At 42.0% G+C, this 220,423-nt stretch overlaps 11 protein-coding genes and 1 non-coding gene across 15 annotated transcripts; 6 read left to right on the top strand and 6 right to left on the bottom strand.

The window, feature by feature from the left end:
• Positions 1 to 14,567: 14,567 nt before the first annotated feature.
• On the bottom strand, positions 14,568 to 144,824 carry grin2ba (glutamate receptor, ionotropic, N-methyl D-aspartate 2B, genome duplicate a). The gene is made up of 16 exons (XM_030735879.1): positions 144,754 to 144,824; positions 143,349 to 143,456; positions 112,686 to 113,324; positions 71,219 to 71,362; positions 69,745 to 70,015; positions 62,677 to 62,869; positions 50,254 to 50,368; positions 42,329 to 42,537; positions 41,738 to 41,909; positions 33,123 to 33,276; positions 32,213 to 32,338; positions 28,861 to 29,090; positions 28,598 to 28,758; positions 27,740 to 27,927; positions 21,842 to 22,080; positions 14,568 to 17,197 (listed from the first exon to the last, which is right to left on the bottom strand). Exons 2-16 carry the CDS (start codon positions 143,373 to 143,375, stop codon positions 14,918 to 14,920), a joined length of 5,148 nt encoding a protein of 1,715 aa, XP_030591739.1. The 5' UTR covers positions 143,376 to 143,456; positions 144,754 to 144,824; the 3' UTR covers positions 14,568 to 14,917.
• Positions 144,825 to 152,434: 7,610 nt separating this feature from the next.
• Positions 152,435 to 154,380, top strand: fmc1 (formation of mitochondrial complex V assembly factor 1). Its single transcript, XM_030735718.1, has 2 exons — positions 152,435 to 152,616; positions 153,621 to 154,380. The coding sequence occupies exons 1-2, from the start codon at positions 152,488 to 152,490 to the stop codon at positions 153,822 to 153,824; spliced, it is 333 nt and encodes a 110-aa protein (XP_030591578.1). The 5' UTR covers positions 152,435 to 152,487; the 3' UTR covers positions 153,825 to 154,380.
• A 2,351-nt stretch (positions 154,381 to 156,731) lies between these two features.
• Positions 156,732 to 162,840, top strand: LOC115784753 (heme-binding protein 1). Its single transcript, XM_030736090.1, has 4 exons — positions 156,732 to 157,154; positions 160,025 to 160,163; positions 161,241 to 161,421; positions 161,510 to 162,840. The coding sequence occupies exons 1-4, from the start codon at positions 157,077 to 157,079 to the stop codon at positions 161,682 to 161,684; spliced, it is 573 nt and encodes a 190-aa protein (XP_030591950.1). The 5' UTR covers positions 156,732 to 157,076; the 3' UTR covers positions 161,685 to 162,840.
• A 3,792-nt stretch (positions 162,841 to 166,632) lies between these two features.
• wbp2nl (WBP2 N-terminal like) lies at positions 166,633 to 169,772 on the bottom strand. Its single transcript, XM_030735785.1, has 8 exons — positions 169,614 to 169,772; positions 168,979 to 169,087; positions 168,688 to 168,826; positions 168,417 to 168,509; positions 167,923 to 168,129; positions 167,295 to 167,405; positions 166,862 to 166,938; positions 166,633 to 166,766 (listed from the first exon to the last, which is right to left on the bottom strand). Exons 1-8 carry the CDS (start codon positions 169,670 to 169,672, stop codon positions 166,710 to 166,712), a joined length of 852 nt encoding a protein of 283 aa, XP_030591645.1. The 5' UTR covers positions 169,673 to 169,772; the 3' UTR covers positions 166,633 to 166,709.
• A 2,494-nt stretch (positions 169,773 to 172,266) lies between these two features.
• On the top strand, positions 172,267 to 175,983 carry LOC115784290 (zona pellucida sperm-binding protein 4-like). The gene is made up of 12 exons (XM_030735456.1): positions 172,267 to 172,345; positions 172,488 to 172,612; positions 172,862 to 172,982; positions 173,206 to 173,340; positions 174,226 to 174,398; positions 174,573 to 174,652; positions 174,728 to 174,861; positions 174,937 to 175,120; positions 175,216 to 175,360; positions 175,443 to 175,512; positions 175,607 to 175,741; positions 175,832 to 175,983. Exons 1-12 carry the CDS (start codon positions 172,267 to 172,269, stop codon positions 175,981 to 175,983), a joined length of 1,533 nt encoding a protein of 510 aa, XP_030591316.1.
• A 315-nt stretch (positions 175,984 to 176,298) lies between these two features.
• rrp7a (ribosomal RNA processing 7 homolog A) lies at positions 176,299 to 178,838 on the bottom strand. The gene is made up of 7 exons (XM_030735786.1): positions 178,681 to 178,838; positions 178,379 to 178,521; positions 177,771 to 177,896; positions 177,560 to 177,683; positions 176,850 to 176,947; positions 176,557 to 176,764; positions 176,299 to 176,473 (listed from the first exon to the last, which is right to left on the bottom strand). The coding sequence occupies exons 1-7, from the start codon at positions 178,742 to 178,744 to the stop codon at positions 176,388 to 176,390; spliced, it is 849 nt and encodes a 282-aa protein (XP_030591646.1). The 5' UTR covers positions 178,745 to 178,838; the 3' UTR covers positions 176,299 to 176,387.
• Positions 178,839 to 179,380: 542 nt separating this feature from the next.
• On the bottom strand, positions 179,381 to 185,922 carry poldip3 (polymerase (DNA-directed), delta interacting protein 3). Of its 2 annotated transcripts, XM_030736621.1 has the most exons (10): positions 185,798 to 185,922; positions 184,954 to 185,054; positions 184,426 to 184,853; positions 184,274 to 184,318; positions 184,092 to 184,169; positions 183,699 to 183,920; positions 182,399 to 182,476; positions 182,165 to 182,294; positions 181,866 to 181,932; positions 179,381 to 180,589 (listed from the first exon to the last, which is right to left on the bottom strand). In XM_030736621.1, the coding sequence occupies exons 1-10, from the start codon at positions 185,863 to 185,865 to the stop codon at positions 180,373 to 180,375; spliced, it is 1,434 nt and encodes a 477-aa protein (XP_030592481.1). In that variant the 5' UTR covers positions 185,866 to 185,922; the 3' UTR covers positions 179,381 to 180,372. The 2 variants fall into 2 exon arrangements, with proteins under 2 accessions (XP_030592481.1, XP_030592482.1); XM_030736622.1 differs by lacking the exon at positions 184,954 to 185,054 and having other exon boundaries at positions 185,798 to 185,864.
• A 432-nt stretch (positions 185,923 to 186,354) lies between these two features.
• Positions 186,355 to 186,508, top strand: LOC115785320 (U12 minor spliceosomal RNA). Its single transcript, XR_004020356.1, has one exon. It is a non-coding gene; the product is annotated as a U12 minor spliceosomal RNA (small nuclear RNA).
• Positions 186,509 to 187,466: 958 nt separating this feature from the next.
• Positions 187,467 to 196,496, top strand: fam234b (family with sequence similarity 234 member B). Its single transcript, XM_030735672.1, has 13 exons — positions 187,467 to 187,594; positions 190,294 to 190,827; positions 191,131 to 191,244; positions 191,981 to 192,148; positions 192,325 to 192,440; positions 192,808 to 192,958; positions 193,699 to 193,840; positions 194,228 to 194,428; positions 194,780 to 194,858; positions 195,012 to 195,179; positions 195,309 to 195,429; positions 195,533 to 195,759; positions 195,867 to 196,496. Exons 1-13 carry the CDS (start codon positions 187,558 to 187,560, stop codon positions 195,867 to 195,869), a joined length of 2,061 nt encoding a protein of 686 aa, XP_030591532.1. The 5' UTR covers positions 187,467 to 187,557; the 3' UTR covers positions 195,870 to 196,496.
• Positions 196,497 to 196,644: 148 nt separating this feature from the next.
• Positions 196,645 to 198,108, top strand: smdt1a (single-pass membrane protein with aspartate-rich tail 1a). The gene is made up of 3 exons (XM_030735674.1): positions 196,645 to 196,852; positions 197,086 to 197,251; positions 197,931 to 198,108. The coding sequence occupies exons 1-2, from the start codon at positions 196,697 to 196,699 to the stop codon at positions 197,221 to 197,223; spliced, it is 294 nt and encodes a 97-aa protein (XP_030591534.1). The 5' UTR covers positions 196,645 to 196,696; the 3' UTR covers positions 197,224 to 197,251; positions 197,931 to 198,108.
• Positions 198,109 to 198,620: 512 nt separating this feature from the next.
• Positions 198,621 to 200,324, bottom strand: ndufa6 (NADH:ubiquinone oxidoreductase subunit A6). Its single transcript, XM_030735673.1, has 3 exons — positions 200,141 to 200,324; positions 199,071 to 199,186; positions 198,621 to 198,853 (listed from the first exon to the last, which is right to left on the bottom strand). Exons 1-3 carry the CDS (start codon positions 200,277 to 200,279, stop codon positions 198,722 to 198,724), a joined length of 387 nt encoding a protein of 128 aa, XP_030591533.1. The 5' UTR covers positions 200,280 to 200,324; the 3' UTR covers positions 198,621 to 198,721.
• A 519-nt stretch (positions 200,325 to 200,843) lies between these two features.
• On the bottom strand, positions 200,844 to 215,760 carry triobpb (TRIO and F-actin binding protein b). 3 transcript variants are annotated; one of them, XM_030734871.1, is made up of 13 exons: positions 215,710 to 215,760; positions 215,232 to 215,303; positions 211,621 to 211,677; positions 210,559 to 210,627; positions 209,868 to 209,957; positions 209,528 to 209,637; positions 207,498 to 207,927; positions 206,699 to 206,936; positions 206,238 to 206,349; positions 205,249 to 205,408; positions 204,886 to 204,987; positions 203,856 to 203,942; positions 200,844 to 202,408 (listed from the first exon to the last, which is right to left on the bottom strand). In XM_030734871.1, the coding sequence occupies exons 2-13, from the start codon at positions 215,235 to 215,237 to the stop codon at positions 202,247 to 202,249; spliced, it is 1,623 nt and encodes a 540-aa protein (XP_030590731.1). In that variant the 5' UTR covers positions 215,238 to 215,303; positions 215,710 to 215,760; the 3' UTR covers positions 200,844 to 202,246. The 3 variants fall into 3 exon arrangements, with proteins under 3 accessions (XP_030590731.1, XP_030590730.1, XP_030590729.1); XM_030734870.1 differs by lacking the exons at positions 215,232 to 215,303; positions 215,710 to 215,760 and adding an exon at positions 214,090 to 214,426 and having other exon boundaries at positions 200,844 to 202,139; positions 202,234 to 202,408; XM_030734869.1 differs by lacking the exons at positions 215,232 to 215,303; positions 215,710 to 215,760 and adding an exon at positions 214,090 to 214,426.
• Between the last annotated feature and the right edge of the window lie 4,663 nt (positions 215,761 to 220,423).

A 220,423-nucleotide genomic window follows, 5' to 3' on the forward strand; every position in this document is an offset into this window, starting at 1 on the left:
GAGAGGCTGGCTTGGCATCAGCATCAGCATCCAAAGCAGCAAAACTGAAAGTGTGCAGAGCTTGAGGTAGCAAGTTGATGCAAGGTTTTTTAGAGTGGGTGGGGTAGGGTGGGGGAGGATATGAGTGGAAAAAGGTAAATCATGAAGCTGAGGTTCTCAGGGACAGGTTGAGATCATAATTCAAATCAGCCATATTACAGATTGTGAAGTGGGGGAGAGTGATTGCCTCAATTAAGCCGGTTTGTCTTGAGGGTCCTCTTTGCTTAGTCTGCACAGCTCACAGTCCCTCCTCTTTCAGCATCTCCTCGCAGCTCTTCTACTCTCACCCACCTTCTCCCGTAACCCATTAAATTTGATGGTGCCATCATCATCTCTGTTCTGTCCTTGTGAGTCGCGGCCGGCCCCAGCGCTTTATGACTCCACTCTACCTTGGGGGGTCCATACCTCTCTGTCCGCGTGAACTATGTCTCTCTCTCGCACGCGGGATGTGCCTGCGTGCGTGTGCAGCGAGACAAAAAATGCACGTATACATAAAATGCAGTGTCGCATGTACATGTACAACTCTCCACGCTGCCACGTCATAAAGCGTCATTCTGTGCATTTGTCATCCACGCAGACATCTCACTCACAGGCCCACACATGCTCATCACTCACAGTCACAAAACACAAGCTTTCACACGCTCTTTGTGTGAGGCTACAGTGACCTTAAATACTGGCTACCCCCCCCCCCCCCCCCCCCCCAGTGGGGATGTGGTGCACAGATGCACGCATGACAGAGTTTAGTCAGGGAGATGGAGCCATGATCCGTGTCAGGTTAATGCACAGCAGAAGTGAAGGCTGACAGGTTGTGTGTGGCTTGCAGGAAATGCAAACAAATATGATACTACGAGGCGACAAAGAATTATAAACAAGTTGAGTGGGGGGTATTTTTGAAACAACCAACATGTTTAATGTGGCACTGGAGACAAATGTTGCTAGTATATTTCAACCTAAAGCTCTATTACGATTATTATTGTTGTTGTATTATTTACTGAACTTACCCAGTAATTTTGTTCACAACAGGACAGCATTAGTTCAGCAATAATATATATGAAGAAATAATCCCAACAAAGACACAAGAAGCAGTGTTTAAAGTGAAAATAAAAACAAAAACATTAATAATTGTAATTATAATCCTTAAAAAAATTCCTATAATTATTAAGGTTTTCTGACTACAATAACTATTGTTTGTCTTCAAGTTAAATTCCATATGTGGAATTTAACTCACAGAAAACAGATGGATGCAGTGGATGCACAGCTAAAGAGTGATATCAAGCAAACTTAAACATACAGCTTTTTAAAACCACGCCTGTACATATACCAGTTAGCCTATTAATACAATGCTATACAATATGCTATGATACCACACACATATGTTACAATAGATATATAATCCGATATGACAATATGATAGTTGATGTGATGTAGTGTTAATGCAATGTATGATATGATATTATACAATTTAGCTTATCTTTGATATATAAACTGATATGATGCAATATTATATGACACGAAACAGTATGGTACAATACAATGTGTTGCAATGCAAGATAATGTGATCTGATAGCATACAATATGATATGATACGATATGAGACGAGATGACACAAAACAATATAATGCAGTGATACAATGTGATACACAATGTGTACAGTACAACACAATACCATAAGACATGATGGGATCCAATATAACACAAAACAAACTGAGATGATGTGACCCCATACAATATGCAATGTGTACAATACAATATGATACAACACGATGCAATGCAGTGCAGTTAGCAATTATTAAACTCTGGCTCTCTCTCCTATTGTGTGTCTTTTGTCCTGTTTCTTTGTGTTGTCTTCTCCCTCCCTCACCCCCAACCAGTCTTAGCCAATGGCTGCCCTCCCTGAGCCTGGTTCTGCCAGCGGTTTCTTTCTGTTAAAAGGGAGTTTTTCTTTCCCACTGTCGTTAAGTGTTTGCTCATAGGGGGGTCGGATGATTGCTGGGGTTTCTTTCTAAGATTGTAGGGTCTTTACCTTACAATAGGAAGCACTTTGAGACAACTGTTGTTGTGAATTCACACAATATAAATGCAATGTAATGCAATTTAATTGAACCGAAAAGCCCACAAACCCACTGAATTTAGACTGCATCCTGTGCTTCCAAGTACGGCCACAGCACCAGACAAACAGGCCATGCTTTGGAGAAATCCAGGGAGATATGCTGTGTGCCTGAAAACTATAAGCGACAACGGAGATGAAGGAGGGAGAGAGAGAGAACATGTGTATGTATGCCTACAGATACCTATGCGTGTATCATGTCTGCATATGCGTGTGAGACATTGATAAAGAGCGAAAACGCTGGCTGCTGTTGCCCAGGCAACCATCTCTCTCCCCTCTCTTCTTTAACCCTTTCTCCACAGCACTTCCTTTTCACCTTCTGTCTTTGTACCATTGCAGTGATCTCTCACTCGTTGATGTTCTATCACTCCATCTGTCCCTCTCTTTATCTCCAGGCATCTTTCTGCTCTCCATCTCTCGTTCTGTCTCCTTGCAGGTCTCCTTCTCCCTCAAGCTGCAATCCAAAATCCTGAACCGAGAGCTGCTTAGTAGCCTCTTCATCTTGATTATTCATCCTCATCATGTTGGCACACCTGCTATGTCTGCACACATGTGCTCTGTTAACTCTGAGTCATTTTTGAGATTTGGGATAAACTGATTTGGGATAAACTGTGTTACATATCAGGAAGTAAATATTTCATGCCAGGTGATAATTTTAAAACTGCTGGCATGCAGGGAGGTGATTATTTAGCCTGAAACAATACAAAAGTGACCGGAACTTGTGAAGATATTGGTGTCAGAATGAGACTTCTCAAACTAATGGGCAACATCACATTGGCTGGGTTGACACCAGTTTCCTTCTGGAGAATCCTTTAGTTGTCTGTCAACCCAATGAATAGACCAGATCCATAATGTGACGTGTTCAAACTTTTGAACATATTGAATAAGCTGAGCCTGCTTTCTGTATTTATGCTAAGCTGAACTAACCCCTCTGGCTATAGTTCCTTATTTAGTGCATGGCAGAACAGACAGAAGGAATCTTTCGTGTTGCTCCTTTGTCTTGACTGTATTGTGATCTAATTGTGAACTGCGAGAACTTTAGTGCAAATCAACCTGACATTCACAAGCAAATTAAAATTCACTCCTTTGTAGCCATTTGTTGTGATGGCCATCTTCCAATTGCAGAGTAGGACATTTAGAAGTCATAAAAACACAGTGCCAGCAACCACGGCAACTGCTGCCGATTTTCAGTTTTTGCTCTTTTGCTGTGCAGAACTCAGGATCATGAAATATGCTGTCATTCATTAAGACACAGTTCTGGCTCTCGCTACACAGTTTTGCACCACTGCATGGACCGTGAATGCTGGCGTGTGCTGTCCAGCTGCAGTGTGAAATTAGCACCTGATGTTCTTTCACAATGAGCTCCGTGCATGGTAATACAGGCAATCACAGCGTGCAGCCAAATGTAATCTCAAGTTCACAGCGAACAGTGTGTGTGTGTGTGTGTGTGTGTGTGTGTGTGTGTGTGTGTGTGTGTGTGTGTGTGTGTGTGTGTGTGTGTGTGTGTGTGTGAGTGTGTGTGTAATCGGCACGTGTCAAACACAATGCAGCTACCTTCCATTTGAACAAATGCAGAAATTAGGCTGAGTTAAACAATTCAGCTGCTCCTGTTCAGTCTTTCATTGATTCTGTCTTCCATTTACTGAACAATGAGGCTGAAAATGCATTATTGGCATGTCATGAAACTCCTGTAAATAGCCTCCTGCACTCACTTTTGACATAATACAGTATATCCTGTTGCTAGGTAACTGTTAATTGTTAATATGCAGGCACTTCATAAGAAGTAGAAATCGAAGGGACAGGCAGTGACAGGAAAGAGAAGAAGCTGAGCAACATGATGCAAGCAAATGACTCCTCTAAGGACAGACGGTTAAAGGATGAAGTGACTTGAAGCACTCAGATGGAGCCTTGCTTTATTGGACTACGGTGCTGCAGCACCTATACTATTTTAATCTGCCCCCTTTACCTCCATCTTCCCGCCATCCAGCTCCCCCATTCATTCTCCATAATCCAGTGAACTCTCATCGATAACTCACTGGCCCCTCTTTCTTTTATTACCATGACGCCTCTCTGCCTCTCCCACCATCCTAATAATTCAGGCTGACACACAATGTAAGGGGGTCTTGGAGAGAGAGTGAGTGAGAGCGGGATAAAGAGAGTATAGGGTGATGGATTAGGTGATGGGCAGATAAATAGGAAGGAGCGACAGAGCAGAGCAACACTGAGGGGAGGCAGAGCGCAAGGTTTTGGCTCTGAGTGGCTCTTGAGTTGTGGAAGCTTTCAGGCTTGAATGAGGTAAAAATACAAAACAATGTAATATTTCACATTTAAGGCACGCTACCTCACATGACTTTTCCCCGTGAATCTTACTAATATATTTCAACTGCTCCCCCCCCCCCCCCCCCCCCCCCCCCCCCCCCCCCCCCCCCCCCTTACACCTTACTCCCATCATCAATAATTAAATAAGTCTTGCTTGTCAGTGTGAGTGAAAAATTAATGTGAGCTAGAATTGGTGGTTGGGTGGGTGGAGGTTCCAGAGATGATGGATGGGGAGGTGGGTGTCATCATAGCCAGGGTGGGAGACAGGAGGGCTGCTGCGTGCAGGAATATGCAAAAGGCTCCGAGAGAAGCGAGGGGGTCAGGTATTTCAAGTGGATGCCAAAGTAGTTAGTCACAGCCACATGTATTGCAATTAAAGTCCACCGAGCACCCTCGCCACAAGCGTGTTTCTGTGTCCAACTCTGAAGCACCTGACTGTGTTTGCCAAGGTTGCTCTTGTCAGCAGTTTTGCCATTTTGTCTCTGAGCATCTCTGGCAGATTCCTATTTTCTAGCAGCGCTCTGTGGGGAGAGAGCGCAGGTGAGAGCGTGCGCCGGAGCAGCCGCTTCATTTCATCCTCACTATTTTGGGAGGTAGTTGAATTGATGGTCTTGGGTCTTACATGCAACTTTCTCTTCCTTCATCTCCTACACTCTCCCAGTCAGTAGTTTTGTTTTGCTTTTGTTTTTTTAAGATATCCATCTCCAGAGTATGAATCACAGGGATTTTGGTGATCCTTGAGGTCAGCTTGAGTAAAATTTCACAACAACTGATTGTCTTGAAATGTATTTATTTTTTGAGCGATATGGTCAGCACGAGTTGATATGCAAGTCTGTAACCAAATACCTGCAAACATCAGCCTAAGATGAACATATGCAGCTTAAAGCTAATTAGAGAATGTTGCATGATAAGCTAAGGTAGTGAATAAAGTGGGGGAAAAAATTCTTTCTAAATACTAGCATTATCAATATATCCCCCTGAGACCTTACGCACTTAGGAGGATATCATAATTTTGCCCCTGGAAAGCACAGTGGTTATATTTGTAGCCTCAGAAAATGCAGCCTTGGATGCAAATTATAATGTGATATTTATAATCCTCATATATCATTCCCTGTGTGCCTACATGTGGTCAATACAAACAATGGTTGTAAGAAACCTAGTTTTAAATAGCTTTAAATGCCATTATTATCATTTTACCTTAAAAAAATCATTAAAATTGAGAAATGTCTAATCAGACATGCCATATACAGGTTAACTAGACATGATATAGACCTGGTGCTGAGGATGGGAGGGAGTTAGTGTGGACAGAGAGTGAAAGCGCATGCTCTAAGTCTCTGTACTATACCTGGTGAAGCAATCTTTGAGTCACTGCTACTGACAAACAACCCTATCAAACCTCTGCAGATATATTGCTCTCATTTGGTACTATGGGGCGGTAAAAATCTTAATGCATCTTTAAGTCACTCTGGATAAGATGTGCTTGATAAAATGCCAAAATGCCAAATTTACAGCCCAGCTCAGAATAAGAGTGAAAAACTTAAAGTTGATTTTGTGACAAAAAGGTCAGAAAAACAATGTCCTGACAAGAGCATAATGGCTGAATGAATTCAGATTTGACTAACCTTGTAGGTGCATGCATGCACTTTACAAGACATGAATCCTGCATCAAATGGAGTTTATATATCTCCAGACATCAGTAGCCTTGCAAAATGTACCAGTTTTTTTTTTTTTAGCTTTGATTTCCTCTGGGATGTTTTGTCTGTATCCTGCTTTACAGACTGCCCTGTTTATTATTCATACATTTAAATAAATTTGCACAAGGGACCTGCTCAGTACAAGCACAATATAACACTACTGGAGACTGCTGAGAGATAAATGCCCTTCTCAATGTCAGTTTGATGGCAATTGCTGAGGCAGGGGGGTGTTTTGTTCATTTACTTTCATCATCCAGATTTTCCAGCCTGCCCTGCTATTTTGACCTTAAAGAACACTTATTTTACTTTTTCTTATTTTCTCTACTAGACTATTGCAACACTGGATGCTCACATTGAACATGGCTAAAGTTGAAAATCTATCTATCTATCTATCTATCTATCTATCTATCTATCTATCTATCTATCTATCTATCTATCTATCTATCTATCTATCTATCTATCTATCTATCTATCTATCTATCTATCTATCTATCTATCTATCTATCTATCTATCTATCTATCTATCTATCTATCTATCTGTCTAGCAGCCCAGTATTAGAATAATGTAAAGTTCTAGTAGGGTGCAAACATTAAAATACTGAGTCACAAATAAGCAATAATAGGTCCCCTTTACATAATTGTTATGCCTTATAAGAGACACTGTTGGTACATTCTGTTAAGGCACTTCATTAGAGGTGAATTAATGGGTACCAGTGTAGTTTGGACCTATTTTATATCTGAGAGCAACAGCTTTGACAAAGTCCTGTGAGGGTCCACTGTCCAGAGTCCAGCAGGAGCAGCGACAGTGTTGGGGTAGGGGAGAGAGCAGCCTGAGAGAGCAGCCTGAGAGAACCCCGAGGTGGCTGGACGGGATCAGACGAGGCTCTGCAGCCTGCCAGCAGCAGTGTGGGTTGCAGAGAGGGCAGACCCAGACCCAGGCACTCCACCATACCGTCACCATATGGCCCTGGTTTCTCAGGCAGCCCTCAACTCTGCTCTTCCCCTCTCCCAGGAATTCCTGCCATTCCTGCCAGAAATGAGAGATAGAGAGCCAACTTGTGTGTGACAAAGAGATGATGCATTTGCAAGCATCATAATGAATGTGTCAATGAACTGGAGCAGGAAGGGAAGAAATACCCACATGAACAAGTTTAGATTATGCTGGACATGAATGCCATACGTAAGAGATGCAAGAGGGGAGATCTTCTCTAGCATATAACTACAGTAATGAGTGTAAAGTAAAATTCTCATATTACTTTCTTATCGTGATGTAGCCAGGTGGTTAAAACCTGAAACTTGATTTCATGATGGAGTTTTCCATCTGGGCTGAGGAAGGTCTTCTCTAGGCATGTTGGGGTGCCAGTAAACATGTTCTTTGCCAGTTTCCAATGTTACAAACTTCTGTCACAAGGTGGCAGCATTGCAAAGAACAGTGGTTACCCCTTCAAGATTTTACTGAGTGCTTCTTGGTCTATGGTTGATGTTACGTTTGTTTCACGTTGGGGTTCGTTTGGTCTGCACCAACCTGGAGCTGCATCGAGGCCAGTGATGCGAAACTGCTTTGTAAAGTACTTGGTAAATATGCCGGCAATGAGTTGAAATTTATCAGGCAATATTTTAATGAGCGGGTGTTGCTGTTGGTGTTAATGACCAATATCTGCCGAATGTACTAAAGACCACCATGTCCTCACATGTATGGCCAGATGCTAAGTGTGCAGTCCGCAGAGCATCCAAATCTGAAGTTAGCAAAACTGATAAATACAGCTGCATCCAAGCCTTACATCACCAAGTTCAATGCAAAGAGTTGGGTGGAGTGGTGTAAAACACACCGCCACTGGACTCTAGAGCAGTGGAGACCTCTGGAGTGACGAATTGCACTTCATGGATGAGTCTGGTTTTGGCACTTGCCAGGAGAATGGTACTTGTCTGACTGCATAGTGCCAAGTGTTGTTTTTCAGGAGTTGGGCTCGGCCCCATAGTTCCAGTGGAAGGAACTCTTAATGCTTCAGCATACCAGGACATTTTGGACAATTTCATGCTCCCAACTTTGTGGGAACAGTTTGGGGATGGCCCCTTCCTGACTGCACACCAGTGCACAAAGCCAAACTTGGCTGGCCTGCACAGAGTCCTGACCTCAACCTGATAGAACACCTTTGGGATGAATTAGAGCAGAGACTGTGAGCCAGGCCTTCTCATCCAACATCAGTGTCTGACCTCACAAATGTGCTTCTGGAAGAATGGTCAAAAATTCCCATGAACACTCCTTTTGAAAACAATTTGTTACTGAAAAAAGCGTGTGTCAGCTGCTAAGCAGCTCTAATACCATTTCACACCCCTGGTGGTGAGGCCCATTGAGGAGGAGATGCCAGCCCCACAGCTCTGAAACACCTTCTGGACTATATTACCATTGTGAGCATGCTAAATGGTAATGTGGAAGTATTCTAATGAGTTACGTAACACTGTAATATATTAATCTTCAATAGTGGTATTCTTGTGATATATTAAGTTATTTCACATGTAGCATGACCCATCGCAGTATCAATACACACTGAGGTGAGGGGGTGCAGATGTGTGCAGTGTCACAGACTGTATATAAAATATGGACATAGCATGAAGTGAAACCAACATGGAAGTGCCTTAAACCTGCATTTGTATGTTTTTTATTTTATTTTATTATTTTTTTTGTTATGGCCACCAGGGGGCAACTCTTCTGGTTTCATAAAAGAAGCATGATCATTTTAAAGACAGTGGGATAACAGCCCTGTGCTTCCTTACTCTGTGACCTCAGCATACGCAGGTCATATTGACTACAATTGATTTAGTAAATTATCGTCCCTATTAGCATCCCATAAAAACAATAAAAACAGGGAGTGCTTCATCATGTGATTAACAAGTCACTAGCCTATTGACAAACACAAATCCCTCCTTAGTCAGATCCCTCTCTTGCTCATCACATCTGTTTTCAAAACATCAAGATGGCAATGGCCAAAAATGCTCAACACGAGGCTTCCCAGTCAGTGTGTGACATCATTATGTAATGCGTGATGTAATGGTGGCTATGTCCATCTTTTATCTACAGTCTATGGCCAATGCTTCAGATAAACACCAGACAGCTTAAGAAGACTCCACATATGCGTGAAACTTATAGTTTTTTATTATTAATACTCAACACTTCATTTTGTTCATCATGTACAAAGAGAAAGAATAGTCTTATGTCAGCACTTATAATTGTAGATATCAGTATGATCCTTATTAGAAGTACCTTAATGGTGTTTTTTTGCAACTTTGTCATGATGTGGTTAATTTTGTTATTGAGATTACGTTGTTTCCATAAAAAAAGAAAATCAAGGTAAATATTTTCCCCAGTATTCAGTATATACACAGCCTGTACAATTAGTTGTTTTTGTGTGGTTTTCTGTTTGTATGGTGTAAAAATTTTGGCATTGTCTCAAAGTAAAGGGCCACAAAAAGACAAAAAGAATGGCCAAGAATAATATTATGTATACAATTGATATTATTCATATGTTACATTTGTTGTCACCCACAGTTAATTCAATCAGGCTATGTTTGTGTTTTCATAAACCTGTTAACCTTGTGAAATACATTTAGTAGCAACCCCTTATGCCATCAGCAGTTTTCACCCAGTTAGCGCAACCGATTCTCAATCTGTGAACGATGAAGGTGGAAAGAAAAGCAATATTAAAAACAAACCAAACTGTACACAATTTAATAGAAAGTTTTGTGTGCACCAGTATAAAGCGAGATCAGTAATAGCAGTAATACACATACACATTAGTCTAAAATATTTTCTGTAATGAATAAGAATGAATAAATCACATGGACCCTTCAGAATAAATCAGTTATGTAACATCACAGTATAGTTCCTCCTGTCTGCATCGGGTGAAACCGCACTCATTTATTAAAAATTAGCAGTTCAAAGTCAATTATGAATGCTGGAAATATGTGAAACTCCTCAAATACCTTTTATCCAAAACACACACGCACACACAAAAGCATTTTCAACAAGTCAGTTTAACCATTACATCGCTCCCTGCAGCTGACTGTCAGGCTGGTATTTGGTCCCATGTGTCATTATTACTGACAGAAAAACACACGTCATCTGAGGTGATATTTACATCCTACACCTTCAGGATGTTCCAGCCTGCTTTGCCGCAGCCATTTCTTGTGTTGTTAAAAAAAAAAAAAAAAGAAAAAAGTGACAGTGTTTTGCTCTACGTGAACCATTTGAACAAATGTGTTGTGGCATGCCCGTGTGCAGAGAAAAGGAAGGCTGCAAACAATCTGGCCTTAAGGGAAATAAAGGCTTCCAAATGAGCCCTGCTTACTCTGCAGCACTGCCCGCTCCGAAGTTGGAGGCGATAAAGGTCTGATGATAGCATGCTTACCACAGTGTCAGGTACACCTCCCAACCAGTGGTAGCAAACTAGTTAACCTCCCGGTGCGGTGTACAGCGAAGAGATTTTCTGTTTGGTCATGCTGTTTATTGCAAATGAGGAGAATAAACGTGTTGGCTTCTAAGAAAAAAAATCTGCAAACCTAACAGAGTTTGTGCGTGATACATTTTTCACTTTTCAATCAAACCTCTAGACATAAAACGCAGCTGAGGGGAAAAACAGAAGAGAGATGAATTTCTCCTCTCGGGGCTGATGGGAAGATTATAGAGACTTATTGGAATGCGTGCCATACAGAATAAGGGTGAGGAAAAAATTTCTGACTGCGTGGAGACAAAAGAAAAAAAAAATTGCATATGTACACAACAGATTACTTCCATTCTCGCACAGGGAAACACACAGCGTTGCACAAAACGAGTTAGAATCCAAAGCATTTAAGTGTTTCCAGCTGTCAACATAACACAGTTGAGTAACAAGTGAGCGAAAATGGAGAAACAGCAGTTTATTCCCCTGTAGCAAAACGCTACACAGAATGAGACATGACAGGAGGAATGTTTCACCTTTTAATAAGGGGTTGTACAAATGCATTTCAGCTTCAAATAACTGAGATGAAACTACACTCATTCATGGTTTTTCTCCACAAGATTGTGCCTAAATCCTCAGCAATATCACAATATCAACACTGGGGAAAGTCCAGTGTGCATTTGTGTGTAGATGTGTGTGTGTGTGTGCATGTGTGTGTATATCTTCCTTATTTACCACAGTGATGTCTATCCCAAACATAGAGATATAACAGGATAGGCCGGACTGACGATGGCTCTAAATTCTGTGTGCAATCACCGTTAGAGCCCACATCGAAAAAAACGGGCAACAAAAAAACACAAATGTCTATTTTTTTTTGTTTTTTTTTGTTTGTTTGTTTGTTTTTTAACAAGGATCGCTGCTTAAAAATGAAGGATCACAATATACTGCCTCTATATGCAAATATCATCTCTGTATACATGTAATATTGTATTACATAAATGTGTAGATAATTGAATTGAGCTCAAAAAGCATGAAGAGTAGCTTACCTTAAAAAGAGAGAATCTAACACAATTCAAGGGAAACTTAGCGAAGACTCCTAAAACTAAACTTTCCCCCTTTTTTTAAAAATCACCAAACGTCTACACCTACAGTAAAATTATCCTCCGACACTTTAGTGAAAATAAGAAAAAAAGCATAATTCTTAACATAATCAGTATACTGATTGGTAAACTATTATAATTAAGTAAACATGAGATCGAAAGAAAAAGAGCTTCAATTATATCACTTATGATTAGTAATATCTGTGTCTTAACTATATTTTGCATATTTTTGTTTGTGTAATTTTTTTGTTGGTTTTTATGAGTTTTTATTGTTGTTTTCTTTATTTCTTAAATTGCTGTAAAACATATGGAAAGTTACATCCTGTCTGTCTGTTTACTGTACAAAGTGAAAAGGTTTTTTTTTTTAAATATAATATTTACAAGGTAAAGATTTAACATACTAATGCTGACACTGATTGATGCCCACTGCAAAGTCCTTCTACTTCTACTTCTTCTTCCATTTCTTATTTCCTTGTCATAGCCCCCGTTGGCCTTTGACCTTCCTATACCAGCTTGCTGATAATGATTGACCTGAACTTTCAAAATGTGTGCATATAAAAATTCCAGAGATCCCAATCTATTTATTAGGAGAGTCACGGGGGTGTGGGCGGGGGCAGATGAGTCGGATTTAAGGCTAGCTTGATAAGTCTCGCTTTGACAGTTTGATCTGTGGAGCGAGGGATGAGGAGGAGGAGGAGGAGGAGGAGGAGAGGTTTTTGAATTTATGAATAGTTATCAGCAGAGTTAGTGTTTAAAAAAGAACAGCTGTTATCACTCAATCCTGATTTGCTTCCCTCCGAGCACACATACATACTCGCCAGTCTGTTACACTGGTGCGTTAAGCTAGTGGTCGACAATGATAAAGATCACACTCCAGCGGCTCCCACCTCGGAACGACGCTCCTGCTCAATCTCCGGCAGCCCTTGAACTTCTGACACCAACTAATCGAAGATCAAACCTTTAAAGAACTACCAGGGCTTCTCTGTTCTGTACAGTAACTGCGATGAGTCATCATCAGACAGCTCGGGGTGGGGGCGAGGGCGATGGGATGATAAGGCATGTCTACTGAGTGCCTGAACCTACACTGAGTAAAAAGTCCTGTGCAAGAAATGAGGCCTCTTCAGCTAAAAAGACTATCTACATCACTCAAAGTAAAAAGCAATCTTTTGCAAGCTGGCCGCCCTCAGCCAGTCTCTCAAATGCACATCCTCCTCTGCTCAAACTTTTTATCAGTGTTGTTGTCGTGGGGCGACGACACTCCTCCTACACATTTTTTTTTTGTAGCATTTCGCCTACATAAACGACAGTGTATATATTAATCATACACAATGTCCAGACAAAAGCTTCCTGTGTGAGCCCCTCGGCCCGCTTCGAGAAAAGTAATGCCTTCGACGGAATACCAGTGAGAGGCCGAGAAAGGTTAAGTGCCTGATGACTGTTGTTATGTAACCTGAATAAAAAGAAGTGTTCTAAAGGCTGCCATGTTGTGAATTGAGACGCATCGGTCTATCCGTAACAATGGGACATCCTGAATACAATTGGCTCATAAAACACTGCCCATACTTGACATATGAAATATACTGCTTTACAAAGTTATAAAAGATCTTAAACGGTATCTTGTATCTAAACCACCACCACCAGCAGCAGCAGCAGCAGTGCCTCAAAGCCTGCTGTAAATGTTTACTGCAGTTTTGGCTCATAAATGTGACGAGAACGCCAAGCAGCCTTTAAAGCGTGCCGCTCCGTCCTGGTGCTGCTGCGCCAGGGTCGCTTGTGAACTTGGAGGACACTTCCACCGGAGACCGTTAAGGCACATCCTTCCTCCCAAGCATCCTCAGCTTCTGATGAGACGTCGTCGTTCAAGGAAACACAAGTTCAGATGGACAGATACTGAATGTGTGCGTGTTTGTGTGTGTGTGTGTGTGTGTGTGTGTGTGTGATGCTTTGAAATGTCAAAAGTGGATCTGCCGACTCCAAATATGTCTTCAAGAGCTTGTTTTTCTACCAGGAGCAAATCAATGCATGAACATGGAGTAAAGTATACTACAGGAAACAAACAAAAGTTTTTAAAGTTTTTAAAAAAGGAATTAAGGACTCAGTCTTTCTGGCTTGTTGGTTGAGCTGAGAACAACCTGCCTGCTGCCACTAGAGGCAGACAGGAAACAACTACAGATACTAAAACAGCAGTGAGATTTTTACCAAGAGAACACAAAACAAGTAAAAACTTAGTGATATCATAAGCAGTGTTATTATATTCAGCACTAAAACATCTCTGTTATTCACAACGGTATCAGTATTATTGTTGTTCTTATACCCTGTTTTTTTCTATAAGAATATCTTATTATCATTCATGATTGTATTTCTCACAGCAAACAAGATCAGCTCTTTTGGCGTCGGGATGAGGAGAAGGAGGAGAAGCGTGGGGTGTCAGGCTGGGGATGGGGGTGATGGGGCTGAGAGAAAGAGGAGATATACAGAACAGAAAAGCGGGACAAGAGCATTGGGAAGAGATGTGGACAGACGGGGCTGTCTCCATCGAGAGAGAGCAAGAGAAAGACAGGGAGGCAGCAGTCATCTCCCGTGTCGCCGCTCTAGTAAACGTGGCAATGTCTACTTTCCGCAGTGACACAGGGGCAGATGGGCAGTTCGCTCCTGTCTCTGCTCTCGCTGTTCTTCCTCATGAGCGCTCAGCGGGAGCCCTTCAGACAGCCATCGAATCGCACCAGGCCTGACACGTCCGATATCAGACTAAGGAGAGGTGTCGCCACATTGCGACACCGACCGAGTACACTGATTTCTACCACACTGGTGGATGGAAATGACGGACTTGAGTCGAGGGGGATGTTTATTGACCGTGTTTGGACGTAAAAGTAGAGTAGCTTTGGCCATTTCTGAGAGAAGGGGGGTAATATCCCACACCTCCCCAGGGTGTCCTGATTTGTTACCCATATTTTCTTGCAAAAAAAAAAAAGAAAAATCTAAATCCTTTATTCCCCCTTTCCTTCTACACATTTTTCATTTCAGTCTCCACCTTTCAGTCTTTTCCTCCTTAGTCCCTTATCTTTTCCCCCTCTGATCCTTACCTCTCAATATGGGCTAGGGTTACAGTGTGTTTACAGCGTCTTTAAAATCATCCCTGATCTCCTAAAACTAGATGCGCTTCTATTGCTCTCCTCACTCCCCCCCCTGCCATTTTCCCACCCCTCCTCCCACATTTGTCTTTCACACGTCAGACTCAATGCTGGAGAGTTTCTCGTACACATGGCCATTGCTTCCATTGAAGGGACGTGGGGGTCCTACCCCCAGCATGGAGCCATGGTGGTTCATTCCACCAAGGCTGAGCTCTTTCGGGAACCGGGGTGTTGCACTGGACATCACCCCGGTGTTGGCAGATGCTGGCAGATATGACGTTGCGCTCATCTGGCTCCTGAAGTCACTTCGGCTGTTTTTGGCAACCTGTTGCTGCTGCTGTTGCTTTTTCATGTAATATTGTTTGGCTCCGTGCATCAGACACTGGTCATCGCCAAAGGTGGGTATAAAGGGGTTTTGGTTTACCCGGTCGGGGTAAAGAGATTTGGATAAAGAGAACGCTGCCCCACCCCCTCCCTCCATCAAAGACCTGTCTCTGTCTCTCATGTCCCTCTCTCCGATGGAGCGGCGGTGGACGCCTTCACCACCTCTGAAGAGGCCCGACTGGCTCTCACCTCCATAAAACAATGGATCCCTGTCTCTTTCCCTTTCTCTCTCAGAGCCCCCGTGACGCTCAAACATGTGTGCGAAGGGGCTGCTGCCTTCCATGTAGCGTTCTTTTTCCTTCAAGCTAACACTTCTGGGTGGGGGCAGCATTCCTCCCATGCCTGCACCACTCATGCCTCCGACTCCTCCTAAGCCCATCAAACTGCCCATCCCACCTGATTCCTCTTTCTGAAGATCGACAAATGCATCATATGAATGCTGCCGCCGAAGTGGCTTGCCGAAACCGCCGCTCTTCCGCCTCTGCTGTGCCTGAGATTGAGACTGAGGGCCCGCGCCCATACCTCCCCCTCCTCCCCCACCTGACCCTCCCCCCATCTGTTCCAAGAGGTGGTTGTTGTCCTCGCTGATATCGTAGAGGTTTCCTGTCTTTTTACAACCTTCGCAGCGCATGCAAGTTGCAGAGCTGGGGCGGCTGCCTCCTCCACCCGCTGAGGACCCACAGCTCATACCGCCACCATACCCACTTCCATGCATGGACATCTGCTTGCCCCCTAATCCCCCGCTAGCCCGACAGTTCCTGCACTCCCACTCTCCCCCTGCCAATCCAGAACCTCCCCCGCTCTTTGAATCTGACTTCTTGGGTTTGCTCTGAAGAAAGTCTTCCACTGGTACCAGGGAGGTGCAGGTACTTACACCTCCGTCTCTGCTCCCAGGACCCTCTGTCAAGTCCACATGTTCCCACTGAGGGACACCATCTTTGGGCCGAAACTGGTCCAAATAAAAATCTCTAACACTCTCCTTTTCTCTGAAAAGATAAGAGTTTCCATCGTTGTTTCCTCCTCCACCTCCCCCACTTCCTCCGCCACCTCTCTTGCGTTCAGAGGGCAGCAGTGGTGGGGAGGCAGAGCGGTGGGCATGATAGTGGTGGTGACTGATGTGGTAAGGTTTCCTCCTGTAGCCCAGCTCAATCTCGTCCAGCTCCCGTCTGGACTTGGCAGAGGCCGGCCTCTTTTTCAGGCTATCACGGTACTGTTTGCGCTTCTTGGCATTACCCTCCAAGTTTCCGTAAGTTACTGTGTGCGTGGAAATGTCTGACACATCTGAGCGTATATTCCCATCGTCATCTCCTCTCCCCGGGCAATAGCTATGTCCAGGGATGTAAGTGGAACTCGAGGCACCTCCTTTGAAGGAGAATTTCCCGTACAGGTCGGGCAGGCCTCCTTTGAAGCTCTGGCCCGAGGGAGGAGTCTGTCCAGACAGCAGGTCAAACTTGCTCATGTTCCTGTGGGTCAGTGCTGAGCAGGGCTGAGTGGTAAAGATAGGAGTCACCCCTCCACCCAGGCTGTCACAATCAAACATGCCGCCCTCCAAAGAACTAGCACTGCCCAGACTATGGGGTCTGTTGGGAGGAGGTCCGCTAAGCCCTAGTGTTGAGCCATGGTGGTGTAGATAGTGGTCCTGATACAAATTGCTGTCCTTAAGATGGAGGTTGCTAAACGTCCTCTCTACCTCACTGATGTAGTCGCTAAACATGTTGTCTTCTGGCAGGTAGGGTGGCTTGCAGTCTGAGTGGCCCGCCAAGCTGCGCCGATGTTCAGAGATGTCGTAAACAGAAGATTCACGGCGGATGAAGTCCAGAGCGCTGTGCGGTGAGCCGTTCACCCCCGACAGGGACGCCATGTTCTTGGCCGTGCGTAGGAGGCGCAAAATGTTGGAATGAGTGTTGTTCATGGTGGCCGATGGCGAGTTCAATGCAGAGCTGCTTTTCTCTTCGATCTGCACCCCGTGAATACAGCTGTAAATGCCCTGTGTGGGAGAAAGACAGGTAAGAGAGGCCATTAACGGGTGAACATGTCAAACATTTGTTATTCACCAATACTGCATTTTAACACAAGCCAGCAGAAGTGTTTTTGGCCACAGTGTTCACCCATCCATCATGAACACATCTGACAGAAGTGATAAACTTTTACATCAGTCAATTCAGCTGTCTACACAGGCCAGGTAACCAAGGGCGCCAGATTTTGATATGTTTTTAAATGTATGGCTTGTGTTAGTTAATGACACAGAAACTCAACCAATAACATCAGATTAAAACATGGTATGTGCTGCGTGCTCTCATAAAGAAGGCGAAGAAAAAAAACCAAACAGTGTATTTAATGAAGAACTTTGACAGAGCGAAACAAGAAAATTTAAAAAACCACTCCAGCTTTTTGTATTGATTCTGTTAACACCCTGCTGTATATGGTAAGAGAAACATGTCTTTCATAAAGAGAAATGTATGTTCGGTGACGTGAGATAAAGTGGGACAGTGCAAGTGAAGAGTGTGAAGATTCAGAGAGGATAGTGCACCCTGATGGGGGATGATTGATAAAGGCCAAGTGACTGGAAGAACTCCTCAGACCCACCGGTCAATACCTTTAATCGATGTGATTAGAATTCAGCTGAACAATATCCTTCAGCAGTTATTAGGGATGAAGGGGAAGGCCAAGCCAAGGAGACGCTAGCTGAGTGTCGTAGTGACAGTAAGATAAACTGTTCCATTTGCATTCAGTGATCTACGATACAATATTCAGAAAAAAAAATGGATGTACAGCAGAGAGCAAACCAGGCATGACAGATGGGGACTGTAAAGGATCCGATCAATTCCCAACAATGATTTTACTCATTTTTTTTCCTGCAGATGGCTATGGAAATAAAAGAATGCTTCAGCCACTGTTAAAGATCAAAGATCATCCCAGTGCAGAGGTCAAGAGGTTAACTGTCTAGTGGATGTCAGATCTTCTTCTCCCCCTTATCCAACAATAGCACTAGTTGACCCTCAGTTTTCTTTTCCCAAGCCACTTGTTTCTGGTAATTAATTAGCTACATGGACAGCGCCTGCATTGCAGCAGAAAGGCTTCATCCCTCAATCTTGTTTTTGAATAATGCCATTACTTCTTTTAATTTCACAGTCTGTTAACAGCCAAGTAAGCAAAGCTTGACAGTGGCTAAAACTAGGAGGCTAATATAAATACAAAATGACTCAACAGTATTCAAGAAAGAGCAAAATGCACACGCCCACCTTTGTGAAATTCTTCTCTTTTTTTCTGTTACCCCACTCAGAACCATCTTTTAATGTTTATTTGGTCCTTCTCCATCTCATCTGTGTTTCTTTTTTCCCCATCTGGCTGTTTGTATAAGAAGTCATCCCTTCAACTCCTTTGTTTTTCTTATTTTATTGTTCTGATTACACCCCACCTGCTGCTGAATCTGTCATGTCTTCCCTCCCATGACATCTATGATGTAATCAACTTTTGGGAAGAACATTTACCTTAATGTTCGACTGAGCTTCCCTCAGTAGGAGTTAACGGTCAGGATAAATATTTGCGCTTTTTTTATTTATTTATTTTTGTTTATCTCTTCCATGTATGAATAAGCAGGGGCAACCAGTTGGAGAAGGAATGAGAATTTAATACTGAGGTGCATCGAATCTTGGACATTTAACAAAGTGACTGCGTGCTTCATATTCACCAGCGGATTTTGTCGACTCTGCAGGCTCACATAATGTAACAGTTGGCAGACTGCTGCTGGCCCGGTGCTACAGTAGCTGATTGTTTGGGCAGGATGTGTGAATAGAAATAACTGCGGCCTGAGGGCTCCACAGAATCCAAGGTATCACAGTGAAATCTATAAGTAGTTACAGAGAGGCAGGAAACAAAAGGGGGAAAAAAAAACCCTTGATGCTCCTGATTGCAAATAGCAGCATCTGAACAGGTAGCAGCTTATGATTTAATACAGCCTGAGTGTGCTGCAAGTAAGCGTTTCTTGATGCAAATGAACTTAACCGTGACGTGACGCGAGACCTGTGAAAAGTGGAGCGATTAAACCTTTAATACATTTACAGTTCTTAAGTCATTAGAGGCTTTTAAATCAATATAATTAATTTGTTTCAGTGATGCAGGTGGGACCTGGAGGAGCAGGTAGCCAGGGGAGAACTGCTCAGAGAAGTGCCGAGGGAGGGAACGCTAACCGACTGTGAAGCCATGACCGAAGCCACGTGACTCACGCCAGCCGTGGCAGATGTCTCATTTTTTACACTGCCGAGCTTAAATGTTAATTGCAGCAATAACAATAAGGTTTATTGGATTATGCTGTGAAATTAAAAAAGCGGAATCAATCGGAGTGGCAGAGCAAGAAAGAGGGGGGAAAAAAAAGGGAAGGAAAAAGCCACGGCTGGAAAGAAAACACTCAAGTAAATGAGAAGGAGACAATGTGATGCTTTGGCCGGGGATTGCGGAAAGCTAATAAACAGCAGTTTCCACTGTTGTTGCTCCACAATTCCCGTGCTCTGTGCTACATATGCAAATCAAAGCTCTCGATGAATATTTCCCCTGAATATTTTAACATGCTGAATCATCTGGCTGTATTTGCGGACACGCGGCGTTCATTTATTTTGTCACATTGCAACAAAGACAGCGGTAATTTCTGTAAATGAGAGCAATCACTGAATGTTACACAAAGCCTAATTGGTCTCTGATCCGGTTCCCATACAAATTATAATGATGCAATAATGAAAAACAACAAGCGGCCCGTCTTTGGAAATGAGAAGTCAACTGACATTTTAGCAACAAGTCTTCTACAGAATGCTCCTTCTACATAAACAGGCATGGACACGCACACACGGTCATAAACAAGGCGATGGCAAAGACGCAAAATTAATACCACACAAAATAATCAAATTTGAGCACCGGAGCGGAATATGAGAGCAAGGAGGGGTACTTTTTTTTTTTTTTTGAAATACAAAGCCTTGCTTTCTTGGCGCAAGACATCCCAGCACCACAACAGCACGTCAAATGGAGAGAGAGTGTGTGGCTTCTCTGCTGTAAATTAGCCACGTGGTTTAGCCTGCAGTGTTTCACCTTCAGAGGCGCGCAGTGAATTACACCGGAGCCATGTCAACACAATTGGAATGCAAATCAAATACCTTGGGGGTGACTTTGGTCTCTTGGGATCCAGTAATCTACCCTCTCCGGTTCTGTGGCTGATTTTTGTTGTTGAGTGAAGTATTGATTTCAGCTCAGCATTTTGTAAATATGCACCTCATGGGCATCAGAAAGGCCAGGGCATCAAAACTAAAGGAGAAAGCGCCTCTGTGTGTGTGTGTACCTTGGCAGCGGCAGTTTGATTTGGTTAAGTGGAATGCACTTTATACTTGTGGCATCTCTAATGCCTCAAAGAATAAAACACCTTCATTTGTGAGCCATTAGAGATAGTAATGAAGCAGCGAGTAATGACGGTGACTTCACAGACGAGGACGACTCAGTTACACAGGGGTTAATTTGAGAATTACAGCCAGATGGATGTCGTGTACCATCTACTTTAGAGAAGCCGACTGCTCAATAACTAGATTTTTTTGGGTGTTGTCATTCATACCAGTGAGTGCTGACAATAATAATCATTTCAGCAGAATGATATTGATTGCATATTGATGGCAATACAAGGAGCATACATCATCAACACTAGTGATCTTGTCAATACAAGCTAAGGCCTTAGTCACACAGGCCTAGAGACTGGTTGGCAACAGGTCACCAGGGAAAACATGTATATTCCCTAACAAGTTGGTGAGTGGTTGCTGGATTTGCTGGCTGTTGCTGGGTGAAATCAGTGGCAAAAAGGGTGCTGCACCAAAAACCTTCTTGTGATTGCTTTGGTTGCTAGCAGATTGCTGTGGTTGCCTGTAGTTTGCATGGAAGACGCAAACATGTGTGCAAACTCTCTCTAACTATTAGCCGAGTGGTACTGAAACTTGGAAAAAGAGCAACACAAACTGGAAACGGAGAATCATAAAGTTGTACCTTACCACTGAAACAATACTTTTCAAAGGGGCAAATTTTACTTTGAAGGTGAACGATCTCTATTTCTGGTTTGCATCACACGCTTCACAGTTTTCACCACTGCTTAGGTGGGAAGTGATAGCAGACAAGTCAGCATCTTCCAGGCAAACTACGGGTGACCACGGCAATCTGCTAATAATCAAAGCAATTGCAAGAAGGTTTTTGGTGCAGCAGTGTATACTGTGACCAATTTCACCTAGTGACAGAAAGCAACCTCCCGCAACCGGTTGCAGCCAGTCGGGGAATATTAACATTTCCCTATGGACCAGTGGTTGCTAGATGAGTGTGAACAGGACTCTAGACCTGTGTAACTGGGGCTTCACTAAAGGCAGCAACAGCTTTTTTTTTTTTTAGGTGTGTAGTGACATTTTTTTGGTGTTTTTGTATCTTAAACTGTCATCCTTTCTGTAGAAAAAAATCACATTAAGTGTGGTCAGAGGCTGAAGAAGTATATAAATGTATGTATATACAATATGTATATACATACATGTACATGGTTAGGGATATTAACTTCAAAGTATTAACAAAGTGTGTTTTTCTTGCTATAAAAGTCCACTTTCCCCCACCCCCCTCTCACCCTGCTGATTGTGAAGACGAAGCCGGGCCGGCCGGAGCAGACGCCCATGAAGCAGAAGCGCAGCTGCCAGTAGAACCAGTGTTCACAGATGAAGGTGATGAGCGAAAGAGCCATGGCAGCACCCAGCATGTAGAAGACGCCAGCCATGTTATCCACATCCAGCTGGCTGGACATCACCTCATTCTTCTCGTGGTGGCAGATCCCTGTCAGCCATAGGGACTCCAGCTCCTCCATCTCACCTGGATTGAGGAAGCGTATTGGCATGGAGGATGAAAGGAGAGAGAAAGTGATGGGATGAAGGAAGAAACAGATGGTAAGAAGAGATGGATGAGGGGTAGGCCAACAAGGAGGAGGTTGGATGGAGGTGAGACAGGAGGAACATATGTGGATGGACAAGAGAAGAAGAAGGAGGGCAAAGACATGGGCACGATGACGACATGTGGGGAAGTGTTTTTATATTTGAGATGGGAATTGCAATAAAGAAAGGAGTGTGAAAAAGAGGGAATAAAAGTATTATATAAAGTAGAGAAGAGGGACATGATGTAATAACAGGACGGGTATTGGAGGACATGAGGGATGAGAAAATGATGCAACAAAAGAAGAGAAGAGGGAAGATGGCGAGCAGAAGAGGAAAGGGGGTTCAGGGTGGTTAGAAGTGAAATAGAGCTCTAAATTTTGCAGCAGGCTTGACAGCAGACAGAAAAAGAGAACCACATATGGGCCATCAGTCACATGTTAATGACATTAACCTTATTTGCATTGTTTTCTGCAGATCATTGTGTTTGTAGGTGTCTGTTATGCGTCTGACGCTGGTCCCCGAGCTTCTGCTTGCTTTTGTGGGTCACCTTCTGTTTCATCGTGAGCTGTTCGCTATCAAAGCCGACTGTGGCAGGACAGGCGTCGGTTAATTAATCATACATTCAGCCACTGTTGCTACATGTCAGCGCAATTCCACCGCCACAGCACAGCCTGGCCTCTGAGCATCAACAAGCATCAACAAGCATCGCCGCAGCATAGAAACATAAAAAAAAGAGGCACCACAAGCAAAGGCATAAATACAGAATCACACAGCCGCCTCTACTTAGATCTACTGATAAACAGTAACTGAAACCATTCTGACACTGGCATCGTTTATCGGGACGACCTCCTGGGAGTCAGGGTGCCACTTTTCTTATGCTTGCTATGTCATTTGTTTACATTTAGCATTCATTTTAGTGGAGAAATGTCTATTTTGGAAGATGCAAGAGCATTTTTTTGTTGTTTATTGGACATCAGAGAATTTAGAGTGACAGGATGCAACAATTGCCCTTCACTGGATGTATTAATCAGTGTTAATAAAGGTTAATGCAACTGAATGTTTTTTTTATTATTTTTTTTTCTGGGAATGCAGGGAGACCACTCATTTAAAAAGACGTAGTTTTGATGACTTTATAGTGCTGATGAACCTGAAATATATAGAAGGCATTTGACTTCAGCAGCAGACTCTACAAGCATCCATTATCAGTGGCTTAGTTCTCTAAAATTCATGGCTGTTTTTTTCCTTTAAAAAATGAGATGCATCTTAAATTTTCATTCCCCCCAGTGCTCCCAGGCCCTCCACACAGTCCCCAAACATCTCTGGGAGCCTTTACATGAATCTCATGACAATCACCATGTGTTCCTCACTCAGATGACAATAACAGCTATCGCCACTTACTGATGAAGTCCATGAGATGTGACTGAAAAGTAAGTGGAATTTCAGCTATCTAGGTCTATGCAAGTTGATTTTCACTGCTTTGTTTAGTTATTTAATAGTTCAATCACACTAGAATAAAAGCAGGACAGCAAACTCCTTGCAGCTAGGAAAAAAAAGTGGTTGCCCAGTGACTGTAATGAATTGTTTTGCATTTGGCAACAAATTGAAAGTTGTACAGAGACCAACTGGTTGCCGAGAGGTTGAGGGTGTTGTAATGGGGGACTCAACTCAACTGGCTGGATTTTGGTTATACTACTTTAGAAAAGAGAGTTTGCCGCTGCATTTTGCATTTTAAATCATTGTCCTGCAGCAACTATGTCACAATTTGTTGATAAATTTCTGAATTTGTGTTTCAAATCTGGACTCTGAATTAAGTAGTTAATATGAATTTCTAATTAATGTCCATTTCTGTGCAATTCTGGTAATTGTATATATTTGCCAATTTGAGCCTATTCAATTGCAAACTAATGGATGGACTCCGTCTTATCTCCGCCTTGATGCAGCAAAGTCACTTTGAAGATGGCAACTGACTGCGAGTGGTTGCAGATCTGGTCCCAGTCTTCGAAGCAACTATTTGAAAGGCAATGAGATCACAAGTTCACTGCACACGGCCACAATCATTTTACTCACGCTGCGGTCGCTGATCACTGGTTTCCGTTGTGTGACAGTAGCTTAACTAATCTACTGTGACTCTAAGGGATTGCGAGACTTTTACACCTTAAAGCAACACTTTTCAAAATACAGTCATTTTATGTGGGGGCAGAAAGTTACATGAGACGCATTCAGCTGCTAGCTTAGCTTAGCATAATGACTGGCGATGATATGAAACAGCAGTAAAAGTGTAATAACACTTACACACTATAGACATGAATCTATCCTCTCCTCTAAGCCAGAAACTACTAAATGAGCTTCTATGGAGCCTTAATATGTGATAAATAAAACATCTTTCTTATTCTTACTTTTAGTCACTTTCTAAAATCTAATAACTACAAGTACCCTTTGTTGTAAAAGGTCATATAAAATCTTTAAGAAGTATATTTTATGACTGAATAAGAAGTAACGATTTTATCACCGACGTTCTGTAATGATGCAACACGTCTTTCACTGATTTCGGGGCAAAAAAGTTAATCAGACACAGCTGAATGATTCCATTTAAACGTGCAACAGAAAATTAGCAGTTTAACTTTCAGGACAGCTGTGATATATTTTTTGCTCAGGCCTGCGTCAAACTAGCCCGACTCTCTTCCAGCCTTCGTATCAGGCCACTGGGCTCTCCGCGTGAGTCTGATCACTTTCTAGGCCACCAGGAGGGGAGTGGATGGCGAGGCGTGGCAAAGTGACATTGAAATCCTGAGAGGGGGCCAGACAGGGCCGCTTGGTTTCTGTATTAATGCTGTTGCAGTGGCACACGGGGGGTGTTACAGCGACCCATATTCAGACACACACACACACACACACACATACACATTTGCGAGCAGACACATAAATTACTCTCAACTAAGTTTGACAGATTGTTAAGTTAATTCTACAACTAACCTAACTGATCATTAATAAGTAACAAACACATAGAAGACTCTTGCTGAACTGGATGTAGGTTGATAAAAATAAACTTGTCTCATAAATAATCAGAATCTCTACACTGCTCTTTCTTTATATCCCTAGCTCTTTCTCTCTCTCTCACACACACACACACACACACACGCACGCACGCACGCACGCACGCACGCACGCACGCAGGCAGGCACTCATTTTTGGAGGGCTGACCCATATTCACATGTACACGCAACCAAACACACAGACACGCACGCATACACGGTTTAGAAATATACCAGGAGCTATGTTGGCACCTCTAACTGGGACACACTATAGCAGGCCCCTGAGGGCCCTTGGCTCAGGATGCTCACAACACACTGGACAATGCCCAAATAAACTAGCTACACCACACGCACATGAACCTACACACACACACACACACACACACACACCAAACCTCCATTATACTTCCCATACTGAATTGAGCCGTATATCAAAACAGGACGGTTTAAAGTGGATAAACTTCACAACTAGCCATTGTTGGTGACATTTTAATTTCTGTGTGATGAAGAGCATAGAACTGGACATTTGGAACACATTTCATTTCCTGCTCATTCAGAGACTCATTAATGGTGCAGCTACAGCTGGAACGAAGTGTGTTTCAAAAGAACAAACCCCAGAGAGCTTGTACAGTCTCCCATAAACGACAAACATGATCATAAAGCACCGGCTCCCCACAGTGGAGCTCGACTTGTATTCTTAATGTCTTACTTTTTCACTCTGCATTTGAGATACAGTATGTGGGAGTGGAATTACTGTACATTTGACTTGCAGAGCCAAATAGACACACAGGAGAAAGTATGATTTTATCCTCACTTTCCAAGATCCTTTCCTGAACAGATGGGAGTGGGTGAGCTCCACAATTTTACAGTCTGAGAGAGCTTTTTTCCTGCATGAGTGAAGGGCAGGGATTTCAAACATTCATGAAAATACTGTATTTCACAGTGATACAGTCCAGACTGTAAGTATATAGACAGTTACACATTTCTTAGTCTTCAGGCTCTGTGCCTCACTAGCGATACAGAAAGAGCTGTGTGGGAGATAGAGGTCTTCTATCACAGAGCGCCAGAATCACAGGGGCTTTAAAAGGAAACGGACACTCTTTTTCTTTTTTGGAATGAAAGAGCTCACACGAGGCTCATAGCTAATTGAGTTACCATTTAGCTTGAGTGGGAGTTGTCTGGCATTATGCAGAGCAAAGACTCAACCACACAAGTGCAGAAGATAAAGAACTATTAGAGCCACATCAAAGGTAGTGGGTTTGCCAAAATCAACAGTTGGGTTCATACTCAAAAAGCAGGAAAAAAAGAAGGCCTGGTAGACCGAGGAGCACATGGAAAGAAAATCTCACTATAACAGCACAGCAAGTCAAGAATGCTGTCCAGGACTGAGAGGCTGTTAGTTTAAGCTCCACTAAACTCGTGGTAAGAGAAAAATCTGAGGAGTTCTGAATGAAATGAGCCTTTATTAAAACTATCCAGTGGCAAATGCGTGGGGTTAAAAAGGTAGAGCTAATGAGCCGAAGCTCCTCGTCTGTCAAACGTGGTGGAGATCCTATTTAAGCACGCAGTGGCAGCCAGTGCGAGTGACACACTGACGTTTGCTGATTTCATGACTGATGAACACAGAGGCATTAAAGGGAAAGCAGCAAAACTCACTGGAAGACATTTTCATTTTTTTTTGACAGGACAATGGCCTTAAACATGCACCTGAGGAACCAGAAGGCTTTTCAGGGTGAGGAAGGTGGAATATCCTAAACTTCCTGCCTCGGCCACGTGATGTCAGTCCAAGTGAGCTGCATTTCACATGCCAAAAAAAAAAAAAAGCATCAGCAGGGAAGGAACAAAGTCTGTGAATGTGCCAAAGTGCAGAACCTGAAGAATAGTTTGCATTGGACAGTATTCATAAGTCAGAGCTGCAGGCCTGCGGCAAAGCCTGAGGCTATTCATATTAATGGACCTTTTGGTTTTTTTGCTCTTGCTTACGTCTTATTTTCACCGGTTTGGTTATTGTTCCTGCTGGCATTGATAAAATTGTACCCATCAAGTCACGTGCTAACATTAGAAAAGTAAAAACGCTGAAAAAAGACACCAGACACTCAGACGATCAATCACTGAGATAAACTCTCAGGTTAGCCTCAGACCAAAGATCTCTGCTGCTAGTCTGTGACTTTACCTGCTGGTTAGTATCTGACACACCGTCAGCACTGCACAGCTGTACACACAAACCAAATTTGTCTGAAAATAAACTGGTTAAGGTCATATGTTAATTGTTCTTCAGCTTGTCCTATAACATGGTTTACTAGTTGAATACAATGTTATCATAAATAATAAGTCATTAAAATAAGCGGGGTATATGTATCCTTTACTGTTTGCTTCAAGGTTGTGAAGGAGTTTTGATCTCTTAACATCTGTGTTAAGGCATGAAACTACAGTCTTATCTCTGAGTCAATCAGATCCATTTATGAGTAATTATACAACTCATCGCATCAGCACAGCTGTGTGCATGATGGCATTACACTGCAGAGCATCTGGGAATAAACCAGCGAAGGAAACAGCTTGCTCCCTCACCGTCTCCAAAGAGCTGCAGGATGGCCAGGTCCACAGGTCTCTTCCAGAGTGACTCCTTCTGGATGGCGATGCCGTACCCCGTGGTGGCAAAGATGTAGCCACTGCCAATGGTCACCAGCTTGCAGCCCTCGTCCCTGCCAGCCATGTAGTTCAGCACGGCTGCATCATAAATGAAAGCATCCAGTTTGCTGGAGAAAAAAGAGAGCGAGGGACAAAGAGGAGGAGAGATAGGTTACAATTAATTAGCACTTGGGAGTCAGACATCACAGCTCCAACATTCCAATTAACCTGCTAAATAGCTCTAAGCTGCTGATAAGTCTAATAGACTTCCACTTGGTTTGCCAAAGGCTGGAGCTGGCACACAAACTGGTGAAAAAGGCGCACTTGATGAAACTGAAGAGGGAGTGAAATTATTATTGGACTTATTCAGCTGCGATGTATTTATATGAAGTAAGATAAACAAGGGAATTTAGCAGTGATTACCTTTAAAGTCATCTTACCCTGAATTTAGAATCTCTATTCCAACAGACATTATGATTACCATGTAGTGACTATCATTTGACCTTTTCATCTTTGCAGGGTGATATTTACCTGCTCTTTAGTGCTTTTGAGTCCTTTAAAAATAACGAGAATCATGGCAAACTGCATTCAATCAATTAAAATTAGCAAAAAGCAAGTTTCACTATAATAAATGATACTTACCAAAATACACGGTTCATTATCTAAACTTATATATTCTAACATATTTTGCCAGTAAGAGTTTTCTGAAGTTTAACCACAAATGTGGATTTTTATTTTGATATTATTTGGTTTTAAAGCAAAAAAAAAAATGCACCACTTTGTGGTGAACACGCTCACCCAGACTTGAGACTCTGCAGAGCTTCATTGACGTTTCTCTGATGGAACTTTGTCATGTAGGAGTGCATTTCTGGATAGTTGTTCCTAATGTTTCGCTCTGTACTTCCATTGGGAACGGTGCCAAAACGAAACGGAGGCGAGAAGTCGTTGGGACTCTGGAACTAAAAGACAGAGAATGGAGAGAGAGGCATGTAAAAGTCTTTACGTGTCAAGGGTAAGCATGAGACATTGGCACAGCATTAAACAGAGACCCTCTACCTTACCTTTTTGTCTGAGAGACCAGACACCTGGTCCACGTATTCCTCCTGGATCATGAAAGCGGCCAGGTTGGCAGTGTAGGAGGCCAGAAAGATGACAGCAAAGAAGGCCCACACCGATACCATGATCTTACTGGTGGTGCCTTTGGGGTTCTGCACCGGCACAGAGTTGTTGAAGACCAGACCCCACAGCAACCAGATGGCCTTACCAATGGTGAAGGATGGACCGTGAGGCTCTGGATTAAACACAGTTATGGTTAACACATCTGGAGCAGCTGAGCAATATGGACCGGTGATTCTCCATCTCAGCAGGGATTTTATTTAGAGGAACAAAACTGAATGCCTCTTGCACTAGTTTAAGGTTCAGGAAGGTCACATATTGATGTATTTTCATAACATGTAGCTTATTCGTTTTTAGCCATCCTGGTGTTATTTTACCGATAGCAATGCTAAAGTGTCGCGTCGGATAGTGAAACATAAATCAACAACAGCTGGAAAACTCAGTATTAATTTGGTACACACATTTATTTTACCACTCAGGATGAATCATAAATATACCAAGTTTCCATTTTTCCCCTTTTATGTCTCTGAGGAACAAATTTATCCATCACTTTGGTTTATGACAAATACTTAACTTTGTTTCACCCTAATTAGTAAATGTTTGCTTACTAATGCTCTAAATTTTTATGGGGAAAAAAATTAAAGTGGTTCCCTGAATGGCCACTTGAAGCCGGCTCCAAAACTGAACCAACTTTAAACTGTAACTTTACAATATGTTATTTGTGTCTCACTGAGCACTAGGTCTGCTTTGCACCTTTACAATATATGAACACACCTTACCAACCAGGCCTTAGCTGATTACTTGGCAAATATGGTCCAGAAATTTATGTTCTTTCACAAACCAATCACAGTGGCTGTGCTCATCTCTTCTAACTTGTCCATGCTTTCTTGATGGATAATGTTTACATAGCACTCTGTGCAGTTCTATAAAAAAAAAGCTAAATACACAACATTATTCAGTAGCTTGTAGAACCACCTTGAGCACCTTGAAGTATTTGTTTCCCGCATGCTTTTACCACTCTCTCACATCATTATGGAGGAATTTTGGCCCTCTCTTCTTTACATCGCTGATTCAGTTCATTGAGGTTTGTGGGAATTTGTTTATGCATGGCTCTCTTAAGGTCCAGCAACAAATTTCAATCAGGTTGACTTTGACCGGGACCATTGCACCACCTTCATTCTTTTCTTTTTCACCCATTCTGTTGTAGATTAACTGCTGTGTTTGGGATCATTGTCCTGTTGCATGACCCAATTTTGACCAAACTTTAGCTGTACTTAGTTTTTTCACATGACTGCAGAGAGTCCTGTGAAAACTTTGTTTTTCACATGATTGCACCTGCCTTTATACTAGTATGTTAGCTTTTTTTTTTTCTAACAAAGATATGTTGCTATTTTTCACGTCGCTTATATAATCTTATATGTGACTGCAATGAGTAGATTTTTTTGTTTTGTTTTATGTAATTTGTTTTGGAGCTGTGTTGGTTCAGTTCATCTATGAGCTGACAGACTGCTGCATTACAGCCATTATGCTGTGATTAGCAGTTGGTTCATCATTTGTGTGGGTATGTGTGAGTGTGCGAGAGAGAACGAGAGGGTGTTTGTGTGCAATCATGTGGGTGTGTATTGTTGTGCGGCGCGTTTGTTCATGGACAAACTGTCTTTATTGTGCCAAAAATCTCCTTTGTGAAGTTCGCAAGAAAAGTTGTTTCAATGAATTGGGGCAGAGATTTTACAAATCTGCAGTCGAGCCATTGATATGTTATTACATCAAATCCTCTGACTCCAAACTTCGATCTGCACTCTTCATGATACCAAACTCCCACAGCGCTACAAGCAGATAAAACAAGGAGGCACACAGAAAAAAAACAGAGCTTTAGGGAGGAGTACATCTTCTCCAGAAGATGATGAAGGATGAGAGGAATGGAAAAAAGATAACCATTGTCTATATATAGCCACATTAGAGATAGAGAGTTGTGTGAGACATTGATTTTTTTTTCCCTTGTTTCTCATCTTTTCAGCTGTGGAGATCTAAGACAAATCTAGCCCCATGCTGTCAGAGTTAAAGCGTGATTTGGGGAAATATGGAAATGAATGCAAATGACTTGTCCGGTGTGAGGTAAGCAGCACTGGAGGATTGCTAAAACCCATGCACTGCAGACAACAGTAAATGATGAAAGAGAGGCTGGTGAAGGAGGAAGAAGAGAATGAAGTCAATGGGTCAGTGAGGACAGCTGGTCTGGGCTATATGTGGAGGTGGCCTGAAATGTGTTTTCTGAGTTTCTGTGTCTCTTTCACTTTTTGTGAACAACAAAAAAAAACATTTTGTACAACACAGGCCAACACTTGCTTTGTTACAGACAAGCACTGGTATCTGCATTTGCTAGTTTGAAGCAAATAACTAGTTGGAGTATACAGTATATCTCACTGAGCACCCATTCATAAACTTTAGCAGTTAAGATAGGGTAACCTGTGAGTTGATACGGATCCACAAGCAGACTTTTATTCTTGTGCCAGAACTGTTATACTGCTCTTACAAGGTGTTTAGTCTCATATCCACACATTTCAACTTGGCTGTCCGTTCAGAGGCTTTCCAAAAAAAATAAATAAATAAAAATTGGAACAAAAAATATCAGAAAATTAAACAGGCAACAGACAAGTAAATGCTGTAAGTGCTGATCCTGAAGTGTGCACTGCATTTATCAAAGTATTTTTCAGCTATTTCTTTGATTGGTGTGTATGTTCAATATCAACAAAAATCCTATCTAACAGCTAAATAAACCCAGTGCCTGGGCTATGTACACAGGCAACATGTGTGCATATTTTTTCATAGAAAATCTGGAAATTTACATACAATGGACGGCTTGTGGTGTGTGACAATTGTCGAGCAGACAAAACAAAGTTTTTGACCAGTTCATCATTTTTGTTACGCTGTTTCTAAGATTGAAAAAGTGACATTTTAACTCATGAACTAAGTGCTTTGAGGAGCCTATTTTCAGTATGGCTGTTCTGTGCTGGTAGCTTAAAAATATATTACTGGTTTATTTATTGGTGTATTTTAAGTAAAAAGAGGCTGATATAGAAGGCAACTCAGCTAGAATACTGGGAGAGAAAGTGTCTGCAAGTATTTACATCTACATCATTAAGGAGTTTAGTCCCCAGAAGTACTCTGGTTGTGTGTGTGTGTGTGTGTGTGTGTGTGTGTGTGTGTGTGTGTGTGTGTGTGTGTGTGTGTGTGTGTGTGTGTGTGTGTGTGTGTGTGTGTGTGTGTGTGTGTGTGTGTTGAACTGAAGCCTCTCACCTCTGCCGTCAGCCAGACAGCGGTTGTAGCCCACAGGGCTGAAGTACTCGAATATAAACACAGCCACTGCTGACACCAGCAACAGCATCACGAACATCATCACCCACACATCCGCACTGAAGGGCTCTGGAGGGCGAGAGAGGCAAGAGGAGAGAAAGATGAAGGGAGATGAGGGAGAGGAAGGATTGAGGAAAGGAGCATGGACGGAGAGAGATAAGTAAACAGGGGGTTGGGGGGGGTGGTGGGGGTGGTTGTAAGGAGGGAGAAAACGGGGAATAGACAAGGGACATTAGGAGAGAGAGCGAGGGAGAGGGAAAAAGAGCGAGGGCGGTAGAGAGAAAGAGAAAATGAAGCAAGAGAGGAGAGGGCAAGAGAAATATGCAAATGTGGTGCGCCAGATTGAGAAGAGGAAGGAAGCATCAGAGAAATGGTGTGGGAGTGGGAAATATAAGAGGGCAAAGAGACAGGGAGGAAAACAGTTAGCCATATTATCATGCACTCCAGTGTTCATTGTGCAAATGCACTGAAACTTGGCTCCTATCACTTGGTGAGTCCACTAAATCTCTTTGAGTTCAACATTCGGGGGGGGGGCAAAAACAACAGCCTAATAAATTGTCATTCACTCTCAGTTTGTCAGGAAATCTAATGAAAAGACACTTAATCAAAATTTGCTGATAAACTTAAATCCAAAGAATCCTTGAAATCTTTGAGTCGAAGCATTTGAGTGAAACTGAAAAGGTAACAAAGTATGTATAAATATAAAGATTACAATTAAATCTGTCGTCAGTGGTGGACACGGATCATATTGATAGACTTCTGGATCAGTGCTCCCACAGGTCAAAACACAGCCATTGATCCATCTCTGCCACCCTCCTCCAACTTTTTACAGCTGTCTACCACAGCTCCTCACCTAAGAAAGCCGACGGCGAAACGGTGCCATTGCTGCGAGAGACCATGACGCTGATGCCTGTCTCGATAAAGGGGACGGAAAAGTCAATGACCTCCGACCTCTCCTCGTTGATGGTCAAAGAGCCGACAGCCATGTGGGCATTTTTTAACACCACCTGGTAAGATGTGAAAAAAAAAAAACAAACAGAAAGAGAAAAAGTGCATCTATTATCTATTTCTCAACTACACACCTGTCACGCAACAACAGAAGCACTGTAGTGTAATGAATGGAGCGCACTCTCAGTTTTTTTCCAGAGGCTTGTGTACTGTGGCAACAAACAAATTAAAAAAAGAATTTCAATGGAAATAGTTAAGAATAGCTTATGGTCATGAAACAGCATAAAAATAGGAAGTCACAGCCATGGGTTCGAAGGTGACTCTTTACTCTTTCCAAATCTGGATAATTCCTGTTAGGAAATTTAATAGAGACAAAGGTGGGCATCTCATAAAGGTATAGTGCAAACACTTTTTATACCACCCATTCAACTCTTTCTTTCTTCTTTTTGTCTGTTTCTGCCCACACGATGGATGAATAACGAGCCTCCTAGCAGAAATGTCAAGGGTAACTAGAAGGTTTCAGTGTCGGCCCTTATAATACATGATATGACATGTTTTTGTTCTGATTTTAAGATCAGGGTTACATCACATGATCTCGTGGTCTTATGAATTCAGTAGTGTGTGGCTGCATCCTGGGTAGCACGGTGGCAGTATGGTGGTGTAGTAGGACACGAATACATGCAACTCGATACGTGAAGGTCATAAGCAAAGCATGAGTTAGACTAATGTTTAAGGGACATTAAATGTAGGATGTTTTTCTCCCTCTGGGTTTTAGTGTTATTACTACATTTAGGTAGTCTTTTTTTTTTTTTGCCAGTTGCACAGTTTTGAAGATATCAGCTGAAGAGATTTCAGCGTTCTATATATAATGGAATTAAATAGGATATGGTATAAAATCTGCCAAACCAAACATGTGGCGCTACCTGCCGTGGCGACCCCTTGTGAATAAGGAAGCAGCTGAAAGCAACTTTCTGTCGTGATACTAAAAGTTTCAAAAAACACATTTGAAAAATTTAGCAGTAATGTCTCGCTGTTCCAACCACAAGCCTCTCCTCACGGGTGGATGGACGCTTTCTTCAGCTGAGTGATACAGTTGCTGGGTGTAGTTTGATAGAAAGAAAGTTCCCAAATTAAACTGCTCACGATGGGGGGTCGTGGACTTTGTTTGGGGTTTTTGTTTTAGCAACAGAGAGCATGATTTCTGCATAGAAACAATGCTGCTGAGTTTTTAAAATGTATTTTTTAGGTGCTTTCAGCAGCACAACACAAATGCTATTTAGTTCTATTATATTTAGGAGAAGGCAGACACCTCCACAGCAGATATCTTTTTAAATTCACAATAAAAGAATTTAGATGGATTGTACAGTATGCACATTGATTTTGGGGTGAACTCTCCCTTTAAACTTTACAGTGGCCCTTATTCTTTGTCTTTTTGTGAAACTGCTCACTTCTTTCTGATGGCTACACTTTAATCCAAGCACGCCTAATTAAATATGCCTGGACTGAATTCCTGATATGCTGCTGTGTTATTTCAAGTGGAATCAGAATATGGTTGATCTCCTTCCAATTTCCATCCCAACAATACAAGAGCAATAACTTCTGTCCTAGAATAGATGCACCACTTTACCCTCGTGTTGAGTAACCACGCAGAGCAGAAGAGGTTGAAATACCAATCTTTCAAAAAACCACAATGCAGTTCCTCAAGTTTAACTTTGTTCTGAGAAAGGGAGAAAAGTTGTAGTTCCACTGTAGTTACTTTTTCCTTCTCCATTAACATGTATAAAACATGCAGCAGATAGGGCACTCTCTCTGCTAGCTGTCCAAAAGAGTTTTGGAAAATACGGGAGATTACATTTAATATGAGGTTAAGAGAACATGGATACAAAAGAAAAAAAATTGTGTGCAAAGAATTCAGAAACACGAGGCAAAGAAAGGCATGAAAATGTAGGCCTTAGAGACAAAGGTAGAGCATGGTAGATAGAGACAACACACTTTCCACGCATACGGCACGCAGAGTGGACACTCGTGATGCTCACCAGGGGACGGAAGGAGGGAGAAAGAAAGAGGGAGGGAGTAAGTGGGTTACCACAGTGGGTCATGGCTGCTTGAAATAGCCGCCCCAATGCCTTCCTCTACCTGCCTCCCTCCCTTCTGTACCTCTGCACAGGTAGTATATTTAGCCCCAAATTTTACAGCCCTACAGCGCAGGGGTAAAATGGGACAGGACTGTCTCTCTGAGTTAATAAGGCGTGTGTGACTAGTGTGAGTCAAAGCTCCACTATGCGCTTCAGTGTGAGTGAGTGTGCGCACATAACAGTGAGTCATAAAGGGAAAAAGACAAAGAGAAGCGAGTGAACCTTTGTTCGCTACCTGTGAAGTGGACCTTTTCAGGGAGGGAGAATATTACACATCTGCTCTGCACATTATCTGCAATTTTTCAAAGTGTTTATGTGTGTGCAGCATGTGTGCATTTGTAATTTTTCAATCTTGCTTATTCTGTCGGTATATGAGTATGGATGTGTATGATCGCCTTTGTGTGTGTGTGTGTGTGTGTGTGTGTGTTTTTTGCGTGCTTTAATGTGCGAACACCTCCCTAGGGAAGACAACGAGTCCAACCAGCAGCGTACTCACTTCCTCTCTCTCTGTTCGCTCTCTCCATCTCCCTCCTACGACTTGTTCTCTCCGTGTTATGAAAGTGACCCATGTGGGTGTTATTGAGAATGAGTGAGCGAGGATCTGCGTTCGCGTGTGTTTATGTGTCTTGGCTGGTGTATGTGTGCGCCAGTCTTTATGTGTCTCTGCTACCGAGGCTAAAATTCATGTAATCAAGTGTATTGCCTCTAATATTTTAGATTAAGAGTACTGGGGGCAGCACAAGTCAATGCAGCCCATGAAATCTGACACTAACTGCTAGAACTGAGTTAGGACAAAATACAGGCTTTCTCAGCACATTCACTGATTTTTTTTCTTTTTTAATTTGATCTTTTGTCTTTGTGAGATGTGGCAAATTGTGCAAAGGCCCTCTGTGATCTCTGTGAGTGTTCAGGAGACACGGTGTGTGTCGCCATCGGTCCAGATCTGGGTCCACTGAGAATGTGAGATATGCTGTAGTTTTGGCCGTGCTCCAAGAGGAGAAGGACACAGGTCGTTTTTTTTGTTAGATCCAGCAGTTATGGAAGAGCTTTTGTGGAGTATGAGACTGTAAATTTGACCTTACAAGTGAATTCTCTTTGAGCACATAAAGAAACAGTTTCAATGAATAGGCTTCTTTGTGTCTGCGTGTCTGCTTTCTTGCATGTTTTTCTGCGATTATTCAGACATTAGTGTCTGTTGTCTGCATGTGTAAGAGGGGGAGATAAATGCCCCCCTCCATTCTCCTAATGACCATTCATCTGTAGAGGTGAGAAGGAGACGGCACATTACCGCGCTTTTAGTCGGGGCGATAGAGTTTATTACAGGTGGCCACACTTACAGCTCAGCGCCCACTAAAGAGAGGTTGACTATAATGGCTTTATGTAAGAGATTAAATGTGTGAGTCCAATGTAAATTGAAGTGTCCATGTTGGATAAAATAGACACATAAGCGTGTCTTGTCTGTGTCTTCTTTGACTTCTGAAGGTTGCTCAAACTTTAGTATCCACACAAAGTTGGCTGAAGCCAAAGTCCTTCTACAATGTCTCTGGAAAAGCGTGTTCTCACCTCATGACCTTTGGGGTACTATTGATCTGTTTGCCTTCATTAACAAATGGCCAAAGTCAGACAGCACAAGTGCAGTTCGCTCTTATAAGTTGAAGTATGAGAACTGACAACGACCTTACCTTAGGACCAATGTCGATTAGGAAATGTTTAGAGCCTCAAGCGAATTGTTGCAGCTGACTGAACTGAACCTGGGGTGAGGCGCTTAACCCATTGGACATAAAAATCAAGCCCATGTGGCAGAAGCTTGACCCAGAAGGGGAGGCTCTTAATTCAAGGTATGAAAATGCACTTCAAAGAGGAAATGAACCCTTCAGGCAGCCACCTATAGAAGCTAAATATAGCTCAGGACATAAGTAACTCAGAACTTTGTCTCGCCTTTGATCTTTTATTCACCTTCACCTCCATCTTGGCAGTAATTCCAAGCATCTTAATGCAGTCCACTCAGAAGAACAAGAGTTGGAAGAAAGAATTACACTGGCTGCATGGTAATAGCAATAAGCAGCTGCTATTCCCATGCAATAAGAGGATACATGATAAGGGTACACAGCTTTGACTTATTATTTGCAGTGTCCAGTTGATGCAAATGTATTTTGCAGTGCTAAGAATGTGGCTCAATTTTAGGAAAATGGTCTCTAAATAGTGACTGATTTTTGGATGGGTGGGGCAAAGCAGTTAAAGATAAATGACATCAACACCTGAAACATAATTTGCTGAATCAGCATCATAGACTGTTGACCATAAAAAGATCCTCTTTGCTACATCAAAGATCCCCAAAACCTTTAAATAGAAGTAACAAAGAGAAATTTTAAGACACAAGTTTTCAGTCTCCACGTCAGTTTGGTCAGTTTGCTTGTTCACTGCATTCAAACATTCAGTATCAGCTACAAATCCTCTGGAAGCATTTGGAAACATCTTGATCTTTTAAAGATTCATTGTATCAAGATTTTTAAAAAATGTCTCAGCACTCGGAGCAAAAAGATTACGCTGGAGCTCTTCACTGCAGTGGTGAGCCAAATGCCCCAGAAGACACCGAATTCCTCAGAAGGGCATTTGATCACCTTCAGAAAGAAAACCAAGACCTGCACAATATGATCAAACAAATGCAGGAGGAAAAGTCCAGAGACATGAAGGCCCAAAACAAACACTCTGGAGAAATTACCCAAGAGCACCAACCAGTTAAAGATCTGCAATACGAGCCGAACATGCAGATCATAAATGGAGGTTGGGAAATACTGCTAAGTAGAGCACAGCAGCAAATAACACATTTAATGCTGCAGAGAAAAAAGGATGTGGCTAAACTCCAACAAATGCAGTTCAGGCCCCAAGAAATGGAGGCACTGCAATACAACCTCCAAGTCATGGAGGAACAATATAACGAGGAGATATACAAGCTCCAAAAACTGGAAGCTCAACATAAGGAGACACTACGCAAGTTTCAAGACTTGCAAGAAATTCATGACCAGACACTGTACCAACTCAAACAAAAGGACGCACTAGCTGCAGAGACACAATACCAGCTTCAAGACGTGACAGCAAGATATGACGAGACACAAGACAAACTAAGAAGCTTGGAGGCCATACACAAAGAGACACAACACAAGCTGGAGGAGAAGACCAGAGAGCTGGAGGCCCAAAATAAACACATGGGAGAAGAACACGAAGAGATAAAATGCAAACACCAACAATTGGAAAGGACACACAAGGAGACACTATACAAACACCAACAACTGGAAAAAAAACTATGATCAGGTACTAGGCCAACTCCAAAAGCTGGAAGAAGAAGCTGAAGACTCAGAACGCCAGCTTCTTGAAAGTGAGAATAAAAATAACAGTTTGCGAATAAAACTTGATCAAACACGGCAAAAAAATATAGAAATACAAGAAGAGAAAGAAGAACAGGAAGCTCAACATAGAGAGATGGAGAGCAAACTCAAAGACAAGTTCCAACAACTGGAAGCAGCAGCTAAGAACACACAACACCAGCTTCTCGAAAGCGAGAAAGAAAAGGAACGTTTACAAGTCAAACTTGATGAAGCACTGCAAAGAAATGCAGAAATGCTACGAGAGAAGGAAGAAAAGGAAGAACTGCACAGCAAGATGCAGCATGTTCTTCAAGACTTTGTGCAGAGAAATACTGAGCTCAAAGTATTTCTTGATGAGCACAAAGACAAAAATGTTGCAGTGGAGGCAGAGAGGGTAAATTTGGAGAAACTCTGCAATGAGATGACGTGTAAGCTGCAAGAAATGATGGGGAAAAAATACACAACTGCAAGGACTCTGTGACATAGAACAGAGCAGAAACAATGAAATGCAGAAGGAGGCACAACAACATGAGAAAATGCACAAAGATATGCAGTGTGCACTTCATGAAATGCAGATCAGAAATGAGCAGTTGCAAGACATGCATGACAAAATACAACAAAGCAATAAAGACATGCATGAGGCGAAGAAGGCGCAGGAAGAGCAAAATGTAGAACTGAAGCAAAAGCATGCAGACAGTGAGAAAAAGCTGGAAGAAGTTGAGAAAAGATGCAGCAAATTTGAAGAAGAGAATGAACAACTCCTGTCTGACGTCAAAAACCTCATCGTACAAAACAAAGATTTACAGGAACGCTGCCTGAAAAAGAAGAGAAGACGTTTCTGGTGTTTCGGCTGAAATTCTTAACCTGAAGAACAACAGCCTGCTCCTCCTCCACCCTTTATCCATCTCTCTTCTGATTTCTTCACCTTTGAATTGGCCACAACATTCACCAGCACCATGTCCTAAACATTTATATACAACTAAATATGTCATTGAGCTTATCAGTGGTAGGTTTAACACACCATTCACCCCCCCCCCCCCCCCCCCCCCCCCCAAATAGCTGAAATTTAATTTGTTGAAAGAGTTTAAACAGTTGAAAAAGACAAAAAAAAAAAAAAAAAAAAAAAACAACAACAAAAAGAAATGCAAAACAGTTGAAACTGTCAAGAAAATTCCTAAATTGAACTTGATTTGCTGAAATTGGTGGAAAATGTGGAAGCAGAGAAACTTGGACCGGAAATTCACTTTAGTCTGCAAGACACTTCCTCCTTTGAGACAACACAAGTCCTCTGCAAAATGAAAGAAGCCTGCAGAAAGGAGCAATTAGATAAACCCTGCAACAAATCTACCGTGAATTTTCTATATTGAACCACCAACATCTGGAACCAAATTCCTTGTATGTGTAGCATACTTGGTAAAAATTAATATGATCCTGATTCTGAAATGTCTTCTCTCTTGTTGTTCCATGACCTGTGAGTTTGGTAGTAGGTATAAAATGAGTGTGTGTTAAAATGCAGGCTAATCAGGCATAAAGACGTATAATATAAAAATATGAAGTATGACCACTAAATCTGGGGCTCAACAATGAGTACCTAAACTCTCTACTATTTGTGTAATTATTGAAAGCACAAAATCTCCTTCTGACCCTGCCAACACCTCTGCGCACCAAAGCCTGGGTTGTATATGAAGCAAACAAACTTTTCAGTCATTCCCCTTCTCTTATCTAACATGATGCCAATGTGGCTGTTTGCCAACACTCTGAAATGTCTTAACACCACCTTTTAAACAGCAGCAACCTCAATGGTTGTGAGTGCTGTGTTACTTCAGGCCAAGCACAACCTGCTGTCTTGGTAGATCAGCTGATATGAGCCAAGCTCAGTGCCAGTCCACATCAGCTAATGGCTCAGCTGATACCCATCTTACTCACCCAACTGGCTTTAAAGAGTTCCTTTAGCTGGCCTAAAGTTGCTCCTGCATTTACAAGCCACTTTGCAACCCACCTCCACCCCAGCTACCCCTTTTCATGCTGTCTTTTTGCTTAAATTATGGCATTACGCTTGTGTCCATGTCCTGTGCAGAGCCTACGGAGAGGGGTTTTCAACCTGCGCAAATGTGCTTGGGTGCACTCCTCCAAAAACAACCCAACAGCACATAACTGAATGTAGTGTACACTTTTCATCGCATGATACCGTATGCATTTCCCAGGTGGATGTGGTTGCTGGTGGTCGCTGCTAAAGCTCCACTGATGTTGACCTAGCGACCAGTCAGTAGCCCCCCCCAGCAACCGCTGGTCACTTGGGAAAAGTGTATTTGGTGATCGGTGAGGTTGCTGGCAGTCACTAGCATGAAACTAGTTGCAAAAGAGGTATATTGTGCTGTAAGAATCACCTTGCAATTGCTTTGTTCACTAGCAGGTTGTCACAGTAGCCCGCAGTCTGCATGGCAGATGGCGGCAAACACTAGCAAATTACTTGCCAACTGAGTAAAGCAGTAAGGCACTTTTTTTTACTTTGAATGAGAACATCTCTTTTTTCAGTTTGCAACACACTTTTTAAATTTTCACTACAGAGTAAATTACAAACTGGTTATTGGTGCAGCCCTCTCTCTCTCTCTCTGAATGATTTCACCCTGCATCAGCAATTTCCAACAACCACTTGCAACCAGTGGGGGGAACATACATCTTTCCCTTGTGACCACTGCTCGCCAGTTGGTTGGTCTTTGGGTCTGTGTGACTGAGTCCTTACTTAATCAATGCCATCTCTGTTGTCACTGATGTCTGCTCGGTTCTGTATGGGAGTCTTGCATCTTCTTTTCATCAGTAATCCTGATTAAAATTACAGCTGCAATCATGTAATTTGCATATGCATAACTATGAGACGGTTTTGCTTTCCGCTTCCTCTGAGCATTGTTAGTGGATATCCTTTTTGGTGATACCTACTTCATTACACACAGAACTGACAAAATGGGGTTCAAGAATGCAAATAAGAAAAAACATAGGCATAGAGAGACATATCTCCTTACCTCTCCCACCATGCCGTTCCAGGTTCCATTGACTTTCTTGCCATGTTTCCCATTCGTGACCAGGTAAAGGTCGTAGGTAAATTTGACTGACTTGGCAATCTTCTTCAGGATGTCAATGCAGAAACCCTTACAGCAACGCTTGATGTAGATCCCTGACTCTCTTGTCTGATTTCTGCATGCAAAGACAGATGGACAATTATTTAATTAAAAATGTACATCTGTCTGAATGGCCATGAATCATTAATTGTAAAAGTGATTTGGTGTTTCTGGCGCTGTCACTGTCACACCGATGAAGTGTGAAATGATTCCACCTCAGGCTCCGCAAAGCTGCCGTGGGAAATTAACATCATTCACAAGAAAAATTTAGGCAGTTGCCAGGCTTTTCATTTCTACTTTGGTCAGTTCTGCAGTAGGTGGATCTGTGAGTTACTGTGGCAGATGGCACAAAAAAAAATGTGTAAAAGCTCACACTAATCTAACCTTTTACTCAATGTAAATTAGGTTTTGTCTCAATGCATTCTTACTCTTGACTGTCATGTATTTCAGCATGAATCTGGCACAGATTTGGAATATGTGAGATTTGAGCCTCACACTGATTTTATCTGTTTGCGGCAGGGTACAGTGTTCCTCATACAAGTCCCGCTAAGCGGATCCACGTCTTCCACAATGACGAACGGAGCCTCCTCCAATGTCACGATGGACAGGTGGTCATCCTGCCTGGTTGCTGCTCCCCCGTATAGTTCATAGCGAGGCCACACATGGTACTTCATGGACAGGGAACCGTTCTCCCATTTACCCACCTGCAGATACATAGAGAAAACAGAAGACATTTAGTCTGCCTTGAAAATCATACAACAATTAAGATTTTTTTCCTTTAAGCAGGCGCTTAAAAAAAATCATGGAGGCTTGTAGTCTTTTTTTTTAGTCTTTTGTGACTGAGTCTGAAAATGCCAAATATAACAGTAAAACACATCACCTGGCAGGAATCAGATTACATTTCACTCTGCAGTAACTCAAGCGCAGCTCTGCAGTTGCAAACAGTTCTGAAGCATATCACAGAAGAGTCAAGCAAAAATACCTCAATATAATTTCAGAGCCTATTTTCTACTTTCTGTATTTTTTTGTGATTTTTGTCGAGGATGTAGAGGAGAGGAGACCTGTTTATTTGTTTGTTTTGATCCTTTGACCAATCCTTTATTGGTTCAACTTTTCATTAACAACAAGACAGTTAAAAAGAAAGTTTAACATGACGTCCAACTGTCCCACCCATCTGAGCAGAAATACACAAAAATAAATGGGATATTGGTTGATTTTCACACTCAGATATTAAGAACCAATTTTTTTCTCCAGTTATGTTGCACGGGACACCACTGACTGCCCAAACAGAAACAAATTCTTCAATGTCAGACACAATTTTGTAGAATACAAAGTCTATTTTTAAACCTGCAGCCATGAGACCCCCTGAACATAGGTTCAGCATTTACAGATCTGGCCCACTTCATTTTGTTTCTCCTGGTGAGCCACAAGCTCATCTTAGCCTGACCTATTAGAAAGTTAATCAGACAAACCTTCCTTCACAGCACTGCAGAGTACTTTGGACCAAAAATAAAAAGACTGTCCTCTAAAATTACCTTTAAACCAGTGAGTCACTGCTGCTACAAAGAAAAAAGGTTAGCTAGTCTGGGACAACTAACACTTCTGGCTATTCCCATCTCAGGTGTTTGTGAAGGTAATATCAATCCTTTTTCCTCATCCTGCTCCTCCACTGCAGCACAAATGGACAATGATGGAAAGTCAGGCAATAAGATCAACTGGTCACCTGGAGAATGAGTCTTTAACGCATCCCTAAAGAGACCAGGAAGATCACTCATGACTTTTTCCACAAGTCACAGAGACTTCATCCTACTTTCCTGAGCCAGCCCGACAGCAGTTTTCCACCTCCCTGCTGACCTCAGGCCCACCGGCTATGTTAGTCCAGCTGTTATGAAGAACCTCTGAACACTAACAGAGCTGAGCATCCTGCTCTGTAAAAAAGGAGGCTCCTCGCCAATGTAATTTCCTGGTCAATAGAAAAAAGTGCCAGAGTCTAAACAGCCTATCAAATCTTCATACAGATCTTTCCCGACCACAGCTGAGCTGCTGCAGACATCTCATCAAAAGAGACAGCAGACTCCAACTAAACTGATTCTGCTTCACAAAGCTGAGGCAGTCCTTCCAGTATCTCTGTAGCCACACAGTCAGAGTTGCATCTTTCAGCACTAAACAGGTTGCATTAAAAGTCTACGGCAAGCTTCCTCATTTCTGACGGGTCACATGTTACAGCCCAGTTTGGAAGCTTGAGGTGCATCATTTTCCTCATATTCCCTAACCCTTTTCTCCAACCTAAAGAAAAATTTGGTTGGAGCATCTGTTTCTTGTCAGTAGAGATGCAGGTTCTAATTAAACCACCTTCATTACCTTCATGAAAGAACCTACCTATAGGCTTCCTCCTGCCATCCCAAGTCCTGTTGTCACTGTCTATCCCAGTAATCATTCTATCCTGTAACAGCCTGGTTTCCCTTTCTAACTCATCAAAACTGCTTTTTCAATAGCTATTGTGTGTGCTGTGTATTGTTGGCAAAAATAGATTGTCAAAATCTTTTGTTTCTTTGTCTTCAGTGACTCCAGAAGTCAGAGAAAGCCTGACAGAACTCTGCTGTGGGTCAGCTGCCAATTACAGTGCCAGTTCGGACAACGGTGAGAGTGTGCCCGCAAAGAGGTGTCTAAAATCACTAAATGATGATCATAGAAACCAGTGGCTGCAAGTTTGATGAACATAAAATCTGTCGAGCCTGGCAGCCCTCACACTGCCTTCTCACATGTGTATTTTCTGACTGATGGATGGAGCTTCCTCAACATGTCTACAAGACCATTTTCAATAAAGATGGCGGGTAGAAGAGAAGCTGAAAGTGGAAGAGGTTCCCCTGTATTTCTACAAGCTGAAGGATGGGTGGTACACGTCCAATCCCCTCCTACCGTTATCATTGAGCCACTATTTAACTGTCTCAGTTTATCATTTAATTTGTGAAATAAGTGTGCACTGGAGTTATGAGCATATTGTTGCTCGCCCAGCTTTGTTCCACCTCACATCCTGAAACATGTGTTAACTGAAGGTGCTGTGAAAATAAGACTGCTAAACCTGCATTAAGGTTAGTGCCACTGCCTTCTCTGACCCATTCCCCATTCAGCTTCATTATCTATTGAGCTGTTTGTCTCCTGCGGAAATAACACATCAATGTTTTTATTTCCACTGAGCTCAGTTAGCACTGCTAGTCTTTCTCTAACCCTGCTCCATTGATATTTAAAGTTCCTATCCTCAAATGTTCCATACAGGACAGAGAGAAAGGAGAAAGAGAGGACAGTGAAACCCTTCCAAGAGAACATCACCTTCTGTGCTTCACCCATTTTATTATGCATGTGCTTTCAGAGGAGCTCCCGCCTGTTTTTCCTTTCTAGGTTTAGTCAATATCTTCCTTAGACACTTCGCTGCTCATAACAAACTGATCTCCTCATCTTTAAAACAGAATTAAGGGGAATTCTGCATCAGGGGAGAAGTCTATGACTTCTACAACCTGTCTTCCAAGGTTTTTTTTTCTAAAAACTAACTGTTCTCCTGTAAGGAGTATGAGTGCTGATGCTCATCCTGTGATACAATATCTGAGAACTGTGACACACCCATCCTTGAACATTTCTTCCTCTTCATTCTCAAGATTTACAGCTTTCAAATAACTTGCAGTTAAGCTCTGAGTTTCAGCTTCAGCTGTCGTTCCCCGTCTGTCCGCTACCTTCATTTTCCTCCATTCCTCTGTCATGCTTACCAGAGTTTCTGCCTTTCACTTTCTCAGTTTCCTGCACTATTCCTTCACTGTGTAGTAAACCAGTTTTCGGGGTGCTGATTGAAGCCTCCACGGTTTCATGCTGCCTATCTTCCAAGAGACTAAACGTGTTGAAATCTGGCCTCTTTGCAGATGTCTTTTCTAAACCTGCCACCAAACTTTCTGAAGAAGGTTTGTTCTTTTTCCAACAGGTTGTTTGGGATGAAGAGGGGGCACCAGACACGGTGATCCACACTGAATCCACAAACAAAGTTGAGATGGCCACAAACAAGTCATCCAAGACCACACCCCTCTCAACCAACATGTGAACAATACATTTTTCTCAAAGAACGGCGATAACAGCCTTATTCATTTGAGAGCCACAAGCGATGTTTCAATGCTCCACCTGTTCTCCAACAGCCAACACAATGTGTGATGCCGCCACACCAACCCCATGCCTAACTGACAGGGGAGGCATGCCATAACTCAAAAATTCTAACCAACTAGCTATGTTTTGTTTGTTCAACTCAAAACTCAATTTATGAAATAAACTTCTCTTACCGTCTCAAAACAGGGTGTAAGAAAAAAATGGTGCTAATGTTCCAGAGAGGAGAGGAGAGGAGAGGAGAGGAGAGGAGAGGAGAGGAGAGGAGAGGAGAGGAGACTGGGGCCCAGAGTGGAGAATGAGAGCAAGGTTACTCTGAAGGACGAGACTGAAACAGAGGGAAAGTGCAGAATTCAGATAGCGCGAAGAGACCGGGCAGAGAAACACAGAGACAGAGAAGTGGATGGAGAGATTAAATGAAAAAAAAGAGATGAGAAGCAGCTAATTTTGCAGAGAAAAGGGGGGAGAGTGTAAAGTAAGAGAAAGAGCTAAGTGAGTGTCTGGATGACAGAGGAAGAAAGCCAGCTCATTCAAATGCAAAATACTGGCTCTTCTGCAGAGGAGTGTCCAGCTGTATGTCTGGAGGGCCCTCTAGCCCTTGTGGCTCTACTCCACTGAATAAGCGTCATCAATTAGTCAATTTCCCCCGGATGGCTCTCACATAAAACCATACCTGGAGACTATGCCTGCGCCCTTTCCTCTGGTTATGCCAAGTAGGCCACTTTTATCAGCGGAAAGATGTGGGTGGAAGTGGGAATGGATCATCTGCTAATTGGACACGGTATAATGCGAGGCAGGGGAGGACAGGGAGCTGTGGTGTGAGTATGTAAAGTTAGGTTTGCACACTCATTAAATATGTAAATGTGCTCAAACACATTGCACTCTGGGGAGCACAAACTTGGCAAGGCTGCCTGGACTGGACAAACTAAGGCTGTGTATCCCTGGGGCATAATGCAGCCTTTTTCTATCTGGACAAAAAAATGGGTGAGCTGGAGCAAGTGATGGAGACAGAGATGGAGAGAGAAAGAGTGGGAAAGTGGGAGAAATGAGTAGGGTATATTGAACGAAAAGGGATAATATCAGCCAGTTGGGTCATAAATGGGACTGGACACTACAGTCTTCCCACGACTTCAAAGGTGCAGTGGAAGGATGGTTGTAGCTGGAACTCATTAGGATCCGAGCAAAGTGGTTCAGCTGGAAGTCAAGCTAAGAATTAAACATGAGTGGGGGTGCAGGAGGAGGAGGTGGTGGAAAGAGATGGGGTGGTGCAGGCTGCAAGGGGAGAAAAGGATAGAAAGGAGAGAGGGAGAGTGGGGAGACAGGAGGGGAGCGACTCACCTTGTTCTCTGATCAGAGGACAGAATATAGATTAGAGAGGCAGAAGAAAGAGAGAAATATGGAGAATAAAGAATAGGGAGAGTCAAAGGAGTCAGGCTGCAGGACACAGAAACAATGGAGGGTGAGCATCAGGAAACACAGATGCATGCTGGTGAGTTGGCAGGTGGTGATGCGCCAGGTTCATTTAAGGTTGTGGACTCGGGATTATTGTTGCCATATGTTCACTACCGCCTTCCTTTCCACCTGTACTTAGACACTTTTTTTTCAGTCTGTACAATGAAAAATTTGAACCTTTGTTCACCGAAAGAAAGTTTTTACATTTAAAGTTTGACTGAGTCGACTCAGTTGTTATTCATTAAGTCACACATTCCAACACGCAAGTCAGCAAGTCTCTAATAGCTGAACTTTCAACCTCTCGGTTTTAAAGGCCCGTGGCACAGTGCAGCGCCTGAACCGTTTCTGTGCATCAGACTCAATTTCATCTCTCCATTCTTTACCTGTAACTGCTTATGTGTGACGGTTATATGGAGGCCGAAACCAATCCCAGTTTGCATTATGCAAGAGGAAGGATACACCCTGGAAAGTCTGGCAGTCAATCACAGGGCTGACACACAGGGACAGACAGCCATTCACCTCTGAGTTCACAGGCAATTTTGACCCGCAAATTAATCAAACCTACACGTCTTTGGACTGTGGGAGCATGGAAGCATCGGCAGAACGCGCTCACACACAAAGCGGCTAGAACTCGGGGATCTACCTTTGTCCGCAGCGAGTGGCAATTAGAATAATGTCATCGCGGTGTCGGTTGACTGTACATGCTTTGTTAATGGCGGCACCCGCAGTTCACACTTTAGCTAAAATGGAGTTTAGTAAAAATCACAACATGACTGCAATTTTAGCAAATCCAAACATACAGTATGTTCTGTGTTCTGAGTTGTTCCATTTATGCATATTGCAGATGTTATTTTCTTCAATAAAAGCATATTTTCCAACCAAGGACATAAAGCCGAGTTCACAACGTTCTGAATTCATAGATTTTATGCTTTTGTGTCAGAACAAATCCTTCCACACTCACTCTGCCTTTAAGGATATTTTAATATTAATTCCTTTTTTTTTTTTTTTTTTTTCCAGTTTTACCCTCCAGTTTTTAAACAATGGGAAATATAAAGGAATAAAAAATTTTTCTATGTATTTTATATATTTTATTTTATAGTTTTAGTGAAAAGAAAGTATACCGCCTCTGAGTTCTAAGTTTTACATATCTAGTCCTTACCAGGTTTTACCACAACACATGATTCATTACTGCATGTCATTATTAATTTAACAAAAATAAGCCAAAATGCAAAAGCAGCGTGTGAAAACTAATAACGCCCAATGATTCAGTAGCTTGTCGAACCACCTTTAGCAGCAATAACTCGCAGTCTCTCACACTGTTGTGGAGGAACACTCTTCTTTGCAATGTTGCTTCAGTTCATTGAGATTTGTGAGCGTTCATTCATGCACAGCTCTGTTAAGGTGCCATCACAGCATTTCGATGAGGTTGACTTTGACTGGGCCATTGCAGCACCTTCATTCTTCTCTTATTTTTAATTAATTTTTTTGTTGTTGTTATACATTTGCTGCTGTGTTTGGGATCACTGTCCTGTTGCATGACCCAGTTTGGGCCAAGCTTTAGCTGTCAGACATATGGCCTCACATTTGACTCTAGAGTACTTTGGTATACAGAGGAGTTCATGGTCGACTCAGTGACTGCAGGGGTGCTCAGGTCCTGTGGCTGCAAAACAAGCCCAAATCATCAGCCCTCCACCACCGTGCTGACAGTTGGTATGAGGTGTTTGTTCTGATATGCTGTGTTTGGGTTTCACCAAATATAAAACTGTGCATTCTGGCCAAACATCTGTGCTTTGGTCTCATCTGTCCAAAGGACATTGTTCCAGAAGTCTTGTGGTTTGTTCTGATGCACTTTGCAAAGTTAAACCGTGCTGCCATGTTCTGACAGAAGAGGCTTTCTCATGGCAACCCTTCCAAAAACAGCCATACTGTTCAGTCTTTTTCTAATTGTACTGTCATGAATTGTAATATTTATGCTAACTGAGGCCCTTGGAGTCTGAGATGTAGCTCTTGTGTTATTTTTAACAATTTTTCTGAGTATTACATGCTCTGACCTTGGGGTGAATTTACTGGGCTGTCCACTCCTGGAAAGATTGGTGCAGGTCTTGATGTTTTCCACTTATGGATAATCTTTCTCACTGTAGAATGATGGTTCTCAGATTGTTTGGAAATGACCTTATAACCCTTCCTAGATTGATCTGCAGCTATGATTGCTTCTCTTAGATCATTGCTGATGCCTTTCCTCCTTGGCATTGCATTTACACACACCTGAACGCTCCAGATCTGGCTGCTACTGAACCTCTAAATACCTATGGAAGCAGTAAGGTGCACAAACTTAGTAGTTTTGTAAGTAAGTAAGTAAGAAAGAAAGAAAGAAAGAAATGCTGCATACAGTATAGGCAACTGTTAACCAAGCTTTTGAACTTACAGCGGCTGTGGAGTAGCATTCATTTAGTACCTCACCACTCTGGAGCCTCTGCTGCAGTGTATTGCTCAAAGGCACCTTTGCTGAGCTGATAATATCTAATCAGAGTAGCACCTATAAGGCTTAAGGCTTAAAAATGCTTAAAAAGTGAAAATCGGATGATAAGAGATCCAGATAGAGACACACAGATACTCACAGACTTAATAGAGAACAGCTAACTCATTGCTTCTATTCATTTTTAACAGCTTACCAAATGTTTTACTTTTAGCAACAGAGGACAATTAGGTTAGCCAGGAATTACCATTTTATGCTGATCAGCCCCCCCCCCATCAGAAACCAGAAACACAAATACGAAGGCACACACACAACCACACGCGCACAGTCACTGTCTCCCTTGTCTCACCCTGTCCCACTGCCTCTCCTTGTTGAGCAGAATGATGACCAGCTTGGGATGCATCTGGTATCCGTCCTCACTGAACGACAGATTACGTCCCTCAAACGTCACATTCATCAGGTACCTGCACAGGGAAACATCGAGGCGAGAAACAGAAGAAGAGCCTGAGTGATGCATATATCGCTTGCTGGAAAATCTCTTTGTAGGTGGCATTTCACAAATGGCTTATTTTTTCTATATATCTATATCCATTCAGGTTCAATTACTCAGTTCCCCAAACATGAAAGTTTTATTGCATGTCAACTTATTTTTTTAAGCATCTTTTCAGACAATCCCAGTGATATTACATAAATTCATCATTTGCCAAGATACAGCTATCAGCTAATGTCGAACCAGCTCTTCCACAAATAGACATACATTAGTCATCACTTGGACAGACATTTCAACAGAACAGCAGATGATGGTTTTAAGACAGGACTAAAGAAAAAGAATTTCAGCAAATTATGTCATCGCTAAATGTCAAATATTACATTTCAATCGCTGCCAGTGAGTTCACCTTTACTGCTGCGACATTCAAGGGACAGTACAAAATTTTTGCAAGCATATTTACCCTCTGACATTTGCCCATGACGAGTTGGTTGAAAAAGTTGATAATAAGCCTCATATCTGTTAAATATAAGCTACAGTCAGCAGGAAGGCAGCTAAGCACAAAGACTGGAAACACCAAGAAACGTTATGTCACTCAGCACAGGTTTTTACAAAGGTAACAAACTCAGAAATTCACATGTTGTACAAGGAATGACTAAAACAATCTGCAACTCCAGCATTAAAAACAATCAAAAAACACCAGACTTTGCAGACTTCTCAGTCATTCTTATACACGCCTGGATCAATTTTTAGAGCAGCTGGTATATTTTTTTTTTAAATCAGTCCCACCATTTGCACTCAGTAGTCTGCGATTTCACCACTTATACATCATCTACAAACACCTGTGTCAAATTGACTCAACTGTCACGCCGCTGATCATCACTAGTCTGAAAGTGACGTTTAAGGTCAGGAGCGTGGACAAGGAGCATGCTTTTTTTGACATTTACAAGTGTGCATTCTTTTGAATACATTTCACAGGATCAGAGTGTCAAAGTAGAGTTCATGTAGCATCCTGTGGCATCTAATGGCTCAGTCACACTAGTAGGACAGCAACCTCCTTGCGATGAAAAATTGCTGGTTTGCTCGGTGATTGCACTGAATTTTTTTCAGATACTGTGACTGATTGCAAGTAGTTGTGATGACCAGCTGGTTCCTCAGAGGTTTGATGGTTTTGTACCCTCAACCCCTGAGCAACCACTTTCAATCAGACAGACTGGAGAAGGTTTGCAAATAATCCGCATCTAATTCATAAACAGAGAGAGATTCCCAACACATTGCAATCAGTCTGATTCAGTCCAAAACCGGTCTCTTTGCAATAGGGGACTCAACTCAGCTGGTTGCCAACAGGTTGTATTCTGGTTATATTATTATATAAAAGCAAGATTGCCATGTGCCTCTGTCATACTGCAGTTCAATCGCCATCCTGCAGCAATTATGTCACTATTTGTGGAGGAATTTCTGAGTTTCTGTTTGTTGTTGAGGTTCTGGCTAGACTCTGAATGTAAGCAGTTTTATACAAAACATGCATTCTGATTAACGCACACAGCTTCTTGAGAGTGTAGGGGCTTTTGGCCACACCCACACAATCATCACTTACCACTCATTTTACTTGCATAATTTGGCTCTTCGTGACTTTGTCCTCTGACCCAAATTCATCAATTCAAGTTGAATGGCTGTTGTCTAACACGGTCGAGGTCCTGATCCAGAGCACATTATAGATGAACAAGTGGTTTAAAAATAGCAGTCATTTTGCTACCTAGAGGGAAAAATGTAAATCAGCTATGCTTTTAGATGTTTAACTTTAGTGTACCTCTTTCTCATATGTTTAATCTATACAAAAACTCTGAATGCAAAAATACCTGGTGCTCCTTTGCAGGACTTTTACTTGACTTCAGACTTTTGCTAAGCAGCCGGCAAAGAAGTTATTGGTTCTGACCAAGAAATGGCACACAACACTCTCATAATTATGTTCTGGTATGTGGATCTTTCTTTTTTTTAACCTTGATCCACAGTGTAGTCAGGTTGTTGTTTCACCACGTTATCAGTCTTTAAGCTAAGCTGCGATAACTAACCTCTGTCTTCCTGCCTGGAGGGAGATTTTTGCAACAGGGGCTGCCAAACAAAGCCGTAAGAAAAGCGATTAAAAAAACATTATTAGCATCTAGCTGATCCATTATCCTCAGAAATAAAAATCTACAACCCAACAGCTTAAATATTAACTAAATACTGAATTTGAAATAACTGCTTGAAAACTTTAAAATCTACAAGCAGTTTGACATTTTTACTGGAATTGAAGGGACACACATATGAGCTATGCAGTTTTCATTGGGTGTCAGAAGTGTGTGTCAGGTGGAATCATTTTACTGCAACACACACACACACACACACACACACACACACACACACACACACACACACACGCACACACACACACACACACACACATACATAGAGCAGCGTCTTCTCTTGCAGAGGGTAGTGGTATTGTGCGTAGGAATGTGTAAGTGCATGTACATGAGGACAGCGATGTTTATGTCAGATGAACTTGAATTCACTTCACTGTCATCCCATACACACAGAAACACACGCACACACATGCACACACACGCACACACACGCACACACACTCTCTCTCTTAACTATTTCACTCCCTCACCCCTCGCCTTCCATCTCTCTGACTGTTTCCATGGAAACACTGCCTCAAAAGCATGCACGCCGTGTATATGTAGAATAAATACATGCCAAAAGAGCACGTGAGAGTGTGTGCATGCACAGGACTGTGTGTTGCTGGGATCTATCTATCTATCTATCTATGAATCTATGATGGAATGACTTATGTAATCCAGCAATTACTCTAATGCCAGCTTCCTTATTCTTTTTTCATTATCAAAAATTGATATTTTCAATGGCCTGTGATGATCACACTCATCCAGCATCACACTGTCTCATGCAGCCCCATGTGTCCGGCTTACAGCCCCTCCTGTAGAGCCTTGGCACTGATACAAAGTGCATAGAATCTGCTGCATAAATCATAAGCCATTTACGAAATGACTTGACGCTGCGGTCCCTTTAATCTTTCCTGAGCAAGCTATTGTTGCGTGCTACAATTCGGAGGCTACGTGTGTGTCTATGAGGGTGCACGTGAGCATCCTACACACGGACAGCAAGGAAACACAAGCATATGTGTGTTGCCATAGCAGCCACAACCACTGTTACTATGGTAACAGTAATCTCACAGAGGGTGGGAAAGAGACGCACAGTGAGAGAAGGGGTGGGGGTGGGATTCAAAGAAAATGAGGGAGGGGATGGGACATAGTACAACCAGATTGCAACACACACTTCTCTCCTCTCCCATCACACTGTGACTTCTGTGTTTACAGGAGAGCACTTCTGTGTCCTCTCTCCATTCAAGCACCTCCTCTGAGCTTTCTGTGAATAGAGTAAAACTGGACATACATGCATCTCCAGATATTCAGAGACAGCAGCTTACTAAGCAGCAGTCTCTGTGGCTGAGAAGTTGTATCAAAGCAGAATGTAGTGACTTGAATCGCCACTTGAGACTGAAAGAGAAAGAGAGTGAGTCCCCAACTTTACAGCAGAAAAATGAATGTGTCCTGCTTGGTACAAAAAAATGTTTTTGGCCTCCACACTCAATTTCCACTTTTATAAAAATGGTACTGGGCAATTTTTTTTCTATGACTCATGCTTTTCAATTTTTGAAGGCTTAAGTTAGGGGTATGGTATAATGGATATTTGACTGGCAGTTGAATGCCCACACAGATTAACTAGACAGAAAATGTATGCTGGCGTCACCTCAGCTAATTCTGGTCACTGACCTGAGGCTGTGGACCATGTGTTTGGTGCCTCCTGGATCATTTTCTTTTTCTTAATTTCTTTATTAAAGTTTCTCAATATCGCAAAATTACAAAAATAGAGAAAGAGGAAAAGGAAAAGGAAGAAAAAAAACAGCAAAAATACAAAGAACAGTAAAAAGGATAAACTCAACATTTTGTAACTATCCTGGATCATTTTTAATGCAACTATCTGACATTAAATATGGCCTGCTGTCCAGGTAATTGTGTGGTTAAACTGTGTGATTTTGGTAACTTTGAACTAAACTAACATTATCTGTGTTTTTGTGTGTTGTACCTATACAGCTAAGTTAAGTTAGATTGCTAGCTGACAAATAAAGTATCCACCCTTTAGTGCAAATATGGTCACTTCTGGTTCCAAGAACCAAGATGAAAAAGGCCAAATGGCTCAAATGTGGGCTTTAAAATCGATCTTAAAAAATCTCCATCTTGACGCACCAAAGTCACTTTGAAGACGGCAACTGACTGCAAGTAGCTGCAGACCTGACCCCCTGTCTTCGAAGTTTTGGTCACACCCACACCCACACACACACACATTCAGTTTACTCTGCATTGACACTCATAGAGGCATAAAGACTCCAGCTGCATGCACACAGGAACTGTTAGTGCCTTCTCCAAAGCTGAGAGAAAAAATGATTGGATGTCACTATCGCTGCCTTCCTGTAATGTGAACACAAACCTATCCCTCTATTCCATGAGTTACTGCATCTACCGTGAGATGGCATAAAGTTGTGTGGATGCTAGGAATCTGCACATGCAGATGTGAATAGCATAATAAGATGGAAGCACGCATCCACCTTGCCCACTAAACTGCATGCTTTGATTTCCTGTTGAACCTGTCAGTTTCCAGCTTAAGCCGGAGCAGAGTATCTCAGCTGTGCTGTACACGAGGTGAATTAAAATTCAAGCAGCAGCAGCAGCAGCAGCTGTCTTCACCTGGCGAACAAGAGCTAGTAGCACTGACCGGAGTCCGACATGTTCCGCTCCAGTCACATCTACAGTAAACACTTTCCATATTCAAGAAGTGCCTCATAATTTTGAAGCCATTCAGTGAATCTATTTTGTATAGTTTTACCTGAAGACACATCTCTAAAAGCTGCTGCAAATCAGAACAACACTGTGCCATAAACACAGCACACAGTAAAACACTCACCATGCTAACTCCATGGCCTGACACAGATACGTTTTAGCGCATGTTCTGGTGTGAATAATGGAGGAGTTGTGTGAAATATTGATAAGTCGGTTTTAATAAATTAACCCTGACATGAATTAATTATGAATTACACTCCTTAGCAATTACTGTGGTACAGTGTAATCACTGGATCTGTAGCGGAGGAATCTATACTGAGAGTGATAACAAGCCTCATACGGCTCTGTACGGTGGAGGTAGAAGAACATACTGTGGCTTTGCTGCACGCACACTTGGGGTATTATGTGTGAATGTGAGGGGAGGTGTGAATATATACATTTAGTGGCATCCATATTTGAGGAGTAAATGTGTAAACAAACTGTGCTAATGGGAGCAGAGAGAAGGGCTGTGAACATCAATATGTGGCGCTGACAAATGATTGGCAGCACTTAATTAAAACTAATTACAGTGAAATTTATTTAAAACGCTGTGGCCCTAGAACAGCCTGGATTGTCTACACTGTAGAGATAATGGACACCTGAGGCAGTGTTCTTCTCCTCTTGATTTTCTAATTTCAGAGCATTTTGGGATAAAACTTCAAAAGCCTTAAAAGACAAACCTATGTACTGTACTGCTATACAAATTGAAAATTATAATAGCCTACAGCAAAAGGAACTAGGTGAAGGTAGGACGCAGCAGAGGGGAGAAAACGAGAGGAGAGGATGTAATAAAAATACAGGGGAAAGGAAAAGATTATGTGAGATAAAATAAGAAACACAAAAAAAAGCAGAGGGCTGGATAAACCTGGCAGACAAAAAGAGATTTAGTGACAGGACAGATGAAAAGATTCAGGCGGAGGAAGGCAATAAAGATGGAGAGAAGGGAGCTGGAAGAAAGAGGAGAGAGGATTCCTGACCTACTTCCAATCAAGCCCCATCAAAAACAGGTACCTTTCTACCACCTCCCACTGCCTGCCCCATAAACGCACATCCAGCTGGGCTTCACAGCCTCACATGCACACACACACACGCACACATAGATCAGTGTGTGTGACACATCAGTCCGTTGAGCTGGCACACACTCATTCCTCAGCTCAATAGGGTCAAAATGCTACTTCAGTGTTCTGTATCCAAAACACACACACACACACACACACACACACATACACACGCACACACACACACACATTGGCACACACACACGCACATACGCACACATCTATCTATCTATCTATCTATCTATATCTATCTATCTATCGATCTATCTATCTATCTATCTATCTATCTATCTATCTATCTATCTATCTATCTATCTTCTAATCTATCTATCTATCTTACTGAGGCCACAGAAGTTCAGAATGTCCACAGAGCTTAAAGCACTTGACACTTTCCAAGACCGACCTCATCTGGAACCTGTCCACGTCTGCCAAGGTCAGGGCCAGTGTTTGTCAAACTCATGATTCTCACACTGTTGTGGATTGCTCGCCCCTGGTCTCTACTGCCACCTCTCCCTCACTCTTGTCCCTCCCTCTCCGTGCTTTGCTCTCTTCTTCTCTTCCTGCTATCTTCATTTGTCAGGCTCACACTGTAGAATTAGCTGGAATGTCACAGTGCTGGCTACAATGGACTTAATTTACTTAGTGGAATGACGTGTCCTTCTCTTGTGGTATTCTATGAGGCACTAAGGCTGAACAAGAAAATGCTAATGTATGGCTTATAAATTCAAGTAGATGACCGTGACCGCAGAGGCAAATCTTCTCATTTACCAGCAGACTGAAGTGTAACTAGATATAATTTACATATTCCCATGCATCTCGTCTGACCTAACTCATGTATAATCCAGAAGCTGGAGCAACTTGTGATGAGCTGCCAATACAAATTTCCACTTGTAGTTTGGGACATATGTACTTCCTTATAATCTTCAGCCTTTAAGAAGGTTTAAAAATGGATAACTGCCACCTTCTCTCCTTGATATCTTCATCGTTTGCTGTGCAGCTTCAGGTTTTTAACCACGGCCTTCAAATATGGCCTATACCAAAAACTGATGTGGAATAAATCTAAAGCAAGAAATAGAACAGGCACTTCCTTAAAGTTCAGTCTTTACCTACAGTAAACAGTTCCTCTCCATGGAGGACTATCACTGTCTAAACTAGAGATCCCCCAACTGGGGTACTTGTACCCTGTAGGCTATCTGCAGAGCCGGGGGATATTTAAAAAATGTTAAGAAACGGGGGGGGTCTAGGAAAGATCCAGGTGCCTTATGGGAAATGTAGGATGGTAAGATACAATTATAGTTATCATTCAAACACTGAAGTGAACTAAACCTAAAGTTAAAACTTATTTCACTTAGTTAAACTATTTAGCTAACTGAAATAAAAATGAAAACCTGACTTTTGACAGAAATTAAAATAAATTAAAACTAACTAAAATAAAGGGACATAAAAGTTTCACTCTGTGTCAGACTGGCCCACAAAAGGAGGGTGAGGAGGCTTTGGTACTAATAAACTAATAAAAAATAACAAAACTATAATAATTCTAATTTCCACTGCTCTACTGCACTGTCCATCTTTACTCATAAACAAGTACAATCATGAGCATCATTAAGTAAACCTGTGAAATCAAAGTATAAGATAAATAAGGATTATTATTTTATAAGATAAATAAGGATTATTTTGAACTGTGAATCATGCAAAGCTACGCTAGTAGCATCAAAGACTAAAAATGTGGAGCTAGAAATGAACATAACAGGTCCATTTTAAAATAAAATGTGTCCCTGAAGTGTGATAACGGACTGAAAGCTTATATTCTATGATATGACAAGATACAGATCATTTTTTTTTCTTTTTTAGCACAACTGGTTTTGAAAAAGTAGAATTTCTGATGCTGTTAAAGATACACTCACACAGTGAGTCACCTGCAACACCTTAACAACGAATTTAGACGTAATTGCAGTTCAAAGTACAAAAAACATGGCATCATATCAGAGGAAAGGTTGTGTAAAAGTAAGCGACAAAAGCAAAAATATGAGTAAAATTATCAACCTAATTTTGAAAGTAAAAGCTGTAGTATGTGTGTGAACTTAACAGCTCAATGAAAAAAAATATTAAAACACCCAGTTTTCCATGAGTAATGGTTACTGATATCTAAATGCATCCAGATTAGCACATCTTGATCATGACTTAGCTGTGGGGCAAGTTTGGGACCTATACTGATCCCTGCAGTTTCTGATTACTGCAGCTGTCGGGCTCAATCGATTTTCATGGATGTTTTTCCAGCTTAATATGTTAAGCTTTAGAGATCAAGGCTTTGTTTTCAGGCTTAACACAGCTGCTAAATGCCATTTTCGACAGCTAAGAATTAATTGTACCCCGACTTGATTTATTAATGATTTACTTTAAAGGTCTGCTTGAAAATTTACAAATGGAGTTAGCGTTCACTGGAGAGCGACACACATTGTAAGGCTTTCCTACCATATGAAGAGCTTTTTGATCGAGTTGCCTTCCATCCATCTTTCATTTGTTAGATTCACTTAGTAGTGAACCAACCAGGCAACAGGGCATCCATCCACGCAGCCAAGCAGCCAGCAAGCCAGGCATTCATGCAGTTTCTAATATATAGACTGTAGGCCAAATGCTAATCTCTTGATTGAACACTTGAAGACAAAGGTTATCACCAAACAAATTTAGTTAAGGCAGCAAGGGGCGAAGGATCTTAGCAGTGCTTGCAACTGATCTAATCAACAACAGAGCTAAGTTGATTATAAAACTGCAGGTCTGCAGCGCAGACACTGGCTAGGGAGGAGCAGAACAGTAGAGATGAGAGGAAAAATCACTGGAGGGAGAGGAGAAGAGACCAGAGGAGAGACCAGAGGAGAGACGAGGAGGTGTGAGAAGATAAAACGGCGGAGCAGCGCAACACAAACCAGAATAAAGTGGAACAAAGCAGGGCAGAGGAGAGCAGATGCATAAAAGCAGACCGGGGCAGAACAAAAGAGAAGACTACAGGGCGCGAGAGGACAGAGTTACGAGGAAGCTGAGCTGAGCAGAGAGAAGAGAAGGACGTGGCAGAAAGACCACAGTAGAGTTGAGGAGAACAAAGCAGTGCGCAGCAGACCACAGTGAGGCACACACGAACAGAACAGGGGGAATTGTTTTCTGGGGCAACGGCAGCTGCCATAAACTCCACTGTTATCGCAAAGCAATAAGCAGCGGTGAAACAAATGCAAAGCTTCAGAAAGGAGGGAGCAACAGACAGGGGCTGAAATGACATCCAAAGGGAAGACTGGAACAGACAACAAAGCTTTGTTGCCTTTGTGGAAAATGCAGTTAAGCTTGGGCCATGAGCAAAAAATTATACACATCCCTCACAAGCAGAGCAATCCCAAAAGAGGAGCATGAGTTTGCACAGTAGGCTCCAGGTTTCTCTGCTGCCTTATGACCACGAGAAGAGTATTTCTGGATGTATGTGTGCTCGTAATCAGCAGAAAAATTGCGGGAGAAGGCAGAAAAAGTCTGTTTCTGCATCTATACATCTGTCTGAATATGAGTGTGCATCCGCCAAAAGGGGTCAGTGTATTTCAATTTCTGTGAGTGTATAATGTCTACCACTGGTGTCCTGAAAGGAATACTGACAGTCTATTTAGCAAATATACACACATATGCCGCACCGTACTACACCTATGCACACATACACGTGTGGCTTTCCTTGACAGTTTGCCTCTCTTTAGGGCAATAAAAACACACATGCCCACACACATCTATCTCCAGCAGACAGGCAGAGTGGCAGAGGGGTAAAAACCGCCCCTGAATATAATACTGCGCTGAGCTCTGGAGCACAGCACGACAGGGGATAGCGTTCGCCGACTGAAACGCCATTGGGACCAATTAGGCAGTGCGCAGAGCAAAGCGCAGCCGAACGCTAGGCTTCACATCCAGTTCAAAAGGCCTGCTGCTGAGACGGACAGCTGAAGGGGTGGGGTTGGTTTTCCTGAAGATGGGAGCATGCGAAGGGGGTGTTTGTGTACCAAGGGTATTATTACATTGGGGGAGGATGATCACAGTATGCAGGCGATGAAGGTGCATGTGTTTGTGTATGTTTGTGTGTGTGTGTGCTGCGGCATCTGCTGCACCCATGATGATGGAGCCGGGGTGCTCATGTTGATGTTGGATCAACAGAACTGTGCAGTTTTAAAGCTGCTGCGTGGAGCATTTTAACATCCATACATGACTCTCACATTCACTTGAACACATCAGTGTAAATAAATCGCTTTAAACAGATGCGACTGCTGCTTAGTGATGCGGACTTTACAATGTACAGAAGTGTAAGGTTTGCACCACAGAGCTGGTTTTCATGAGATATGTGCTGAATTGCTGCAGGGCAGAAAGCAAGTGTTTTTTTGTTGTTTTTTTTTACTGGATAAGCAACAGCAGGAAAAGGAACATGGTTCCTAGAGGACACTGAGACCCCTGCAGAATAATATATTCAAGCAGCGTACAAGTGGCAACATCCAGCAGGAAGTTGAAGGTTTTATGTCTAAAGCACAATAACCATACCACCAGAGGTTCTGTAATTAATTAAAGTAAGATCCGAGGTGTCACTTAATGCTACTTAATCTTTTGTTTTGCCTGCTTAAAACTTTGTTTGCCATTTCAGAACTGACTGAAAATGTGGCAGATAGCAGTTCAACTGCAAATTTCTGTTAATTGCAGCTACCTGAACAAATGCATGTAATTAACAGGTAACATTCCAGGGCACAGTAAAGGGCCTTTCCACCAATATGCTCATGAAGCTCAATTTACTTTGAAAGTATAAAACAAATGACTCTGACATAGTAATGTCATCAGCAGTTTGGATTTAAAGTTCTGTCACACTTATTGCTTGAACTGAATCTTTTTGTATTCGTCGACCGCTTGTAAGTAGTTGTGGTGACCAGCTTGAGGGTCCTCTGTGGTACCACTTCTGATTCACAAGGCAATTACACAGGTCCCCTGGTGGGACGCAACCTGTCTCCAAACAAATGTGGTGATACTCAGACTGTCTACAGTCACTCTCAGACTGCAATCTCAGACTGCAATCAATCAAAGTCAATCTATACCCATGAGCACAACTTGTCTGTAATGTGTGTCTTTGCAATAGGGGACTAGACTCAACTGGTTGAAAACCAGGTTGGTTATATTCTGGTTACATTCCTACATAAAAGCAAGGTTGCTGAACGCCTATGTCATTTTGCAGTTGAATTGTCATCCTGCAGCAGCTATGCTACTACTTGTAGAGGAATTTGCAAATTTCTATTTCTGGCTGGACTCTGAAAATAAGTTGTTGATGTGAATTTTGGATTAATGTGAATTTCTGTGTATGTAGACAACGACAGATTAGCAATTTTCACTGATTTATCACAGTTAACCACCACATTATCACAAACAAACATGCATGAACCTGCCAACTTGACCCCATTCAATCATAAACCGATAGAATGATTTATTATCTATTATTCTTATTATTATTATTATTTATCACAGCCTTGGCACATTGAAGACAGAAGGTGCTTGCAAATGGCTGCAGACCTGGTCCCCATCTTCAGAGCAACCATTTCAATGGCAACAAGATGGCAGGTTTGCCGTGCGTGCGCACAATAATTTTAGTTATGCAGTGGTCTCCAAACACTGTTTTCCCTGTTTGATCTGTTTGCATCATAGAAAAAAATAAGATACAGGAGGTGAGGATGTCTCCTTTTCTGCTGTTCTGATTTGTTCATCATTAGGTCGTCATCCTCTTTCAATCTGTGACTTCTAAAATAGAAAGTGCACACACTCACCAGCCACTTTATTCGGCACACCTGCAAAATTGAATGCAATTCGTTGCAGCATGTAGGTTTGTGATTAAAAAAAGTTAAATCAAAGTGTTCCTTATATTTTGTCTCTATGTCAATGGGCTGTAAAAAATATTAGGAATGCATTTAAATACGTGTCCAGTTCACCACCGTCACCCACTGTGAGCTCACTAGCAGATATAGAACAGCGTCACTAAAAATGGAAACTGTAGAACAAGTTTCATAAATGTAGAATTTATGAAGAAAAAATATGATTTTGTTATGCTTCCATAATGCCAATAAAGACTCTTGAATCTTGAATATAAATGTCGGAGTATTGTATTGCATAGCACACTTAACAAAGACCTGATCGAACACAGTTGCTCCACTTTCACCAATGGTCCATTACATGTGATAGTGGGCACTGGTCTGACATGCTGCCACCAGCCACAGTACACCCGCTCCGCCTTCACTCACCTGAGCACTTCGTTGGGGTTGCCTGAGATGGGGGTCTTTTTGTCAGGAGCTCCGTGGCACTCAGACTTCAAGAGGGTGTGAGGCCCGCGGTCCATCATCATGGTGGAAGTTGCCATAGTGATGATTGCCACGCCGTCGCGAACCCGAGCCTCTAAGCCGTAGTCCCATTCATCATAGGACACAGAGAGCAGGCCTGGATGTGCAAAGCAAGAAGAGGAAGAAGATGGTTTAAAGGAGAAGGAAAGAAGGAAGTAGAGGTAGAAGATAAATTCGTTTTTTGGGTTTTTTTTTTAAAAAAAGGGAGGTATGAAGGGGAGAACTGAAGAAACTAAGGTAAATACTTCATGAGAAAAGGAGCAGTGGAGTGATTATACAGGGGGAAAGTGAAGATACAGAAAGACTAAGAAGAGGCGGACAGATGGAGAAAACTAAACCAGGGAGACAAGGGGATCAGTCTGCTAGGATTGAACGCACTCCAAGAGACAGAGCATACACTACGTAGTGACTCAAAGAGCAGATGAATAGCACTCCCCTTCTGACTGACTAAGAGTCTATCACCTTGCTGTGTTTGTCCATCTGTCTGTCTAAAGTACTTTCTGTACTGTCTGTTTGTCGGCCTTTGCACTCTCTGTACGCCTGTTTATCTGTCCTGCTGTCCTGTTCGCTTTTGACAATCTGTCAAATGTTTATGAACATTTATTTGCAGGTCTCTCTCTGTCTGTGTCCCCCTGCCCATCTCTCCCAATGCCCTTCCAAGTGCCCATCAGCACATTCAGCTGTCTGCCAGGATACCTGTCGTTCCTCCACTGTGTCCTTCTCTGTAGGTATTCAAAGCATTCCCAAGGCTGAGGACAGTGCTCGACTTTTCAGGTTTCTCTTTAAGTTTGTCTAGATTCACGTAAAAATTGTCAACAGGCGGCAGGCAGCAAATCACAAACACTAATTATCCTAGAAAACCTGACTTATACTAATGATCCATCAGTGATGTGTGTTTCTAAATGGGTTTGGAGTATTTTTTAAGTGTAAAGTAAAAAAGAACCCAGAGAAAAACTATGAGAGAGCTGACTTACTATCAGGCTGTTCTGGATGTAAAAGACAGCTGACATTAAAAACTCTAATTTGATAAACTCATGACTAACAGTCATCATTAATTGATTACTCATGGTGCATGTTTCCCAGCAATAAACCTCGTGCACAGTGTTTATCTCTTTTTAATGACCAGTCATTAAGTTCAGGACTTCATCATGTTGGATTTAACAAGGGGACTGTCCTTGGGTACAGTTCACAGGGGATCCAGTTAGTAGGGATTCATTTTGGAGCCTCATTTGGTAACAATTTTATGCCTTTTTGGCCCTCAACTTTTTTTTTTTTTTTTTGGGGATGACAACAAAGTTGCAGGCTAAATCTGAGCAAGTCATAGCAAGACTTCTACAGAGCAATCTGCAATAACAGCCAGGCTGGAAGTGGTGCAGAGGTGCACAAGGAGCTGACACTGACTCAAAGGAGCTGACACTGACACCTTTGGTATTTATAACTGGGAATATTTTTCTGTGGAAGACCGAATTATTCAGTGGTCGTGTTAGAACAAATAACATTTAACATAGTTCAAAGTTGGTTCTTATTTCTGTGCCTTCTAAGAAGATCATCAAGTATCCTTGTTGCTTTTTTGCAAATTCATTTTTATATAATCACAGCCATCGTGGGGGTTTTTAAGACTGTAGTCAGTCAGCAACAACCAACAGCCACTCGCTGAAACAAGAAGCACAGTTCTATGTGAAAGCAAGGCTATGTTGCTAAAAACACTGCCAGGTGTGACAACAGTAACTGAGGCAGGGGCAAAGATTACCGCACAAACAATTTCATGCTCAAACCTTTCATATCAAAAGTCTTAACTACCTCAGAGCTTTATGACTTCTGAAAATATCCAGCAGCTAATTATTTTGTCTGTTTGGGATCCGTTAGCGGCCCTCTGGGTTCAAGATCACACAGCTCTCGTTGAAAAACGCCCTGCTCTCAAGTTCAAGCTTGTAATTTATCTGACTGTCATCTAATCTGTCCATCTTTCTGTCCATCAGCGGGTCTGCATCTATCTGACAATGTATGACCACATGTCAGCCAGTCCGCTACCATGTCATCGTGCAGAAATAGACAGGCAGCCTGGCAACCTGCCTTCCTCACGGGGCCTCTGCGCTGACAGCTCGGGCCCTTCAGGACCACATCTCATGCCACACATTGTCGACACTTTCTCAGCACTCGCTCCATTCCTTCTTCCTTTTTATGCACTTCAATTTTATTATTTTAAGGGCAAGGCTCCTTCTTAGGAAGATGTCTGCACATGTGCGTTGCGAGCGTGTGATTGTCTGCATAGTCATAGCTCTCTTTTGGGCATGTCACAAAGCATTACAATGCCTATGTTGTGACAATGTGACAACACAAAGACATAACTGGTAAACTCAATACTAGATAGTGCCGTAGCATCCATGAAGCATTTTTCTAGGCAACAATGTGGCTACTGCCTCTGCCTCTCACAGACATAACCAAAATCACAAACACTGTGGACACAAAGTAACCATAGTAAGCTAACTGATTGGAAAATATAACAGCAGCTATTTCTGGAAACAGCTTATTATTGTCAGTGATGTCAGACTGGGTAGTTACGTTAGCACAGTCTCTGTGGCAGTAGTGTGCAACTTTGATCAGGGAAAATAAGAGACAGAAAGGCTGTTAGCAGGAGAGAGAGAGAGAGAGAGAGCTGAGAGGGATGTGCAGGAAAAAGAGTGACAGAATGAGCAGAAAGAGAGAAAGTCAGACAGCAGCAGAGACACAAAGATACAGACACAAGAAACAGAGAAAGATGAAGGGAGTAGAGAGTTGGGAGCGAGTCAGAGGAGGCTGAAATAGTAACAGGAGAAAAAAAAAACTAGAAAAGTGAAGGAACAGCGGCAAAAACTAAAGAGGAGCGGGAAGAAAGAAGGAGAGTGGGTGAAGAGATGGTTCCCCAGAGCGCTACTTAAGGAAGGGATCAGCGGAATTACCCGTGAGATTTGAAGGCTCTTCATCACACATGGTGCAAATTATTAAGTGTGCCTTGTAAGCAAATTAGGCCCACAGCTAGTGTGCACCTCCTGCTGAACCCTGGACCGCCGAAGTCCACAGAGCACACAACCAGCACACCAACAGTAACATGCAGCACCACAGCGTTGTTTCACTCTGTGTGGATTCAGAAGTTGGTGCGATTGACTGCTACCTGCTACGGGCTTAATGTGGCTTACACTAGACATGTTGCTTTATCCAAAATTTAAAATTAAAATCTACAAATATCCAGAGCCCAACTGGATTCTTGTGTCAGATGCCACACAGAAAAAAAAACCCCAAAAAACCTGCAAATATGATCTACATGCACTCATCGGCCACTTCATTAATTATATCTCACTAGTACCGAGCTGGACCCCATTTTGCCTTCAGAACTCTTTTAATTCTTTGTGGCTTAGATTCAGCAAGGTGCTGCAAACATTCCTCAGAGATTTTATTACAGTGAACACATTTTCATGTTCAAGAAACCAAAATACCAGCAGACCAGCAGTTTGTGAAATACTCAGACCAGCCCATCTGGCACCAACAACCATGCCACATAAATCACCTTTCTTCCTCATTCTGATGCTCAGCTTGAACTTCAGCGGGTCATCTTGCCCATTTCTACATGCCTAAAAGTATTGGGTTGCTGCCATGTGATTGGCTCATTAGATATTTATATTAACGTGCAGTGCTAATAAAGTGCCTGGTGAATTTATACATCAAGAGTTTATGGTTTTATTGGAGGCTCTCCAGCAAGGATCCAGCAAACTTGTTAGCAATTTACTACAAAGACACTGCTTCACTCCAGACAAAATAAAGTTTTTATATTGACACATTCTGGCCAACTCATACGCCCATAAGGATATATGTGTGATAGGCCAATATCAAGAATATCAGACGACTACAGATCTGCACTCTTTTAAAATTTCATTTTCTCATGACAAAAAAAATGGATTCTTGAGACTACCAAAATTTTGATACTGTCGCTCTGCGTTTTTGCACTGTACAGAGGCCTTGTGGATGCTTTAGCATTATAGTCATTACAAAGGTGAGGCTGCTCTCAGTACAGGTTTTACAGACTGTCACTGCTTCAGCTGTTTAAAGGAAACCCATCAGCCAACCATCACTTTCATTTTTTTGGCAGGAGCAGCATGAAGAAGCACGGATCCTGCAGGAGTAGAGCTGTGAATCAAAGCTTAGCCATCTGGATACTCAGGGTTCCTTTGCATACTGCCTTACAACACAGTGGTTTATGCTTAATATGCCATTTTTACTTCAAATATGATATAAACAACCTTTTCTATTAGATACAAGTCACTGCTTTGTAAGAAGGCAGGCCTACTTTAAGCATTTGGTTTTTTTGGCACATTCTGTATCCTATTCATCACGCATAAAATGAGAGGATGACATTTAGCCTGAAATGTGTCATTATGTCCCATATGATTCATGTCATGATAATTCAGTGTTAAATGAAAGCGGTTCGTGTATGTCCATCAACACAGCCACTCCACCAGCCCTGCTTTGTAATCATCCAGGCGGTACATGAGCGAGACACGATTATCTCAGTGGCAACATAAATCAAGAGGGACGTTGTTGTGCGATTTACATAACTGATACGGTGATATATCAAACTTTATAGAGTGGAACCCTAATTTGTAACAGACAAACTGACACAAACACACACACACACACAGAATTCAGTTCACCCTGGCCAACGAGTAAACACTGCCGTCCTTCCACCACGTGAAGTACACAGCAACGCACAAACACACAACCCATTTGATTACATTCACTCATTATTTTCTCATGCAAATTAAACCCTGAACCAATCATACCTTTCACAGACAAATGCACATAGACATTACACGCCAAAACAAAGTCAAACGCGCACACACACACATACACACACCGGCCTGCAAACACACTCCTAGCTCCCATTTAGAGTAAATCATCTATGGATGCCAATAAAGGAACAGAGGTAAAAAGTTTGAGTTATGGTGCTCGAGCGGGGCAGCGTTTCCCAGAAACTGCTGAGGACGGGCAGCAGTGTAATTTCTCCCCTTCACTGTAAATCAACAAGCCAAACACCAACAAATTACCACACTCATATGTCTAGCCTAAATATACTACCTTCTGTACAGTTTTCTCTCCCACAGAGCCAAAAGTTGAGTAAAGTTCAATTAGCTAGCATGGTGGGGACATCACCAACAGTTAAAGGTTTGATTCCCACTGAGAGATGGCCTTTTAAAAGTGTCTGTCCACCCCCAAGTGCTTAATGTCGTTTTAGATGAGTCAGCCTGACAGTTGTGCCTGACAAATTGCGTGAGCAGATTAAGTGTTTAATGCGCCCCAACTTAGACATCGCTTTGGTTTCACATCTGACCTGAAAAGGTTAGTTTGACCTCCAGTGGTGCTGTGGAGAAAAGAGGCCCCCTCCTTTCTTGTTAGAAAAGGTCAGTTTGCCTTACAAAACAATTTGACAGGAAACTGCAAATAAAAATTTAACAAATAACTTTTCAGGACTTTGTCTTCCTTCTGTGGTGCCAAAAAACGGCCAAAAGTAGCATCAAATGAAAACCGGTACCTTTTGGATTAGACCTGCTTTTGTTTTTAAGTCTCATCTTTATGATGACCAAATACAGTGAGTCCTCGGAGTGTCCGCTTGTAATAGAAATCTATGGGAAGAAGAATTCTTCAGCTCACTTGATCTACAACAGTCGAAATGCTTAGCACCGGGCTTCATGACTTCATTAACCAGCGAGTGGCATCACAGTGGCCATGTTTAACTTTTATAAATAATCCACACAATATACATTGCCAATCCTGTTATGTTGAATCACCACCAAACAGACCATATTCAAAAGAAGGACGTTGGCACAGTGTTCCAAAAGAAATTCTCAATGAGACAAGAAAAAAATGTGATTGAATTATCTTTCTGGAAAGGTTTATCAGACTATTTCTAAAGCCCTCCAACTTCTCACATCCAGAAAGAGATTATATATAAAAGGAGATTTGGAACAAGAGTGAACCTTCGAAGAGGTGGCTGACCGTCCAGAATTCCTTATAAGAACACGACAACTTCTGAAAAGTCTCAAACGACCCACCAAAAACATCCAAACAGTTGTCCCTAATCTCAATAAAGGTGAGTTTATTGCTCTGCTAACATGAGGGCTCTAGCAAAAATGGCATGCCTGGGAAAGTGGTAACGTGAAAAACAGTGATATCCTAGATAACCTTTGGGAAGAATATTCTATGGATTCTTTGGCACAAACCAAACAGTCATTTTTACCTACAGTGAAGGGTGGCGGTAGCAGCATAATGTTGCGGAGACGCTTTCTTCCATTACTGAGGAAAACATGAATTCTGCTCTCTCACCGAGAATCTCTGACAGTGGGGACAATGTCAGGTCATTAGTCTGTCACTTGAAGCTCTGGGGCACGCAGCAGAGCAATGATCCTGAACATAAGAATTACTCCTCCTCTGAATGGCTTAAAAGCAATAAACTAAAGTTATGGAGCGGCCTAGTCAAAGTCGAGACCTGAACCCCACTGAGATACTGTGGTGTGAACTGAAAAAAAGAGCGGATCACACTCAAAAACCATCCAGTGTGCCTGCACTCCAGCAGTTCTCTAAAGAAGACCAGGGAAGAAAATTTCCACAGCAGCAATGCCGGAGGCTGATCATGGATTAATGGAGGTGCCTGGTTGAAGTTGTTGTTGCTGAAGCTGGCACAACTACCTATTAAATCTGGGCCATTCACAACTTGTTGGTAACTTAGGTATTGCTTCAATACATACAGTTATAATTTAAAACAAACATTTTATAGCAACATATTGTACACAGAAAATGGGCGTATCTCTGACACTTGTTGTACTCAAAGTCTGTAGGATTTAAGCTCAAAGTAATCAAACATAAGTCATTTTCACACTGAGATTGTGTTAGATTAAAAACAGGATCCAAGTTTAATTTCTAACTCAGCTTCAGATTTCCTACCTGTGGGGAACTCTGCCGGCACTACATCAGTATCTCCAGCAACCAGCGAGGGCACTATCCATGTGTAGCCATAGCCGGTGATCCCAACAGAGTGGGCCACCTCAAAGATCGTGTTGGCCTCTTCTTTTGTGCAGTAGAGAAGAATGACGGGGCTCTGGAGCTTCTTCAGTTGGTTTTGGATCTTTGAATCGCCATCATCCACGGACATGTCAAGTAGCAGAACTTCCTCTAATTCCCAGCCCACAAAGCTGTTCTCGATGGTACTACGAATCTGCAGTGGGCAAAAGGAGGAAAAAAAGAGACTGATTACCAGAGCGTACTTTGCTTTATTCTCCAACAAGACAAAAACATTAAAACTTGGGCTCCTTGTCAAAAAAATCTTTAGCTTAAACCCTGTTGTTTTGCAGCATATGCTTTCTCAAAGTCCTTTTCTTCATTTCAGTTCGGCACTTCCACCAAGTAAATTTTTTGGTTTATTGTTCCAGGATGAAGCAGTTTATTAAACACAAAGAGGTAACACCATGTGATGGAAGCATCTGGGTTCATACAAATAACTAAATGCTTAAAAAATGTGCCTCTAATCAACATCATACAGTTACTGTTAAAAAGCAGCTGACAACCCCTGGGACTGAAAAGTAAAGTCGTGCAGTTATTTAAGTGGTTTCAAAAGCAAGTCAATCTCCACAGACTCCCACGTTAAAAGGCCCAACTTTACAGCTGAAATACACATTGTATTTACAGTCTTGATCTATTTATCCCTTCATGACAAGTGTACAAGAAGGGGATTTTTTTTTTTTTTTTTGTATAACTTCTAATGCTTAAAGTTAGGCTTATGTAACTGGTAGCTGACTGCCTCGACCTCTCAAGTGTGTTTACTGTGTCTGTGCTTTTTGGAGCGTTTTCATTGGCGTTTTCTGACAAATATGATTACTGTGTGGCTGGTTTATGAACATACTGTCCAAAAAGTCTGCTTCTGGTTTTGCTGAATGAAATTGTAGTATTTTACTTATATAATACTTTATTAGCAATTAGCAGGTATGGATGCAGTTTGCTAACAACGCATTCTAGCATTAGCTGATAATGCCGTACTCATGTGTGGCAAAACAATGTGACGGTAGCCAAAATGCTAAAATCAAGGCTCTAAATCTAATTCAAAATTCTATTTTATGTATTTAGTCTGTTTGTTAGTTTAGTTATAGTTTAATCTTATTTGTTGGTATATCTACTTTTAGTTTACATATTCTTTTTTCAATTCTTCCTGTTTTAAAATCTTAGTAAAAACCTTTGCATCTCATATTTAAAAAAAAGTGTAATAATGTAATAGTTGGTGTTATTTACCCTCTGAGATGACCCTATATTTTGGAGAAAGACAAAATCAAATATTTCTTTTGGAAAAGCATCCACATAATAAGTTCTGCATTTTTCCCTTTCATCCTGATTAACTGTGCATGTTGTCTCAGCTGCATGGCATTACCTTGGTGACAAAGTCCTGATAACCCGGGTAGTACGTTGTGACAATGGAGAAGATGTACCAGTCGTATTCCTCCATGATGTTCAAAATGACTGACGCCTGCTGCTCGATGGAGGGGCCAAACTGAAAGAACATGGAGTGGTCGTCCTGAAAGTGACAGAAAAACACACAGAAGGACAAAGATGTAGCGTGTAAGTGGTTATGTAACAACACTTGCCTGAACTTTAATTTAGGTGGCTGTACACACAGAAGAGAAAAGCTACTACTTAAAGGACGGTGGCAGTCTCGTAAGATTATTGGTGCGAACATTAATTTAGTTGCCTTTATTCTCTCGCTCACGGAGGGAAAAGGCGAGCGGACACCAGTGGTCTTGTAATGATACCGGTCATGATTTTCATTAGTTGCCTTTATGACTCTGTTAATGAGTTTGTACACGAGGGTGACTGGAGCAAATTGTGAGGGCTTCAAGCTGCTGTCCTTAATCTCATAGATCATGTTCATCATTTTATTTTATTAAAGCCAACAAGGCAGTTTTTCTATAGCCTGCACAGCACTAGATTTAAATAATATACAAGAAATGGCGGACAGCAACCCTTGACATAAAAAAGATTCCCTAATTTTGTTCACTGGGAGAAACTCCATCTACATACACCAAATGCACACCAAAGCAAACAGCATTACAGTCAGAGTCAGACACTCCAATAAATACTGCTTACATACTGATATCCAAGCCTGCGTCTTGCCGTGAGTGTTGAAATGGAATATTGAGCTGGACAGAAGAAGAGGAGGAGGTGAGAAATACTAGTCTAGACAGGACTCTGCAGCTCTGCAACATTAGCACGTTATTGTGCATGTGTATTTGTGTCTGTGAGTCATTCTCTGAGTGTCCAACTTGTGTGTACACAATGTACAGTAGTGTGTTTATGTTCACTGAATTCATGCTTCTAATGTGGCAAATGATATGAATGAGAATGGTGGCGGGGGGGGGGGGGGGGGGGGGGGGGGTCGAAGCTGACAGTAAGACCAGGCAGACAGGCGGGCTGGGTGTTGGCTTCTTAGGACTCTTTCTGCACTTCATTCATGATCAAAGGCCAACCTAGCCCTCCCAGGGGATTCACACGCGTTGATCTGTTACCTTGTTCCTGCATTAATGAGATCAGGGCTGTGCGATTGAGGTAGCATGTTGAAGTGTACAGTGAGCATGTAAGATGAGAACTCTTGCGCTGCATCCATGAGGTTGGAAACATGTCATTATCCTGTCCTGCTTGAAATATGAAACAGCTTCAGTGCAGTGTCTGCAAAATCATGAAATAATGATGCGCGCGCTGATGTCATATCATGTTTCTCTGCTAACTTGAATCCATTTGTTGCTCAACTTTCTGTCTCTTCTCCGCCCCTTCTCCTCTCATTCTTCATCTCTGTCCATCTCGTCTCTCGCTCTGCCGTCCCATTAATACCATTGGAATTACTGCCAGGGCACAGTTATAATTGAATTTCCAGACTTGTGCACCCCCTCCACCCCCACCCCCCTTTATCCTCTATAGAGCACCCCTGCCTCCCCACCACCACCATTTCCTCCGGCCTTCTGCTTCTATCTCCCTTTTCTTAAGAGCAGTATTAATGTACTGTCCAACACACTCATTCAGAGTGCCAGAGGTCTGCAGAATTTTCATTAGCCTTTGAGAAAAGTACATGCTCAAAGAAGAGCACGGCAAATGCAAAAGCGGGGTTTGGGGGGTGGGGGGGTGGAGATACTGGAGGAAAAAAAAAAGACATTGGTGGGTTGACTAAAATGAAGTGCTGCAAACACCACTCTTCATTTACAGCAACAATAATTAGGGTCTGGCCACATTATCACCTCTGTTGGCATGAGGTGATCGATTAGTGAGCATTAAAATTCCCAGAGGGGGTTTCAAGGGCCAGCAAGTCAGTCAGCCAGACACGAGAAGCCGGCCAGGGAGGCTTTGAAAATGCTTCTGAGCCGCTCACTGTCCTCTCTGTGGATCCATGGAGAGGACAGTGGACAGCAGACGTCAGTGCTGGCTACTGTACACAGGCAACAATACACTACACAACACAATACAGCGGGATGAATGGCCGGTGGAGACAGGGAGAGAGAGAGAGATGGAGAGATACAAGGAAAGGCAGAGAAAGAGCAGATAAAACCACAGAAGAGAGAATAGTTAAGAGAAGAGCAGAGAGAAACTAAAGGGAGAGAAAAGGAATTAAGCAAGCTAGAATAAAAGATAGAGATGTACAAAAAAGCGGTGTGGATGTAGCTGAGATTTGAAGCCTCCAGAGGAACAGAGGCAGAGGACCATGTGGTGACAATATGATGAATGAAGAAGAACAGGGCAGGCTGGCAGACGGCTGTGATCCTGCATGGAGCAAGTGAGGGGCAGGAAGCCAGGAGTCAGTGAAGGAGCAGGCAAACAGAGGTGTGTGTGCATGTGACTGTGTGTGCATGTGATTGTGTGTGTCAGGCAGTCAGCCACCCATTTACAGAGGAGGAGGCTAAGCCTGAGTTGTTCAACCACAGACAGGACTGCTGCTGTCAGAAAGGGGAAGACAGACAGACGCGAGACACGTGTGCCTTCCTCTGTGTGAAACAAGTGTGTGTCTGTGTAAAATGGAGACATATGTACGTATATGTTTGTGTATGTGTTGAAGGGAGAGAAATCAAGTATTACTCAGGTTGTGGGGGTGCTGTCACCTTAATGAGGACAAAAAGCAAGTGCTATGAAAAAACTCTGTACACAAAGGCTGGGGTAAGTTTAGGTTTAGACTCCCCCCATCTCATCCATCAACTGGGCAGTCAAATAAGGAAACTAAAGGCAATGCATTGGCTGAGGCACGTCATCTGCAATTCTCCATTCCTATATGATCCACTGAATTGTTTTCACGTTGAATTTGGGGTATATGAACGCCTCTATTAAGACATATGTGTGTGATTTTCTGCCTCTAACTTCGCCCCAGTGTGCATACGTGTCTGTATTTGAGTAGATTTAGCCTCATAAAGGCTCTGTACTATGTATGTGCGCGCGCGTGTCTGTGTGTGTGTGTGTGTCTGTGTGTGTGTGTGTCTGTGTGTGTGTTCTATAGTTGATAAGCCTTGGTCTGCTAGAGTTGCCTGCTCTGCCCCAGAGCCTCCAAATGAGTGCACTCACACACTCCTGGAGCAGTTATTTGACTTGGAAAGGAGGGACAGTCAATAACTCAGGTATTTCAATTACACACACAGGGGCACATCAGTGACTGCAAAAGAAATAGACCCACTTCCAATCTTGCTCTGGAATATGCACACACACACACACACACACACACACACAGACAGCCAAACAAACACACACACAAAACACGCATTTATACACACACACATTTGAATCACTTTAAACACACATATAAACACACTTAGGCAGGCACAAAATTTCTCGTTAACACACACACACACACACACACACACACACACACACACACACACACACACACAGCAACAGCAGCAGCAGCGATCAAAAACCCACACTCTAAGTGAAGATTCAAACACAAAAAGACAAATCAACACTGCAATCACAGAATAATACCAGGGTGCTGCTTTAGACACACGCAAGCACTCATACACACCACACAAATAATGACATAGTGAAACAACATGAGGCGCATTGCTAAACAGGAAAGTGCACCGTAGCGTGATCACATAAAGCACATGCTAAATGGGAACACACAGGTCAAGAGCAAACATTTGCGCTCACATTTGCCACATTATGTTTTCTGCAGCTACATGTAAACATGTGATATAACACTGTGGCTGCTTTGCTTTATGTTTCAGTGCAACTGAAATCCAACGTGGTGTCATTTGCATAAACATAAATCATGACAGGCAGAGGATTCATGTCGGCTTAGAAAAACAGGAAAGCCATTTGGACTAATGGAATGGGCTAATATAGCACCAATTCCATATGTCACCTGATGTATTTTGTATGTTTATTTTTTGTTTGGTTTGTGCTGATGTGATTTGGATTTGAAGATGTTTTTGTGTAATTGTATTCTACTTAATTAATTAACTACCTCACTGTCACTGAGGTAGTTAAACAACTCCTTGGTGGCAGAGCCCCTGGGGGTGGACGAGATTCGCCCTGAGTTCCTGAAGGCTCTGGATGTTGTAGGGCTGTCTTGGTTGACACACCTCTGCAACATCGCGTGGAGATCTGGGGCAGTGCCATTGGATTGGCAGACCGGGGTGGTGGTCCCCATCTTTAAGAGGGGAGACCGGAGGGTGTGCTCCAACTTTCGGGGGATCACACTCCTCAGCCTCCCCGGTAAGGTCTATGCCAGGGTGCTGGAAAGGAGGGTGCGTCCGTTAGTCGAACCTCGGATTCAGGAGGAACAATGCGGTTTTCATCCTGGTCGTGGAACGCTGGACCAGCTCTTTATCCTCTCAAGGATATTCGAGTGTGCGTGGGAGTTTGCCCAACCAGTCTACATGTGCTTTGTGGACTTGGAGAAGGCATTCGACCGTGTTCCTCGGGGTGTCCTTTGGGAGGTCCTGCGGGAGTATGGGGTGTCTGGCCCATTGTTGCGGGCCATTCAGTCTTTGTACAACCACAGTGAGAGCTTGGTCCGTATAGCCGGTAATAAGTCGGATTTGTTTCCTGTGGGTGTTGGACTCCGTCAGGGCTGCCCTTTGTCACCGATTCTTCTTTTCTCTTCCACTTGTCCAGTTTCCTCAAATTGTTCTTAAGGACACACTGCACACCATGCTGAGCTATGTCACATTTTCAGCTAACAGCGTTTTGAGAATCAACATGTTGGCGCCAAAATATTATTTTATGTCTGTCAAACTATGTTATCTTTGGCATTTTTCATAGATTCAACTTAAGAAATGGGAACAAATGACGTGTTTTGAGACAGGCTGTTGTAACAAAGTGCCTAAAGATACAATTTGAAATTGGTCCTTTGCTAAGTTGTCTGTTATGTGTAGACACAACAATGGTTCATCGCTTGAGTTAGGAGCCTTTTTTATGTTTGAATCATTGATATGTCAGTGTTGGGTGGATTAACAAAGAAAAAACATTCCTCTGAAAATGGTCAGCTACAAGGACTGAATTAAAAAAGCAGCCAATGTCCAAAGAGAAACTTTGAAAGACCTTCAGAAAGTACAGTATTAAATTTAATGGAATCTGGTCAAATGAAATTTACTTGATTGGTATCTATTCAGTTTATACCAAGCATATGTTTTTGAGTGAAGACCACTAAAAAACATTACAAAAGTCTTGTTCCCTGGAAGCAAGAGGATAAAGAAATGAAGGGTGGCTCAAGGCTATTGCACAGTACTGTAGTTTTTGCCTGTAGGGTCATATTTTACATATTTGAGAGTGGTATCAATCTTGTTATGTGAATATTCTTTAACTATGCCATGTCTATTCCACAGCTCACAATGGATCAAACTTTAAATTAAGAATGAATATTTATCTTGAATTCATAAACATAAAAAAACAAGAAAACCCCAAAACACTGTGTGAGAATGTTGTAAAAGGCTTAGATCCCATTTCGCTCATAAGAACTGCTATTTTTATTTAACTTTATGAGCAATATGTGTCATTTAAGCATCTGTTTTTAGTGAGGAAGCAGCATGCAGGGGGAAAAAAAGGAGTGTGTGTGGAAGAGAGACAAAGACTGAGCTAGAAAGGTAGAGAAAGCCAGAGAGAGATGATGGTGTCTGTTGCTGGGAGGTTTTTGGCAATGCATATTTCTATCCTGCCTATAAAGGATCTTTTGAACTTGAGCGGGGGGGGTGCTGCTATTGACTGCTGCTGCACTGCCTGATGGAACGAGAAGCGAGCCAGAGAGAGAGCGAGAGAGAGACTGAGACAGAGAAATAGAGGATGGAGGGATGAAAAACAGAGCGCTAGAGTGGGAGGTGAGGCGGGAGGAAAGAGGGAACAGCTGGCCTTCGCTTGAATATAGTGAATTTAAAAGACAGTGGGTAGGAGATATAAACTCACCACAGCTACAGGCCTTCACACACACACACTCACTCGCAGTGGAGCTAGAAACAACACTGCGCAACGCACACACAAACACACAAGTGTTCATTTCTGATAAGGCCCGTGAGCACAAGCCGCCATCACCACATGCACTACGTATTGATGACGAATCCTCCCCTCTGCTCCACCCTCCTCCCTCCCCATCTCTCGTGCTCTCTGTCTCTCTCTGGCTTCACATACAATGATTATCTCTACCTCAATTAAACCTCCCCTCACTCGCGGTGTCTCTTTTCCCCCCGTACTTCACTCTTCTCATGCTTCATCATCCCGTTTCTTATCATGGAAGCCTACTTATTTTTAATCAAACACATACAAGCTTAATTAGCTCACACATTTGTCAGACCATCATCTAATTAACAGTGACCTTATTCTAAGTACTTTTCAAGTTAATTAAAAAAAAAAAAAGCACAGGTCCTACTTAAAATATTTGTCTAATTTTTCTTTAACATAACTTGGATTGCGATGTGACAGCCATGTCCCTTTCCAGGCATTTAAAGGATGAAAAGAACAAATTTAACTCACAGGTGTTTCAGTTCACATCTCAACACAATCAGACAGGGCCTGAATGAAAGGTAATAGCACTTAACACTCAGACCTACACAAACGCAGGCACAGACACACAAATGCACAGATTGTTTCTCTCTGGCCCATTTCTGCTCTAAGTTTAGCAGACGACCCACAGAGGGGCCTCTGCAGTCTGATGCTCTTCCTGCTGCTGCTCTTGTTTGTCCCCTGGTCCTTGTAGAACGGTAATAGTTCTTTCTTTGTGCGTGGCTGTCTGTGTGTCTCATAGAGTTAGGCTAAGAAGACTAAATAGGGTGGCTAGAGGAAAAGGTGAGTCTACAAATTAAATGGCTGTACTCTGATTTTTATATTTGTGTCTCTGTGAAGGTGCTGCTGGGGGAGGCTGAGTGGATGAATGAAAAGATGGAGGAATAACTTTGGCAAGCGTCAACATCCCCACCCCAGACCCCCGCAATCCTGAATTCTATAAGTGGAAGAAAATGGATGATGGATGGATGGATGGATGGATGGATCATAGACAGATTATATTAGTCATAGGTGGCTCGTCCTATAAAAAGTCTAAGGAGTAAGGTGCCAGTGAGGTTTAGCAGGAAAAGAAAATCTCTTGGAAGCTTGAAGTCTCTTAGATTGTTACTGAAACTGAAAAAAAATTGTAAACTTAAAGCCAAATACGTTTGACTTTCAGTAAATTGAACAGATTGTTGTGATATAGCTCAGGCCTCAGCCTCAGGACCACTGCTGTAAGAGTTATCGCTTTTAAACCATGATTGTGTGACAGCTCACTTGTCTGAGGTGTGGAGAAGTAAAAATTGCAGTCCTGCTAATGTCAGAACTAATTATCAGTCATGAATAATTAATTTAAGTTAGGCCCCTGTCACACAGACCTAGAGAGTGGCAACCATCTGGCAACTGCCCATCACTAGGGAAAACTGTGAACTGCCTGACCAATTGGTGAGTTGCTGGCAGTCGATAGCCTAAAATTGGTTGCAATAAGGTATATGGTGTTGCACTGAAAACCTTCCTGAGATTGCTGACTTATCCGGAAACCCTCATAAACTGCTCGGTAATGGATCTGTGAAAAGTGCACTCCAAACTGGAAACAGAGGGCATTTATCTTCAAAGTAAAAGCTGCACCTGTGTTAGCTGCAGCAGAAAGACACAAATTTTCCGTTTTGAAGGTGAATGTTCTCCATTTCCACATCCTTCATGCAAACTACTAACAAACGTGATAATCTGCTAGCGACCAAAGCAAGCACAAGGAGGTTTTTTAATACAGCACTCTCTTTGCTGCCGACTTCACCCAGTTACAGCCAGCAACCTCCAGCAACCACTCAGCAACTAGATCTAGGGTAGCTGACCAGTCTCTAGGTCTATGTGACTGAGGTCTTTCTTCTGTTGAGCAGCTGTCTCACTTTGGGGTTTCACATGCAGAACCTTATGAAGTTGCAGATATTTATGAAACTCAGAGTAAAGACTGCTTTAAACAGCAACACACAGCTTCAGGTCCTGTTTTGTTAAGTGTTGATTGCATTCTTGTAATGTAATGTAAGACGCATGTATATCTTAGCATGCACAGTTAGCGTACTTCTTAATGAGGTTAGCGAGTGTTACATTAGAGGCAAGGAGAGTTTCATGAGCTGATAACATTTTGTGGGACAAGTTAACAAAAGAGAAAACAGATAACCGAGATATGTGTCAGGTTTATAGCAATCTAGTACATATACACTGCAGATAAAGTTGGTAAGCAGAATTCTTGTTTTAAAAAGTCAGTTTGCTTGAAAAAAGAACACGTCTGTTACAGACACCATTTTTTTTAAATATTGGCTTAATTAGTCAGCTGGCTACCATTCATAAATTCAGCGAGCTAGCTGGAATTTCAGCTTCTCAGCTGCATTTAATGAACGATAAAGCAGCAGAGTGTTTATGCATAACTCAAATGCACAGATTTAACCATCAAAACCACCATAAAGGGAAAATTAATGAACCAGCACGGTGAAAAGACTGTTCAATCATAATTTTGTTTTTCTTTTATTGGGGGCTGTTTTTTCATTGTCTTATATGCAGCTACACAACGTTCATAAAAAGGGAGAACAAGTCACACATTTGAAGCAGGGACAGGGGAGACTCTGAGGTTCACCACAGTGTCCCAAGGTGGCTGTAAAGTGGTTTAGGGAGTCAGAGGGGTGGGCACGCTTATAGAGTCAGACATATTTCTTCTTGTCCCTTGTGCAAGCAAAAGGGAGGAGGGGAAAGGTGATGTAAAAGGAAGAAAGGCAGAGGGAAGCAGTAGGGAGAGGGGGGCAGAGGTCAGTCAGATCCATATGAGGGATGTTATTAATCCATTTATTCCCCAACACTCTCTCCTTTCTTCTGCTGCTATCTCCACCACTGCAGGCATATCTACCAATTTCGATCACCAGCTCTGGCTTGCCCTCAGCTTTCCCCGCTGTCCCTCCTTGGCTCCCTTCCTCTGTTGCTCTAGCCTTTTCTCTTCCTCTACACGCCCCTCTATTTCACACCCTCTAACTGTTTCCTTCCTTCTCGTCTCGGCCTCCTCTGCTAAGTCCGTCTCTGCTTTCTTTCTGTTTCTTTTCTTCTGGCTCATTCCCTCTCTTCCTCCCTCTCTCCATATATCATGCATCCCAGGGTGCACCTGGGCTGCGCTGTCAGTGGAAGGCCCTGAGCCATCATCATGCTGGGGTTGTTTCTCACCACTTCACACTACAAAAACCGAATCCTCTCACACACACACACACATGCTCAAACAGATTCCCATCTCCCCACTATCTGGTTTTCTTCACCTCACCCACAGATTCACAGTTTATCTACAATACATCAGTATGTGGTGCAGTGAGAAAACAAGGGCCCGGGTCAACGTTTATCCTTAAGACTCGCAGAAACGGGTGAAACATGCAACCACCAGATCTTCACAACGAAGAGAACGATGGAGGGGTGTGGAGGATGAGGAGATGAAGAGCAAAGAGAAATAAAGTAACTGCACTATTGATATGCGCTTCTGTGTTCTTTTCCTGGCAACACGATAAAGGCTCGCTCTCAGTCACTGTCTGTAGCGAGACCACCCTCTCTATCTCCGCTCTCCCTTCTCCTCCTCCTCCTCCTCCACCTCCTCGCCCCCTCCAGCCCCATCCCATCCAAAGCAAAAGACTACCCTCTCTATCTCCTTCCTCTTTTATCTCCACTGCTCTTTTCCCATCCCCTGAATTTTACATTTACATTTCGGGCATTTAGCTGGTGCTCTCATCCACAGTGACTTAACAAGCACAATGCAGAATAAGCTTCACGCCCTCGTTCTCTGACACCTCCAGAAGCAGGGGAGGGTGCAGAGGTCAGCGGCGTAGCGGCTCCGTGACAGATGTAACAAATGTTCTGTAACACTGGAATTATGAGTGGAAGAAATTACTAGGAGGCACAGGCTAAAAAAAAAAAAAGAAAGAAAAGACAGAGGATGGTTTATGTGTTCATCTCTCATCTCTGACTCACACAGACCACCCCCTCTGTCTCTGCTACACAAGTGGGGCTCCCCCAGTGAAGACACCTTCCATTCACTGTGATGACAATTAAAATTCAAATCTGCTTTATTGGCGTGACAGTGGCAGGGAGTTGTCTCCACAGCAGAACATGTAACAAGACTACGGCTAAGACAATAAGCTAATCTGCATGCTCCTCTTCTCCTACCTCACTTGTTCCAGTACCCCCCCCCCCCCCTCCACATACACACACACACACACGCAAATAACCCTGTTTTTGCTTCATAAAGCCGAGCACAAGTCCTTAAAACCCTCCTCGGTGCATGCCAACCTCCCTCCTTTTCACAGCCTCACAAGACGCTAACTTGGAGAGACGCTCACTGGTTATGTCACGAGTCCCTTCTTGCTGTGCACTTGTGGTTACCTACATACGTCAGTCTGCAAACACCTATGAATGCGTGTTTGTGTGTGTGTGTGTGTGTGTGTGAGAGAGTCCTCATGACAAGAAAATGGAGCCAGTGAAGCTGTAAAAAAGGCAAGAGAGCAGAAAAACAGAGCTGTGCACAGCAGAGATGTGAGACTGTTTAGCTTTAGGGGAGATGGAGCGAAGCTTGCCGCCGGACTTAAAAAGACATCTCAGTATCAATCCTAACCCCAGGACTCACTCACTTCCCCTGCACCAGTTTTGTTTTCTCTATTTAAATAATTATTCACACGAGCATATCAAAGTTAAAATTGTTAAAATATAGCCTATTTTTGATGCCATTTTTGACAAGGGGTTCTTTAGCAATGGCCATTTAATGTATTTACCCACAGAGTAGTCCTCACTGTTAGAGGCAGGGTCAACCCTGCAGATTCAAACTGCTTTCACCTGCTTGACTAGAGTGGGAGTTGTTAATCACCCCTGTGCAATGAATTACAGATTACTCATTGTTTTTAAAAGTAATCCATTACTTTAGATGGTTACCCTGTAGTAATTAATTTATTACAGTGCTCGTTTACTACCTTTGCTTCACTCCGCAATACTGCCTGAGATGCCTTGTCATGTAACTTCCATTTAACAATATATTGTTAAATCTTACATGCATCCACATATCAGCCCAAATCCCCATTCTAATAATGACACATACAAGATCTTTCTCTTATGCTCTTTAATAATGTATTAAAGCTGACAGCAAAGTTGGTGAAAACCAGCTCAAAGGGCACTTCACAGAAAAATGATGTGATGAGAACAAGGTTCAACTGCATGTCTAAAATATGGCTCTCTTGAAGACCAACAGACATGACAGACTGTATATGACTGTACTTGGTCACGCGTTTTTTTTTTTGGGGGGGGGGGGGGGGTTTGGTGTGTATGATGTAATCAGGAAGGAGGCACAATCTAGCGATCTCTGGGAAAAGAATATACACGGATAACGGCAACTTAAAAAAAAACAAAGTGGTTTTTAGCTCATCTGGCCAAGTAATGATGAGATGCCACAGTGATGCTAGTTCTTCTTAGAGCAGGGGTCACATTTTAGTGAAACTTGCACACAGTGATCACCTAATAGGTCTTTGTCTAAATTGTGCTCAAGCTCAAGGTCACATTTATCATTTGAATTTGCTTTGATCGATGCAATACAGCCAACCAATGACAAGAAAACTTATTGCATTCTTTCTGTACTTCACACTGGGGTTGTGCTGATGATGTCAGGAATTGACAATGCTCAAAGCTAATGGCGGTAGCTAGCCAATCAAGGCGATTTCATCTAATCTCCCCATTGATGCATTAAATTAATACTGTCATTACGCTGCGATTCATAATAAATGAAATCTGCTATCCCACAATTTCAAGTCGCACCTCCACATACAGCCAACAATTGCAACAGCGACATGTCTGCACGTGCATGGGTGCATACACAAGTAGCCAGACAGAAAACAGGAGGATATTTCTGACTGATGGACTGGTTCTTAAATCAGAGCGTAATGTGACTGCATTTGCAGAGACCTTGTTCATCTCGGATTTGTTGCTGCTGTGTGTGAGGAGGTTATGGTGAAGAGTGCAGGAGAGACGGGTGAGAGGTGTTACACGGGAAAAACAAACAAACTGGACAAGTTATTAGAACTATAAGTTTAAGTTAAAAAGTTAAAGATCGGGTAAATGTCAAGACTTTATAACATTATAGCCATTTATCTGATATCCAGCCACTAATGTTCACTAATTACGCTTGGCTAAATCAATCAGTGTTGTAAGCCGATGTGCAAACATTTCTTCATGCTGGAAGTGGGAAATGAACTCCAATGCACTTTTTTTCCCCTGTGTGTGTGTATATTTGGGCCACGCTTTGTACATTACAGAGGGTGGGCCATGCTGCCATAATGGAAGGCAATGTGTGGGTCATCAGCAATGCCCCCGGAGGCCAATATGACGAGTGGAATATGAAATGAATTACCCAATCGTTCAACCGGATGAGCTGCCACTGATGTTCTGGGTTTTGCAACTGGTTGTCTTGTTTTCCATTTCACAGTTCCCACCTAGCTACACTCCAACACTGTTCCGCTTTCACTTTGCCGTGTTTACAAAACTGAGGGGGTAGAAAAAACTCTTAAGGGCTCGTGGAGTCCTCTCGATATCACAGAAGTGATAGAACCGCTGTGGAAAGACTCCACAGTGTTCCAGGCGCGGATGTGTACACACCGCCCATTTTAGTTGCTGACCTACATCATCGAGATCGGGGCGTAATCAACTTGATATCATGTAGTCTGAACCAGACATGACATAATCAGACCCCACTCGTAGTATGCTGTACAGCCTCAAACTCATGAATAAATGGACTGTGATTACTTCATTTAGGCACAGTGGCGCTTTACATTACTACAAACAAATGCAATATGATTACCTGAGTTTGACACAGCATTACTATTTATTATCAGCCCCCCCCAAAGCCTAATCGGGACCTCAGAAAGTGACATCTATGATGGAACCAAACATTTTCTGCTGCTCCTGCTGTATGCTGAAGTTCCTAGCAAAAGCTAAGGTTACCTTCATTGTGCAGCCGTCACATAAAAACATTATTTCTCACAGACATTATAACTGACAATATTATTTTATTAAGCTCAGGTTTGGAAACAGAGTATTTGAAGCACTGGTGGAAGCCACAGCGAGCTTTAGGGAAACCTAATCATGGAAGTAAATCGCTAAAGAAAAAAGTGTGAATATATATACACGATAAGATGAGATATAGTTTTACATCTAAGTGGCAACAGTGAGAGCAATAAAAGAAGATAAATAAATCACTTTAAAAGAGGAATCAGTACAGTTTCATATGTTGTTCTGCTGGTTGGTTTTTCCCCTCAGGCTGTGAGAGGCTCTGACACATTTTGCTTCTTCTTTGACAATGTCAGTTTTTCTCCTCCAAGTATACAGTTGTTTTCTGTTTCTTCTTCTTTTTTTTTCTTTCTTTGTTTTTTTTTTGGATGCCATATTCTTACAATATGAGTTAGTTTCTCCTGTCTTTATTTATGCTGCAGGGTTTATTTATGCTCTTCTCTGGGCTGGCAGATGAAGCTTTGTCCAGCAGTCACGAAGGCCAGTTTGTGGTCACACACAGTGGCCACACTTGTAATGTTCTAGCGCTGAATAACACTGAATTTTTCCTTTAACTTCCTGTTAGACACATCCGGTGGTTGATGTACTTTTCTTTTTGTCTGGCTATAATGTAATTTGGTTATTCCACACTGTGTGCTGAGGTCATGTATTGTTAGAGAGTTTGAGCCTCATAGAAGAGCCGGCTAAAATTGCTTTTCTTCATTTTCTCCTTTTAGCAGTTATGTTACATAATTTTACCCCTGTGCCGCTTTCAGTCAAAAGCTTTATTTAAATCATTCTACAAAGCAGGAATAACTCATGTTAGCACATCCAGGGTGTGAAGGGCAAAGATCCAGTCTGTTGTTCAATAATGTGGTGTCAAAGCAATCTGCACTCATGGCGCAGTGTTAAAATATGGACGTGTGGTTATATACAGTCATGGTGAAAAGAAAGCACTCCCTCTGTCAATTCTAAGGTTTTACATATCAGGACATAATAAAAAAAAAAGACTATTTAGTCCTTCACAGGTCTGAAAATAAGGTAAATACAACCTCAGATGAACAAAAACACGTGACATATTACAACACGTCATTATTTATTTAACAAAAACTAAGACAAACTGCAGAAGCAGTGTGTGAAAAACTAAGTACACCCCATGATTCAGCAGCTTGTCGAGCCACCTTTAGCATCAGTAATTTGCAGAAAAAGTGACTTTATCAGTCCATCACATCAGTGTGGAGGAATTTTGGTCTGCTCTTCTTTACAACATTGCTTCAGTTCATTGAGACATGCAGGCATTCATTTATGCGCAGCTCTGTTAAGGTCCCACCACAGGCTTTTAACCAGGTTGAGGTCTGTACTTTGGGCCACTGCATCACCTTCATTCTTTACTTTTTTCTGTTGTAGATCTGCAGTGTGTTTGACCTATTCTTGTTGCATAACCAATTTAAACCAAGTTTTAGCTGTCAGACAGACATCCTCACATTTGACTCTAGAATACTTTAGTATACAGAGGAGTTCATGGTCGAATCAGTGGCTGCAGGGTGCCCAGGTCCTGTGGCTCTAAGACAAACTCAAATCATCACCCCTCCACCACCATGTTGACAGTTGGTATGAGGTGTCTGTGCTGATATTCTGTGTTTGGTTTTCACCAAATGTCGTGCTGTGCATTCTGGTCAAACATCTCCACTTTGGTCTCCTCTGTCCAGAGGACATTGTTCCAGAAGTCTTGTGATTTCTTCAAATGCAGCTTTGCAAACCTAGGCTGTGCTGTCATGTTCTTTATAGAGAGAAGAGACTTTCTCCTGGCAACCCTCTGCTTGCCGCAGTGACAGGCGTCGTCCGTGGCTGCCAAAGCTTTTTAACCACAACAATATCGAAATGGAACACAAAGGCCCATTAGAGTCATCAAGACATTAAACCGGCAATCGGCAACCTTCAGCTTGGCAATTAGGAATATTTCTTTCAACCTCACTCCCCTGCATGCACACACACAAACACACACACCTTCCTCCATCCATTATTTTCTTCCTGTCTCTCTTGCACACGCTCCCTCTCTTTCATCTTTTCCTCTTTTCTGTTTCAGCCATCCTCTCACCCTGCATGTTCACACTCAGTCATGTTCACTATACCTCGCACCAATCAACTCTCTTTCTCTACCCTCCCCAAGTGTTTTAGTCTCTCTCTCTCTCTGTCTCCAAAGTCACTGTACTAGAGCGTCACACAATCAGTGTCACGATCGATTAATAGATGTCACACCACTGGAATCGGTATTTACAGAGAATCAGATGAGATGAAAAGAAGGAAATAATAAATAATAAGTTGAAGAGGGAGAAAAGGGTTTAGTGCTGCTGTCGTGTGCTTTGTCAGTCGGATGCAGCGGCCACATAAGCACATCAAGCATCCATAGAACATGAATTTGAGGTAACTGATACATGTTAAGGAATGAAAGGAGAGATTTTCCTTTGGTTGTGCACTTTTGATCCAACAGCTTTGGCAACAGCAGCCCTCATTCACGCTAATAAAGCTTATCCTTGAATATTTGAACTATGGTTCAAAAAAAAGGAGAGATGGGGGGCAAGAGAGGAAAGAAAAAAAATCATGCTTTTTAAAAAAATTAATTAATTAAAAAAAATGTTTTTAAAAATTACATTTTTAATGCCAAATAACAGAGTAAAGAATATTGTGATAATGAAATGCAGACTTTTGTTTTATCTCTCTCATTTCCTGTTCTCTCTCTCCTATAAAAAAAAAGCAAAAATTCCCCAAAGCGCTTGTAAAAACCTCTTTAGGTTATGCTCGAAAATAATTGCAATAACTTACTTTGAGTGGCCCAACTAATCACTTTGTGTTTTTCATACATTTAGTCTGAAATTACATTTCCCAGAAACAATTTATTGATTTACTGAGAAACGTCCAAAATCACTTCTAGTCAAACACAGAGATTTTAGAAGTTTTAATGAACTTAAAACCCAAAACTGTAAAAATAAAATACATTGAACCAAACTGAGATCTATAAAGTAAGTAAAAATATTCACCTTGGCCTGATTTATGCCTTCCTGATCTATATGAACCTACCTTTTTTATCCATTCACTCAGAACGCCAATATGTACCAAAGAAACATCTGGTAGGCACATAATGAGCAGCAGGAATGAGCACATCAACCAAAGGTTTTGGGCATCGCATTAAGCATTTTGAGAAGAGGGGCTCAATCATCCTGCATGATGCTGGTTAAAAATACTCGATCCGAGCACCTCTTTGCAGCCTCTGATTTACAGCTTGGTTTACAGTGAACAGAGAATGCCCACAAACCCCAGTGCTGACCGATTAAGCCCTGGGCTGTGATTTCATACACATAAAGACCTCTAACGTATGGTTTCCTACATCTATAAGGACCGATTATGATTTCACACAAAGTCACCCCCCATCTCTTCTTCCCCTCTTCTCCGCTTGACAGTTGGTTGCAACAGCAGCCAGCGAATACTCACAGCGGAGGTGCAAACTATTCTTCCTCTCCCTCGCTGAGGCTCCGTGCGCACACGCACCACACACGGATGAATGCACACATACAACTTATGTGCTGCAGCACGCGCAAGCACGCACATTTGAAGTGAAGTCTGCATACGCATAAGGTGCACCAATGTACAATCAAACACACACACACACACACACACACACACACACACACAACGCACCAGCTGGGGCACTAGAGCCAGCTTTTGGCTTTCAAATCCACTGTCTCCTTGCCTGCCCAAATGCTGTGTCACAGAGCTGAAGTTGCATCTGGAGCCTGTGCTGGTGACTCGCTCGCTTTTTCACACACACACACACTTAAAGAGCCTATGAGTGTCAGTGGTAAATGCTTCACTGCTGTGCATGCCTATAGTAACAAGTAGTTATTGGACACAGAGGCAGTGTGATATCTTCCAGTCTTCATGTCAGAATGTGAAAAGGTAATTAAGGGTTCTTTGTCTAAATGGTCTTTAACCCTGGAAAATTTCAAATGCCTGCTTTTTTCCAGCTACTACACGACAGTTTTTATTGCTGTGTCCTGGCTTTAACTGTTCACATCACTCTTCTGTCTCCTATTCAAAGAATCGGGATTCTTCATTAAAATGTATTAATTTAAAAAAAAAAAACCTAGCTGCTGGTTTTATTTAATAAAGCTTTCAAGCATTAAAAAATATATGAATATATATAAAGGAAATGTATACAGGAAAACAACCACGCTGTAGCTATATTAAACTTTGTTTATCATCTAAAGAATGATGCATAGCTGAAGTGAATGCATGGAGCTGTAAACCCCAGCAGCACTTTCAACATGAATTAACCTGAAAAAGGCAGGCTGGCATTCACCACACAAATCCCATGGCAGGTAATGGAGGTACACTGCTGCACTGTAAGGTGGTGTGCTGTGCATTATAGTGAGTTTGGGTGATGAGTTACCTCACCTCAGAGTACTTTCAGGGTATGAACTCTAAAAGCAGACATAATGTATTGCACAATTACCAGCTGAGGGTAAGTAAGGGTAACAGTATTTACTGAGCAGGCAAACTGGGCTTCAGTCCAGCAAAAAAAACTAACAGAGTAGCAATAATATATTCATGTACATGCTCATATACACATTCAGCATATATTCTATTAAAGACTTAATTACAGCCCACAAACAAAAGCACTTGAGCTCCACACTGTCACAGCGTATGCAGTGTTTTACTAAACAACCTTCTCTAATATGCTATAGGCAAGTTAATTTTTTCATTAATTCTGTAATAATTCTGTGTCATACACACTTGTCTTCAGATAACAAACGTAGGCTAATTATACAAAACTACATTCCAAACTGGCAGAGAAATTAAGAAATTATGAGCAGATTAAAATTCAAGATAAACAGAATTAGTCCACAATACAGAGGTGTAATATGGAAAAAAGGCTAAAATAACCACCTTTAAAAAAAAAATCTCCAGAAAGTAAAATAAAAATCTAATCCCAGCTACACACATGGCTACCAAGTCAGGTCACATATGAGCTCAAATGAGCAGCATTTGCAGGCGACCAAACGATCTGTTTTACTGCATCATGAGACGAGTGAGCTTCAAAGAGGCCAAAACGTGTGCATAAACTGCAGGTGCACAGGACAAAAAAACAGCATATCTAAAAATAGATTCTTACAAGGCTGACACTAACCAGCTGGGACGTGATTGACGTATACAGTTTGTCAACACAGGGCGAGTGACAAATGCTAAATGACATACTTGGCATGCAAACTTGAATTTGCCTTCAACAGTGGTGGAAAGTGTCTTAATGTATTTAACCACATGCAAATTGCAGAGCATCTTTTATGCCATTCCACTGCTTTTCTGAATGAAGGCCTGCACTTTTATAGCTATTTTCACATCAAGAGTTTAATAAAAAAAATAAGACACTTTAAAAATTGGGTGCATTTTAAAGGCAATATTTACCTGTTAAGTCTTTGGTATATTACAACATTTCAGCTTGTGTATCAACTTGTCTTGTTTTATGTCCATATGGAGCAACATTGGGTACCACTGGACTAAATCTATAAGTAAAACACTTAAATGCTGCTTACGTCAAATTACATTATATTATATAAAATGTAAATTTACTGTAGAAGAAATACTTTGAGTAGATTTAGCTGATCACACACCTGTACCTTTACATTAGCAAGATTTGAGGGAAAATGTGATGATCTAAAAATCTGTTGAATTCTTGCTCCTAGTGGAGTACTATAATCCAAAATAACCTGAAAAACCCCGGCCGGATGCAGAGCATCCTGGCTCCACTCCTGTCTCTTCCTTCTCTGTGATATTAAATAACCACCTGACAATGTTTCTCATTAAACTAAAGAGACAGGTGCTCCATCATTTGGCATTTCATTTCCATCAGGCCACCACCTTGTCCTCCTCAGAGTAATGCAGTGCTTGTGCAGCTAAAGCATGACTTACGGATGATTTAGACTCCTGCGGTGAATCTTTGTAGAGCCTACGACATAGCCCACATAAGCGGTGTCTCATGTGCAGTGCCAGCCACGATAGAAACAAATACAAAGCTATGACTTTTCTTCCCTCTTGGGCCACCACTCTTTGTTGTGGTCTATTTTTTTTTTTACCTGAAGCAAACATGTTTGTCCCTCAAGTTTTTCCACTTCTTTGTACATTCTCTCATCTCCATTCCAATAGTTTCGGCAGTCTCCCTCCAGGAATTTGTTGACATCTGTGAGTCCTTATATTCAGAGGATGATTGTTATTCTCTCACTTATAAATCTTAAAACAGTTACAAAAAAGTAACCAGAAATGCACAAGAGGAATCGACAGTGCTGAACAGGCCAATCACAGTAGGCTGTGTCAACGTGACATGTAGTGCACATTTCAATGGAGGTGCACGTCAGCATAGGGTACAGAGTAGGATTTCAGAGGGATTTGTGGTCACACTGTACACAGCACAGATTTAAGACAGGAGCTTAAATTCCCTGTTAATGTTTCCTGTGTTTGTCTGAACTTTGCACTCAGTAGGGCAGGGGTCACTCCTCAGTCAGAAGGCAGGTATAAAAGCGGGAGATGGAAGCGGGAAAAAGATGTGTGAGGAAAGGAATGGAGCAACTCAGGAAAGAAAAGGTCAGGTGCCAGAGGGAGCGGGGAGAGAAGGCAGCAGAGGAAACAGACAAATGCTCTAAATCTTGTTTAACTTTGCATGACGTTTTTTTTCCCCACACTCATCACTCCTTTTGTTCCTCCAGCTTTGTCTCTTCACATCCATCTCCATTCCTCCCATCTGCGCTTGTCCTCCACATGCGTCACTCCCGTCCCTCCATTTCTATCAGTCTCTATCTTGTTTGCATGTATTTATCTCCAGAACACACACACACACACAGAGTCTTCATTATTTCCCACGCTGAACCATCTTTTCGTGTGTCCTTAACTGTCCTTTCCCACCATTTCTGCTGAAAATACATCCAACACCATTCTGCTTTATAGCTGAACTTTATCCAAACCCATCTGTCTGCTCTTACGTTACACCTCTGTCTCTGACTCTCCTCTTTTGCATCTGTTCCTCCCTCCTGTTCTGATTGGATTATTATTATTCCCTAAATGGACTTTGTTCAGACGATTCAGCCTTTTGAATGAATATTTAAAGCGGAGTTTCTAAAGTTATTATCCTCCAAATGGATTATTATGCACAGCACCCAGCTGGAATGTATAAAGTAGAGTTTAGCATGTTGATTTTTTTCAATTTGGCTTGTCTTGCAAGTCTTCTCAACCCTGAATGCTCTTTCCTCTCTCACGCTTTTTCCCTTTGTCCCTTGCCATCTCTCTCTCTGTCCTACTTTTGAACCCAGTTATTCTATCCATCTCTCTGTCCTCCCTCTAGACCCTCACTCTCCCTCTCTGTCTCCCTGCCAACCCGCCCCTTCATCCCCTCGCCCTCCTTACTTCTCCTTTTCTCATTCATTCCAGCTATCTCTCCCTTGTCCTGCTTCTCGGTTGGTTTTGTTTTTGTTTTTTGTTTTTTTTACACCCTCAATCACTTTCCCTTCAATGTTAATTCAAATTGCCTGGTTTAGGAGGACATTACAGTTCCAATAATGCCGAAAGCACTTAGGAGAACATAATCAATCTCACTCTCTCTCACGCTCAGTTCCTGCCCTCCTTCTCTTTGTTTTCACACCCTATTTTGTATTCCCTCCATATGTGGAACAGGACTCAAACTGCCTGTCTCCTCTAATTCTCAGCACTATCTCAACACTCTGTTCTAATATACCCTTTTTCCTTGAATATTTTACCCTACATTTTGTCTCAGTGTTCTTCGGTTAATGCGGGCATGATATTATACACAACGTGGCCTGGGCTTGACCGCCTTGTTGCAATTAAGAAAATTAAGGAATTAAAGGGAGCCTTTGGAGTTCTGTTTATATCATCATAAGCAGGGATGATACTGGGTGCACGTGCATGCAGGCGACACATGATTTACGCCCTCGGTAAACACTTTCCTGATGAGTTTTTGGTGCTCAGCAGTATTATAGGATGATGCATGTTTGGTAAATTATGGTCCCATTTAGTGTAAAATTGAACTTAAAGCAGTGACTGCTTTCAGTTTTTCAGTCAGATCCATCCCTTACTTGTGTTGCCCAGATCTCAACCTCATCCATCACATTTGGAATGACAAAAAACAGCCAACTAATAATCTAATGTGGATTAAGGCTAACCAAACCTTGCAGAGATGTTCCAAAAGTTTGGAATGTCCTCAAAGAAAATCAAGAAAGCTTGCTAAGAAAAATTATAATGCAACACCAAAAATTTGTTATGTAAGTATTTAAATTATTGAAAGTGGCTGTATAAAAATGACCATATAAAAGATTTACAAAGCAGGATAATATTCTTCAAAGTCATACATTCCATGACTGTAGTGGATGTCATAGCAGTAATTCCAAACCAAGGTTACATATACACCGGGGGGGCATTTTCGTCGTTTCCAGAATGTACTCGGAAAAGTTGACTATGAAAAAAAAATCTGGAATTACAATTTAATTTTAAAAAAGGAGAATATCGGCTTTGAGTTGTGAAAACAATGTCAATGTCTAACTGCTGCTGAAAGTAAATAACAGCTGCAATTAATGTATGTAGCATAATATCAGTTAAATGGCCAATAAAGATACTAGATTACTTGGAATGGTAAAAGTAATGGAACATGCTTTACTGGGAATAGGGAACAGATTGAGAAAGTTGAAACAGTTTGCTAGATGTACTGCTGAGTTAAGAAAGGGATGGAAAATATGTTGCATATAAATGGACACCAATCTGACCTTAATACTGACTGTTTAAGTGAATGAAAAAAAATGAACTGCACCAATACTTTAAGCAGTTTAAAACCAATTCAACAGGAAGGGAGGGGAAGGAGCGCTGGAGACAGGCATCTGACAGGCATCTGTGGCAAACGATGCCCTCACTGCCCTCCAGCAGCATAAAACTGCACTATCCCAAACACACAAAAAGATTTGACATGATGGATTCACATTTAGCAGTCTTTGCACTTGTGGCCTTTTAGTGTTTTTCTTTGCCTTACTGTTTTTCCTCACATGCTCATTTTTACATGAACGTCCAGCCCATTTAAATTCTCTGTCCCATTCCCAAAATCTTTCAGTCTTATCCCTCTGTCTACCTCCCCACACACACACACACACCCCAATCCACCTTCCTTCACGCTCAGAGAGTTTTTACCTCACATAAAATTCCACTCTCACCCCTCTTTTCACTCTCTCTCTCACACATCCTGTATTCCCCTTGTCAGTCCGTCCCCTCGCTCTTTCATGTACATGCAAACCTCTCGTCAGGCGTCAGCTGCTGTCCTGTCAGATTTAGGGGGAGACAGGTGGAGGAGAGAGACGGAGAGAGGGAGGAATGAGGAAAGAGGACAGAGAGGGCGAGGGAGGCTCATAAAGAGAGAGAGAGAGAGACGGTGACAAAGTGAGAGAAGGCTGAGGGAGGGAGCGAAATACTTCTAATTCACAGAGACGGGCTGCGTTTCCGTGGCAACGTGGTTTCCATCGTAACAGCCCTGCTAAGGATGCCATTAGTTGGGAACAAAAAAGAATGCCGCTCGACGCTTGTTTGGAGCACACAAACACACACATACATTCAGAGAGCACAATAATGCACACAAAACACAACTGTTTCCTGCATGCATTTTTTTACATTTATGCTACACAAATAAAACATTCAGAAGCACTCAAGATTTACACCCACATGCACACACCCACCCACACAACGTTTCATCCCCCCCCTATTCAACTCACAACACACATCCTGCTGCCACTTCCCCAGTGCCCACACAGGAGTGAATACAGACATATATTAATCTATCTCACACCTGCAACCAGTCCTGCTGTGCCTCCTAAAAGTCTTTCCACCACTTTGAGCCGCCATGCTGTGGGGGGGCCTCCATATTCTGCACCGTGGACTTGTTTTTTTTTTTTTTTTAAAACGCTGCTAAAGGAATGTTTGATACACATGTTGTGCACATTGTTGACCTTAAACACACATTTAAGCCTTCAGCTGGTTCTTTTATCAAAAGAAACACACAAGAAAGCTTTTACATTTGTAAGTCGCCAGCGTACCGAGCAGACAGACACCAGTGAGGAGTGTGAAGGTCAAAGCAGCAGCGCTAAGACCGCAAGAGAAACGTGTTCCTACCTCCAATATTCGACTCTAATAGAGAAGCAGAATAAATAGGAGTCAGACAGAAAATGGTTTTCTTTAGTATTCAGAAGACAAGTGGATAGTTTGTTATACAGAAGGCATGCTGCTGACCCTTTGCATCGCCACTCAGCGATGCTCAACAGCATCTCGAAATGACTGACAGGACAAAGGGGCCGAGAGGAGGATGCAATGCAAGCAAGGCTTCTGACCTTTTTAACGTTGATTTATAAAACCTACAACTGAGTCACTGAGTCACTGAGTTATCTTGTTAATTGTCATCTCTAATTTAGAATGCTAACTTAATTAAAATTTTTTAAAAAATCAAGCTAAAGTAAAAAAAAAACCTATGTGGTGTGATGCCATTAAAATGTGCACTGTGCAAAACTCTCCTCTCTAAACCCTGATACAAGACAGCATATTGATATTACTGTAGGCAGCAGGCATGTTGCTCACTCTCTGCCCTGCTCCAGGGCATCAGAGATAATAACCCAGTTTCCACTGCAGGGCCGAATAGCCAAACAGAACTTGTTCGTAATCTGCTGCATGTCAGTGAAATTCCATCTCCAAATACACTGTGATTTGTTTTGGTCCTTATTGCCAAAGGAGATCAAACAGACAAATGTTTAAAACAGTCCCATTCCAAAATGAAACTGAAAAAAACAAAACAAAAAAAAACTGGCAAGCGCTTTTAAAGTAATGGCATGAAAATAAAACATGACAGGGGTTACTATCAGTTACTAGAGCACTCTGAAATGAAATCCCTGCACTGTAAATCTGGCTACGCTATTACATTTACATTTAATCATGCGCCCTCCAATCTTGTGATGGAAAAGTGATTGAAGAATCGCTGGCTACAGGTTCAATTACTCGTGAAAATATGCTTGAACGGGCCAGAACAAATAGTAGACCGATATTGCGAGGGTATCTGCAGTGGGCTTAATGTAATCAGAGGAATGATACTGAGAATCATGATGTTGCCATCAGTATAGGAAGCAGCTCGTTCCCAAACCTCAGCATTGCTTTGGGGCATGGGTGATGTTGTTTGCCCCCATACAAGCATGCACTGTTCCCATACAGAGCCGCAGAGCAATGAAACTGTTTAGATCCATGTAGGTCAGGTGAAATCTGATGTACAGTGATGAGGAGGAACTAAAAGGACCCTTTGGAAGTTTCAGTTGTGAAATCACTGTATTGTATTGTATTGTCATTGCCCACAATGAATTAAACTGTATAAAAACAGTGTAGTTCGGCAAACAAAAACAACAAAAGATAGCTGCAGTAAAGAGTTAGCAAACAGTCCATCAGTCAAACAAAGCCAGCAACATCTGAGCTGTTGGTGAGCGCTACATTTATATATAATAAAAACAAATATTTGGAGCTTGCAATTTAAAGGAAGAATCTGCCGTGGCATGCATAAAAGAGACATCAAGAGGCAGATCATTAAGAGTTGTTGAATTGCAATAAAGGCGGAGAAAGTTAGAAAAATGCATCTCAGAGATTTTAGATACTGATCAGCCCACAGGTGCACAAACTGTCTATAACAGAGATGATTACATTTTATTGGCTCTCAAATAAAAGGAAAAATAAATATAAGCACAGCACAAAACTGCTCAGTGAGTTAAATTTAAAAAAAAGCACAGGTTAACAGATTGGGGCTGGATAAAATCTGTCTTTATTACTCTTCCAGTCACAGATGAGGTGGCCTCCTTGAAAATCCACAAGATATACTGAAGAAGCTAAGGTTGAGCATGTGGCACAAAAAAGGCTTCATACAATACCAACATGAAACTTTCCTCCATACAGTGAAGGGAGCATTGAGTGATTGAATGATGGAGGTGCTTTGCTGCATCTGGGCAGCTCGCCATCAGTGTTTATGAAGGTATGTCAAGCTGTTTTCACACATGCGCTGCAGAACTTCTGTAGAAGAGCTGAGCATAGAGCTCTTAATAGTCTGGTGAATTCACGGCTAGCGACTACCCAGCCAGCCCTCTCACCTAAACCAGAGTGGATTTCCAGTGCTGAAAAAAGCAGCTGAAGCAGACCCTCTCCTGCTGCGTGCTGCATGTAAGAAAGGACAGCTCTGGACAGTGACCTGACCTGATCCTCCTGCAGGGTTCAGCTTTGCAGGATTATTTCAGGGTGTCTGTCTGCCACCTAAAGCTCTGTAGAAGTTGGCTGATACACCAGGACAATAACCCAAGGAAGTAAATCTTGTGTAGGATCACTCTGACCGAAGAAAATTGGAGTGGCTCCACCAGAGCCCAGAGATGCTGTGGAATTATCTCGAGAAAGACATTCACAGCAGATATCCTAACAACGTGGCTGAGCTGAAGCAGTTTTCTAAAGGAAAAGTTATTGCTAAAATGCTTTTAGTTGTTGCTGCCAAAGAGGCTCGCCTGTTTATTAAACCCAAGGGTCCACTTACTCTTTCCACTACCACTGTGGATCTGTATGTGTGTGCTTGAGCACACTGCCTTTGTTAGTACTTGGGACCCTTACGTAGATCTGATCACAAATTAGAACCACCACAGACGCCACTGTAATACACATACTGTGCACACAAAGGCCTATATGAGAAGAGATGCTGCTGCTTTCAAAATCACCGTTGGTGCATGAGTGGTGCGTGAGCTGCTCATGCGAGGTAAAGAGTTTCCGGCGTGTTTGTGTGAACTGCGTGTTTCATGATTTCATCTGTCACCGGCACAAACATTTGTGTTGACGCAGTTGATGCTACCAGCTAAGTCAGCAAGAAGAACTGCAGAAGAAATTATCTTGGTTAAAAAAAAAAAAAAAATGAGCAGCGCTAAAACAGAAAGCATGAGTAGTCTTCTTGATAACAGAAAATCCTTCAGGGTGCAACACCAAAAAAGAAGCAATGCTTGCGCCCAGTGATAGCTGAGTGGTTAAGTCAGTCACCCCTGAAGCCTGGCGCGTCCCCTCGCTGACCTTGGATCAAATGCTGCTAAAACACCCTCTTTTCTGTTATACTCGCTGCTTTTTAGTCTTAAGAAACAAAAATCACAGCGTTAATGAAACATATAACAATTATGATTTTCAAAATGCTAGTGAGGCAGCAATGCTCATTAGCATTTTAAGGTTAAAAAAAAAAAAAGAATATGCAAGAGGTGAGCATAACAAAAATATCACACTGAAAAAGAACTTCGAAGTGAGTCAATCACCGACAGCAGAACACCTACACAGAAGAAAGGGCGATTTTAATTAGCTGAGTGAGTTTTAAAAGGCATCTGACACTCCACATATTAATATGGATGCCTGAAAGACATAAAATTCAACTAACTATAGACAAAGGGGAAAAAAATCATCCTCCAAAATAGCCTCAAAGTCCACCTGACACCAGCAAAGCTTGACAAATTAAGAAATTAATACCACAAGTCAGTTTCTCAAATTGAGGTTAATTAACAGACTGTGAGAGGCTGTGGCTGCTGGCTTCACTGACTGCAGACATTTTGGATCTTCCAAAATTTGCATTAAGAAGAGATGGTCTGGTATAGAAAGAGAGACACTGATTATTTGTAGCTGCTGTTAATAAACAGAGGAATTTTAACTGCAGCCCTGTAACAGTACGAAGAAGAAGAATAAGCTCTACATGCACAACCTCCAACCTCAACAAATCCACTGTCCACTGCAGGCACATACACATGTTGAATGTAGATGTTATTCTCCCACAACAGGAGGATGCTACACTCTGTATTTGTACCTCGGGGCTTAAAAATAATGTTAAAGATCTATAATGCACAGGCAGCCATCTTGAGGGAATCATCTGGTGTTATATAACAGCAGAGGCATATGTCTGTGTGACTGCTGTTTTGTACCTCGAGGTGAAAGCAAGTTTGAAGACGATAATGGCCTTGATACCAAGTGGTTTCAGGAGCAGAGGAGGAGATATTTCACCACACTGGAACTTTAGCAAGCACAGAGAAACACAGATTTAAAAAAAAAACTCAGAAGTTGGACTGCAGCAATACAAGGACATGTGAATCTCTGGAGATAAAATATGACCCTTCTGTTCATTTACTTTCCGTGAATCAATTCTTTAACTCAGGCCACCTTAATTTTTTAAATAATACACATGGTCACATAAATCATGTTGTACAAGGAGCAAGATCTGATCATACGAGAGGATACAAACTTGGTTCTGGGTCGGGTTTTTTCAGACTCTTATCTCTGTTGCTGGCATCACTTCCTGAGATAAAAGTTCAGCAACAGTCTGCTGCAGCATCTACGATGATGCCCACATGCTGTAGGTAGGTGCTACTATCAACTGGCCCTCATCCAGAACAAGGAGATAATACAACACAGACTTGATGCTATTGCTTCCACATTCCTATCGAACAAAATAACCTTGGCATGAGTAACAGCACAATGCAAAGAGTCTGCTAGTACAGTGTCAGCTGTGATTCTGTGCAAGAGCCTCACACCACAAAGATTACGGTGCCATAAACTTCAGACGTGCGTAATGGACCATTAATTGCTGCAAAAACACAGTTAAAATGTGTTTAATCTGAAAACTACACTTTAAAAAAGCCCATTGGGTTCATAAATACAGGCTTATGGTTTAGGCTCCTGCATGTGTATGGGATTGTTTTTGTTGTTGCTGATGTGCTAGTTGATGTCCTAGTACACAGCGTTCTTTTTATTAGCATATTGCATTGTATAAAAGCCCCCCCTCCGTGCCCGGCCGTCTCATGCCAATAAAAGTCTATTAAGCCTGTTTGACTTTGGTAATGCAAATCAGCCTTCAGAGGAGACGAGAGGAGCTCTGGTCCACCCAAGAAGCGCCTGACACTGATGTGACGGAGAACTAATGCAAATAACTTAATGCCCGGTGGGGGTTGTTTTTTTGCGATAATGATAACTTCTGATACCGAACGTGCAGATGCGTGCCTTCTTCTCCAGTGCTTGTTATTTGCACGACTTGAGGTTTTTAATGTGTTGACAGCTGGTTTTCAGTCAGAACCATAACCGATTGTAGCAAGAAGTCTTCACCATGCACCAACATCCACATACAGGAAGTTCCTATAGAGCTGAATTTAATTTGTAAACTCCTCTGCTTTAAGTTATCCTGCTTTCTGACGGAAAGACTTAAACAAGGAGGGAACATCCTTGGGACTGGGAAAATTCTGTGGTTATCCTGTGACTGCATTTAATTTTTTAGTTTTGCTGTCAGACACCGATTGCAAGCACTTACAGCTATCAGGGGTTGAGCGTGCAAAGCCCTCGACCTCTGTGCAACAATTTGGTAGCTGCAAGTACTTGCAGTCGGTGTCCAACAGCAAAAAAATAAAAATGACTTTCTATGACAAGGTGAAATAAAATGCTGGAAGTTGTCACCTCATACATACATATGTCACTGGGTGCCATAAGCTCGAGTCTCTGTGCTGGTTTTGCAGTTGAAATAGGTCAGGGTGACAGAGTGTACCACTAGGATGTAGCGTCAATTCGTGTGACTCCCGTCATATTTAAGTATCCTGATTCCAGTGACTTCAAGTTTTTAAAGTGCAGTTATTTTTTTCAGTAAATTCATTTTCATTGTCACATCTGAGTCTGAACATTTTCGCAAAATTGCATCTCAAAAAGTTCCGGAGTACGGTGAATCGTTTTAGTAATTCCAATACAGAAAGATGCCTGTGTCTATCGATTATCAATGCAAGGCTGGGGATAATACCCCAAGCGTATTCATGATGCGCTGGCAGTCTAGGCCTTCACATTGTGCTGATGGGCTCCACAAAGTGAGCAATATACATGCTGGAGGTGTATTTTTCCTCTCGGAGTATTGTCTATTTATCACGTCTGACTCATATATCTGTGTACTGTATCTGTAAATGTGTTTGTATGGACGCTGAAGGCCGGGCAGATTGCCTGCCGGTCGACGTGCTAGGACGAACTGCAGGGTTGTGGGTAAATGCGGCGAGACAGAGGGAGTGAAGACTAAAGAGGAGGTGGTGTTTGCTGTAATTTAGGAGAACAAGGGAGGGGATGGGCAATATTTACATTCATCACAGGAGCTTGCTTCGCTTCAATTCACATGACGTGCGAAAGTGAGAGAGGGGCAGGAGAGCACCAGAGCAGTTGAGATAAAAAAAAAAAAAAAAAAAAAACAGAGAGGGAGCGATGCAGCGAGACAGAATGGGGTTGAGCAAAAAGATCTTTTTTGTGTTTCTTGTTTTTGTTTTGTTTTTTTTAGGAAAAATTCTACCCCACAAATGCTTTAGTGGAGAAGCAGCTATAAATACAAGGCACCAGGTTTTCAAAAGTGAGCAAATATGATATTGTTTACAGTCAAACACTGCATTTTTATTTGTAATTATCCAAAGTACAGGCAAAGTACTGTTTTCTGTGGCCCTTTGAGGAGTCTTAAACAAACGGCACAAAAAAGAAAAAAGCGGACTTAAGAAAATGAGTTTGCTCCTGTGATTTCATTATGTGCAAACTCCCATCTGAGCACAGACTTCTATTTATTTACTGCAATGGTTACATTCACTGCGTGGCTGCATTTCTCTACCCGTGATCCACCTGGATGTTGCAGTGCACAGCCAGGGTCTGGCCTGCTTTCCCACCTGGCACCCATCTCAGGCTGAAAACCTCGTGCGCTAACAAGGGGGCAGCTCAGACAGAAACTCCCTCTGACACCCAAAGAGATTGGATTGTCACAACTTGTGCGCATGCGTGAAATTTTTTGCACTTGTCAAAGACCCCCGTGTTTCGGGAATACGTGAGCTCGGACGGTTGTGAACGTGGAGGAAGGGGAAGTAAAGTAAGCATGAGCACGAAAGGCAAGGGTGTCCAGCCTGAATAATTTTTACACTGCGGGTCAGCAGGAACACATCTGAGCATATTGCTCTGATGCACAGGCTGCTGAGTGCATCTGCAGCTGTGCACGTGTGTGTATGTGTGTGTCACAGCATGTGGTTCTGATGACGGCCAGCTTGGCTCAGCACTGGTGAGTAATTGAGCGAGCACACTGTGGTGTTACGCCTTTCTTGTTCCACGTCCCTGCCTCTTGCCTCTCCACTACTTACCCCCCCTTTATCCCTCTATCTGCATTTCTCTCCCCCTCTAATACCCTAATTTTGTTTATTTCCTCCTCATCCACTGATACACAGCTTGTAACAGAGGAGGCCCAGTGTGAACGGACGCTGCAAAGGTGAATGGCAGAACCTGTAAACTAAATAAATGATCAGAAAGAGGCAGGAGGGAAACTTGAGTTAAAAGTGTCTGCACTGGCACACGGGTGATAACATTTGAATTTATTAACTACGTGCAATGCTGTGTTCATATTCTGTTATTGTTCCATAAAATTCTATTGTACACATAAATGAATCCAAGCAAACTGTAATTAAAAATAAAATTGACTTAGTGATGTCGTATGGATTCTTTTCATTTATGACCAATGTAGCATGACCAATACCCACAATAGAGCTAATTTATTGTGAATACATTTGCTATCATCTGGTATGCATTATTATTGGAAATGGTCTTGTAGTATTATCTGTGATGATCTAGCATGATGAGTTTTTAACCCAAAGAAAAGGTTTTTTTTTTTCTTTTTACTTCCCTTTCTCTCCTGGATGGTTGAGCTTGTCATTTATAACAATGTTGGGTTTTCACCTTATAATACAAACTGCCTTAAGATGACTGTTGCTGCAATTTGGTGCAACATAAATAAAAGTAAACTGAACACGAGTGCCGGTTTAGCTCACAAGTTGAGCAGGCGACCATATGCCACAAAGCTGAGTGCTGCGGCCCGGGATTGATTCTGACCCGAGGCCCTTTGCTGCATGCCTTCCCCCCACACTCTCTTGCCCTGCTTTCCTGTCTGTCTACACTGTGCTCTCAAAAAAGGGTGGAAAAAATATTGATTTAATTTAATGGAAATATATGCTCCATGTTCTCCGTGTTTCCTCTCGCTCATATCCAAAGCACCTTGAAGACAGACTTGCTGAAGTTGTGGAGGATTTGAGCGCTGACATGACCAGACAAGCAGTGTGACTCACACAGAGTGATCCTCCTATCTCAGACTGTACCTCTCAGCTCGCAGACTCTGAAACCAAGTCGCTACTGAATAAACAGACCTCAAGTGCCATGTTCAGCTGCCGTTTCATTTTGTTCTTGCACCTTGTCGCGATGCCGAAAACCACTTAGAATGAGTCCAGAAACTGACACACAGTTTAAAAAAGGGTGAATATTCATGACCATGCTCATAAATATTTATATTTACAAAAAGAAATTACTATTATTTATCTTGTTTTGAGGCTTGTTTGTTTTTTGTTTATTTTTTTTTTAAGTTAAGCATGATCCATATATATCTCAAGAATTACATAAAAATGAATGGCTTGTCTAAAAACATGATGCAGGATAAAGGCACATGATTTCCATCTCAAACCTTTCTAACAGATTGGGAAACATGTTTTGATTCAGAGTCACTGAAAAAAAAATGCACTGAATGTTTTTGTTTTTGTGCAATAAAATTTGGCTAAATCTGACCAAGTAGTACAAACTAAAATCTAATTCACAGGCTGCCAAGTTTTCCAGCGCTCGTGCGTGCTTCCAGTAGATAAACTCATGAGGCAAAACCGATTTGCAAATGTTAAAATCCTACTCGTGCCACCTTTGATTGACACTCTGAACAGTGCCATGAACAATCAGTGAAGTGAACTTGCTCAGCTGGGAGATGCTGTTAACAGGGCTGTCTCATAACCCGTCACCGGGAAGAGTAGCAGAGGTTTATGACCGGACAGATGTAAATAGGGTCATGTTAAGTGTTACAGCGGAAGCAGTAAGGTGCAGCACTTTATTCCTCCTCTCCATATGTACTATGTTTTTCTATACTATTCTCTATACTATAGAAAAGCACTGACTCATCTCAGCCTATGAATAGATAGAGGTCCATTCCCTTTCCACCTCTGTATCAGGGCAGAGGCAGTTAATGATAAGGCTAATAGGAGTCCCAGCAAAGGGCTGGTGTAAGGTCCACAAGAGGATAAGAGGGAAGGATGGAGGTTGGAGAAGGGGCGGATAAGAAAGGAGGAGTTGCTTGTAGGTCCTGGTGGTAGTGGTAGGGTATAGTGGGAAAAGGGTGGAGGACTGGATTTTTTGCATCTAGAGGAAGGAGAGGCACAGGTGTAGAGGCAGTAGTCATAAAAGTACAAAGGGATAGAAGATGTGGCTGAGGCAGGTTGTCTAGAGGGAGGGCTGGTACTGAGACAAAGGTGTGGTCCCATACCAGAGGGACAGAGAGTGAAAATTAAGAAAAAAGAGGCCAAGCGAGGAGGGAAAGAGAGGGGAGGGGTGAGACTGAGACAATGCCTAAACCTGAGAGGAGGTAAAGAAAAAGGAGGTGAGGGATTGATGAACTGTTCAGATTTAATGCAGCATTCCTGATAAATTTTGCTCAGCTCTACTGGCACCTGAGAACAGGAAGAGGTGAGGGAGTGACAAGGCCTGAAAAACAGGGAGCAAGGAAGGTGGATTAACCTGTACATCTACTGTCAATCTGTCTGTCTAACTCACGAGCTGCCACAGGACAAAACAGACCATCTACAATAATCCAATTTCACAAACAGAGAGGAAAAAGTAAAACGGCAGTTCATCATCCAAGATGTAGAAAAAATAATATATACGTTTTTTTTTTTGGTTGTTTTGTTTGTTTATAATATCAATCTTCAGGTATCAAAAGTTAAAAATGACAAACAGAATGTAAGAGTGCAGTTCAGACAGGGTAAGGTGTAGAATGAAAAGTTATGGAGCAAGTTTAAAAATGGCCACATTCTAAATGGTCGAAGTAAATTGAGACCAACAGGGTTAGAAAATAGGACACATAAATTTAGGACTCTCGATATTTTTTACTACCTCTTCCTGTCTCCCTCTCTTGCTCGAGGAAAGGAAAGGGGAACACAAACACACACACACACACACACAAAGTGAGCTGTCACAATTTCTAAACCAGGACAATGAGAAGGTAAGAGCAGACTAGTGAGGGGACATTTCCGAGCAGAAATTTAGAAAACTTTCTATAGTTTTGGAGTGATCCTCCTCAGTGTAAAGCTTGCCATTTTAGGTAAAGCTGTTCCCCAAACTTTGGGAGTAAATGAGGAAGATGAGGGGGAATGAGGGAACAGATGCTAAAAAGGACAGGAAGAGGGGAAAAAAAGCAGGTAAGTAAAAACAGAGAGCTACACGAGGGACCTTCAAAATAAAGCAGGAAAAATCTGAACAAATAAACTCAAACAGACAAACATGAAGGCACTTCCAGGGAGAATACAAACAGCACAGGAAAAAGGAAAACACAGAGAAACACAGGGGTAAAGCCAATAAACATGACAAAGATGTGTTATTATTTATGTTAATTAGTCTCAAGCATTAATAGTTTGTTTTTCTGTATTTACAGCTTTTATATATGCGTTCAGTGAGTATTTTTGTGGGACAGTAAAAAAACAAACAAAAAAAACAAAAAAAAAGTACAATCTGAAAAAAAAGCCAAGTTCCAGATAAAGAAATTTCCCAGTCATCCGTTTGCAATTGAAAGCAGCCATTTGGGACATTGTGAGAGGCACACAGACAGTAAATCAGCAGAGATGCACCTGGGGATGAAACCCAAAAAAAAAAAAATATTAAAGAGAACATATCTGGGATGAAAGGAGAGATCAGAAAGCTGCTACAAGGGGTTCACTGTGCTTTGCTGGACACAACAAAAATCCACAAATGAATTAAACAATTAAAGACGCGACTGAGAGACTGGAACAGAGAGAGACAGATGGGGAAAAGGGAAGAGAAATACAAACAGACAAAGAGAAACTCAGAGAGGGAGAGACATCAGGCAGAGGAACACTCATTTTTTAATTCTCTTATCATTTACAAATTGCTCCTAATTGCGTCTATGTTTTAGCGAGGACGCGGTGCTGCCAAGCCGAACAGCACATTACATTAATAGAGTACAGGACCTCGGTGATTGCTACAACAATAGGTGCTATTGTAGGACATTAATTGGGAATATAAATGCAGAAACGTTTATGTTTAACCCCCCCCCTGGATAAAAACCTCAAGAGGCCACGGTGACTGCTCAGAAAATGATGCCTAAACAAGTTTGTTTCTTTGCAACCAAACATTTAAAAGCCCCGTAGGGTAAACATAAATACAGAGAATGAAGGGAACGTGTTTTTTTCTTTTTTTTTTTTTTTGGGGGGGGGGGGGGGGGGGGGGGGGGGGGTCATTAATTGCTCCACTGAATTCACCCTTGCACTGTGATTAAATGGTTCAACTGACTTACTCGCACACTCCACAGCAATTACACCTGGACGCGGTTCAACATCAGCCTGGTTCCTCTGAACACAAAGACACACAAACAGGGACAGCTGGGCTCACACACAAAATTGCTCCCTCTCTCCTCTTACAAAAGGCTCGGACACCCACGGGCAAATGACCACGTTTGAAACGATGAAAAGCCTGAATTATTTGGGCAAAAGTTAATTGATCGCATCCTGCTGTTTTGCTCCTGAAGAAAGATGGCAGTTGCACAATAGATTTCAGGGAACAGATTTGTTTGTGTGCCGGAGCCCCCGAGTGCCCGTGCATCCCTGTTGATGCTTTGTGTGTATGCGGCGGTGACGCTGCAGCTGCAATTTGCTGTGGAGCCAGTTTAGAGTTTCTTAGAATAGCTGTTTAATATGCATGCATTAATTGGCCTTGCAACACATGTCTTACTGTACATTTATTAAAAAAAAAAAAAGAACAACAACACGTGTGTCAGCATGTGCCTGCCTGTGGCTCCTTTTGTGTCCTCCTGCATAGGTCTGCATGTGTGCAAATGTTGTTCATATTATATTAGAGTTTCCCTCCAGTAATCGGGGTTGGCTGCTTTCCTTTTTTGCCATTAATTGCTGATGATCCTATAGTTAAATCCTATGCACAAGTGGATGCTATCTCTCTCCTAATCTACAACAGCAGCCTCCTCTCTTGGATTAGTTTGCTATTCTTGTTGTGTAGCGGCCCTGGGGTGATTGGTGACAACTACAGCTATTTGTACCACTACAAAGCTATACCTTCTAGACAAGCTGAGGAAAATAGCTCCCCATGTCTTGATAATATGAGCATTAGCCAAAGCTTTAGATCATGCTGATTACTGCAGTCCGATAGATACTGTGGTGTTACAACAAGCAGGGTGGTGCTGGAAATTACTACTGACAAAGGACTGGCAGCTACAGTGACGTTGGCTAGGTACCGAAGCACACAAAGCCGCATAAACACACAGATGCCTATAGACTCACACACATTTAAACTGTTGGATCAGTCGCTCTGTTTTCTCTCCCTTCTTTATCTTATCCTGTCTTTCACAGGTGTGGGGACAGCTGTGCTCCATCAGTCTTCTTCTCCCGTACTCCTCTATCCAGGCATAGGCAGCTTCTCTTTTTTGCTGGATAGATGGTAATACCGCTGCTGCAAACAGGTCTCCGTTCCCCTCTCCCTCTCTTTTCTCAGTCATGCACTCAGAGCACTCATCCTCTTACTTACCGCCAAACCCTGCCTCCCTCACTGATCTTATTCATTGATATAGATGTGAGTGTCTTGATGCATGCTGAATAATCCAGGTAAGTAAAGTTGATTCTGTTCTGGACACAATGTTTCCAGTGGAAGAAACGTTTCATTCATCACTCATTTAAGTGACCTCTTCAGTCCCAGCTGACTGCAGGTCCGCAGGACTAGAGGAAGAGGAGAAAAGGGCTCTGATATCCTGTCCTGGAACACCACTGAGCCATTGGTTCAGGTATGTGGACAACACCTGGGTAAAAATCTACTCTCAGGACATACCACAATTCACTGATCACATTTACTTGGTGGAAAAACACATAAAGTTCACCAGGGAGGGACCAAGGCATACAGATCAGTATTTTTAAGGTTTGGCTCTCATCATCCGCTGAAGCACAAATTGGATGTCATCAGGACACTACAACACAGAACGAACACCATCCCCGCAGACACAGAGACCAGGGAAGCAGGAGAACATCATATCAAAGAGGCCCTGAGTAAATGTGGTTATCTCAGCTGAGCATTTGTCAAAGCTGGGAAGGCGCCTAAAGAAAGCTCCAGGTGATTCAGAAGAGACGAAGAACGTCCGCTGCTTAAGCGAAAACCTTTAGTGATCCTGTACGTGTCAGGAGTACCGGAACACGCATTTTTCAAAACGTCACATTAGGTGGCTTTCAAACACCAAAACACGCTATGCCAAAAATTGGTCCACCCCAAGGATCGGGTTCCTCCGCACAACCTGAGCCATATAGCGTACACAGTAGAGTGCCACGAGGACTGCTGTGGATTATAAATCAGGGAAACCAAACAATCTCTGACTAAGTGAATGGCATAACGAGAAGAGCGACCTCGTCAGGATAGGACCTACAGTTGAATGGCTACTCCTTCAGTGATGCAAATGTGCACATCCAGGACAGGAGGGTACACTGGCTGAGCAAGAAGTCAAGGAGGACATTTGTGTGAAAAAGGAATGACTATCGCTGAACTGAGGTGGGTGCCTAAGGGTATTTCTCTCACCATCTTACAGTGCTGTGCAGCCATTCACCAACTCTCTTTGAATACTACTAATAGCCTACTAAAAGCACTTAGATGGAGAAGTGCGTGCATGATTGTGTGTGAATTGGTGAACGAAGACACGTTGTATAAAAGAGGCACTTTGAGCTTTCACGTAGAGTAGAAAAGTGTTACAGTATATAAGAACCAGTCCATTTACCATAAGGTTGGGGAAACCTGCGGTCAGCTGAGACTGAAGAAGTCACTGGGATGAGTGATGAAACTTTCTCCCACTGAAAACGCTGCATCCAGATGAACAGAATCAACCTTCAGGGAGATGCGAGGGCCCTTTGCCTTCATCCATCTCTCACCCTTCCCCTCCTCCTCCGCCGTCTTCTTCGTTTCTTACTAATATGGAGCCCCCTGGATTCCTCCTTCCATGCCTTCCATCTATTTAACTCCAGTCCTTTCGTGCTCACACAAGTTCAATTTTGTTAAAGTAATGCCATTTCCCACTAAGAACTATACCCAGAGAAGCAAAGAATGTGGTAGCTGTAGTCCCACTTTTTTATTCATTGAGTAACTCCTTCACTTTGTTCCCAGTTTTTGGCTCGTTGCAGATGTTAAAAGAGATGACAGAGAGACAGATGTGTTGCACACGCTATTGTTGTTAACTTTGGATTTTTTTTCGGTAGTGATCATTGACTTTATGGGGTTCAGCATCAAAACTGGGGTATTGACTTCTTGGATAAGGTTTTACTACAATTAACTGCACATTAAGCCATGATATTATTCAGATAATTGCATTAAAAATGCTCTAAAAAAGTTCAGTGACTCAAAGCAGGGGTGAAGCATATCAAAGTAGCTTTAGAGACTAAAATAGCTTTTTGTACATGCACCAGGCTGCAAAAACATGTTTATTTCTGCTCTAAGCCCTTGTCCACATGTACACGGGTATTTTGGTACATGCAGCTTTTTCTATGCATCTTGGCCTTCAGTCCGCATGTAAATGGCATTTTAGGTCACTGAAAATGCAGCTTTTGAAAAACAATGTTCACAAGCTCTGTTTCTGCGTACACAGGAGAGTTTGTGTTGCAACATCAAAGATCTGCACTGTTATCGCTTTTTTTGATGTCAGGCCCAGCGCTGTGTTATAGTCTGCAAGCTTGTGACTGGCTCACATTTCTATCAAGTCAGGGTTATATCTCCACTGTTGCTTTTTTGTGGATTGGATAGTTTTTCAAAAAATTTTTTAAAGAATACCCATGCACATGTGGATGCAACCTAAAGTTGGGCATTTGCACCACAGGTAGTATAAAAGATGGACCTAACTACCATAATGTCACCTGCTGGTTACTGAAGTCCCAGTGTGAAGCCTCGAGGTGCGCATTTCTGCCATTGGCATTTTGGTTGCAAAAAAATGGATTTGCTGGCGTAACACTCACACTGTGAAACCACAGTGTGAGGTTTCATACCACATAGTATGACCAAGATTAACAAAACAGACTTAATTTTTCAATCAATATGGCCCAAAAAGAAAGCCATTTTCCCATAGACTTTTTGCAATCATAGCTATCGTCATCTGGTGGTCTTCAGCTAGAATGAAGGTTTTTAGGCACTTCCGCATTGGTATCATTTTCCAATCCAGAAGCTACAATCATGTTTTATGCTCTCTGTGACTTTATTATGCGAATCTATGAGAATCTGCTAACTTTTGGAGTCACTCTCAAGGGGAAATTTGAGGAAGTGCAGATTCTGCCTCTTCTGCATCAGTTTTTGCCCTCAAAGGTCACTCCATCATAATGATACTGCTTTGTGTTTCATTACTAATACACTCATGCATATGTGAAAAAGATACAACATTTTTCCGAAAAGGATTCAACTTGACTCTTCACACTTTCTCCACTGCAGAGTGCACATTTTATGGAATTATCTTGTACCAGTCTTGAAAACTCTTCTCTTCAGCACACACTAAAACCCAAAACACCGCATTCTCCACCTTCTGTGTCGTTTCCCGTTATCATCTTCCCTTGGATGTGTAATGAAAAAGGAGGAGTTATCATGTCAACTGTAATAGCCGCATTTGGCCTTCAGTCTTGGCGGATGCACTCATTTGTGCATGTCCGCGTGTGTCTGCGTGTGTGTGTGTGTGTGTGTGATGATGAGAGACCCTAAGATAAATGCCTCATACTCCAATCCCAATTTCCCAATCTTTGTCAGTCCATTTCCTTGAGATGCTTTCTCAGAAAAAAAAACATACACACAAATACCAAAACCCAATTTTTCTTAAGCTCTATAACTCTGCCTTTCATTTTATCTTCCACACTTACTCTTTATCACATTTCTCCATCTCAGCTGTCCATGAGGAAGAAAAGTTCTCTCCTTCTTCCTCTCTCTTTATCTCTCTCAGCACCTACCACTCACTTTTAGAGGCAGCCCCCCTTTCCTCCCAGTCTGAATGGTGTTAAACTATGTCTACTTTTCTGCCCTCTAGCCTCATCTGCCCGTCACGTCTACAGGCAGCCCCATCTGAACCCCACCTGATCCACTCAAAGATGAATTTGCCCCACTCAGTCTCATTTTCCACTCACTAGCTCAGTTTCTCTATTTTTACCCATGTATTTTGCATTCTCCCGCTCGCTCTCTCTCTCTCCCGCCTTCTGATCCTTCTCTGCCGTACTTTCGTCACTCTGCTGTCTCAGCCCATTAGGCAGACACAAATCCGTTTGGAGGCTGAGCCTGAGCACAACCCTGTCCCTCCTGACTCTCCTGGACCTCAGCGCAGCCAGTAGGAAGCTCTCGAGGGAGGTAGTCTCTGGCTTGCGTTTGGGGAAATCCATTTAATCCTTTTCCACAAAACGCTGCTCTTTTCCTGCTGCCTGGTGCACTTACGGCACGTGGACTTAATGAACAATACTGTTCCCGCGCACACACAAACACACATACTCACACAGGCCCACTCCTTCTTTCTCCTAGATCTTCTTCAGCCTGCATCTTTCCATTCAGTAAAACATAATTTTACACACATTTTAACATATAATGCAGCTCTCCGTACAGTAGGAGGACAGTTGGATTTATATGTTTTGTTTTTTTTTTTAATAAAATGTGGTTAGTGGGGTTGGGGGTTAAGAGAGACCAAGAGGAAAGAGAGGACATAAAGTGGAAGAGGAATGTGTATGTACGAGTAGCAGTCTCCACAGTCTCCGGTTTTAAATGGGAGTGGACGGTTCGCTGCCACTTCGCTCCTTAGAGCTCTAATGAGAAGGAACAGAGAGAAGAGTTACAGTGGTGGCCGCTGGCCTCAGCGTGTCACTGCTGCTCACGTCTCTGCTGGTGCAACGACCTGTTGCCATCAGAGGGTACGCGGACAAACTGGAGGATGACTACATGAAGACATGGACGGCAGAGATAAGACTGAGACTCCAGGTTTCACTTTCCTTGCATGGATCTACACTTTTTCCTTAACTGATTTTCATTATTTTTTTTATTTTTTTTTACAGCTACTGCCAAATGAATGAGCTGATTTTGAGAAGCGGCATCCAAACCCAGATCCCAGGCGGACACAGATAAAGCAGCAGCAGATTGTTTTATCCCATTAGGCAGGGCGTAGTAAACAGGCAGAGATCTAGCTCTCTTTTCTGGTGCAATCTCCAGCTGATCCTGTCACTGGCATCAGCTCTGCTGGCGCTTTGTCTTTCAAGTGAGGCACCCCAGCTTAGCATGTCTGTCTGTCTGCCTGTCTGCCTGCCTGTCTGTCTGTCTGTCTGCCCATCTGCTAACAAGAAATAGGAAAGTGGTGGAGGAAGAGTTGAGAAGTCTTCTCTCTTTTATCTGGGCTTAATAAAAAAAGGCCATGAAAGTGCAATAAAGTGCATTATTTAATTTTGAAGTCACAAAACCACAAGTTATATCTCTTGTAAAAATGAGATTTACATACACTGCTGTGAAAAGAGGTGATGCCTTTAATACAAGTGGACCATGACTCTAAACCTTACTGTGTTTGGGAGAAAAATGGACTCTTCTGGAAAGAAATGTAAATTGTTTTTCATGCGTGTCAATCGGATTTTTTTTATTTTTACTCCTACTGCCAAATACAAAATCACATATTTTGATAGCAGAGTTTTAGGGTTGGGGTTACTTTTGATCACCAGTGTGAGCAATGTGTGTAGCAAAGTCTAGAGACTTTAAATCCAGCTTGTGTTGATTGGAAAACCTAATCAGTCCTTGACAAGATTTCACAGAGGAAGCAGCAGGACAAGCATGATTGACAGCAGCCAATCGAAATGAAATCCAGCTGAGATTTAAGGTTAGAGTGAGGACTGGCCTTGCGAGAAGAAAACAGCATTACATTCTCCACTAGAGTGGCAGTTTGATAAGTTGTCTGCGCTGGTCACCCAATAACAAGACAAGAATTAAAATGGAGGTGTAAATGTGGTTTGGCATAATTGTTTTTTACTGACAGCCATTGATTCAAAACATCAATGACAGACCAGCATTTAATATTAAGACACCACCTACACATAATTCCTCACACAGTTGCTGTAAATGGTGCTAATTCCTCGCTACAAAAGCTGTCCTTTTGTGTGGACGTGACCTACCTTGGCAGCCATGATCATGGAGGAGCCCCCACGTACTCCGAGAATGGGGATATGGGTCTGGGCTGAAATGAAGTCTAGGATCTGGGCGATGGCCTCTTGGTCAGTGTCATCCCCAAACACAACGCCCTGCAGCCAGTGCTCTGTCATTAGGTCACAGATGCTCTTGATAATGCTTTTAGGGTCCGTCTCATTCATGGTCAGCACTTCAACATTTGGCGCCATGTGAAGGAAGTCCTCCTTCTCTCTGGCCCCAGCCAGCGCCACTTCACTGGAGTTGCCCACCAAGACGACAGCGATGCTGAGGCCACGCAAGATGTTGGGCAGGGCCATGTGGTGGGGAGGAGGCTGAGGGATGGGAATGTAATGGCCACCACCGCCTCCTCCGCCGGGCTTCTCTCTCCGTGAGTGGCAGGCCGGGGGCAGGTGGAGAAGGCATAGCAGCAGGAGAAGGAAAGACAGGCAGAGAGAGGAACCGGTGCGGCAGTGGAGCGATGGTGGCGGGGGTGGATGCAGGGTTCCGACCCGTTCGTGCTCCTGAGCAACCGAGGGGGTGCCAGAGCAGGCCCTGGCATGGCCGTAAGCTGAGGAGCAGCCACGGCATCCGCAGACAGGCATGGTGTAGGAGTGGGAGAGTAATACCTGGAGAGACAGGGAGGAGGAGAAAGAGGTGGAGATAGAAAAGAAAAAAAGAAGTAGGCAGAGATTTGACAAAGCAAGATGAGAGAGAAGAAGAAAAAAAGGGAAGGAGAGATGGAGAGATACAAACAGAGGTTAACAAATGAGATGCCAATCTCAGGCATAACACAAGGCTATATGCATCATATTAAGCGCAAATTTTAATGGCAATTCAAAGAAATGGGGCACAGAAGGAAGAGAAAGAATAAGAAAAATGTAACTTTAAAAGAAAAGAACAGAGACAAGAGATGAGGTCAAATTTTTGGTATGGATGCGCCAATCTGATATTTGGGTCAGACAGCAACTCAGAGAGCTAGACTGTGTAGCATGACAGCAGGGACCAATCTACTCAGTTCAGTTCATACAGTTCTGTGTCTACTGCATGCATCAGCAGCAGTTCACAGTTACTAGTAGGGAAGTTAATATACAGAACTGTGCAAATGTTTTGAGTCACCCCTCATTTCTTTATATATTGCTTGGAAAATGGGAAACAGGTGCAGTGATTTATTGAAATGTGCAAACATGGAAATGGCAGCTTTCTGCTAATTTCTTTAAGTAGTCTTCAGGAATAGTTCTCCAGGCTTCTTGAAGGACATTCAAAGCTCTTCTTTGGATGTTTCTGCCTTTTGTTCTGTTTTCTGTCAAGATGATCCCACACTTCTTCAATAATGTTGAGGTCCAGGCTCTGGGGAGAACAATCCATGATTGATAATTTTCAGTTTTATTTTTCTATCCAGGTATGATTTTACTGCATTGGCAGTGTGTTTGGGATCACTGTCATGCTGACAAATGAAGCTGTTGCCAATCAGATGCTTTCCACATGATATTTGATGGTGGATAAAACTCTGATGGTACTTTTCTGGGTTCATAATTACATCAATTTTGGCAAGAACTCGAACACCACTGACTGAAATGCAGCTCCAAACCATCACAGAGTCTCCACTGTGTTTTACTGATGATTGTAGGCACTCACCGTTGTGCCTCTCTCCCGACCTCCTCTATACATATTGACGACAATTTGAACCAAAAATTTCAAATTCAGATTCAGCACTCCATCAGACCTGTTGTCACTGATTTTCAGTCCAGTTCTTGTGTAACATGGCATACCTCAGCCTTTTCTCCCTGTCTCCCTTCCTAAAGAATGGCTTCTTCACAGTCACCCTTCCACTGAGACCATTTCTGATGAGACTTCAATGAACAGTAGATGGATCAACTGAAGAGCTAGATGCCCCTCTCAGATCCTGTGTCAGGTTTTTCCTATTTCTTAATATGAATGGCTTTCAGACACCGTTCATCTGCTGTAGATATTTAGGCCTGCCACTTCTTCTTCTGTCCAGTTTCCTCAAAGTTTTTAAGGACACACTGAAAACCAGATCAAGATATGCCAAGTTTTCAGCTAATAGCTCTTATTTTTTCATAGATTCAACTAAAGAAAAGGGAAGAAATTATGTGTTTTTGTGACAGGCTGCTAGAAACAAAGTGCCTAAAGATACCATTTAAAATTGGTTCTTTGCTAAGTTGTCTGTACCCAGGGCGATGGGGGTTCATCCCTTGAGTTTGGTGCCTTTATTATACTTGAATAATTCATAGGTCAGTGTTAAGAAGCTTAACAAACAAAAAAACATTCCTCTGAAAATGGTCAGTGTAGCACTAAAGCCTATGGTCAGTCCCAAAACACACACAACAGCAACACCGGGTTGTATGTCGCAGCACTCTTTATTGTGTTCTTGTTTTGTAACTTTTACATGCGTGCCAGTCGTCCACCTCAGCTCAGCTCAAATCCTCCCTCCTCCTGCCAGCTACTGTGTAAAAAGACAAGAACACACACAATCAAACCCTGCACATCCCCCCGACGCCCCTCTCAGAACCCACTGCCCCACCTCTCCCCTGCAGCCGTGCCCCGAACCACACCCCGCTGCCACAGTCAGCTACAAGGACTGAACTGAAAATGAGTGAAAAAGTAGCCAATGTCCAAAGAAAAATTCTGAAAGAGCTTCAGAAAGCCCGGAGAACTGTTGCTCAAGACCACTTTAAAACATTACAAGAAAGTCTGGCTCCTTGGAAACATAGAGATAAAGAAATGAGGGGTAGCTCAAGACTTTTGCACAGTACTCTAGAATGGAGGAAGCTGACAGTGAAGAGTCCAACAATTTAGAGGTATTTCACACTTGCTACACTAAAAATTTCTGTTTATTTGGAGTAGTTTGTGACTTTAACTCCAAACTGGGCTCAAGTGAGCTGACATGACTAAAAATGTCTTATTATGTTACTTTAGGTTTAATACCTGTTAGGAAGCTTTTATTATACTAATGCTACCATAAAGCATTGTCATCAACTCAATTAAAAGGCTTTTTACGCTTCACCTGTGGATCCATTGCCAGTGTTTGAGGACGTGAACGAACATCCAAACTGAGAGCAGAGAAAGGAGAAACTGGTGCTGCCGTAAATGACAGCAAAGCAAGACTCTCACACTGAGCTGGAATCAAATAAGTACAAATGAAATAAGGCAAATAACATGAATACGGTTTTTGATCTTTGGTCATTTTTCATGTATTATTAAGTCCGCCAAGGAGGTTATGTTTTTGGTCGCGTTGGTTTGTTTGTCTGTTTGTCTGTCTGTTTGTTTGTCAGCAGGATTACTCCAAAAGTTATGAACGGATTTTGATGAAATTTTGTGGAGTGGTTGGAAATGACAAGAGGAAGAAGCGATTAAATTTTGATCTGGATCCAGGAATTTTTTTAAGGATTCTTCACTATTGCGGGATAGGGAGTTATTGTTGTCTGGGAAAGATGAAAGATTATTTCACAGTATTTAGATACACGTATTACAGCGTCACTGTAAACCCTATGGCCTTGGCGGAGGTTTGCGCTGAGTGCTTCTAGTTTTATTAATAAATTTGGTAAATATATTCTTGGATGTATTCATTTAAAGTAAAACATTGTCTGCAAGCCTAATGTTACCTTACTCGTGAACTATCTGTACGAGTACTGCTACTGCAGAAGATGTGTATCTCTAATTTTTGCCACATTAATAGTTTATAGACTACAATACTACTATAAAGTACTACAGTACCACAATACCTGGATTCATTTTATATTTAATCTGCTTATTGTATCATGTTAGATTTAGATTTATTGACCTTTTCATTTTGTTTGTATTTTGTGTTTCTTATCTTATCTGAAACATCCACAGTGCCCCTGTAGCGCTGCCTCCTCTCACACACTCACAGTGCTGTTCATTGTTGTCATGGTACGGCTTTGTTATATTTATCTTTAGAAAATATCTAATTAAAAAAGTCCATATTTTTTCAGGGTTTTGCATCAAAATGCCAGTATGAACAGTAACAGAGATATGTATGACATGAGTACAGTTTAGATGTTTTAAGTATAATCTCACAAGCATCAATTATTTATGTGGACTCCTGAAGCAGCACTATAGTATACAGAAGATATAAACTCTCCCTCCAGATGAAACGCCTGAGAGTGCAGCAGAGGGAAGGAAGGAGGGAAGAACAAAGCAAGCAAACTCAAAAGACATAAAGGGCAGATGGAGGAAAAGATGGCTCCTTGCCGACTTCAGCTGACTGACTAACTGTCTGGAGCAAGATGATTGACACACCGACCCAAGATGAGGACGAACTGACTGAAGCAGAAATTGATTAAGGAATTGACGGCAAAGGTGCTCGGAGCAACTCGCAAGGCTTTCATATGATACCTGCCCTCCTCACTCAACCCCTATTGGCCTAGTTTAGCACTCTCAGCCGTCTGCTGTCCATCCCTCCATCCTTTCACCTGCCTCCCACCTGCTACTTGACCGTATCTCTCTCCCCTGCTGTCAGACTCCCTCTTCTCTGCGCATTATTTATAGAGCTTTTCATTAACGAAGATGCAGAGGGCCAGGTGAGCAACTGAAGAGAAGGAAAAGAGAGAAATCAGCAAGATCCAGAAATGATAAGAGGAGAGGTGAAAAGACAGCAGCAACACAGCTGGAGATAAAGCCAGACATGAAAAAGAAGCTCTCTGAGAAGATGTCTGTGTTCCCTGCATGTTTACATCTGAGTGAGTGGGAGAGCATGTGTCCTCTCGAGTCTATCAGCATATAGCTGGGTGTAGGTGTAACGGTCGGAGGGAATAGATGCTCACTTTGGTTTCGTAGGCAGAGATACCCAGGGCGATGGGGGTGTAGTTTCTCATAAACTTGCTTCTGAGTGGTGTATTGTGTGCATCTCTTGTACATGACTGCCGTTAACGAGGCAGAGGGAAGGTACAAAGAAGAACAAAAACACTAAAACAATGCAAAGCTGACAGCCAATAAGACAGGAAATGACAGAGAGGAAGGGGGAGATTGAAAGAGGGATAAAGGGATGTATGCAGAGATGACAGAACAACTTCTTTAGCTGAAACTAATTGCTGGAGGTTCGTCAGCGCTAATTACGGGTCCCTGTGTTAATAGTCAACTGCACACCACTCTCCAGGAAGGACTGAGAAGTGGGAGGGAAGGAACGAGGGAGGGCTGATAAGAGGCTCGCGTAAAGAAAAGAAGAGGAGGAGGGCGGGCAAAGGAAACGAAAGAGAGGCAGAGTGTAAACGAAGGAGGACCTTGGTGAGAAGCAAAAAAGATTTTTTGATTTTTTTTTAAAAGCAGAAGGGAGAAGAAGAGAGGAGCAAGAGAGAGAGAAAGATTAGAGAGAGGGATGGAGGAGAAGAGGAGGAACAAGAGAAAAAAGACAGAGAGAGCGGGAGAGATGCCCTCTTTGAATCTGGACTTCTCTGGCAGCACTCTGTTTCCATGGCAACAATTAAAATAAGCCTTCATGCGCACAGACACAGTTGATGGACACAGAGATACACACACACACACACACACACACACACACACACACACACACACACACACACACACACACACACACACACACACACACACACACACATTTTGTAATAAGCATTGATCACATAAGTGCAGCAGAAGTCCAGAGCACTGTTGCACATCCTTAAAGTGGGTGTAGATTACACACCAACTTATTACCATTAGCTCAGAGACCTAGGTTGATACGCCCCACATGTGAACACACACACACATGCACACACACACGCACGCACACACGCACGCACAAATACTTTCTTTCCTCATTCAACCAAATCATTTTGTTCTCCCTTTCTCTCCCCATCACACACATAGTACCCTGCAGCTACACAACACACACATACACACACACACACACACACACACACACACACACACACACACACACACACACACACACCCCTGGGGTACAGATTATATTAGCCAACGCGCTGTGTAACTCCAATGATCACTCAGAAAGATGAGGCCATTAAAAAGTCCCATGGGGAGCTGAAGCATGTTTAACAAAGAAACACAAAAGGCGTGTATTAAACTGTAGATTATACGAGCGAGGTTCCGACACCAAATGACCCCATTTCACCATCACCCGGCCCTCGCATCTCACCCACCATTTGCTCCATTAGCCACACGAGTGCACATCGCTGCCATATCAGTTACACACGGGTGGACCGCAGATAGCCACTACCAGCTCGAGACCACATAGGATCCATCCCACCCCCAGCCACACACACTTTTCTGCCTCTATGCGTTTTCGTTTTTTTTTTTTTTTCTCAAAGGGGAAAGTTAGCTGAAAGGAAAAACATTATGCAACAATGGCAAAGTGTGCCTTTGCTTTTTTTTTTTTTTTTTTTTTTTTTTTAATGGTAAGAACAGTTTGACAGGGAACCATCTATTTCACTCATGTTTGTTGCAAATGAACATCTTTTATTTGCAGGAACCAATTCAGTTCTGTTTCTGTTCTGTTTATACAGTGCAAAATCACAACAACAGTCACCTCAAGGCACTTTATATTGTAAGGTAAAGACCCTACAGTAATTACAGAGAAAAGAACCAAAACAACCCCCTATGAGCATGCACTTGGCGATAGTGGGAAGGAAAAACTCCCTTAACAGGAAAAATCCTCCAGCAGAACCAGGCTCAGGGAGGGGCAGTATCTGCCACAATTGGTTGGGGGTGAGGGGAGAGACAGGACAAAAGACACACCGGGATTAATAATAATTGATTAAATGCAGAGTGGTGTATAAACACATAGAGAGTGAAAGTAAGTGAGTGAAGAGTGAATCATGGGACCCCCCCCCCCCCCCCCCCCTTCCCCCCCACCAGTGTGTATAAAAGATGGGTGTAGCTACTGTGACATCACCCAGTGGTTGCTGAGGTCCTTGAGCTGAGCCATCTTGGTGTTTTGACTGGCTGAGAAACCTCAGGAACACCACACAGGAGCGACTTGTCGATCACAGTGTAGGCCCGCTTCAAGTGAATCTTGCTGTATGCTCCTCCTTTGACTCGAATGAGAACTTAATTTACAAAATGAGCATCATGTTTTATTAAATAAGATGTGAAACTAACATTAGAGACCATAAACTCATCTCAACTTGTGAAATGAGGCTGTAGATCAAGGAAGCTGAAGAACCGTTTTTTTCACAGACTTCTATGTAATTGGCCTTTTTTGCAATCATTACCGGCTGATCATTAAAAAGAATACAGGCTTAAGGAACTTCTGCTTTGGCCTCATGCTATGTTTTATATATTTTATATACATTTATGGTGCACACTTTTGAAGAGGAGTCAAATATCTTGCATGCTGAAATCCATGGACAAGTCACTGACCAATAGGTTAATCAACAGGAAATAGATCAGCCCCTTTTATGACGCTTAATTAAACTGCTATGTTGTCTTTCTGAGCAAAAAAAGGAGATATAAATACTCTCTGGTGTTCTTCTATTAAAGCACATAAAGCCCCGAAACTTTTAAAAAAAAAAAGCCACAGCTTAAGATAAGGTCAAGCAAATTTGCCTTATAGGGACTGTGCAAATGCAACGAACCCACAAACTTGATGACTGAATACTAATGACTGGTCAGCTGCAATGCTGATGTAATGTGTGAAATATATTCTTGTAGAATATGAATCTATGCTTACTTTAAAATGCACAGGATCAAGGAGAAGACATTTCTTTTTGGACTCCAGTCACTACTGCCTCAATCTCCATTGCTGCACAAATGTCACAAGGCATTAGACACCAGTCACAGAGGCCTAGAGACCAGTCGCCAACCCCCTAGCTACCTCTGATCACTAGGGTAAATGTGTATTCCCCAACCAGGTGGCAGGTGGTTTCTGTTCGCTGGCTGTGGCAGGGTGAAACTGGTCTCAAAGAGGGTGCACAGGCGCAGTTGCCTGTAGTTTGTATGGAAGACGCTGACTTGTCCTTTACTTTGAAGGCAAACAGTCTCTGTTTCCCGTTTGTATTGCACCTTTCACAGCTTCACTACCACAGTTTCACAGTCTGCAGATTATGTAGATTGCATGGAGTGTGATGATGTGGACCCAAAATGCAGACACAGAAAGCAGGCAGGATTTAACAGAGAGCACCAAGTCCGAAAAGGAACCACAAACTATAACTGCAGGAACAAGAAAATTTGAAAGAACAAGGGACGCACATGTTGGAGTCCTATTCATCTTTTGTTGTTGTTGTTGTTGTTGTTTTGTTATATATATATAGATCACAAGCTTCTAACTAACAGAGAGTCCACAGGGTAAATATCACGAAGTGACCACAAAATATGCAATCGGGAAAAATGTCTTTCCACTCAATCAGAACAATGCCATCTGAACAAACAGGCAGCATTTTTTTTTTTTTTTAGTTTTGTATTTAATATATATGACTGAACAGCAATCTGTTCCAATCACAACATATTCTCCTTTTGCAGTAATAAATCCACACAGGACGGCAAACCTTACTGCCAAAAAATGGTTTGTGTGCTTGTGGGCAGTATAATCGTGTGTACAGCTGATGAATTTAGTTTGAAAGGTTGTGAACAGCACTCGCAGTGGCTGGCTCTCCCTAATGCATTTTTAGAACTGGCATTTATGTCCTCTGTCCAAATGAAAGCCAGCAGAAAGAATTTTTCCTCAGCACTAATCTTCACTGATGAGACGCATTTGACATGAACTTGATTCAGAGGCAGACAGCACATGACAATATTAGGAATATCTTTCAGTCGGTGGTAGCGTTTTGAGAAGGCGAGCCCCTACTGCCCTGGGGATGTGACCAGGCCACATAGCGGGTCACTGCAGCATACTGATGAGAGGAGAAATCAGCTAGATGCCAGAATTGCTGCCAAACCTACAATACGTGAGCAAGTGAAAGAAATGCTTGTCTAATGTGTGAACTCATTACAAACCTGCTCTGATAAATATTCATGCAGACTGTCTGTGCAGCCCACTGTGGAGGTGGAAGGTGCTGTGTGTGGTGTGTGTGTGTGTGTGTGTGTGTGTCTGATTATGTGTTTGGACCTGTGTCTGAACATGATGTTCTGATGCAGCCACTCACCAGCCCCCTCATCAAAGCACACCAGCCAGGTTTTGCAGTCACATGTTCACTGAGGATTCAGGACCAATCTACTGACATAATGGTCTCTATTTCCAGAAAAAGGGGGGACATTGAAGCGCCCGTCGTACCCTTCCTCCCCGATTCCCTCCTTATCTTTCTTTCATTTTAACTCTGTGTAGCCCTTTCGTTCTCTTGCTTTATGGTTTTGTCTCTGAACAAAGCTTCCTCTCAGTTCTCCCACTTATCTCTCTCTTGTGCTTGCACTCTCTCATCACGCTCTTCTCATTATGTGGTAAGTGTCAGGTTTGTCGATGGCGTTATTTGCATGAAAACTGGAGGACAAAGACGGCCGGCAATTTTTCACATTTATTGCCAGGATTTGATATTTAGAAAGACCGCAGACGACAGCATGGAAAGACAATCTCTCTACATCTTTCTGGATGACTTCAAATGTCTATGGCCCATGTACATTATCTTGACCACTAAATCGGGCATGCTGCAGTGGCTTCATTTCTCCTTTTAATTGAAATAAGAATGTCATGATGAGAGGCTCATACATCAGGAGCTGCAGCAGCAGGATAAGCATCAGGAATCTGAAAAACAGCCCGTTTTGTACACTTGAGGCTACTAACAAGTATAATTCGTTTGTCAGTCCTAGCTTGTGATTTCATTAAAGCAAAGAAATGTTCTAAAAGGGGGAAAGACATTAAACAGCGACCATCTTTAACAGCTATAATCGAATGTCGTTGAGTTGTTTGGCATCACATCGCGCGTTCTTTGTGATATAAGGCTAAACCTTCAGGCAGCACCTTGCTGTCAGGTGATGAAAGAAAACGTTACCTGGACAACCTCTTTGACCACACAGCAGCGAGACATGGGGGCGGCTGATCACACACACACACACACACACACAACCGGTGGCACTGTGGTGGGTGGGAGGAAGGGAGCAGACTACTCAGGCCTCAAGCTGAAATCCTTGTTACCTTCAAGTCTTTATTTAAAAATAGTTTGTAAGGTTATTTCTATTTTTACAGAGTTGAGATTAGGTGCTATTGAGGAAAGTAGCAGGGGGCATTATCACCTTGCTCTGGTTTATGATTACGCCTCTGCATACATCTTCTACTGTATTTATAATTTAAGTATATATATAAGTTACACAGCTCTATGGCTCCACTGCTTGTCGGTGCTTTTGCTGTGAAGCCTGCTACATCCGTGACCAGCAGGAAGAATACTGGGCAAACTAACTGATATCCTCTCTGCAGCGCCACAGAAATCCCACTTAGAGAGCTGCGCTGTGTTATTTTAAGCCATTTTTGTCTGGACAAGATGTGGTCTGACATTAAAAGTGAATCTCTCTGTCTGCCTTTCTCTGCAGCTGCTGCAGACCTGGTGAGAAAGTCCCGCTCAAACACTCATCCATATTATCCACAGGTTTATACATTATATTCTAACATACACTGGCAGAATAATAAAAGGTTCAGGCACCACCTGGAACAAACTACTGATATTAAATTGTTGTCATTCCTTTATTTATGCACATATGCAGGCAGTCTGTTTTAATTCAGTTACGATTGTTATAGTTAGAGCCTGACAGGGCCAATGTACTAGCTGATATTTGCAGATATATTTGTATTGTGTGTGTGAAGAGACAGGAGAAGCACCCTTCAACCCTTATATGAGTGTTGATGTTGCATAGTTTGTCCACCGGGGGCACTCTGCAGCTTCCCTGTTAGCAGCACATGTCAAGCAGTGCCTAAACGAGTAATCCACAACTTCTTTGTGAAAATGAAACAAGATCATTTTTAAACGTTATCTTAAATTCTTAGTAAAGACTCATAAATAGCTACAAATAACAAATGTTAGGGAAATGTGTACATTTTGTGTGTCTGAAAGGGAAAAAAAATATCCAATATATCGGATTTTTAAATCACCAAATATTGGTACCGTCTCAGTCTTAAAAATCCTATATCGATCAGGCTCTGGGTAAAATTGATGGCATGAGGATGTTCATGTGTGCCAATATCTGATGAAATTAATATTATTAACGTTTAAATCAATAATAATAAATTAGCAAGCCAACAATCATGAAGATTTTATATATATATAAAGATATATATATCTTTTTTCTTATAGTGTTATTCAGGATCTACATATTATTCAATAACAGGCTACAGTACAATCTACAGGAAGGTGCCATTAAAGCATTATTAAATACATTATGATTTTTTAAAAAATTACAATAAACTGGTTATGAATGGACACAATATGGCAAGCTGAATTTGAGCTTTAGCCGTTGGCGTGCAGCCCAAATGTTTATAGACCGTAGGTGGTGGACTGGATGCAATATAAGGTAAGCCCTTAGACAAATCATGTTTTTTTTTTCCTCCCAGTTGCAAGACTGCATGAAGTCACTGTCCTTAATGAATTAATAATATTATGAGGATATAAATTCCAGCTGGCCTCCACCCAAAGTTCTGTGTGACTCTACACAAGAATCAGGAGAAAATCCTGTAAATGCGAAACCAAAGAACTGATTAAAAGTCCAATTTCACCCTGGACATTTACAACTATCCATCATTATTTCAAACTTCAAAGCACAGAAGCGCGTCACCTAGTTAATTATTCTGTGGTGGATTAGGCTTTATGAATTTAAAATCCACTCCAAGTTACTCCTCAATTTAAGCTTCTGTGCACGGCCCTCCACTAGATAATGCTTTGTATCCAAAATACAAGGTACACAACTTTTTGCTTCACTTATTTGGCCGGATAATGTCAAACACATGCTCTTCCTTTATGTGCTCTGTATTGTTATGTATGCATGGTTCATTTCAGCTTTTTCAAGCTGTCCTTATGCAAGGTGGCTGTTGCTTGTTTCTCACTTTTCATCCATCCATCCATCTTTTGCTGCTTATACTGGTATGGATCGTGGGGGCAGCAGTATAAGCAGATATGCCCAGGCCTCACTCTCCCCAACCACCTCCTCCAGCTCTTCTTGGGGGGCAGACTCAGGTGTTCCCAAGGCAGCTGAGAGTCATAATCTCTCCAGCGTGTCTTGGGTCTGCCCTATGGTCTTGAATATTCCCAAAACACTATATCCAGGAAGCATCCTAGACATCTGAATCACTTCAGCTGGATAGAGTAGTGGCTCCACACTGAGCCCCTCCTGAATGACTGAGCTCTTCACCCCATCTCTAAGGCTGAGCCCAGACCCAATTTGGAAGAAGCTCATTTTCACCGCCACCTCATTCTTTCGCTCATTACCCACAGCTCGTGGAAATAAGCGAGGGTGGGAAAGTAGATCATCCGGTAAACTGACAGCTTCACTTTCACATTCAGCGCTCTCTTTACCACAACAGACTGGCCTGTCAATCTCCTGGTTCCTTCTTCCCTCGCTAGTGAATAAGACACTGAGATACTTGACCTCCTCCACTTCAGGCAGCAACTCATTGCCAACCTGCAGGGGGCACTATACCCTTTTCTGATTGAGATCCATGGCCACAGACTCAGAGGTGATCATTTTCATGCCAGCCACTGCAAAGTGACCCAGTACAACCTGGAGGTCATCGCTTGATGAAGTTAACAGAAAAAGATGTCTGCAAAAAAGCAGAGACAAGATCCTGACAAATCAATGACAAATTCAAAGGCCAGCTCTGGTGGCGTCCAACACCCACAAGGAACGCATCTGACTTACTGCCGGCAATGCAAACCAAGTTCTCACCGCAGTTGAATGGGGACCAAATTGCCTGCAGTACCAGGACCAGAACCTTCTCCTTGTCTACAAAGCAAATGTAGCTTGATTGGACAAACTCCCACGTACCCTTTAAAAAAAAAAAAATTATGAAGCTTGTTCAGCTGAATAGAAAAGTTACTGGTACAGTCACTATTGTGAAAACATAAGTACACCTACTTGAAATTGTTGGCTTTTCTTACATATTTCAACATTTTGATCTGTGATACAGTGCCTAGAGATAAAGGTTAACACAAGCACAATTCACTGATTTAAACCCCAAAAGCACATTATTCCAAAAGCTGCAGTATTTACATTTTTGGCACAGCAGAGGCTTTCTCCTGTCGATGTGTCCCACACAAGTGAAATCTGTGCAATCTCTGATTGACTGTGGACTTGAAAAAGAACAACAGCAGTAATTACGTGCAGATCCTGAGAGGAAATGTGGGGGATTCTTGGAGACTTTATTTTGCACTGATCAGCTGTACTGCTAAATTTGCAAAGATAAACACACTTGTCATTTGTCACTTGGCACTTGATTTAAAATCTATGCAACAGGATCTGTTTATTTTTTTTCACATGACTGTATGTGGAGGAGCAAAAATTTGTACTTCAGGATACAAACAACACAACTGATACCAAATCTTGCCCATATTGGAGTAACCACAGTGCAGATGTGCTTCCCATTCTCTCAGCAGCTGTTTCTGGCAGTCTGCAGGCCACAGGGTTGTACAGTGAGTCCACAAACCATTCAAGGAAGCTCCCACAGGAGGCAGTCCAGTGAGGGAAGAGTATGGCAATGCCAGAGCCCCAGACTCCCTTGGCTAATTTACTGGGCAGAGACAGTCACAATGTGAAGCATTTTCTCATCGTTTTGTGAAATGTGGCAGCTGTTGAACGGGTACAAGCGCCTGCAGCTGTTTGATGATGTGCTGGTACTGCAGCTGAGGGAGTCAGATGCAGGGATAATGCATGATCAGCTTGCTCATCCACACATTTCCATCAAGCCAATGGTCATACCAGAGCGAAAGCAGCTTTGTCTATAGTCTTTAGTGGTGTGTTTGTATGTGTGTTTGGACAGGCTCTGTGTCCTTGTAGGCATGTTTCATGTTTATAGCTAGACATCCTTCCAACTACCATCAGCTGTTTATTTTTGCATATCAAGTCTCTTATAGACATAGAGACACTTAAATACTTCAAACTGACAAATGTGTTTTGACAGCACTCAGGGAGATAAGCACTTGGTCTCCAGGATCTCACCCTGGGACATGTTTCTATTTACACCTCCTCCACCGCGCAGAAGAGACACTTAATCTTCCCTGTGATTTGTGGATTCATCTCCAAAATCCCTTTCTCCACTGTTCTTTTTCTTCTTCCTTTCTTACTTTTCTCTTACTTCCCCTGTGCTTCCTTTTATCTATTTGCCTTCTCCCTCCTCTGCTGCCTTACATCAGCATTAGTGCTTCAGCCCATGTGTCATTGTGAAAGACCTTTATGGAGTGTTCATACGAGCGCAGTTATGCAGCAGACTGCATTGTTGTCGAAAGGTAACGCTAAGGATAGGAAAAGCACGATGCATTGACCCTCGTGCCAATAACGGTGCTGTAATCACTTTAAATGTGTTTTATTGTCAGCTTTTCACAGATTAGAGCCACAATAATCTGTCCTCCTCCATCCATCTCATTCCAAGCTGTTATTTTTGGCACCAGGATTCTGCCTTTTTGGATTAGTAGGAGTGCAAGTTGTTGTTGTGGTTTTTTTCTGTTTATGAGTGTCTTTATGTGTGGTGAGAAATAACAATGTGGTATAGAAAGGTATCTATGTCGTGGGGATAAATAAGCTCAGGTGGATGTTGTGCTGGACCATGTTTTGTTGGGGTTTTTGTTTAAGGAGCATAATGTGGCTGCATGCTCAGAATCTGCCTCTTCAAGTGGAATAAAAATCTCATGGGAATGGTTGGATACACAAAAACCCAAGCCCTGAAATATGCTTATGCAAGAACGTAGCCTAATCCACTACTGTACTATGTCTAACGAGTCTGCCGATACAATACACACATTACTAGCACTGCAAAAAGCAGAGGACAATAAATAGTGTGCACAGAGGTAAAATTTATTTACGTTGGATGTCCTAGTTGTTTGCAAAAAACTGAGAATTTGTTAGTTGACCTCACAAAATTACATTGAATAGCAAAAAGGTTATGTAAAAATCATCCACGCACAATCCTTTATAGACCTGTCTAATTCATACCATCTAGGCTAACACACTCTAGAAGAGCTATATCCCACTCTCCCCTCAGGCTGAATATTGACTGATGACTTTCATTTTCAGCTATCAATTCTGTTGCTAATTTTACACATTTCAATTAATTCCAGGTATTCTTGCACAGAACCTGCTATGATTAGAAGCTCCAGGGGGGCTAGGTTTTCTCTGTCTTGGGCTTTCTTACTGCCCTTTCCTCTGTTTTTCCAGTTGGAGCCCCAAACGCACACATGCACACACACACACACACACACACAAATACGGACTTCATCTCCAGCATTTTTCGGTGTTGTTTTTTTGCATGATCATCACAATTTACTTGCAGGCCTAAGGCTGTCATGGCTGTCTCTCTTGCAGCTTTCCCGGGCTGCTTGTGCTGAGTGCCTCTCTGCTGCAGGATGATGATGAGACTTCCCACATGGATAATGACATCTAAGAGCGCTTCTCCAATGGATGTCCCCTGGATTTAATCACACCCAAAGCTCAGCCCGGGAGAAACATGCACCCATGAGACAGCAGCACAACATTACAGACACGCAGAGACAGGCAGCTTTGCCAGTTCGACAGGCAGCAGCCGCTGAGACGCACAAAGAGGCAGAGTCAGTCAGACTGGCCAGCTCATCGGCAGACATCCAGCAGGAATGGAAGCAGACATGAGCAAACACACTGCCACAGGTGAACACCTAAGCATAGTGGGTGGCACCACAGTAAAACTGCTCTCCTCAAAGCTAAGACAGCTTTTCTAATCCAAGAATAGTATGACAAGATGCCAACTGCACACATACTGCAGATACACCGTTCAACCACAACATGCAAACCCTACAACCAACTGCCTAATATTGCATTTATCCGCCTTGTGCTGCCAAAGCAGCTCTGTTTCACTGGGACATGCACACAGCTCTGTACCTTAAACTCTTTGGTGCATTCCTGGAGATGTTCCTGAAAAGTAGTGCAGTGTAGTGGCTCATAGTATAATGCTGGAGGAGGCCACTGCCATTGGGGAGTGCCATTTAAGAAGAACAGTAGAGCATTTATTCAATATAATTAATCATATTCACTTCACCTGTCACTTTTAATGTAGCTGATCAGTGTGAAACTGCCTGGGTGGTACTGATAGGGCGCTCTCTATCAACTATGTAAAATTAGCTATTAAAATAACCTGTTACGAGTAAAGTAATTCTTCTCTGCCTGCTCCCGTCCACAACAAGGTCGATGAGAGTGGTCATCTACACTCACAAAAAAAAAAAAAAAGCAGAGATTCAGCGTCTTGCTCAAGGACACCTCTGCAGGTCAGGCAGTCACCACAGTTCCTACTGTGCAAACCTTCTGCTCTCCTTAAAATGCTCATCAGTGGTGAAATATAGCACACATCATTAGACATCTTTGATACAGGCATAAAAAAACATGCTGCAACAATCTGTTTCTAATTACCGTAATTAGAAGGTGTTTTATCTTTTAACAGGGATACAACAAGTAAAGTGTAATTGTTGTGTTTAACACCTTAACTGCTTGCAATTATATGGATGGTAAAAGAAAGCATCAGAACATTTGCATCTGAAATGCCGACATATAACACCAACCCAGCACTTGAGCCAACGTTTCAAAAAGCTCTCTGATGCACCAACAGTTTACTGTTGAACTGCAGTGATGCAAATCTCCCCACATGGTGACACTGACTACAGGGAGCATGTCTAAGAGATGATCTGACTCTAGCTCAGGTCAGGAGACGTCCCGAGCCTCTCCGCACCAGTCGCCATGGCTACCAGAAGGACTCCATTTGCAGTGGCACAATCAGCCGGGTGAATCGCTCCAGTACCTTCAATTAGCAACCCATTATCATTCATGAGTTTGCTTGTGCGAAGCTGTAAGAGTGAATTCCGGTTAGTCCTTCCTCCCTGCACTCGACTGCTGATATAATATTAAGGGTAGAAAGGTGGCAGCGCTGCAGCGTCACCCCTGTGCTGCGCTCCAGCTCTCCGTCCGCGCTCCATTGAGCTAATTTCCACTCCGCTGAGGCCTGGCTCATGCCCATATCTCCCTAGGACAATGTCAGTTGTACTTGCAAGACACGTAAAGGTCATAAATTAGCAATAGGGTCCCTTGAAGGAGATATACTGTTCGGCTTCAACCTGATGGTACTCCTAAGAGAAGCTTTTAAGACTCACTCTTTTGCATATAAATGTATTCATAGAAGCGAGCTTGCTCTGCCTCATCTGACAGTAAAGCCCGGCCGAGTGTTCTTTGTCGCTATTCTTCGTACATCTTGTCTTTGTAAATAGCCAAAAAACAAAAGCTATTTTCACTGTTGATCTGATTTGAATGTATTAGTTTCCTAGCATGACCACTGGAATGAAAGTACTACCTGCTATCTTCTCTTTAATGGAAGCATCCAACTCAACAACTACATACTTCCCTTGTTGTGGTACAGCCAAAGGACTGGCATTATATGATAAACAAGGCCCACTGGCCCAGCAGCTTCAGTGGTGTTTCTGTCCTCCTGGCTGTTTTGTGTGATATAATAGTGTTGACCCCAGTGGCGCCAGACCCTCAATATTGAGTTATTATGTTTATGCAACCGGTAAGCTCCTCAACTATTTCACAATGCTGTCAGCCTTCAGTAGCTATGCGTGGCCAAGGCTTGCTGTGTAGACATTCTCAATTTCTGGTGGAAAATTGAGTAGCATGCAACAAGAAGCAACGTGAGAGGGAGAAGCAGACCGAGTGAGCAAGAAAGAGACAGAGAGGGGAAGAGTCAGAGGGGGAGAACAAGTAAGGCCTGTATATTTTATTCAGTGGCAGCAGAGTACAATTCATAATCAGGGCAGACTGATTCACAGTTTTAATTAAAAAGTAGCCTTATAGTGCCAGTGGTAACATCTTGATTTATGAAGCCCCGACCACAGGCTCCCATCCACCAGGGAGAGTGAGTTCACCGAAGAGGAAGATGGGTGGGGAGAGGAGAGGAGAGGAGGGAGCGCTAACACTCATGAGGAGGTGAAGTGTCTCATTTCTCACAGCAAGGTGGCTGGCACTGTGGGGATATAACTCAGTACAAGTGTGTCAGAGTGTGTGTGCGGGACAGGCTCTACAGGTCTGTCTCTGAGTGTGCGAGCCTGATCAATATTAGGGGAGTGGGGGATACAGCATAGTATCGTGATATGTTGCGTGGCAATATTGTATGAATGCAGGGACATCAAACATCAATATTTTATTAAATAAATTAAAATACTCTGGGAGTACTATGAACAAGAGGGCTCATCTCATGAACTACCATCTTGAGCGACCTCATTCCATCTACAAAAATTTTTAAAAACTGGTGGCTGGCTGGTGATTTTTTTCATATTCTGCGACTGAACTTGTGGTGACTAAATGGTTGCAAAGAGCTTGAGGGTGTTGCACACTCACGACTCAAGGCTGACTGCAATCACTCTCAGAGAGATTGTTGAAGGTTTGCAAATAATCGCTGCATAATCTATAAATGCAGGCAGACTGCCAGCATGTTGCAATCAGTCTGAATGAGTCTGTCAATGAGCACAACTCAAGGGGACACGACTCAACTGGCTGCCAGATGTTTGTATTCTGGTTATAATCCTATAGGAAAGGAAGGCTGCTGAGTGCAATTAAACATGAATTTTTGTCTATGCAGACAGCAACATATGTGTCATTTTTGACGATTTATCACCGTTAGTTGCTGTATTATCAGAAACAAATTGGATGTAAATGCAAACTATATCAGACTGACTCCATCTTATGGCGATGTTTATGGCAGGTTTTAGTGACAGTGTTGGTATGCTTAGCAATCTCATTTTGCAGCAAAAACAATTGAAGTGAGATAACTTTATGTTAAATGTTAAAAATTGTATCATATCGTGGGGCGTCTGGTGATTGTCATCTCTAATCAATATATTGATTATGGCCAGATTTGCAATTCTATAACAGCATCACAGGCGTTTTTTAAATATCAAAATAAAATAGTTGATGCTGACTGCAAACGACGCCATGTTTCAAATCCTGGTGCGCGCCATGCTTTGGTGTCGTTTCGACTTGCCATGCACCTGTCGATTTTTTCACAGCCAGGTTAAAGGCACAAGTGCACGATCATGCTGACTTTACTGTCATTCCAGTGATATATCAGTACTGGAGCGCAGAGTTACCCAGATTATACAGAGAAGACGATGCTGCAACAGCTTGAAAAGATTCAACTTTCTGGCAGAAACAGTGATTCGTTTGCTTCCTGTTTCAACTCCTTGAAATGGTGATGGAGCTGTGGTGACGTCACACACCATAAAACAGGCTTAAGAAATAAACTTGTGAGCACCTTCTCCTGTGGACCAGTGGTTCTCTGAGTGGGATCTTGGGACCTGTTGGCATCTGTAATCCATAGCCAAGGGGTCTGAAAAATTATTTATAATTTAAATATATTATTTAATTATATATCATGTCATGAATTATAAAATTGTGCTGGAATATTTATATGCTGGTACAGATGAACAAAACAAGATTTCCTGAGTCCCTTGCCACCAACCACATTACCTTCAGGCCAACAGAAACTCTGATATGATTGCAACGCATCACATAAGTCTGAAGCATGTGGTTTGTTAAAAGTTTTTAATGTGCAAAAAGTTCCTAATGTTTCTATAGTCATGCTCAAGAAATTCACTACAAGATTTTGTAGTTGACAGTTGGTCACCGGTGGATGTCCCAAGAACCAGCTACATGGTTAAATCCATCCATCCATCCACTTCCATTTATCCAATTCAGGGTCACAGAGGGTCAAGAATCTATCCTAGCAGCCATAGGGCATAAGCCAGGGTTCACCCTGGCCAGGTCAGCAACCCACTTCACATCATTAATGGTTGTTTGGCTGTGATCACTGTAAGTCAAAGAAGCCACATGGACATGGAGCTTATTTTGAATCAAGTTTAGGACATTCAGAAGAAGAGAAAACAAGAGATTCACATACTACTAAAAAAGCACTGTGGGCTTTTAAACTTCTGAACTCTAAAGGTCTGTCAGAAATGTAATGGATTATGTGCACTGTTTGAGGGAGGGAGTGATAAAAGGTTCGCATTTTATGTACAAAAAAATAGTCAAAGTAGAACCCTTCCATGTTTGTACACAGTTAAAACTTTTCACTTTCACTGTAATGTTCCTGCTTTCAATTTTCCATATCAGCATCAGACTAACTCTGCATGTGAGCAGTTACCCTTCCTGATTCATGCCTTTGACCTGACACAGAAAATTTAAAAAAAGGGATAGCATAAAGGAGTATCAGAAGATAGATAGGAGATGGTATAGATATTGGCTGCAGAATAAAAAGCCTTTTGGAAAACAGCCAGCACTGCAAATTTAAGCAGGGCTGATGGAATTTGCTTTGGTCTGACAGTAATGTTACGTTTATGTCAGGCCCTCCATTTAAATCACCACATAACAGAATCTCTTGATACAGACAGATTTTAATTAAAAAAAAAAAAACGGAGAAAGAAAGGAGAGATAAACGCAGAGAGAGCATGACAGAGAAGAGAGAGAGCGAGAGAGATGGAGCACTGGATGAGAAAAAAAACGATGCAGAGAGAGCCGAGCAGTTCTGAAGTGAGATAGAACAGTGAGTGACAGAAAAGGGGAAAGAAAGCGATTACACAAGTGAGATAAGTGGAAAGTAAGAGCTCATTCTGCAGTGAAGTGAAAACAGAAAAGCACAGTGTGTCTGTACATTACTTATTCCTGCACCCCCCCCCCCCCCCCCCCCCCCCTTTCCCCACCGGCTAAATTTTCTAGGGCTTCGCTGCATGCATGCGTCTCCCTTCATGTTTGTGCTTCTGTGCCTCCCCGCTCTTTTGTCACTCTTGCTGATTGACTGTTTTAAAAGTCTGGCCCACTCCCAAACACCACACCGAAAGTGCATAAACACACACACACACACACACAAACACACTCTGTTATGAGCACTGACCCACAGTACACAGATACAAGCACATGGGAGAAAGCTGCATCACTTTAAATGATGCATACGCATACTTTGAAATAATCCACTTATATACAGGCTCTCTGTTAAGTAATGAACATTAAAACACTGCCTCTCAGCTGTGACCATTCAAGCATGCACACAGGCCTGCTCCATCTTAAATTACACAACTGACCTTTTTCAGCAAAAATAAATAAAAAAACAAGTAGATGCCAATTCTGTTCTAATGCAGGTTCATCATTTGTTTTTTATGACTATCAATCTTAAAAGCGTCTCTCTCTATGCCAGCGTACGAGTTACCATGTGATGCACGCTTGTAAATGTGAAAAACACCCACCGTGAACGCTAAAGGCAAAAAAAAGTGGCCTTAAAGTTTTCACTGCTCACTGTACGCATGCGCAAAACTGTAACTCACAATTGTTTGACAACACGATTTTAAGCCACCCCGAGGGTGTCCTTTCTTCATAATAGATGTCAGACTCTTGAGCAGCAGTTCCAGATAATGTCAGAGAGCAATTCTGTCGTGACAGATATTATAATTCCAGCAGACCGCTGTCACACCCGAGCTCACCATTTAGCAGCGAGGAAGTGTTATTTTCTTGTTGTATAGCAAACATATTATTAATATGCAGAATTACATAGAGCGCTTGCCCATGTGGGAGGGAAGCTGTCAATAATCACCCCACCTCCATAACTGCAGCCTATATAACATTGTGACCAAAGCTGCATTGCCTAATATTTGCTGCATATACACATGGGTTTATGGTCACAATGTATGAGAGCCCTGTAAGAAAAAACAGCTTTAATGTTGTGCTCAGTTTGAGTATTAATATGGATCCTATCCTGCTGGCCTGAGACACTTCAAAGCCTCTCTACCCTCTACTGATTTTTATAATAGTATTAAATATGTCCTTAATGGAGCATCTCAGTGAGCCAGTGGTGCAATGTGCATCTGCAGCATTTCCCAAGTTTCTGTTGGTCAGCTACTATGTTATCTTTTTGTATCTATTTTTTTAGGTTACGGTGTAGGTTACACCGGGTTCAGAGGGGATTTTCGGTTACCTACGTAGGACCGACGCAGAAACAAAATTCAGGCCTTAGGCAGGAGACCTCAAAACTACTCACAGGCATTTTTTAGAGATCTCATACAGGCACTGAGACATACACATTTTTAATGGAGGTACCATCAAGGTCTAGTTGTGTGAGCACTTTCTAATTGTCTCATCTTTCGAGGTGGCACATTTTTTGGCCGAGGTTTAATTTCACACCCAATCCACCTCTAATGCTGCTGTTATTTACACCCTGTCCCATCAACACCACACACACACACATATGCAAATACACTTACACCTCCCAACATATTCTTGTCCTCACCCCATCACCCATCTATACCAGTCTCTGTCATTTCACTCATTCTGTGCCCTCTCATCTTTTCCTTAATGTCCCATCACCCAACAGCAGCCCATCTCTGCTAATGGTAAATTAATTGGCAGGCTGTTGTCATGCTTTACTAACTGCATTAGCAAAAAAGCACACACACACTTGTAATTCTGTCTGCAAACACAAATAGAATAACATGATCAACCACAATATGAATGTTTTTTCAAAACATCTGGCCTTTAGCCTTTTAAAACAACATTTTGATTGCCTTAAAATAAATTTTGATATTTCATTGACTTCTAGAACTATGCAACTTGGCTTGAGTGGCTTCAATCTCTTGCAAAAAAGAGAGAGAATGAGATTGGTGGCGCTATGTCACCACCTGCAGATCTTCAGCTAGGTCTAAAAAAAAAAAGTTATCTCCATATTCATAGCATGGACAAACTGACATCTATCTCTCAGTCCTCCTTCAACTCAACCATCTTCAATTGGTCCAGAACACAGCAGCCAGGCTGTTTACAAAAACTAGTCGGCACCCACATATCACCCCTGTTCTTGCTTCAGAAGTCATTCTAAAATGTTAACACATAAAGCCATGACTGGCAAGGCTCCTGCATACATAGCGGAGCTGGTGAGACCTTATAACAGCAGCACCCTCTCTGATCATCTGATCAGAGTCCTTTAACTGTTCCAACGCTTATTTTAAATCCAGAGATGACCACGCTTTGAATCTGCGGCACCTAAATCTTTGAAACAGCTGATCAGGTCGGCTCAGTCTGAGGTCTGTTTTAAACGGCTGCATTTTTATTGTTAGCTTTTCCTGAATCTTTCTCCCATTATTTATAACCACAGTTCACATCTAGTGTGTGTATGGAAGTGTGTATGTTGGAATGAATCTATGTCGATATGATTGACTATGTGTCCTGGAACATGTACACTTCACTTTAATGTGTGGTATTATTCAAATTGTGAAGCACTTTTCAACTGTGTGTTTTAAAAAGTGATATACAAATAAAGTTATTATTATCTTGGCCGAGATGAAGAAGGAGAGAAGAAGACATTGATGAAGACAGCTGAGAAGAGAAATAAAGAGTGACAGAGCAAAAGGCCAGATAAAAGCAAATCTGGCTTTTACTTAATGGCGAGAGTGAAAGAAAATGTTACAAGACAGACACCTGGCTGGACTATGTGCTGTTTTACAATGAGTAATATTAACTCACTTGCTGTGTCTTCTGTTTTTTGCATCTGGCTATATGTTTATCTATGTATGATCCTCCAACACTGTGTCCAGTCCCCAAAAAGTAAATAAAAATTAAAAACAATATAATAAATATATTTTGGGAAAAAAATACTTTAAATATCAGATGACTAAAGATGTTTCAGCTAAACTGGTTATAACACTGTTGTTACACTGCATAACTGACACTCACATGGACACTTGAGGCTGGCTCTTAAAGTGAGTCACTCTCCACTGACTCCCATGTTAAAGGTACAGTAAGTCATTTTATAAGCTTATTTAATAGAAAAATTGTTATATTTATAAATGTACATTGTTTAGTGTGTAATTATGTTTTCCAACAAATTGATGCATTGTCATAAATTTAGAATTAATCGATTAAAAATACATAAAAGTAGGAGAAAGTCTCACTAACCCTGGCTAACTGCAGCTCACAGAGGCTAACAGCATCGCTTCCTGACAGAACAAATAGATGTGGACATATATTGAAAACTGAGGTAAACAGCGGACTGACAGCCAACATTCACTACAGATGAATGGCAGCCTTGTTTGTCCCACAGCAGCCACCGTAGCTAGGATTATGCCCTTGAATTGGGTGGGGTAAGAAAACAGAATTCAGTTGACTGCAATCTGCAAACTTCTGACGTCTAGTAGTGAAATTTTACACACTGTACCTTTAAAGAAGCCAACTTCAGATCACAAAATACAAAGAAACAATAGTGGTCTTCATATCTAAAAGGATTCAGGGGGTGAAAAATGTCCAAAATTCAATTATACACTTAACCCTGCACTGGGCTAAAGATCTAGCATCATTTTTTTAGCCAGTGCATACCTGTGATTTATCACTAAACATCACTTTTATCCAGTCATCCACAGTCCACAATTGCTTCTTTTTAGCCCACTATAACGTCATTTTCTTGTTTAGGTGTTAGTATTGGTTTTTATTTGGCTTTTCTTTATCTACAGCTCTCTTCATTCAGCCCATTTCTTGCAGTTCTGTCACAAACATTGGCTCGTGGTTTACCCATTTGTTTTTGTTTTTTTGGTTTGTTTCTTTTTTTGTGCATTTTCTTCTTTCACTTACATTTCTTTAAGTTTTTTGTCCTGCTGTGATGCTGTGACATCTTCCATCTAACCACCTTTTATCACCTTCCCATTCTGTTTCTGCTTCCTCCAAATATAAAACACAGCAGCTCGAGAACGACAAACTTCTTTTGCCAAACTTCATGCTGGATTTCCTTCTTGAGGAGTCGTATAATCCTTTCTATTGCTTCAACTGACAGCTCTCTTGTTGGCGCCGCTCTTTCTTTCAATCAGCCAGATGCAACAGTTTGTTAATGTCTGCAAACACTTTATTTTAACCACTGACTTTTTTGCATCTTTGGATATGCTTCACAAAACCAGAATGCAGAGCTATTAAACAAAAATTATATTGTGTCATATGTGTGATTTGTTTATTTGCTACAAAGTAAAAAAGCTGAGTGAACATCCTCCATGTGCGGTGAGTCCATCATTTTTGCCAGAGGTTGCAAGTCACTGCTATATTCACAGCTTGTTTCCACTGTTACTGAGGGGTAAAGAAATGTATCCCATCCTGTTACCTGTAACAGTCACTACTACCTGGGACAACTATATTTAAGTGGGGTGTGTTTGTTTGTTTGCAACAACTGATGCAACACCGTAATTAGGCTACAAACAGTTCCAAGATAATTCAGCATCAAGCTATGTGAGAGTACTTTCTGCAACATTGCACATGCCATTTAAATGTGTGGCATGTGCAACATTGCACATGCCACACATTTAAATGGATCTATAACTAAAATGAAGGTGCAGATGAAAAATTCGTGACCGGCTTTTGCAGCATTTTCTTTATGGTGAACGCTGAGATGATTGGCCATTTGTAAAAATGTGACCCATAATTAATCCATCGGATCTCTTGTGCAAAGGAATACCGGCCAGCTTTTCACCACTGAACAATCCTACATGAGCACTTACATTGTTACCAATAGCTCTGAAACTTTGGTCATAGCTCTCAGAAATCGATGTGAGATGCAAACAGGAACAATCGACTGAAGACACAGAAGCAGTTAAATGGCTGCATGAGCACTGCACCGTCTTCAGGTCCATTCAGTTTAATCAGTCAGGCTTTGACAAACCTATTATCCATGTATTCCTCTCAACAGCTTGCATCGCACTCTCTTTTCTCTCTCCCGTTTGTCTATGTGCCTAGTTGGAAGCACTACAGCATCTCCCTGTTCTATGTGAGACAGATTGCCCCTCTCCACACTTGCCCCTCCCTTGCTCTGCATCCTGGTTGCCACATATCACAGGTTTTGACAGTATGTGGATGATGTCCCCGAGGGAGGCATTAGCTCCCTATTGGGAGTTTTTCTGCTAAACTCCTGGTGGGTATTTTTCTTTAAACGCAACCCAATCAATAATTTTTAATATTACCTACTGGCAAACACAGTCACAGCAAAAAGCTGCAGGTGGTTTTGAGACTGCGGCTGAGAGCCTGTGAGGCGAGGGGAAGAGTAGAAAATGCTGTGGAGTTTGCTTTGCTTTGGTGAAGCCACTGAAGCGCAGTGAGCATTGCCTATGACATTTCAACAGCAGCAGGGCTGCGAGACAGCGCTGTGCATTCGGGTTCAACTTGCAGAAGCGAGTGCATTCAGGTATGGTTGAGGGTCACTGCCTGTGCTTGACCATTTCATCTTTGCAACATCGCAAACAGGCTTTTAGAGATTTTGTGTGTGTGTGTGTGTGTTTGTGTGCAGTTTAGATGATGATGATGATGCACCTCCATCCAGTCTCACAGCAAGGGGCATATAGCTCTCTCCTGCACTAGGGAAAGCAATCTCTTTTTTCTGGTATACACTGATTTATTGTCTGGCACAGCTTTCATAAATGGGAAAGAAAAACACTGCTTAGTGGAGCTGCGAGAAAGAAAAAATTGTTTAAATAGCGTTACTTAGTCACAGCTCCTGTACAACAGCACATTAATCAAATCTCTTAGTATCAGATTCATCACACAGTGGGACACAGGTGTTATTATTCCAAATTAAAGTCAGGTCTTAAGCGATTGCCTTTAAACCAGGGGTAACTCCAAGTATAAAGTCATGTAAAACCCAGATTCAGTGATTACATGTTTTAAACCCCTGAAATGTATGAATTTGGCCATCTCACTGTGCTGTCAACCTACAGCATAGAAATACATGGTTTATCATTCAGCTATAATCATCCTTTCCCATCTATATGGCGAAAACACTCCAACACTCTGCACTGTCACTCCTCGAAGCACGAGCACAAGTGTTTTCTGTCGATCACGGCTGCATAAAAATGCTGACCTGTGGCATTCACGCACCAAAACAAATCATTCACACGCTCCCACAACACAACCTCTGGGTGACACCAGAAAACAGCAAGTCGGCGCACGGCTGTACACATTTGTGGTCAAAAGTTGAGGAAATTTATACACATATGTACACAGTATGTATAAATAAAGGCAGAATTACAGCATATTATTAATACAAATAGTCAAACAATTTTGAAATGGAAGAACAAAAGTGTAAAATGACTAAACAGACAAATGAAAAAGTGGAAGCTGCTTAAAACAATGAGAAGCTGCTCATTGTAATTCTGTAATTTTCCCATTGTGGGATCAATAAACTATCATTCATTCGTCATGTTTAGCGTTTGTACTAAAAACACGCTCAGATGTCAGCTGTTCACTTTTTCTTTTGTTTTAAGACTTTTTTTTTAAACTAGACATAATATCAAAATAAAGCAGGAAGCATCCTGCTAACCATACTAGCTAGCAGTATTAGCATGACCTGCTAGCATCTCTTCTAAATATGATCACATTTGATTTAAAAATTTGGCAAAAACGTCATTTTAAATCACTGACATAGTGATGACAAGCCTTTTTAAAAATAAAAATGTCAACATATTTTGTTGACAGGACAAAAACTGAAATGTTAGGATTGCTGCAGAGCAGCTTTTTTTTTTTAGATAGCTAGCAATGCTAGCTATCTAAAAAAAATGGCAACATATATTTCAGGTAAGCAACATTTTCTATGTTCGACTTTTACTGCCTTTCTTATCATTGAGTCATGGCAGCTGCACAGGTGTATGTTGCCCATCAGTTCAGGAAGAATTGCAGCCTCGGTACATATACTGCCTACCAAGCAAAAATTTGAAAAGGTATTTTAAGTATCAGTTCTGCTGACATCTTTAGTTGCAGTGGCTACAGCCATCTTCTATATACAGTCTTTAATGATCCCTGCTTCCAGTAAGGGGTATAAAATCATACAAGTATAAAATAATAATTGAGCACACTGCATGATATGAAAAAAAACAAAAGAAAGCTGGTCCCTAAAAAAAATGTCCATCCTACTGATTTGGCCTGAATTTGCTCGGAGTCACAACCGACTCACCTGAGCCAGGTGTGATAGACCATGACCTTATTTTGATAAAAACTACAAGTCTGCTCATGCCCATCACAAGATAATGTCTGCAGATTGTTGGTTTTTCTCACTTAGCTGCCTAAATGATTTAATCTTCACTTATATAAGTGCTACACTGCACAACTGAGAATCTGCTACCAGTATATTTTGACACTGAAAATCATGTAAACAATTAATCATTTGTCACAGATTAAAATGTTGTAAATCGACAAACAGTTTCAGCGCTTGTTCAGTCCAAAAACTGGAGCACAAACAGTGACAGCACCTGAAGCCTCCTCACAGCAGCATCTGAGGACGTGCCAGAAAATAACAGATGCCACCAAAGCAAATGTTGGAAGTGCAGCAGCTAATGACTGGATCTGCAGGCCGTTTACCAGGTGACTTATGCTACTGCTCCACCGCTGGAGACAAGGATGAGTGAAGTCGCATTGATCTGCTGTTTCACAAGGCAATCGATTCCACCACGTGGATCTTAGCTGCTTTTTAAGGTCAAGCATGTATGTGATCTTGCAGTCAAAATTTAATTAATGGTAATATATGTAGCATCGTATTACTCTGAGGCAGCTAACCACCTGAGACATTCAACCTGCATGACTGGGCTGCTGTAGCTTACAAGCCAACCGAACATCAGCAATGCTTTAAACTAACAATATGATCGGCGTTCATTACAAAGAGAAATGTGCCAGTGTGAGCTGTTGATGTAATGAGATGCCCACACGCACTGCTGTGTAATTTCACATGAGGTGAAAAAACAAAATAGACAGGAGCACAGGCCCATCAGATATCATTGTCTTCCTGGAAAAAAAAAACAAAAAACAAACAGCTGCGCTCTTTCTATCTTCTACTCCACGTCCCCAGAAACAACTACCAAAACAGCATTCCTCCCTATTGTTTCTTTTTATGAGTCCTTTTCTTCATCAGAAGCTTCCTAACTCCCCAGCTCCTGAATTTGCTCCAATTTAGAAAAGACACATTCAGAGGTAAAATAAAAATAAAAAATACACATAAGTATACTGGTCTATTCAGCAAAAGACTGCAACACCAGGATCACAGGAGAAAGGCACGTTAGATTTATCATACTGTTACACCTCAACACAGAAATCTGCCTTTAAGTGCATGCTGCAGATTAGCAGACAGAGAAGAAAGCTGGCCCTAAAAATGTCCAAATTCTGTTTCACACATCAAAGATTGTGGCTTTAATTTATTTCATCATGTGCACTGAGTATGGATAATGACACGGGTTCTCAGAGTCTAAATAAAAGTCTGTTGTTAACTAGATTTGACTGAAAAATGATTTAAAAGCCATGCAGCACTTAATTAGGGGTGCTGAGCGGTGCTGATATAACGAGGGGCCAGAATCCCATTTAGGTTAGGTACACAAAGGTTGGAGATAAAGCTTTTAAAAAACTCATGAGACATTATTATTCTAATATGTCCTCTTTTAGGCCATTATTCCAGCCAGAGCTTTTTTCTAAACAGTTTATGTAAGAGCAGGAAGCTCGCAGGGCTTGAATAATAAAGCCCAGCAGACTAATAATCTCCAACTGTACGTGTGAATGCTACGTTTTGTTCAGTCAGAAACAGCGGGGCGTTGTTGTTAATTAGATGCATCATCGCTGTTAATTATCCATGTGGCATCGGCCAAATCAGATATGTGACTTTACGGTAAACGGCCGAGGCAAAAGCTCTTCATTACAAAGCCACTCTGTTGCTCTACTGCTGGCTAAAAGGCAGCAGGTTAAAGTTGTAGAGGAGCGCCTGTGTCATGGTGCACGTAGTCCATCACCCCCCACGGCAAACCACTGACTCCAATCACAAAAAACAAGAGGAAAAAAGTGAGACCAAATCTGCACCAAGGCTCAGTCTCCTAACGTCATAGCTGATTAACTATGAGATGTGAAAGAAGAAAGGGGAGAGTTAAGGTTAGCACTGAGGAGCACTGGATGAGAAAATGATGAAATCCTCTGATATGATAATGACCTCTCATTGGCCCATGTGGCAAAAACATTTGCTCTGTGTAATTTGGTCCTGAGTCAGAGGAAAAATTCTGCCTTCTTTTTATCTTATCAAACTAAACACACTTTCTCTCTGTCGTCCACACAAAGCAGAGCAGCGCACAAACACAGCTGATGAGGAAATGGTCGCACATTCCTGCCACACACAAAAAAACTCTCATTCAACAAATCCTTTAATTGGCTGATCAATGCCTGTGGAGTCATGTGAACGAGGCCGAAGCATGCCATTGATCAAAGTGCACACTGTGCTAAAAACCAAGGATTAAACCATTCATCTGTAAGCTCCACCTTGAACCATTACCCTGACCCACAAGCACACCTGGCATAAGATACAAAGCAAAAAAAAAAACACTTCAGAAGTTTAAGAACATCCATCATTCAGCGTTAGGACGCATGCAGACACACAAACACACACAGTCGAGATAAGATGGGTTGTTTCGGAGGTGCTCTACAGGGATGACACGAGAAAACTGAGAACAGCTCCGGCGGTAAAGAGGCCACATGCATCAATATTGTCTTACCTTGTGTTTTGCCAGCCAAAGTCTCATCCCAGCATCTCAGAAGCAGCATGATGGTGCGGCCTGGGACTCCTCTCTCCCTCTCATAGCCTCAGACTGAGGGAGGCTGAACTAAAGTCAACATGAGAGAAAATACAATATCATTATTGACCGTGAGCAGCCACTGTTTTAAAAAGGTCCTAATTTCTGAGTTCTTGGAGACTGGAGACTGTACATAAACACTGTGGCTTGTCCCCGAAGGTGATGACAGTCTCCCCTCGAGGGTTTCTAGTGATCATTGTGCCTCTCACACCATGCTATAATAATGCAGAGCAGTTGAAAAATTGTAATAGAATAGGAAGTGACAGGAAATGATTACAAATATGATCCCTGTGGAAAACAGGGCACAATTAAATTAAACTAAATAAGATCTGAAGAGCACAGAAACCTTTTCTCGTGCACAAAAGGGAACACCACATTAAAAGGACATTCGCCCCACAATCGAGTTTACATATTTGTCAGTTCTATTACAATATCATTTATCTATCTAGATTGTTTTGGTGTGAGCTGCCCAGTTTTAGAGATGCCATCTGTAGAGATGTCTGCTTTCTCCTGAGGATAATTCAGCAGCAACTCCACAATAAGGTCTAGTCCAGAAATCATGACCCACTTACTCTAAAAAGAAAAAAAAAATCCACCAACTTCATTGTGAAAAATTTAATGTATGAACTTTCTTTGCATCCTAATATCTATCTACATCCGCCAACCAAAGGAGGAGTGCAGCTGGCTGATATTACAGCTCAGCTGAGGAGGGATGCCGTTCATGTTTACATCCTGTCGCGCTGTCACAAGCACGGGCCTCCAGTCACAGGTAGAGTGTGTGGTAGTGCTTCTTTCTGCAGTGTGATGCGTTCAGCAGGTGAAGCTGCTCACAACCAAGTTTGTAGATGTTGTGATTTCGGAAAAAAAGAGATGTGGCTGTTGCGTTTGCATTTCTGTGGCCCTACAGGCACCATGAGGCGAGTGCCATTTGATTCCATTATATTCAGGAAAACCTGGGCAACTCACATCAAAACTGTCTAAATCAGCACCTCGTACCAGAAGAAACAGGATAACCAACTTAACAGAAAGATGAGTTTAATTAACTCACAAACAAACAATAAAGTAGCCCTTTTTTATTATTTTCAGGTGTCGTTCTACCAACAGGTTTTTGCTTGCGTTAACCAGCTGCGCTTAATCAAACAAATGTGCTTTACTCTCTACCAGGACACCTCATTAGGTGTGTGGGGTTTGTTGTAGTAAATACAGATGTTCATGAATGGAAAGGTGAGATTAAAAACCAGGCACTGCTGCTGAGCGTTTATCTCCCCTCCACATCCTAATCCCTTCAGTGGTGATTGCGGACAAGGAGTTGGCACCAGGAACTCACAGCGGTTTTAGGTAAAATCCTCGTCAGGTCAAGGGGGTAAAGCAGCAATTTCGAGGTAATTGTACTCCACAGGAGCAGCTTCACTTCTGTTCCTCTGGAAAGATGTTTGGAGCCGCTTGTTTTCCTGACGACTGCCAGTCTGTTATTGCAAAGGGGAAAAGGGAGGACAGCGGGTTAGAAGCAGGTCACAGTCAGTTAGACTCTAATAAAGCCATGCTACGCTTGGGCAACCTCTGACCTGCTCCCCTCAGTAAATCTGATTAAAAGAGGCTAATTTAAATGGTAAGAACTGCCATTTGATATGGTTATCTGATTATAAATCTCTGCTTTGCCATTAAGAATGAAATCTGTTGAAATGCATCTCACAGCTCACTTTAGCAAACCGTGTGTGTTTCTTCAAAAGATGCAACAGTCTGATCTGAGGAGAGCCCAGCCTAAAATGATAAATCAAATATTTCCTCCAAATGTTCTGTAGTACAAAAATTGCCTTTGCCTTCATCCCTAAAACACCTTCAAACTACACTATGTGCTGCATCACAAGAATAACAAACAGCTCCTATTAATCCTGTTATACATAACACATACATCAGGAGTCCATATGAGAGTCTAGATTGCAGGGTGGGAGTGGGGAGTGTGAGCCATACTTTAGGTAAATAAATGATTAATTGGAATATGTTGATGAATAATGAAGCAGTCTCTGCGGGGTAACAGATTGTACTTTTCATATTTAATAGATTGATGGGCCTCGCACAAACTCTGACATGTACACTCACTGTTAAACACACTCATCACATGCACGTGTGCCACATAAGGGTGGATGTATAGCAGATTAAAACATCAAAGGAGGTCTACACGTGAACCTCTCTCTCTTTTTTTAGCTTGTTTCTGAGCTTATACTAATCCTGCAAAGTTGCCTAAATGCTCTTCTGAGCACTTTGTGTACACCCCTTCTCGTGGACAGTGTCTGTGTTGATACAAGTCCTCTTAATCAGCCCCGATGAATTATTGAGTAGCCTTTTTATATCAGATCATGACCCATATTCCGCTCCCTTGAAGTGAATATACTGCCAATAAAATTGAGATGTACTTTTTAAGTCGTCCCACATAGTCTTCCCGCTTGCTCTCCAATGGCTGAGCTTGATTCAGACACACACGCTGCAGAACGTTACGAGCTTCAGATGGAGCTCCGCAGACTGATACCCTCATTTATACCAAGGAGATGGACGAGGGCCGTACTGCAGGCTCACACTCGCGTTTGTTTTCTCTTGTAACACACAGAGCCAAAATCATCTTTGCACATTTCAGGTCTGACTTCTGAAGCACACCGTAACATGCAGCGGTGCTCCGGGATACTGTAATCCCTAGATGGCACACAGCAGAAGTCAGCTGAATGCAATGTATCTAATAGCGTTATTGCTGGCTTCGTTAAGGCAGATGCAGGATGCTCAGAGCCAGACGCAGGAGTTGTATTGTTGTCTCATTAAGTAGCACATGGGGGAGAGAGACAGACAGAGAGAGAATCAGTGGGAAGAGGGGATAGGATTATGAATCTCCTTAGCCCCTGCTGTCTCCTCTCCCGGCCTGTTTATAAATGATGACTGCAAACACGCTGCCTATGAAATCTCTTAAGCTCTGATTCAAGATGTTTTGCAGACTTCTTTCTCACATAGATCCTGTGGCATCAAACATTTTCAGACACTAAAATTTGACAGCATACTTGAAAAATCCCAACCATTAAGACACACCTGTTCTGGCAACGAGTAAAATTGGCGACAATGAATGAGGATTTTCTGGAGAACACTTAAAAAGGACATCTCACCGCAAAAATCTAATGTATGCATTTTTCATCTAACCTTTAGTGCTATTTACTCATCTAGATTGTTCTGGTGTAAGCTGCCTAGTTTTACCTTCTCTTGAATATACTGAGACTAAGTGAGGGAAATTACATTAGAAAAACTAAGCACTAATCATGACAAAAGAATCCACAAAGCATGTTCCAATCTATCCCATGTGGGACCTATTTTGAAGTCTTTCCACTGTCAACATCCAGTAACCATCATCACTATGGAGAAGAAAGCGCCCCATCTACACGTGGCATGAATCTTGTGCTGCTTATGAAACAAAACATTAATGGTGTCCCGCTTGGCTGAGATGTAATGTTAGCTAGTGGCTTCTTTTCTTGAAATGGCGAGTGCCATTTAGTTCCACTGTATTCAAGAGAAGGCAGATGTCACTACAGCAGATATCTCCAAAGTGGCACCAGAACAGTCTGGATGGATGAAACGCACTACAGACCAGAAGAAAAATATTTGAGTAGAAGGGATGCTCAGCTGTAACCGTGGACCAAGCTGCTAATTTGCTCAATCTACCATCCAGTTATACTCTGCGATCCCTCTGTGAATGCCGCTCAAATCAGCTGTTTTTAACTGCCACTTTCCAGTTAAGTGGTACATAACATTCACATCATCTTCCATTTTGCCTCTGCTTTCCTGAACCGCAGGTTGCCAAGCCAATACCAGTGCAGCTCAAAGTGTGTTTCACCGTGTTTCTAAACACTGTTTTGGTGGTCGTTACAGTAAAAATGACAGCAGTGAGCCTCATGTCAGAGGCACAGCTTTGCACCAGAGACGTCCATTTTGCAGCGTGGTGGCTGTGACAGCTTTGACAGACTACCTGAGCTTAAGTGCCCATCTGTAGATAGGCTACAGAGGTCACATGTGTTCCAGGGGCACTAAGCAGAATAGGTAATAGTCCCAGGTGGGTGTCACAGGTACAAAACTGTAACCTTCGTACCTGAGCACGGTGCACACACATACATTCACACATATGGAATAAATCCAAACCTCTGCCAGCCAAATGAGAGGAAAGTTAATCAGAGAAAAGGGGTCAAATGGTGTTGCACTTAGAATGGATAAATGGGCAAAGTCTCTGGATGTGTGTGTGAGACGGAGAGAGTGAGTGTGAATGTGCATTTTGATGCAGACAAAGAGTCCAATTTTATTCCGGCACTATCCTCTACGATATGAGATTTACTGTCATTCTCCCTCTGTGAAGCATTTCTCTGGAGTAACAGCAGATAAAAATAATTTCGCGGGAAAAAAAAGGCCAGCGCAGTCCATCTCTTCAGGTAGATTACTTTATTGATCTACGTATATATTCCTCTCACACTAACACACACTGTTTTAAAGAAGAGCGTGAAGCAGCACCGACCAGATTTGATAGGCAGGAGAGTGCCGGTGCAAAACCCAGGGTGAAAGGTAGGAGATTATTTCAACAAGTAAAGTTTTTCTTTTTATTATTTTGACATTATCCTGCACTCTGCATCAAGGGATTTTATTTTACATAAAAAAAAAAGATCATAAACAGATTTAAAGGTGAATACCACAAAAGATAAATGGTGGTGAAATGTGAGGAAAATGACTGATCTCTGATAATCTGCCAGTATCCATTTAAATTCTGCCTAAACCTCACAGTGCACAGACACATCCATGACAAGTCTGCACACACACACGCCCACACACACACACACACACACACACACACACACACACACTGGGTCATTGACAAAAAAAAAAAAAAATTTACATGAATATCTACATCCATTCATAATCATCCAGGACATGCAACAGCAATAGCATTGGTGGATTCAAAGGACTGTACTCACCTATTTAACCCTTAACACTGAGAAATATTAAATTTGATTTGGTAGGATGGAGAAATTGTAAAAATCACAGCTATTACATTGGCTAATTGACAAAGACGTCACTTGAGTCTTTAATCCGCGATAGTGAAATCCCATTAGGATTCAATAGTTGAAAAAGAAATACTGAAATCAGCTTCAGTCCATTAAAAAAAAAGGGGGTCAAAAAATGTCCAGAATTTAGAGCAGTTTTTGATAACTGTTAATTATTTTTTTTTTGGTCATTTGGAATCTAATCCAGGATTTAAAGGGTAATTCCACAGGAAAACATCTATATCCAGAGCGCCTTTATCACGGTTGCTCGAAAGTCCTACTTCCCATCATCTTCGTGTAATGAAGAGGAGCCGCATTAAATCTCCTTCAGGACAAAAATGGAAATACAAAAAAAATAGGAGATGGACAAGGAAATGAGTTATGTGGCTTTCTTTACTTTGCTATGCATCTGTCTATTGCTGTGCCTCTCTGTAGCTCACACACCACACACAGGCACACACACACACACAAATTATTCAGTCACTTTTCAGTTAGCATAGTACTTTTAAGCCTCATATCTTCTATTATATCACATTTTTTTAAAACTCACTTCTGAAAAATCTGCCTTTAATTGCAAATAGTCAGTTGTAAAACTGCATCTTCACAGTGCAAAATAACTAGCAAATCATCTCTGATGCAAGCAAGTCTATGAGGTGTGAGTGGCAGGAAGTAAATATATTTATATATATTATTTTTTTAGACAGCAAATGAAAAAACAACACAGAACAACATATAAATCAATAGACGGATCAATTCAGAGAGGGTGGGAGTGATGGAGCAAAAAAAAAAAAGGATGTACAGAGAGGTGCATGAAGCCAGGTGAGTGGGAAAAAAAGTGAAAATTATGGTGGAGGAAAAAAAAAGGGAAAATATCCTCTGGGTGATAACGCCAGTTTTTTTAGTCCATTCTCTTTGAGTGCTTGTGTGTGTCTGTCTGCAGAAATGAGAGTCAGTTCAGAAAGATATGAGACAGGGAGAGGGGGGGGGAGAGAGAGAGAGAGAGAGAGAGAGAGAGAGAGGGAGGAGAGAAGAAAAGAGGGCAGCAAAGAAGGAGGCAGAGCACTGTATAAACACAGATGACACCCCGACAGAATGGACAAGTGCCGGCTTTGAATTATACTTTGAAACAACAGTGCATTTGTCGCTCTTGAATTAGGCTCAGGTTGCTCAGTTTGACCTTCAGCTGATACACATGAAGCCAGCAAACTCGGTTTGCTAGTGTGCATTTCCTCTACTGAACAGATGTGGAGTTTGGATGTCTGTCAATGTGCACAACTGCTAAAAAAAGAAGGAACAATCGTGTGAGCGTGTGAGGGTGAGGGTGAGGGTGTGTGTGTGTGTGTGTGTGTGTGTGTGTGTGTGTGTGTGTGTGTGTGTGTGTGTGTGTGGAATAAAACGGGGGCATTTCTGATGTTTTAATGGAAGAACGGACTTTTTGTGCAACAACATGAAAATGACAAGACGGTCAAAACGTGCCTCCGTGATGACGACCGGAGAAGGTGTTTGCTTGATGAGTCACTGTGGTCCTGATTGAGGAGAACAAAAAGAAAAAAAAACACAAGTCTGAAAACACAGATGGAGGGGGTGGGGGGGGGTGACGTAGGGAGGACATGGCATGAGGCAAGAATCAGCTGAGAGCTGGATGGGAGGGGAGCCATACCAAAGCTAGATCGGAGGCCAGCGAGCATGTGTGTGTGTGTGTGTCTGTGCATGTATGTGTCTGCATTTGTGTGCATGTCAAGGTGTGCACCACACACAAAACCACCTCGCACACACGGAAAAGAAACAAAGACTTTGAGACAGACACTAAACACTAAATAGACCTACCTATGGTTAGAATTAAGAATCGGCCAAAAAAGATGCATAGGATGGTGGGAGGAAAAAAGAGAAAGGGGGGAAAATAGGAAAAGGTACAAAAGTGAAAAAAGCATAAATAGAAAAGACAAGCAAGCCAATTAAAATGACTCTATTAGAGCTGTTAAAAGCGAGGAAATAAAAAAAGAGCAGGTGGAGTCAAAAAGTAGCCAAAGTTACGGGTGGACAGTGGCTGGAGTGGCGGAGGGGGGAAGAGGGGGGAGGTGGAGGGAGGAGGAAGCGTGGGCTGCACAGGGATAGAAAAGGCTGGAAGTGATAGCAATGGAAAGGGAAGGAAGAATGAATGAATGAGAGGGGGGAAAAAAGAGGATAAAAGGGGGGAAAAAAGATCCCCGTCCTCTTTCTCTTTTTCTCTGTCTCTCTGCCTCTCTCTCCCTCCTTGTCTGGCTCATAAATAGAAGAAATTGTTGACCAGGTAAATGGCGAAATAGATAAGAAGACAGAGGACCGAGAGAGCAAGCAAATGAAAAGGTAAAGCACCTCCCAGCAGCGCGATGAGGAAAAAAAAGAACAAAAAACGAAAGATAAAAGCAAATACTCCAGTGGCCTCCGTTGTCTCCAGTCTATATGTGGAAGGGGGGATTGGCTGTTGCCAGTTGTTCCCCTTCCCCGGCTGCCTTCTGCTTTCTTCTTTCTCTCCTCCCAAAAAAGACTTCCCATCCAGATGACAAAAAGCAGGAACAGATGTCCTTCCCTCTTTCTCTCAACTCTGGTCAGAAATCACACGGCACTCACACAGGTTAGACATTGTTGCAGTGGCAACGCAGAGTATCACCAAATATTGCTCAGTGGGAGGAAGAAAAAAAAAAAAGGCATTGGGGTTGCTGCTAGTCAAGCACTGCCTACCTCATGAGGAAGAATACTGAGCTGGAATTGCTGTCTCCCCTCTCCCGCCCATTCCTGCAAAAAGATGGGAGGATGGGAGGTGGGCCCGCTCACTGCATTAGTATTCATTGAAAGAGTGTGAGAGTGAGAGAGAGAGAGAGAGAGAGAGAGAGAGATGGGGAGGTGGAGGAGGAGTGGGGTGCCTTCCAACAAATGTCGAGGAACCAAACCGGTGTGTGAAACTGATAAGAGACTGGCTCCCCCTAGAGTCAATCATCAATACACAAGCTCAAGCTAACTGGAAACACTGGGAACATCATGGGAACATGCAGCGGGAGGACCCATGACCTGACTTCAGGTCATCCAAATGTTTGAAGTTTGAACCTGTGAGGACACATTCTCTGCCTCAATTTTGCAGCGTGCCTCCCAATGGCACGGTATTACTGTAATCCACTTACAAAACAGTTCAGTGCTCAGTCTTACAGATCAAATTTAAGGGCCTGAGCTTTGCTTTTCTCTGAAAGCATCCCTGTGTGAGGAAGCCTCCACAGTCTACACACCCCATTATACACTGAAAATTAAATGGCTTCTCCTTCATATTACCAAATTATAGATGAATAATTACCTCACAATGAAGCTGAAGGTGGAATCCATGTGAATGAGGCTCAAAATGTGGCAGAGGACAAGCAGTTATCACAGCTTTCCCGTCTATAGGCCGGACTTGGGTGGACATATCAAAGCAGGCAGCACCAGGACAGATCTGTAATGACCTTTTAGAGAGTTTCAGACATCTGTGGAAACACAATAAAACAGTGAACTCTATATTTATCCTGGAAAGCTGCTGAAGAAAACCACGGGAGGCTTCAGAGCTTCAGTGGAGCAACTGGTGCTTAGCATTTACAACGCTTTTTAAAACGAGACAGATAACATTAGATGTGAATTGGTGACTCTGAACATTCTCTGGGCTAAAAAAAAAAAAAAAAAAAAAAAGACGGACCATAAACCACTGAGCACGGAGAGGTGAAATTAGTGTGATAAATACACACATACATACATACTGTTTGCATACCTATATATGCAGGTGATCATAGCAAGCACGACATTAACAACATGCACATTTTAAATTCAGTCCAAGTTACCTTTTACTGTTGCAGGGGAAAGTCAGTGCTGAGGAAGCAACAGTCACGCAGTCAACTTGAAAGAACTGGTGCAACTTTATCGCCGCCTTGTGGTCGACAGTTACAGATCGACTGTGCGGAGGTGGATTGAGTGTGCCTGGCTGCAGGTAGCACGGGGCAGAGATGGCGTCGCTATCGTCGCCGCTGCGAGTGTGTCGCGGGATCCTGAAAGAACTGCGTGCCATCCAGGGACCGAGTTATAAAAAGTCACTGGCTTATAGCTATGTCATGGACCAGTTCCGCAAGAATAAGGTAATTATGCCAGTAACTGCGTGAAAGCTAACGTTAGCTTAGCTGCTAACTACTGCTGCACGTCTGATGTTGGCCAGCCCGATAACTCCTGAATGACAACGGTTTTTGGCTTTAAGAGGAAATAATTTAAGCCGTTTTGTTTACTAATAGACAGGCTGGCCAGCTTGACACCGATAAGTAGCTGCTGTCTACCTGGCACAAGATTAAAGTCAGATCAAGGTGACTGAAGCAGAAGGGCATGCAAACATTAGCGAGCAGCTAATTAGCTTAAGGTGCCGCTTTAAAATTGCCGTCGTTGATGGTTATGGACGCAAATTATAACCTTTATTCATTATATGGAAAACCGTCAGTTGTGTGTGTGTGTGTGTGTGTGTGTGTGTGTGTGTGTGTGTGTGTGTGTGTGTATATATATATATATATATATATATGTATATGTGTGTGTGAGTAAAAATGATCTGATAAGCACATGATTTTATGTTTGAGTTAATTGGATCCAAAGCTGCTGAAACAGATCGCTTCATTAGTCTGTCTAGAGGATATTAAGTCAGTGTGAGTGGCTCTGGTTGTATCTGTTTGGGCATATAGGCATAAACTGTGTATTATTAATGCTTGGGTGAGCGTGGCTCACGGGGGAGGTTGAATGCATGTGCAGTCACTGAAGCAAAACAGCTGGGAGGAACTCTTGTTTGTCGGTTTGCATTTTTCCTGGTTTGAACGCATCCCGAGGCATTACAATGTATGTCTGCTCCTCTGTAGGGATTGAACCAAATGCTTGCTGTCCATGCAGCTGTTAGAATTTGTGAATAGAAGGGGGAAAAAAGGCATGCTTGTTTATGAAAAGCAACTATTGCTGCATGTAATTCCAGGGTTGTCTTCTAAATTTTTTCATCAGTGTTAGGCTGTTTTCTGTTCCAAAAAACAAAACTAGAGGAAAAGTTTATCTGCCACCCTCTATTAGTGTTACTTTATTATGTTGTGGTTTGATGAACTGTTGTTTTTCACAGGTAACGGGAGAAAGGTACTGCCGTGCCCAGCAGGAGGCACATCATGCCTCACACACATACCTGTGTTTGCTGGCTTCCACCAGAAACCACCTGGCCCTGCACAATTTTTACCACGGCAAGGGAGAGCGCAGCCCAGAAGAGGTCGCCAATCTAGTGGGGCTCAGGTTGCCCACACAGCCAGGAGGCAAAGGCTGGGAGAAGTGATGGCACTGGAAAAAACAGTCTTTACACTCTTAAGAGTTGTGTGTGTGTGTGTGTGTGTGTGTGTGTGTGTGTGTGTGTGTGTGTGTGTGTGTGTGTGTGTGTGTGTCTGATTCATCTGGACAGTTGACGTTGTGTGAATCAAACACTATGACAGGTTGGAGTTTTTGCTATTATGTGAACTGTTGAGGGATTATATTCTTGCTGGCTTGTGCTGCCAGTGTTCAAGTTCAGTGTACTGTGAAAATTGAAGTTGTACTTTAAAATCTTCGCTTAACATATTGCACCCCAGTACTTATCTGCAGCTCTGTTTGTGTTTAAATAGAACTTAAATGCAGTGAGTAAAAAGAAATGTAAGTACATTTTCATTTGGTGTTTCTATTAAAATATGCTTCACTTTGACACTGTTTTTCCTAAAGAATGTTTATACATTGTAACACTTTTATGTATTTAAAATATCAGTTAAAATCAGGCTATTTTGATTTTTATGTATGTAAGGAATAAGTAAACATGCTTCATCAGATGCTGATCAAACGTGACACTGATGAAGCTGAACAGACTTTCTCTCACTGTGTGTTATTGTGTATGTTACATATAGGTTGATAGGTTGATTTTAAACATCTGAGTACACATTATGACTTTTGTCACCCCCATTTAATTCCCACATGCAAGACAAGTAAGTTGATAAGTGCAGTACTTTTAACCAGTAACTAACTGCCTCCACCGTATTTTGGAGTGAAGGCTCAGCCTACCTACCTTTCTTGTGCATTATTGGCAAACACTGCAGTGTTATGTACTGGTTAAAAAAATTGGAGAAAGGCTCAAAAATCCTGATCACTCCCCGAGAGCCAATTAAGTGGCCCTATTAATAGGCTTTTCCTTATTTTCTCTCATGCATTCATTTGTGGTCACTTCATTAGGTACACTTGTTCAGCTGCTTATTAATGTTAATAATCAGCCAATCACATGGCAGCAGCTCATTGCATTTTGACATCTAGGCATGGTCAAGAAGGCTGAGCCTCATTTCAGTAGAGGGTGGTGGCAGGTAGTTATTGGTTAAAAGTATTGCACTTAACAGCTTCCCCTAATGCATTTGGGAACTCATAAGTTTCTTTATATCTTTCTATGAAAAGGAGAAACGGGAGCAGTGATTTATTGAAGTATGTGCAAACACAGAAATACAGTATATATGGCAAAAATATTTGGTATGACCACCTTTACGCTTCAACATAGTATGAACCGTCTTAGGCAACTGTCTTGTCATTTCTTTATGTAGTCTTCAGGAATAGTTCTCCAGGCTTCTTGGAGAACATTCAAAGTTGAGATATGGCAATTACACACAAACTGGACTGAAAATCAGCAGCAGGTCTGATGGAGTGGTGAATCCAAACTTGAAAATTATGGTTTAAATCATCTTCAGTATGCATGGTGGAGGTCAGAGAGCGATATAATAGTGAGTGTCCACAGCCATCTGTAAAACATGGAGGCTCTGGCGTAGTATATTATCAGTCATGGATTGGCCTCCCCAGAGCCTGGACCTCAACATCACTGAAGCAGTGTGGGATCAGCTTGACAGAACAGAACAAAAGGAAGAAACATCCAAATAAGAGCTTTGAATGTCCTTCAAGAAGCCAGGAGAACTATTCCTGAAGACAAAGAAATGAGAAGAAAGCTGCCTCAGAGAGTTCAGACTGTGCTGAAGAATAAAGGTGGTCACTGGTGGATGATCACATTAAATGTTGCCAATATTTCAAATGCTTGTCTCAGTGTTTTTTTTAATACACTTGGCTCTGCAGGATGTCAATGACAGCAGCTATCCAAAAATGCACGGCAGCCCCTCCTGCCTGCTGTTTAAACTTTTGTTTTGTGTGGGGCAGCCACTCAGCAGAAATTCAGATAAATGGAGAGAGGCTAAAAGTCGTGTTTTACACAGAGGATGAACTGAGGAACTTCAACATGAACTGTGACTAATACAAAGCTACTCTCCGGAGTCCCAGAATAAACCTATAGAGTTGGAAATAAGCAGGTTCTCTTTCAATTTGAATTAAAAGCTCTTAGAAACTCTCAGCAAGAAAACGATGACTTAAATAGGCCTACACAAGATATTGCATGGAGTCTCCCATTCATTTTCGTCCACAGACGGGATCACATCCGATCTCCTCTCTTTGTTTGTTTGCCCCATCGTCCACAGTTCCCTTGTAGTACGTCTTTTTTTTTTTTTCCTGGCTAGTTTTATCTGTTCCACTTTTCCATAAATCCTATCCTTCCTGCTTCCTTTTACTCTCCAGTGGTGAGTAACATTGCCTTCAGTGTGAATTTAAATAGACTAACCCTAAAGCAAAGCAACGCACTGTGACACACGGAAAAAGACGTGCACCCATGTGCTGCCCCGAACTAACGCACAGCTCAGCAATCAAGGTCCAATGCATACTGACAAACCAAAAGCTTGTGTCAAAAATTATACTGCATAGAAAGCACCCCACAGTTTTATGCGCCCTGAAACAGACAGTCATGAACAACAGAATGAGGGAGACCCCTAAAAAACGCAGGGATATGGAGGAGGTTACTCCTGTGCAGTTATTAATATTGATATTAATATTGAATATTGAATTAAAATCTCACAGTAGTTATGCAATTAAATATATCATTGTATGTATGTCAGCGCAACCTGGACTATTCTGGGGGTAATAAGCTGTAAATTAATTAATTAATTGATTTTTTTTTTTAAAGGTCATATGCTGACAGCTCGATGCCCCGTTTGAATCAACTCAATGATGATGAGTGAAAAGTGGTGATACAAGAGAGCGTCAATCTGGTAAGAGGAAAATCTGAGAGGGAGAAGAGGGCGGAGACACTCAACTACTCAGAGGGGAGGATGATCTTTCTTTTTCATTCCTTGGTTTGGAAAAGGATCGAGGAGGAAGCGTTTCCAACTTGTGCCTCCGAAAAAAAAAAAAAAGAGAGAATCATCTGTTGAGAGTCTGTACTCACTGGAGCGAAGTGTGCGCCCTTTGCTGGAGGAGAGGAGCATCTGGATATTGCTGTAAATTACCTCTTGCAGTTCAAGGTTTTTCCAGGAGTTAAAGGACTACGTTATAATAAATAATAAAATAAATAAGAAATAAGAAAAAAAAGAAAAAAAAACTGCCATACTAGAGAGCAAGCTGTTTGCAACAAACAGAAAGACGAGAGGGAGGAGGAAAAAAAACAGAACTAAAGGAGCGGAGAGAGGAGAGGTGACTTGGCCGAAGCGACATGTTTGGCATGATCAAGAATTCACTCTTCGGAAACACCGAGGAGACGGAATATAAACTGCTCAGCAGCGAGACGAAGGTGAGCAGTCTGTGCACTCAGAAACAGCTTTATCGTTCTCATATGCCTTTTCTCTCCTCTGCGTCCTCACCCTTGGCTTTACGCGCGTGTGCAGCTATGATTACGCGCAGCAATTCTGCAGGACCATAAAGGTGCAAGGTTTCCCCCTCTCGTTGCATGAATATTTAACCCTTGACTTAACTCTGTGGAGGCTATGTTATTAAAATTTCGATGGAATTTGCTATGGTGATTAACCTGCTGCTGTAGGCCAGACTGACGGTGACCTGTGAGGTTGCATGCCCATCCACAGCGCGGGTTAAAATGTAGATCAGCCCGAGGTTCTCCCCCAACCAACAAGGCAGAAATAATTGAAGAAGGTGATGCGTAATCTAAAACAAATAAATAGCATTTACAGATGACTAAAAACGGAAAGGCTGAGGGTTCGTGTTCAGTGTGGATCACTGTTGCTTCCCATTCTGACACTCTGGGTGCGTGTGTGTTTAAAACCGCAAGACCCACTAACGGATCCTGCTGTGGAAGAGGATGCTGAGCAGACCTGTTGGTGGTTAACCCATGAGCTCAGATATGGATTGTGCGTATGATACTCTAATCATCACTGATGAGGACAGTAACAAAGCGAACTCATGTGGCTGAAGACGAAGGACACGTCCTTTCCACGTCAGCCCTCCACCTGCCATCTTTTATATTTGTATTTTCTATGCATGGTGTTTGTTTATCTTGTGTTTACTGCGTGCACACTGTGGAAAGATTACAGCAAACTCACTGACGTGTTAACTCAAGCCTCACGGCTCTTTCGAGGTTTTTCTCTCTGTGTGCCCACTACTGTAAATGTGCGTGTAGCCCTCTATTGTTGGTCTTGACACGGGTTTTAAAAGTGGCTTTGTGTGCTTATCTCCTAAACAGCAGCTAACTTTTGGGAGAAAGACAAAGGCGGACAGAAAAAGAGGATTTTCAGTAGGCAGGGAATTAAATGACCCAAACGGACACACAGAGAGTCAGATCTGTTCTGACAGCCTACTCTACATCTGTTGTCAGAAGCAGAAACTCAAAAATAGACAGTCGAAGCCAGCAGTATGTGTCCACATAAGAGTTTTTAAGGATACCAAGCACTTCCACTAACATTTAGGCTTAAATTACAATTTAATTTAATGGAAACCTGTCTCAGAAAATATTGTTCAGTGTATCACTACAATTTCTGGAGGCTCATCAAATTTCTGGACCTGACTGATGTTTAAAAGGCAGGTGCTGAGATCTGTGGAGCACCTGCCTGACTCTGACACCCCACACTCTTAATTAAACCTGACACACACACACATTCACAGCAGAACATGGAATATTGCTTCAAAATAAGATGAACTGACAAGGCACTGTAGCAGTCAGTGCTGATGATACCTTTAACGTGCTCAGTTCAGGCACTGAATAATTATCACTGTATAAGCTGGCATCAGACAGCAGTTAAACACACACATTCGCACTACCACACATGTGACAGACAAATTAATTGCACTGCTTAACTGAAATTAGGCTCTGCCTTCTTTGTATGTCACCCATATGCAACATTAATGGTGGTCCCACTGACAAGCTATACAGGGCAAAACCCTTGTAATTACTAAGCAGGAGCCCGGGTATTCCTCACATGTTAAAGCTTCACAGTAACACAGTGTTATCTTGTATGTGTTGAGGAATAAATTTGGCCATAGGGCCTGATTATAAGGCCACTTCAGAGGATTTCAGGGCCTCTGTTTTGGGGGTTTTAAATAAGATTATGCAGATGAAAAGGTGTTGGTGATAAAGGTATAGCAAATGGAAATGTTTTTAGCATCCTGGGATTTGATAGTAGCCCAAGAATCACAAATTCAATTTGCAAGATGAAGGTATTTGCACGATATTTTTAGATTTGAATGTTCCTCCAGGGAAGAGAAAACATGCTTAAGAAGCCTACATAAGATTGAGAATGTGCAGTGGAAACTGTGCCCTCAGCCTTTTTCCATTGTTGTCTCTTTTTTTTTGTCTCAGTTTACATGTTGAGATAAACACATTATCTGCAAAATAATCATTTTAAAAAACTGCGTATTTCAGAGCAGCCAGCAGTTCCCTTGCAAATCAGTGGTAAACATTCAATTACAATGGATGGCGATTATATTATGCAATTAAATTCTGGTGCACAAACCCAATTTTACAAACAAACACAGAAATATGTGCACAGTGTGATCATGTTAGCGAACGAGAAGCTGCTTTTGAAACCTGCATCAGTCTCTGCAGCGACCAGATTCCTTCAAAACCGGTTTAACTTACCGCTCAGCAGCATGGCTGAGTGACTGTGCTCCACATTAACCCCACTTAATCATATTTAATGCAAAACTGTTGCATCATATTAACGATGTGTGTGTGTGTGTGTGTGTGTGTGTGTGTGTGTGTGTGTGTGTGTGTGTGTGTGTGTGTGTGTGTGTGTGTGTGTGTGTGTGTTTTCTTTTCGCATGTGCTCTGTTATGTAAGACCGTGCATCTCTTCCCCATTATTCTATGTAAGCCGACGGAGCCCTGCAGAGCAGAAGAAGAAATTAAATCAAATCAGAATAAATAAATTTCATCTGTATCTGCCCATTTTGGTCTCTCACACACACATAGACACACACACACACACACACACAAGGACACACACTGAACCCTCTATGTGTAAATCTCGCTAGTTCAGGGCTTCTGTCCTTAGAAGCAGATTGTCAGCATCAGTGTGTCAGAGGTGAATCATGTGTGGACTTAAACTCTGCCGCTCCCATCCCCGGGATGAGAGCAGCGGTGTGGAGCATTTGTGTAGCTGTGGCTGGCCTGCTGATGCCTAAGCCGTCCCCTGATTTCCCTTTTCTTTCCTAGGATGGCGTCAGCTTCGAGGTGCGACGGTATGATGGCGCAAAATATGCTGCTGTTTCGTCTGAGGGGCGAACCTTTGACCAGGTGACGGGAGAGCTAACGAGGAAGTTGCTCATGTACATTGGCGGAAGCAATGAACAAGGTAAACCAGGCAGAAAATAAACCTGTCAGATGGACCATATGGTATAGTCACTAAGAGTAATTTTCCTGTTACTTTCTTTGTTGAGTCGGTGGCCAATCCATCCATCCATCCACCCATCTATGGATGCATTTTCTTAAAAATATTAATCACATTTTTTTTTAATTTCTCATATTTTTGTTTTAAGATCTGTGAATTTGGGTCTGTGTGTATTGTTTTAATTGTATTCTATTTTCATCTTACTATACTAAAATTTTTTCCAGACGCAAATTCAGATCAGTTCAGTTCTATTTATATAATGCTAATTCATGACAGGTGCCCCCTTAATGGGCCTAACATTGTAAGGTAAAGACCCTAAAATGTTAGAAAGAAAATGACAAAAATCAGACATAAGTGCTTGGCAGCAGTGGGAAGGAAGAACTCCCTTTTAACAGGAAGTGACAACCAACAGAACCAGCTTCAGGGAAGGGAAGCCATCTGCCAAAATTGGTTGGGAGTGAGGGGAAAGAGAACATAGAATAGGAGTGCACGAAGAGACAAAAACAAAACAGAAACTATGGGAAAGAGAAGGAATAAGTTGATGGCATGCAGTAGTGGCATGAAAAAGAAAGTGACAACTTTGTGGCACCTTAAAGCAGAACAAATGAGCATTATGGGATCAACGTGTGGCTCAAATTTTAAGGCCAACCTTATTCTGAATAAACGTAATATTCTTTAAATGGGTTGATTTAAGGTGACTTTGCTAATGTGGAAGATAAATGTGAATAATCCTCAGACACACACGTCCTCTGAGGTAATGGTTCCTTGCTTTAGGTCAAGAATTAAATCCATAACCTTAAGGTAAATAAAAGTGCAGTGTCAAATAGGCATTTATTTCCCCGTTAGACGTCTGATTTACATGTGCTGCTTTGTACCGTCTCAGTTTTTACTATCAGCGTTTGCATTTGCATAATGATGTTATGTAGTCCACAAAAAAAAGGGTGCACATTTCCTGACCTTTAGATTTGGGTGATGCTGCTTCAGGGAGACCTTTTCCTCCTTTTTTAAATTCACCTTCTGTCTCACACTTTATATCATGAGGTGAGGCCATGGGTACGGCAGCTCCCATCATAATCACGGTGTACCCACGGAACGATGGGGTTTTCTCTCGCCGCTTGGTGGTGGCCATCCGCATTCCCTCCAGCTACCAGCAAGAACCCCCGACTCCCACCGACAGTGCCATCAGGATTGAAGAGAGACCCGGCATGACCGTCTACGCCCTGTATGGGTCATTTAAAGTGTCTTTTGTTGTCATTGTTGTTGCTGATGTGTACACAGGGAGTACTTTGAATTATTTTTTCAATTTGCAGGCAGTTTGGAGGCTTCGCGGGGGAGAGCGAGTACAGAGCGGAGGCCCTGCGTTTGACACGCACCCTGGGCGAGACAGCTCCATTTCAGCGCAAGCAGTACTTCTGCTCTAGCTACGATCCGCTCAAGCCTTATGGACGCAGAAATGAGGTGTGGTTCCTGCAGGAAGAGCCATAGTCTGTCAGATTTCAGGCTGAATTCTTTATTCAGCCTCAAACGCGTCGTGTAGCCCTAAAACTGATTTGGTTTCAGACATCATGCAAGTGGCCAGAAATGTTCTATGTGACAATAAATGATGAATGAAATCATACATTATATATGACTTTCAGAGAGGTCAGTTTTCAGCAATCATCAGTCCCGTGATCTGTTGGCACATTTTGTTACTTAATGCAAGTTTGTCATGTTAAATTACTAACTGATCATTAGAAAAACTCATTTGGCTGTTATGTTAACACCGCTGATTAAAGAGTCAGCAGCCTTTGAATGTTCTTGTTCTAAACAAAAATAAATAAATAAATAAAAATAAAGGTCATTCCAAGCAGGAAACTGATGCAAGCAAAGATTTCATAAAGAGTTGTGTACAGCTGAGAAAAAGGACATCAGAGTCTGTGGTTTGGAAAAACCGATGCTTCAAATGTCCTCAGCTGGACTTTTTCATTATGTGATGCTCTTAAGAGGAGGTCTGTGAATCAAATTGTCCCCACTGTTGTAAAAAGTCATATATTTTTTTTTGACAGTTTTCAGTATTCAATAACCGATTCTTTAAAAATAAATAGATTAATTAGCCAACTTTATTGAACTTTACTGATTCTCTGATCAGAGGAGATCTAATGATAATTTTACCTTTAAACATGATAAACTTGTGTGGAGCAACAGATTGAACAGGAGCACCGGAGAGATGGTTGCTGAAAATGATCCTCTGTGTGTCCACACTGATATTCCATTAAAAATCATTACTTGTTTATGACTAATGATTAGATATTAAATATACCTATGACAAATCTGATTCCTGTGATCTCATATAAAATTGATAGAAAATATAAAGCATTTCCTAGTGAACCCAAACAGTCTATCTGTGACAGTTTGGTTTTCCAAGATAAGGAAAGTACATTCACCGGCCACTTTATTAGATACATTTGTTCAACAGGTTGTTGATGTAAACATAGAATCAGACAATCAATGGCAGCAATTCAATGCATTTAGGCAGGTAGACACTGTCATGACGACCTGCTGGAGTTCAAACTGAGCATCAGAATGGGGAAGAAAGGTGATTTGATGTGGCATAGTTGTTGGTGCCAGATGGGCTGGTCTGAGTATTTCAGAACCTGCTGATCTGCTGGGATTTTCCCCACACATACATCTCTAGGGTTTACAGAGACTGGTGTGAAAAACAGAAAATATCCAGCAAGCAGCAGTTCTCTGGGTGAAAATGACTTGTTGATGTCAAAGGTCAGAGGAAACTGGCCAGACTGCTTTGAGCTGATGGAAGGCAACGCTAAGTCAAATAACCACTTGTTACAACCAAGGTATGCAGAAGAGCATCTCTGAATGCACAACATGTTGAGGTTTGAAACAGATGGGCTACAGCAGCAGAAGACCACTCCTTTTAGCCAAGAACAGGAAACTGAGGCTACAATTCATACGGGCTCTCCAAAACTGGACAAAAGAAGATTGGAAAAATGTTGTTATTTCTGCTATAACATACAGATGGTCAGAATTTGGTGCAAAACAGCATGAACCCGTGGATCCATCCTGCCTTGTATCAATGACTTGGGCTGCTGCTGTAATGGTGGGGGAGATTTTCTTTGCACACTTTGGGCCCCTTAGTACCAACTGAGCATTCCATCACTTTATGACAGGGTACCCATCTTCTGCTGCTGCTTCCAGCAGGATAATGCACAATGCCAAAAAGCTCAAATCATCTCAAACTGGTTTCTTGAACATGACAGTGAGTTCACTGCACTCAAATGACCTCCACAGTCACCAGATCTCAAGCCAATAGAGCTCCTTTGCGATGTGGTGGAACGGGAGATTCACATCATGGATGTGCAGCTGACAAATCTGCAGAAACTGTGTGATGCTGTCATCTCAACATGGACCAAAATCTGTGAAGAATGTTTCCGCCACTTTGTTGGATCTATGATACAGAGAATCAAGTCTGCTCTGAAGGTAAAAGGGGGTCCAACCTGGTACTAGCATAATATACCTTATAAAGTGGCCAGTGAGTGTAGAGCGAAAAAAAAAAAAAAAAAAAAAAATTACTGTTAAATAAACTGGGAATTTACCTGCAGTTTTTTACAGGCATAAAACTCATTGAATGATCTAATATAAACCAGTAATTAAATGCAAACAAATCTGTCTTTTCATTTCCTTTTGCATTTACATGTTTGTCCTTAAAGGTAAATCAAGTCCCTGTAGACTTTGCACATCTTTAATCTAGTTTACAACTTAGTGATGACTACAGAGAAATGTATAGCATTATTTAGGATACATAGTAGTAAAAACCATACATCCTTTTCCTGAGTAAGGAACTGGAAAAAACGGGAGCTGAGCCATAAAGTAGAATTAGTATTTATAATCAGTTGGTGCGCAGATAGCTAGTCACCGCTGTCGTTCTAAAGTTTGTGATTATATATTGGTCCTTAAAGCATTTGTACAGTAAATATTTGGTGTTTAGTGCAGTGCATGATAATGCAGTCCTTATTTATTAAGACTATTTAAACTGTCATGCAATATGTGGGTACAGTGTGATTCTGTGTGATAAGAGTGACTATATTGTTCAGATTTGACTGTTTAATAACATAATAAATGTATTATTTAGTTACAGTGTGCATAATTCTTATCATTTATTTCATTATTTGTGAGGCACAGTTGTGGTAAAAAAATATACAACATGTATCAATTCTCAGGTTTTACATAAAAAAAAATTATCTGGTCCTTATCATGTCCTAAAATTAGGTAAATAGAGCCTCAGATGACCACCAACACGAGCCATTACATCATGTCATTATTAACAAAAACTAAACCAAAATGCAGAAGCAGTGAGCGAAAAACTAAGTACACCCCATGATTCAGTAGCTTGTGCAGTAATCATTTTCTATATGACTTTATCCGTCTCTCACATTGCTGTGGAGGAATTTTGGCCCACTCTCCTTTACAGTGTTGCTTCAGTTCATTTATGTGCAGGCCTTCACTCATGCACAGCTCTCATAAGGTCCCAGCACAGCATTTCAGTCAAGTTGAGATCTGGACTTTGACTGGGTCATTGCATCACCTTCATTCTTTTATTTTTCAGCCACTCTGTTGTCGATTTGCTGCTGTGTTTGGGATCATTGCCCTGTTGCATGTTCAAGTTTTAGCTGTCAGACAGACGGCCACACAAATGACTCTAGAATATTTTTGGTATACAGAGGAGTTCATGGTCAACTACTGCAGGGTGCTCAGGTCCTGTGGCTGCAAAACAAGCCTAAATCATTGCCTCTCCACCACCGTGCTGACAGTTGGTATCAGGTGTTTGTGCTGATATGCTGTGTTTGTTTTTTAACAAATGTGGTGCTGCGCATTATGGCCAAACAGCTGCACTTTGTTCTGGTCTGTCCACAGGATGTTGTTCCAGAGGTCTTGTGATTTGTTCAAACGCAGTTTTGCAAACTTAAGCTGTGCTGCCGTGTTATTTTTAGGAAGAAGAGACTTTCTCCTGGCAAACAGTAAGAGTATAATTTCTTTTAACCATGACTTTTAAGTATAAAACAGCTGATCTCTGCAGAGATTATGCACCGCACCAGTGATGCGAAAGAAAACTCATAGCAGACAGTAAATTTGAGTGGCTGAACAAATTAAATCACAAGAGAAATGAAACACTAAGCAGAAAATAACAGATCAAAAAAAGGGGGGAAAAAAAAAAAAAAATCAGTGATGGATTAAATTCAGTAAGTGCCGTTTAAATATGCTAATTATATAAACAGCATAAACAATTCATGGTTTAAAATTTGTGAAGACAAAAAAAAAACAAAAACATCTGAAATTTAATAACTGACATTTATTAGATTTTGACAAATTCAGCAAAAAGAATAAGAACTGCAAAAGAGATGTTAATATACAGGTATTTAATGAAATCACCCCTCTAATCACTATAACCATGTGCAAAACAACCTTCAAACAGGTGCTAACTGATGCACATTGAGCAGGATACAATCACCCCCCCCGCCCACTTTAATCAGGAATAAACGGTCTGCATTCAGAAATTTCAACTGCAGCCAAAATACTGGTGGCCTTTAATTAATCAATTTGGCCCTGTAACCTCACACTTGTATAATTACTGAAGGAGAATAGCTCTGGTTTCAGCTTGGCTCTGCATACATGAACACAACAGAAGCTCAGAGTACAGCACAAGGTCATTCAGTTAACCCCGCAGGTCACCTGTAACCTTGTTATGCAAGGCCGAAATATTGCACATACATAAACTTGTTTCATAAGAAATCTTTCTGAACAGCTTTTCAAACATTACACACCTCTTTTTGATAACCCTCTTGCAGAGATATTAAATTATGACGGAGTTTATGGTCATACCATGAATGAGGTTGCTTAGATTCAGAGTACAGGATCACTCTGGTCACCAGTGAAGGGACTGCATCTAGCCGTGCCAGCCATGGTATGAGCACCAGTCAATTAGTGTCTTTGAATATTAATGAACCCAATTCTGGAAACACACAGGGCACTTGGAATGATACAGCAAAAGAACATAACTGCTGTTAGTAGAAGCTGATATTATTAATAGTTACATGAACTGAGATCAGTAAATTGCTACAAAATGTTTTGGTAACAAATCTGTCTGTAAAAATGCAATTCTCAGTATCCCCTTCCAGCTGGGACAGGTAGCGTGTCCCTGCGTAGGTGCTGAAGAATCAGACAGAATAAAAATGAATCCCATCACTAAGAATGTTAGTAATGAATGGGGCTTAGAAAAAATACAGTTACAAGTTGGCCATCATTTTAATGACCTGAAAAAAAAAAAAAAAAAAAAATTCAATCTTTCATTGGTAAAATTTCACTGACATCTTTAAACCCTATATTACTTGCATTATCTTTTCTATAGTCTACCAAAAAAAAAACAAACAAACAAAAAAAAACTTCACTTTAGAATTTATTTAGGATACAGAGGATGCAAGAAAGGAGTGTCACTGAAGTGAAGGTGCCTGAGTCTCAGTTGTTTTTCTTGTCAGGATAATCTGAAGAAGGTGCGTATGGTGGAGGCCGCTCCTGCAGGGCAGCACAGAAGATGTTTTAATATAATTACAGCGCACTTAAAGAAGCAGTCAAGCGCCACTGAGGAAAAGACACACAAAGGACCTTACCATGGGCATGTAGACATTGTGGGGATTGCTGGGATTGTAATATGCGCTGCCTGCTGCTTCAGCCGCCTTCGAGTTACCTGTGCAGAAAGCGCCAAAGACAGAAAGATATTTAGAATAGGAGAATGCTGTGTTCCTCACATGACACACAACTGACAACTTCGGGGATCCTAAAGACAAAAATCTAGCGGCACAAACTGATGAAATCCTCAAGTTGTTAGAAAACAAGAATATGAAAGAGGGAAGACTGTTCCTTGACATTTTTTAACTTTTTTTTATCTGTAGCAAATGAGACATCAGCACCCCCCCCCCCCCTTTTTTTTTTTAATGCCGTGCTTTGAAGTGATTCACGTTGAGGCAGACAGATCCGATCTGACAAGTGCAGTGGCACAGAGAAAAAATAGAGAGTGAGTGAAAAAGAGAGAGAGAAACAGACCTGGAGGTGGTGGTGGTGCTGTCCAGTTCTGGGGGGGTGCAGCCCAGTTTTGTGGCGGCCCAGGGTACGGGGGAGGAGGGGCCATGTAGTCGAAACCAGATGGGTACATTCCTGGAACACAGATGGCCAACAGAAATTTTAAAAAGATGCAGTGTCAAGGTCACAGGGGGTTGCAGCCTGTTTGGACAATTATTTACACAGCAAATCTCCCAAACAAAAAAAAAGGAAAATAACACTGACAGAGAGAGAGAGAGAGAGAGAGAGAGGGGGGGGGGGGTGGGGGGTGGGGGGGGCAGCATTATTTGTGCCTTGAGGGTGCACATTTTTCACTTATGTGCAAAGAGGACTTTTGGCTAAAAATGTGTGCTTGCATACACATGCAGGGAAACACTGCTATAAACTATAAAAGGTCTCTACACTTTTATATATGTTTATATCTATTTTTATTGATTTTCGATGTGGAAGAAAAATAAGAAAGTTAAAGAAATCTACAAAAGAAAATACAAGAGCTGGAGTTACAACTGCTTTAGGAAATTATATTAACTAAAAGAATGACACTTGCTTTGCCACTGGTCTTCAGTGGAATCTGACATTTAAATACTGCTCTACAAACAGCTGGATTCTGTACCTGCAGCAGCTGGCGGATAGGGGTAGGCCATGTTGCCAGCAGCAGCAGGGGGAGGCCCCTGGTAGAAGCCATTTTGCTGCTGCGGTGGTGGTGGTGGGTAAGGATAGCCTTGAGAAGCAGGTGGAGGTGGGCCGTAGCCATTCATCATGCCAGGTGAAGGGTAACCGTAAGCAGCAGCACCATTCTGCGCCGGAGCAGCACGAGAAGCTGGAGCACAAAGAGAATAAAATTTAGCTTCCAAAGTCTATAGATCATACAGAGCTTTAAGGCCACTTTTTAAAGGTTGCTTTTTCTGGACACAAATTGTTAACTGCATGTGCTTCGTTACTAGAAGGCACTTAATCTCCAAAGTAATTTTTTTACTGTAATTATACTGTATTTTTTTTAATGTACACTGCTACTTTGGTAAAGAGTTTAACTATTGTTACGTATCTGTTTTAAGAGGTATTTAATGGTTATACAGCAAAGTTAATTAATGAAAATGGTATACAAACCATTTGTGGCCAGTTTGAAGAGGTGTTGTCCCAACTCTATGGCTCCTCCGCTGGGGAATGACATCTTGAAATGCGCCTGACCCTCCCAGCCACCTGATTAAAGAGTTGACCACATTTAGAATAAATACAGAAAGCTGCCTTTTTAGCAAAGGCAATACGTTAAGTTGTGGCTAATATGGGTTAATATGCAATAATGTTTGCAAAACACTTTCATAGACATACAAGTAACTGATACCATAGTAGGTATGTGTAAAAACAAAAGGCTTCCTACCACCAGGCTCAGCAGACACGGTCCCTTTAATGTAGTTGGCTGCAAAGACTGGCTGCTCAATACTGCAGCCCTTCATCAGGTAATAGGGAAACATGGCTGAACCCAAGCAGTCCTTGGTGTTACCGGACACAAACACCAACTAAGCCAGGGAATAAGAGAAGAGAAAATGAGGTGAATTACAGGAGGGTACATGAGAACATGAACACTGGACTTACTATCTAAGAAAAACAAACAGCAGTAACATGATGTTAAATGTATTCTTTTTCCTTTTCTTGGTAATTTGAGCAGTACCCTGTATGGTGTGAGGTACACCGTGCCCTTCTTGGTCCCCTTCAGCAGATCTGTCTTGCAGGTGACATCACTGAATGACAGCTCCACATTCTTGCACTCCCTTAAAACACTGGATAAAGAAGCGGCAAATGAAAAGTAGGTCACTCATTAAAGTAACTATAATGGCGCTAAAAAAGTATTCTAACATGTAGGAATTGTAACTATTGTATTTCCCAGCCGGTAGAAAAACCCGCTTTGCATCAAGTACCATGAGATGACGTTTGTGTTTTACAAGATGTCAACATCCTGACTTAAAAACCTATCACTACTTCCTGTTTGGATAGTCGTCTAACGTAAGTTAGGCCCACCTTGCCTAAAATTACGCAACGGCTATAATGTCAATACAGTCGAGCATTATTAATGATATTTTATCACCGTTAAAAGAGCGTATAACACACACACAACGCCCTGAAATGCATGGTAAACAATGAAACAGCTAATGCTAACGTTAACTAGGCCAGGTAGCAGGAGGCTAGCGGCTGGACAGCAGTAAGTTGACTACGCACTGGGAAGTAAAAGGTAAACAAGCCAAAAGCAAAAGCGACAGCGAGCTACTTAATTACATTAACCACGCTCACACTGCATAGCGCACTCACCTTTCTCCGTTATTTATCAAAACGTTGCCGTTGTGCGTGTGATTTCGATTCAGAGCCATGTTTAGAAGCCGTCTTGTGCTCTCCTGTTGCCTGTGCTTAACGCTATAGACGGGAATCACCCAGAAACGTCACGACGCTTACGTCACCACGCCGTCTGACAACTCGTGACCTGCAGTGAGACGGTAAACACAGTCCACGGTCACTCACAACAAGAAGCAGCTTCTTAGGTGATGTTATGTAGAATGGCTACTGATTAAAACTGCACTGTTTACTGTAGACAGTTATTCCCCAAGCATTTTCCCTCCATATGTAAAGAACAAGGATGTTTCAGATGGGTGTGACACATTTTCTTGGAAAGAAAGAAAGAAAGAAAGTTAATTTTTGCTAGCTTTTCAGTTTTTTGATTGTTTTTTGCTAACATGTAGTTTTTAAGTGAACTATACTGCTTTTTAGTTCACTTAAAAGGTTTAGTTAATTATAATAACCTTGTAGTAATAGTATAGTAGTATTTTATCTGACTCGTGACAAAATAATAGACTGCTGTATCATACAATTAATAATTAAAATAGAATAGAAAAGCCCTTTATTGTCATTGTACATAGTACAGCAAAACTGTCAAGTCTTTGTGCACTCATCAGCTATTGTTACATAAGTTATATATTCATAAGAAAAAAGAGAAACAAGCCACTTTATGAATAATTTGAAACAATATATGAACATGGGTTGTTTCCAAGATTGTATAAATGGGGTAGCACAGATAGAGCAAGGTGGGGGGGGGGGGGGTATAAATGTCTGATCAGTAATTAATAGTGCAGAAAATTTGTATAGAAAACACTGTGCACAATTTTCAGACTCATGTGCAGCCCTGCACCCTCATATACACTACATTGCCAAGAGTATTCACTGACTCATCCAAATCATTGAATTCAGGTGTTTCAGCATACCAAGACATTTTGGACAATTTCATGCTCCCAACTTTGTGGGAACAGTTTGGGGATGGCCCCTTCCTGTTCCAACACAACTGCACACCAGTGCAAAAAGCAGGTCCATAAAGACATGGCAGAGAGAGTTTGGTGTGGAAGAACTTGACTGGCCTGCACAGAGTCCTGACCTCAACCCTATGGAACACCTTTGGCAGGGATCCTCAACTCCAGGCCTCGAGGGCCGGTGTCCTGCAGGTTTTAGTGTCCCTGATCCAACACACCTGAATCAAATGGCTGAATTACCTCCTCAGTATGCAGTCAAGTTCTCCAGAGTCCTGCTGATGACTTCTATATGTGACTCAGGTGTGTTGAAGCAGAGACACATCTAAAAGCTGCAGGACTCCGGCCCTCGAGGCCTGGAGTTGAGGATCCCTGACCTTTGGGGTGAATTAGAGCAGAGACTGTGAGCCAGGCCTTCTCATCCAACATCAGTGTCTGACCTCACAAATGGAAGAATGGTCAAAAAAGTAAAAGTATCAATCCTGTGTAATAGTACACACGTTTTAATATCAACATATACTTAAAGTTGCTGAACTAAAAGTTCTCATTATGTAGAGTCAAGTAACTAAAGCTTTAAAATAAATGGTGTGAAGTATAAAATATACCTGCATCCAAAATATATTGGAGAACAAGTACAAAACATATAGAAAGTACAGTATAAATACATTAAAACTGTATTTTAATAAAGTAAATTTACTGATTTACAGCATGGGTCCTAACCCTGTACCTTACGAAGATTAAAAATATATACTATTTCTACCCGCATATATGAACTTGTTGGCAATAAGCAAAGTGGAAAAAAAGACAACCATTACTACTGCCGAAATCTGTCCATCATTTTTATGTACTTGCACTTTCTGTATGTTTTCTACGTTTTAATGTTTATTTGATCTAACTAAAATTTAGCTAAATGAAAATGTGCATGAAAGCTGCACTGTAGCTGAAATATGCCTGGATAAAGAGAAGTAACTGACGTTAACGTAACCCTGCGCTGATAATCAGCAAATATAGGTAATGTTGTTTTCATAGCAAACGCAGATGCAACAGAGCAGCAGGATGACAGTAAGAGTAGATGCTGTGACGGCAGTGAATAAAGGTTTAAGACTGCTTATATAATAATTGGGATGGGTACAAGCTTCGCCATAGGGAGAGCGAGAGGGGGTGAGGCCAGCGAGTTATGCAATGCGTTCATTTAATGGTCCCCTTAGGATAGAGCTGGCCATGCATGCGCTCAGCATGATATTTAATATTTAAACATTGACCTTTTTTATTAATTACCAGCTTATGCTGCCTGCTTTGCGGCTCTTGGAGCGCACAGGTGGATAACGCCGAGCAAGTGTGTGGCACTGTTGGCACTCCACTCTCTGGGGTACGTGAATGGGCATAAGCACAGACACGTGGAGGTAACCTCTGAAGTTCTTCAGGCTCGGGATGAGGCCAGCTTCAAACTAATTAACACTAATTAACAGGTGTCACGTGACCATTTCCAGTGTCATAGATAGAGCTGGGCATTTCTGCTCTCATCAAAGTATACAAACTATAGCGAGATGAATTATCATTCTGAAAAGATCTGCGTGATTTCTTTACTTTTCACCGTCATTATTCAGACCTGTAGCTGCGTTTCATCCGATCACAGGGAGAAACCACCAGAGCGGGGGACACACCTCGCCATGCCGCGAGTCACCTGCTCTGTCCGCGGGATGAGAGCTGTGTTTGGTCCTCAAGTGAAAAACAATGTACACGCTAGAGGTGAGATATAGGGCAGTAGGACGTAAGGACAAATATTTATAAGTATTTTTTAATTGATTGCTTGATTCACTTATTTGACCCTCATCTTTTGCACTGATCTCAAGCCTATTGCACGCGCGCGCGCGCGTGTGTGTTTTCTTAGACGTCACAGGGGCTTCAGTTCCAGTGCTTCCATCCGGGAAGTCCTGTGGAGTGCGATTGGGTAGACTGAAGAACCAGAGCCTCTCGTTTTTCAGCAGATATGACAGCTGCTTTGTTCATTTTGAGGTGCAAACGCTGCTGCAGAGTTTACACGAAGGAAATATTGTATATTGCATTGCCAAGTAGGGCCAAAAAAATAGTGCCACTATAATGGTAAATTTTCTAAATCACTGAAAACCATGTGGGTAAGAAAATGTGTCAAACAATGGAGCCAGAAAGCTTGCTGCCCCAAATGCAATCTGCATCTTCTTTTTGCTGCAAAAAAGCAAATTCCCACTTCTTGACATCCACACTGCAATAACCTTTGACCCTCAGGGCAGCAAAGCGGTCATCCCGCTGCAAATCCAGCTGGGAGGAGAGGATCGATGGATCAGGGTAAATATCAGCTGTCCCCTGATAAAGAGAAGAAGTGAGAGGAACCACCCTCGCCCAACACGTGAGTGGAGACAGTTGGTTGAGCTTCACTAACTCTCTGGCCCAGCCCTCCCTTTTCATCAGTCAAAAGTCATATGTGCACAAATTTCCCGTGGAGCCGAGTTTAGAATCATTTCTTGACAAAAAAAATGATGCCATGTCTTAATATTATAATTTCCAGTACTGGGTGGGCTTCTGCACAATTCAGTGTGAAAGTTAAGGCACTAAAATGGGACTTTCTCCAGCATTCCCTGGGAATTGTGACGTTGAAAGAGCTCTCCGAGTGGACTGCGGCCACCAAAGCATCGACAGTGATGCCTGCTACAAACTTGGATGCTGCTATGATGCTCATGATTCAACCTGCTACTACACACTCAATGGTAAGATTTTTGGCTAGATCTCTCTCCAGCCTTTCCTCCAAACAAGTGGGGATGTTTCCAGGAATTTGTTTTTTTTTTTTTGTTTTTTTTTTAATGGGGTGACCAATAAACAGTCAGGAGGGAAATACCAAACAACTTAAAGTCTGTTGGAAGGTCAGTGAGTTAAAGTGGGGGAAATAATTATTTGACGGAGAGAGACAGAATATCAACCAAAAATCCAGAAAAAAACACGTTATAAATTGATTTGTATGTCACTGAGTGAAATAAGTATTTGATCCCCAAGCAAAACATGACTTATTACTTGGTGGAGAAAACTGTGTTGGCAAGCACAGCAGTAAGATATTTCTTGTAGGTTTGCACACATCTCAGGAGGAATCTTGGCCCACTCCTCTTACAGAAACTCTCTAAATCCTTTAGGTTTCTTGGCTGCCATTTGGTAGCTTGAAGCTTCAGGTCCCTCCACAGATTTTCTATAGGATTGAGGTCTGGAGACTGGCTAGGTCACTTCATGACCTTAATGTGCTTTTTCTTTAGCTGCTCCTTTGTTGCCTTGGCTGTATGTTTTAGGTCATTATCATGCTGGAAGACCCAGCCATGACTCATCTTCAGTGTTCTGGCTGAGCGAAGGAGGTTCAAAAAAAATTACAAATTAAACTGGGAATCAAGTTTTTATTTTCTTTATTTATATATATATATATATATATATATATATATATATATATATATATATATATATATATATATATATATATATATATATATACACATACACACAGATGAAGACAAAACATTTTTTGACACTCCAGGCTTCACTTTTAGTCACCCTGCAAACAAGCGCATTGGTTGACTTGCATATTTAACATTATCCTGTTTCACTCCATCCAGCCTGCTCCCTGGATGGACACTTTGTGTTCTCAGTGAAATCTACAGACAGTGACCCACCTATTGATCCCAGCAGCCTCATTGTAAAGGATCAGCCTCACTGTTACCCTGTAGTCACAACTCCCGATACCGCTGTCTTCAAGATAGGAGTCTCAGACTGCGGTGCAAAGATGAAGGTAAGTAATGATGTTTAAATTTAAATACAGGTATCGCTCTAATATCATTTTTGCACAATCACATAAACTCAATCAGAGCATTGAAAGAAAGCGGTTATTTAAATGTTCCTGTGGTCCACCATGAATGTTCACATCAGTATTGCTTTCTTTTTTTATCTGCTTTTAATCTTTTAGGTGACTGGAGATATGGTGATTTATGAGCTGGAAGTGGTGGAGCTGCATGATAGAAGTGATGCCAAACAGTTCCCATTTAGGTATGTTTTTGTTTGTTTGTTTGTTTCCTCTAAAAGTGTATAATACTTGTGGTGATGAATGCATTGGGTTTTCAGTCTTCAGGTCCAGTGTGAATATGATACATCTGATCTGAAGCATGCAGCAGAAATGCGGTCCTTGTATGCGGTGACCAATCCACCACCTGTGGTTGCGCTGGGGTCCATCAGAGTGCAGATGAGAATAGCCACAGGTACTAAAATGGAATGCAGTGACGCTTTGTATGCAAATCATGTTTCATTTTTAATGTATTTATTTTCTGCTTTAGATGCATCTTTTACATCCTTTATTCCTGAAGACCAGCTTCCACTGATCTTGCCCCTTCGTGAAGCAGTGAATGTGGAGATTTCCATTGTGCAGCCGTCCCCAGATCCTACACTTACCCTGCGAGTGCGAGACTGCTTTGCCTATCCTGGCTCTAGATACTCTGTGTGGACACTCCTCTATGATGGGTAAGTTGTTAAAGTGGCATTCCAATTTTATCCCAAATTAATATATATAAATATATAAGTACATGAACAGCACAATTTTCCCTGCATCTGGACAGATGTCCAAACCCTCAGGATAATATGAGAAGCTCTGTCCCAGTGGACAAACAGGGAAAGACCACATCTCACTCACAAGTCAGGAGGTTTGATGTAAAGACCTTTGCCTTCTTGGACCCCAGTACAGGCCATCCAAGTGCAGAGGAAGTATGTTCATCATATTGTCATATTTCAGGAACACTGGAGAGTGTATTTCCACAGTCCTGGCTATGTTTAATCTCTCATTCAGATATACTTTTATTGTTGGGTGGAAATCTGCATGAATGACATTGATTGTGCACAGCGCTGTACCTTCATTTGTGAGTATACAACTATGCGTCACAGCATGCGTACAGTACACTCCATGAGTTGCTTATTTTTGGTGTTTTGAATCTGTCCCCTCTTCTTGCACAGCACCTGAGGGGGAGAGACAGAGAAGAGAGGCCGCACCTCAGCCCCACCAGCTTCAGCTGGTCTCTTTAGGGCCTTTGCAGCTTGTCCAGAATAACACTGAACCAGAGGAGGATCCCTGTGTGAAACATAAAAAAAGTAAATCCAACAAGGCACCAAACTAGAATCATTCCCTAAAGGAGCATGAATGACAGTGTTTAAATAAAATGTCCCCTCTGTCTTCCTCAGTGTTTCAGGTGACAGTACATATTCTCTCTGGTGTTTGTGTTGCCCTGCTGCTGGTCCTGCTGTGGACTGTGTGTTCAAGCATCAGAAGGTGTCAGAACAGAGGTGTGCAGCGAGCATGTGATCAACAAGTTGACAGTGAAGAATCTCAATAAATGTCTTCAACTTCTCCAATGTGCGTTTGATTTTTGAGAAAAGGAGTGGACTGAAAATCAGCGGGGACAGATTTTTCTGGAGTGATGAGTCCAAATTTGATATTTTTGGTTCAGATTGTTGGTATGCACAGAGGAGGTCAGGAGAGAGGTACAACAGTGAGTGTCTACACCCATCTGTTTATAAAAAAAAAAAAAAAAATGGATGCATGGATGGATCCAAATCTGATAGCACTTTTCGATCATAATAATAATAATAATAATAAACCCAAACACACTGCCGATCAAAGCAAATTTAATAACTCAAAATAAGTCAGAATAGTAGTTTATTAACACAGATTACTCAGGTTTATGATGCAATTGATATACACAAAAGCAGTGACATTAGCACAGAAAAATGGGCCGACTCAGTAAGGTCTGAACTTCCTCTGCGCCCTCAGCAGAGCTATCCTCTGTTTATCCTCCTCAAACTTTTTCCTTAGTTCAGCAATATCTGGAAAAAAAAAGAGGATAAAGTGTATTTAAATTATGTCACAAGCTCACATATAAGTAATGACAACTAAATCAGTGACTTACGTTCTTTCTGTGTGTTTCTGTGCTGCCAGGTGTAGAAGTTCATGAGCTCCTTCCTCTTCTTCTTTCTCATCTCCTTCTGTAGGGTCCTCTGATTGGCTGCTTCACTGTGAGGACGGGCCTTGGCGCCCTTGTGCCCTCTTGTGACTTTCACCCAGCCGTCTTCATCTTCTTGCTGCTGTTCAGCCTCCTTCCTCTGTCGCTCCACTTCCTGCGCACAAGAGATCAAACCCGAGTTGAAGTCACGTGGACCGGCTGCGTCAGCAAAGCTGAAGGAACAGTGGCAGAACTCTCACCTCTTCTTTACACTCGTCGTAGTCTTTCATAAAAGAGTCGACTACTTCTTGCAGTTTGTCCGGTTGAATAAACGTGTCTGTGTACTGCTGAATCCACTCTGCCATAAGAAAATATTACTGTCATGGAGCTTGTTTGTTACAGATGAGTAACATCTTTGTTTTGTGTGTGTGCATTTTCCAGATGTTTTGCATAATTTCTCATAATTTGATCAGTTTATGTCTCATTTTACATCCATTCATAGTCACTCAGTGTTTCCTTTGGGGTTGTTTTTGGTGCCTTTACTGCTGTTTTTTTCAACCCTGATGTCATTCACATTTAATTTTGGTCATTTGTGTCACATTCTGCTATTGCCGACTCTCTTTGCAGCTATTCTGTGTCTCTTTCAGGCAATTTCATTATATTTAGTATCTTACTATAATTCATTTGCAACTATTTGTAGCCCTCCTGTATCTGAGTAGTTGTTTTGAATCTATGTCTACTCATTTTCTCTCACGCTGATTCTTTTGTCGCATTAATGCATCTCTGTGTCTCTTTTGCAGACAATTTTGCTTATTTTGTCATATTTTACATTTCTTTGTCTGCATTAATGTGTTTGAGGCAGCTTTATGTCTGATTTGGTTTTATTTAGGCCTTATACAACATAAAAATTAATCTTTATATAAATATTAATAATGCTATAATGTGTCATTTTTAGCAACAGCCTACTTACTCTGGATTCCTGTTTTGACTGGACGCTGCTCTGTGCAGACCACCAAAGGCACATCATGTGGGTGTGATTTAACAACCGGTATACTGGAGGAGTTTTGAAATACAACATAGCCAACTTTGAAACCCTGGAACAGACAGAGACACATAATGTGAAACATGTCCCAAAATATGCTATAAAAAAAGGAAATAACTGCACAGCAACATAGATCAACCTGTTTTTCAGCTGGTTTGAAGAACCTGGACAGTTTGGGTCCAGACTCCTGAAAGGAGCCCGGGTGGTCTCTCAGCTCCACTGACTCAACGCTGCCAAACTGCGAGAATAAATCTTTGACAACACCCTGTAACACACACACACACACACACACACACACACACACACACATACACACAGAAGAACAGTTACGGTTTACCTGACAAACAAATCCCACACCTAAAATGGCCTAAAATCTATGGGACATATGTCAAACATATCTCTCATGAATTATATCAAGTAATTTTGAGGGAGAAACACCACTCCCGTCACAAGGTAGAAGCTGCAATCACTTCTTTGCAATAACATCACAGCTCTATAAAGATATTTTAAGTGGCCACAAAGAACTGTATTGTAATGTAGATACAATAACGCAGAATCATAAAGATACTTGCAAAACAGGGTTTTTTTGGTTTGTTTGTTTTGTTTATATATATATAAGTCCTTCATAAATCCTGTAACCACAGTCTACCAGTGTAAGCAAATATATTATCCATAAAAAAACACAAACATCGCAAATCCTTTTTGGCACAACACCGATCAGGCACACACCCAGCGAACCAACGCTACCTCTGTGCAGTATGGAGGGACGCTGAGCACGAACAAAGTCCGGTCCAGCGGCCTGCGTGAGCTCCGCTCCGCTCGCACCCTGTGCTCCTTCACATACAGCGAGTGCCGGGCGACACTGCCCGAGCTGAACTGTAAAGACAACACTGCGAGAAGAGACGGTGAAACACAACAATACATCAGCACCTGATGTCACCCTGCTCTGTACGTACAACAGACTACACACAGCAGCCGCGTCACATAACGAAAAGACTTGTGTACGAAGACAAAACGGTACAGAAAAGCAGAAAAATAACCAGCGATACCCGTAAATCCTCCAGGAATAACACGAGCCTGGCTCTTGGCGTGTTTCTTCTTGGACGGCGCCATTTTGGTCTGACCTTTCAAACCGGAAGTACAACTGAATTTCCGTACAGTGTGGTACACCCCTCCCCAAAATCTGCCAGCATGACTGACTGGGCTTAAATTGAGAGAAATAAATGTGTAAAATTACAGAAAACCCTTCTGGTAGCTCATTGCCCATACTGTCCTATTAGAAAATATAAAACAGACAGGTTTCATTAATTCACAGAACATAACTGTGGGCCCACTGTTTAAAAAAACAAATTTCTATTGTAGGTACAGTTGTGAAAAACAAGGATTTTTCTGTCATTTAATTGTTTATCTATTACTTATTTACTGTGGTGTAGTAGGAGTGGCCATGGGGAAATTGTATCTATAGGAAAAACTGTAAAAATTTATTTAAAAATCTATGCCCTCTTTAAAATGTTCCATAGCTATTCAGTGGACTGGATTGGAATCTTTGTCAGGCCAGGCTTTATTTTTGACACCCCTGTTCTAAACCTAAACATTTATTTTTCAGTTTTTATAAAAGTCATTATTAAAAATAATGTGGAACACAACCCATATTAAAGAGCATGTGTGTATACATTTATATAAATCAGCAAGATCCCACTATGAAGAGCAAAAAAAAAAAAAAAAAAAAAAAGAGTCTCAGACAACATCTACAAAGCTAAATATTTAATGATGACATTTCAGACAGATCCTACCACTTTTGTCTCCTCGTGCACGACATACCAAGAAAGCAACAGAAAGTAAATTACAGTCCTTCAACACAAATCGAGCGTAATGATAGAAAGAATTAAAGATGTTTCGCTCCAAATCTAGACCACTGAGCAAAAACCAGAGAACATGAGTCTGAATGTTAAAAACAAATAAATCAACATGTCTGTTTGAGAGCTTAATGAAGTTATTATATAGTTTCTGCCGGACCCCAATTTGCAGGTATTTTCAGTTATTTTGGCTGGCAGGACATCTCTTTGGGCTCAACTTAGGTTAAGATGTGGGAAGACAACCTAATGGTCCTTCCTAAAAAGACGGACGTGGCATGTTTTTCTTTGTGTTGTTTGGTCTGTATATTGTTTTTTCCTATGCTTTGTACACACCCAGGTAACCCAAAGAGAAGTACTGACAATATAAAGACACCTGCATGAATATTCAACCTTAAATATTACATAACTCTCAGTAATGATAAAGAAACTCAATTGCCAATAAGCCAAAGTTTTTTGGCTGTTTTGTTTAACTCCTTTTTTGGATTTTGGAGGCAAGTGATGGGAATATTAAAAAAATTCAAACTGTGATTCAATTTCTAAAATAAAATAAAATAAAAAAAAAAAACCTCATCCAACTTCATTTGGTACATCCTCCCTCCACCAGGAAACCAGATTAAACATCATGACACTTCTTTCCACAGTTGTTTCCCAAAAAACAAAACAAAACAAAAAAAAAAAAAAAACAGGTGACTTTTTATACCATATAACTCAAACAAGGATGCATTATGAATTTCACGTTTACAGGAGTTATGTATATCAAATATGTAAAAATCAGTTTCATGAGAATGTGTGCTGCCTGCTGTCAATGTGAAAACCACAGTTTGAAAATGGGAACACTGAGAATGCAGTAACATGAACAGACAGCATTTTCACATTAGACACGGGCTAAATCTTGATGCGAAAGGCAGTGGCCTGTGAGCTGGGAGGCTCAGTGGTGGAGGGTGACTGTGTAGTGGACTTGAAGAGAGCTTTGAGGATGGTCTGAGGGTCCACCTCTGGGGTGGGCTGAGAGGAGGAGCGCTGACCCGTGGGCCGAGATAAAGAGGGGGGCAGACCTTCTTTCTTTGTGCTGCTGCCTGTACCGGGAGTATCGCTGAGTCTCCTGTGGAAGGCGATGAGTTAAAGAGTTATTATTCATCAAACCCTTTTTTTTTTTAATTTTCAGCCACAGCGGCTTTTGTTCACAGTGTAGAGACAGGAAATGGGGTAACAACATGGGGGGAAGAAATGCAGGCAAATCGGCGACAGGCCGGGACTCAAACCCGCGCCACCCGCACTGCAGAGCGGCATATGTATGTGGACGCCTGCTCCACCACTGAGCCACCCAGGCACCCCTTCATCAAGCCCTTTAACAATTAAAACAAGACACAGGGTCCCACTGCTGCATTCACTTAACTTAAAAGACATTGGCTGTCATGCCAAAAGGGTTACATGTCTGACCTCTAGTGGATAACGCAGCTACAGCCACTGGCAGTGTGAAGCTAAACTTGATTAAATCAATTTTTTCAAAGGCAATGTAATAATGCACCACTAAACTGCTTAGAGTAGGCTTGTGGTGCTTTCCCTTATTTTCAGTTTGCTCCAATTCATAATAAATATGGCCAAAACTTGACTTAATGAGGTCACCGAAGCTAAAAAGCCAGGCTTCAGACTGTTCTAAATGTTTGTTTTCAGACTACTTTTTCTATTCTTGAATCTGTGTAACGTCAAAGAAAGAGGACAGGAGGGCAAAACAGTCATCTAAGTCTTACAGCTCTGGCTGTGAGCACAGAAGCTCCATTTTAAACACTGATTTTAGACAGTGGATGAACTGAGAGGCTGCACAGAGGACCACAATAATATCCATAAAGATTGTTTTGAACTGTTAATCATGCAGAGCCACACCTACACAGTTCAAAAATAAAAAACATGAAGCTGGAAATCTACACAACTGCTCCACTTTTAACAAACACATACAGCCTTGATTATGCTTTTTATACTTTAGGAATACAGTGAATATAGGCTTTAGTGCCTAGGTTAAAGCTAGATTGACATAAGTGAAAATATCCAAAATAAGGATTTCCTGCATTAGGATTTTCCCTACACAGAAGAATTCCTGATGTGCATAAAGAGATTTAACCAGTTTTGTTATGTGGAATTTGATTTACCCAACATACTGCACATTTTTGTTTAATCAAAGGTCAGAAATAACAAGGAGATGCACAGATTACAGGCAAATAAGGACACACTGACTCACTGCCTTTACATGGACCCATCATACATACTGTCCCCAAGTTCTCTTTCTGAGTCATGATGAACCCTGGCTCATGCAGTATGAAAACACAATTGAGTAGACATTCATTTGAAATTAAGTAAAGAAGCCTTGAGGGCTCACTTACAATAGAATGGGCTGATCAGAAGTGATGACATTTCCCTGAATATGAAGGTTACACTTCATGGGTTGGCCTGGGGGTGGACAACAAAAGGAAAAAGAACATATGACGCATGGAAACAACCACCTATCAATCAGTTCTATGAAAATCACAGTGATCCTGACTCCATATGTTCTGTCTAACATGTCCCAAACCCCAAAACATCTCATTGCTGCAGCAGTCATTGAACTGCATGTTAAACAGAAGAGCGTGCCCAAAACCCAGAGAGCAATTTCACGTGTGCGCCCTTGCTCCTGGGCACTCACCGTCCAAGCAGCGATTGTTGTACTTCCTGTACGCGCTCACGGCGTCCTCTTTACGGACAAACACCACTTCAGCGACGCCTACCTTCACCAGCCGTGCTCGCTTCAAGGCACCGCACACACAGAACAGCTCCTGCGGACAAAAATTGACAAACTGAATGAGTCACCACAGCACTCAGCACATCATTTTAATATCCAACAAGAAAAGGTTACAGGCAAACAGTGTGATTTCCTCACCACTATGTCCTCCTCAGTGACTCGGGGATGCAGGTTGTTCACTGTTATTTTTGTCCCCTCCAAAGGGCTAAAAGCAGGCTGAAAAGAAAAGTGACAAAACCAGACAGTCATGGGAATGCAGTTAAAATGGCTGTCATGACGGAAAAAACAAACAAAAAAACAACATGTAAACCAACTGCTTAGGGTTGAAATGCCAAACATCTTAGCTCAACAATTCACTTTTTACTATCATTTAGACTCACAGCTACAGCTGTCCTGCCAACATCATCAAAAGATCACCTTAAAAATACAATTTCGTTTCTTGCTTCAAAACGTGAGTACAGAGTACAAAAGCACTTAAATGACAATGTACTGAAAACATTGACACATAAATATCAGTCAAACTGTGTTACATCTAACAGCAGCGCACCTGCTAGCCTAAACGTTTCATTTTAAAGTTACAAGTAAGAAGGATTCTTTGAGACATGGCACACACAGTATGATGGCAAAGGTGGTATGAAGGGCTAAACAGTTTCATTTGCAACTGCAACTAAAAATTGATGTGTGTGAACTGTAATATGTATAAAGAAGCATGTATGCAAATTAAAAATACTGAACAAAATAAAAATAAAAATCACACAAAGCAGCCACCATCTCTTTTCCACAAAAAGGTCAATAACACAACAGCAGCATTTATTACAGGGTGGAGCTGTAGACTCTCCTCTCTGGCAAACAGAACTGCAATCCAAACCTTTATGGGTAAAAGCCAACCAGAGTCCTCTATCAAACCACCCTTCAACAAGCTTAAACATGAAGCAAACAATGCTATTCACCACCACTATATGACACCTCTTAACTGAATTAAGAGCAAGCTAAAAAAATAAAATAATCGAAGGTTCTGTATGGAGACAGACTGCAAGCAGATCTTGAAATGTGGCAGAAATGTAGCTGCAGTCTGATGACAGCTGTTCTCTTTGCCTCTGGCAGCAAAAATATCTGCAGCACGCAGGAGCATGTCTAAACAAGGCCACAGTCCATATTCCACTACATTTATCTTAAAATGTTAGTTATCAATTATTATGAAGATTGAAATAATAAATTATGCCATTTTTAATACATATCATGCTACCTATATGTATATAAAGCTATTAAAAAATTTCTTTCCTTGCCAGGGGGTGGATATATAATGTCAGAAACTGACTGGATGTACCAAGCTTAAAGACAAATTGCACTAATAGCCATAAAAACAAGTTATACAGGCATAACCTAAAAGCAAGAACCTAGTACATACTGAGCTGCAGATGAAAACCACAGCATTTACCTGAGGAGGAGCAGGAACCGTTGCACTGGTTTCTGCTGTGGTTTGCTGAAGAGTCCTGGATACCGGCTGTAAGGCTGCAGCTGAGGACCGTGTGGCAGCCAGACTGGTGTTGGGCCGAGCGGAACCCACGGGAGCAGCAGGACGAGGGGCCGTGTAAGCATCATTTTTAACCACCTTGGTGATCGGGGCTGACATGGAGAATGTTGAGCCTGCTGTACCAGGCTGTAGGAAAGAAAAAGCTCCAATTAATGTGGGAATGCACAACTGACAGGCAATCAAGCTGGAGTTTCTGTATGAATCCCCACATGAGCCCCTGTCTCTCACACACACACACACACACACACACACACACACACACACACACACACACACACACAAAAAAAATAATCTTACCCGTGATTGTAGCATGTTGTTTGCAGTTGTGATCTTTAACTGTTTACTTGGGGCACCATCATGCTCATTTAAGGTAGGCTGTGAAAAACAAAATAATCAATTTAGTACAATATCTTACACCCTTAGACAGGGAACCACAAGTGTCCTGTTACGTTTATATGTGCTAAGAGAAACTGGTCTACCTCCGTAGCTGCACGTACTCCTCCTGACATCCCTACTGGACGTTGCTGTTAAAAGAAGCACAATGTATTAGTAAAATACGTTTTGGCTGTATATTTCAACAAGTATACATATGTGCAACCCGATTTAACAGTCAAAGTAATTTTATCCTTACCTGGATGGTCTTAGTTATCTTTAGAGGTGGTACAGCTGCTGCTTGCGTCTGTGTCGCTCCAATGCTCCTCTTGAGGCTCAGCCTATCACGAGCATCCATCATTCTTACATTATTGCTCAGCTGTGGCGCTGCGCTGGCCTTTGCACTCGGTCCTTGTACATTAGAAGCAAACTGCCTCGTGTTCACACCAGCGAGATTGTTGCTGGTGTGTATCTGTATCTGCGGCACATGCGTCTGGCTCTGTAAATGCTGCGTTACTGCTGTCTTTAGTGTGGTCGGTGCAGAGACGGTGAACTGATTCTGGCCCTGCTTGCGTGAGTTGATCATCTGACGAGCGTCCTGCACCACTCCTGCTCCTCCCCTGCCACGGATTTTGAAGCGAGCATCCTTTTGCCCCAGCTTCTCTCTGGCATCTTTCACTTGAAAACCTAAGGCAAGAAAGGGAAGGTTTAAGGGCAAAATAATGCTTCACTCCCCAAAACATTACACCCACTGATCTGTTGAACTATAATGCTTGGTGGCCCTTACCTGTGCCTCCTCCAAGCCTCTGTCTTACATCATTCACTCCAATCTTTTGTCTGGCATCAAAACCTTTGCCATCCCCTCCTAAACCCCGTCCAAACGCTGGCCTACGAAAAAAAACAATGTTTCCTCAGGATCAGCAGTGATACAACAACAGGCATTAGGATTTGTGCTACCTTCAACGTTTTAAACATTTGCAGAAATATATTGAAGGATTAATACGTTTTACCAGACATAAAATAATGCTCTTACTGTTTCTTAAATTGTCTATTTTCCCCCATAATAGGAGGATAATGCATTCAAAGAAAGCAATTAGGTTTTAAATGAAGTAATAACTTTTCCAGTAATTTCTAAAGCGCATGCCTAGATAATATATAAAAAGTTGGACGGGGATTTTATCTCTTTAATTTCACGCATTCCGGCTACCACATTTGTTCAATAAATGAGGGCAAAACTGCGATTTGTTGCCAAAAAAATATTAGCGTGCTAGTTAGCCAAGCCCGACGAGTAAAGCTACAAACAAAACGCTGAAAGAGGCTGCATAATGTAAAGATTTTAACTTATACAAAAAAATCTGTTCGGATAAACAGTGTGGTTGAGTCCCTAACTTGTATTTTCTTTCTATTTAATGTATTTTCTATGAACGGCTTCAAAGGTGCAGGCCTGCAGATGGCAACCACTTAGCCTAGCGATGAGGCTGCGATCGCTGCTAGCTGTAATATGCTAACGTTAGCTTGTCCGGTAGCTCCCTGCAGCGCAACGTTCTCCTTATGCTCTTAAAAACATCACTACGAGTTTCTACCTCCTAAATAACCGCACATACACCAGTGCCAAAAGCGTTAAAAAATACCTTTTCGCTGCAGTCTTGACGTTAATACGGCGCCGTCGTATAACTTCATCAAGAGAGACGTCTGCCATTTTCTCCACACTCTTCAAACGCGCATGCGCGCTCGAGTTTTTGAGGGGAGCCGGGACTACGGGGCCCGATTTGGGCCAAAAACCAGAACGGCTACCGGAGGTTGACACTGAGAGTTTGTTATTCGCTTAATAATTAAGAATAACTAATTATGAATTCTAAAAAAACACACAAAACGACTGTGGCACACGCTCGGTGCTGCTAACATAAGAAACTTCTGATCGCTAAGTCCTGACGGAATACAAACAGCGCGCATACCTGTGTACCCATGATCCTTTGCAGCAGATCGCACAGCGATTTTACAACGTAAGCATAGTTTAAACTGTTACAAAGATCAGTGACTATTTATTTTATCGTGTTCGCTTACTTAGTGAAACAAAATAAACGTCGATAGAAGCCAAAACAAATTGACAATGGGGCGTCATAGTTGGCACCATAACAGAGAGTGCCTGTGTGCGAGGTCTATGCCCGTCAGTGGCTGTTTCACGGGTATGCCTTAAACTGATGAGTAAGGAAAATAACGACGCGGGGTGACGCCCGTGTCCTCGTACATTTAACGAGACGAATTTTTGAAGGGGCACAGGTCTGCCTGTTGAGGTGACTCGCCTACTTTGCGAGATGCCTTGCGGGACTAGGACCTTCCCCGTTTCCCTCTCAATGATCAAAATAAAAATCCTGATTTAAATCAGAACTATAATCTGCTCATGTATATCATACTATGTCGCAGAATGGAAATACTAAAATCAAGTGATAAATTACAACTAAATCGCGGTCTAGAATAGAGTAGAACATAATAGAACAGAATGCCTTACTTTACCTCCTCTGCCATCACTTTATCCATACAGTCCAGATACATTTTATTTATTACACTCACCCATATAATGCATACCGTATATGCTATGTACCTTACCGGCTACAAATGTATATAATATTTTGATATCTGTATATAGATTTTTGATGTGTGTGTATATGTGTGTATATGTAAATGTGTGTATTGACATTGATATATATATTTTTTGTATGTAGTGCTTATGTATGTGTATAGTTTTTTGCTATTTTATTTTATTTTATTCTATTCTATTTTAGTTTTAGTTTAGTTATTTGTTCTTACTCATCCTTTTTCATTTTTTCTCTGTACTGAGCTGCTGTAATGCGCAAATTTCCCCGTCGTGAGATCATTAAAGTTTTATCTTATCTTATTTGTCATTATACGGAATGTACAATGAGATTGGAAGGCCACTCCTGTTTCAGTGCCACACTGTAAAGTCCACACATAAAATAGAATGTATAAAAAATTAATAAATAGATAAATATATACATATCAACATGATGTGCAGGCATCATAATATATAAATATATTAGTTAATATATACATATTAACTAACTACAGTCTAAATATTCTTCACGAGAAAGAAGGTTTACTTTCTGTGTAATTATGTTTTTTTTTTTTAAAAACACTTATTATTTAGCATTTTGTCACGGTTGTTAAATGTGTTTTTCTTCAATATAATGATACAGATACAGTTAGACGTACTGAACCATAGACATATACACGTACTAAACAACGAGAGGTCTTCATAAACTACAACTCCCATGATGCATATGGGCAGGCGCAGATCCAAAGTGCTTGTTGGGGACTGCTCATCACCGCTACCTCGCCTCACGTCGGCTCTGTCGGATTCATTAGAGGAGAAATGGCTGCAGCTCTGTCCCGTGCCCTCAAGCTCCCCGGTAAGCGCAGAACTGATTATTTTCCTTTTTTACCGGACGAATGAGCAGGCGTAACGGAGCTTAGCCTCAGATTCGTCTGCGCTGTCCTATCTCACGTCTCAGCCCCATGAATGCAGGTGGTTTATTTAATTTTTTTCTGGGTTGTCATACGCAGTTATCGTCCTTTTTTTCTTTGGTATTATCTCATTATGGTGCGTTCTGTTTTGTGTTTATGTAGCCCGGCGGTTGAGCGGCACGCTGACGGTGTTGCGTGGGGGGTGCTCCACGCCAGCTAACCCCTAGCTAATGTTAACCAACCTGCTGTAAGAGAGCTCACCATAAAGCCCTTTTTTCCCCCCCTTTTTTTTAAAAGACTAATACATAATACAAGCTCAGACTGGGTAATAGTATTTTTGTTTAATTTTTAATATTTGTTGCTATATTTAGATAGATCTGTATTTTGAGGCAATACTCACAAGCATTTACTGAATTAAATAACCAAACTAACTTTACATTATTGTTGTTTTTGTTATTATTATTTGATATTAGTTGCTGTAAATGCATTTTTGTGCATTTACAGCAGAGTTAAAAAAAAAAAAGAAGATATAATCAGAAAATGCCCAAAATAAAGGAATACAGTTAGGTCCGTGAATTTTTGGCAAAGACAGTTTTTGTAGTTCTGCCTCTGTACACCACCACAGTGGATTTTAAATCAAGCATGATTGAAGTTCAGACTTTGAGCTTTAATTCAAGGAGTTTAACAGAAGTGTTGCACTGACTGTTTAGAAATTACAGCCATTTTTATGCAGTCCCCCATTTTCAGAGGATCAAAATTAATTGGACAAACTAACATACTTTCAAATATGAGGGTTATAATGCGCAGATGAATGACAGTCAGTGACTCCATGAAGTCTATAACCCACGGACATCACCAAATGTTTCCTCCTTAAGATGCTCCGCCAGGCTTTCACTGTGGGTTTGTTTGTTGTTGTTTGTGGGGCTCTCTGCATACAGTAACTGAAAACTGCTCTGTTGGGTTGAGATCAGGTGACTGTCTCGGCCACTGAAAAATATCCCATTTCTTTGCCTTGAGAAACTCTTGGGTTGCTTTTGCCATATGTTTTATGTCATTATCAATTTGTGCTGTGAAGAGCTGTCTGACCAGTTTTGCAGCATTTGGCTGAATCTGAGCAGAGAGTGTAGCCCTGTACACTTCACACTTCATCCTGCTGCTTCTATCAGCAGCCACATTTAAGGCTACAGCTATCGATTATTTTAGTAATCAAGTATTCTATCAATTATATTAATTGGATAAGAAATAATTTTGTCTCATTAATGATCAATAACAAATATACAAAGCGTTTTGGAAACTGTAGTGTTTTTAATAGTTAAACTGCATAAATCTACCAAAAAAAACTAAACGCTTTCAATTTATTTCATGTGCCGTATTAAAATCTTTTTTTTTTTTTTAAGAAAACATTTCCTTAAATGCAAAAACAAATAATCACAAGTGCAGTGATGTCAAATACAACAAGGTATACATACAGCCTAAACTAAGGCATAAAATAAAATAGACTTTACTCTGTCTTCTTGAAAGGCTTTCTTACATCAGTAGGAATCATAAGAAGATTTCTGACAGCGTTGTATTTTCTGGATGAGGTAATTTTGGTGTGTGTGTGTGTGTGTGTGTCTGTGTCTGTGTGTGTGTGTGTGTGTGTGAATGAGTCAGTCTGTAAGCCTTTAAAGGAACTTGAAGAAAAGCAAGTATATCAGCATTCTCACAGGTGGGTTTTCCCTGTCCTTTAAATTCAATATTTCCTGCTGCAGGAAACAGATGTTCTGATGGTGTAGATGTTAAAAAAAATAATGTTAATAATTAATGTTAATAATAATTAATTGTCCAACCCGACAGCCCCAGGTCAGTGGCTCAGAGTTTTAATGGCCCGTTTTTACTGGCCTACGGATAGAAAAAAAAAAAAGAGCTTTTATTTTTATATTTGTAAATATTAATATTTTATTTACATTTTCTAAATCTGTAATCTATAAATATGAAGCTACAAAATAATATTTCTAAAGCCTTGAAATAAATATGGCTTTATACACCCCATGCCCCCCTTTAGACTCATCCCCGCTTGTTGCTTGTCCAACCCTGCAACAAGGGTTAGACTTGGTCACTCCACTGGAGCTCACCGTCTCGGTAACGGTGCCACCTGTTTGTGCTTTGCCGTGTGTGTGTGTGTGTGTGTGTGTGTGTGTGTGTGCGTGTGCGCGGACAGACACTGCTACTGCTGTGTTATCAGTCTTTTGTTGTAAAACTGGGGCCTACGCTGGCTTGATGTTGTAATACTATCATGTTTGCCTCATTTGTCATGAAGGGAACGGTCAATTTTCCAATGAATTCTGAGCCTCTGAAAATGAGGGACTGTGTATAAAAATGTGTGTAATCCCTGAACAGTTAATGCAACACTGCTGTTAAACCCCTTGAAGTAAAGCTGAAGGTCTGCAATTCAATCACATCTTGATTGTTTGATTTTAAAATCCACTGTGGTGGTGTACAGAGGAAAACTACAATAAAATGAGTAATTTTCCTATAAATTAGGGACCTTATCAATAATACATAAACAAGCAGCACAACAACCTCCTGGTTTCGGCCATATTCAAACCCTTGCATGCACACAGGAGAAGTGCTCCTAATGAGCCGTTTCTGTGTGTCTCTGCAGGGAAGAAGGGCTCAGAGCTCGGGGAGTACGACCCTCTCACTCAAGCCGATAGCGAAGACGAGAGCGAAGAGGACGACCTTGTGCTCAACTACCCCCGAAATGGCCTCGGCAGGGACGGCTGCCTGGGCACAAGCTCCTCCAAGCTGCGCGGCGGCCGATCTGGAAGACTTGTGGGCGCGGAGGACGAGGCGCAGGAGGACGAGGAGGACGAAGAGGAGGATGAATGGAGGGAGCGACTCCCCAGCAAATCCAGGCAGGGTAGAGACGACATGAAAGGAGTGCAGTACTGGAGCCACAGGGACTCGGGTGGTGAGAGAGGGGGCCCTGGTGCGCTCGGGGGTGCTGGGCTCGGGGTTCACAGTACTGATGAAGAAAAGAGGATGAGGGTGAAGAATGCTGTCCGAAGTGCTTTTTTCCTGGTGCCGCTGGTGTGTGCCACATTGGTCGTGCTGCTGTGTGCATTCCTGATTCCATGCCAAAAGGGAGAACTGGAAAAGAGGCCGCTATGGGAGAGAGCCCTGGGAGATGCAGAAGGTAAAGACATTAATGTGCATTTAGTGGCTCCTCTATTAATGGCCTCATATAACATTCATGGATAGCATATAGACTCATAGACATGAAGTTTGCTATAGATTAAACTAAGAAGTAGAAACACACGGTACTGGGTGGTGCCGTGGGGCTTACCAAGAAGTCTGAGAGGCTAGACAATAATGCCCTGTAATTATCCACCAGTGATTACACAGCGTTGTGAGCATTATTTTACCTCCCACATGCTCTGTTTCAACATAAAACACAGCTTCTGCTGGTGGGTGGTGTTCATTTTGTTTTTCCTTTTAGATGTCACGCCACCCGCACTGGCACTGTGGGATGTTGATGGTGATTCAGTGGAGGATGTGTTCCTGGGTGATACTGAGTGGACCAATGACACCCACGGCAAAAAAGGCAACAAAAGTATGTGAGGAATTTAAATATGTTCACTATCTCATGTCTGTACTCATCTATAATTGTGGGCTGAAGTTTACTTAGACTCATGAATATCTGTGTATGTGTCTTGAACTATTTTTTCCAGGGTGGAATGATTGTACAGAATACATATTTAATGACTTTATTAAAGAACTGGGTGCATTGAATTTATTTGGGATTTTCTCTGATCCACACAGGGTGAAAATTATACATATAGGCTCAAATATATACATACACTCACTTACATCTTTTAATAAGTGTGCCGGTGATGTAGGTTGGGACTTTGGGAATGTCATTCCAGAAGTTTAATGTTAGCCTGCTTTAATTTTAGCCAGTTCTGATTTGTGTTTGGGATCGTTGTCCTGTTGGAACACCCCAGTTGTGTCCAAGTTTTGACCATCTTGCTGTTGATTTGAGGTGAAATTGAAGAATTTGGAGGGAGTCCTCCCCCCTCTTTATTCCATCTACTTTACGCAATGTACCAGTACCACGGGCAGCAAAACAGCCCCAGAGCATGATGCTACCACCACCATGCTCAACAGTCTGCACAGTGTCTTCCTTCTTAGATCTTCACCGTGTTCCATGGACTTTCCCATTGTTCTGAGTATTGGTCCACCCTGGAAAAAAACAGTTCACTGTATGTCCACTCTGTGTAAAATGGGTGTTTTTTTTTTTCTCTCAGTAACCTCTTTGATATATTCATGATGTATGTTCTTCATCCCAGTTTACAGTGTGGTGGCCCTGTCTGCTGTCAGCGGTCAGGTGCTGTGGAGGAAAGTCATGCAGGAGACTGTGATGTACATCCAGTGTGGTCTGCAGTACAGCACCCAGCCATCGCCCGTGTGTCTCCTCATTGGCAAATCCTTCATCACGACTGTCAGCGCCCCCACAGGTCAGACTCAAAGCTATTCCAGCTGTGCAGATTCTGCTGCTCATCTTTTCTGAAAGCTGTGTTCGTATATTAAAAATAGTTATATTTGATATACAAGTAAATAAGTGTGATCAACTGTAAGTATTCATTTCTAAGCATTCAAATTGGGTTCAAAGATATTTCCTTTCCCTCCCCAGGAAAGAAGTTGTGGTCGTTATCGCTTAAGAACATTGAATCCCAGGCGGTGCTACTTCCAGACCTCCAGGGCGACTCAGACCCAGATCTGCTTGTAGCCACCCTGCCAGCAGATGAAGTATGCCAGACATCTCCTTTAAAAATCAGTTTGATTCCAAGCCTGTTGTTTGGTCCGTATCTATACCAATTTGCCTGAATTCAGATGCTTGAGTCACAATTCATACATTCTAATTTATCGGTTTAACATTCATCCATCCATCCATCCGTTCACTTCCGCTTATCCTGTTCAGGGTCGCGGGAGGGCTGGAGTCTATCCCAGCTGACATAGGGCGAGAGGCAGGGACATTTAACAATCACTGTAAAATGTTTAACACCCAGAGTCAGCTGACATCAGTGCAATTGTATGTCCATCTTAAGGACTGTACGGCACACTCTGGCACACTGTGAATTTACAGGGAGGGGGGGTTTGTCTCATTTATTTCCAGGCTTTGGATCTCGCTCTGACTCTGATCTCTGGACGGACTGGAGCGTTGCTCGGACATCCTGTGCCTTTCAACCTCACTGGTCAAGGGAAGCTGATTGGTCCTTTGCTGCATGAAACACAGCGAGGAGCATACTACATCATGTTTGGACTAGGTGATTTATTTTTTTAATACAATAACTTTAGGATATTCAATGAAATGCAAAATTTTCCCTTCCTGCTATGAAACTTTTCCAAGTAGCCCACAGGGGTTTAAATACCTGGATCTCTCCACCATTTGGCTTGAGAACTGAAGAAGCCTTTCGGATGAGAGCTGAAACGTCTTCAAGAAACAGAAAGAAGTCCAGTCGCCCCTTTTTTCAAGCTTCAGCTTTCGACAGTTTTCTTTTGGCTCGTCCCCTTAACTTACTTTGTTAAACTTTACAGGGAAACACCCAAATGCCCTCATCTACTGGCTCATACTGAGACCCTCTGTGATCCAGGGCCTTCTGTGTGCTCATATTGCAAGGAGTTGTTTTATCAGTATTAGTTGTCCAAACTATTAGAAACCAGAGTTGTTTCTACATTCCATAGCAATACACAGTACTGTTCAAAAGTCCTGACTGATCCCTTGTTTTTTTTGGTTTTTTTTGCTTGGAAAATGGGAAACAGGTGCAGCGATTTATTGAAATGTGCAGACATACATGGAAATACAGTATATAAGGCAAAAACTGAGTTTGTAAAATTCTAACAAGCTTGAAAGTCAATAATTACTGTGACCACCTTTATTCTTCAGCTGATTTTAAGTGGGTCTTTTTTTTTTTTCTTTTTTTAGAGTTGGTTGATTTAGTTTGGAGTGAACCTTGAACCTTAACTGTGGTTTTACAGAAGCTTGTGCCATCGTGTGTTCCCTCAGGTAACGTGAAGGCCATCTCTCTGCAAGACATCTACTTTCGCGCCAGTGGCAAAATGCCCCTAACTCAGACGCTTAGAAGGAAGGACCCGGGGTGGGAGGGGCTCAAGAAGGACAATTTCTCCTCCGTCATACAGATTTACAGGTGGGCCTCAGTGACTGGCACATAGATCTGCTTTCAGTGTACACACTCTTCTTTGTCTGTTAAATACCAAACCTTTAACTAGTTGCAGTTAGCTTTGTGTGGTTTTGTCTTCCACTGGAGTTCACTAAAAAGTGTTACACAAAGGTAATCAGAAATTTAACACTGCAGATATTTTGCTGTTTTTGATGCAAGCCTTTTTAAGCATTACACACCTTTCTGGTGGATTCAAATATTACGAAACACCCTTTTTATCAGATACATATACATTCATCTGGTTCAGTAAAAATAAAAGTATGTTTTCAGATTGGTGTCCATAGTGAAAGAGCGACCCATACTAGATTACTAGATCTTGTATTTTTGGCTAAACTGAGTCAAAATCCTTTCCAGCCCTCATGACCATGACCGGGCAGAGTTCCTGCTCCCTCTTATGGATAGTTATGGCAACAACCACAACAGTCTGGACTCGGCTTCTAACCTGAACTCCAGCAGAAGTGACTGGGTGCTGCTGTACGGAAACAGCACACTGTCACTGCTCAGGCAGAGGGATTTACGAAAGGAATGGACCTTCAAAACATCTCCCATTCACAGGTACAGCCCTGAATATTTCCACAGTGTGGGGCAAAGAGTGTTTTGATGTGGAACACTTACTATTGCCAGGAGGTAGTCTGAAATTTTGATATCTTCTTACCTGTGCGAATGTGCAAAATAATGGCAAAAATCCCCCCCCCCGGAGAATAGCACTTAATCAGTTTCCCAACCTCTATTTTTAGCTGCATTTCCTCTTCTTTCTTCTTTTTGCTGTTTTCATCATATTCCACCAAAACATCCAACCCATCCTTTTGAAAATTAGCCCCAGTCAAAATATGGGACACCGTTTTAAAAGGGATAAAAAAAAATAAAGTTCTTAAAATGCCTGAAATAGTTCTTTGTCTGTCACAGTCAACCAGCAGCGGGATACTTCAATAACGATGGGATCCTCGACCTTTTCATTCAGCATTCATCAAATGGCATCATGAAGGTAAAACAGCCTTTTCATACTTTTTTTTTTTTCCCAGGGCTGTAATGAGTTCAGAGGCTCACATGCTCCATGAAACTTTCGCTTTTCTGGTTTCGGTTTGAGTTCCCACCGAGATTCCGTTTTACCGGTTTTCTCCTCTTCTTTGTTTCTCAGGCATTTATCATAGATGGGGCCAACGGGAACCTTCTCTGGACAAACGATTTCGTGTGTCCTGGTCTTGTTTTAGAAACATCTGCAATCTCCACATCTGCTGGCCAATCCACTTTCCTGTTCTGGGCCAGCGAGCCAATCAAAGCACAGAGAAATGTTACCAAGACAACTGTAAGTCTTCCCTAGCGAATCGGATAGGAAGAGCAGTATCCTTGAATCGTGTGCACAGATCATTTCGCTCTATTGTACTCGACTCTGTAAAGGAGTGTTTTGTGCTAAATGTGCGCTCTGGCTCTTTAGGTGTCACCGGTTGTTGCTGCAGCACAGCCGCTCATTCGAAAACTTTTCCTGCTGCATCCTGCATATCCCACAGTCCTGCTGGAGCTCAGCAGTACCACCGACACAGCAGTCACATCTGCAGGTAAAGCTGCCACGCTTAAAAATACTGTGGGACAACATCTTTCTGTGTATTACTTTTTAAATTAATGACCAGCATTCTTTTTCACCTACTTCCTTGCCAATAGTGAGCTACCAGGAACATCAGAAAGACGCCACCTACATCACTGTGTCCTCCAGGCCCACGCCCAACTCTCAGCCCAGCGCTCGCATAGTCAAGAGCATGAGCCTGAGAGCCGCTATCACCAAAGGACAAATTGTACGGCTAGGAGAAGGCAGCAAGACTGGGGGACCCCTTAAACCTGGTGCATTTGAGGTCAGCAAGTTCTTCAGGCGTCTGACCTTCAGACATCAGGTGAGAAAGAGAGGCGTGAGATGCAGTCGGTCAGATCTGGAGGGTTTTCTTTCTTTCGTTCACTAATTTGGAGGGTGAATCTCTCTTAACTGCACTGCTTTGTTTAGTGAGAGGCCACGGCTGGCAGCACGCCCTGCGTCACAAGAAGCGGTACAGCTGCAAGGACTCGTGCAGGGATGAAAGGGATGATTCTGCAATAAGGAGACACTAACGGCACATCCACGAAGCTGTTTTTGTCGCATTTGTTTCACTAAGTCCAATTTCATTTCTGTTACTTGAGAAAGACATTTGTGTTTGTTTTGGTTTCTGCTGTGTTTGTACATTGAAAATCCTCATTTAAATTATTTAACTCACATTTTAGGAAGTCTGTGATATTGACTCGACAACAGCAGAGTAACTTTAAACTTGTGTCTGTTACAGTGAAACACAATAATGCTGATCAGTGCATTTACAGCATGCATCACTTGTAACTCTTAACAAGGCCAGTATCTACTATGTGCTGTAGTCCACTATTTAAATGCATTTTGTCAATGACTGGTGTTCTTTTGCTTATCAATGAGTTAGTTAGTATAAGGAGTCTGTAAATATTTAATGCTGTACAGTATTTATTGATTTTGCTTTTGGTTTTTTTCCTCGTCTGAAATTTTTAAGGCTGTACAATGAACCACTGTTTGCTGAGGGTTTAAATGTAAACTGCAACTCGACATATAGCAAGCGAAAGTAAAACGCAATGTGCAGCCTGTGTGGTTTATTTCAACTTTGAAGCGGCGAATTGCGCACAGTCGGGCAAATACAAAATAGGGTGCTGTGTCGGTGCAGCAGCACAGGGTGGCGCTGTCCCCTCCTCCTCCTCCTCCTTCCCACACCCCTACACGTCACAGATCATCTCCGGTTTGTTTTCCGCATTGCTGCCGCTGCATCAACAAATGCTGTAAATATGGCGTCCGCCCTCGGTCGCCTTTCCAGACTGTCGGTCCTCAGAGTCCCCCGCAAATCGCCGATGACCCCCCCCGGTGTGCCGGGGAACACCGTGATTGCGTGCCGGACAGCCGTGTGCTCATCATCCGGTGGTATGCTCCCCAAACCCAAGAAGGTGAGGGCTCACTTGCACGCATTTTTATGAAATCAGGAGATCCACGCAGGGTGTAGACTTAGGAGGATAAGCACTGTTAGTCATAAAGAAAAGTAATGCCTGGGTGTGCATGCCCAGAGATTTTTTATTTATTTTTTGATGAACAGCTCTTTCTTACATCAGCATTGCACTGAATGCTCGGCGTTAACTAACTTAGTTGTTTCTATGGTGGGGTGTGTGACACTGGGGAGCAGACCCCCTTCGGCCTAATCCGGATCGGTCTGGTAGTGGTGCCCTTCTTGTATGTGGGGACTCAGATCAGCAAGAACTTTGCTGCACTGCTGGAGGAGCACGACATCTTCGTCCCCGAGGACGACGACGACGACGACTGAGGGGGCTGTAAAGCTTCCTGGTTACCAGGTATCACTGGCTCTGACTGTGGGCGGCAAAGTGCACACACTCCCTCACTCTATTTTTGCCTGCGGGCAGTTTACTAATGTTGCATTTAAGTACAAGCTGACACGCGAGAGTTACTATTGCAATAAAAACATATTTAGTTTCAAGATCTAGTTTATTACATGCTTCAGTTTATACACTTATGCTGGTGGATGGTCATATCAAACATGGCCAAAGTTAGTGTATGTACAAGGAATCCGTGTGAGCCAAACACCCAGTGTGGGATAGCCATATGTAGTCCCAGCTTTTGGTTTTTGAGGGGCAACCAATCAGAAGGAAAGCTGAAATGATTTCTCAGGAGATAAACTGAGGGGCTGCAGAAAGGTAATTTTAAAAATGTTTTTACCCATCTTGTGGAGAGACCAAGAATAAAATTAGGGTGCTGGATTAAAGAGCTGGAAATGGGTCCCTTTTCACATGACCAACGAGCTCTGTCAGAGCTTCAGTTTTGTAATAAAACATTGAGTCTAGGCATTCTCACATCAGCAGCTTGAATGCAGCAGTGTTTCTAATGTTTTGTCTGCTTCATTTTTGTCAGCTTTGCAGCAGTTGTTAAATTCTTTATATTATTGTAGGTTTTTATAGTGGAAGAGAGCACATGTTGCTATAAAAGTCAGTCACTACTTTTTCTTTCCCCTCACAGATTGTTTTGTGACGACCACCGCCAAGTGTCCGTGAGCATCTGAGCAGATAAACCCCTTCCTGGAGTTGCGTCTGTGTGCACTAGATTCAGGGTTTTTGCTGCCCCCGCGCTGATCGTATTGTACTGTATTTGTCATGCACTACTCACATCTTAATAAAGGACTATTGCTTGTAAAATACACCACACAATCAGTGGAGTTGTGAGTGGAAATGTTGGTTGCATCTGATACACCAAAACACACTGATTACTATTTAAAACACCCCACTGCATGAAACTATGATGAAAACATAAGAATTGTAGGAAGGCTGACAACTTCTTCCCAGGAGGTGTTGCATGTCCAGTTTTATAAATTAGTATGCACGTAATCCAGATTCTTAAATGTTACTTGGCCTCTTATATCAGCTCAAACAGTTTTAGACAGACGGTGCTGACAGGATCAAAGCTTTTCAGTGCCGCAGGAAAAAAAATAATGCAATCAATAATAATGATGAAGACTCAGGTCGATTTAGTGCCATAGTAAGCTATAATGGCAACATTAATATATACATGAGCTTTTCCTGTTGTCTGCTGAGCAAAAGCTCTATGTTATATGTTAAAAAAAAATAACCCTCTCACAACAGCATCTGCAGGTTCAATCATGGCGTCAAGCAATCCAAGTGAGACTGTCAATGAAAGAGAGACACGGCTACAGGAAGGTGATTGTTAAGCGTATATTTACAATAAAGAGGAACATCTGTCAAACTGGACACAAGCAAAAAGCAGGTCACAGGGCAGGCCGAGAGCTGTGCAGTTCATGGGTCGTGACCTCGGTAAAATTTGGACAGGAAGTCGGTGGTGCGAGGTTCCTCTGTCTCGTGGAAATAGCGCATTACATGGGTCTTCTGTTTCCAGACGTGGATTGTTTCCTGAAGTTCCATTTTCCCCTTTAAGCAGCACACACACACACACACACACACACACACACACACACACACACAGAGTACGTCAGTGTTGCTCTAAACTAGATTTAACCAACACTCAGAGCAGCTATTAGACAACCGAAGAATTGCTGTCTGGAAAAAAAATTATACATTACTAGTTGCTGTTATGATGGAGTGATATTGTTTATGGTTAGTGCAGCTCACAGATGACTGCTCTTACCTTAATGACTAGCATATCGATCACACGGGGGTCGGTGACATGCTTGTTCTTGTCAAACATCTCCCTCACTTTGTCCCTTCCTTGACGTGTCGTGATGTCCAGCTGAAACATTGCAACTGCAGAGAAATGGACACAAACAGAATCGTTCCTCATTACTATTCCACAGTCAGCTGTCAGTGGCATTATAACAAAGTGGAAGCGATTGGGAACGACAGCAACTCAATCATGAAGTGGTAGGCCACGTAAAATCCTGTAAAAACCTGTGCCTTGTGACAATAATCTCTTTACATCTGCTTCTAAACTGAGTTCTGTTGTAATTCTACACTATACATTATAAATTACTAACACTGTTTTGAATTCCAAAAGATCAAAAACTTTTTTCTTTTTTTACTTTTTTGGCTGTTTGTTCATAAACTCTGACACTGTTATGGCTCTGTTATTTGCAGTAAATACAGAAGCATTTCTCCAGACCTCCACACTGTAACTTAATGCGATAACACCTTACATTAGTTTGAAAATGCAGAATATCACCTGCTTTTATCCACGGCACCGAGTCATTATGGGGCTGAGGGGTAACCATGTAAGCAAGGCAAAGTAAAAATAAGAACTAGACACAAAGACGTGCTACAGGGGTGTTACAAGGGTGACTTAAACGTTATCTTCAATAAAATAATAGGTCGTTTGTAAGTATGAGCTCACAGAACAGTGCAACAGGAACGCATGCACCCCCCCCCCTCCCTTTTTTTGGGGGGGGTTAAAATGTGAGGACGTAACCAAGTATAGAGGAAATAAGCCTTGATGCTGCCTCATCATCCGAAAATTAACACTAACCTGGGCAAATATGTAACGGTTGCTTTGAATTCATGAGTGTTCCTTTATAATTTAGTGGAAACATCAGCATCTGTATCCGCTACAGAACAGGAGAGAGCGTCTTTAAAACTGTTGTTATAGTCAGTTTCCTCTGTGTCAGCTGCTAATCTGAATTATTCTGCACCGCTCCACAGACGCGACCTTGACGCTCGCGTCTCTTCTTCTACACCGTTTACCTGCTACTGGGGGGACACACATACCTGTGTTGGGGACCTCCCGGTACCATGCTCGGTACAGCTCCCGGACTCTTCGCTTAGCCTCGTCCAAATCACGGCTAAAAATCGGTTTAACCACTTTAGCAGCGCCAGATGCCGTCCGAGTCGCCGCTGTGGACGCCATAACTGCTGCTGCAGCTTTCCGGTTTCAAGTCAGTGGTAAAAGTAAAAAGCGCTCCGCTGATGCCACCTAGAGGTGTGGCGGATCCGAGACAGGCGAGGCCAGTCAGACTGTTAGTGTTAGACTGTTACTCTTGCTTATCATAGTACAACACGAAGTCGGTTAAACTTCAGGGACGTCAGTCTGTCCAGCTTAGAAGCAAAAAGCACTGTGAATCAGATTTCAGCTGCTTTGGTGTGAATAAAAGTGAGAAAAGGTTTTTTTTTTTGTTTATTTGGGAGCCGTGTAATAAATAAAACATACTTCCTAGGATCCAGCACTCATTTATTTTTTAACATGGAAAAAAAAAAAAAAAAAAAAAAAATCATTCAGCTCTAAAATAACTAATGCTTCTATAAACAAATTTCTATAAAATATCTCATGCTCTTGCATTGACTTTAAGAAACTTATGCATACATTTTTAATAGATTAAGCGTGCAATTCAAAGATAATGAAAACCACAAATGTGTGCCTCTAGTTTGCAGGTCTGAGCCAAAATAATATCACTGAAATGAAACTTACATTATCTGCTGTTGAAATTCTTTTATTGATTGCAAAAATGTGTATAATTTACAAAGATGACAAACTTTACAGTACATTAAATATGAACACGTTTTCAAAAGCGATAATTCTTTTATCGCAATACATACCGTCAATTTAAAAAAAGACTGGCTCATTGATGCAACACCTGTTATTTGCTGCTGTGGTGGCTGCACACCGTGTGCTAATGATGATCAGGAGAGGCTGAAGGCTCAGCCATGGCTTAGAGACGTCTGTGATATGGGACAACATTCATTCAACAGCTTTTAAATGCACTCCTAAAGGAAGCTGAGCCTGAATTTGCTTCCAATCAACTTCCAATCCAGCTCGCCAGGAATTAAAAATGATGCTGTCTTGTCCTGTTTTAATCCCAACAGAACTTTTTATGAATTTTCTATTCGCAAATGCAACAGAACATCAGCACAAAAGCTTCCAAGTTAAAAAAAACCAAAAAAAACCCACTAATAAATTGCCATTTCTTAAGAACTGTGTGCCACTTTCACAAAGTAAACATGACTCAAAAGCTGTAATACAGAAATCTAAGATGACAGCAGTTCTTCTGACCTTTGCCCTCTCAGGCAACACACAGAGGCAATGAGAAGAATACTCATCAAAAAAAAAAAAAAAAAAAAAAAAACTATCTACAAAAATAATACATAAAAAATAACAAAATAAATGTTACTCAAAAATTTTCCAGTTTTTCAGACCAATGCGCACTCATACACACTCTGCTTGCACTCAAAAATGCAAAAGCCAAATAAAAAAAACATTAAAAGTGCAGTTTTATACATTATATGTGGCCCAGTGTAACGTAACCGGCTAACGGCTACTCTATGCTGCTCTTTAGGCTAGCGGGAGAAGTTTGTCTTCAGAGCTTTCTGACCTTTATGAAGCTTCGGTGACACGGTATAAGTAGTAACAAAGTCCAAAGAGGTAGCAGGTTGTACTAAATTAATAGATCAAACAGGCGACTGGGGTTCAAGGACAGATGTGATTTGACTGTAGATTTTGTTTACTTTTTTAAATATTATTTTCAGATTTTAGTCACAGTTTTATGCATGGTTGGATACTTGGTTAAATAAATCTACTTGGGAACGGGGTTATACTTCAGGTTAAAATACACTCTCACAACTGTAACCACACATTAGAAAACCTTTCTAACAGAAAGCAATGAAGGCAAACCTCTCTCCTGCGCTCTCATTGGCAGATTGATTGAAAACTAAGGCAAAATCTCCACACAGCTGAAACTGTGCAACCAAAACAGGTAACCATCCTTTCTTTCTCCTGAAAACAAAATGAAAGAAAAAAAAAAAAAAAAAAGGATGGTTATTGTTGAATATCAGTCCACATCTGTCACTGTCTGCCAGAGCTTTAGTACCAGAAGCGTTCTCTCAGTGGTCCAGGCTGTTCCCCAGCTTTTGCCCCTCCTGCAGAGCAGCCATAGCCAGCTTCAAGTGCTCCTTTAGACTCTGAATCTCTCGCTCATTTCGGCCCTTCATCCCACTCAGCTCCTCGTGCATCTCGGTGTATCGTTTACAGGCCAGCTGTTTTTCCTGTGGAGCAGAGTGATAGAAAAGCTCTCAGGATATCTGAGTGTGACACTACGTCCACTACGGAGAAAAAAAAAAATCTTTGCATGTTTTAAATTAGCTGATTTACTCATGTTCTGCATTTTCTATGACTTCATGTTAAATTTCACTTTGCCAAGATGCTATTTTACCCTAACAGTGTAGTGTTTACCTATAGACTGTATATCAAAGAAGTCTGTAACCTCCAGGTCTGAAAAGTGAACAAGTTGTCTTCAGTACAGCATGGTGTTAATTTAGTAAAATTTGATCCCCATTAGAAGCAAAAAGGACAAAGCAGCGTATGCTTCAGGGTGGGCCTACGCTGTGCTTGATCAGTCACCGCCACAGGAGCATGCAGTGTCTCTTAGACCTCAGTCACAAAGGCCTAACCTCTTGTTGCTAGGAAAAAATATGCATATCCTGGTTGATTGGCAAGTTGTCGGTGGCGTTTGCAAAGAGGGCGCTCCACCAAAAACCTCACTGTGATTTCTTCGGTCGCTGACTATCTGCAAATACTCGCTAACTAAACAAGGAACAGCAGCGAAACTTGAAAAAGTGTGTCGCAAATCTGAAATGGAGAACATCTGCCTTAAAAGTAAAAGTCATGCTTTACTGCTGAAGCCAAGGAATTTCAAAAGACAATACTTTTACAATGAAGGCAAACCATCTCCATTTTCAGTTTCACTACTGCTCAGAGAGCAGTTGGTGAGTGTTTGCAGACAGTCAGCTTCTTCCATACAAACTACAGACAGCCGATCAAAGCAATCCTAAGCAGGGTTTTGGTGCAGCACTGTGCATCTTTTCACGACCAATTTCAGGAACAGGTACAGGAAATAAATATTTTTCCATAGCAACCAGTGGTTACCAGGGGGGCACTGATTGGTAGTTAGGCCTGCGTGGCTTAGCTTTAGCAATCAACTTCAGAGACTGCCAACAACCTCCAGCAACCACTCACAACTGGTTGGGGAATAAATATTTTTCCCTAGAGACTGGAGGTTGTCAGAGTTGCTGAACAGTCTCTAGACCTGTGTGACTGGAGCCTTGAGCATTTAGTTGTATTCAAAGACACTGGAAGGAGCAGCTGTTCAGTAAGCATGTTTTATTTTCAGCCCGTTTTTCTTTAGCATCCAATGCTCACAGTGAATAACAGATACACCCTGCATTAGATTAAAATCTCTACTGTCTCATCTGAACAAGGTCACATCTGGTTTCAAAGCACCAAACTGGCAACAGCCAAAAAGCAAAGCCTGAGGCACCCAATGAGTGAAGTCATAGAGCCTATTTCCATCTTTTATATACAGCCTATTGGTAAATTCACAGGGGGGAGAAGAAAAAAATAAATAAATAAATAAAAAATCAACTACACCTATGCCCACCACTCTCTCTCTCTCTCACACACACACACACACACACACACACACACACACAGTACCATGTTAAGAAACTGTAGCTCGTTCCTTAGACAGCTGATCTCTTTTTGTAAGTACTGTATCTCGTTGTCTTTCACCCTGAGAAGAACCTGGGGGGTAAAAAAAAAAAAAAAAAACACACTGAGGGGGGTTTCCTTTAAATGACATAACAAAAGCACACAGAAAATATGCATTACCCAAAATTCCTATAAATTAGCAATGTATCAAATTATATGTGAATTAGGAAAAATGCATTTGGCTTGCACTGTAATTCATATAGTTCTACATAACTTATACGGTTAAGGAGTGAAACATCACCATCATCTGCTTGAAAAGGCAAAACATAAGCTCAAGTGTATTCTTGAATATTTATGCAAACACTGATAAAATTACAGTATATCAAGTTTATCTGTCAGCATGAGGCCAGGTGTCCAATCTAACATTAAATCTTTTAATTTATGTCTTTTAGTCTAACTCTGCATTCTCCTGTTTAACTTGGTGAGGTTTTGTAATGCTGGATAATCTACAGCTGTTAGTGAAAGATTTTCACAATGTCAAATGTACTGACAACTGGCTACAGTAGCCACTGGAATACTCTGAGAAATAGGTAGTAACAAAAGTTTTAGTTAAAAGGCTGCCAATTATGTTCATTACCAGTTTCACTAAAGCAGCTTTGCACAAAGCCTGAGCTCTGGGAATGTTTTAACAGTATATACATGAGTGAAAATAGGAAGAAATAAGAAGTATAATATAAGTATAATATGTACTCTTTAAAATGTCTCACATATTACATCAGATGAGCTACAAATAGGCACCTTTCTGCAGTTGAGCACAATAAAGCCATACAGCAGGTTTGTTAACAGTTATTGTTGTTCCTATGTTCCACTCTTCTAAACCAAGGCTGCAACTATCAGTGCAACTTGCAGAGTTTCACACCCATTTACCATAACATTTGTACAGCTATATATAAACAAAAAAAAAAAGAAAGAGCCCTGGCAGATACAGACCCGCCTCATTTGTTTCAGTTTCAAGTACACATTAAAGAGTTGTTACCTCTAGCTCACAGGGCATCCTGTCTTTGTTGCCTTCTGAGCTGTGATCTCTGATGGCAGATTGTATACGCTTCATCTCCTCTGTCAAACGGGCCTTTAAGTCCTAAAGAGGAAAATAGTTTACCTTCATGATTTTAAGTAATGGTCATTTTTTTGTATAAACTAGCATACATTTATTTAACCAGACTGTAGACTTCACATTTTCAATACTTTATACTTAGCAAAACACTTAAAACATTCTATGCTTAAGCTCTACCGATGCAACATCAGCTAACAGTCCTTTATTCTCATTTAGTTAGGGCTACAAAGTGAGTGGACCACTCTTCCTATCAGGGCGCATTTCTAAAACCTGCTGCTAACTCACCTGGTTCTCCTTCCTCAGGTGCTCCATGTCTCTCTCCTTGCGGCTGATTTCCCGTTCTCTCTCAGCATTGTTCTGCTCCGCTCTGTTTAGCTCCAGACACTTCTGAGAGTAGCGTTCAGACAGTCCAGCCAGCTCTCTCTGCAAGGCCTGAGCTTCTGCCCTGCAGCAACACAAAGAAAACTGCATTCATGCGGGGGCCTCAGTGACCTAAACCACTGAAATAACTCCGATGCTGCTGTTTCAAACCAAGCTTACACAAGAATGTCAGTCTTCTCTTTACTGTATTACACAACATCAGCAATTACAGAAAACAACAAGCATTTAATATACAAAGTAGTCAAGGTCAGACCCAGCCCCAGTTGGACAACCCTTTCTTTTACTTTATGAAAAGATAACTAGAGTATAATACGTTTCCCCTTTCTTGGTGGTTTTTTTTCATGAGTATTTCCTCCTGTGGTTTTAAAACCTCTTTGCTGCTTATAACCAATGACCACAAAAACAAGGAAAAGCATGCAGAGTTAAAAATGCAGTGTAGGCAACATAACTAAGCCCTAAAATGCAGGTTCCAGTTGCAGCCACTGATAGTCTGTGTTAAAGGCCCGTGAAGCTTACAAAAGAAAACTAATCCATGACCAAATTCTTCCACATTCCTCAAGCGCCTGACAGGACCAAGTGGCGGCTGTGGTAATGGCCTCGCTTCAGCGAGTCTGCAAATTCAAACTTTTATTTAACAGAATACCATTTTGTGGCCAGCTAGCTCCCACTCAAAGGAACATGTTCACATGAATGAACCAGTGAAGTCCAAGCTAAAAGCAAGGGCGCAGTGGAAGAGTTTAAGCCATTTTCAGACTCCTTAACACAAAAACAGATTAGGTAATCTTTTAAATATTTCTGCCACTGCAAAAGAACAGTTTCCTGCACCCAAACGTAACAGGGTGACTGCTGTATGTCTCTATGTCACTGGCAAAAACTGGTATAAAGTTACGTACTGCTGCTGGGCTCGCAGAGTCTGCGAGTCGAGCGCGCCGCTGCTCAGCCTCTTGATTTTCTCCACTTCTCTTTCCAGCTCCTCTTTGTGCTTCTTCTTCAAAGCCTCCATCACTAAAACACAAACTCAAGTGTTACACAACTTCTTCTCTTGTAAGCGATAATATCAGACCATAACTTTAGTCTGAATGTCAAACGTGACCGAGAACGACTAAAAGCAGTTCATTAAAAAGAATGTGAATTGGTAAAAAGACATGCTCACATCCTTAAACTGCATTAAAAGGGAAAGATCTATATATGCAGACATGGCATGATACTGTAAGAGCAAATGATGATTCACAGGCAGGGAAAACCCTATTAGCTTTAGTACTGAAACTCATTTAAAGTAAGCAGTGGCCCTCTTTACAGAATGTGGCACAATTTTTGTGGCTGATGCCCTTTTTGACTCCATCTAGTCGCTGACCTCGTGCTGTGTCCTGGGCGTCCTCCAGCAGCAGCCTGTCCTTCTCGGCCTCCAGCTCCTTGATCTGGCGGTCGTACTGCCTCCGGAGCTCTTCCAGGGCCTGCTGATGAGCGCGCTCCATGGCCAACAGGCTGCGGCTGCAGGGTGCCTCAGGGCCACAGCCAATCCGCACACCTCCTCCACCGCCTTCCCCTCCTTTCCGCTGTAGTTGCTCCAGCTGATGCCTCAGTGACGCCACCTGATAGAAGAAAAAAGTGGAGGTAAAGCCTACTGAACAGCAGAGCTGGGGGGGGAAAGCAGATCAATGTGCCATTTTAATGCAACACACAATTGAGCCATGCATTTCCTAGAGGCAGTCCAATGACACCAACACTTGCTCCAATGTTACCTCGGGCTTGGGCTTTAACCCCATTCACTGTTGAATTTACGAAGTTGGTCTAATAAGTTTCAAGTTTAAGAAAAAGCATTCTAATTCAAGATGAAATGTGTTGGAATTCTCTCTGCTTATAAATAACAGTAAGTGTGTCAAGTATAGACAGCCTTAGGATCTGGAGATGCAAACACATTCAAAACAGCACACATCACACAGACAAAGCGGGCATGACTTTCAGCAGTATTTTTCATTTTGCTATCCGGGTTATGCTCAGACAGCATATTATTTCAGATGGAAAACACTGCTGAAGAGTAAGAGTCAGAAAATAGTGAAAAGGGATAAAAATGTTTACTTCATCGATGGCGATGAAGGGTTAATTTGCATTTTATGTCATGTGCAAATTGGAAAATCATCTCCACGCACTACCTCCCTCTGCAGCGCCTCATTGGCTGTTTGGCTGGAAGGCCGTGATCCCATAAACTGTAAGGAGCTCATCTCTTTTAAGGGCATCTGTTCAAACTCGGCCCACTTCTTCTCAATTTCTTCCTCCATGCGTAGCCTCTGGTTTGATCCGCCGCCCTTCCTGGACAGCACGGCCTCCCACTGGCTGCTTGTGTTCCTCTCCTCCTGCCACTGGTTGTGCTCTCTCCCCTGCCCCTCTCCTGCTTCTCTCTGACTGGCAAGAAGAGGGCTGGACGAGGCAGGAACAGGGGATAGCTCAACATAGTCAAACCTACGATGAGAAGGTGGGGCAGAGGTCGGAACCTCTGACTGAGCTTCACCATGACGCGATGTTCCCCGACGAGAAGACGGCAAAAAGCGATCATGGGCGTTTTCCTTATCACTGTCAGGCAATCTAGAGAAGATGAAAAGCAAATAAACAAGTTATACATTAAAAAAAAATAAATCAATAAAAATAAATCAATAAATCCTATTTTAATCAGCATAGATTAATCAGGATTGAACAACAGCCCTCAGCATGAACACTAGAGGCACAGCTGCTGGTGAGTCATTAAAAAAACTAATAAACCACAGAACATTAATAATCCAAAAATAATTAAACTTTGACTCATCTTGAACCATCAAAGCGGAAAGTGACTCGTCAGGTTGCCGGTACATGTACAGACTCTTGTCTGACTGTATTTCGTCAAGACTGAGCTAAACTGCAAATGACCAAACCACTCTCGTTAGTGCAAGCTAGCACTTCATGCAGCCTTCCCAGATGGAAGATAGGAAGAGGGTGCAAGTTACAGTGACCTCTATTAACAGTTCATTAAATATTTAGCTTTCAAATAAATCCATTTTTAAATTATTATAAAACTTAATCTAATAACAAATGTCCCCACAAGCTGCCCAACACCCACGTAGTTTTTCAAATGTCAAAAGTTGACAGTGTTAGGGAGACATTTTGAGTCTTTATTTCAGATGCTGCCAACTTGCTGCTGCTGGTTGGTAGCTGCCACGGAGCAGCTAGTACTGTTTTCAAAACATGGCCTTGATGAGGACCATTAGAGAGCTGCAGAACAACCACAAACATGATTTTAAGTACTTTGTAAGTCTGTCTGCCTGTGATCAGGCAAAACGGTGACAAGATACATGTATTTATTTTTGTAGTGTTGCAGTTTAAATACTTGCTTAACAAATGAATGATCCCTGGTTTGATCCCAGGAGGACACACAAATCCCTTTGGGATTGTGTCAGGAAGACTATCTGGCATTAAAAAAAAAAAAAAATCTGCCAAATCAAAAAAACATGCAGAGCTGTGGAGATGGCCTGTGAAAAAGGGAGCAGCCCAAAGCAGCTTTTAGTGTATTTATAACTCCCCATCCAGCATAAAGCATTTTCATATTAAAAACTGCATCTTAACCTTTTTTTTTTTTTTCAGATTCAGATTCAGAAAACTTTATTCATCCCTGAAGGGCAATTGAGGGCACACAGAGCAACAAAATCATAATAAATAGAAAATCTAATTAAGAGTAAAATATAAATAACCAATTCTACAATAAATATATCACATCTATACCTAATCTGTGTCATTCTTATACTTTAATACACCACACAATCTACTACTGTTTGAAAATAATAGAATGTGTGTACACTGGAGACTCATATGGGCAATTAGACAAAACTTCAAAACTAAAAAAAGAATTTAGCATAGGGGTGTTAACTTGTGTTTGTATACATCAAAACCCCCACTGCAGTAGTTCCTGCTACAGTTGGTTTCACACTGACTACATGTTGCCATTATGACACACACACACACACACACACACACACACACACACACACACACACACACTTTCAGTTAAAAACAATATCATCCATGCTGCCAGGGCTTACAAAATTTCAGTTATAAAAATGTAATAGTCACGTTTAGTCATTATGGCATGTTTTTTACCCAATAAACACTCTTTTTATATTAAAGTTACTATGTTAACATGTCTATTTGTAATTACTGTGTGATGTCTGGAGAGCTGCTGGGCCAGATACACTTCTTTAAAAACTCTATCCAGTTCCGCCTGATCCCAGCCGTCATGGCAGACAGTGTGAATACAGCCTCCCGTGTCTGAAGCACAAAAGAAAAATAGGTTAGAGAGACAAAAAAGAAAAAAAAACAATGTGATAAGGTTGGGATGAGATGAAGATCATATAGAAAAACTGAAGGTGGAAGAGATACTGACAGAGATGTAAGATAGCAGAAACTGAGAGCGGGTGTGGGACTGATAAGGAAAAAATGAGAATGGATGGATATAAAGAGGAAAATCAGTCACAGTCTAAAGTGCCAAAAATAGTCACCTTTATCTGAAACCCATAGTTCTTCTCCACATCAAACTCTGACACATTGACACAGGATTTCAGGTCAATCTCCCCATCCGAGTCATCTTTCTGTACACAAAACACAGGAACAAGGTACATTTCTCTTACAGTTTGCTATTCTCATTAAAAAAAAAAAAAAAAAAATCCTAGACTGCATATAAAAGATGGACATAACCACCGTGATGTCACCCACTGGTTAGCAAAGTTCCACTTTGAAGCCTCAAGATAAGCATTTTCACAGCCTAATAGGGGTGGACCTGACTGAGAAACCAAGGCCCACCCATATGGCAGTGACATGTTGACCACAAGGTATTGCCATGTTTTCTCTTCCTTCTTTGACTCTAATGGTACCATATTTTACACAGAGAACATTAGACTGTATTCAATAAGATTTAAAACAAGTGACTAAGACCATTAGCCCCTTAGAAAACTGTTTAATGAGGTCATAAATACAATGAGCAGCCAGAGAAGTCATCCCCTGCTGGCCACAATGCAGGTTTAAGGCACTTTTACTTTGGCTTCTCTTTTCTGACCAAGAAGCTTTGTCCATCTTTTATACAGTCTACATAAATAATACAAGTTTGTTTTACTTAGGCCAAATTACCAAGGTTATTATAACAATTTTGGACCAAACAGACAAAAAAATATGAAATAATTAATTAATATATACCTCCTCTGCAGCAGAGTCTCTGTAGTACTTCAGTCCTGCATCAGTCAGCACAAACCAATGCTTCTTCCACTAAAGAAACAAAGACTAAATAAGTTTCATCCAAGAATATAGGCTCTTGGGGTCAAATACACAGCCGTGTGATAAAGAACATTTTACAGGACTCCATGCAGTCCTGTGTAAAACTAAGTACAGCCCACAGTTCAGTAGTTTGTAGAACCACCTTTAACAGCAATGTGAAGTAACAGTTTTCTGCATGACTTTCAGTCTCACATTGTGGTGAAGGAATTTTATCCCCCTCTTCTTTACTTCATTGAGGTTTGTGGACATTCATTTATGCACAGCTCTCTTAAAATCCCACCAAAGCATTTCAGTGAGGTTGATATGCTGTGTTTGGTTTTCTTCAAACATGGCACTGTACACTACGGCCAAACGTCTCCATTTTGGTCTCGACTGTCCAAAGGACATCATTGCAGAAGTCTTGTGTTTTATTCAAATGCAACTTTGCAAACCTAAACTGTGCTCCCACAATGCCACAATTTTCACACTGTAAAAAAAACTGCAGCAATGTGTTAAAAGACACCTGAATGCTCCAGACCAGCAAACTGGCAAAACCTCTGTTTTTGTAGAGATGCTCACGCTTACTGATAATCAATGAATCAAGCACAAACATTCCTGTGGAAGCAGCATGGATGTACATATTTTTTCACAGAACTGCAGTCCTTTGAAAACTTATTTTCCACATGACTTGAAAACACAACATAAAACACTATCTGAGACTACCAACAGTCTTTTTTAAGAGTGAGTCTCATCTGAAAAAGCAGAAACAAATATGAGAGGAAGGCTGCATATGTGAAGTGAGCAGCACACTCACTCACTCAAGCATTTCATTCAAACAGAGGACACACCTGTTATGCCCCCAGCCACCAAGCTAATAACACAATAACGAGGATAATCTGCCGCTATCGCCTTACAAACAGCCTCTCTTGTTAGGAACAAGTGATGCTGGGAAGATGCTAGGAAAGGAGGAGGGAGAGGAGGATATGACTTCTGGCTGCACTTTACCTCCCCACTCTCGTCCAGTTTTGACATCCATCCCTTTTTGAAGTTCAGGAGGTCGGGCTGTGAAGCAGAGAGCACACAGGGTCAAGTTCACCACACTTTTATTTGGATGTCTGAGAAAAATGCAGCAAAAGTTGAAGGCCGTTTAAAGAAGGAAAGGAAAGAGAAAGCGAACAGAAACAGAAAGAAACAGCTGGAGTGGACAAATCACGTTCAAGCCCATATCAAAGAGTGGGAAGAGTAGTAGAATTACAACTATAACCATGTTATGAGCAGCAACCCCATCACTACAGGTTCATGTTATCATTGTACATAAAAACCTCAGAGGCTGCCAACTTATTTTACCACAGAGGACATAATTCGGTTTCCATTGTGAAGAAGTGCGATTGCTTCCTAAACTCAAGCAGTCAGCTGTAGTGGTGTTATACATTTATATTATACACACATACACACACATATGACTAAATCACCTACTGCTTTACAGTTTCTACCCATAACATTTAACATGACCGTTAACAAAATGCATTGAGATCATTCACCAACGTATATACCTCAACAACACTGTGTTTACGTAACAGGGTGCTGCTCTATTGCACTGCAGCAGGCCTGTTTTTGCTTCTAGCATGATGACAGGAAGAGGAAAACATGCACTAGGTACCTCAAGACGTGTTGATTCCAGATTAGCAGATTAGCCAGCTTTTTCCAGCATACATTCCTCACTTCGCTTATCTCTCCTTCACCAACATGTACATTCCTCGTTTTTAGATCTCCCTGCATTTGTCATCTCATCTCCAACTGGCATCTCACTCGCCATGACTTTTCTCTCCTTTTGTATCCTTTGTTAGGACACTTTATTCTGCTGCCATGTATTTTCAAGTCTGTACACTTAATATAATTTCTCTTGTCTGTCATCTTTAACTACACCTTTTCGCTACTTATGTTCCATTACTTGCGTTCTTGCAAGCCACGGTACCACCCACTTTCTCTCCATTTAAGCCAGTTAATATATCCCACTGAGCTCCTTTAATCTAACAAATGATACTGTCTGATGACTGCCAACAGAGTATAACAGGAATAATGTACAGACAAACCCCAGATTAACATGACTTTAATGTCTTTGACAGATCCAGCTCAGTTTTCTTTTATTCTTAATTAAATTATATTGGAGAAGTTGAATGGAAAAGAACTGTTGGATGTGTACACACACCATATTTAGCCTTTTATTCACTGAGCTCTTTTATTTTATCTCACCTTTCTATTCAATTGTGCCTCTTGTAATTTGTAAAGTGTAATTTTACCTTATGGTGCTATTTTCTCCTGTCACATTGTGTTTATTATACCAAGCTACTCTACTTAAGCTCTTTTGTTATAGGTTTTATTTAAAGGTTTGACTGCCGTGACAGCACTGGTCCAACGTTTGAGATAAATAAAGTGCATCTTATCTCATCTTACAAAACAATCAAAAATAAATATGCCTTTTAAATACATCCCGAAAACCGTTTGTATGCTTATGATAGTGTGTGGCTGGGAAAAACAAAAGGTGAGGCTAAAATAAAGCAGAAAGTTATATATCAAAACCCAATCATAACTTATTCAGATCTTGTCAACACATGCCCATCAGCAGAAACAGGAAGCAGATGCCTGACATAGAGAAACGGGCACCTGCTAGCGGTAAACCCTCATGCTATCAGATCTGTGACCTTGCTTAAAACGGTCATAAACTGAGAGGGGGAAAGTCAACTGGACAGACAACATCAAGTCCTTTCAACTCCTGTTTCCTGTCACTATAAAAAGGTATTGTCTGATGAGCTTTGTCCTTTAGGTTAAACAGGTTTCACCTTTTTTCTTTTTGCTTACTGTGAATGAGAGTACAGTACACTCACTGTAAGCGCAGTTCCTGAGTTACCATTGTTTGGATAGCCAATACCTCTGGGTTACCTTATTTTAAAAAAAAAAAACACCTGCCAGGTTTTCTTGGCAGCCTCTGCCAGTGTGCAACCAGAGGACATGTGTCACAGCTGGCTGTAAAAAAAAAAAAGGGCACTCACAGTACAAGCTACAAGCTAGTGCCACTTACTGTTACTGTAAACACCACAGGGTAAAACAGGGGAAACTACACGATACTTTAAAACCACTGTCAACTATTTAGCTTCGACAGAAATTGACTATTTTCTAACAAGGCAGCGCATACAAAAATTAACGACTAAAGTCACTTTTAAGCTAGCGGTAACTTTACACACCCCTCGAAGTCAAACAAACGCTCACCACATTAAAAACTAGCTAGCTTTGTGAAGCTAATTATACGTTAACATTTCATATAAATTGGCTAAATATTTAAAACTAACCGAGGCGTGTGAACGACTACCCGAGAGGCTTCATTTGAAAAAGTAGTAAGTTCAGGAAGACGTGACAAACAGAAAAAACAAAGTGTTTTCAAAGTGCAACCGTACCGTAAAAGAGGGTGCTGCTTACCGTCATGATAACAGGATCCAGAGAGGGTGAAATACAAAGGAAAGTACTGTTACCGCACTCAAGCTTAATTAGCTAAAAAAAATAATAATAACACCTTACTTTGTGGCAACGCAAATTAAGATAAAACCCCGCCATTCATACCCATGTTAACCCAATCAAGCGAACCGCCAGCGTCCAGAGCAGATACCCCGCCTCATTAAGGAGAGAGTGCGTTCATTCCGCCGCACAGGGACACGCTTTAGTTAGCGATAGAAAATCAATTTCTCAACTTCCTGACAAGTCGTGCGGAGCTAATTTTACGCTTCTGCCTCTGCTGCGTGTTTGCTCACTCCTTCTCTCGCTCTCTCTCTCTCTATCTGCCACTTCCTGGGCGGGTCCGCGAAGATCGGCTCAGAAAACAAGCCAACCTCCTCCTTCTTCACCCCTCACCCCCCAAAAAGTGTCTGGCTCTAAAAACGGGGGTTCAGGGGGGTCCTGTGGGGAGGAGGGGGGGGTGATCCAACTGAGCCTCCCCCAGGTTTCCCATGTGCAACTTTAGACTCCTTATTGACAGAAGCCATACAGGTATTCTCAACAAGATAAGATATGAAAAAGTTAAACAAGCATACAAAAATCCTCACACTCCCTCACATGGAGAAGTTTAGTTTTGAGCTTTCTTTTCAAACACTCAAAACTCTTACTTGCCATATTTTCCTGACTGAAAATCCCTTGCAAATAAAGTGCCCCCCCCCCCCCCCCCCCTTCCAAAAGCCTCTCTTGGTAGCTATTGGTTTCAGTTCAGGAATTTCAACACATGTCCCAGCAGACCACAATTGACAGAGCTCAGGCGGTTATGAAATGACTGTAGGGTGTAGGTAAAGCAGATAGACACGCGCCTATCAGCTGTTAAAGAAGTATTTAAAGAGTGTAGACACAGACATACCAGCAGCTTAAGGTGTCGGGCACATAAAAGCTTTACAGTTACAGACAAGAGCTGTGCAAACACTGGTAAATATGTGGCAAAAAGGGATATTTAAATAGGCTGGATGGCAGTAAACTTAAAACAGCACGTTTATTACTGTGAATCACAAATTTTACTGAGGGGGGGGGAAGCATGTGGCACAGGCAGGCATCCAAATGGAAAGACTAAATCTATCACATACCTGCATTTGTTCTGATCTGTGATGATTACCTTTCCAAGAACTGCCCTCATCCGCTGTGGGACTGCCCGATCTCTGGAAAAGAACAGCTTGTAGTTATTAACCTAATCAATGTGGGACTGAGCAAACACGGCCCATCCACAGAGCTTTTTTTTTTTTTTTTCCTTTTTAAATCTGGTGTGTGGTATGTGGAAGATGTAGTTAGGCATTAACATATTAAGCAGGTGAAAACATCAGAGCGCAAACCATGAGTGCGCTGCAGTAGATTATATTGCACAGGGGGAAAGGTGCTTAATGCAAAAATAAATGCCACTGTAAAATTTTAGCAGCCAGCTCCTACATCCTTCTATACTACTTCCACTCCCTGTCCCCAGCCTGTCTCCCTGCCTACTTCCAGATACCTAAATCAAGCAGCTAAAAAAGCTCAACTTAGGTTTCTTGCAACCTTTAATTAAACTCCCTCAGGCCTAAGCCAGCCTACCTGTAATGACGTGGAGGAGTGAGCTCGAGATAGATAACCACTGCCACCATAGTGCCATTCTCTCTCAGTGTCTCCTGGATCTTCCCACTCTCTGGAGGGAAGCTTGCTCAAGGAGTGGCTGAAACAGCACAAACTGGTTATTAGTGTGCCCAATCTGGTCTAATTTATCCAATCTGATGGAGTAGAAGAAGCAAAGCTGGCAACAGAAGATATGATGGCAGTTCATTTTCTAAAAGTAATCATATGGTCAGTTTAACATATGCAGGTGTTCTGCTCTATCGCCATCCTTTTTGGTGTAACATGAGCCTGACCTGGCTGGCTTGAAGAGCTCCTGTCTTCGAGCGGGCTGCTGGGTTTGTGGTCTCCCCGTGTGACTCGGGCCGTCTGTGTGATGTATCGTTTTGATCTTCGGCACATCGGCTATTATGACATAAGCCTCCCTGTTCCGTCCTGTAGATCCCACAGAGACCCGGCCTGACTCCGAGGACTCCATGGAGCTTTGCGAGGAGGTGTGCCTTTGCATTTGAATGTGAGGTGAAGGGCTCTGTGGACGACGGGAGGACCTGTTGTCATTAGGAGAAGGGCAGCGGTCGTCGTGGATGTGTCTACCAGCACCAGATCTGTTGCTGCCAGGGCTCCTTGGTCTTTCCAAGGTGGCAACAGTGGATCTGTTGCTACTTGCACCATGTCTAGAGGGTGAAGCAGCCCGAGATAATGAGGAGCTGCGGGGGGAATGAGCTGATTCTCGCCACGAGCGTGGTGAGCGATAAGCGTCAGTGTGGGTGTTTTTTCTCTGAAAGGAATGACTAGAGTCTCCATTAGTGGCACTTCTGAGGACTGAGTAGCCTGGTGGTTCACTGTTGCCTTTTCTAGAGGGAGAGGAGTTGCGGCTGTTTTGACTCCTGCTGTTGAAGTAGCTGCCAGTTCCTGTTTTGTGTGCCAGTCGTTGGTCAGAAGTGTCTAAAGTTCTCCTTAAAGCCGACGAGCTGTTGCCGTCGCAACTTCTGACTGAGCTGCTAAAATCAGACTTGTGCACTGAAGGCTGAGAAGGGGTCTCGTAGCTTCTCCTCAAAGGGGGAGAGTTATGACTTTCACGACTACGGCCACGTAATGATCCACTGGTGTCTGTTTTCTTAAGCTGATCTCTACTGGTTTCATAAGCCCTCCTTCCAGGTGAGGAAGAGCGGCTGTCCCGACCTCGACTGCTCCCGGCAGGGTTTGATTCAGTCTTACGGAGTATGGATTGGTTTGGTTTGGATGGTGTATCATGACTTCTTTTTGATGGAGACGGATGGACGGGGACTTCATGTTCTTGATCTTTCAGCCCGTTTCTAACAGATGGGTTACGCAGCAGAGCCTGGCTTTCAATATCATAGCCTTCTCTTATGGGGGAGCCACAGCGTCCGTGGTGACTACGTCCATTTAGAGACATTACAGACTCTGATTTACGAAGGACTGATTGGCTAGATGAGCTGTAGTTTCTCCTTAGCAGTGAGGAGCTGCGACTGTCAGAAGTCCTCCTTGATGGAGATGAAGAACGACTGTCATACGCACGTCCACGTGATAAACTAGTGCTGGTTTCAGTTTTGCGAAGAGACGTTTGGCCTGAAGAGTTAAAGTCCCTCCAAGGTGGAGATGAGCTCCTGGTGTTGACACCCCGACCAGTTAAAGACCCACTTGATTCCGTCTTCTGCAAAGCACTCCTAAAATCAGAAATTGTGTTGGATTGGGATTTAACTGAACTGGCAAACGATTTGAAGTTTCTTGGCAGGGTTCCTGACTCAACACGTCGCCCATGTGTGCCTTGCGATGAGCTTCTAGATTCTGGCTCCCTCCCTGGGGACCTCCTTCCACCATCAAAGTTATGCCTGGTGAGGGAAGCAGTGGATTCACTCCGTCTGAATGTCGAGTTTCCACATAAGGGAGAAGATGAGCGAGACTGCAGAGCCGACCCTTGCCTTGGGGAATTGTAGGAAGAGACATGAGAAGAAGGGTTTCCACGGCTGTATGAACTGCTGAAACCCTTTCGTCTGCTAGAGGCCAGCGACTCTGCAATCTTAAAAGGAGTAGGGCTCGGAGAGCGAGGGCCAACTTGGGCCTCAACCTCAACTGCAATTTCATATGGGTCAGGAGGAGGGATTTCCACATCCACGTCCTCATTCAGTGGTATCTGCCTTTGAGAGGCCACACCGAGATTAGGATTTCTGAAGGGAACGATGTCTTTGGGCTCGATGTTCCTGACGCTGAAGATGGGATGGCCCCGCTCAAAGTGGCGGAATGGAGCAGGTGGGGTGCTGTCACGGAACGCACGGGTGCCTGCTGCCCTCCCCAGCGAGAAGCAGACATTTTCACGCTTCTCTCTGTCTTCTTTCAACCCTGGAAGAGAAGAGAATTTTAAAAAGTGGATGTTGCCATGACTAGAAAGAAGCAGAGGGAACAGAAATGAGAGAAGCAAAGGTCAAAGTTTCCTGACACAAACCAAGCGATATTGTATTACTGATAATTGCTGTTGGACACTTCATCTGATGACAGCAAATAGTATTGCCAAGTAAAGAACACCTCTGGCTGTAACTGGATATAGATTGGTCAATTGCAGCAAGTCACAGGTTTACTAAAGAATATTTGGAACTACATTTGTGCAACCAGGAGATCAGGTGATTCTGCTACCTCTATTTTTCTCTTTCTTATAATTCTGCTTTGGTTTCTGGGTCTAATCTGCTAAGAACTTAATGAAGTAACACACAATGTCAACTTACACGTACCCGAACGCCGACTGAAGCTGTCTCGCCTCCGAGAATCGTCCATCCAGGCTTGTGGGTTGGGCCGATGAGGTGGAGGGTCAAGCCGGGTCATACCGAGTTTGGTCAGACGGTGACAAATGGGCGGGTATTCGTCCTCTGCGCTGGCAGAGCCGCTGAACTCTTGGTAGTCGCTCTGGTCACGGCAGCTATGTGGAAATGGAGATGGGAGAAGAGTGACGAGAGCAGAGATGGGCGAGGTGAGAGATGGAGAGTGGGGAGAGATAAGCAAGAGAAGAAGACAAAGAAAATTTGATCAGTTGATCAAACATGCCATAAAAATTTTGGGGGATCAGAGACCATGGTGAATGCAGAAATATCACTACAAACTGCAGTACTGGTTTAATCTAACTCAGTAAAACCCTCACACTACACATTAGAGTCCACAAATTGCAACTATAGCTCCTCTTATTGTCTTACCATCATGATGCCTGATGCCATGATGTTCTTACCTGTCTGTGCTGTTGTCGTCGTCACCCTCGCAGATATAGAGCTCACAGTCGGGGCTCAGGATGCACAAAGAGGGCTCCTCATAACCCAGACGACCTCCATTGACATCGCAGTAGCTGCTCACCACTGACAGGCCATCAGAATCCTCCTGATAGGACAGCAAGGGAGGACAGGGGCCAATCACAATTTTGTGGCAAACTCCATCTCTCTCCAAGTCACAAAGAGAGGAGAGGAAGTGATGTGTCTCCACAGGCCAATATCTCAATATGACAGCTCTGACATGTTTTAAAGCATGAAGATTCACTGAAAGTACACATCAGACTGCAGACATGACAATCCTAATCCTCTCTGTCTGGCTCCAACTGCTAGAACAGCGGTTTTGATAATAGCGTCCGTCCCCTCTGTCCTCTCTGACAGACACTCACATGTGCTGCTGTTCGATTAGGGTTACACCTCTGTAACCCGACCCGGCCTGTGGCTTTCCTCATTAATATTTCATCAGCTTTTTTTTTTCTTAAACACCTTCTCCATAAACTTTACTGTATTAAAGAATGAAAACTGTCTGTAAATGCCAGAAGATGACGATCACCACTCCTAGGAATCTATAGGTAAGATACAGTGGGAGCTAAAAGAGTATGATTCAGTGTAACAGATGCACAGAAATAACCGTCACCAGATAATTGCAACTGTTTATTGGAGGCATATTGAACCGAGGCTGGCAGCACATGTTCCTGTACAGTTTTAAAATGGTACAGGAACATGCCCATCCTCTCTGAACGCTGCACCCCTGTCTAATATTACAAGTAATTCCCAAGAGGGCAGTAAATGATCCAGCTTCGTTAATTTATAATAGAAGCCACTACTGCCACCCTGTTCCACGCCAGTGCCTTTTATTCTCTATCTCTGACCTTTCTTTCATTTACTTACAAGCAATAGAGATTCATACATGATGGCACTCACTTTGTTTACATGTTAAACTGAATAGGAAGTTCTTAATTGGTTCTTCCTTCAACCAGAGAATCAAACTCTAGGGTCAAATCAGATGTTCTTTTATTTAAGAAAATCACTAGATTATTAAATTCAAGCAGTACAGCAGTGCCTTATTGCTTCCTGTAACATAGCAACCGACCTCAGTGCCGTGCTCCCTTGCTGCTTAGACCTGTGACCTCTAATGCTCCCCATCTTCCTGCCATCCTTCAGGTCCTGCTAATCCCATCACTCAGCACACAGTGGGCTCTCGTTATCTCTTCCTTGCCGTTACCTTGCTGTTGCTGTGCACATCTCCCTCCTCCTTCTGTCTTACCTTGCTGCTAGTGTCTCTTTCCTCTGTTTGGGATGAAATTGGTGTTAACAGTTCTCCTTTTCTTGACCAGATCCCAGTTTTAGACCCTGCTCTAGATTCGGCTGCGGATTTCTGGTGTTGCACTACCTCTGTGCTCTCCCCTGCACCGGCATGCAGGTGCCTT

Source organism: Archocentrus centrarchus, chromosome 8 (genome assembly GCF_007364275.1).
Source record: "Archocentrus centrarchus isolate MPI-CPG fArcCen1 chromosome 8, fArcCen1, whole genome shotgun sequence".
NCBI classification, from domain to species: domain Eukaryota; kingdom Metazoa; phylum Chordata; class Actinopteri; order Cichliformes; family Cichlidae; genus Archocentrus; species Archocentrus centrarchus.

Bases quoted from the DNA above. Each gene is read 5' to 3' on its own strand.
- grin2ba (XM_030735879.1), bottom strand. From the start codon at position 143,375: ATGAGACTTTGGCTGGCAAAACACAAG. The intron at 50,369-62,676 runs GTGAGTGAAGGC...TTCCCTGTGCAG, and splicing joins AACCCCAACGAAGTGCTCAG to GTACCTGATGAATGTGACGT. The intron at 27,928-28,597 runs GTGAGCGTGTTC...TTTTTTCTCCAG, and splicing joins CTGCAGAGTCTCAAGTCTGG to CAAACTGGATGCTTTCATTT.
- fam234b (XM_030735672.1), top strand. From the start codon at position 187,558: ATGGCTGCAGCTCTGTCCCGTGCCCTCAAGCTCCCCG. The intron at 191,245-191,980 runs GTATGTGAGGAA...TCTTCATCCCAG, and splicing joins CGGCAAAAAAGGCAACAAAA to TTTACAGTGTGGTGGCCCTG. The intron at 192,441-192,807 runs GTATGCCAGACA...ATTTATTTCCAG, and splicing joins CCACCCTGCCAGCAGATGAA to GCTTTGGATCTCGCTCTGAC.
- smdt1a (XM_030735674.1), top strand. From the start codon at position 196,697: ATGGCGTCCGCCCTCGGTCGCCTTTCCAGACTGTCGGTCCTCAGAGTC. The intron at 196,853-197,085 runs GTGAGGGCTCAC...ACTGGGGAGCAG, and splicing joins TGCTCCCCAAACCCAAGAAG to ACCCCCTTCGGCCTAATCCG.
- wbp2nl (XM_030735785.1), bottom strand. From the start codon at position 169,672: ATGGCTCTGAATCGAAATCACACGCACAACGGCAACGTTTTGATAAAT. The intron at 168,827-168,978 runs GTACTGCTCAAA...TCCCTGGCTTAG, and splicing joins TGTACCTCACACCATACAGG to TTGGTGTTTGTGTCCGGTAA. The intron at 168,510-168,687 runs GTAGGAAGCCTT...CTCTTTAATCAG, and splicing joins CGTGTCTGCTGAGCCTGGTG to GTGGCTGGGAGGGTCAGGCG.
- LOC115784290 (XM_030735456.1), top strand. From the start codon at position 172,267: ATGCCGCGAGTCACCTGCTCTGTCCGCGGGATGAGAGCTGTGTTTGGT. The intron at 172,983-173,205 runs GTGAGTGGAGAC...GACTTTCTCCAG, and splicing joins GAACCACCCTCGCCCAACAC to CATTCCCTGGGAATTGTGAC. The intron at 174,653-174,727 runs GTATGTTTTTGT...TTGGGTTTTCAG, and splicing joins GCCAAACAGTTCCCATTTAG to TCTTCAGGTCCAGTGTGAAT.
- triobpb (XM_030734871.1), bottom strand. The intron at 210,628-211,620 runs GTAAAGTGCAGC...TTGTTTCTTTAG, and splicing joins AACTGGACGAGAGTGGGGAG to TGGAAGAAGCATTGGTTTGT. The intron at 209,638-209,867 runs GTGACTATTTTT...TTTGTGCTTCAG, and splicing joins ACTATGGGTTTCAGATAAAG to ACACGGGAGGCTGTATTCAC.
- poldip3 (XM_030736621.1), bottom strand. From the start codon at position 185,865: ATGGCAGACGTCTCTCTTGATGAAGTTATACGACGGCGCCGTATTAAC. The intron at 182,295-182,398 runs GTGAGGAAATCA...TTTTGTCCGCAG, and splicing joins TCACTGAGGAGGACATAGTG to GAGCTGTTCTGTGTGTGCGG. The intron at 181,933-182,164 runs GTGAGTGCCCAG...GTCCACCCCCAG, and splicing joins CAACAATCGCTGCTTGGACG to GCCAACCCATGAAGTGTAAC.
- rrp7a (XM_030735786.1), bottom strand. From the start codon at position 178,744: ATGGCGCCGTCCAAGAAGAAACACGCCAAGAGCCAGGCTCGTGTTATT. The intron at 178,522-178,680 runs GTATCGCTGGTT...CTCTTCTCGCAG, and splicing joins TATTCCTGGAGGATTTACGG to TGTTGTCTTTACAGTTCAGC. The intron at 177,684-177,770 runs GTTGATCTATGT...TGTCTGTTCCAG, and splicing joins TCAAACCAGCTGAAAAACAG to GGTTTCAAAGTTGGCTATGT.
- LOC115784753 (XM_030736090.1), top strand. From the start codon at position 157,077: ATGTTTGGCATGATCAAGAATTCACTCTTCGGAAACACCGAGGAGACG. The intron at 157,155-160,024 runs GTGAGCAGTCTG...TTTCTTTCCTAG, and splicing joins TGCTCAGCAGCGAGACGAAG to GATGGCGTCAGCTTCGAGGT. The intron at 161,422-161,509 runs GTATGGGTCATT...TTCAATTTGCAG, and splicing joins GGCATGACCGTCTACGCCCT to GCAGTTTGGAGGCTTCGCGG.
- ndufa6 (XM_030735673.1), bottom strand. From the start codon at position 200,279: ATGGCGTCCACAGCGGCGACTCGGACGGCATCTGGCGCTGCTAAAGTG. The intron at 199,187-200,140 runs GTATGTGTGTCC...ATTTCTCTGCAG, and splicing joins CCGGGAGGTCCCCAACACAG to TTGCAATGTTTCAGCTGGAC. The intron at 198,854-199,070 runs GTAAGAGCAGTC...TGCTGCTTAAAG, and splicing joins TCGATATGCTAGTCATTAAG to GGGAAAATGGAACTTCAGGA.
- fmc1 (XM_030735718.1), top strand. From the start codon at position 152,488: ATGGCGTCGCTATCGTCGCCGCTGCGAGTGTGTCGCGGGATCCTGAAA. The intron at 152,617-153,620 runs GTAATTATGCCA...TGTTTTTCACAG, and splicing joins ACCAGTTCCGCAAGAATAAG to GTAACGGGAGAAAGGTACTG.